The following is a 269,660-nucleotide window of genomic DNA, read 5'->3' as shown; positions in this document are numbered from 1 at the left end:
TCCTTCCAATGACATCATTATCGTTAAAACATCACGAGTCGATCATTTTTTGACCATGACTCAAACCAAGGATGGGAACAGTTAACGGTCTCAAATACTGGCATCCAGCAAATCAAACATTTCCCTCTGACTGGTTCTAAATATTGACCATTTTTTAAAAAAATGCTGAATAAAGACTGGATAACTTGAGCCTGTTTGGAGCTGAGGTGTTGGATACAATATACAAGGCCAGTGAATTTTAAACCTCTTTGTGGATAAGCAAGGAATCTGCAGACGCTGAGGTTGATAGCAGTGCAGGGAAACTCAGCGGGTCAAGCAGCATCCATGCAAAGTAAAAGGCAGTCGAGGTTCCAGGCCTGAGCCCTTCCTTGGGAGTCCATCAGATTTACTGTCATCTAGTACATCTCTGAGATTCTTTTTCCTGCGGGCCAGGCAGAATTACCACTTATTGGGAGTTCAAAATGTTGTATTCAACATACAAATAAAGAAATGTAAACAAACTGTGCAATTCAGAGAGAATAAAAAAGTGCACAAGAGTCCTTAAATGAGTCCCTGACTGAGTTTGTGGTTGAGGGGTCTGATGGTGGAGGGGGTGCAGCTGTTTCTGAATCTGGTGGGTGCAAGTCTTGTGACCCCGACACGTCTTTCCTGATGGCAGCAGTGAGAACAGAGCGTGTGCTGGGCGGTGGGGATCCTTGATGATCTCTGGTGCTCTCTGACGGCAACATTCCCTGTAGATGTTCTCGATGGTGGGGAGGGGTTTGTCCTACCTTTATCTTGCTGTTCATGTTTGATTTCAATTGGTGGTGTTTAGTTTTGGGGGGGCAGAAGGGTGGGTAGCTATTCAGCTTGATACAGTGTGTGGCTTCACCCTTTTACCTGGATTGATGGGAATGTTTTAGACTAGCCATTCAATCCGGGATGGGGGGGGGGGGGGGGGTGGTGGTCACAACTCATCTAGTAAAAGGCTTGTTTTTTCACCTCACCTTATTTTTTAAATGTTTTTTTAAAATGTGGTCAGTACGAGTGAAGTACTGAAGAAACCAAAACTTGACTGCTTCACAGGGAGTGGTGGGGGGGGGGGGGGTGGTGGTGGTGGTGGTGGGCATAATCTTTAGCAGAGTCCTAGTAGGCCATGGCAGTAAAAAAAAGGTTGACAATTTAAATTTGGACATAGACCACGTTAAAGCACTCTTCCTCAAAGCTAATGGTTCTCAACCTTTTTCTTTCCATTCACATTCCACTTTAAGCAATCCCTAGGCCATTGGTGCTCTGTGATTAGTAAGGGATTGCTTAAGGTGGGATGTGAGTGGGAAGGAAAAGATTGAGAACCACTGCTCTAAGCTGTTTGCATGCGCACTCATTTTGCAACCAGCACACAAAACAAATTAATGTGGGCACAAAAGGTTAGTGACCTAAAATAACATAGTAATTAATAATTATGCACAAGCATTCAGTTCGCACGTACTTTTGTCACAGGAGAAAAAAATTTGCACAACGTGAAATTAGAGGGAACATTGGTCACAGCCCCTTTTTGGCCCACAAGTTTATTCTGCCCAATCACACACCCTCGGTATGTTTTGAACAGGGTCGGGGGGGGGGGGGGGGGGGGGGGACCAGAGCCCCAGGGTAAAACCCATGCAAACACTGGGAGAACGTACAAACTCCTTACAGACAGTGTGGGATTTGAACCTGGGTCGCTAGCATTATAGCAGTGTTGCGCTAACTGTGTCATTGAAAATGTTTGTTTTAGACATTTTTCAGGTTGTGGCAGATTTGTTTGACAGAGTTGATGATTAACCATCATCCAATTGGATGTTACAGACAGTGTGGGATTCGAACCTGGGTCGCTAGCATTGTAGCAGCGTTGTGCTAACCGTGCCGTCGAAAATGGCTGTTTCAGAGATTTTGAGGTTGTGGCAGATTTGTTTGACCGAGTTGATGATTAACCATCATCCAATTGGATGTTACCATAAAGTCAGGCTGAATAGCCATCACTCCCTGGATGGTCATAAGCATTGTGTCTCAATTCAATACATTAATCGGTGTATTTAAAATGCATCACAAATCACATGGTAAATCAATATATTTTTGACTTGTATATTTATCAGGGATAGTCTGACAATAAGCATTCCAATGAGTCATAGGATCTTAGACTTGGAAGAAGTTCACAGATATTTTTGTCACAATCCCTGAAAGAGGAGTCCACTGTCCAAAATAAAACATGAAAATCTGCAGACACTGGGATTGTAGTAAATACACAAAAACACTGGAGAAACTCAGTGGGTCACGCAGCATTCAGAGGAGGTAAAGATATATAACCAACATTTTGGCCCTGCAGGGAGCTGTGGAACCTGCTGAGTATCTCCAGCTTTTTTGTGTACCCACTCTTCTGAAATGGCCCTGCAAGTCTCAACTCTTCTGAGTACACCATTCAAATGTGACGAGGGCTTCTGTCTGTCTCTTAATAGCTTCAAGTGGTGACTTCCTCTTTCCCAACACTCTATTGGCTACCACCGCTCTCTAATCTTTCCACAAATAACTTTTAAGTTCGTGTGGGTAATGTGGACGCAGCCCAGGACATCACAGGCAAAACCCTCCCCGCTGCTGTTGGAGAGCAGTAGCGATCATCAAGGACCTGCGCCACCTAGCACACCCTCTGTTCTCGCTGCTGCTATCAGGAAAGAGGTATCGGTGCCACAAGGCTCGCACCCACCAGGTTCAGGAACAGTCACTCTTCCCTCCACCATTGGACTCAAATTCAGTCAGGGACTCATTTAAGGACTCTTACATTTTATTAATAATTTGCTTGTTTGTTTCCGTTTCTTTATTTTTTACCTGTGTACTTTGAGGACAGTTTTTATTGCACTGCCAATAAGTAATAATTCTGCTTCGCCTGCAGGAAAGGAATGTCAAGTATGTACTCTGAAAATTAATCTGAACTTCAAATGTAGTCCTTGCTCTTTACTGTCCAGGCCCCGATAATTTTGTGCGTCTTGTCAATGTGTTAACACCTGTCTGATCATTAATTACATGCCCCTTTTAAATGAGGGAGCAGTTTCACGGGTTTTGGTCGACATTCTGAGCATGCCTCAATAAATAATTGTCAGACACGAGATAATGGATCTGTGATCGAGATGCTTGAGTTGATGCCCACCTCCCTACCCGTTCACTCTCTCCACCTTTGCTCTGTGGCTGCAATAAGTGATGCCAGCACAGTTCCGAGCACTCATCGAAGCTAAGCTGACAGCGCCGTCCAATCCTGTCCACTACGAAGATCAAGGGCAGCAGGTCCAAGGGACCACCATGAACTACTGCCAGTTCCCCTTCAGTTATGTGCCATTCTTAGTTGGATTTAAACTGTGGTCTCTGTCCCCGACTGCACACTGGAAGTGTCTCTTCCATGTGCACTGGTCAGAATCAGAATTTATTGTTGTGAAATTTGTTGTTTTGCAGCAGCGTCACTGATGCAAATATTGCTATAAATTACATATAAAAATAAATAAATTAGTGCAAAAAGAAGAGAACGTGAGGTGGTGTCTGGGTCACTGTCCATTCAGGAATCTGAAGGCGGAGGGAAAGAAGCTGTCCTTGTGCCGTTGAGTGCTCGTCTTCAGGCTCCTGTACCTTTTTCACCATGGTAGCTGAGTGAAGAGGGCACGGCCTGGGTGGTGGGGGTCCTTGAGGATGGAGGCTGCTTTCTTGACATCACCTCTTGTGATGTCGCAGGCCGAGTTCGCAACCCTCCTGTCCTGTGCATTAGCACCTCCGTATCAGACAGTGATGCAACCTGTCAGAATAGAAATTTGCAAAAGTCTTTGGTGACACGAAATCTCCTCAAATTCCTCAGGAAGTCGAGCCTTCTTTGTGATCATGATTGAAGAGAGCTCACCCCCCCCCCCCCCCCACCTCTCTGTGCAATTAGGGGTGGGCATGAAATGCCAGCTTGGCTAGAATTATATAAATTTGCAGTTGAACAAAATGTTGCATTTCTGATTATACTGAGTAAATAACTTTCTTTCAATATTCAACCACTGATTGAACAGGGATGTCGACAGTAATGAATATCTGATGTATAAGCCTGACAAAATGTGCCCACAGTGTTGTTTGGCACTATTGACTATGCCCCTCTCTAGACTGCAGTCATTCGAGCCCTTGTGTGCTGCGGGAACACTTGGACAGGCAAATAGCTTTGGGCTTCACTTGCTCGGTGATTGTAGACAGCTGTGTGACTGCAGCTAATGAATTAGAACTGGTTATAAGGAAGTGTGATCGAGGAAGAGAACCGGGTTAATGCCAGAACATGCTTGATTCTTTCACAGGAAATGATTGAGCTGATGCTCAGGATGTTTAAAATGTAATGAACAGTTTGGACATGATTAACTATTAATGCAAGATTATGAACTTTTTGGACTAAGTGATGCTGTTTTGAATTCTACATTTTTAAAATTTTTGGATAAAGATCATAATCATCTACAAATCCAGTTATTAAAACTGGATGAAGTTTGGGGGTGGGGTGGGGGCAATGAGACACAAAAGTCTTCAGACGCTGTGATTGTAATAAAAATACACCCGGTCTTGCACCGTTCAAAGGAGGTAAAGATGTATTACTGACATTTCGGGCCTGTGCCGCCTTCAAATTTGGGGGAGAGGGGGGAACGAATTGGAGAAAGTTTGGGTAGGAAAAAAAGGCAAATGGAATTTGGACCAAAGGTCTTACACTTGAGAAATCTGTTCCTTATCACTGCATTACGTGGGAAGAGACCAACTTTTGAACCAGAAGTACCTTGAATGTGCACAGATCTGTGGGAGGGAGCAGGATAGAGCAATAATTTAATGAGGCAGATGAAATGATCTACTTCACTGGCTGTGACAGAGGACAGAAGATTGTAACATTGGAACTGTCCACGACAGAAACTCGGCCACTGTGCGAGTTCTGATCGCCACTTGGTCGGGGATAAAAATACGTGATTGGCCTGAAGAGATTGCAGTGGAGATTTGCGATCTGTTGCCAGAAGGAGAACATTGATGGTGCAAGGAAAATATCGGTTAAGCTTCGGTTGTGTTTTAGAACAGAGAGGCTGGGGAGAGAAGGGAAACGTAAAAGTCTTCAGAGGCTGTGATTGCAGTATAAACACTGAATCGCTGGAGGAAGTCTCGCAGTACCCATAGGAGGTAAAGATATATCACACCGATGTTTCGGGCTTAAGCCCTTCTTCAAAGTTGAGACCTTTATTCTTCATACCTTGAAGAAGGGGTCAGGCCTGAAACATTGGTAATGTATCTTTACCTCCTGTGGCCACTGCGAGACCAGCCGAGTTCCTCCAGCAATTCTGTTTTTACTGAGTGTTCAAGATAAGCAGGGTCTGGAGAAGGGTCATTTGGAAGAGACCATTTTCCCTTTAAGTATCAAGAACCAGGGATGGAAATTGAATTTGTGGAAACACTAGAATTTGGGTGAGTGGTGGGGAATTGTTTCGTCCACAGGACAGTGGAGGTCTGGAATTCTAAAATGGTAAGAGAGGCGGAAACACTCATCACACTGTATGGATGTCTACAGAAGGGGTGGAAAGCATATGTGACTAGTATGTGGGCTGCTGGAGATGCGGTCGAAGGATTCACACAGGGCTGCCGGAGACAGGCTCAAGTCTGGCTGAAGGGGTACCGGGTATTGGAACTGGGGTGGTGCCGAGGGCACTGAGGGGTTCCTGACCGTGTCGGAGGTTCGGATCTGGAGCTTGGGCTGCTGATGTTTTGGACTGGACTGGGTGGGGCTGCAGGAGTGCTAGAGGCGAATGTACGGACACTCAGTGACTCGGCGGGGTGCGGGGGCGGCGGGTACGAGAACGACACGATTCTCTTTTGCTTCTCGTTCTCTGACTGTAAGAGATGCTTCAGACAATTTCTGCCGATGGCAAATCAGTCTGCCCTTCAGCAGGCGAAAACAAATTCAGTGCATTACAATGAATCTTGGATGTAATGGGACAAATGGGGGTCTCTTTCAGTGTTGTAAACTTTCTGTAGTTGTCTTAAATTTGTTTTGTGATTTGTTGGTGAAATCTAGCATTGTCAGCAATGGACAGCGTGAACTTTTCTTATCAACATGGATTCCAGGAAGCATTGATTTGATGCTTACAGTTGCATACAAAAAATAGTTGCAACAAAATCAAATAAAATTGACTTCCTCAAAGAATACCATCTGATGCTTGGCTGGGCCTTGTCGTATTCTTTGACTTAACTCTAAATGCCCCACATCTTTTCATGTGATCATATTTTGTGCGTAAATAGTTGTCAATTGCACGGCCCTGTGTTTTTGTAATTTAGTTTAGACGTACAGCCCAGTAACAGGCCATTCTGGCCCACGAGCCCGTGCCACCCAATTACACCTGATTGACTTACAAGCCCATTTGTGTTTTGAAGGGTGGGAGGAAACAGGAGCCCCTGGGGAAAACCCATGCAGACACGGAGAGAATGTACAAACTCTTCACAGACAGCATCTGATTGGAACCTTAGTCGCTGGCGCTGTAACAGTGTTGCGCTGAATTTTAATCCTGTAAACTTTTCCCAGATTCAATCCCTTTGTTCCAGGCTTTCTGAGGAATCATTTTCTCTCCTTCTGCCTCATCTTTCCTTTTTTTAATAATTTAATTGAATCGTCCCGTAATCCTCTAAATGCCTAGTTTCAGTAACAAAACAATAGAAGAATCGGAAAGTTGGAAAAGCAGGGGCATCTATATCTTTTGTATCCCTTCCAGTAAGTTTAGAAGAGTAAAGTCACAGTTGAAATGAAAGCATTTGTGGAAACTCCCACAAACTAATGTAATGACCAGATCAACTGTTCCAAATCGTGGGCAACGGATGAGTTTTGGGGTATGATTCCAGGAAAACTTTCTATCTCCACTTCAAAGTTCAGATTTCAGGCTGCACGGTTAGCGTAGCGGTTAGTGCAACGCCGTTACAGTGCCAGTGACCCAGGTTTGAATCCCGCGCTGTCTGTAAGGAGATTGTACATTCTCCCCGTATCTACGTGGGTTCCCTCCGGGAGCTCCGGGTTCCTCTCACCCTTCAAAATGTACCGGGGATTGTAGGTTAATTGGGGGTAATTTGGCGGCACGGGCCCATGCGCTGTATGTCTAAATTAAATTTGTATTAAAAAAAATTATTGTCAGAGTACCTGACATCACGTACAACCCTGAGATTTTTTTTTCATGCGGGCGAGACAGAATTTCTATTTATAAAATATAAATTGAGCCATTGGATCTCTTGAGAAAAGCTCCTTGTCAGGAAGATCCTACTGCCTGGAGACTGGCAACTTGGATGGTTATGCTACAGTCAATGAGTCAAACCTAAAAACACTTTGAGTTGGGTTGTGAATACTATGGGCGCTTGGTGGTCAGCGTGGAACCGAGTCCACGCTGATGGCTGTGGCAAACGTGAAAGGGACTGAATGTGCTTCATGTTCACATGTCAGAAGAATGACTGGCTATTCTGTTCTGGAGATTGGCTTATTTTGAGGATGATTCATCGCTTCCCCAATTCCTGTTCTCAGCAGGTGACTTCTTCTTCATTATAACTGACCACTGAATTGACTGTCCCATATTCTGTTGGAATTAAGAATCAAATTAGGTGATGTCATGTGCAAGTTGGATGAGTTATAGGAGGTAATTCCTTCTACAACCCTTGGAACAATACAATGACTTCTTTGGGCATATTAACACAGCATTTGGATGTATTGAATTTAATCTCTGCATTGTGAGTTTCACTCATAATCTGAGGATGATTCTGAGGTAAAGCCTTATTAATTGTTGTTTATGAATGGTCCAAGTTGATAATCAACTCCCTTAGATTTTAAAGAGTAAAACACGAAGTCTGCAGATAACATGATTGAAGTAAAAACGTGTAATGCTAGAGAAACTCAGCAGGTCAAACTGTGTCCTTTATATATACAAAGATACATGACCAAGGTTTCAGGCCTGAGCCCTTCATCGAGATACCTTGAGCTCGAAACCTTGGTTATGTATCTTTATCCTTGCTATATAAAGCAAGGGGGAGGCGGCGGCCCCAGTCCGGGCACAGGGAGAGCAGCGGCGGCCCCGGCCCCGGTCCGGGCGAAGGGTAGACGGCGGCGGCCCCGATACGGGCAGGAGCAAGGGGGAGACGGCGGCCCCGGCCTCGGTCGAGTGAGGCAGACGGAGGCCCCGGTCCGGGCAGTATGGACCGACCTAGGAGGGGAGGCAGGCCCCTCCAGCCCGGGTAAGAAACCTGCATAGGAGAAGGCCACTCCGATATAAAACCTACGACCCAAGGACCTCGCTGCCACGTCCCAGCTTGCTTGGCCACGGCACACGAACCATGGGTGTAAAGGGTGGGGCCAGTACTGCGCGCACTGCACTCCACCTAAAAGCTCCTTTGCGCAGGCCCGAGGACAGGTCCACGTCCTCCCCCTCCACGTCCTCCCCCTCCACGTCCTCCCCCTCCACGTCCTCCCCCTCCACGTCCTCCCCCTCCACGTCCTCCCCCTCCACGTCCTCCCCCTCCACGTCCTCCCCCTCCACGTCCTCCCCCTCCACGTCCTCCCCCTCAAAAGATGCTCACAAACTCAAGCTAGCATGCTGGAACATCAGAACCATGCTAGATAAGACTGACAGCCATCGACCTGAACGTCGGTCTGCCCTCATTGCACATGAACTCCTCAGACTTGACATCGACATAGCCGCTCTCAGTGAAGTCCGCCTGGCAGATGTAGGCAGCTTCCAAGAACGCGGCGCGGGCTACACACTCTACTGGTCTGGCAAGCCTTCGGATGAACGACGCCTATCTGGTGTAGGCTTCATGGTCAAGAGCTTCATTGCCTCCAAACTCGAAAACCTTCCGACAGGCCTCTCGGACCGAATCATGTCCATGCGACTCCCACTTCAAAACAAGCGTCACATCACCCTCATCAGTGTCTATGCTCCAACCCTCCAGGCGGAACCAGCAGAAAAGAACAAGTTCTACACCGACCTGCGCAACCTCATCCAACGTACCCCTACAGCCGACAAGGTTGTCATCCTGGGCGACTTCAACGCTCGTGTCGGCAAAGACTCAGAAACCTGGCCAGGAATCCTGGGCAAGCATGGCGTCGGCAAGTGCAACGACAATGGGCGCCTCCTGTTGGAGCTCTGCGCAGAACAGCGGCTTGTCATTACAAACACCCTTTTTCAGCAGAGGGACAGCCTTAAGACCACCTGGATGCATCCCCGATCCAAACACTGGCACCTCCTGGACTACATCCTGGTGCGAGAAAGTGACAAACAAGATGTGCTCCACACCAGGGTCATGCCTAGCGCGGAATGCCACACTGACCACCGGCTGGTTCGCTGCAAGCTCAACCTTCACTTCAAGCCAAAGCCCAGGAACAATAAAGCCCCCAGAAAGAGGTTCAATGTTGGAAAACTGCAGTCAGACGAAGCGAGAGGAAACTTCCAGGCAAACCTCAAAGCAAAGCTCGACGTTGCAACCCGCCTCACGGACCCGTCCCCTGAAACCCTCTGGGATCAGTTGAAGACTACCATACTGCAATCCACTGAAGAGGTACTGGGCTTCTCCTCCAGGAAAAACAAGGACTGGTTTGACGAAAACTGCCAGGAAATCCAGGAGCTGCTGGCAAAGAAGCGAGCTGCCCACCAGGCTCACCTTACAAAGCCGTCCTGTCCAGAGAAGAAACAAGCCTTCCGTCGCGCATGCAGCCATCTTCAGCGCAAACTCCGGGAGATCCAAAATGAGTGGTGGACTAGCCTCGCCAAACGAACACAGCTCAGCGCGGACATTGGCGACTTCAGGGGTTTCTACGAGGCTCTAAAGGCTGTGTACGGCCCCTCACCCCAAGTCCAAAGCCCGCTGCGCAGCTCAGATGGCAAAGTCCTCCTCAGCGACAAGATCTCCATCCTCAACCGATGGTCAGAACACTTCCAATCTCTTTTCAGTACCAACCGCTCAGTCCAAGATTCCGCCCTGCTCCAGCTCCCTCAACAGCCCCTAAGGCTAGAGCTGGATGAGGTTCCCACCCTGGATGAGACATATAAGGCAATCGAACAACTGAAAAGTGGCAAAGCAGCAGGTATGGATGGAATCCCCCCAGAAGTCTGGAAGGCTGGCGGCAAAACTCTGCATGCCAAACTGCATGAGTTTTTCAAGCTTTGTTGGGACCAAGGTAAACTGCCTCAGGATCTTCGTGATGCCACCATCATCACCCTGTACAAAAACAAAGGCGAGAAATCAGACTGCTCAAACTACAGGGGAATCACGTTGCTCTCCATTGCAGGCAAAATCTTCGCTAGGATTCTACTAAATAGAATAATACCTAGTGTCGCTGAGAATATTCTCCCAGAATCACAGTGCGGCTTTCGCGCTAACAGAGGAACCACTGACATGGTCTTTGCCCTCAGACAGCTCCAAGAAAAGTGTAGAGAACAAAACAAAGGACTCTACATCACCTTTGTTGACCTCACCAAAGCCTTCGACACCGTGAGCAGGAAAGGGCTTTGGAAAATACTAGAGCGCATCGGATGTCCCCCAAAGTTCCTCAACATGATTATCCAACTGCACGAAAACCAACAAGGTCGGGTCAGATACAGCAATGAGCTCTCTGAACCCTTCTCCATTAACAATGGCGTGAAGCAAGGCTGTGTTCTCGCACCAACCCTCTTTTCAATCTTCTTCAGCATGATGCTGAACCAAGCCATGAAAGACCCCAACAATGAAGACGCTGTTTACATCCGGTACCGCACGGATGGCAGTCTCTTCAATCTGAGGCGCCTGCAAGCTCACACCAAGACACAAGAGAAACTTGTCCGTGAACTACTCTTTGCAGATGATGCCGCTTTAGTTGCCCATTCAGAGCCAGCTCTTCAGCGCTTGACGTCCTGCTTTGCGGAAACTGCCAAAATGTTTGGCCTGGAAGTCAGCCTGAAGAAAACTGAGGTCCTCCATCAGCCAGCTCCCCACCATGACTACCAGCCCCCCCACATCTCCATCGGGCACACAAAACTCAAAACGGTCAACCAGTTTACCTATCTCGGCTGCACCATTTCATCAGATGCAAGGATCGACAATGAGATAGACAACAGACTCGCCAAGGCAAATAGCGCCTTTGGAAGACTACACAAAAGAGTCTGGAAAAACAACCAACTGAAAAACCTCACAAAGATAAGCGTATACAGAGCCGTTGTCATACCCACACTCCTGTTCGGCTCCGAATCATGGGTCCTCTACCGGCACCACCTACGGCTCCTAGAACGCTTCCACCAGCGTTGTCTCCGCTCCATCCTCAACATCCATTGGAGCGCTCACACCCCTAACGTCGAGGTACTCGAGATGGCAGAGGTCGACAGCATCGAGTCCACGCTGCTGAAGATCCAGCTGCGCTGGATGGGTCACGTCTCCAGAATGGAGGACCATCGCCTTCCCAAGATCGTATTATATGGCGAGCTCTCCACTGGCCACCGTGACAGAGGTGCACCAAAGAAAAGGTACAAGGACTGCCTAAAGAAATCTCTTGGTGCCTGCCACATTGACCACCGCCAGTGGGCTGATAACGCCTCAAACCGTGCATCTTGGCGCCTCACAGTTTGGCGGGCAGCAGCCTCCTTTGAAGAAGACCGCAGAGCCCACCTCACTGACAAAAGGCAAAGGAGGAAAAACCCAACACCCAACCCCAACCAACCAATTTTCCCTTGCAACCGCTGCAATCGTGTCTGCCTGTCCCGCATCGGACTGGTCAGCCACAAACGAGCCTGCAGCTGACGTGGACTTTTTACCCCCTCCATAAAACTTCGTCCGCGAAGCCAAGCCAAAGAAAGAAGATAAAGTACACAGTTTGACCTGGTGAGTTTCATTGTTTTCACTTTTTCCCTTCGATTTTAAGTTCCTTGAAGGCAGATAAACAGACAGAAAAACACGCCAACTTCAAGAGTATGTCCTTTTTGTATGAATTCAGTGTGTGCCAGAATTGTTTCTTTCGCAGCACAGAACGTTATGGAGAGACTACATAAAGTAAAATGTCCAAAATGATGGAAAGGGGTTCTGAATGAGGAACATTGGTGGGCGGGATGGGGGGGGGGGGGCGGGGGAAGAGAGGATCAATGGCCAGAAGACGATCAACAAGGACACTGGATCAGTGAGAATTGGACTGCTACACCCTTGTAATTTGCCCTTTGCTGCCTTTATGTGGTGGGAACCATATGAATAATTGCTTTTAAAAATAATAGTGAATTGAAAAGTATTTTTTTAAAAACCACTCCTAGCCTATGAGGATGGATTATGACAAAGCTGATAACTTGTTCCAAATGCTCTGGATGACCCCCTTCTCTGTTTGATACACATCTGCGATGTTGCTAGCTATTACCCTGGTGTGTGTGCAATCTCTGATCTTGGTAATTGTTCCGATGTTTGATTGATGGACTCATTGCCTGATTCAGAGAATGGCAGCTTTTGGCCAGGGTCCACTCATCGAAACAGCTTCACTGGATGTCCTTGGGTAAAAGAGGTTTTGCTGTTTTAAGCCAAGTGCTGCAAGTCGGTCGATTAGTTTTTCTAAGGAACATGAGCTTCTGTTTTGAGCTAGAGCCCTTGATTTGTTCTGTGTGCGACTCTTCATCTGCTTGGCCGCGTCCAGTTACTTCCTGCAATGTTGGGGTGCAGACCCCCGCCCAGAGATGCGGTCTGCATCATGATTGAGCGCTGTTTCATTGGAATGGAGGGGTGTGATGGGAATGTGGGGGAGTAAAATGGAATCAATGTAGTGGGTGCCTGGAATGCAAGGCCATGGGGTAGTGATGGAGGCTTGTACAATAGGGACATTTAATGGATAAAGAAAAATAAAGGGTTATGAGGTAGGGAAGGTTTTGGTTTTTTTTGAGTAGGATTGTATCATCGGTGTAAAATTGTGGACTGAAGGCCTGTGCTGTTATGTTCTAAGGGTAGAGAGGAAAATACCACTCAGGTAAACCCCGCTTTATGAACAAAAATTCACTTTTATGAAGAAACTTGTATTTGCTTTTACGAAGAAATTATAGTGGGTTTTCGCTTTTACGAAAATTGCCTCCAATAGTTGTCGCTTTACAAATTTTTGGCTTACGGACAGTTTCTCGGGAATGCTCTCACTTTGTGAAGTGGTGTAAACCTGTAATTAGAATGAGTTTGAATGAAACCCCTTGGACGGTAGTTTGATTTGTCGGTTTGCCTTCTCAATCAATCACTTTCTCTCACAAGCAGAAACAGGAATTAGTTCAGGGTTGAGATTTATTGCCAGACCAGCAACCCTGAGATTCTTTTTCCTGAAGGCCGGGCAGAATTTCTGCTTAAAACAGATTGGGTTGGTCAGCATCTGTGGTGAGAGAAACCGAATTCCTATTTCAGGTTGATGTCCCTAGATGGATTCTTTCAACTGTGCAATGGTAATTTACACAAAAATTCGGCACTAATTTAATTGGGCGTGAAAAAATTTTGCATTTCCAGCATCTGAAATTTCTGGGTTTTTTAACCTATTCAGAGCAGTTAATGAAGTTGGATCCTGATGTTTAGAAGGACATCGAGGTGGGGAACACATAATGTCCAAATTACTAACAGGGCAGGACCAGGTAGATTTTGAGAGGTTTCCACCCGTCAGGGGGCTGTCACACAAGAGTTATCAGATGAGAGGTTGGGTTGTTTAAAATGGGTGAAAGAAATCCTTCTTGCTGATGGTGGATGATCATTTTGAATTCTCTAGTCCGAGGGTTTCCGAGGCATCTCGAGAGGAAGGAAGTAGATACATTCTTTTAGATTGAAAGCTGTGTGGAATTGAGGTGAGGAGGAATTGATGCCAAGGGCAAATCAGCCAGGATTGTATTGAATGATGCAGTTACTGGGAGTGACAGTCGGGCCTTAGTCTGGAGGCCATGTTCCTTTGGCCCACTATTCTTTTGGGAATTTTGCTCCGTGCTGTCTGCTGCCTTCTCCACGTTGCAGGTGACTATATTTTGAAAGTAGACTATTGACTATGAAAACACATCCAGGATGTCCTTGTACCTTGTTTCGGTATAAGTTCTTCTTTATTGCCTGCTGAGATTTAGAACATGGAGCACGATAGCACAGTGCAAGCCTTTCAGCCCTCAATGTTGTGCTGACTTGTATATTCCTACCAAAAAAATTAACCCTTCCTACATCATAACCCTCTATTTTTCCTGCATCCATGTCCCTGTCTAAGAGTCTCTTAAATGCTTCTGTAGGCTTTTTCAGGTGCATTCTGCGCTAAGAATGTGCCTGAAGAAGCAGAAGCGGCCCTTAAAATTGCCGTTCAGGTGGCAGTATTTAAAGCGCAATGCTGGCCACCTGAAGGACACAGCTGCACAGGACGCGGCTGTGAGCACACTCCAGCTCCTGCCCAGTGTCAGCTGTGATCAGCAGCCTGACCCTTTAACATCCGCTTTCAGCCAGCTGTATTCAGGTGGCTGGGGGGGCCACTGAGCTGAACTGATTATCCCTCTCGGAGGGAGATTACGTAGCTCGCCTCAAGAGCACCTCCTGCACATTCAGGTGGCCTCTAAACAGCCGCATATTGGCAAAATATGCGGCTTTACATGCGGGGCAATTGGCCACCTGAAAGTGCCTAAGGTTTCAACCTCCACCACCACCCCTGGCAATGCATTCCAGGCCCCCACAACTCTGTGGGGAAAAAAAAATCACGTAGTCCTGTGCAGAAATTTAGTTCAACTCTTTCTTGCACTGTTAATTTAGCGATGTGGCTGTTTGTGAAAATACATGTGTGATTGTTTTTTTTTTTTTTTTTTAAATTTTTTATTTTTCACACCATAAATCACAATAGCCATGATATACACTTTTTCTTTTCCACACATTTACAGTGACTTTTTCTCCCTCCCCCCTCCCTCCTCCCAAGCCACCCCCCCATCCCTCCCCCCTCTCATCCATTTTAGTTATACAATCTAGGTTGCATTAATTCAGTTAGACAATGTTGTCATTCAACAAAAATACACCAGAAATTCTACTGAGTCCATTTTTTTCTTCTCTTCTCCTTCCATCAACTTAGGTAATGTTTGTTCCCGGTAGGTTTTCGCTATTGTATTTAATGTAAGGCTCCCATACTTGTTCGAATATTTCAATATTATTTCTTAAACTATATGTTATTTTTTCTAATGGAATACATTTATTCATTTCTATATACCATTGTTGTATTTTCAAATTATCTTCCAATTTCCAGGTTGACATAATACATTTTTTTGCTACAGCTAGGGCTATCTTAACAAATCTTTTTTGTGCATCCTCCAAGTCAATTCCAAATTCTTTATTTTTTATGTTACTTAGGAGAAAGATCTCTGGATTCTTTGGTATATTGTTTTCTGTTATTTTATTTAATATCTGATTGAGATCATCCCAAAATTTTTCTACTCTCTCACATGTCCAGATTGCATGAATTGTTGTTCCCCTTTCTTTTTTACATCGAAAACATCTATCAGATACTGTTGGGTCCCATTTATTTAACTTTTGCGGTGTAATGTATAGTCTGTGTAACCAATTATATTGTATCATACGCAGCCTCGTATTTATTGTATTTCTCATCGTTCCAGAGCATAACTTCTCCCATGTTTCCTTTTTTATCTTTATATTTAAATCTTGTTCCCATTTTTGTTTAGTTTTACCATTTGTTTCCTCATTTTCCTTTTCTTGCAGTTTAATATACATATTTTTTATAAATCTTTTGATTAACATTGTATCTGTAATCACATATTCAAGGTTACTTCCCTCTGGTAAACTCAAGTTGCTTCCTAATTTATCTTTCAAGTAGGATCTCAGTTGGTAATATGCCAGCGCTGTATCTCCCGTTATATTGTACTTATCTCTCATTTGTTCAAAGGATAAGAATCTACTTCCTGAAAAACAATTTTCTATTCTTTTAATCCCTTTTTTTTCCCATTTTCTAAAGGCAAGGTTGTCTATTGTAAAAGGGAGTAGCTTATTTTGCGTCAATATTAGTTTTGGTATTTGGTAATTTATTTTATTTCTTTCTACATGTATCTTCTTCCATATATTGAGGAGATGGTGTAATACTGGAGAAGTTCTATGTTGTACCAATTTTTCGTCCCATTTATATAATATGTGTTCAGGTATCTTTTCCCCTATTTTATCTAATTCTAGTCTCGTCCAGTCTGGTTTTTCCCTTGTTTGATAAAAATCTGATAGGTACCTTAATTGTGCGGCTCTATAATAATTTTTGAAGTTTGGCAATTGTAAGCCTCCTTGTTTATACCATTCTGTTAATTTGTCTAGTGCTATCCTCGGTTTCCCCCCTCTCCATAAAAATCTCCTTATTATTTTCTTTAACTCTTTGAAGAATTTTTCTGTCAGTTGTATTGGCAATGCCTGAAATAAGTATAGTATCCTTGGAAAAATGTTCATTTTAATACAGTTTATCCTTCCTATCAGTGTTAGTGGTAGCTCTTTCCAATGCTCTAAATCGTCCTGTAGTTTTTTCATTAGTGGATTGTAATTGAGTTTATATAATTGGCCTAGATTTTTGTTTATTTGCACACCTAGGTATCTTATTGCCTGCGTTTGCCATCTGAATGGGGATTCCTCCTTAAATTTTGAGAAATCCGCGTTATTCATAGGCATTGCTTCACTTTTATTTACGTTTATCTTGTATCCCGACACTTCTCCATATTCCTTCAATTTCTTATATAGTTCTTTTATTGATAGTTCTGGTTCTGTTAAGTACACTATCACATCATCCGCAAACAGACTGATTTTATATTCCCTGTCTTTTATTTTTATTCCTTTTATATTATTATCTCTTCTTATCGATTCTGCTAGTGGTTCTATAGCTAGCGCAAACAATAATGGTGATAGTGGGCATCCCTGCCGCGTTGACCTGCTTAAGTTAAATTGCTTTGATACATGTCCATTTACTGTCACTTTCGCTAACGGTCCCTTATATAATGCTTTAATCCAATTAATATACTTCTCCGGTAAACTGAATTTTTGCAATACTTTGAACAAGTAATTCCATTCTACTCTGTCGAAGGCCTTCTCTGCGTCTAAAGCAACTGCTACTGCCGGTGCTTTATTTCCTTCTACTGCATGAATTAAGTTAATAAATTTACAAATATTGTCTGTTGTGCGTCTTTTTTTGATAAATCCAGTTTGGTCTAAATTTACCATTTTCGGTACCTGTTCTGCTAATCTGTTCGCTAATAGTTTAGCTATTATCTTATAATCTGTGTTTAGCAAAGATATTGGTCTATATGACGCTGGTGAGAGTGGATCTTTCCCTTGTTTTAGTATCACTGTAATTATTGCTGTTTTACATGAATCTGGTAAGTTTTGTGTCTCATCAATCTGGTTGATTACATCCAGGAGGGGCGGTATTATTAGGTCTTTAAATGTTTTGTAGAATTCTATTGGGAGTCCATCCTCTCCTGGTGTCTTATTATTTGGTAAATTTTTTATTATCTCTTGTATTTCTACTGTTCCAAATGGTTCTGTTAATTTATTTTGTTCCTCTATTTGTAGTTTTGGTAGTTCAATTTTAGTCAAAAATTCATCTATTTTCCCTTCTTTCCCTTCGTTTTCGGTTCGGTATAATTGTTCATAGAATTCTCTGAAGTTTTCCTTAATTTCTTTTGGATTATATGTAATTTGTTTGTCTTTTTTCCTTGTTGCCAATACCGTTTTCTTAGTTTGCTCTGTCTTAAGCTGCCATGCTAGGATTTTGTGTGTTTTTTCCCCTAGTTCATAATATTTCTGTTTTGTCTTCATTATATTCTTCTCCACCTTATATGTTTGTAATGTTTCATATTTTATTTTTTTATCCGCCAATTCTCTTCTTTTGGTTGTATCTTCCTTTATTGCTAATTTTTTTTTCTATGTTTATTATTTCCCTTTCCAACTGCTCTGTTTCCTGATTATAGTCCTTCTTCATCTTGGTTGCATAACTTATTATTTGCCCTCTAATGAATGCTTTCATTGCGTCCCATAGTATAAACTTATCTTCCACTGATTCCGTATTTACTTCAAAGTACATTTTTAATTGTTTTTCAATAAATTCTCTAAAATCCTGTCTTTTAAGTAGCATGGGGTTTAATCTCCATCTATACATTCTTGGAGGGATGTCTTCTAGCTCTATTGCCAATAACAGGGGTGAGTGGTCCGATAATAGTCTAGCTTTATATTCCGTTTTCCTAACTCTCCCTTGTATGTGGGCTGATAACAGGAATAGGTCTATCCTTGAGTATGTTTTATGTCTAGTCGAGTAGTATGAGTATTCCTTTTCTTTTGGGTTTTGTTTCCTCCATATGTCCACAAGTTTCATTTCTTGCATTGATTTAATTATAAATTTGGTTACTTTGTTCTTCCTGTTAATTTTTTTCCCCGTTTTATCCATATTTGGATCCAAATTCAGATTGAAATCCCCTCCTATTAGTATGTTCCCTTGCGTATTAGCTACCTTCAAAAAGATATCTTGCATAAACTTTTGATCTTCTTCGTTAGGTGAATATATATTAAGTAGATTCCAAAGCTCTGAATATATCTGACATTTTATCATAACATATCTCCCTGCTGGATCTATTATTTCCTCTTCTATTTTAAATGGCACATTTTTGCTAATTAATATAGCCACTCCTCTTGCTTTTGAATTATACGATGCTGCTGTTACATGTCCTACCCAATCTCTCTTTAATTTCTTGTGCTCCAATTCAGTTAAATGTGTTTCTTGGACAAATGCTATATCTATTTTTTCCTTTTTCAGTAAATTTAGTAGTTTCTTCCTTTTAATTTGGTTATGTATTCCATTAATATTTAGAGTCATATAGTTCAGCGTAGCCATTTTATATTTTGTTTATCTTCTCTTTCCGTTTTTCCATCATTACCTTTCCTCCTTTTCCATTTCTGTTTTCTTATTTTCAACTCTTTACCAGACAACATTCCTACAACATCCAACATTTTCCTTATTCTCCTATTTCTATCTTCTTTATCCCCAATCTCCCCTTCCCCTCCTGAGTTGCCCTTTATCCCTTGTCGGACAACCACATCTCCCCTCTCCATTTGGATTTGCGAATCCACTCGCAAGCGTCAACTGATTTTGCAGTGACCGCTCTTTTCCCCCCACCCAGCCCCCCCCAGAAAAGATTTCGTTTTTTATATGTCACAAAGGTCACTCTTTTAGTTCCCTCCTTATTCTCTCTATTCCATTACCTTCCCTTATTGATTCTTGTCTATACTTTCTATGTTTTCCTCTAATTACAGATACTTTCACATATGCCCGTTGTCTCTATTCACTCTTATACCTCTTTACCCGCATACATATCAATCGTGGTCATTTTTACCCTCCTTACCCGTCTTCATCCCTCAGTCTATTTTTGTCTTTACCCACATACATATCAATCGTGATAATTTTTGCTCTCATTACCCGTCTTCATCCCTCAGTCTATTTTTGTAATTGTTCTGCAAATTTTCGTGCTTCTTCTGGATCCGAGAATAGTCTGTTTTGTTGTCCTGGAATAAATATTTTCAATACCGCAGGATGCTTCAGTGTAAATTTATATCCTTTCTTCCATAAAATCGCTTTTGCTGCATTGAACTCTTTTCTCTTCTTTAGGAGTTCAAAGCTTATATCTGGATAAATGAAGATTTTTTGCCCTTTATACTCCAGTGGTTTGTTGCCCTCTCTTACTTTTTCCATTGTCTTCTCCAGCACCTTTTCTCTTGTAGTATATCTTAGGAATTTTACTACAATAGATCTTGGTTTTTGTTGTGGTTGTGGTTTAGGGGCCAATGCTCTATGTGCCCTTTCTATTTCCATTTCTTGCTGTAGTTCTGGACATCCTAGGGCCTTAGGGATCCATTCTTTTATAAACTCCCTCATATTCTTGCCTTCTACATCTTCCTTAAGGCCCACTATCTTTATGTTATTTCTTCTGTTATAATTTTCCATTATATCTATTTTTTGGGCTAGTAATTCTTGTGTCTCTTTAGTTTTTTTATTAGATTCCTCCAATTTCTTTTTTAAGTCTTCTACCTCCATTTCTGCTGCTATTGCCCGTTCTTCCATCTTGTCCATTTTTTTCCCCATTTCTGTTAAGGTCATATCCATTTTATTTATTTTCTTTTCTGTGTTGTTTATTCTTCTTCTTAAATCATTGAATTCCTGTGTTTGCCATTCTTTAAATGACTCCATGTATCCTCTAACAAGAGCAAGTACCTCCTTTACCTTGCCTATCTTTTCTTCTTCTATTTCCCTGTACTCTTCCTCTTCCTCTTCTTCTTCCTCTAGGTTGACCATCTGTTGTTTCTTTGCTGCCCTTTCCTCCTCTTCTTTCTTGTTTCCATTGTCTTCTGTGGTGTCTTCTTGCTGCAGGTGTTCTGCAGCTGTCGTTGCCGGCTGTGGAGATCGACTCCCCAGCTGGTCCCCCCTCCCGTCGGTGTGTTTTTTTGTATGCGCATCGCGCATGCGCGACTCCTCGCGCATGCGCGGTTGCGCACTTTTACTCGGCTCTGTGAGCCATTGTTGTAGTTCTCTTTCTACCGACCTGAGGTAGTGGGGTCTTCTCTCCACAGCGGGCCTCTTCGGACAGGTAAGGCCTTCACCTTTTTCCTCCGTTGTCTTCTCTTCCTCTCTTCTTTCCGTTGATTTTGATTTTTCTCCTTTTGTCTCCATCTTCTTTCCACCTTTATATTCACTTTTCTTTAACTTGTATTTCTGTGCCTTTGTATTTTCTCTCGTTTTTCCCGACTTTTCTGGAGAGGGCTGGAGTTCACCGTCCGGCCACTACTCCATCACGTGACTCCTCCCCAAATACATGTGTGATTGTTGAAGGAGAGTGTATCTGGTTGATACCAATCGTGACTTTTGAGCTCACTCACACTTCTTGGTGTGACTGGTGTTGATGGAGAACCATGTAGCCACACCTACATTTTGAAATCCTAGCAGAAGAAAAGCTGGCCTATTAATGATTGGGTAAGGTTTGAGGGAGGGTAATCCATGACTCGTGTACTTAAATGTGAATTGGCTCTGGATCTCGAGCTGTTTGCCGGTGTGAGGAATCCACGTAGGCTGCTGGCGACTGCGGCCAAGGGACTCGCAGTAGGCTGCAGACTGCTGGAGACCAGCTGAATACCAGGTGTTGGGACCGGGGATGCGAGAGGGAACCGAGGGCGCTGAAGGCAGCCTGATCACGTCAGAGGTCCGGATCTGGAGCTCGGGCTGCCAATGGTGTGGATTGGGCCCAGTGTCGCTGCGGGAGCGCTGGAGGCGAATCGACGGACACTCTGGGAGGATTCTCTTTTGCTTCTCTTTCTCCCGACTGTAATGAGGTGTCGGGCAATTTGGGCTGATGGTGAATCTTTGTCTACCTTAGGGTCGACTAAAGGAAATTTCGTGTAATATCACATTTTCTGTTTTATTACATGACAGTAAAGGAATCTTGATTTGAGGAAGTGTTGAGGATAGGAAGGTTGAGCATCTTCCAACATTTAGGGGCCAAACCTCTCCATTACCTCACAGAAATGTAATCCTGTTCCACCAACTTAAATCAGGAAAATAACCCTTTGAGCCAGCTCCTCTATATTAGCAGGGCAGCTGCTGCAGGATTGGTATCTCAACTGCACAGACCTACATTGTGGGTGGAGATTAAGTTCCCAGCCACACTGGAGTCCAACCCAGGAATATAATAAATGATGACAAACCAGAATATCTTCTTCTGAGACGATTTGAATAACTGCTGATGTAACACCCTTTGATGCCTGCTCCAATTTGTGAGGTTAACCATCCATACTTGCTACCAGCACCCCCCCCCACCCCCCATCGCTCCACTGCTGAGATGTCCACAATTACTTTATCTATGTACATGAGCCCCAAAATTCTTGCTGTAGCCAAACATTGGCCCACGAACCCGCCGCCCAATCACACCCAATTGGCCTACAACCCTCGGTAAGTTTCAAACGGTGTGAGGAAGCTGGAGGACACCCACGCAGACACGGGGAGAACAGCACCGGATTCCATCCCCGGTCCTGATTATGGGCGCTGTAACAGCGTTACTCTAACCGCTATGCTGACCATGCTGCCTTTTCGTAAAAAAATTATGACAATATCAACAAGGGACAACAGAATCAGGGTTTACGGTCGTGAACAAGCCATGAAATTCAGTGTTTTAGGGTAGCTTTGAGGTGCAAACATTCATATTATAACCATCTTACGACATTACTATAAAAAATAAAATAATAATAATAATAATAATCGTGCCTGAAAAGTGAGGCCGTATCTCTGGTTCATTGATCATTCAGGAATCTGATGGCGGTGGGGAAGAAGCTGTCCTTGTGCCACTGAGTGTTCATCTTTAGGCTCCTGTACCTTTTCCCTGATGGTAGCAGAGTGAATGTCCTGGGTGGTGGGTCTTTGAGGATAGAGGCTGCTTTTTTAAGACATTGCCTCATGTAGATGCCCTCGATAGAATGAAGGCCGGTGCCCGTGATGTTGCAGGGCAAGTTAAAAACCCTCTGGAGTTTATTCTTGTCCTGACAGTTGGCACCAACCCTCTTTTCAATCTTCTTCAGCACGATGCTGAACCAAGCCATGAAAGACCCCAACAATGAAGACGCTGTTTACATCCGGTACCGCACGGATGGCAGTCTCTTCAATCTGAGGCGCCTGCAAGCTCACACCAAGACACAAGAGAAACTTGTCCGTGAACCACTCTTTGCAGACGATGCCGCTTTAGTTGCCCATTCAGAGCCAGCTCTCCAGCGCTTGACGTCCTGCTTTGCGGAAACTGCCAAAATGTTTGGCCTGGAAGTCAGCCTGAAGAAAACTGAGGTCCTCCATCAGCCAGCTCCCCACCATGACTACCAGCCCCCCCACATCTCCATCGGGCACACAAAACTCAAAACGGTCAACCAGTTTACCTATCTCGGCTGCACCATTTCATCAGATGCAAGGATCGACAATGAGATAGACAACAGACTCGCCAAGGCAAATAGCGCCTTTGGAAGACTACACAAAAGAGTCTGGAAAAACAACCAACTGAAAAACCTCACAAAGATAAGAGTATACAGAGCCGTTGTCATACCCACACTCCTGTTCGGCTCCGAATCATGGGTCCTCTACCGGCACCACCTACGGCTCCTAGAACGCTTCCACCAGCGTTGTCTCCGCTCCATCCTCAACATCCATTGGAGCGCTTTCATCCCTAACGTCGAAGTACACGAGATGGCAGAGGTCGACAGCATCGAGTCCACGCTGCTGAAGATCCAGCTGCGCTGGATGGGTCACGTCTCCAGAATGGAGGACCATTGCCTTCCCAAGATCGTGTTATATGGCGAGCTCTCCACTGGCCACCGTGACAGAGGTGCACCAAAGAAAAGGTACAAGGACTGCCTAAAGAAATCTCTTGGTGCCTGCCACATTGACCACCGCCAGTGGGCTGAAAACGCCTCAAACCGTGCATCTTGGCGCCTCACAGTTTGGCGGGCAGCAACCTCCTTTGAAGAAGACCGCAGAGCCCACCTCACTGACAAAAGGCAAAGGAGGAAAAACCCAACACCCAACCCCAACCAACCAATTTTCCCCTGCAACCGCTGCAACCGTGTCTGCCTGTCCCGCATCGGACTTGTCAGCCACAAACGAGCCTGCAGCTGACGTGGACTTTTTACCCCCTCCATAAATCTTCGTCCGCGAAGCCAAGCCAAAGAAAAAGAAGCAGAGTGAATGTCCTGGGTGGTGGGTCTTTGAGGATAGAGGCTGCTTTTTTAAGACATTGCCTCATGTAGATGCCCTCGATAGAATGAAGGCCGGTGCCCGTGATGTTGCAGGGCAAGCTAAAAAGCCTCTGGAGTTTATTCTTGTCCTGACAGTTGGCACCTCCTTACCAGGCAGTGACGCAACCAGCCAGAATGCTCTCCACGGTACATCTTAGAAGTTTAGAGTCTTTGGTGACATACTCAGACACCTGACAAAGTATATCCGCTGGTGTACCTTTTTTGTGATTGCATCAACGTGGAGGCTCCAGGACAGATCCTCGGAGATGTTGACACCCAGGAATTTGAAGTTCTTGACTCTCTCCACTACTGAGCCCTCAATATCAACTGGGTCGTGTTCCCCCGACTTCCTCCTGAAGTCCACAATCATCTGCTTGGTTTTGCTGACGTTCAGCGCAAGGTTGTTGTCATTACAGCATTCAATGAGCCGATCTCTCTCCCTCCTGTACTGAGATGTCATCGGCAAACTTGTTGATATCATTGGAATTGTGCCTGGCCACACAGTCTTGGGTGTTTAACGAGTAGAGCAGTGGGCTAAGCATGCATCCCTGAGGTGCGCCTGTGTGGATGATCAATGAGGAAGAGACCTTGTTTCCAATTCGTACTGACTGTGGTCTTCCAATGGGAAAGCCAAGGATCCAGTTGCGGTGGGGTGGGGGGGGGGTGGTACAGAGGCCTCGAGTTTGTAGCTTCTTGGCCAGCATGGAGGGAATAATGGTATCGAAGTAGTCGATGAAGAGCAGCCGTATGTACAAATTGCTGTTTTTGAGGTGATCCAGGACTGAATGGAGAGTCGGTGATATTGCTTTTGCAAAATTGCATTAAATAGATAAAAAATGTAATAAATATTTATAGTTATCCTCATGCATAAAAGTGACTTTGTAATAGTTTCAGCAATTCTTTTGTGGTGTCAGAGTAGTCCTTGATTAGTGTAACAAGGAGAGGTTGAAGAGCCCCAAAAGATGTTCTCGAACCTAGAGGTGCTGGTTTTCAGATTTCTGCACCTTCTGCCTGAAGGGAGCAGTGAGAAAAGATTGTGACTGGGGACTGGTGGGGGGGGGGTGTCTGTTTTGATGTTGCCCACCTTCATTAAAAAGATTGATTTATTTTTGTATTTATTGTCTCTTTTTAATTCAATTGTTTCCTATTATGAATGTTTTTTTAGTTGATTTTGTGGTATTCTCAGGCAGTGCATCACATGGATGTGTGCAATGGGTGGGAGTTTGGAGCCTGTGATGGACTTGACGTTCTTACCTTCTGCATTCATGGGCATTTCAATTCCCAAACCAGGCTGCAATGCAACCAATCAGTGACCTTTTGACAGGTCACCTGTACAACTTTGATAAGGTAGTCAATGAAGTGCCAAATGTTCAGAGACTCCTCAGAAAGTAGAGCCATTGATGCCTTCATGCCAGCTCTAGATGAGGTCTTCTGAAATATGGGCTCTTAGGAACTTGAAGGTTCTAATGGTCGCCACCTCTGACCCTATCAATGCGGACAGGTGTGTGCATGGTTGATGTATGTCTTCTGATGACTGCTGCTTGTTCCCTTTCTGACTCCAGAAATTTCAGTTCTGCCCCCCCCCCCCCTCCCGTGCTCACTTCTGTCCATGGCCTCATGTACTATCCCACCAAGGCCACCCATAAATTGAAGGAACAACACAGTTTCTGCTGACACACTCCCTTCCCATTCCCTCCTGTCTTCTTTTGCAGCTCTCCACTCCCATCCCTCTCCATTCTCAGAGCCATACCCCCCCCCTCCTTTGCTGCTGTGCCCTCCCTCCCTTATCCACCTATTACCTCCTGCATATGGGACCGTGTCCCTCCACCCCTACCATTTTGTTCGGGCGCCTGCCAAATTTTTTAGTAATTTGATGAAGAGCTCGAGCCCGAAATGTTGGTTCTGTATCTTTATCTTTGCTACATAAAGGGCACTATTTGACCTGCTGAGTTTCTCTAGTGTTGTGTTTTTACTTCAATCATGGTGTCTACAGACTTTCGTGCTTTACTAAACTCTTGGTGCCTGCCACATTGACCACCGCCAGTGGGCTGATATTGCCTCCAACCGTGCATCTTGGCGCCTCACAGTTCGGCGGGCAGCAACATCCTTTGAAGAAGACCGCAGAGCCCACCTCACTGACAAAAGACAAAGGAGGAAAAACCCAACACCCAACCCCAACCAACCAATTTTCCCTTGCAACCGCTGCAACCGTGTCTGCCTGTCCCGCATCGGACTTGTCAGCCACAAACAAGCCTGCAGCTGACGTGGACTTTACCCCTCCATAAATCTTCGTCCGCGAAGCCAAGCCAAAGAAAAAGAAAGAAAACTAGATGCTGGTGGATGATGTCAATGTTCTGTGGAGTTTTCTATGGGTGTTGATTAAACTACTGAACAATATGATCTTGCAAGGTGCTACAATAAAGTACATGATATTCAATAATGCAGATTCCTGGATCAAATATTCCGCACCATTTATAGTTGTCCTCCAGGGACTGAACTTTATTTGCCTATATTTGGAATAGTAACTCTGACATTCTAAACTTCAATGAGCAGGAGAAGGATTTGACTTCAAACAAAATTTTTACTGCTAGCCTGCAAATTCATACAGTGTGTCCTTCATCCTTGCTACCTTCCCCAGAACTCTCTGTTCCTCTAGCTCTGGCATGTGGGACATTTCCTTTACCCATTTCCGACCGTTGGAGGCTAAACTTAAGCCAGCGAGGTGCGTTGATGGCCTGCCTTTGCGACTGAACTTCCAGCAGTTCTTTCCGTAACGACTGCCTTTTTGCTTGAAGTTAGTTTCTATCTGGTTTCATTCCTGTGATGAGCCTTGGGCCACGGACCCATGTTGTTATCACTCTCGCAGCAAATAATTTCCTCAGTCAGTCACCAAGTCGCATCAAAAACGAACCAGATCACTTCAACCAAGGACCATTCTGCACAAAACTGATTTGGATTGGACGATGTGCATGGGTGACATGAACCATAGATTGATTGGAATCATTCTACTGAGAGCTAATGAATGATCATTCAGAACTTGAATTGGGATAATGAGAGGTGTTGGGGAATGACTGCATTAATTCTCATATTCCTCTTGAATTGTACATGTATTTATAACTCTGCCTCACAGTAGTGACAAGTTTCCACTCCCCAGTGGAGAATCTTGTTAAAGATTTGGACCAATCTCATTAACATGTATCTGCTCTAAAGGTGCCTTTCCTTGTATCTTTAAGGACGAGGCTTCTAAATTCCCATCAATTTTTTTTGTTTACTGTGATGGAGAGTCACAGAGCCTTTAAATGAGACCAAGTTGAGAGGTCATGTTGTAACTCTACAAACCTCTGGTGAGACCACTTGTGTTCATTTCTGGTCACCTCATTACAGGAAGAATGTGGAAGCTGTGGAGAAGGTGCAGAGGAGATTTACCAGGATGTTGCCTGGATTGGAAAACATCTCTTATGAAGCAGGGTTAGCAGAGCTGGGGCTTTTCTCTTTGGAGTGTAGAAGGATGAGCAGCGACTTAATAGAAATCTACAAGATTCTGAGAGGCGTAGATAGGGTGGACAGCCAGTACCGTTTTTCCAGGGTGGGAGTAGCAAACACTGGTGGACGTCTGTACAAAGTGAAAGGAGGGAAGTTTAGGGGTAATTTTTTTTTTTTTACACAGAGTTGTGGGTGCCTGGATTGCCTTGCCAATGGAATTGGTCACCTCTCCCACGCTGAAGGAGAGATATCCTGTTAGTTTCAACATCGACACTGAGCTGCCTCTTGTTTCTGAAGTCCCAATACGGCTGGGGAATTGTCCAGTGGGTGAGAATGATGAGTGCTGCTTCTGTCTGTATTTTTATATTGTGAATTTTTTTGTTGAGGGCTCACCAACTTTAGTTTTCTGAACACTTTATTCTGGGTAGGGGAGTTGGGATTCACGATGCCAAGAGCACCTCTTCTGAGGCTTGTCCTCGAGTACATATTCATAGCAGTTAGCACAACACCTTTACAGCACCAGCGATCGGGACTGGGGTTCGGATCCCACACTGTCTGTAGGGAGTTTGTTTGTTCTCCCCGTGTCAGTGTTGATTTTTCTCCAGTGTCCTCCCACTGTTCAAAATGTACCTGGGGTGTAAAATGGGTGGCACAGACTCGTGGGCTGAAATGGCCTGTTACAGTGCTCTATATCTAAATTTAAAAATTTTAAATTACAGGACAGTATCGGCCCTTTGGCCCACGATGTTGTGCCAACCTACTCCATGACAGTCCAATCCTTAAAATCAATCCTCATGGGGGGAGTGAAATAGATTTAATTGTATGAGGAAGTAAAGGACGGAGTGGCTCGTCCTTTCAACAAGGAGGCACTCATGCGACAAACTGATTGGCTTGCTCCAATGCTTTATCGGAATGAATGGTGACAGCGAAGGTCAATACTTGTTGGAGAAATGAATGATTAACCTGAGAGAGGCCCAAGTGGCGTGGAGATTTGGATCAGACAAGGTTGCTTCTGTGGCCCAAAGGGAAAAGGAGTTGGATTTAGTCTGAATATTTAAATATGTAAAATGGGTAATGATTTTGACCCTTGGGAACTTGATCCAGAGCCCAGCTTAAATGGAAACTTTTCTTCCACTGTCTTTTAGAGCTTGAGAGGGAGGAAGTGGCTGAACGTTGTAATGACTAAAAATAATGGTTTAATTTTTTTAATGCACACATGCTGGGGAAACTCAGCAGGTCACCCAGCGTTCTTTATGGCAAATAATCAAAATTCTGGGCCTTAGCCCTTCATCAAGGTACGAGCAACAAGCAGGCAGGTGCCCTGAATAAAATGGTAGGAGGAGGGGCAGGGGGAGGAGCACAGGCAGGAGGTCATAGGTGGATAAGGGAGGGAGAGCAGAAGAGAAAAAAAAGATGATGTGATGGGGGGTAGCTCGGAATGGAGAGGGGAGAGGGTGGGGAGCTGAAGGAAAGAGTCAGGGATAGGGAAAGAGGGAGATGGGGGTTTGGGCTAACATTATCTGATGTTAAACTGCCAAAATGTTTGGCCTGGAAGTCAGCCTGAAGAAAACTGAGGTCCTCCATCAGCCAGCTCCCCACCATGACTACCAGCCCCCCCACATCTCCATCGGGCACACAAAACTCAAAACGGTCAACCAGTTTACCTATCTCGGCTGCACCATTTCATCAGATGCAAGGATCGACAACGAGATAGACAACAGACTCGCCAAGGCAAATAGCGCCTTTGGAAGACTACAGAAAAGAGCCTGGAAAAACAACCAACTGAAAAACCTCACAAAGATAAGCATATACAGAGCCGTTGTCATACCCACACTCCTGTTCGGCTCCGAATCATGGGTCCTCTACCAGCATCACCTACGGCTCCTAGAACGCTTCCACCAGCGTTGTCTCCGCTCCATCCTCAACATTCATTGGAGCGCTTTCATCCCTAACGTCGAAGTACTCGAGATGGCAGAGGTCGACAGCATCGAGTCCACGCTGCTGAAGATCCAGCTGCGCTGGGTGGGTCACGTCTCCAGAATGGAGGACCATCGCCTTCCCAAGATCGTGTTATATGGCGAGCTCTCCACTGGCCACCGTGACAGAGGTGCACCAAAGAAAAGGTACAAGGACTGCCTAAAGAAATCTCTTGGTGCCTGCCACATTGACCACCGCCAGTGGGCTGATATCGCCTCAAACCGTGCATCTTGGCACCTCACAGTTTGGCGGGCAGCAACCTCCTTTGAAGAAGACCGCAGAGCCCACCTCACTGACAAAAGGCAAAGGAGGAAAAACCCAACACCCAACCCCAACCAACCAATTTTCCCCTGCATCCGCTGCAACCGTGTCTGCCTGTCCCGCATCGGACTTGTCAGCCACAAACGAGCCTGCAGCTGACGTGGACATTTACCCCCTCCATAAATCTTAGTCCGCGAAGCCAAGCCAAAGAAGATCTGATGTTAATGCCGTCTGGTTGGAGAATGCCCAGATGGAATGCTGCTCCTCCAATTTATGGGTGACCCTGGTCTGGCCAAGGAGTGAGATGCCAGCGTGGGAATGGGGTTGGGAATTAAAATGGTTGGCCACTGGAAAATCCCCGCTCCTGCAGCGGTCAGAGCAAAGGTGCTCAACAAAATGATCTCCCAGTCTGCACCCAGTCTCTCTGATGTGGAGGAGGGAGCACCGGATACAGTATAATTAGATTCCAGTGCAAATTTAATTGCCGAGGTTTTGAAATGTGTTGAAGGTCAGGGGTTTCTTGCTGCCTCTTGCTGGGGTCACTTCAGCTCAGAATCAGTCGACTTTGTTTTGTCTCATGGGTTTGGAGCAAGGAGATTAAACGATTCACTTTGTACTTTTGTCCAATAAAGTTTCAGCACTTGAAGTTTCAGGGTATTTGAATGCTCGCTGAAGTACACTACGTTCAGAAGTTAATAATACCAAGATTTGTATTGCACATTGAGATATGCTGGAACTCCGTGCTGATGTGATCTTGGACATAGAACACTACTGCACAGTAGAAGGACCTTCGGCTCACAATGTTGTGCCGACCAATACACCAAAATACCTAAACCCTCCCTTCCTTTCATCCGTGTGCCTGTCTAAGAATCTCTTAAATGCTCCTAATGTTTCAGCCTTCACCATCACCAAGGCATTCCAGGCACCCATGTCATTAAAAAAGAGCGCCCTGATGTCTTCCCAAATCTTCCCCCCCTCACTCTGTGCAGATGTCCTTTGGTGTCTGCTACTCCCGCCCTGGGAAAAAGGCTGTCTACCTTGTCAGCATCATGTTGATCTCTGTTAAGCCACCACTTATCCATGGGGAGAGCATTACCGATTGTGGAAGACCATTACCGGATGCGATTAGTACAAAGCACCAAGAAACCCAACAGGGGCTTCAGAAGAAAGTTGCCCAGAGATCTCTAACAGAATAGTTGAGGCAAATGGTGTAGATGTTGAAAGGATGGTCATGCTGATGGATTTAGGCAAGGAATGGGCCTTAATGGGCCAAATGGTCTCCAGTTTGAGGAGTCCAATTTCATACAGAAGGATTTTTTTGGTGTACTAGATGTACTTCACTGTCAGACTGTTGTGGTTCCACTGATCTGAGGAAGATCACGTGGTAGCTTGCGTAATCAAACTTGGACTTTGATCAACATGGTGTGGTTATTGACTCTGGAAAATCCCCATGACCAGAGTTGGTGCAGATGATCATCTGGTAAAGTTGGTGCAGCATGAACAATTGGCCCTTCAGGAACCAAGTATAAGTTCAGAACAAAACAACATTTTCCCAAAACAGCTTCAATCAGCCTGGGATTATTTTTGGAACATTAACCAAAACTTGGACCTGTGTACAGTATTTTCATAGTGCGCAAATTTACACAGCACCACGCACCAAACCATGACACCAAGAGCCAGGAATCCCTGGGATTTGGGATTCCATACACATCAAATACCTTTGGTTTGAAGGAAATCCATACAATCAACCACAGAACTGTGATGTTACAGAGGGAGTGGGGAGGATTGGGGGGAAAATAAAATCCAGATGTTTTACTAATTCCTGGCCATCTCATCCACAATCAACCTCGCCTTTGCTGTTGCCAATTCTCCTAGATTCCGAATCAGCCCAAACAAACACTGCAGATGGGAGAAAGCTGAAAAGAAGCAGAAAGTTCACCCCATATCCTCAGTGGGTCAGGGTGCAGAGAGAGAGAGTAATAAAATCAAGCCAGAAGCTAAAGCATTTATAATTCCTCTCTTCATAGATGGTGCCTGACCTTCCAAGGGCTCTTTTTTTCTGTATTCAACCCAACAACATTTACATCCATCTCATCTCTACAGATCATGGCAAAGGCACGATTTTCTCTCGCACCCCCTTACATAAAAGTCAAGATCTCATTTTCACCCCTGGCGTTGAAACCTAGCTTCAGGTGTTATACTTGGAATATTGTATGTGGTTCTGGTTACCTCATTACAGTAAAGATGTTGAAGCTATGGAGAGGATGTAGAAGAGGTTTCCCAAGATGTTGTCTGGCTCGGAAAATACAGTATGTCTTGTGAGGCAAAGTTAGCAGAGCGCGGGCTTTTCTCGAAGGAAGTTCATTCTGAATTGTTCAAGATTCCTATATTGTCATGTAATAGTACAGAACATGTAATATTGCGTGAAATTGCCTTCTTCCTGCCGAAAGACAGACAAGAGTCCCTATTAGTATGGCTCGGTGCCCCTTAGAATACAAGGAAAAGAGAAGCAGACTCCCTTTAGAGTCACCAGTGTTTTTTTAGGCAACAATGTTGGAAAAATCTGTGATAAACATAAATTAACATAATTGCTCACCTTGTGGTCGTTTACACTGCACGCCTCTGCGCCTTAGTCCCCGTGCTTTTACGTGGCCTGAGCCAACAGGTGGACGTCGGATTCATGAGCTGAGTTTTGCGGTGCAATTTAGACTGCTGCAGGCTTCCCCGGAAAAGTAGCAGGATAAATCACAGTGGAGGAATTGACTAAAAACTACTGCACTTTCCTTTTTAGACTGCCCCGCGTAACAGCAAATTTTGTTGATTGTGGGAACAACCTAAATGAGTGTCCGTGGATTCCCCTCCAGCTCTTCCACAGTCGTGACCTGTTCAATTCATCGGCAACTCCAATCCAGTCCTCCAATCAGGAAGCCTTCACTGCCCTCTCGAATCCTGGCTCCGAACCTGGATCCCATGAGCTGGTCCCCAGCAAGCCCGTATGGGTCCTCCGACTGCAAGCCGCCTGCAGGCTGCATGGGCCCTTCAGCCGCTGAGCCCCTCGCTGGTCCACTGCCATAGGGTCATCTCCTTCGCTTCTTCTCAGTGGTGGTTGTTCTCCACATTTCTGGTGCCCCACACTGGTCCTCTGCAACCCCTAGTGGTCTCTGCCGTCACTGGCACCGCCATCTTGGGCACAGAGCTCCATGGTCGCCGGATTTTACTGTCAGCTCCTATAACAGGCCCCTTAAAAGCCTGTACAGAGCCGACAGCAGTCGCACTGGGCAGTTGGATCCAGAGGGGAGCACTGTGTCTCCGCTTCCCACAGATCTGCACCAGCAGAGGCCTGGGATGGGCACCTTCAGGTGAAGATTCACAGTATTGAATCCATGTTGGTGGAAATAAAATGGGGGGCCTTTTTCTCCCCTTTTCTAATATAGCTTCTTCAAAAAGTCTTGTGTTTTTGAATTGAATTGTTTTCCTTGATAGGCCTCTGGGGTCCGGCTCATGGGAGCCAGGTGTCAGAGCCGGGATTCGAGAGGGTGCTGGGAATAAAAAAGGCTCCCGAAGGGTCTCAGGCGCTGAGGGCTTCCTGATCGTGTCAGAAGTTTGGATCTGGAGCTCAGGCAGCCGATGGATCAAACAGGAGCAGCTGGAGGTGAATCCACGGACACTCAGTGACCCTGAAGGGAATCCCTTTTGCTTCTCTTTCTCTCGTACAGTAAGGGGCGCCGGGCAACACTGATGACGACTCTACCTTACAGCAGGGAGAAGATTATTTTGTGTAATATTACGTTTGATGTTATTATGTGACATTACAGGTGCCCCCTTACTTACGATTGTCCCACTTACAATATTTTGAGGTTATGATGGCTCAAATCTGTTCTTTTAATTCCGATCTGTTCCCACGCTTGCGATATGCGGTACACTACTCTCTCACGATGCTGGGCATCCAGCAATTAGGTTTAGTTCAATGCTTCAAACATTCTTCATGCTCAGCGTGCTTTCAGGTGTGTACGTTAATGTTTTTTTCAGTGTGGAATAAAGGTATTCAAAATTAATTATAAATAATGTTAGGTATGACGTTCTTTTTCGACTTATGGAGTTTCCGGAACGCAAACCGTCGTAAGATGAGGAATGTTGAATCTTAAATGACTTGCACAACTTCTTGTGTAACAGAGACCTGCCTCGAACAATGAATCAGACCTTCCCTCCACTCGTCAGCTGAAAGCCTCCTCACCACCCTTCAGCGTGGCTATCCTCCTGTTCAATGGGAGGCCTCTTGTTGGGTGTCCCGAACTAAATTGTCTGTGCCCTATCTAAGTCCTTGAGTCTATTGGTCACACTGTCTTGCTGGTGAAAGTGCTTGTCCATTTTTTCATAGGCCCATCCCCCCCCCCCCCCCCAGCTGCTGGAGCTCATCCACTTCTGGTTAGTCATCCTCTTCCATAAGCAACTATTCTCCAGCCTCCGCGATGTCTGATTCCCCTGCCCCCACTCCCAACCTTGCCGCTGTGCCAGATGTTTCTTTCTCTTTACTGAACTTTTGCTTTCATTTCCAGCATCTGCTTGTGTGGAATTTTGTTTGTGCGACGAGGCCGCACCAGGGAATGCAAATTTTAATAAAAGACTTGAGCTCAACACTGGCGCCCAGCACCAGAGTGACCTGGGTTCAAACCCGACCTCTGCCGCTGTGTGGAGTTCATGTTCTACTTGAGCGCTTTAGATTCCAGTTTATTATCATCTGATGGTTCATGTACAACCTGACGAAACAGCGTCTTTCCAGAGTGTAGTGTATACACAATACAGTAAAAATCCCCATTACAGGTGTACCCCTTTTACAAAACTAGAGCGTTCTTATAGAATCTTTCATAAGGCGAAATGGCGTAAAGTGAATACTCTTTCAAATCCTTTCATTAAAGCAAACACAGGTTTATTCGTATAAGACGATTTTTGTAAAACGGGGTATACCTTTATTCTGAATTCAAGCAACTGGCAAATAAATTGTGAGAAATAAGTAGGTAAAAAATATGAAAGTTTAAAATTAGCACCACCACCTCCCCATAGCAGTTAGTTCACCAATCACGCAAAAAGGGCGGAAAAGTTAATATAACGGTTAGCACAATGCCTTTACAGCGCCAGCGTCCAGGACTGGGGTTCGAATCCTGCGCTGTCGGTGAGGAGTTGGTACATTCTCCCTGTGTCTGTGTGGGTTTTCCCCGGGGGCTCCGGTTTCCTCCCACTGTTCAAAATGTACATGGGGTTGTAAGTCAAGTGGGTATAATTGGGTGGCATGGACATATGTCTGTATGTTTAAAAAAAAAAACAGGTGTTTCAGCTCTGAACCCTTCATCAAGGTATGAGCAAAATGTAGGCAGGTGCCCGAACACAATGTTAGGGGGAAGGGGCAGGGGGAGGATCACGTGTCCATATTATGTGGATATGGAAAGGAGGGCACAAGAGGGAGGGGAACTGGGGTGGGGGGGGAGGGGAGGAATTATCTCTCCATGACTGAACCATTGATGTTACTCCCACATCCCAAAGATGGGAAGTTAACTGGATGCAGTCATTTGCCCCCAGAGTGCAGATGAGTTGTAGAACCTGCAGGCAGTTGCTGGGCAGGTAGGGAGAGTGAAACCGGACTTGTAGAAACGAATGTTTGAGTATCAGTCGGGTCTTGTTGTGGGCAGGTTTGTTTCCATGTTGCATTACACACTGAAAAGGTTGCAGCCATGTCTCCGGTTGTTCCACCTGATATCAGCTGTGGGTCAGCGCTTGTACTCTGAGTTTGAGCTCTTCACCAGATATTAAAAGTGACTGTTCTAATTACTTTGGCTGTTGCACACTTTGGAACTCCCTGTGGTTAGAAAAGGAGCTATGTAATTACGAGTCTCTTGCTTTTACCAAAGTCTGCAGATGCTGCGATTATCGCAAATAACACAGAAATGTTGGAGGAACTCAGTTGGTCTTGCAATGCCCATAGGACATAAAAATATATTACTGAGAACCTCCACAGGAACGGTGCCGTCGGAGAGCAGCAGCGCTCATCAAGGATCCACCCCACCAAGCACACACTCTGTTCTCGCTGCTGCCATCAGGAAAGGGGTGTAGGGGCCACAAGTCTTGCACCAGCAGGTTCAGGACCAGCTGCTCCCCCTCTACCATCGGACTCCTCAATCACAAACTCAATGAGGGACTCATTTAAGGACTCTGACCTTGCACTTCATTGATTATCTTTTTGTTCTCTCTATATTGCAGTCAGTTTGTTTGCAGTTCTTTCTTTGTGTACATGTTTATGCTGTGTACAGTTTATTTTTTGCACTACCAATTAGTGGTGATTCTGCCGCGTCCACAGGGAAAATGAATCTCAGGGTTGTAAGTGATGTCATGTATGTACTCTGACGATAAATCTGGAATATTACTGACGTTTCGGGCCAGAGCTGCTCTTCAAAGTACGAGCAAAAAGAATTAAAAAGGTTGGAGAGAAGGGAACAATGGGCGGGGTGGGGGAGGGGGGGGGTGGAGTTCAGACCGAAAAGACAAAAAGTGCTAATTGGACATGGATAGAAGGCCAGGAGAGGAAAGGTGAGCATTGATCAGGAAGGGGGAGGAGTTCAGACCGACAGACAAAAGGTGCTAATTGGACATGGCTAGAAGGCCAGGAGAGGAAAGGTGAGCATTGATCGGGAAGGAGGAGGCCGAGCTGGAGGAAAAGAGAAATAGGGATGGCGAATGGGAGAGGGAGGGTCTGACGGAAAGCGAGAAGTCAATGTTAGTGCAACCTGGCTAGAGGATGCCCAGAAGGAACATATGCACTGTTCCCTCTCAGCTGTTCGTGTGTACGCTCACACACATTTTGCAACCAGTGCACGAACTGAATGAAATAGTTCCAAGTATAGAATAAAATTTTAACTAAATACATTGCTTCATAGAATGCAATCATACTTGTATGAGATTAAAATGTGCCAATGCAGTTTAATTACCCATGAGCGATGGGCGGTGCCAAAATAATCTGGAAACAATGTCAAGTTTGTATTTGCACAAGGATTCACTGTGCACGTACTTTTGTCACAGGAAACAAATTTGCACAACATAAGATTTTTGTGCACACTGACGACTAAAAATTAGAGGGAATGTTGACTATGAGGTGTTGTTCTTCCAATTTATGGGTGGTTTCAGCCTGGCAGTGTAAAACCAAAGGGCAGATATGCCAGCAAGGGAATGGGGTGGGGAATTGAAATGAAAACAAAAATGTTCTTCTTCACGTGTGATCAGAGCAGGGGAATGTTAGCCATGGCAATCTTGGTAGGCACGAGAATTTGTCAAACTTTATTCTGAAGTTGCCAGCTGAAGGCACGTGAGTGAAGTAGGCTATTCCACTGCCGTAGTAAATGCCGTCTGATTTGTCCTTGGCAGCCGTGGATCCATAGGAACAGCCAAAAAGCAAGGTTGGGTCGCTGGATGAGGATCCAAAACAAGAGTACAACCTTGAGTGCAAGTGTGATACCTTCTGCCAGCCGGTCGTGGTGGAATGATACCTTCCGCCTGCCAGTCATGGTGCAATGAAAGTGGCTGAAAGATTTCTAGCTGCTTTGGGGAGAATTTTGCAGAGATTGCTGTCCCACCCAGGCTCATCACCACACTGTCCCTGTGTGTTGGGGAGAGGCCGGGGGCAGGGGTTTGTTTTGGGACTGTGCCTGTTCTCTGAAATTGCCCAAGTGTCTCTAATATCTGCAGGACAGTGCACTGAAAATCTGTGTAGATATAGTCCATTGGAGCCCTGTTGCAGAGTGCTCATTAACAGTTTTCTTCGTCAGGGCTGATGAAGTACTTTGTATTTTATAGGTTGTGATTTGTAAGCATTTTGTCCCTGAATGTTGAAACCGGTCACGCCATACCATGTCACTAAAGATTCTCTAAGATTTCTACAGGTGTACCGCAGAGAACATTCTGTCTGGTTGCATCACTATCTGGTACGGAGGTGCCAATGCACAGGACAGGAAAAAACTCCAGAGGGTGATTAACTCGGCCTGTGCCGTCACAGGCACCAGACTTCACTCCATTGAGGACATATACAAGAGGCGGTGTCTTAAGAAAGCAGCCTCTCTCATCATAGACCCCCCCCATCCAGGCTATGCTCCTATGGATGCTTTGAGACCTGCTGAGTTCCTCCAGCATTTCTGTCTTTTACACTAGAAAGTCTTGATCTACCCTGAGGACAGGGTGATATGTGGGCTGCAGTCGCAGGCAATAACATGGATTTCCCTGTGACCAGCCATTTCAATTCTCCGCCCTATTCCCATGTTGACATGGCTGTCCATATTCTCAGTCTGAGACCACCCGCAAAATGGAGGAACAGCGCCTCGTATTTCTGTTAAAGCCACTCCCCCCTGAATCTTTCACCATGTCTCTCGGTCTCATTTATGTCTTTTTAATATAGAATTTACATCTTTTTTCATTTAAAATCTTTTTCCTACTTTCCGGGCTGCCCATTCACACATAAACAACCAAAACTCGAAATTTCCGTTTCCTTGCCCGATTTTACACTGAATACAGTAGGTAAAGAGGCGGGACTTGCAAGTGCATGCAAAAAAACCTGACTCAACGTACATATGGAAACAAATAAAGAAATGTAAACAAACTGACTACAATACAGAGAGAAAAAAATCAATGAGGGGCACAAGTGAGAGTCCTTAAATGAGTCCCTGATTGAGTTTGAGGTTGAGGAGTCTGATGGTGGAGGGGGGAGCAGCTGTTCCTGAACCTGGTGGGTGCGGGTCTTGTGGCCCCTACACCTCTTTCCTGATGGCAACATCGAGAACAGAGTGTGAGCTGGGTGGTGCGGATCCTTGATGATTGCTGCTGATCTCCGACAGCAGCATTCCCGTAGATGTTCTCGATGGTGGTGATGTCCACTATCTTTTGGAGGTGTATTGATGTCCCATTACCAGACCGTGATGCAGCCAGTCAACATACCTTCCACCATACCTTTGCTAGGGTTTCCAAAACCTCCGTAAGTTTCTCCAGCATCGCTGTATGTTGACTACAAGCACAGCATCTGCAAACTTTTGTGTTTCACTCTGAGTTGGGCAGGATTGGGATTCACCCCTTGACAGAGATGAGAGGGAAAAGAATTGGAATTAATCTTTTCCCTTCCGACTGTGATGTTGAAAAAAGTTGCTTGGATTCTCATTCCCATTGTGAAAGATTTAAAATCCAGCTGCAGTGTGGAGGGGACCTTGGCCATTGGATGGGAGCGGGGGCAGGGCTGTGTGTGATCCAGTGCCGATAATGGGCATTTCCAAAGTCCCAGGGATGCCTTTGTTACCATTGCTAGTGGAAGGTGGGAGGACTGACATTCCAGTGAAAACCAATCTGCTAGAATGCTTAAGCTGTGTTGAAGTGTAAATGGGTGTGGCTGGTGTTGTATGGGCGGCAGCAGAGAGGTGAGTATAACACCCTGGGGTGTTATACTCCATTTGAGTTAGAGAACAGAATCTTAATTTTTCATTGTTCTGTCATCAAAAGACTGGCTATAAATTTTCATTTATTATCACATAATATATATTTAGAATGTAACATAAATGATATTCTTTAATGTCTACCATAATGCAGACAGAGAGTTGCCACTTTGTCCAGCGCCCCTCACAGAAAACTAGGCAGTCTCCCCTCCAAGTACTGACCAGGCCTGAGCCTGCTTAGCTTCCTAGATCAGACAATTTCAGGCTATTGGCCAATGCCTTCTGCTTTTAATTCATTGCCTATATTCTTGGTGAATAAATGAGCTGCTTGAGAAATGAGATAAATTTAAATTTTATAAATGGACTGCAGAAAATAAAACCAGCTGTTGGCACATGTGAGCGTCCAATTTGAATTTTTGCCCGACTGAACATTTTCCTGCCTCTCTCCAATAGAAACCAATGGACTTGGGGGAAATAACATCTTTTGCAAATAACACTGGACACCAAATTTTTTCAAAAGGTTTGCCTCTTGAAAAAAAATATTGGGGATTAGGATAGGTGACTTCAAGCTGAACACAAAGATAATTTCAGATTTGCTGCATCATGTAGGAAGTTGGAGAAACATTAAATTAACTTTGATTGAATTTACCATGTTTAATCACATAATGATGCTGATATGTTGTGTTAGTTAAACCGACCTAAAAATGTTTTGCCGCTGATTTTCGACATCTGATTCCCCTTGTGTCAGTGTCCAACAATAGTCGCCCAGCATTGATGGATTCCAGATGCCCTAATACCGCTTTTCCGTGGTCACAATGTCCTGGTGAAACCTTTCACTGTGTTCATCACTGATGGCTCCAAGATCAGCAAGGAAGACGTCCAAGTGCGAATGTAGAAAATGAATTTTAAACGACATGTTGCACTTCATAGTCTTGTCTGCTTGAAGTAGACTTAAAATATGACTGGAAATCACAAAAATGGGTTATTTCTACAAAACGATACGTGATAGGAAAATTTTGTGACCAACAACCCAAAATCCATAAATAACACCCAAAAGTGTTCAGAAAGCAAATCTTTGTTCTCCTATGTAATCAATCTTTACTGATGACCAAAGTGGTCAAAGGTGAAGTAAAGTTCCCGCATGAATATTTACCCAATTCCATTCTCAGATCATGAAGGGTCAATGTTCATGTGTGGTCAAGTAGCTGGTCAGTTGACTATTTAAATTAACGTGGGACAGGGACATGGGAGAGCTTGCGCCAGTGGTTTATGGTGGAAGGGACCTTATCTGCAAGAAGATTAGCTCCACAAAGAGGATGGCCTTTATTTCTTCAGAGAAAGAGCTGAATAACCTGGCCAATCTTGGTCCTGGACGCTGTCTGAAATTAAGATGCTGGATTCACTTTCACCAAGACTGATTAACATTTCAATGAAACCTTTTAAAAAAAAAAAGGTCCATCATCCTTTTGAGATTCTTCTCATCTCATCCAAGCCTCTAGTGTTGTCCCATCTTTAGAACACAGATGAGGAGATATGTCTTCAGCCAGAGATGTATGGGTATATTTAAACTAGATGTTGATAGGTTCTTGATGAGTGAAGGTATCAAAGGTTACAGAGAGATGGCAGAAGAATGGGGTTGAGTCATGATTCGAACAGCAGAGCAAATGGGCTGAATGGCTGAATTCTGCGCTCGTGTCTTGTCTCTGATCTTTCTCAATCCTATAGTTACACTGTCTTTACAATCTTCCTTTACACATTCTGGATTTTAATCCCTCCCTTGTTGACTGTTGTGCTTTCGACTGCTGAGGTCTGAACTCTGGAATTCTCAAGTCAAGTTTATTGTCATCTGATTGTACAAGTACAACTCGATGAAACAGCGTTCTCCGATCCTCGGTGCAAAACACACAGACACACAATACAATTGCAAGACAGGTATTCTTTGGTCATTCAGCATTCTCACTGCCCGTGGGAAGAAGCTGTTCCTCAGCCTGGTGGTGATCCTCCTGGATCTCTTCCCCGACGGGAGCAGCTGGAAGATGTGTGTGGGGTGGAAGGGGTCCTCGATGATTTTGCACACCCTCTTCAGACAACGATCCCTGTAATTCTCTTTTATTTAAAATCTTGCCTTTAACGTTAATGTGGTTTTGAGTAGCCTATTTTAATATTCTATTCCTGAGATTTACCTGGTGGAGCAATGAAGTTGCACCCTTATTGGAGGCTGTTTAAGGGCCTTAATGCTCTGCTTCAGTGGAACTGATTTGGGGTGGGGGAGGGTGGAAGTCGAGCTGCTTTGTGTGGTGTGTAAAATGAATCGATGGATCAAGACACACACACACACACACACACACACACACACACACACACACACACACACACACACACACACACACACACACACGGATGCCTATTCTGTCATTTGGAATATCACACATCACGTGATGCTTGGCACTGTGGCGCAGCAGCTGGTGCCACTGGTTTGCAGCAGTAGACATTGGGTGCCGTTGATGTGGAGTTTGCATGCTCTCTCTGTGACCGTCCATTGGGTATTCCTAGGGTGTGCTAGTTTTCTTCCACATTCCAAAGATGTGCCCGTTGGTTAATTACATGCCGTAAGTTGTCCTTTGGTGAAGTTTGATGGCAAAAGATATTCGGAGGAGGTGACGGGGGCAGAGGGACTGAAATTGCAGCCCTGGGAGCTGGAATGCGTCAAATCACTGCTCCCTCTGACACAAGGTGGTGAATCCCTTTTGACCTAATTTTGAATGGTTATTGGCAATTAATCTTTGCATTAAAATGAAACCGTCCGTATGTGCAGCTGTCCTGTATCCTTCCACTAGGGAACTGGTGTCTGCATCTAGCCTCCACTCCCTGCTCTCTTGATAGACTGCATCTGTTGCCATGGCAGCATGTGGTACAAGGAGAAGTGTGAGACTGCCGATTATCCAACCCTTCGCTGTTTCTGTCTCTCCCTGGATATCCCCAGGTCTCGACTCTAAATTTAGACGTGCAGCCTGTGCCACCCAATTGACCTACGACCCCCGGTATGTCTTTGGAGGGTGGGAGCCCCCGGAGGAAACCCACAGAGAAATGGGGAGAAGGTACAAACTCCTTACTGGATTTGAACCCGGGTTACTGGTGCTGTAACAGTGCTAACCGTGCACCTCAATAAGCTTCAAGGGCCTGGAACATTTTTTTGAAAAGAAAAGGATTGTTTCGCTCCCATTGTGGAGAGGGCTTGTTTTTAAGAGTGTGTGAGAGAGGAGGGATAGGGTCACGTGCCAATCGTCAATTGCTTGAGGTGAATTTAAAAATAAAAGACTACATCGGACATAGAATAACGTTTGGGTGGAGAACAAGGGTGACTGTTCTCATGTGCTCATTGGAACAATTTGAATGGACGGGATTCGCCCCCCCCCCCCCCCCCACCAAGACTGCTCTCCCCCCTCCCGCTTAGACGCTCTCAATCAATGTTAGCCTTGGGCTACTGTTTTTGCACTTGGCCATTTAATGCACTCTCCACCAGCTGCCCCCCACACCCCCCCCCCCCCCAATCCCGGCAGAGCGGATGCCATGGAGACTTGCTGGAGGGGCAGGCTAGGGCAATTTATCCATGACCATGATTGCCTGGGATTATCTCTGAGGAAAATCCAAATTAATGCTTGTGCTGTGTGCTTAATCCTGATTGCATGCATAGTGGACCCGAGGCTGATTGTAGGCAGTGGTTAACAATAGCTGTGTCATTTGCTGATTTACCTTCCAAATGAAGCTGTTTATTTTACTCCAGTCCTGTTACCAGTTGACCTTCGCACAGTCTTGCTTTTACATAGACCCTTTTCAGTGTAGCTTTTTTAAAAAAAATCCCATGTTTTGCCTTGGCCTAGAGTTATGGACTTGCACCCCGAGGTTAAATTTTAAATTAGAACATACAGCACAGAAACAGGCCCTTCTTGCCCACGAGCCCAGTTGACCAACTACCCCGGTACATTTCGAGGTTCCCGCAGCGATCACTGTTGATGCACCATCAATGACTGAAATTGAGCAAAACAGATTGGCTTTTATGCGCAATAGAATGAAGGCCCATCCCTGCTGCTCGACTGTCCTGAACTGGGGAGGGGGCTGAGGGACAATCACCTTTATTCAGGAGTCAGTGGGAGGAAGCCACAGGCCAGTCGGCCACTGGGTGTGCCCTGACAGATAAATATATACATACAGGGGTTTATCACAACTGTGGAGCACCACTGGTCACTGAACACCAGTCAGAGTAACTCCCCTCCTCTCCATTACCTCCCTCTGTCTAGGGCCAAGCTTCCAAGGATCCCATGTACCCTAAATTGGCCTCACAGAAAGGACCTTGTCGAGTGCTTTACTGACATCCATGTATGTTCTACCCTTGTCATTCATTTTTATCAGTTTGTAAACCCTGAACAAAGCCATGCTGACAATCCCTACTAAGTTCATGATTTTCCAAATGTGAGTAAATCTTATTGCTAAGAATCTTCGGTCATGTTCCAAACACTGACACAGAGCTCACCGGCCTATAATTCTGCTGTGGCAGTAGGGCCCTGGGTGCTGAAGGCTTGCTGATTGAATTTGAGGGTTCAATCTGGAGCTCGGGTGGCCGATGGTTTGAACAGGGTCTGTGCGGCTGCGGGAGGTGAATCCTCGAGCATTCAGGGATTCTCTCTTGCTTCTATTTCTCCTATTGTTAGGGGCGCCGGGCAATGCTCGTGGCAACTCTGTTTGCCTTACAGCAGGCAGAAGTTGAATTGTACCATGTAGTTTAGATTTTTTTAACGTGACGTTTTAAAAGAAACCTTTGAGCCAGAACAGTGGCTGGTGTGGGGATTGAGCTCCAGGAAACATCCTTCCCGTGAGCACGCACCTCGCTCCCTCTTCGATTTTTAAGGTTGCATAGATGGTAATCTCCATGAAAACCCAAATCCCTGACTGCCGGCTACTTGTTGCAAAGTGTTTATGTTAAGCTGGCCTTGAGCGTCTCCCTCATCACGATGTTGAGGATTATTGGCGATGATTAGTAAATTATGTTGAGTCTGGCTTCAAGCCTTTAATAAGGGAACCTGTGCAAACTGAAAATACTGGCACGGTGAGATAAATGTATTATTCGAAGCAGGAAGTCTTGTATTTAATAATGGGATAGCGATAGAGTGCCAAGTTGAATGAGCCCCTGGTGGGTTGGAGAGAAGTGAGCTGGGGACTGGGCGGTAGGCAGAGTAGAGCGCTACCGCAGTGCATGGAAAACCTGTTCTCTCCGAGGTAGGATTGCCAAGTGGACCAGTTGGAGAGAGCATTCTGGTGGGGGAGACTGTTGCAAGGGAGTCCTGGCTTAGTAAATATGATAGATGACTGGCAACTTTAAAATCCAATGGGAGCGGAAATCCACAGAGAAGTGGAGGAGTCAATGTTTTCATCACTTGCCCATCCTCCTCCCTCCTTGCTTGGTTTGAGACGATGGCCAACACTGCCTGAGTCTCTGTTAGGATGCTCTGAAATTCTTATTTGCCTTGGCCGAACAGGTATTTGTAAAGGAAAATTCTAACAGTAAACAAATTTTCGATGGACAGTTATGTGGGTGAGAGGGATGTGGAATGGGTGCAGGTCAAAGTGGAAACACGAGAGTCCGCAGCACTTGTGATTGACACAGAAATGCTGGAGGAACTCGGTAGGTTTCGCATGTCCATCTTCAGTAAAGATACTTGCCCACAGTTGGTGTCTGAGCTCTTCCTGAATCGATGGTGCAAGACCGGCTGAGTTCCCCCACCATTTCTGTGTATTTATTAGAATAAGGGTTTGGCACAGACGAGAAGGGCTGAAGGGCCTATTTTTCTGTTCAAAATCAATGGTTTTCAAACTGCCCCCACCCCCCCCCCCCAAACTCACATTCCACCTTAAACAATCCTTATGCCATGTGTTCTGTGATTGGTAAGGGATTACTTAAGATGGGATGTGGGTGGGAAGGGAAAGTGGATAATTACTGCTCTAGGCCTAATTGTTACTAAAATATTTTGCCTGAGAAAAATAGTAATTGGTCCATTTCCTTTGGAGGAATGAAATTCTACACATAATGAGTCAATGAGGGACGATTAAGACAGTGGATTTCAAACTTCTTCCTTTCACTCGCATACCACCTTAAGCAATCCCTTCCTAATCACAGAGCACCTGTGGCATAGGGATTGTTTAAGGCAAATGTGAGTTGAGGGGGGCAGTTTGAAAACCACTGATGTAAATTAGAAGAGGCAATGATTCACGGAAATCTTAGTGAAAAAACGAGCAACTTTCAATAGTGAGTGAAGGGCAGGTTCGAGTCTGCTGGCTGCTGTTGGAAAGAAGCTGTTCTTGATCCTCAAGATGTGCTCAAGTGGTATGTGCAGGACCATGGAAACCCATGTGATCCAGATCTCATTTGCCTGCAATGTTTTTTGGCTTCAAATTCCAGAGATTCGTGTTAAGATCCCACCCCCCCAACCTTCCGTAATCCTTATCTTGTTCAAATATAACAATTTTGACTTGTTTGTCACCTTTAGGGTCACCTTGATCCCTGTATTGACCTCAGAAACTCAGCTCCCAGTTAGGATCTCAAATCTCAATTGTTAATATAAAGGGGAGGAGTAAAAAATGCGGTGGAGGGCGGTGAGGGATCAGTGAATTTTTGTGTGAAAGAGCGTGATAGAAAAGTGAAAACGTCCTGCAGCAATATCTCTCGCAGGAAGGGGTAGCACTTCGACGTATTCAGTGGGCTGCTCAGATCTGTACTTGAGACTGGGGTTTGGTTTGTTGTTGTCCCTTGTTGGAGGGCTTCTGGGGCCATCCGGAGTAGGGAGAGAGTCCAAGCAGGGCCAACGGGCTTGACTGGAGTAGGCAGGTTGGCCAAAGGGCCTATTTCTGTGCTGGAGAACAGATAACTGATGGCTTGGCTGAGGGGATGACTAGGGTGGGCCGGATGTCTGGTTTTAGGCCGGACAGTCTGGCTTTGATCCCTCACCTCAAGCCAGATGTTAATTTGTCCTTCATTTGGGGGTTTAGGCGGCAGAAGGGGCACTTATCTTGTTTATTGAGTTTTATAGAACAAGGTCACCAAATATGAAGAATACATATTTGGTAATATTTCCAAAAATAAAATAGCGATATACCCTTCCCTGTACAATGTTGTCAGAATGACAAACCAGAAAAGAAAAAAAACAGAACGAAAAGAACTCTAACCCACTCCCTCTAATCTGTGGAATGTGTTGCCACAGGCAGTTGTGGAGGCCGGTCGTATTTAAGGCAGAGATTAATAGTTTCTTGATTAGCTAGGGCATTAAAGGTTACGGGGAGAAGGCTGGGCAGTGGGGAAATGGATCAGCTCATGATTAAATGGCGGGACAGACTCAATGGGCTGAATGGCCATTATGCCATTATGGTCTATGCCTTACAGTCTACTTAAATCTATACTTTCTGACCTCTCAGCTGTGGGTAGTGTAGGACCTTGTTTATACTCTGCATCCTCTCAACTCAGTCTGTCTCTCCTTGGCCTCCTTTGTTCCAAAGAGACCAACCCAGCCCACCCACTTCTCCAGGCCTGATAGCAGCCCTGCAATGTTTCCTCCACCACCTCTAGATTGGCCATTCTCAATGGGGGACCTAACCCCCCCCCCCCCAACCCCCACCGGGACCCACAGCACGTTTAAGCAAACGCCTTGTTTTCTGCACAATTTTTTTGATGTGGTCGGTAGGAGAGAAGGACTGAAGAAACCGAAACCTGACTGCTTCACAGGGAAGGGGGGTGGGGGGGTGGGGGGGGGGGCCATAAACTTTGAGCAACATCCTTGAGGGCCATAGCTGAAAAAAGGCTGAGATTGACTGCTCCAGGCCGACCTAACCTCGAGCAATCGGAGACTCTGCAAAATCCATCTCAGTGGTTAATAAGTTGGTCGAGGCACTGGTGACCTCTGAGATCAGGAAAGAGGTATCGGGGGTCACAAGCCTTGCACCACCATGTTCAGGAGAAGCCTGCTCCCCCTCCACCAGGCAGACTCCTCAACAATGATTCATTTCCACCCTCTGTGACCGCTTGCAAAGCAAAAGTGATGCTGAAATCCCTCGGAACAATTTTGATCCAGTGAGGGGGTTCTGTGGCTGAAGACCCACGCGTGCGGCGGGTTGCTGGCGACTCGAAGTGAGGAACTCGCTGGGATTGTGGGCTGTTGGAGGCCGCTGTCGGGTGAGTTGCTCCGGGCTGCGGACCGCTGGAGACAGGCTCAAAACTGGCTAGAGGGGTACCAGGTATTGGAACCGGGATCCAAGGAGGTGCTGAGGGCGCTGAAGGGATCCTGATTGCGTTGGAGGTTTGGATCTGGAGCTCGGTCGCCAATGGTTTGGACTGTGTGTGGCTGAGGGGGCTGTGGGACCCGGACCGTTGGACACTCGGTGACTCTGGGGGGGGACTCTCTTTTGCGTCTCTTTCTCTGACTATAAGAGGCGCTTCAGGTAACAAACTCAATCACAGACTCATTTAAGGACTCTGACTTGTGCACTTTATTGATTTTCTCTGTATTGCGCAGTCAGTTTGTTTACATTCGTTATTTGTTTACAGTTCTTTATTTACATGTTTATGTTGTGTACAGTTTTTTTGCACTACCATTTAGTAATAATTCTGCCTGGCCTGCAGGAAAAAGGAATCTCACAAGAAATCTGAGAAATAAATGAGCCACAAGATTCCGTGCGCATTGCAGACATTAATGAAGGACTCGGGCCCGAAATGTCGGTTACCCTTTACTTTCTGAGAATGGCGTGTGACCTGCTGAGTTTCTTCAGCATGTTTGTGTTCTGTGTGTGATAGAAGAAAGGTTTTGTTTACTGACAAATGGGGGATATACAATCCTTAAGGACCCCCACCATCCAGGCCAGGCTCTCTTCTCTCTGCTACCATCGGGGGATAAAGCTACAGGAGCCTGAAGATGGCATAGGGACGGCTTATTCTAACTTATATTTATGTAAATATGCTCCGTGGTCCTGGAGAAACAGTGTCTCGTCTTTACCGTGTGAGCATGGGATGAACGATAAATAAAGGTGACTTGACTTGGTTTATATGAATGTTTGCCCTGCGATGCAGCCGCAAATCATCGAATTTTGTGACTTGTTCATGACAAAGTCTAATTCTGATTTTAATGCTGTGGCCAGTGCTTCAGTCTGGTGACGGAGTGCCTGAAACATCGGGAACTCCTGCCCTCTCAAGCTGCATGCTGTCTGTCCCTCCATGGATTCAGTTTCCCTGACACCCTTCCCTGGATCATGCGGGCTGAGGTTTTGCTTTGGCCTCAATCTCTGCACATTTGAGTGCCAAACAACTCTGTGACTGGGCTGTATTATCCAGGAACAAGTGAGTTGAAAGGGAGGTGTGTGACCAGAAAGGCATGTCAATATTTAAATACAGTAGCTGTATATGGACAGGGATCCAAATGAATACCCTTCAGGGAATTGACCTAAATCTCTCTGGTTTCCACATTGTTCAAAAGGGGCATTGTTCAAAAAGAGTGTGCCATTCACTAAAATCCCCACCCTGGGCAGTCAACCTTGTACAGCTTTGAAAACAAAGCAGTGTTGACTTTAACGTCACTGTCTACAGACTCCTTACAACAAACTCAATCAGGGACTTCGTTAATTAAAAAAAATTAGGCATTCTGCACGGTAACAGGCCCTTTCGGTCCAAGAGCCCATGCCACCCGATTACATCCCTGGTATGTTTTGAAGAGTGGGAGGAAATTGTCATGGGGAGAATATACAAACTCCTTACAGACAGTGCGGGATACGAACCCCTGACGCTGTAACAGTGTTGCATTAACTGTGCCACTAGTTAATGTCTAAATTTAAGATTTGATATAAATTTAATTTTTAAAAAAAGTGTATCTTTAGACAGCATTGTAAAACACACTTCTGGCCCATGAGCCTGTGCCGCTCAATTACCTACAACCCCGGTACGTTTTGGAAACCTGAATCCCCCCCCAGAGAAAAACCCACGCAGACATGGGGAGAATGTACAAACTCCTTACAGACAACATGGGATTTGAACCCTGAACACTGGCGCTGTAACCGCATGGCACAAACTGTACCACCCTTGTTCATAAAGTTGTAGTGTACATTTTCCCTGCTCTGTTTGAATGCCCTTCTCATCTTGTCCTCCTGTCTTAAAGGATTCCTTGCACACACCCTGTTTAACATAGCACCATTAAGTTTGTATTGGCAGCATCTTATGTTTGCAGGTTTGTATACAATGCAGGTGCTTTGTCTGTAGGATGGTGACCTCACTGAAGGGATGTGAGTTTATTGTCATATGCAAGAGTACAACATTCAGATGCACTGAAATTCATCCTGCATTTAAACAGGAATGTAACGAGCACCAACAACTGTAGTGTAACCACAGTGAGTCACAAACTAGGATTATAACAGGATTGATAAATTTCACAGTGGCGGTTGATGCAAAAGAAAAACATCAATTGTGCAGACAGATTTGGAGTAACATTGGGGTTAGGGTGGTATTGGAGGGGTGTTCAAGAGCCTGCCAGCTGTTTGGGGGGTGGGGCGGAAACTGTGTTTGAACCTGGAGGTGCAGGTCTTCAGGCTTCTGCACCTTATGCCTGAAGGTAGCCGTAAGAAGAGGTCATGACCAGGGTGATGAGGGTGTCTTTATGATCTTGGCCGCCTTCTGACTGGCATAGATGTCTTGGCTATTGGCCAAAATCACACCCCCTACCCTCCACAGAATAAATATGGGGCAACAGATTCTGAAACGTTCACAGAGCCTCGGGTGGAAGGGCACTTCTCCACCTCCTGAAAGGCGAGGCCTGAAACAGTCTTGTGGATGGTGCGTGACCTGCTGAGTTTCTCCAGCACATTTTGTGCATTGGGACACTTTGCGATCCAGACCTCAGCCCTCTGAGTCAGACTTTAGAAGGCTGAAGAGTGGGAGATTGTGCACGCACCATGCAATGGAAGGAGAAGATGTCTGAGGGAATGCCTTTGCAGACCTGGCTAAATTATTTATTTGAAAAATACCACCCAATTCTCTTGATATCCCAGAAGTGTATAAATTCTGTTAATTTCCTGTGCAGTCCCGGTTCTTGGCAGCTGCAGCCTCTCTGAACATCGCTCGGGACGGTGACGATGCTTGGATGCAAACCTCAGAATGATTGAATAGAACTGTAGTTGCCTCTTTATATTTTGCCTTTGGAGAGAAAAGTATGAGAAGTTGACCACTTTGGTTACTATATATACCTGTGTAATAATCATCCTGTATAATAGTCGACCCCCACTTTCTTTGGCCCAAAAATCACCCGTTTAAAAGTCAACCCCCCCCTAATTTTTGGCCCCCAACTGCCTGTCCATCCTAGCTCCAAAGCCCTGAATGTGGACTTAACTTACCACCCGGTCCCGGCCATCCTTGAAGGTACTTACCTTGGTCAAAGGTAGTATTGCCCCACACCCCAAAATTTGACCCGGAAAATTGGTTCAAAAGTTGACTATTACTTGAGCATATACAGTATTCAAGGCACATTTTCAAAACAATGCTGGCTGTGGCTAATTTTCGAGACAGTTCCCATCCTCCCCTGGACTCTCCCTTGTATTTAAATGTGGGTTGATACAGGATTACCCTTGATGTTCATTTATGTTTTGTTGCTGGCGAGACCATCAGTTATTCAACCGTGACCTTGAACAGGTGCAGTCCTGGTGGGAGCCAGCAACCTTTTTCCACGGGCATCTCAGTTAATTGGCCGTGCAGTGTCCCAGGATGGGAAGCCCTTTGTGCTGTTTCTACTGAACATAATCATCCCTGGGAATTGGAGAGTCAACCTTTGAATGGAAAGGATGGAAGTTCTCCTTTTTCCACTGGCTTAATCAACACGCTGGTGTCAGCTGACACTGGGGATATGAGTAGGGGTCGAGGCTGTCAATCCCCGGCGTGCTGATTGTTTTCATTTTCCACTGGACCCTTAACCGGTTAATTCCTGGGACAAGGTGCCAGTGGAAAAGGGGATTAACCCAGCAGTGGTTGGACAATAAACAGAAATCCTGGCCTTTTCCTTTACTGGCCTGCTCCACCCAGCCAATTACTAACGGCTGTAGTCACTTAACGACTGTTATTAGGCCAGTATCACCAAACAACAATTTTTTTTCAAAAGGTTTGCTTCCTGAAAAAAAATTGGGGATTATAATTGACAACTTCATGCTGAATACAAAGATAATTTCAGATTTGTTGTATCACGTAGGAAGTTGGAGAAACATTAAATTAACTTTGATTGAATTTACCATGTTTAATCGCATCATGATGCTGACACGTTGCGTTAGTTCAACTGACCAAAGAATGTTTTGCCGCTGATTTTCGTTTGTACTCGGCATCTGATGCCTCTTGTGTCAGGGTCCAACAATAGTCGGCCATCATTGATGGATTCCAGACGCCCTGATCCTGTTTTTCCATGGTCACAATGTCCCGGTGAAACCTTTCACCATGTTCGTCACTGACAGTACCAAGATCAGCAGGGACGATGTCCAAGTGCAAATGCAGAAAATGGATTTTCAACGACATGTTGTACTTCATGGTTTTGTCTGCTTGAAGTAGACACAAAATATGACAGGAAATCACAAAAATAGGTTATATCTTTAAAAAAAAAAGTACATGCTAGGAATTTTGTGATCAGCAGCCCAAAATCCATAAAATGCACCCCAAAGTGTGCAGGAAGCAAAGTTTTTGTTGTCCAGTGTAATCGGGAGGTGGAGAATTTGAATCCTGTCGAGGCACTATGGGATTTGAATTCAAAAATCAACGCTTTTGTTTAGTTACCTGATCTGATCAGTGACAAGGTTTTCAGATTTAAGGAGGGCAAATTCAGAGGGAGTTGAAACCAATTCTTGCGGCCTTAAAATTAAGGTGATCCCTGGACTCTCCTGTATTGTGGGGTTTGAGCCTTTCGTTAATGTAAAGGCTGGTTTCTGGAAGCAGATTAACTAGTGGGGAGGAAGTGGTCGGGTTATCCTCCTTGCCTCCCTTTCAGAATGCAATACTGCCATTGGTGTTGGAAACAAGATTGGCCTCATCTAGTGGAAAGATGATGTCTACCAACTGCCGAAGTGTGACTGGTTCACATTTTGTCATCTAGTTTACACTCTGTTTCCTCATTAACCAGATAAACTCCCCTGTAGCAAGGACACGGTGCTGAGATCAGCCAGCAGTCAGGTGGAGATTGATTAGTTAACACCCTTGGTTGTTTGTTGCAAAATCATGTGGGTGTAGTTTTTGGATGAGCATATGTTAATGTGTTGCAGGTGCCCTGGTGAGGACTCCTTGCAAAAGGGCAATAATGTTTACTGGAGAGAAACATGATGAATTCCTCACCTTGAATGATTTCAGAATTAGAATTTATTGTCGTGAACAAGTCACGAAATTTGTTTGTTTTGCAGTGGCTTCACAGTGCAAGCGTTGCTATAAATAAACAGTGGAAAAAAATAGGAGAAAGTGAGGCAGGGTCTGGGGTTCTTTGATTATTCAGGAATCTGATGGCAGAGGGGAAGAAGCTGTCCTTGTGCCACTGGGTGCTCATCTTCAGGCTCCTGTACTTCCTTCCTGATGGTAGCAGAGTGAAAGAGGTGGCCTGGGTGGGGGTCCTTGAAGATGGAGGCAGCTTCCTCAAGTCACCGTCTCTTGTAGACGTCCTCGATGGAGTGAAGTCTGGTGCCCGTGATGTCACAGGATGAACAATTGTCTGGACTTATTTTTCCCTGTCCAGTGCATTGGCATCTCCATACCAGACAATGATGCAACCAGTCAGAATGCTCTCCGCAGTACACAGGTCGAAGTTATCGAGAGTCTTTGGTGACATGCCAAATCTCCTCAGACTCCTCACAAAGTATCGCTGCTGGTGAACCTACTTCATGATGACATTGATTTCCTCTCCTTGTTGGATGGGGGGTGGGGGAGCAAACAAATATCTTGGTTCCCTTGCAAACAGTGGGAAACTGGAGGATCATTGGGTTGGGTCCCAACTCTAAACATTGACTGACATTTCTGTCCATGGATGAAACCTGACCTGTTGAGGCCTTCTAGCTTCTCATTGTCTGTCTCTGCGGTGTTTATCTACGTTTCATTTGGGGTAAACTAAAAGAGGACTTATTTTCCCTTTTAGCAGTGTGGTTGGTAATTAGGGGACATGTATGTTCATTGGTCAAAATTTTATTTGACTGAAGAAATGACAGTGTAGGGGTGTTTGGAACTGAGAAGGTTGTAGAGGCAGGAAACCCTCATCACATTTGTGGAGTTGGGCAAGTTTTTTTTGGATAGCATGGTATAGAGCTGAATGCAAAGGCATGGGATAATTGTTCTACTAAACGGACGGCATAAGAATGGCTGGTCTGGAGCCATGGAACCGGGACATCTGCCTGCAGGCCCATGAGCCCTATTACAGGCGATTCAACTAGCAAACCTGCAGATGTTGGGGTGCAGAGCACGTATGTGCTGGAGAAAGTCAGCAGGTCACAACGCAAGTAATGGATAACGTGTCAACGTTGGACACTGGCTATGACGCAGAAATGGAAAATGGGAGTTGAGACGAAGATGACCTGATAGAACTGAATGTTATGAAGGCTGAATGGCCTTAACTTTTGTTGTCCAGGAAGGTAGTGCCTGCGGCTGTTTCAACATGAGAACTTCGCCTTTTGTTTTGCATATTTAAATATTTGGGGGGAGGGGGAACCATTGTTTTTAGTCCCTGCTACCATCTGTGTGGCCACAATCTCCATCTTTCTCTGTCAGTGGCCAAGCCCAAGCTTGGCTGTTTGGACCACTGCACTCAACGAGCTTTTGGAGTCCGGCTCACCTCCGGTTCTGCCGCATATTCTACTAATCCCCAGATTCAGCCGGAGCTGAGTGCAGATTCCAATCCCAATTCCAGGTTGGCACTGCAGTGGCTCTGAGGGAGGGTGAAATCTTGGCATCTTTCAGCACAGATATAGGCCCTTTGGTCCATCACCATGGTGGCATCAACTACATAGCTATCCCAATCCCTTTGTCCATCACTTGGTCTGTGCTTTCTCTCCATTGGAAAGAATTTGAGGAAAATTTGTTATAGAAGGACGATGGGACATCTCAGACACTTTGAATGCTGAAAGGCCTGGATAGAGTAGATGTGGCAAGTTTCCCATGGTAGGGAGTCAAGAGGGTACAACTTCAGGATAAAAGGGTGTCAATTTAAAACAGAGATGTTGAAAAATTTCTTTAGAGGGTCATGAGTCTGTGGAACTTGTTGCCACGGGCGGCTGTGGAAGTGAGGTTGTTGGGTGTATTAGATTGACAGGTATTTGATTAGTCAGGGCATCTAGGGTTACGGGGAGAAAGCCAGGCAGTGGCGCTCAGTGGGAGGATGGATCAGCTCATGATTAGAATGGTGGAATGCTCGATGAGCCTCCTTCTGCTCCTATATCTTGTGAATTCAAGGGTCTAGATGAGTGAATGTTGTGAGAATACATGGCCTCGACCTCCCAAACGTGCTGTGTTCCAGATTCCCGTCACCCTCTGAGTGAGGGGAAAAGATCGCCTTTCAATTTCCAGCCCATTCCCTAAGCCTGCACCTTCCACCTTTAGAGACTTTTGCTGTGGGGAAAAGTTTTCCATGATCTACCTAGTCCCGGTCCTTCCATTGCTTTTGTAAATTCACTCCCTGGATAGATGGAAAAGCACCCTGGGGATTGGTCAAGATCCCACCACCAAACTGATGAGTTGTTCATGAGCACGCTGCTGCTGTGCTCGATCTGGCTAAGTACCTGATTGGGTGCCAAGTATTGTGTGATTCCCTTGATGCTGTAAGTTCCTGATTAGCCAGGGCATCAAAGGTTACGGCAGTGGGGCTGAGTGGGGAAATGGATCAGCTCATGATTGAGTAGCAGGACAGACTCGATGGGCTGAATGGCCTATTTCTGCTCCAATGAATTATGGTCTCATATCTTGACAGATGTGACAATCAAACTATGGGAGACAGCAGCACTCATGTGTCTTTGTCTTGTTCTTCACAGAGAATGTGCCAGAGGAGCTGAGGGAGCCATTTTACACAGACCAATATGACCAGGAGCACATCAAGCCTCCGGTCATCCGCCTTCTGCTTTCCTCAGACATTTACTGCCGTGTCTGCGGCCAGACGCTGCCGCGTGATGAACTCAGGCCACTGCAGGACAACGCCGCTGTCCTTCAGGCCCTGCTGCAGAAAGGACTCCAGGTGATGGACCAAGAGGTGGTGGTGACAGAGGCTGATCTCCGCAAGAAGCCCATCAAAATGGTAGGTGTTGGAGGGGAGTCGCCATTTGGGGCGGAGATTTGGGCGCATGTGCCTTGGCGTGATCTGTAATCTGCCCTGTAGCTGCTCTGAGGTCCATCAACCAATCCCTGCTCCACTGAATAAATGAACAGACTGCACATGGAATATTGTGCTCAGTTCTGGTCACCTCATTAGAGGAAGGATGTGTAGAGAGGGGGGAGATGAGATTGACAAGGACGCTTTATGAGGATAGGTTAACAAACTTGGTGTTTTCTCACTGGTACACCTCAGGGCTGTGAGCTCAGGCCGCTCCTGTTCACGCTACTGACCCACAACGTCATCGCCAGATCCAGCTCCAACAGAGTTATCGGGTTTGTAGACGACACGGCAGTCATCGGCTTCACCAGCAACAGCAATGAGTCACCCTACAGGGAAGAGGTAGAAAATCTCGTGGTAGAATATGAGAGAAACAACCTGAGTTTCAGCGTGGACAAGACGAAGGAGATGAACATGGATCTCAGGATGTGGAGTTCTCTAAACTAGTGACCTATCGTGGACACACATCTCCTCACTTGTCAGGAAGCTGCAACAACTTCCTGAGAAAACTGAAGCGGGCAAGGCTGCCAGCCATCATCATGTCAGCCTTCTGCAGGAGCTCTATCGAGAGTGTCCTGGCTGTTTGCATCACAGTTTTGCAGCAGAGAAATGGATCAGAGGTCAATCCACATGACCGTAAGAGAAGCAGAGAGGATCCCTGGGGTCCATCTTCCCTCCTTTGATGTAATCTACTGTTGTCTGAAGAGGGTGTGCAAAATCATTGAGGACCCCTTCCACTCCACACATAACATCTACCAGCTGCTCTTGTCGGGTAAGAGATACAGGAGGATCAGAGCCAGTACCACCAGGGTGGGGAACAGCTTCTCCCCACGGGCAGTGAGAATGCTGAACGACCAAAGGAACTGCTCACACTGACCCTCCGAAACTCTCATTCACGGAACAATATTTATTTGTACATATGAATCCTGCATATATAATGTTTGTCTGTGTGTGTTATGTCTCGAATGGTGTCTGTGTGTTTTGCACCGAGGGCCGGAGAACACTGTTTCATTGGGTTGTACTTGTACAATCAGATGACAATAAACTTGACGAAGCAATGGAGGGTGAGGGGGCAACCTGACCGGGGGGGGGGGGTGGGGGGGGTGACATGGGAGGGGAGGGATGGGGCAGGGGTGAATGGAGAGGAGGGGGGTGATGGGAGAGGAGGGGGTAAGTGGGAGGGATGCGTCCCTGGCTGTCTGGGTAAAATATCTCCCTCAGCTTCTCTGACCATATCTATGGCTCGTCCTCCTCACTGCCCTAGCTTTGTGTTTGATAACACTTCTGGTGTGATAGAGTACTGGCTGAGTTTTATTCCACCCTGGGGAGTGACTGCTAGCTTCCAGCTGTTTGGGGTGGGGGGGGTGGGGGGAAGGGCTGTTAAGTTTAAATCACATTGCATAATATTGTTTGAGAGGAGGTAGTTGTCAATCCCTTGCAATCACGTTGTAAATTCATTTGGTCATATATCTATAAATCCATTTCCCTTGCTCTACGTGACTTTTTAATGTGGCCTATTTCTTGCTTTCTTTCCCTGAAGGGTTAAAGGTTATGTGGCAATGTGAATGGCAGCTGTTTATTGGCTGTCTGGTGTCAGGTGGCTGATGGGATTCTGTCTGAGTAACTATTGTCTAGGGTGATAAGGAGCTTTTACTTTGTGTTAACAAATGATTTCTGCCTTGGGAGGACACTCTCTGTGCTCCCTTTCTGTTAGGTGACGTGCAGCCCTGTGTAGGCCAAGTCACGCTACGCAAGGCCAATATTGTGACTATGGGGCTTTGTAAGCTGAAACGTTGCCCTCGAGAAACTACTGGAAACATCTTCTCCATGTCCACTCTCTCCAGCCCTTAATTCGGTATTAAATTTAGGCATCTAACAGGGTAACAGGCCCTTTTGGCCCACGAGCCCCTGCTGCCCATTTGCACCCAATTAACCTACACCCCTGGTACATTTTTGAACGGTGGAAGGAAACGAGAGCCCCCCGATTAAAAATGCACAAAGGGAGAATGTACAAACTCTTTACGGACAGCGCTGGATTTGAACCTGGATCACTGGCGCTGTAACAGCTACATTAAGCGTGCTGCCCTGTACTGACCTGGGAGTGATTGGAGTCATGAATGCTCTCCGTAACACAATGAGAGCATACTAACTTTGTCCCAATCAAACTTCCCACTGAGGCCGTTTAGGAAATTTTTAAGGGACATATTTAGAATATGATTGGTTAATTTATGAAGAAATCCATTAAAACTTTGACTAACCTTTTGTTGTATGGTAGTGTGGCTCGATTATTAATTTTTCTCTCTTCTGATCTTTGGTAACCCCTACTACATCTTTCTAGTTCCACTTTCCATTTCTCCTCAAACTACTCCACAGTCAGTGTAGCGGTCAGCACAACGCTGTAACACCGCGAGCAGACCTGACTCGAACCATTGACTGTCAAGGGATAGTGCCCGACTTGCCGAGTCTCTATAGCCGCTCACCTTAAAGCATAAACCAATCAGGCCACTCAGCCCATCAAGTCTCCTCCACCATTTGAATCATGGCTGAAATATTAGTGCTTTTTCTTTGAAGAGAATATTACCAAGGGATTTGTAGACGAAATCAGAGAAATTTCCGGTTCAGCGTGTTACAGGATTTGTTTTTGTTTTGGAATATATTTTAATGTAGACATACAGCACGGTACGAGGCCCTTCCAAATCCCTTCAAATGGTCAGAGGAACCCCACACAGACACAGGGAGAATGTACAAACCCCTTTCAGACTGCGCCGGATTTGAACCCGGTTCGCTCGGGCTGTAATAACGTCGCGCTAACTGTGCTGCCCTTTACATTGCATTGGCTGACATACAAGGCTGTTGGTGGCGCTGTTTCCTGCCCTAGGAACCTGTTGGAGGATGTACGAGACCCCATGTCAATTATCACTCTCGTGAAAGGTCAGGTAATTGTTCCATATAGAGAGGGCAGGATCTCACTGGTTCCCTTTCACATGATTGATTCTATGCATTAACGAGGTTAGACTGGCCAGACCCAAATAAATACAAAAGGGAAAACACCAAGGTCCAATTTCAATTATCCATGAAATCCTTGGTTTGAGAGATTTCAGATTTATCGTCAAGGTGCATACATCCAATCCTGAGATTCTTTTTCCTGCAGACCAGGCAGAATCACCACTTATTGGTACAGGTGTACACCACTTATTGGTACAGGTGTACCCCGCTTAACAAATGTAGAGCATTCCTGAGAAACAGTTCGTAAACTGAAAATTCATAAAGCAAAGACCCATTGGAGGTAATTTTCATAAAAGTGAAATCCCACTATAAACCCATTATAGTTTCTTCGTAAAAACAAACACATTTATTTGTATTAGTGAATTTTATTAATTTGAACATTCGTAAACTGGGGTTTACCTGAATTGTAAAAGAACTGCTCAAGAAGAGAGAGAGAGAGAGAGAGAGAGATATATATAAATAACAGAACATGTAAACAAATAAATAATATAAACAAACTGTCCAATACCGAAAGAAAAAAAAACAATAAGGTGCACAAATGAGAGCCCTTAATTGAGTCCCTGATTGAGTTTGTTGTTGAGGAGTCTGATGGTGGAGGGGGAGCAGCTGTTCCTGAACTTGGTGGTGCAAGTCTTGTGGCCTCGATACCTCTTTTCTGATGGCAGCAGCGAGAACAGAGCACGCGCTGGATGATGTGGATCCTTGATGATTGCTGCTGCTCTTCGACGGCAGAGTTCCCCGTAGATGTTCTTGATGGTGGGAAGTGTTTTGCCTGTGATGCCCTGGGCTTTGTCCACTACCTTTTGCAGGGCTTTACGCTCAGGGGTATTGGTGTCCCCATACCAGACCGTGATGCAGCTGGTCAGCACACTTTCCACCACACCTCTATAGCAGTTTTCCAGGGTTTACGATGTCATACCAGGCATTGCTGGAAATGTTTCACTGGGCAACGTTTTTACTCAGAAGACTGGGTGATTGGTAGAGGAAGAAGTAAAACATGGAAGTCCGCAGACATCATGGTAGTAGTAAAACACGACGATGGAGAAACTCAGCAGGTCAAACTGCGTTCTTTATGTAGCAAAGATAAAGATAGTAACCGACGTTTCGGACTTGAGCCCTTCAACAAGGTATGAAAAATGTAGGCAGGCGTTCAAACAAAATGGTGGGGGGAAAGGGGCAGGGATGGAGCATGGTCCCAAAGGCAGGAGGTAATGAGTTGACAAGGGAGGGAGGGCACACGAGTAAACGTGGAGTAGGGGAGGGGAAGGGGGTGGAGAGCAGGAGGACAGAAGGAAAGGGAAGAGAGGGTGATTGGCAGTTTGGTTAATGCCTTCCAAGGTTTGGTTAATCTCTTCCAAGGTGAAAAGGATGGCATACTCTCTCTTCCTAATGAAAAGATGGCATTGGAAGTCCAAGATGTGTATCTGAAAGCATGTTTGTGGATAGGCAGCCCATTCTACAGACCGTTCACATCACCTGATGAATGCTTTGGAAAAGCAATAGAACATTGAATCATCTCCCAATTATGTAATGTCGGGTGGGGTTGTTGTTAAACAGGTTCTCCCATCAGTGAATGTATTTAGTAAATTAAAGAGGCTGAACCTGTGTTCAACTTCTCGGGAGTGTGTGGTGATGAGTCAGTCAGTGCGACAAGTTCCTGGAGGTGAAAGGTCGTCTGAGACGCAGTGATCACTTGAATCACTTGTGTTTATCCCACTGACTGCATGCGCAGAGGGTCTGTGCACCAGCATGGGGGCAGTGCCATTTGGGCTAGCAGCAGTTTTGCTTTGATATCCAGTCCACATCCTCCGACCAATGTCATTGAGAAAGAGTTTGCCTGATGGTGTTGCTGCTTGTGGGATCTTCCTGTGCATCCCTTGACAATTTTATGAATTCCAGTCAACGTGTTTGAGTTTTAAGGACGGCCTTCAGCCTAACGGTATGAAATGTACCTTTCCCTAATTTTGGTTGATCTCCACCTCTGTCTGGTTCCACTGTCGACACATCTTAGGGGGTAGCATTGTTAGCGCGACGCTATTACGACACCAGCGACCTGGGTTCAAATCCCGCGCTGTCTCTAAGGAGTTTGTACATCCTCCCTGTGACCTGCGTGGGTTTCCTTCCGCCCTTTAGAAACGTTCAAGGGTTGCAGGTCATTTTGACGTAATTGGGTGGGTGGTACAGGCCACTATCTTGTAAATAAATAAATTAAATTTCCCTACTGCTTTTCTTTTCAGTCTAAACTCCCCTCCCCAACCAGTGGTCTCTCCCTCTTCCACCAATACCCCTTCAACTCTCAGTCCCTCCCCAACCATTTCCCACTTGTATGTAATATCACTCTGCTTTTGTTACTTTGCCCTTGATAAGGGGTCCCAACTGAAACGTTGACTGACCATTTCTGCCCACGGATGCTGCCTGACACAGTGAGTTCCTCCAGCGGCTCGTTGTTTTGGCTTTGATCGAGATTGGAGGAAAACAAGGCTTTTTCATTAAACAGAGATTGTAGATGTTTGAACCTTTAATGAAGAAAGAGAGGCCGGTAGGAACCGATGGATTTGACGGTATCCATGGCTACAAACAGACAATCAACATTTTGGGGTCATGGTCAAGACTAATTTATAGTTAAAAGATTACACCAACTCTCCTGCTCTGCCTGTTATCCACGACTTGTAAACATGAGTGTAAGTTCAGATCTGTAATTGACAGCTAGAGAAAGCAGCTATTTTCTTTATTGTTGCTTTGGTTTAAGTTGTTAGCATTTTTCTGTACCTGCTGTTGGGATGGTACTGATGGTTTTTTTATATATATATATATATATATATATATACTAAAAAACCCCAGTATTGAGCAACTACAGGGATTGGTAGATGCCGGATAAGCAAGTTTTCCAATTGCTTGAGACTCACTCTTACAATGCTTAACTAATACACCTGCATTAAGAATAAACAGTTTAAAAGACAAAAATACCACACTGTATTTACAATTGCATGAATATATAAAGCTTAAAGCATTTTACTTTATTTCCAATCACCTTCTTTGAGAACATTTAACCGTTGCTGCATCTGCAGGTTCCTCCCCCTCCACAGAGCCACCTGAAAGTCAAACAATAACATTAAAGATAATTACCCACCCTCCCCCGAATTTATGAATAAAGTCTCTGACTGGGGGTGACTCCTACGAAGCACGGATAAGGAGACACTCTAAGGTAGTCACCCCAACGGCAAACTCTTCATCCTGGGCGACGCCATCGCTGTTTCACGCAACTTTATTCAAACAGCTGCTACGAGCAAAGCCTGACCAAGGCCCTCCCTCCACTGGGTGAATATTTGCTCCCAACTTCACCCAAGGTTTATGTGTTACTTCAGAGAATATTGACTTTCACAATTTTAAACTTTTCACTTAAATATTTATTTTAAATTCTTTCTTTTGCTATTTATTTTCCTTGATTTATTTTCTTTTTCTGATGCTTGAGGTTGCCAGGTGCTTGAATTCCGTACACCAAAGGTTTTATTGTACTTGGGTTAGAAGTGACAAAATAAAATATTCTCCTTTTGATTTTTGCCAAAAATATCTCATTTCTTTGTCGATCAAACTTATTTGTACTTTGCCTTTCACATTGGGGGATTGGGATCACTTCAGACTTGAACTTTATGGTGTCTTTACTGAAATAAAGTTTGCTGGCAAAACTTCAATTAAAGTTGCCATTTTTATACAAATGATAGGATTGTACGTTGTATTAAATCTGAAGCCAAGTGCAGTGAATTGTAAGGTGTTATTGCTTTAAGAATTGCTTAACCAGTTGCTGGATGCTCCTGCCAAATTGTAATTCGAAGACAAACCAAAATAGTTTTGATTTGGGCCTTGGGTGGAACTGGCTTTACTTCTGGAGCCAGTAATTTGAAGGTCGGGAAGCGGAGGCAGTTTTGCTTTTGGCACTGGGCAGTGCTGCTGGCTGCAATATCGCCAGGAGCTCTTTGCGTTGGGGTCAGCAGTGGGGAGGTGCAGTGATGTGGCACTTTCAAGCTGGTGTAACCTGTCTGACCCTTCGCGTAACCTAACCCCGTTCAGTGTTTGGCATAAAAGTTGCAGGTGACGGAGGTGATTATCAGAAGCGGAAAACGAATAGCTGGGCTACTTATCTCCTTTACGACTTGTTGAGTCATTGCTGGCTCACAGAGAAATCCCGTTCCATCAGTAATGCTTCATAGGACATTACAGCACAGATCAGGCCCTTCAGCCCTTGATGTTGTGCCAACTTATATATTCCTACTAAAAATAAATCTAAACCCTCCCTACCCTGTTACCCTCTATTTGTCTTTCATCCATGTGCCTGTCTCTCTTAAATGCCCCTAATGTTCCAGTCTCCACCACCATCTCTGACAAGGCATCCATTCTTAGTGACCTATCAGGATATTCCCGTCAATTCTTCCATCCGCCTACACTCAGAAGTGATTTACAGAAGGGATTAACTTGTCTAACCTACCAGTGTCTCCTTATCCCTACTTAGTAAGAGTCGTCCCAGTCAGATGCTTTATCTGTAAACTTTGGGAGGGGGCTAATTATCTATAATGTTATTGTTCGTCTTTCAGGCGGCTCCGTGGAGGGGGAGGAACCTGTAGATGCAGCAGCAGGTTAAATGTTTTCAAAGAATATGACTGAAAATGAATTAAAGTGCTTTAAGTTTTGTCTATTCTCATGTCATTGGGACGTGAGAGGAATCACCGGGAAACTTCACATCGACAGCACCAGGGGTTAGGATTGTTGAGGTGTGAGGTGGTGACTCTATTTGCTGCACTGTTCCATTGCCTAGTGCTCAGGGAATGGAAGGCACTTTTGTCTTTTAATTGTCTGTGTTCATTTCTGGGATGTCCACAATTTCTGCACCATTGGAAAAAAGCCTGCTGTTTGTCCTTTTGAGGGAGAGCATGAGCAATCTGTCAAGGGAATCTTTATGACTGTTCTCAGGGCTGCTAAATCTTGCTCGTAGATGGGGCCATCCCTGGCTGCATTAAAATATGACCTACTTTACCGTTTAAACTTAACACCCTGCATATGCTTGTCATCTAACTCCTCTGCACATCACAAGTGTCAGTCCTGAAGGCTCTGCAATGCTGATGGCTCTAGTGGGTAGTCAGGGTAAGCTTGCAACCACTTGCTTTGGTCAGTTGTTGATAGTGAAGAGGCCCTGGGGTGAGTCTTTGGCATCAGCCAAGCCCATAGGGTGATGTTTCCAACCCTTTAGGATTGTCCTAAAACGTCTAGAAATGACTGTAAAAGTCCAAAAATCCAGGTGCTAGAAATTTGGACCATCCAAGAATCCGGACACTCAAACTTTTTAAATTTAGCAGGGTTTTGTGTGCATGCGGCGACAAACAACAGAGAAATTCATTTGTATCCTATATATTTCTTCTACATTATTCATTTTTAAACATACATGTTTTTTTGTAGTGAAAAATATATTTATATTGTTGTCAAAGAGTTCACTTTATTTTTCTTTAAAACAACTCTTTTTGATCAATGAAGCACAGTGTATGTGCTAAGAATAAACTATCAGTATTATTCCTTTGTAATTTGAATTTTAAAAGTACTACCCGAGAATCCGGAAAACCCGACCCAGTCCCTGAGCAGTCCGGAATTTAGGATTTTTGCTGAAAATATTCTCAAGGGTGTTGCAGTGAGCAACCCACAAACAACAACAAACAAATTACAATGCAGTAAAGTTCAAGATAAAATGCAATGTTTCTTGTTTTAATATTTACAAAGTTAGGGGTCAGCACAGAGGATATCATGAAGAGTTGGGAACCCCTTCTAAGGCATTAGCTTGCCCTGACCTATTACTGATCTGAATGCACTGCATGTGGCTTTGTTTCTCACCTCGCCTCAATCACTCTCCATTTCTGGCAACATTCTGGTAAGACTCCTCCACAAGCCCCTTCCTATTTACACGTGAATGTAAAGTCATGGAAATAAGTGTCAGGCTATTTTTTAAATGGGGAGAAAATTGAAAATACCTGGATGCAAAGCGACCTGGGAGTTCTCGTTCAGGATAGCCTGAAGGTAAACTTTCAGGTTGAGTCTGGGGTGAGGAAGATAAAGGGGATGGTGGCATTCATTTCAAGAGGAATAGAATATAAGAGCAGGGATGTAATAGTGAGGCTTTATCAGGCCCTTGTGAGAATTGTGAGTAGTTTTGGACTCCTCATTTCAGAAAAGATGTGCTGACGTTGGAGAGGGTTCAGAGGAGGTTCACAAGGATAATTCCGGGAATGGAAAGGTTATGTCATGAGATGCGTTTGAAGGGTCTTGGCCTTTATTTGTTGGAATTTAGGAGAATGGGTTGGGGGGGGGGGATCTCATTTAAACTTTTTGAATGTTGAATGTTGAAAGGTGTGGATAGTGAAGATGGATTTCAGGCAGAGGTTGATAGGGCATCAAAAGTTTTGGGGAAAAGGCTGGGCAATGGGGATGGATCAGCTCCTGATTGAATGGTGGGATAGACTCAATGGGCCGCATAGCCTATTTCAGTTCCTATGTCTTATGATATGATTAAAAATGGACTGACAGATTGCTTTTGATGGGGTAGGACATTGTTAGGAAGACTGTCAATTATATCTGAGTTGAGGTTAAATCATAATTTATAACTTTGCAAATACTGTAGCTATTGCTGGGCTGTGAGCTTTTAGTTCCTTTGTAAATAATAACTTTTTGCTGTCAACCAGATCTCAACCGGAGTGGGGAGGAAGATCTTTTAATGTCCATTTGTGTTCCACATTGAGCTGGATCCTGTTCAGCTGAGTCCGATGCCCAAGCTTGTCCTGGCTTCCCCACTCGTTCACCTCTCTCTAGGAGTTTGACCACATTCCAAAACTATTTAAATGGATAAAAATAATTTCACGCATTGAAAAATACCCACAAAGCTGCAACTTAAACTTTCTTATTCCACTGATGGATCTTTGACCTGTAACATTTAACTCTGTTGCCCCAGAACCTCTGCCCATCAGTGTTTCCAAGAGTCCTGCTATTAACTGTGTATACTTTCCTCTTGTTCGTGAGAATCTAGAACGTTACAACACTCTCCAGGCCCTTCAGCCATCAATGTTGAGTTGACCTATGTATTCCTACCAAAAAAATACTAAACTCTTCTGACCTCATAACCATTTAGTTTTCTTCCATCCATGTGCCTGTCTAAAAGTCTCTAAATACCCCCATGGTTCCAGCCTCCACCACCACCCCGACAAGGGATTCTAGGCACCCACAACACTCTGTACCCCCCATACGGTCGTGGCCATTGCTTGCCAGACCCGCCCCCAACCCCCCCGCCCCCCAGCATCACTAGCATATGTCAGGCGTCATTAGCATCTAGGTTGACACCTGCTAGCGACTCTCCACCTGCCCCAGGCTGCATCACTAATGTGCGTCGAGTGTCACTCACGGCTAATGATGCTTGACGCCATAAAAACAGCACTCTCGGCTCCTACATGGGAGGGGTGGATGATGGTAACAGTGTCCCCACCCCCGCTGAGCGAATTTATGAGCACCGCCTCTAACATTTGTTCTGGCGCCGATGCTGGTCTGAAGAGGGTGTGCAAAATCATCGAGGACCCCTTCCACCCCACACACAGCATCTTTCAGCCCCTCCCTTTGGGGAAGAGATACAGGAGGATCAGAGCCAGCACCACCAGGCTGAGGAACAGCTTCTTCCCACAGGCAGTGAGAATGCTGAATGACCAAAGGATCTGCTCACACTGACCCTCCGCGACTCTCGTATTTATGAAGCAATATTTATTTGTAGAGGTGAAATACTTGTCCTGCACATTAACTGTTTTCTGCATATTATCTGTGGATGTGTGTCTGTATGTTTTTGCTGAGAACTGCAGAACACTGTTTCCTTGGGTTGTACTCTTACAATCAGATGATAATATTAAACTTGAACTTGCTACAACGCAATTACCTGGTGTAGATCTTGTTGGGGAGCTCAGAACTCCCTTGACTTGAAAGTGCTGGAGAGATGAGGGTTAATGTATATTCTGAGCATGAATATGTTCTGTGTTCTATTTTCCATTTGGCAGAAATCCAGGCATTTTTCTAGGTTTTGATTAAATCCAAAACTAGAGAGCATAATGAGTAAAACCAGGCTCTGGATGGATTTATGGTGTTGAATTTTGGTCTTGATAACTATGCTTGGAAAAATCCTGAATGATATAATTTGTGTTGGATGGAATCCCTGCCTTTCCCCCCCTCCCCCCAACCCCTGCACTCTGCTTAAGGGCCCAGTGTTGGATACAGGCGTGTTGCATCGAACCTGAAAGGGCTGCAGTACCAGCTGTGGTTCATTATAGCCACGAATTAGTCCAGCACCTTTGAGCTGTCTGAGACACTGTGTGAGGATTAGTCGGAAAGGAGACTATGGGAGAATGTGGTGCAATGGGGCAGAACTAAAATTTGGGGAAGGATTTCTGCATTTCATATTTGGAAAGTAATAAAGTAATGATGTCCAATCAGACATTCCGGCATTGTCTATAAGGAGTGCATGTCACCCCCGTGTCTGCATTGGTTCGCATCCACCATTCAAAACGTAACGGGGGTTGTCGGTCAATCAGGTGTAATTAGGCTCGTGGGCCAAAAGGGCCTGTTACTGCACTGTCTAAATTTAAAACAAAAATTGGTGGGTTTTGTGACTGAGTTATTGACTCATCCCGTGGGTTATAAGACCTGGTATCAGCTGTGTACCACGCAGGCTCTGGATCCTGTATCTCGAGCCCCGGGGCAGTCTATTGGATCAGTCACACTGGGAGTAATTGGGACAGGGCTCTGTTCCTTACTTCCTCCAGGCCACAGGGAGGAACTGTCAGCTGGAATCCAACGAGCTGTTAGATCGGCCGGATGCTGGCAGCAAAGTACAATGAAGCGACAGGAGCAGTGAAGGGGAAGTGGGAAACACAGCTGATCCCTGTTAATGGGACTGGTTGGTGCTGTTAATGCACCAGTCTAGTTTATTTATCTGGCAGTTGGAAGAACAATGTGAGGAACCTCAGATATAAATGCCTGACGCTAAGCTGCACGTTCTGTGCATCCTGCTGAGCGAGTTCTGGTCTCCCCGTTTTCTGCTTCCCACTGCCAGCCCTCTCCTTCCCCGGAGTCTGCAGCCCCTTGCGGCTGCTGCCGATCATGGGCACTGCCATCCGGGGCCCAGACCCCGTGGTCACGGGATTGTAGGAGGCCGTTTAAAGCCTGTACGGAGCCGTCGGACTGCGCAGATGGACCCCGCGGTGGGTGGGGAGCTGAGACTTCGCTCCCTGTTTTCCTTGGGTCTGCACCAGTGGCAGGCGCTGGGGTTAAACCAGCTCCAGCAGTGCCGTCAGCTTTTGAAGGAAAACTCTATAACCAATTGGTCTGGGTCTTTGAATCGATCATTTCAAACCCTTCTGTTTCAGTGCTTTAATCTACAGTAACTGTCGCACTGATTACCATTCCTGCAGACTCTGCAAGGAATTTACTTCAGAGAAAAGAAATCTGATTCTGTTCAAATCTATGCTGTGTGGCTTGGTTTAATGATGATCTGCAGCAGGGGTTGGCCCTTGTTTGGTTAAACACTCTCTTCTGTTACCTCTTATTTAAGCCCTTTTAATTCCAATATACAAGTTGCTTTGTTGCAAAATTTAGTTGACATAGTTCAAAAGCATCTGGATGGTTTAAATCCATTTTGGAGCATTAATCGCCTTAAACTCTTTACACTTTGTTGCATACCTCTCTTCGGAATTTTTCTTCCCTTCCTCATGAGCCCTGATGTGTAACAGACCAATCTTAGTGAGCACTTAGCACATTATGAAGCTGTGTCTTCAGATGTGGGAATCAATGCACTAAAGGCGTCGTGAAAAAAGGCCGTCAGCGTTTCTGCTTCCCCAGGAGCTTGCGGAGGGTGGGCACGACATCAGAAACCCTGACAAATGTCTAGAGAAGTATGGTGGGAAGTGTGCTGACCGGCTGCATCACGGTCTGGTCTGGGGTTACCTGAGTGTAAACCCCTGCAAAAGGTAGTGGACACAGCCCAGGACATCACAGGCAAAACCCACCCCCACCACCGAGAGCATCTACGGGGAACGCTGCCATTGGAGAGCAGCAGTGATCATCAAGGATCTGCACCTCCCAGCACACGCTCTGTTCTCGCTGCCACCATTGGGAAAGAGGTATCGGTGTCACAAGACTGGCACCACCAGGTTCAGGAACAGCTGCTTCCCCTCCACCATCAGACTCCTCAACAACAACCTCAATCTGGGTCTCATTTAATGTCTCGTGCACTTTATTGCACTTTTTCCTCTCTGTATTTTTGTTTACATTTCTTTATTTGTTTAAATGTTTATGTACCTTCTCAAGTACAGTGTAGCTGCTGGCGAGTCTTCTTCGTGGCTGATTTGACATGGAGGTTCCTTGGAGATGAATCTCTAAATTAAAGTTTAGTACATCTTGAGAGCATTGTTGTGGGGCTCATTCAGGAGCCTGATGGCTGCGTGGAAGAAACTGTTGCACAATTTCACACTCTTGAACCTTCTCCCCGATGTGTGTAGCAAGCCCTTCCCAGACACAGTCTCCAAGGGGAAAAAGTGAACTTTTTTCTCCCATGCACCCAATAGTTTCGATGCAGTGAATCTTCGATCCCTGGGGAATTGATGCTTCTTATCAATGCAAGATGAGATGAGAGAATAAGAAGAGAGTTTATTGTCATAAATGATGTTCAGATTCAGAGAAATTCTTTCTTGCTGAATGTGTGAGGGTAATAAGTGATATTTCAGTAGTGCAGGCCGACCTTTGGTGTTTCTGGAGTGATTTATGATTAGTGTCTCAATTACAGCATTGGTAAAGACCTGGAATTTGAAGTGAGAGGTCCCAGGTACAGATCCCAGTTTCTGTTGAGCTGCCATGTTTAAGACTACCTGTGATTTAGACGTACAGAACAGGCCCTTCTGACCCACGAGCCCATGCTGCCCGATTACACCCAATTGACCTACACCCCCTTTATGTTTTGGAGAAAACTATAGCCTCCGGACGAAACCCACATAGACATGGGGAGAATATACAAACTCCTTACAGACAGCGTGGGATTCGAACCCTGGTCGTTAGCACTTTAACAGCTACACTAACCATGCTGCCTCAGGTGTTTAAGACCACCTGTCTGAGTCTGGGCTGTAGATTGAAAAGTTTTCTTCCTGCTTTGCCATCCTGAGATGCTAACTTATCCCAACATCACAATGCACTTAAGCGGTCTGGCCTCCGTTAGGTAAACTTGCTGCCTACAATTTGACTGCCAAGTTTCTTGCATTGAAATGGTGACAACTGCATGAATTACTACCTACACTGGCATGGAACGTAACAAGACATCCTGAGGTCATGGAAGACACAACTTTAACAACTATACTCTGAATCCCTTGGAATGTCTCCCGCTTCTTTTAGAATTCCAGTGAATGCCAGTATTCCATCCAAAATTAAGCAAAATTTGGTGTCAGTGAATTAGTTGCTTAGGTTTGCAAGGCAGTAAGTATTGTATTTACTAGAATGCGTACACTCCAATAATCAGCAAGAATTGTGGAGGAAGCAGTCTTTTGCAGACTTCCTGATGTGATCATTGTGGTTGAGATGGTATTGAAGTTGATTTATGTGAAGCAGTGGTGGCAGGAGTTTTGTCTGGAAACTTTCTTTAGTGTTGAAGCATTGGCAATATTTAAAAACGATCGCCTGCACTTCTCTCACTCCAGGTCAGCTGAGTCAGGGTTGATTTTTATTTGAAGTTGATTAATTAATTTTGTGGGAAGTTTTTTTTTATTCCATGATCAGTGATGATGCATTTACCGTCTCTCCGTCTTCCTGATCTGCCACACGAAATGCCCCCTTCAAATTTGCAACCACCAATTTATCCAAACCGTGACACACACTGAGCACTGCAGGAAACAACGGATTTGTACTGGAATAAAATCAGAGAAATGCTTAATTTTTAAATTTAGACATTCAGCACGGTAACAGGCCATTTCGGCCCGAGTCCGTGCCGCCAAATTTACACCCAATCAACCCTTGGTGTGTTTTGAAGGGTGGGAGGAAATCCCATGCAGACATGGGGAGAAAGTACAAACTCCTTACAGACAGTATAAAATTCAAAACCCTGGTCCCAGTCACTGGTACTGTAAAGGTGTTGTGTGAACTGCTACACCAACCATGCTGCCCTGTATTTATAATATGTTCTGAATAAATATATATAACATTAGTATATACATGTTGGAGAAACTCAGCCAGTCTTGCAGCGCCCATAGGAGGTAAGGATATATAACCGACGTTTCGGGCCTGAGCCTTTTCTCTAGGACAGTACGAATGAAAAGTTCCACCTGAAAATTTGACAACTCTTTTTTTTCTGTCTGTTGCTACTCGACTTGCTGAATTCCTCCAGTGGGTAGTTTCTCCACGTTCCAGCGTCGGCAGCCTCCTGTTTGGGTGGATTTGTACAGTGCTTGTTTTCACCCATCACATTTCCAGGGAGAACATGTGGACTCCACGCAAGAAGCACCAGATCAAACCTGGTTTGCTGGAAAACTGAAGCAGCAATTGCACTGAACAACAAGTTTTTCCCCCAAAAGGTTTGCCTCCTGAAAAGAAATTGGGGATTATGATGGACAACTTCAAGCTGAACAGAAAGACAATTTCAGATTTGATGCATCACGTAGGAAGTTGGAGAAACATTAAATGAACTTTGATTGCATTTCGCATGTTTAATTGCATAATGATGCTGACACGTTGCATTAGTTCAACCAACCTAAAAATGTTTTGCCGCTGACTTTCCTTTATACTCAGCATCTGATGCCTCTCGTGTCAGTCTCCGACAAAAGTCGACTGGCACTGATGGATTTCAATTGCCCTGATCCCACTTTTCCATGGTCGCACTGTCCCGGTGAAACCTTTCACCGTGTCATCACTGACGGCACCAAGATCAGCAGGGAAGATGTCCAAGTGCGGATGCAGAAAATGAATTTTCTACGACATGTCACACTTCATAGTTTTGTCTGCTTTTTTAAAAAAAAATTTTATTTTTCACACTGTGAACCATATCAATCAAAATACTTACAAACATTTCCCTCTTAAATATACACAGTAGCATTTTCTCCCCTTTTTTCCCCCCTACCTTCCCTCCCCCCTTCCCACTCCCATAGTTTTGTCTGCTTGAAGTCGACTTAAAATACAACAGGAAATCACAAAAATAGGTTATATCTTTAAAAAAAGGTACATGCTAAGAAAATTTTATGGTGATTTTCCTGAACACCCTGAGACCTCCAATAGAGGTTTATGGCCAGTGAAAGAGTTTTCCAATGCAGAAACAGACACCCTTTCTGCATTTTTTCAGCTCACTCTTCACCGTCTACAGCAAAAGATCCATTGGATGATTTTTAAAAAAATTACAGCACAGTAGAAATCAATTCCAGAGATTTAACCCCACGCCGCACAATTACTCCCAAATTAACCTGCACCCCCGGTGCATTTTCAAAGATGAGAGGAAATTAGATCCCCTAGAGGAAAACCCACAGGACACGGGAAGAAAGTAGAAACTTCTTACACACAGCGCCAGATTCGAACCTGGGTCAATAGCATTGAAATAGCGTTGCGCTGACCGCGTTGCCCAGGTAAGCGTTAGGGAGGACACTCTCATACTGGTCTTCAAAATAATACTGTGTGGGTGCGAGTGTCAGTGTGTGCAAGTGTTTTCAGTGAGGGGCGCTGGATAAAATGGTGACTCTGTGTCTTCCTTATGGTAGACAAAGTTAAAGAATTTAATTGCATTACAATCAACATGTAGTATGATGGGACAATAATGGAACCTTTACCCGTTTGTGTGTCTGGGTGTGTGTGTGTATTTAAAACGGAACCCCCAACAGTTCTGTTGTACCACAGAGCTGAGGTGTGTTGTCATTTCAGACCAGAGTGATTCACAGTTTCCTGACTGGATGCGAGTGTAAATAAGTCAGCCAGGGTTGACTTGACTCAGAAATTAAATAACACCTCTTTTTTTTGTTGCTCCATTTTCCAGAATCTGTACTTTTATCTCCCTTTTATTTTTAATGTGGTTGATTTAACGGAAATTGTTCAATGATTTTTGTTTAACCAACTGGATCTGAACCTATTCCTCAGGGATGTTGAGGTGCATTTTTAGGTATGGAAGGTGCAGGTCAGCGGGAGTCGGTAGAATAGTATTTCGGTAAAGGCGAGAAGGGCCTGTTTCTGTGGGGTCATGTTCTATGTGGCATGCCTATTGAATATGAACATGGCACGAGGGAGGTAATAAGGCGGGTGACTCTCGTGTGCATTGATTTGTGGTTCCGAATGCATTAGTCATAGTTGTGAGAGGCTTTCCTGAGTTGAATATGATTACAAAGGACATCTCTCATTGAACATTCAGCGTTTCCATGCTTGGTAACACTAATGAGGGAACTGGAACAAAACCTCAATGGTCTCTTGTATGTGACAGTTAATCAACGTCCTAATCTGAATTGTTTCATGCAGGGTTCTGAGTACTGACCCAAATGGGATTGATAAAGAGATTGAGGTGAATATTTTCTCTTCCTGTGGCTGTTTTTATTTTCCCCCATTTAGAGTCAGAATCAGGCAACAGAGAAAGAGGCCCTTCTTCCCGCTGCATACATGCTGACCATTGTACTTGTCTATACTAGTTCTACTTGCCCCCATCTTTGCCTTAATGTTCTATACCTTTGTGATTCAAGCGTTCGTCTGGTCAGTGGTTTTCAACCTCATCCCACTTTAAGTAATCTCTATGCCATCGATGATTAGTAAGGGGTTGCTTAAGGTTGGGGAGAAAAGATGGAGAATCACTGCCCTAGACCCAATTGTTACTGAAATATTTTGCTTGAGAAAAATTGCCATTGGCCCATTTCCTTTGGAGTTATGAAACTGTGCACATGATGAGTCAATTAGATATGATTAAAACAGTGGTTTTCAAACATTTTCTTCCCACCCACATACCTCCTTAAGTATTCCCTATGCCATTAGTGCTCTGTGATTAGTAAGGGATTATTTTCCAAAATGCATAATTTCACATTTAACTTCCGTCTGCCTTGGCTCCACCCAACTTTTCAAGGGATCAATGTCTTGTTGTAGCCTAAGACGACAATCCTCTCAACCCACGACACCACAAGATCATGTGCCACCTGGAATTATTGATGTGAGATGACAAATAAAAACCAGAAAATTGTTCAGTTTCACTTCTTGGAATGACATTGTTAGTGCAGTGATTAGTCCAACAATATTACAGTGCCAGCAACGGGGGTTCGAATCCCACTCTGTCTGTAAGGAGTTGGTACGTTCTCCTCATATCTGTGTGGGTTTCCTCCGGGTGCTCCGTTACCTCCCACCCTTCAAAACGTTCCGGCAGCTGGAGGCTAATCGGGTATATATGGGCCAGCACAGGTTCATGGGCCTATATGTATGACTAAATTCTCCAACTGCTCTCGTTATCCCATTGATCTGATGACTTATCCCAATGGAAACCCTGTGCAAACTGCCCCTTGGGTTCTTAGCAACAGTAGCTGTGCATTATATATAAAATGCAGACTTTTCATAAAATCCCACGAGTTATCTCAAGACACCACCAATCACTGTACAGTCGACCACCTGGAATTCTTGAAGTGAGATGATAAAAGCTGGAAAATTGTTTAGTTCCATTTTTTGGGATGACTTTGTTAGTGTAGTTAGTGTAATTAGGTTAGTGCAACACTAGGGGGTTCGAATCCCACTCTGTCTGTAAGGAGTTGGTATGTTTTTGAAATGTAGATATGTTGGAGGTGAAAGAGTCACCTGATGTGATTGAAGCTGGCCACTCTGGTTCCAACTGCTCTGTTCCCAGTTCCGGCCAGCGCAGGCAATTCGAACACACCCTCCTATGGGCTGAACCTAAAAGATCCTGGCTGAAATTGTTCCACTTCTTTGCAATACAGGCGGCTGCTTTAAAGCATGGTAAATGATTGTTTAATTGTTACTGCTGGTTGTTGAATCACTAATATTTTGATTCTTAACACCAGTAATCCGACAACAAATAAACGTGTAATTAAAGATGTGCCGGGGAGAGCAATCAAAGGCATTTGTCTCAGCACAGCTGTCTGTCATTAGGTCTTTCATGAGCTTTGGTTCAGGTGGTTATCCAGCAATTTTTAGACCTTTGTCTTTTATCTTTGGTCCCCTGAAGGTTTTACTCACTCATTCCATCCGGGTTGTTTCCTTGGCAATGCCTTGGATCCTTGCCAAAATGGAGTTTCCTTTTGCTTGCCACCTTGTACGGGACTTGTTGGCAAGCTATTGAACAAGCTGCTCTGACTTGGAGCTAGCTTGCTGGGACAGCGTTTTAAGTGAGAGACAAAATTCTGCAGGTGCTGAGATTGTAGTCAAAACACAGAAATGCAGGAGGAACCCGGTTGTCTCACAGCATCTGTAGGAGGTAATGACTTGTTACTGTCGTTTCAGGCCTGAGCCCTTACACTGAAGAAGACTGAGTTTCTCCAGCCTTCCTTAATGTGTGATGATGGATTTTGAGGAACATTTGGAGCTTCTAGGGTCAATTAAGGTGGATAAGTCTCCTGGTCCTGATGGGATCTTTCCCAGGACTTTAAGGGCAGTCAGGGAACAAATAACGGGGGCACTGACAGTGATTTTTCAAAGATCACTGGAGGAGGGGGTGGTACCACAGGATTGGAGGGTTGCAAATGTTGTTCCATTGTTCAAAAAAGGCAGTAGGTGTAGGCTAAGTAATTATTGGCCAGTAAGTTTGACTTCGGTGGTGGGGAAGGTTATGGAGGGTATTCTTTGAGATAGTATATACGCATATCTGAATAGGCAGGGATTGTTTTGGGGCACCCAGCATGGGTTTGTAAAAGAAAAGTCATGTTTGACGAACCTTGAGTTTTTTGAGGAAGTGACAAAAAAGGTCACTTGATCTTTTTGGATTTTAGTAAGGCTTTTGATAAGGTTCCACATGGAAGCTTAATAAGGAAGGTTCAATCACTAGGAATTAGTAGAGAGATTGTGACATGGGTTCAGAGGTGGCTGGGAGATAGAGAGCAGAGTGCCATGGTGGACAACTGTATGTCAGGTTGGAAGCCTGTGACAAGCAGGGTGCCTCAGGGATCGAGGCACAACCCTTGTTGTTTAACATTTATATTAATGATTTAGAGGAGGATGTGGTTAACTGGGTAAGCAAATATGCAGATGATACAAAAATAGGGGGAGTGGTGGATAGTGAGGTAGATTTTCTTGGATTACAGAAGGATTTGGCTTGTTTGGAAGAGGGGGCTGAAAGATGGCAGATGGAATTCAATGTAGACAAGTGTGAGGTGTAACATTTCAGTAAAAATAACCAGAATATGATATATACAGTTAAGGGGAGGGCATTGAGGCACGCAGAGGAACAGAGGGACCTGGGGGTTATGGTACAGAATTCACTGAAGGTGGATTCCCATGTACAAAGGGTGGTTAAGAAGGCATATGGTATGCTGGCCTTCATAAACCATAGTATAGAGTATAGGAGCTGGGAGGTGATGCTACAGCTGTTTAAGGCATTGGTGAGGCCAGGTTTGGAGTACTGTGCTGAGTTTATTTCAAATGGTTCTATTAATTTATTTTGTTGTTCTATTTGTAATTTTGGTAGTTCAATTTTAGTTAAAAATTCATCTATTTTGCCTTCTTTCCCTTCGTTTTCAGTTTGGTATAATTGTTCATAGAATTCACTAAAGTTTTCATTGATCTCCGTTGGATTATATGTGATTTGTTTGTCTTTTTTCCTTGATGCCAGTACCATTTTCTTAGCTTGTTCTGTCTTAAGCTGCCATGCTAGAATTTTGTGCGTTTTTTTTCCCCTAGTTCATAATATTTCTGTTTTGTCTTCATTATATTCTTCTCCAGCTTATATGTTTGTAGTGTTTCATATTTTATTTTTTTATCTGCCAATTCTCTTCTTTTAGTTGTATCTTCCTTCAATTCAATTCTTTTTCTATATTTACTATTTCTCTTTCCAACTGCTCTGTTTCCTGATTATAGTCCTTCTTCATCTTGGTTACATAACTTATTATTTGCCCTCTAATGAACGCTTTCATTGCATCCCATAGTATAAACTTATCTTTCACTGATTCCGTATTTATTTCAAAATACATTTTAATTTGTCTTTCAATGAATTCTCTAAAATCCTGCCTTTTAAGTAGCATGGAGTTTAATCTCCATCTATACATTCTTGGAGGGATGTCCTCTAACTCTGTTGTCAATATCAAGGGTGAATGGTCCGATAATATTCTAGCTTTATATTCTGTTTTTCTTACTCTATCTTGCATACGAGCTGATAACAAAAATAGGTCTATTCTTGAGTATGTTTGATGTCTACCCGAATAATATGAATATTCCTTTTCCTTTGGGTGTTGTTTCCTCCATATATCCAAAAGTTGCATTTCTTGCATCGATTTAATTATAAATTTGGTTACTTTGTTCTTTCTGTTAATTTTTTTCCCAGTTTTGTCCATATTTGAATCCATATTCAGGTTGAAATCCACTCCTATTAATATGTTCCCTTGCGTATCTGCTATCTTCAAAAAAATATCTTGCATAAACTTTTGATCTTCTTCGTTAGGTGAATATACATTGAGTAGATTCCAAAACTCCGAATATATCTGACATTTTATCATTACATATCTCCCTGCTGGATCTATTATTTCCTCTTCTATTTTAATTGGCACATTTTTACTAATTAATATAGCTACTCCTCTTGCTTTTGAATTATACGATGCTGCTGTTACATGTCCTATCCAATCTCTCTTTAATTTCTTGTGCTCCAATTCAGTTAAATGTGTTTCTTGCACAAATGCTATATCAATTTTTTCTTTTTTCAGTAAATTTAGCAGTTTCTTCCTTTTGATTTGGTTATGTATTCCATTAATATTTAAAGTCATATAGTTCAGCGTAGCCATTTCAAACTTTGTTTATCTTCCCTTTCCGTTTCTCCATCATCACCTTTCCTTCTTATCCATTTCTGCTTTCTTGTTTTGAACACTTTATAAGACAACATTTCTAAAACATCAAACATTTTCCTTATTCTCCTATTTAAAACTTCTTTAACCCCATTCTCCCCTCCCCCTCCTGAGTTCCCCTTTATCCCTTGTCGGGCAACCACATCTCCCCTCTCCATTTGGATTTGCGAATTCACTCGCAAACGTCAACTGATTTTGCAGTGACCGTAACTCCTCCCCACCCAGCCCCCCCCCGGAAAAGATTTCAATTTTCATATGTAACAAAGGTCACTCTTTTAATTCCCTCCTTATTCCCTCTATTCCCTTTCCCTCCCTTATTAATTCTTATCACATGTCTTCATCTCTCTGCTTGTTTTGTAGTTGTTCTGCAAATTTTCTTGCTTCCTCTGGATCCGAGAATAGTCTATTTTGTTGCCCTGGAATAACTATTTTAAGTACCGCTGGGTACTTTAACATAAATTTATATCCCTTTTTCAATAAGATCGTTTTTGCTGTATTGAACTCCTTCCTCTTCTTCAGGAGTTCAAAACTTATGTCTGGATAGAAAAAAATTTTTTGACCTTTATATTCTAGTGGCTTTTTGTCTTCTCTTATTTTCTTCATTGCTTTCTCCAATATATTTTCTCTTGTTGTATATCTTAAGAATTTTACTAAAACGGATCTTGGTTTTTGCTGCGGTTGTGGTTTCAGGGCTAAAGTTCTATGTGCCCTCTCTATTTCCATTTCTTCCTGTAATTCTGGTCTTCCTAGGACCTAGGACCCTGGGGATCCAATCTTTTATAAATTCTCTCATATTCTTGCCTTCTTCATCTTCCTTAAGGAATAATATCTTTATATTATTTCTTCTATTATAGTTTTCTATTATATCTATCTTCTGAGCTAACAGCTCATGTGCCTCTTTAACTTTTTTATTAAATTCTTCTAATTTCTCTTTTAAGTCCTCTACTTCCATTTCTACAATTGTTTCTCGTTCTTCCATATTTTCCACTCTTTTTCCTATCTCTGACATGACCATTTCCATTTTATTCATTTTTTCTTCTGCATTCTTAATTCTTTTTATCTCATTAAATTCTTGTAATTGCCATTCTTTCACTGATTCCATATATTCTTTAAAAAAAGATACATCCATTGTCTTGCCTTTCTCTTCTTCTTCCATTTCTTTCTGTTTTTCTTCTTCTTCTTCCTCTGGGTTGACCATCTGTTGTTTCCTTGTTTTCTTTTTACCCTCTTCTTTCTTGTTGTCGTTATTGTCTGTGTTCTGCACCTGCTGCTGTGCTGCAGGTGTCTCTCTCAGCTGTGGAGATCGACTCCGCAGCTGTTCCCCCCTCCCGTCAGTGTGTTTTTCTCATGCACGGTTGCGCACTTTTACTCGGCTCTGCGAGCCATTTTTGTAGTCCCGAGCCCGGGACTTCCACTGACCTGAGGGAGCGGGCCTCTCTCTCCGCGGCGGGCCTCTTCGGACAGGTAAGGCCTTCACCTTCTTCTTCCGACGTTCTTTCTTCCTCTTTTCTTCCTGTTGTTTTCGACTTTTCTCTCTTCGCTGCCATTTTCTTCTCACCTTTATTTTTACTTTATTGTAAATTTTAATCTTGTACCTTGATGCTTTGTGTGTTTTTTTTTAAATTTTTTGGGAGAGGGCTGGAATTCCCTGACCGGCCACTACTCCATCACGTGACTCCTCCCTACATAAAACATATTCAAGGATAGACCTATTGCTGTTATCAGCCCACATTCAAGGGAGAGTTAGGAAAACGGAATATAAAGCTAGACTATTATCGGACCACTCACCCCTGTTATTGGCCAAAGAGCTAGAGGACATCCCACCAAAAATGTATAGATGGAGATTAAGCTCCATGCTACTTAAAAGACAGGATTTTAGAGAATTAATTGAACGATAAATTAAAATGTACTTTGAAATAAAAATGGAATCAGTGAAAGATAAGTTTATACTATGGGACGCAATGAAAGCGTTCATCAGAGGGCAAATAATAAGTTATGTAACCAAGATGAAGAAGGACTACAATTGGGAAACAGAACAGTTGGAAAGTGAAATAACAAATATACTACAAAAGTATGTAGTACTACAAAAGTAGTACTACAAAAATTCAGCTTACCAGAGAAATATATTAATTGGATTAAAGCATTATATAAGGGGCCATTGGCAAAAGTGACAGTAAATGGATATATATCAAAACAATTTAACTTAAGCAGATCAACAAGGCAGGGATGCCCACTATCTCCTTTATTGTTCGCATTAGCCATAGAACCACTAGCAGAACTGATAAGAACAGAAAATAAAATAAGAGGGATAAAAATAAAAGACAAGGAATATAAAATCAGTTTATTTGCAGATGACGTTATAGTATACTTAACAGAACCAGAAATATCAATAAAAGAATTACATAGGAATATGGAGAAGTATCGGGGTACAAGATCAACGCAAATAAAAGTGAAGCAATGCCAATGAATAATGCGGATTTCACAAAGTTTAAGAAAGAATCGCCATTTAGATGGCAAACACAAGCAATGAGATACCTAGGTATACAACTAAATAAAAACCTCGGCCTTCTATATAAACTCAATTACCATTCATTAATGAAAAAAATTACAAGACGACTTAGAGCATTGGAAAGACTTGCCATAACACTGATAGGAAGGATAAACTGTATTAAAATGAATATTTTCCCAAGGATACAATACCTATTTCAGTCATTACCAATACACCTAACAGAGAAATTCTTCAAGGAGTTAAAGAAAATAATAAGGAAATTTTTATGGAAAGGGGGGGGAACTGAGGATAGCACTAGGTAAATTAACAGAATGGTACAAACAAGGAGGCTTACAACTACCAACCTTTAAGAATTATTATAGAGCCGCACAATTAAGATACCTATCAGATTTTTATCAAACAAGGGAAAAACCAGATTGGTCCAGATTAGAACTAGATAAAATAGGGGAAAAGATACCTGAACATATACTATATAAATGGGATGAAAAATTGGTGCAACGTAGGAATTCACCGGTATTGCATCATCTGCTCAACATTTGGAAGAAGATTCACGTAGAAAGGAATAAAGCAAATTACCAACTACCAAAACTAATATTGACGCAAAATCAGCTAATCCCTTTCACAATAGATAACCTTTCCTTTCGAGAATGGGAGAGAAAAGGGATTTAAAGAATAGAAAATTGTTTTTCGGGAAATAAATTATTATCCTTTGAACAAATGAAGGATAAATATAATATAACTCATGATACAATGTTTGCATACTACCAACTGAAAACCTACTTGAAGGACAAATTGGGAAACAGTCTGAGGTTATCAGAAGGAAGCAATTTTGAATATGTGATTACAGACACAATGATAATTAAAAATTTTGTAACAAACATGTACATCAAACTGGAAGAAAAGGAGAATGAGGAAACAAATGGTAATCCTAAACAAAAATGGGAACAAGATCTAAACAAAGATAAAGAATGAAACATGGGAGAAGCTATGCTCCGGAACTATTAGAAATACAATAAACACGAGGTTACGCGTGATACAATATGACTGGATACACAGGCTATACATCACACCTCAAAAGTTAAATAAATGGGACCCAACAGTATCAGACAGATGTTTTCGCTGCAAAAAGGAAACGGGAACAACAATTCATGCAATTTGGACATGTGAGAAAGTGAAAAAATTTGGGAAGATCTAAACCAGATATTAAATAAAATCACAAAAAGCAATATACCAAAAAACCCAGAGATCTTCCTCCTAAGTAATATAAGAAACAAAGAATTTGGACTTGATTTGGATGGAGCACAAAAAAGATTTGTTATGATAGCCCAAGCTGTAGCAAAAAAAATGTATTGTGTCAGCCTAGAAATTAGAAGACGACTTGAGAATACAATAATGGTATATAGAAATGAATAAATGTATTCCATTAGAAAAAATAACCTATAATTTAAGAAATAACATTACAATATTCAAACAAATATGGGAGCCATACATGAAACACAATAGAGAAATGCTACCATGGACTTCCACCACCTAAAATGACAGAAGGAGAAGAGAACGAAAAGAACTGACTCAGTAAAATTTCTTGTTTATTTTTATTAAGTGACAACATTGTTTAATGGGTTTAATGTATCTTATAGATGGAACCAAATAAATGGGGAAGGGGTGAGGGAGGGAGGGAAGGGAGGGGGGAAAAATGACACCATATGTTTAAAAAAATGTCTGTATGTATCTTGGTCAATGTGGTTTATAGTGTGAAAAATTAAAATTAAAAAAAAAAAATAGATTAGACATAAACAGACTCTCCCCTGAATGCATGGGAGTTTGGAACAAGAGGCCATGAGTTAAGGGTAAGGGAGCAACACTTTAGGAGAAATATTAGAGGTGGATTTTTCACTCATCGAGTGGTGGCAAAATGCAGTGAACTTCTGAATGAGATAGTTGCGTCAGGGTCCATTCTGTCATTTAAGAGAAGGTTGGATGTGTCAAGGAGTTGAGGGGGTTAGAGGGTTATTGGTGGTGAACAGGAGGTTTGAGCTAGTGGAGTTGTTCTAATGAACCGGTGTGGACTCGAAAGGCCAACATGGCCTGTTTCCGCTCCGTAAATGGTTATATGGTTATACTACAGTGTCTTCACACTAACATAGGCAGGGGTAGAACTCGAGGGACTCGGTGGGTAATGCATCTCCAATGATCCAGATTCAACCCAGTGTAGTCTGTACATTCTTCTTTTGATCACCATAAGAGCAGAAATAGGGCATTCATCCCATTGAGTCTGCCCTGCCATTTAATCATGAACAAATCCATTTTCCCACAGCTCTGTTGCCCGGCTTTATCCCCCATTTCCATGGATGCCCTGGCTAATTAAGAACCTATCAATCTCTGCCTTAAATGCATCTAATGACCTGGCCTCCACAACCGGCCATGGCAACAAATCCCACAGATTCACCACCCTCTGGTGAAGAAATTCCTCCGTTCTAAGCGATATCTTTCAATCCTGAAATTGTGCCCTCTTGTCCTAGACTCTCCCACATGGGAAACAACCTTTCTACAACATTCGAAATGCTTCAAAGAGATTTCCCCCCCTCCACCCCCATTCTCCTAAATTCCAATGAGTACAGGCCAAGAGATGTCAAACGTTCCTCATATGATAACCCTTTTATTCTCGGAATCATCCTTGTGAACCTCCTCTGAAACCTCTCCTTTCTTTTTAAAAATATTTTTATTGAGTTTAGCAAAAAAACCTTTACACAAGGTAAACTAATGATAACATAAATCAAATCATATCATATACACATCACGTATCAAATGTAAACTGGAAGCAAAACCATAATTATTACAGAACTTGTTTCATTCAGGACAGCAAATTCTATAATTATAATAATTAAACAATTAAATCATAACCATGTCCAAAAGTAACATTGAATACAAAAATTTTACTAATAATACATGTAAAATTTCCTTATATAAGATATTTTATCCTTCTCTAATGATTATATTCTGTGACATGATCTGTGTTCTGTCGTTAAACCCCCTCCTTATTAGTCTTAATAATAAATACTAATCTACCCCCTCCCTCTAAACCAGGTTATCTGTATATATTGTAAATATGGACCCTCCCCCACCCAGACAGGCAATCTGAACCCTCTCCAATGTCCCCATCCCCGGATGCTCTGCTTTCCTCCCACGTCCAAACCATGGGTTTAGTGGCCAGTTTGAACGGTGATTGTAAATTACCAGGAAATACGATCAACGGGATTGTGCTGGGGCAGCAGGCTCATCGAAGGTAAAATGGTTCAGCACCGAAACAGGCCCTTTAGCCCGTGATGTGTGCACTGAACGTAATGCCAACTTAAACCGTCTCTACTGCCTGCATGTGATCATTTCCAATATATTCATATGCCCATCCAGCAAACTCTGGCCCCCACCCCTGGCAGCCTGATCGTGTAAAAAAAAAGTGAAGCTATGAGTCATGTGGTCTAAAACTTGATCAATGGAAGCTTTTGCATAAGAAGATCTGCAGACACTGTGATTGTGAAAGAGCAAGAGGAACTCAGCAAGTCACACAGCGTTGTGTTAAACTAGAGGAGCAACACCTCGTATTCCTTCCAGGCTCTCTCCAACCGGATGGCATTAACATCGACTTCTCCACTTCCATTAGGCCACTTCCTTGGCTTGCTATCCCTTTCTCTGCTCTACTCCAGCTCTCCGCCCCCCTTCCCTCTCCATGTGGAGAGCTACCCCTTTCCTCTATCTAGCCTTTCTCAGCCTTTGGTTTCTCTTGTGCGCTCTCACCAATATCCACCCATGACCTGGTGCTTGTGCTCCTACCCCTGACCCTTTTATTCCAGCATCTCCCTGCTTTTAGCTGACACCTTGATGAAGGGCTCAGGCCCGAATCGTTGGTTATCTTTGCTGCATAAAGAATGCTGTGAGACCTGCTGAGTTTCTCTAGCAATTTTGTGTGAACGACTGGACATTTCTTCCACTTATTTTTCAGGACGTCAGCCATTGCTAATTTTTCTCACTGTGGTGAAGTGCTCTGGGGCAGAGTGCACTTGAATGACTGGTTGGAGTGTTTGAGTGCTGTTAAGAATCAGTCACGGGCAATTGCTGCATTTCAAAGGCTTTTAGACAGGAAAGGCACAGTCCCCATCAGGATAAATAGAATTAGTGTGGATATCATGGCCACGGTAGGCCAAAGAGCCTGTTTCTGTGCTGTGCAAGTCTGATGCTACACCTGAAACCTCTGCTGCAGGGAAGGCCCGGTTCCTGGATCTAGAAACATTTACAACAAGGTTTGACTGGGCTCTTTGCCAAACGCCAGCCCTATGGCGCATTAAGTGGGGCTCCATGGCATGTCTTAACATGGCTGGCAATTTGCTGAGGCCCTTGTTGGAATACATTGCATGTCTTTAGCTGTTATTATTGCTGGCCTGCTCAAAGTGGAGGTAAGAGGCAAATTAGGGCAGCACAGTTGGCATGGCGGTTAGTGCCGGGACCGGTGTTCAAATCCCATGCTGTCTATAAGGAGTTTGTACGTTCTCCCCGTGTCTTCGTGGTTTTCCTCTGCGGCCCTGATTTCCTTCCACCGTTCAAAATGGGCGGCACGGACTTGGGCCAGAATGTTGCCAAGCTGTATGTCTAAACAAATTTTAAAATAAATTAAAAATTTTAAATTTGAAGGCAGCTTGGGGGCTGTAGTCAATTAAATTTTTGAACAACGAGAGAATCAGAGTTGTGGAGATGGGATGATGAAGTGACTGGCAGAGCATCGCGCTATCTTAGGCCTCAAAGGACCGTTTGGCCAACTTGCTTCTCGTGTGCATGTAATTTGAGCCAAGGGTACGGCAAAGGTCAATCTTGATATGTGTTAACAAAAAGCTAATTCCACTCTAATGTCCCTGACCTTTTTTCTTGGTTGTGATTAATTGGCTTTCTTTGGCTCAATGAGAATATGTCAGTGGTGTTTTTCATCAAAATAAAGAGCCCTTTCCTTACAAAGCCTTCTTGGTTGAGATGGCATTGGTAATGATGTGGCAGAGGGCACTGGCCTTTACTGTCTGCTGGAGCAGGGAATGGGCTGTTCGGCCCTAATTTCCTCCCCACTCAGGTCCTGTTTGCCTGCGTTTGCCCCATATCCTTCTAAACCATTTTTTTCCCCACTCACATACCATCTTAAGTAATCCTTTACTAATCACAGCACCTATGGTATCCTATGTAATATCCAGAACATGTAATATTACACGAAACCTCCTTCTGCTGACGTAAGGTAGACAAGTTTTCACCATTATTGTCACCCTGTTCCCCTTACAGTATGGGAGAAAAAGAAGCAAAAGGGAGTCCCTTCCAAGTCACTGAGTGTCCATGGATTCACCTCTCGCAGCCTCACGGATTCCTCTTCGATCCATCAGCCGCCCTGGCTCCAGATCCAATTCTCCCACATGATCAGGAAGCCCTCAGCTCCTGAAGCCTTTCTTTCTCTCAGCGCCCTCTCGAATCCCGGCTCCAATAGCTGGTTCACATGAGCCAGTCTCCAGCAACCCGTGTGGATCCCCCGACCACAAGCCGCCCGCATGGGTCTGTCAGCCGCTGATCCACTGCCGTGCTCTCCATCCTGTTGGGTTGTCTCCTCTGCTTCTCCCTTTCATCAGGGGAATATTCTCCCCATTTCTAGCGCCTTCCATCAGTCTGCTGCTCCCCCGGTGTGTGTGCAACCCCTCATGGCTCAGGCGCCGTCATCTTGGACACATACCTCTGTGGTCGCAGGATTTCAGTTTTAAAACACTGTCGGCTCCTTTATCAACTGGCATTACAACCAGGCGGGTGAACCCATCGGAGCAGTGCTGTGTCTCTGCTCTTCCTGGTCCACACCAGCTGCAGCACCTGCCGTTACAGTAGCTCTGACAGGGCCACCTTTTTTTTCTCTTTAACACCATTTTGTGTTCCCTTCTGTCCTGGACAATATTTATCTCATCTTCCATCTAGGCACCTTCCCGCTGGTTCCTGTCAGAACACCCCCCCCCCCCACTCCATTTCCCCTGTCTCCTTTTGTCTGTTTGTGTGTCTCTGTCCCTGACTCTCTCTTCCCCCCCAATTGTCTCACTGTCTCTCTCTCTCTCTCTCTCTGTTCCCTCTGTCTCTGTCTCTCCTCCCCCATTCTCTCTCTCCCCCCTCCACTGTCTCCCCGTCTCTTTTAAGTTCCACTCCAATATCTATCTCACTACAGAACTAACATTAGTTGGTCATCATGCCACTGGTATTTGTGGGAGCTTGCTGTGCACTAACTGGTGGTCGCCTTTGTCACTGCACTATTTGAAATACCTTGTGGTGCCACAGAGCAGTGAAAGTTGTTGCTGTCTTTGCAAACATTATAAACATGCTTCTACAGTAGGGTTCTTGATGGGGATGGGCAGTGTAAATAAAGTCTCTGACCGATCTTGTTCCATGCAGAAATTTTGGCTGTCAGTTACCCCTTTCAGAATGTCAGAAAGGAACAGCGATTTGTTTAAAAAAATTGTAGACATGCAGCACACCGGTACAAGTGGAATGGTGGGAGAAAACCAGAGCCCCTGGAGAAAACCCACTCAGACAGGAGGAGAGCTTACCAACTCCTTACAGACAGTGATGGATTCGAACCCAGCCCGGTCCCGATTGCTGGCGCTGTAACTGCTGAATGCAACTGTGCTGCCGATGTTGGGGATTTATTGAGGCAGGTGCATTCAGGATCCTGAAGTGTCCTATTATTGCAACAGTCAATGTTTATGCAGTTTCAACTGAAACGGACCATGCCAAAGCCTTTATTGTTTCTGCCGTAACTGCAGACCACTCCCTGCATTAGAGTGAGACGTGGAAGGTGGAAATGACCCTTTCACACGCTGCCCCCTAACCTACAAGGGTGGGAGGAAACCAAAGCCCCCGGAGGAAACCCACCCAGACACGGGGTGATCGTGCCTTACAGACATTGTGGGATTTGAACCCAGTCGCTGTTGCGGTAACGGTAACAGCATTGCATTAACTGCTATGCCAAAAGTGTTGCTATTAAGCACCCAGTTACACTCATTCTACCCTGATCTCATTTTCTTCTTCTTTCTTCTTTGGCTTGGCTTCGCAGACGAAGATTTATGGAGGAGTAATATCCACGTCAGCTGCAGACTTGTTTGTGGCTGACAAGTCCAATGCGGGACAGGCAGACACGGTTGCAGCGGTTGCAAGGGAAAATTGGTTGGTTGGGGTTGGGTGTTGGGTTTTTCCTCCTTTGTCTTTTGTCAGTGAGGTGGGCTCTGCGGTCTTCTTCAAAGGAGGTTGCTGCCCGCCGAACTGTGAGGCGCCAAGATGCACGGTTTGAGGCGATATCAGCCCACTGGCGGTGGTCAATGTGACAGGCACCAAGAGATTTCTTTAGGCAGTCCTTGTACCTCTTCTTTGGTGCACCTCGGTGGCCAGTGGAGAGCTCGCCATATAACACGATCTTGGGAAGGCGATGGTCCTCCATTCTGGAGACGTGACCTACCCAGCGCAGTTGGATCTTCAGCAGCGTGGATTCGATGCTGTCGGCCTCTGCCATCTCGAGTATTTCGATGTTGGTGATGAAGTCGCTCCAATGAATGTTGAGGATGGAGCGGAGACAACGCTGGTGGAAGCGTTCTAGGAACCGTAGGTGATGCCGGTAGAGGACCCATGATTCGGAGCCGAACAGGAGTGTGGGTATGACAACGGCTCTGTATACGCTAATCTTTGTGAGGTTTTTCAGTTGGTTGTTTTTCCAGACTCTTTTGTGTAGTCTTCCAAAGGCGCTATTTGCCTTGGCGAGTCTGTTGTCTATCTCATTGTCGATCCTTGCATCCGATGAAATGGTGCAGCCGTGATAGGTAAACTGGTTGAACATTTTGAGTTTTGTGTGCCCAATGGAGATGTGGGGGGGCTGGTAGTCAAGGTGGGGAGCTGGTCTTTGCCCTCAGACAGCTCCAAGAAAAGTGCAGAGAACAAAACAAAGGACTCTACATCACCTTTGTTGACCTCACCAAAGCCTTCGACACCGTGAGTAGGAAAGGGCTTTGGCAAATACTAGAGCGCCTCACCTCGGATGCCCCCCAAAGTTCATCAACATGGTTATCCAACTGCACGAAAAATAACAAGGTCGGGTCAGATACAACAATGAGCTCTCTGAACCCTTCTCCATTAACAATGGCGTGAAGCAAGGCTGCGTTCTCGCACCAACCCTCTTTTCAATCTTCTTCAGCATGACGCTGAAACAAGCCATGAAAGACCTCAACAATGAAGACGCTGTTTACATCCAGTACCGCATGGATGGCAGTCTCTTCAGTCTGAGGCGCCTGCAAGCTCACACCAAGACACAAGAGAAACTTGTCCGTGAACTACTCTTTGCAGACGATGCCGCTGCCCATTCAGAGCCAGCTCTTCAGCGCTTGACGTCCTGTTTTGCGGAAACTGCCAAAATGTTTGGCCTGGATGATCTCATTTTATTCTCTGTACAGACACGCATGATAATTTACAGTTCCCAGTTAGAATTCAGAATCATTATTGTCACAAACATATTTGTTGTTTTGTGGCAGCATTACAGGTGCAAATATGGCTCTAAATTGCATTTAAAAATAATAAAGTTGGTGAGTAAAGAAGAGAACGTGAGGTAATGTCTGGGATTCATTGTCCATTCAGGAATCTGAGGGCAGAGGGGAAGAACCTGTATTTGTAACTTATTTATTTATAGAGCACATTCAAAACCACTCACGTTGATCAAAGTGCTTTACTGATCAAAAAGACATCACAACGAGGCAACTACTTAGGGTCCAGACTGAAACAAATATGAGAGGTTAGAACACAAGGGAATAATCAGGTGCATGAGGACATCTCAAAACAGTACTGGATAAAAGTCCATCTTCTATCTGGATATCAAAGTGTTAATTGAAGGGGCTGATTTGATGGAGGGAGGAATGTTGTTCCACAGTTTTGGGGCTGCAACAGCAAAGGGGCGATCTCCTCTGAGTTTACGATTGGAGCGCGGAACAGCCAACGCCCCAATTTAGCCGACCTCAGGGGGCTTGAAGTGGAATAAGGAGTTAGGACAGTTGTTCTCAACCTTTGTCTTTCCACTCACATCCCACTTTAAGTATTCCCTATGCCATTGGTGCTCTGTGATTAGTAAGGGATTGCTTAAGGCGGGATGTGGGTGAAAAGAAAAAGTTTGAAAACCACTGTTTTAATCATCCCTAACGGACTTGTAATGTACATGGTACACTGATCCTGTATCTACCAATCCCCATCAGTGCCAGATATCAGGGGTTTGACTGTAGTTGCCTAACGTACACGGTTTGGCTTCTGGTTCAGAGATGTAACCTTCCTAATGGATGTTTGGTGTCTTTTGATCTTGTTGTCCTGATCTTTTTGTTCTTTACCAACTGGTGAATCGCCCCACTGGTGAACCTACCTTTGCACTGGCTGTGAAACGTGCATCTAGGCAGGAAGGTCTGCAGCCCCTCCTCTCCATGTCACCTCAGCTTCTTTGTGTTCTACCCTCTCACCCATATCCACCTGTTGGTCTGTGCTCCTTCCCTCTTCTCCTCTCCCCTCCTTTCTTTTAAGTTCAGGAGCCTGCCTGCTTTTTATTCATACCTCGACGAAAGGCTCAGGCCTGAAATGTCAGTTATATAATCCCTTTGCTTCCCTTACACCGACTGACGTTCTCCACCACTTCTGTGCGTTGCAAACGTTCAGCTGAGGCAGGTTTCCCGTGGAGCCCTGCAACCTCGGCAGTGCTCCTGGGGGCTTCTGCATGCCAACCATGTGCGGAGGCCAGAAGGCACTGCTCGAAACCTGAGTGGGTGACACAGGTTAACCTGGGGCTTTCTCCCAAGCACACCTCCATGAAATTCCAGCCAGTAATGGAAGATTTAAGGAGGATGGGCTTTGAGACGGAACCTCTCAAACAGCCACTTGAAGAAGTAGTTGGCTAGTGATTGTGACATTCCTCAATGAGGCTCCTGTGCAGTTAACGGAGGTGTTAAGAGTTCACTGCTGAAGCCAAAGGCATTGTGTGCTAGAGAAGTGGGGTGGGGGGGGGGAGGCGGGGAGATATTGCAGCATGTGGTCTTGCCCTTGGGGTGAATCTTTTACACATCCATGTGTAATTCCAGCCCGCAAAGCCTTCTGACTAATGAATATTCCCTTGACATTTTTTTCCCAAACACAGAAGGCCAAAGCTGACAAAATGCCTGTTGACAATGATCCTCTCTGTAAATGATTGATGTCAGCCATCAAAAATTCCTTTGGGGAAATGTGGCCAGTGCTGTTTAGCTTCAAGAGTTCTGTATGCTTTGCTGAACTTTGCATTGAACTTCAAGGGTCAACATTGCCGCCATCTCAGTAATTCCGACTGATTAATGCTGGCCATAAAACAATGGCTTTGTTACGGGCCTTCCTAGTAAATGAAAAAATATCTGGGACGAGAAACAAGTAGTATCCTTCATTTGTATAGTGCCTTTTACTGAAGTTGTGCAAGAATCCTTGACTTTCACGATCTCTCATAACTTGCACTGAATCCTTTCAGTGATCCGGCGCTGTCTGTAAGGAGTTTGTTCGTTCTCCCCGAGTCTGCGTGGGTTTCCTCCCACCCTTCAAAAATGTACCGGTGGGGGGGACACAGTGTAGGTCAATTGGGCGGCACAGGCTCGTGGGCCGTCATAATTGCAAGCACACATTGTCAAATATTTAAAATCGAGTGGTTTCTTCCACTGCTTTCTGTCACCCTGGTGTCACTGGCTGCATCTTGTGTTGAAGGTTGTGGCTTCAAGTTGCCCTCTGGCGGTCTGGGTGTGTGAGCTTGGTTTGAACTTCAGTGCGGGTGAGTGGGGGGGGGGGGGTCTGCAGTGTCGGAGACCCATTGTCTCCATGACTATTATTTATTAACAATAAAATTATTTATTTTAACATTTGTATATACAGTAAATACCCCTGGCATCCAGCACCTATGGGGATAGGTAGATACCGGATCAGAATATTTTCTAGTTGTTTGAGACTTACTCTTACAATGCCAAACTAGTACACCTGCATTAAAAACAAACAGTTTCAAAGACAAAAATACCACACTGTACTTACACTGAACAAACTTCACTTGCATGAATATATAAACCTTAAAGCATTTTACTTTATTTTCAGTCAGTTTCTTTGAAAACATTTTACCATCGCTACATCTGCAGATTTCTCCCCTCCACGGAGCTGTCCGAAAGGCGAACATTAAGATTATAGATATCCCCCACTCCCCCAAGTTTACAGAAAAAGCCTCTGACCTTACTAAGGGGGCAACTCTTACTAAGCAGGGATAAGGAGACACTTAAAGAGAGTTTCCCCAACGGCAAGTAGCATCAACCAGCTCTACATCCTGGGCGATGCCATAGCTGTTTCACACAACTTTATTCAAACAGCTGCTATGAGCAAAGCCCGACCAAGGCTGAATATTTGCTCCCATCTTCACCAAAGATTTGTGTGTTACTTCAGAGAACATTTACTTTTACAATGTTAAACATTTGTATTTGTAACCTATTATTTTATTCTTATTTATTTTAATTTTTAAAATTTATTTTCCTCAATTTTTTTTGCCGGTTACTTGAATTCTGGATACCGGGGGTTTTTCTGTATGCACCTTGCATATGTATTGTTGTCTGTGTGTGTTTGCAGTTTGTTGCACCGAGGACCGGAGAACGCTGAGTTGTACAATCAAATGATAATTAACTTGAACTTTCAGACCCCGGGCTCACCAGCCCCCTTGGTTGGATGTAAAAACATTTGCAGAAAGAATAGGAAAAGCGCAGTTTCTCAGAGCTCAGGCTGGTGTTTGAACATCACTAAAAGTGAATGTTTGATTTTTCTGTGAGGAGATTTGCTCATTGCCATCTTTACTGCAGGGTCCATGATCCCAAAGAGGTGACTGAGGTCTGGGGCCCAAAGGGAACTCCATTTAATTCTATCTGTTGGTCGTAGTGTTGCTCATGGTCCTCAAAAAAAAATCTGCCAAAACAACAAAAATCCAATCAATGTTCCTCAAGTCAGGTCAAGTTTATTGTCATCTGATTGTACAAATACAACCTGACAAACCAATGTTCTCCAGTCCTCAATACAAAGCACATAGATAGAACACGTACAGACAAACAGTACGTATTCAGGACAAGTATTCGTCTCTACAAATAAATAATATTGTTTTGTGAATATGAGGGTCTCAGAGAGTCAGTGTGAGCAGATCCTTTGGTCATTCAGCATTCTCACTGCCTGTGGGAAGAAGCTGTTCGTCAGCCTGGCTCTGATCCTCCTGTATCTCTTCCCCGACGGAAGCAGCTGGAAGATACTGTATGCAGGGTGAAAGGGGTCCTCAATGATTTTGCACCCTCTTCAGACAACAATCCTGGTAGATCATGTCAAGGGGGGGGGGGGGGGGAGGAGGTGGGAAGAGACTCCAGTGATCCTCTCTGCCACTTTTATGGTCTTGTGAATTGACCTCTGATCCATTTCTCTGCAGCAACCACACCACACGGTGATGCAGCCGGCCAGGACGTTCTCGATAGAGCTACTGTAGAAGGTTTGCCCAGTTCAGTCTTCTCAGGAAGTGCAGTCACTGTTGTGCCTTCCTGACAAGTGAGGTGATGTTGAGTGTCCACGATAGGTCCTTGGACTCCAAGGAACTTGATGCTCTCCACTACAGAGTTGTTGATATGTAGTGGCCGGTGGTCATTCCAGGTCCTCCTAAAGTACGTGATCATCTCCTTTGTCTCGTCCACGTTGAGAGTCAGCTTGTTACTCTTGCACCATTTCATGAGATTTTCCACCTCTTCTCAGTTGGGCGATTCATCGTTGTTGCTGATGAGGGAACCACTGCAGTGTTGTCTCCAAACTTGATGACATTGTTGGAGCTGAGGTAAAAACTAAAATAACGAGATTAATCATGAAAATTATTTGTAACTGGAAAATACACTGGGGAAAATCTACTGGGGGCCTGTAAAATTCTGCAGTACCAATTTGTTAGAGGCATAAATATAGAGCCGTTGTCTTTTCCCTGAGATATTGGGGGTTAAAATTAGCAGGCCTAGGTTTAAGGAGAGAGGCTTTGAGATAACTTACCTCCCCCCACCCACCCTGTGATATTAATGTAACACAAGCAAGATTTAAAAAAATACTCTGCCTTGGCTGGGAGAGGCAGCTACAATTCGGATTTTGGCAGAATCTTCAACCACTGCAAATCTTGGCCAAGTACATTCCAGTGTACAGTGTGTTTTCCATTCATTCAGCCACTAGAAATCTAGCTGCCACAGCTTCCCACCCTGTATCCGACCCCCCCCCCCACCCCCCCCCCAACTTCACTCTCCTTTGTTTTGGATGCCAAAATTGATTGGAACAGCCTCATTAATGAGAGTAATGAGAGAAACTACAGATTTTTAATGGCCATCTCTGCTGCTTGGGTCAAACAGTGTAAAAGGCCTGGACGTGAAGGTTTCCTGGTCTGTGAGCTCTACATATTTTTTCTGAGCAAGGAGATTTTTAATTATTCCTGAATTGAATCCTGTCGATATATATTAACCCAGCACAGAGCAGAGGGATGTTTGCATATTTGGAGGGAAAAAAAAGTCGGCTCATGAGGCCCAACAATTCAACTTGGAAGATGAGTTAGTTAAACATTGCGTATTTTTGCAAGTACAGAGGAGTAAAAGAGAAAATGGGGAAATCCATGTAACCAAGACCATACCTTCAGGTCTGTTTGCCTTGAGGATGTGTTTAGTTTGGAAGTAGCTGAAAGGTTTTGAATGTTGAAGTAACGAGTTGGGTCTGTCGTACTGTTTGGAAGAATACAAAAATACTATCCTAGATTTAATTTTAATTTTAAAAATGTAAACATAGCACAGTAACAGGCTGTTTCAGCTCACGAGCCCGTGCCGCCCAATTTACACTCCACTAACCTTACTAGGATGTTGCCCTGACTTCAAGAACTGTGTTAGAGGAAAATGACTTTTCCTTGGAGCAAAGAAGAACGAGGGGAGATTTCATAGAGGTGTTTAGAGGGGGATAGACGGAGAAAATGTAGGTTGACTTTCCTACTGAGGGGAGGTGAGATACAAACCAGAGGACATGGATTAAGGGTGAAAGGGGAAATGTTGAGGAAGACTATGAGGGGGAACTTCTTCACACAGAGAGTGGTGGAGTGTAGGATGAGCTGGTGAATGCAGGTTCAATTTTAACATTCAAGAAGAATTTGAACAGATACATGGATGGGAGGGCTATGGACTTGGTCAGTGGGACTAGGCAAAAATAATAGTTTGGCGCAGACCAGAGGGGCTTGTTCTGTGCTGTCATGTTCTATGGTTCTATCCCTGTTTTTTCTTTGGCTTGGCTTCGCGGACGAAGATTTATGGAGGGGGTAAAAAGTCCACGTCAGCTGCAGGCTCGTTTGTGGCTGACAAGTCCGATGCGGGACAGGCAGACACGATTGCAGCGGTTGCAGGGGAAAATTGGTTGGTTGGGGTTGGGTGTTGGGTTTTTCCTCCTTTGCCTTTTGTCAGTGAGGTAGGCTCTGCGGTCTTCTTCAAAGGAGGTTGCAGCCCGCCAAACTGTGAGACGCCAAGATGCACGGTTTGAGGCGATATCAGCCCACTGGCGGTGGTCAATGTGGCAGGCACCAAGAGATTTCTTTAGGCAGTCCTTGTACCTTTTCTTTGGTGCACCTCTGTCACGGTGGCCAGTGGAGAGCTCGCCATATAACACGATCTTGGGAGGCGATGGTCCTCCATTCTGGAGATGTGACCCACCCAGCGCAGCTGGATCTTCAGCAGCGTGGACTCGATGCTGTCGACCTCTGCCATCTCGAGTACTTCGACGTTAGGGATGTAAGCGCTCCAATGGATGTTGAGGATGGAGCGGAGACAACGCTGGTGGAAGCGTTCTAGGAGCCGTAGGTGGTGCCGGTAGAGGACCCATGATTCGGAGCCGAACAGGAGTGTGGGTATGACAGCGGCTCTGTATACGCTTATCTTTGTGAGGTTTTTCAGTTGGTTGTTTTTCCAGACTCTTTTGTGTAGTCTTCCAAAGGCGCTATTTGCCTTGGCGAGTCTGTTGTCTATCTCATTGTCGATCCTTGCATCTGATGAAATGGTGCAGCCGAGATAGGTAAACTGGTTGACCGTTTTGAGTTTTGTGTGCCCGATGGAGATGTGGGGGGGCTGGTAATCATGGTGGGGAGCTGGCTGATGGAGGACCTCAATTTTTATCAGGCTGACTTCCAGGCCAAACATTTTGGCAGTTTCCGCAAAGCAGGACGTCAAGCGCTGAAGAGCTGGCTCTGAATGGGCAACTAAAGCGGCATCGTCTGCAAAGAGTAGTTCACGGACAAGTTTCTCTTGTGTCTTGGTGTGAGCTTGCAGGCGCCTCAGATTGAAGAGACTGCCATCCGTGCGGTACCGGATGTAAACAGCGTCTTCGTTTGGGGTCTTTCATGGCTTGGTTCAGCATCATGCTGAAGAAGATTGAAAAGAGGGTTGGTGCGAGAACACAGCCTTGCTTCACGCCATTGTTAATGGAGAAGGGTTCAGAGAGCTCATTGCTGTATCTGACCCGACCTTGTTGGTTTTCGTGCAGTTGGATAATCATGTTGAGGAACTTTGGGGGACATCCGATGCGCTCTAGTATTTGCCAAAGCCCTTTCCTGCTCACGGTGTCGAAGGCTTTGGTGAGGTCAACAAAGGTGATGTAGAGTCCTTTGTTTTGTTCTCTGCATTTTTCTTGGAGCTGTCTGAGGGCAAAGACCATGTCAGTAGTTCCTCTGTTTGCGCGAAAGCCGCACTGTGATTCTGGGAGAATATTCTCGGTGACACTAGGTATTATTCTATTTAGTAGAATCCTAGCGAAGATTTTGCCTGCAATGGAGAGCAACGTGATTCCCCTGTAGTTTGAGCAGTCTGATTTCTCGCCTTTGTTTTTGTACAGGGTGAGAAAACAAAGGCGAGAAAAAATCTATCCCTGTAACGAACACCCAAAATTCATCCCCAGTACTTTCCTGATTCAGTAACGCAAGATGTTGGCAACCAGATGAGGTTCTAAATGTCACATTGTCAACCTGCGGGGGTGGGGTGGGAAATAATGTCTCTCAACTAATCTCATGTGAGACTGAAGGGGGCCCATGTATCAAGCAAGTCTCTCTTTCTGCACCCCTTCCTGTTGCTCGCCCGTTGCTTGGCGACAATCCAGTCCACACACGGATTCTTCCTGCACAAAGGACGCAGGCCCAATTTATACCTTACAACCTTAACAGCTCTTCAGTAATTTTCCAACCAGCCAGCCAATCTCTGGTGAACCTTGGCCTGAGTGCATTGCCACAGATGGATTCAATTCTTTCCTTCCAATCCCATTCATCTTACAAGATGGGGTGGCATGGTTAGTGTCGAGGTTCCCACATCGCTGTTACAGCGCCACATCAAATGACCTTTACCATGGTTGCACGGTAAAGATGAGATAAGGCCACGGAGCATATTTACAAAAATATAAGTTAGAGTAGAAGTTAAGCACTTTTTTTTTCATTCAAAACCAGTTGATCAAACGATCCCCTGAGCCAGCAGGCTGCATATTCCCTGCTCTCAAGATTGTCTCTTTGGTTTTGATAGAGCCAGATGTTCAATGCCTGACACATCCAGTCATCCTCGGATCCGAGCTTTGGCCAATATACTGAACTCCCTTTAATCGGACTTTTAACCCATTCCAAACAGCAATACCTGCCCATGGTCAGTTTGTCTTTCCCACGGGTTCTCCCCGCACCCCAATCAGATAACATTAATCCTAACGGACTTTGCTTGGTTATCTGATCCTCCCATCCTTCATTAGGACTCTCTTCCTTATTACTCACACCTCCCATACTAACAGGTAAGTAAAATTTCTCTTACCGAGATCCAGTAGCTAGTTCCAACGCGCTTCCTTAACGTCTTCTCGTTGTTTGTTCTCAATGCCTCTTCTCGGATACCACTCACTTCATCACTGACCAGTCACCCTTCGTCCGTGAGTCCAGCTGAATCAGCTGAGGTGCACCTACCCCCGTCGTCGGGCACTCTGTCAGTGGAGGGAGTGGGATCCCGGACGAGTCCCCATTTGTTAGAAACAGAAGTACCTTCACAGAAATTGCTCGAGACAAAAATTGAGAACAAAGAACATTTATTATACAACAATGCAAAGTTGGGTGCTTCCCCTTACCCTTGGAATAAGATCAAGTGTAGAATCTGTTCTTATCAGTTTAATATCTGATACGTCCCTTATCTAGGGACCATATATTAAATTGATTTTTGGAACAGGGAGATGGAATAGGGGCTTGCTCCGTCCACTCCACGCATCGACCCAGTATTGCAGTGCCTCTGGGAACGGTGCACCAAAAAAAAAGAAGTTAAACACATTAAAATATTAAGACATTTACAGTAAAAGTCCATGGTACGCTAGCCAATGGCCTCAATTCAAATCCATACTGTCTCCCTGTGACCACATAGGTTTCCTCTGTGTGTTCTGGTTTCCTCCCACCCTCCAAAAAATGTTGCAGGGGGTCATGACCCAGAAGGGTCTGTCCCTCTAAATTTTAAATTGCGTGCGTGCGTGCGAGCGAGCGATTCCAGACGCAACTGGCCACCCCTTTTGAATTGTTCATCAAGAGCCTTGCCCGATGATAGGACATTTAATACGCCGAGTTCAATTTCCCCTCTGAGAGCTCCATTCTGAATGCCCTCCATCGATCCATGCAATCAATACCAGGCCTATCGACCTGTTGAGCCTTGGGGATCAGCCCACAAGCCCTGCTGGAACTGCTTGTTTGCTTTGATATCTAAATCTGTTAAATATGTAAATAAACACATGATTTTAGTCGCTCAGCATGGGCCATTGCTCAATGATGTTAGCTTCTGGACTGAAGTCTGTACAGCAAGTTGAGAAATGTAGGATCACAAGGCTTTCAGGTGAAGGTGGAGAATTGTGAAAAAACAAACTGCTGGTGGATCTTTGCGGATCAAACAGTATGTGTTGGAGATGCGGAGGGGAGGAAGGATGATGGATTTTTCTGTGGTTGAGACCCTGGATCAGGAGTCACGGAAAGAGTGGTTCCCGTGGAAGGTGAATAGGGGCACAGAGGGCAAGATGTGGTTGGTGGTGAGATCACGTTGCAGTTTGCTGCATTGACAAAGGATGCTTCAACCATTCCAGTCTCGCATCGTAAATCCAAGAAGCTGCCAACTCATTGATTGCAGGTTAGACTGTCTCCAGAAGTGGATATTTTAATCCGATCCATCAGAATGAGATTGCTTTGCTATTAAAGCTGTACATGATCTCACGACACCTGACACGAATTGCGTACACGGCTGCACCCAGTCTTGGCTTGGGTGATAGAGGAGAACTTGATCTCTCCTCATAGCTAGAGGTCCTCTCAAGCACCCCAAGGGTCAAGATGGATCCTCGGCCACATTCCCTCTAATTTTTAGTACTCAATGTGTGCAAAAATCTGATGCAATGCAAATTCTTTTTCCTGTGACCAAAGTCTGTGCGCTTTAGAGGGAACAGTGGTCCCCGGTGAGTGAAGCTTCCCCAGAGGGAGTGTCCACTGAGTTTGTAAACACACTGAAACAGTGGAGGAACTCAACTGGTCTTTCAGTGTCCATAGGAGACAAAGATATATTGCTGATGCTTCAGGCTTGAGCTCTTCTTCTGTTTATTCCTTCAAGAAGGGCTCAGGCCTGAAACGACGGTGACGCTGTGAGACCGGCTGAGTTTCCCCAGCATTTTACTGTGTTTTTACTACAGTCACATCATCTGCAGACTTCCGTCATTCACTCTCCACTGAGTTTGTGTCAGCTCTCAGCCAATAAGCACACAGTAGGCTTACAGTAACAGAGCCTCTGATGGGGAGCAATGTTATTCTCGTGAATTGATAGTTCACATCTGCCAAGATCATTCATAAGAGCCAAAGTAGGCAATTCAGCCCCGCCATTTAATCATGAGCTGAACCATTTCCCCATTCAGCTCCACTGCCCAGTCTTCTCCCCATAATCTTTGATGCCCTGGCTTATCAAGAACCTGTCAATCTCTGCCTTAAATACATCCAGTGACTTAAATACCGCCTGTGGGAACAAATTCCACAGATGGACTACCCCCAGTTGAAGAAATTCTTCTGCATCTCTTTTAAGCGGACGCCCTTCCAGCCTGAAGTTGTGCAATCCAAGCAAGTCAACCTGTGTACTGGGGGGGGGGGGGGGGGGGGGGAGAATTAGAAATAAGCAAATAAAGTATATTTAAAAAGTGCATCGTTGCTAATTATATTTTACGTGATATTAGCACTCTCCCATCTGCTTAATTTGTTAAATCCCTACCTGGATCTCAATGAATGGGAGAGCAAGCTCAACGGGCCAGAAGGCCGACTCTTGTTATTTCTTACATTCTTATAAATAGGCTTGGTAGAATTTAACATTATTCAAAACACTACCTGCTTTTTGAGATAAAACACAGCACTGGAGAAACTCAGCAGGTCAAATAGCATTCTTCATGAAGCAAAGATAAAGGTACAGAACGGACATTTCAGGCTTGAGGCCTTCATCAGGGTGTGAGAACATGTCAGCAGGTGCCCGAACAAAATGGTGGGGGGCGGTGGGGTGGGAGGGAGAAGGCAGGAGGTAATAGGCGGATAAGGGAGGGAGGGCACAGCAGCAAACAGGGGGAAGGGGGATGGAGAGCTGGAGGAAAGGAGACCGAGGGATGGGAGAATGGGGAGTGGGCTAGCGGAAACCGGAGAAGTCGATGCCATCCGGATGGGGAGTGTCTAGGCGGAAAATCAAGTGTTGTGCCTCCAATTTGCGGGTGGCCTTGGTGGGAGAGCACTTTTTGATTTGCCACCTTTGTATTTCACAAATTTTGAACAAATTAAAGTGTGAAACATAAAGGAATAAAATATTTTTAAAAAATTTTGAGTTGACATTTTTGCCATTATTGTGTTTTACAAGGGAAAAGCTATTCCCAAGAACGTGATTTCTAAATCTCTAAAGCAGGGAGCGACTGTGCACTAGATTTAATGATCCAAAGGCTTTTTTGATTCTTTGCTTCACACATCTGTGTGTTTTGACCGGTAAACGAGAGAGGTTAATGCACAAGAGGTGCTGCTATCGGAGAGTTTGACACTTCAACCACGACCTTGCATTTAAGAACCATTTGTAACTGATTTGTGAAAAGAAAGTTTGAATGTCTCTCCTAAAGGGGAAACGTGCTTGGCATCCAGTCCAGATGAAGTTGTTTCCAGCCCTATGAGAGTTTATCTTTTACTGGATTCTTTCCCCACTCCTTCGTAATTGTGGGTTCATGGCACTGGAGAGATTGGTCCTGTTTTGTCTTCAAATCCATGTGTTCCTTTCCCTGCCCTTGACATTCAAACCCAATGTCATCATGTTTGGATAGTGGCTGCTTTCCGACCCCCAGTGGCTCTGCCTCAAGTGTGCCTAACTCCTCTATAGAAAGTGGCACATTTAAATTCTATGCACCTTCCCGCAGAGGGAACGCTATTAATATTGCTGGGGTACAGGAACAGGCCTATCGCCCGCTACATCTGTCTTCATGTGGTCTGTTTCCCTCCATTTCTCGCCAGTTCAATTGACTTTTGTGCCATGTAAAATCTTTGCTTTTCCACGAGAAAGAGCTGACATCTCTTGGGGTTTTTTTTACATTAAACGCTCCAGTGAGAAGAGTTCTTCTGCGAGCAGTCTAACAGATAAACTCTAACATATATAAGAATCATTATCGAGTTTCAATTAAAATGAGATAAATTATTACCAAGCAGGAGAGCACTATTGTGAGGTTCAGTCAGAAGCCTGATGGTTGCAGGGAAGAAGTAACTTTCTCTAAGCCCATGAGCCTGTGCCGCCCAGATACCCCACCCAATTAACCAACGAACCCGGGATGTTTTTTTGAGCGGTGGGAGGAAACTGCAGCACCCGAATGAACCCCCCACAGACATGGGGAAGAACGTGCAAACTCCTTACAGCCAGGATTCGACCTCGGGCCACAATGTTGCGCTAACTGTGCCACCTTGAGCTGTCTGTTCAATAGGAGGAGGGAGAAGTTGAGGTGCAGTCTGAGTGTCAGCTGAACAGTGAGATCACAAGCGGTTTGAAATGGCTCAGTGATCAACACAGAGAAGTGCTCAATCAAACCAGCTTCAAGATGTGAAAGCAGAGACCTTGAAATCAGCTCTGGCGAAGCAAACTTTGGACCCGCATGGGCACTGGATGGGGTTGATGTATGTAGATAGGCATGCATGCAGTCAGTGTTTGAAGTTGTGCATATGGGTCTGCATTCACCTGGGCACTGGGCGGGCATGGTGTGTGTTCTGTATGAGCACAAACACTGGGTGGGGGTGGTTGTGTGGGTCTGCACACAGGCACATGGTGGGTCTGTGTATAAGGGCATGGGGTGGGCATGGTGTGTGTGGGTCTGCATATGGGCACAGGGTGGGCATGGTGGGTCTGTGTATAAGGGCACAGGGTGGGCATAGTGTGTGTGGGTCTGCACATGGGCACATGGTGGGTCTGTGTATAAGGGCAAAGGGTGGGCATGGTGTGTGTGGGTCCGCATATGGGCACAGGGTGGTGGCATGGTGTGTGGGTCTGTGTATAAGGGCTATGTGTGGAGTGGGTAGAAGGATTAACAAGATGACACTGAGGTAAAATACTAGACGTTCTATTGCCTGCCGTGGAGAATTAGAGTGATGCGATTCCCCTTCATGTTTCCGCTGTTAGAGCAGATCCAGTGTTTAATCTACTGTGATGTGCAATTCAGAGAGATGGTTTCACATTAGGGTGTTGAGGTTGCTTCTGTGGTTCACCACCATGGGTTGGAAGTAGAGCGATGTGCCTGTTTGCATCACAAGGTGAACCTTTTGGTTTCCGTGGAGTACTGCAGCCCTCTGCTTTCTGTTCACAGGGCGCCCACCTGTCTGTCATTGATGCCCTCATGACTGCCTACATGATGGAAACGTTGAGTGGGGCAAAAGTGGCAGTGGACACGGAAGAGATTGCCAATCTGTCTAATCAAGGGCTAGCCAGTGCTGAATTCAGGCTGCTTCTCTGGGTTGACAAGGTAATGTGGATTGTAAAACCATATTAAGATTTGATTAAGTATTATTACCCGAGTCCTCCAGCTGAAAGCAGGCTCAGTTCCTGTCACATGCTTGAAGGTCATGAGGAGAACATACAAACTCCACACAGCAGCCAGTGGCAAGATTAAACCCAGGTCATGGGAGCTATGAGGCCAACAGTTCCACTGGTTGCTTTATTTTGCCACCCCAATTTTTATATCATAGAGGGGATATTTAGAAATGGGAAAGGCTTGTAAAGATGATCTCAGATTTGAGAGGATTGGCTCATCAAGAATGAGAAGATGGGAAAAAAATGGAATTTTGGGATTCGTGGACTGGGAATCATGGAAAGCATTCATGACTCAGATAGATTTAAATTTTTACATTTAAGTTTAGACATACAGCACGGTAACAGGCTCTTTCGGCCCACGAGCACGTGCTGCCCAATTACACCTAATTAACCTACACCCCCGGTACGTTTCAAATGGTGGGAGGAAACCGGAGCCTCCAAGTAAAATCCACACACAGGGAAAATGTACCAACTCCTTAAAGACAGGGCGGGATTCAAATCCCATTCCCGATCGCTGGCGCTGTAAAGGGGTTGTGCTAACTGCTACGCCAACTGTGCCGCCCAAAGGTTTAATCTGTAAAGGAATTGAAGGTTATTGAGAACCTGATGTGACGTAATTAAGGTAGATGATTTCTTTTCATCTATTTCTCTTCCACTGACTCTCTCCCTTCCTCTCCTCCATTCTCTCCCTCCCTCCCCACTACACTTTCCCTTTTGGCTTCCTAATCCCATTCCTCAGGTAAACCAGAAGTTGAGGGACATCTCTGAGCGCTTGCACCAACTCAGGCAGCAGTCAGGTGTGGACCATCCCAACAACCAGGGGGTAAGTGTTCATCCAGGAAGTGGTTGAATGGTGACATCAGATGTTTAAGATGTTCAAACTCAGTGCTTTGAACTAGTGGCATTGTTCCGAGAGTTCCTTGGTTTATTCCCACCTGATTCCTGCTGTTGGCTCCTCTGTGCCAAGGGAGCTTTGAAATTTTAACTTTTAAGTTTGAGCCTGGTAAATTGTGACGTTAAAAGGCTTCTTCTTTGAGCAGTCTCGCAGGATGTCTCGTACAGGCCGTGTAAAGACCACCATTTGCGGAGTGGGAGTTACAATGGGTGGAAAGAAAAGATCAATTCGCTCAAAGAAAGGGGCAGTGTGAGAGTACTGTTGTGGGGTTCGTTCAGGAGCCTGATGGCTGCTGGGAGGAAACTGTCTTCAAGCTTATGATTTGGTGCTGGATAGCTTCTATAAATTCAGCGGCAGGTCACCAGAGTGTGAATGAGGCTTGAATGCAGCTCTGCAAACTAAAGAGTAAAAGCTTTGGTGAAGAAAGATGGGGAAGAAATGAAGGAGGTGTTGTGTTCAACCCACCGGACAAAAATTTACAGTCTCATACCGTACATTAGCAAAGCAGTGCACATAGTATTAAACTTGTAATTAACAATGCTTCCCTGTTCTACTTTTGTAAGAAATGCTCTTAGTTTCATTGTAGTGTTTTTAGATGGAGAAGCCCCAATCCATCCACTGTCATCCTATCTGTAAGGCTGTGTGGTGGAAATCGGGAGTCAAGAGCAGGCAGATGGCTGGTTGTTCCCTCTCCCCCAACCAAATCTGTGTCAATGAAATGCCACCTTTTTGTTTGACTGAACTGGAAAACAGCAGATGCTGAAATCCAGAAATAGAAAATTACGGAAACACGCGTCCGTTGAAAGATAAGCCGAGGTCTGAGACCCTTCGTCAGAGCGACCTGAAAGGTTAGCTGCGCTTCCCTCCTCACAGAAGCTGCCTGACCTATGGAGCATCTCCAGCCTTCTCTTTTTCTGTCAACCAGAGGAGCTGCTCGTGTCCTATAAAGTTCTTTGCCAGGCCATTGAGTGTTTACAAGGGGCAATGAATAAGAACTCAACTTTACGTTTATTCCCATAAAAAGCTTTTGAATCGAGGCAAAACATTTTGCAGGAAATTATGAATGATGCAGAGGTGAATTTGACTAGAATGGGAACAATCTCTTGGTTAGTTCCAGTAGGATCTTGTGCAATACACAAAAATGCTGGAGAAAGTCAGTGGGCCACGTAATGTCTATTGGAACCAAAAGGCAGTCAACTCCCTGCCTTGTTTAACCCCAATAGGGTCATGTTACATCGTCATGATACTGGGTTAATATTCCAAGTCAGAATTTATTGTCATGACATTCGTTGTCTTGCAGCGGCGTCACAGAGCAAACATTTATATAAACCACCTTACAAAATAAATCAAAATAGAGCAAGAACAAAACAAAGAGAAAGTGAGGCCGTGTCTGTGGTTCATTGTCAATTCAGGAATCTGATGGCGAAGGGGAAGAAGCTGTTCTTGTGCCACAGAATGTTCATCTTCAGGCTCCTGGACCTTTTCCCCGAGGGTAGCAGAGTGAGGAGGGGGTCTTTGAGGATAGAGGCTGCTTTCTTAAGACCGCCTCTTGTAGGTATCCTTGATGGAGTGAAGCCTGGTGCCCATGATGTCACAGGCCGTTTAAAAGCAGGCAGCCCTGCTCTGAACTGTTACCCCGTAACTAGGCAGGAATTGAGGCTGCAGACCAGTGGTCTCTCACGGGCAGTTCAGAGTTCCCAGCAGTTCGGCTGAGTGATCTGCATTTCGAGCAGTCTGTTGACTGTGAAGGGAAGAAGCAATGATAAATGGAAGGGTGAGTAAAGGTTCAACCAAGTAGAACAAGCTCTCTACTCTTTGATCTCTTTGCATTCCTGAGATTCAAGCTCCTTAACCCCTCCGTCTTCCACTTACCCTTGTGCAGAGTGAAGTTCACCATACCTGGTGTGAGTACAGTGGCGATTTTTGTGGTGCCCAATGTGTTCCATTTAAGCCCAGCCAGTCAGCAGATGTTGTTGGACTATTGGCTCAGTTTACACCTCTCCGGAGCAAAGGTGTTGGGAGTGCATGGTGCCTTGGTCAGAACCCTGTGCTGAGTTCACTTGTCCCTCGACACCCCAAAGTTCAAACAGTCTTGTGCATGTTGTTAAGCCACACATTTCATATTTGTAATCCTGGGGTAACTGAACATTTCAACTCTAAATACCTCATTGGCAGATTTAGGGAAATGAGAAATAGGAACCGGAGATGCCATTTCACTTTCATGTGTCCTGTCATTCTTAAGGTTGCGGCTAATCCCTATAATCCTTGACTCCTCCATCATCCAAAGGGGCTCCATCGTGGCCTTCAGCGTGTTCAGTGACTCCTTTCCACAGTTCTTTGGTGGGGGAAACCCAACAGTTCACAAACCTGGGAAGGAATTACTCCTTGACTCCATCCTATTTTGAAACCATGCTGCCTAAAGCAGCGCTGTTACTGCGCCAATGATCGGGGACCGGGGTTCAAGTCCCACGCTGACTGTAAGGAGTTTGTACGCTCTCCCCATGTCTGCCTGGGTTTTTCCTAGGGGCTCCGGTTTCCTCTGTTGCAAGATCAAACCAGCAACCAGAAAGAAGGCATATTACACAGGGGTAAAGATGAACAATTACTTTATTAACAAAAAATTCACCTTCAAACTTTAATTCAAAATCCCCCCTTTTATAACAATGCCCACTGGTTACTATGCAAATCTCTATAACAGTGTAAAACTAATAAATTCCCCAGCCTAAATATAACATATATAATTAAAGTCTAGGCTACACTTCCAACCAGCCACAGAAAAACTTAGACACAAAACACACAAGACTCACAACACTTTGATCTCAACTGAACCAAAGATCATAAACAAAATTCAGTTTGTTTGGTAAACTGAAGCCAAAAGATCTTTGAGAGAGAGAGAGAGAACAAAATTCGAAGTTGTCTTGTGTTGCTGCAGAGAGAGGAACCACTCAGTTGGTCCGAATCCTTCTGGCTGCCTTCAGAATGTTCATCCTTTTGGAAATCCCAACATTCTAAACTGTGCTCCAGACCATGACTCATGCTCTGGGCCACCTTCCACTCTACAGCACCCCTAGTGGTGGTTTATCGTCCAAGTCCAGAAATTTTTAGATCATCTTCTGCACATACTCAGTCCGTCTCCCACTCTCTCAGCAGTTGTGGCTCTCTAAGGCAAACGGACACTTTTTAACATAAAACCACACAACACATAGGTCAATACACAACACAGAACTCTGTAACACCTCCCACCGTTTGAAGCTTACTGAAGGTTGCAGGTTAATTGGGAGGCACAGACTTGAGGGCTGAAATGGCCTGTTACTGTGCTGGATGTCTAAATTTTAAAATTTAAATTGAGAAAGCATTAGAGAATCCTCCAGGGTACCATCCTTTACAAGCCCTCTCAGAATCTTTCATTTAAAAAAAAAATCACCAATAAATGCAGATGCAACTTGGTCAACCATTCCCAGTACATTTGCCTCTACATCCCAGGAATCGGCCTAGTGGATCTCTTCCAATGCCAAGTATTCCTCTCCATGAAAGTTGCACTCACCTCTCCCAGATGATGTCTCACCAGCATCTGGCACGGTTGCTGCAAAACTTGCTGTCTTTTTATTCAGACAAAGATTGCTGGGGGAACTCAGCAGATGAGACATGGGCAGAAATGCTCAGTCAATGTTTTGGGTCTGGGCCCTTTAAGACTGCAGAGTGGAGGGTGATCTGATGTGTAGACAGGGAGAAAGAATCTGGGGGAAGGGCCCAGAGGTGATGAGACAGAGTGATAGGTGGAGCAACAGGTAGAGAAAAAGTCCATGAGGAAGGGGATGGGGGGTAAGTTATGTAACCAAGATGAAGAAGGACTATAATCAGGAAACAGAGCAGTTGGAAAGGGAAATAGTAAATATAGAAAAAGAATTAGCAATGAAGGAAGATACAACTAAAAGAAGAGAATTGGCAGATAAAAAAATAAAATATGAAACACTACAAACATATAAGGTGGAGAAGAACATAATGAAGACAAAACAGAAATATTATGAACTAGGGGAAAAAATGCATAAAATTCTAGCATGGCAGCTTAAGACAGAACAAGCTAAGAAAATGGTATTGGCATCAAGGAAAAAAGACAAACAAATCACATATAATCCAACGGAGATCAAGGAAAACTTTAGAGAATTCTATGAACAATTATACCAAACTGAAAACGAAGGGAAAGAAGGCAAAATAGATGAATTTTTAACTAAAATTGAACTACCAAAAATTACAAATAGAGGAACAAAATAAATTAATAGAACCATTTGAAATAGTAGAAATACAAGAGATAATAAAAAAATTACCAAATAATAAACCAGGAGAGGATGGATTCCCAATAGAATTCTATAAAACATTTAAATATTTATTGATTCCTCCCCTCCTGAAAGTAATCAACCAGATTGATAAAACACAAAGCTTACCAGATTCATGTAAAACAGCAATAATTACAGTAATACTAAAGCAAGGGAAAGATCCACTCGCACCAGCGTCATATAGACCAATATCATTACTTAACACAGATTATAAGATAATAGCTAAACTATTAGCAAACAGATTAGCAGAGTATGTACCTAAAATGGTAAATCTAGACCAAACTGGATTTATTAAAAAAAGACGCACAACAGACAATATTTGTAAATTTATTAACTTAATTCATGCAGTAGAAGGGAGTAAAGCACCAACAGTAGCAGTTGCTTTAGACGCAGAGAAGGCCTTTGACAGAGTAGAATGGAATTATTTATTCAAAGTATTGCAAAAATTCAGTTTACCAGAGAAGTATATTAATTGGATTAAAGCATTATATAAGGGGCCATTGGCGAAAGTGACAGTAAACGGATATATATCAAAGCAATTTAACTTAAGCAGGTCCACTATCACCCTTATTGTTCGCGTTAGCTATAGAACCACTAGCAGAATTGATAAGAACAGAAAATAATATAAAAGGGATAAAAATAAAAGACAAGGAATATAAAATCAGTTTATTTGCAGATGATGTTATAGTATACTTAACAGAACCAGAACTATCAATAAAAGAATTATATAAGAAATTGAAGCAATATGGAGAAGTGTCGGGTTACAAGATTAATGCAAATAAAAGTGAAGCAATGCCAATGAATAATGCGGATTTCTCAAAATTTAAGAAGGAATCACCATTCAGATGGCAAATGCAAGCAATGAGATACCTAGGTATACAAATAAATAAAACTCTCGGCCATCTATATAAACTCAATTATTATCCACTAATGAAAAAATTACAGGACGATTTAGAGCATTGGAAAGATTTACCATTAACACTAATAGGAAGGATAAACTGTATTAAAATGAACATTTTCCCAACGATATTATACCTATTTCAGGCATTGCCAATACACTTGACAGAGAAATTCTTCAAGGAGTTAAAGAAAATAATAAGGAAATTGTTATGGAAAGGGGGATAGCACTAGATAAATTAACAGAATGGTATAAACAAGAAGGCTTACAACTGCCAAACTTTAAAAATTATTATAGAGCCACACAATTAAGATACCTATCAGATTTTTATCAAACAAGGGAAAAGCCAGATTGGACTAGATTAGAACTAGATAAAATAGGGGAAAAGATACCTGAACACATATTATATAAATGGGATGAAAAATTGGTACAACGTAGGAGTTCTCCAGTATTACATCATCTACTCAATATTTGGAAGAAGATTCATGTAGAAAGGAATAAAACAAATTACCAATTACCAAAACTAATATTGACGCAAAATAAGTTACTCCCTTTTACAATAGATAACCTTTCCTTTAGAGAATGGGAGAAAAAAGGGATCAAAAGAATAGAAAATTGTTTTTCAGGAAATAGATTATTATCCTTTGAACAAATGAAAGATAAATACAATATAACTCAAGATACAGTGCTGGCATATTACCAATTGAGATCCTACTTGAAGGACAAATTAGGAAGCAGTCTGAGGTTACCTGAGGGAAGTAACTTTGAATATGTGATTACAGATACAATGATAATCAAAAGATTTATAACAAATATGTATATTAAACTGCAAAAAAAGGAGAATGAGGAAACAAATGGTAAAACTAAACAAAAATGGGAACAAGATTTAAATATAAAGATAAAAAAGGAAACATGGGAGAAGTTATGTTCAGGAATGATGAGAAATACAATAAATACGAGGTTACGTATGATACAATATAACTGGATACACAGGCTATACATTACACCTCAAAAGTTAAATAAATGGGACCCAACAGTATCTGACAGATGTTTTCGATGTAAAAAAGAAATGGGAACAACAATTCATGCATCTGGACATGTGAGAAAGTAGAAAAATTTTGAGAAGATTTAAACCAGATATTAAATAAAATTACAGAAAACAATATACCAAAAAACCCAGAGATCTTCCTCCTAAGTAACAGAAAAAATAAAGAATTTGGACTTGATTTGGATGGTGCACAAAAAAGATTTGTTAAGATAGCTCTAGCCGTAGCAAAAAAATGTATTATGTCAACCTGGAAATTAGAAGATAATTTGAGAATACAACAATGGTATGTAGAAATGAATAAATGTATTCCATTAGAAAAAATAACATATAATTTAAGAAATAATATTGAAATATTTGAACAAATATGGGAGCCTTACATGAAACACAATAGGGAAAACCTACCGGGGACATTCACTACCTAAATTAACGAAAGGAGAAGGAAATGAAAAGAATTGACTCAGTGGAATTTCTTGTTTATTTTTATTGAATGACAACATTGTTTGACTGGTTTAATGTATCTTAGATTTTGTACTTTAAATGGATGTGGGGGGGAGGTAGGGAGGGTGGGATGGGAGGAGGGAGGGGGGGTAGAAAACGACACTGTATATATTTGAAAAGGAAAATGTATATCATGGTCAATGTGGTTTATGGTGTGAAAAATACAAAATTTTTAAAAATAAAGGAAGGGGATGTGGGGGAAAGAAACATGAGAGAGAGAGAGAATAAATACAAGAGTAGGCCAGGAAGAGATTGAAACATTGGAACCAGATGGAGGTGGGAATCTGGGAATACAGATACAGAATTTCCTGAAAGTGGTGTCACAGGGTTATAGAGAGAGCTTTTGTCATCTTGGCCTTCACAAATCAAAGTACTGAGTACAGGAGTTGGGATGTTATGGTAAAATTGTGTAAGACATTGGTGAGTCCAAATTTGGAGTATTGTGTGCAATTTTGGTCACCAAACTACAGGAAGGATATCCATGAGACAGAAAGAGTGCATAAAAAATTTACTAAGATGTTGCCCAGGCTTCATGAACTGAATTACAGGGAAAGGTTAAACAGGTTCGGACTTTATTCCCTGGAGGGTAGAAGAATGAGGGGAGATTTGATAGTGGTATTTAAAATTATGAGGGGGATAGACAGAGTAAATGTCGGTCGGCCTTTTCCACTGAGGGTAGGTGAGATACAAACCAAAGGACATGGGTTAAGGGTGAAAGGGGAAATGTTTAGGGGGAACTTCTTCACACAGTGAGTGGTGAATGCGGACTCACTTTTCACATGGAAAAAGAATTTAGACAGGTACATGGATGGGAGGAGTATGCAGGGCTATGGACTGGGTGCAGATCAATGTGGCTAGGCAGAAAAATAGTTCAGCACAGATTAGAAGGGCTGGATGGTTTGTTTCTATGCTGTAATGTTTATGGTTCTATGGGTGGGTTTACCTAAAACCAGTAAGATCAGTATTCATGCCACTAGCTTCAAGACTGTCTAGGAGGAACATGATGTCTTCTTCAGATACACATAGGAAATTGTGGGGGGCAGGGAGGGAGGGAGGGAGGGAAGTGAAAATGGAAGGTCACAGTTAGACCCCTAGACAGAGCATAGGTGTCTGGCAAAGCAGTCACTCAATCATTGTTTGGTCTCGCCAATGCAGAGGAGACCACAAGGGGTACAATGAGTGCAGTAGATCTTCTTCTTTGGCTTGGCTTCGCGGACGAAGATTTATGGAGGGGGTAAATGTCCACGTCAACTGCAGGCTCGTTTGTGGCTGACAAGTCCGATGCGGGACAGGCAGACACGGTTGCAGCGGTTGCAGGGGAAAATTGGTGCCTGGAACCCTTTTTCATAATATGAGGATCGGGATTGTTTGTTTTTTATTGTCATGGGTGTCAAGCCACAGAGGAAAGTTTTGTTTTGTGTGCTGTCCAGGCAAGTGAACTGATGTAGTTAGTGGAAGGGCCCAGATGAGATGTGGCAGAAGGTATGAGAGGAGGAGCGATAGGTAGAGCAAGAAACCATGAGGACTGATTAAAGAGAAGTACAAGGCCACATCTTTTACTCGTGGGAGGTGTATAAGAGAGTATGATCATATCTCTCTAACACTGGTCCAATCAAAGCTGGATACGTTTACTATAACCTCTCACCTTTTGAATTATGCGCTCTTTGAAATGAACCCCACTACTTTGTTTTTTTTTAAACCAAAGCCTTGTTTCCTAATCTGTATTTGTTCATTGCATGTGCATCAGCAAGACCGGCAATTCCTGTTTTTCCCTAATGGTCCATTGGCGTACTTCCTCAGCCGTTATGGAAGGCAATCACGTTGCCAGGCCGGAGTTGCACCAATCCAGATGGCCTTTTATGCGGTCTGTTAGATTCATGGCAGCTGTCACCGAGTCTAACCTTTTTAAAATTCTGCATTATTTTATCTCAACAAATTCCCTTGCTGATATGGAGGGATTCAAGCTCTGTGTCTGCAGGCCCGGTCTTTGGACACGATACCAGTAATGTTACTGAGTAACGGCACATGGAATCCTGGGTTGCTCAATTTAGTTTGCCCCTTCCAACATGGACTTTTATTTCTTGGGATGCAAAATGTGAAAATAGCTACACTAAATTTAGGGGATTAGGTAAATTAGATAATTTTCAATGAAATCTTAATCTTCTGCACACCTTGTACTTTTGAATATGTCAGAATATTTAGCATGCACAGTCTGGAATTCAGGCAACCGGAAAAGAAAAATTGAGGAAAATAAATTTTAAAAATTAAAATTAAAAAGAGTAAAGTAAAATACGCATTTTAAAAATTGTAAATGTTCTCTGAAGTGACATATCAACCTTTGGTGAAGATGGGAGCAAATATTCAGCCTTGGTCGGGCTTTGCTCGTAGCAGCTGTTTGAATAAAGTTGTGTGAAACAGCGATGGCATCGCCCAGGATGAAGAGCTGGTTGATGCCGCTCGCCATTGGGGCAACTCTCTTAGAGTGTCTCCTTATCCCTGCTTAGTAAGAGTCGCCCCCAGTCAGAGGCTTCATCTGTACACTTGGGAGGGGGGGGTGTTAATTATCTACAATGTTATTGTTCATCTTTCGGGCGCCTCAGTGAAGGGGGAGGAACCTGCAGATGCAGCAATGGTTAAATGTTCTCAAAGAATATGACTGATAATATAGTAAAATGCTTTAAGGTTTATATATTCATGCAAGTGAGGTTTGTTCAGTGTGGTATTTTTGTCTTTCAAACTGTTTATTTTTAATGCAGGTGTATTAGGCATTGTAAGAGTAAGTCTCAAGCAACCGGAAAATACACTGATCTGGCATCTACCAATCCCCATCAGTGCTGGATACCAGGGGTTTTACTGTATTTAGTATTTCTTCTAATGCCTGCTTGACATCTGAAGCACTTTTAATGAAGGAATTCACTTGCTTCTCCTCTTTCTCCCCCCCTTCTTTCCCTGTTGATCTCTGATCTCTGTCTCTCCCTCCCTCCCTCCCCTCTTCTCTCTCTCGCTCTCTCTCTCTCGCTCTCTCTCTCTCCCCGCGAACACCCTGTCTCAACAGTGCCCCACCAAGTGGTATTGGAAGCTAGTTCCTGTAAGTCCACCTCTCAACTTTTACTGCCTCACACCTGAACCCCCACCCCCCCTGCAAATTCCTGTCCCTTTTATCTTTTTGTTTTTGAAGAAAGGAGCCAACTTTGATCGTGAGTGTTGTTGAGATGATGTAAAACTGTCAACCTTCATAACGTGTGTCTGCTGATCATTGTCCTTTTTTTTAAAGATTGACCCTTCTAAGAGGGGAGGGGGCTGCATGTGTGACTCTTCACAAGCAAAGGAAACTGGGATCATTTGCTGTGCCAGTTTTTAGAAAAAAATTAAAAATAGCTTGACTTTCATTGAGAATCATATCGTGCTCCATACATTATTTTGTAAGATCAATGGCTGATTTATGTAGGAAAATTCCACTGTACAAGTTATTTCCCTCTGGGTCTGGGTATTTAGATTCAAATTAATTGACAGAGGGCACTAAATAAGTTATTTCACTTTGAGTATTGGGGGCCAGGTTCTTCAAGGATGATAGAAGTGGAACCTTCTCCAACTTTAACAGGGGCTTGGATGGACACTCAAAGATCCCATTTCTGTGGACAAAGAAGTAAAACACAATGATGGAAAATCTCAGCGGGTCAACCAGTGACCTTCATATAGAACAGATAAAGCCATATACCAAACGCTTCGGGCTTGAGCCCTTCATCAAGGTAGAAGAAAGAGAGCTGGGAATGGGGACAATCCTGGTCCATTTGTTTGGCTTACCTGGACATGATGGGCTGAATAGCCTCCTGTGCTGTAAATGTCTGTGATTATATAAAACAATCCCCTGTAAAAGAGGAAACCATTTTCATGAGGATGGAGCGCTTATTTGGGAGGGGTTGGGGCGGACTGTTCATCGTTCTCCCTTCAACTTTCCCCAGAAACATCAGTTAGTGTTTTTTTTGCCTCAAATCTACCATGACAGATCAAGATTATCTTAAAGTGGCCGGGAACTTCTTCAGTGGTGGGGTTGGGGGTGGTGGAATCTTGCCGAGATGGGCGCGTTTTGTGTGGAGGAGGCCGCGAGGTGGTTCCCGACGCTCTGCTTCTCAGCTATGCGGCGGTTCATGCTCTGAACGTTGGTCACTTGGATGTCCCTCTGACTGGGTGGGGCCCAGTGCATGAGCTGGTCAAATGAACATCATGGCTAAGGAACATGGGGAAGAATAACAGTGAGGCGATCTCCTTTTGACAAGAGGGAAGCCAACAAACCAAAAATTGATGGCATCAGTTGTTCCAATCACTGCAGTAAAAAACTGCACCGAAATGCTGGAGGAACTCGGCCGGTCTTTCAGCATCCATAGGGAATAAAGATCCAGTCACTGCAACAGGTGGATAACTATACATTGAGTACCAGGATGTACCATTCAATGACATCCACATTCAAGAGATGAGAAAAAAAATATCTCAAAGGCTTGAAGGATTTTGTCTCTTTGGATTTGAGATTTTTCTCCACTTTCCTTTATCAATGTGATCTATGTCTGATATATAACCACGTTTGTGTTGCTTCCTTGAATGTAATACTTCATTGAGGCTTCGCTCCTGGTGAATCAGTGACAGTACTAGCTCTGTGTGAGTAATCCTGATAATCTTCAATGTCTTTCTCTTCAAGTTCCTGGTCAGTGATTGCATGATTCCCTGTTGTCTGGATCCATAATACTGTATGTATTTGTGTAATAGTCGATACCCATATAAAAGTCAAACTTCCTCATTTTAGGCCAAAAAATCTGGTATTTTCTATATATCTCGTGTAAAAGTCAAACCCCCCCGTCCCCATTGTAGGTTCGAGCCATGCACCCACAGGAGTTCTCAACTGTGGAGACTCGCCTAGGCCCCTAGGTCCTGGCCGCCCACCCATCCAAGCTCCCGACGCCCTGAACGCAGACTTCCCACCCAGTCCTGGCTACTCACCCACCCATCTGAACTCCCAACCCCTGGAATGACACAGCTACTTGCCATGGTCAAAAAGTAGCACAAGTGTAATAGTCAATCCCTAAATTTTGCTCTAAAAATAGGTCCCCAAAATTAGACTATTTTACATGAGTATATACAGTAAATCTTCACTTTAAAGCACTTTTCTCTGGTCATTTTTTTTGTGAATCCAACAAATAAGTTAGCTGGGCTTCTCTTGGTTGGAAGAGGGATGTTAGGTGGAAGAAAAAAGAAGAGGACCATAAATCCAGTGAAATAAAAAACTCCCGGGGGGGGGGGTCAAACACTGGGGGAGAGAGGAAGGAAGTGGTCAAAGAACTTTCAAACAGGCTGAATCCAGCAGGGGAGTGGGAACTGATATTAAAGGTGCCAAAGGTTGAGATGGTCATGAACAAAGTGCCATGTTTAGTTTAGCTCCCCTCCGCTGTGATTTGCAGAGTGGGAAACAAGTTGGAGTTGAATGTCACCGATTTGTAAATGTCAACTTTTCCCAGTTGACCTGACCTCCGATTCATCCAGGGGCGTCCAAGATTGGTGGGCAATGTTGAGGCTTGGTCAGGTGGTCATTGGGTGCTTGTTTTCGACCTCTTCGTTACATGGATTGATCGCAGAAAGATGGCAGCCATGCAGGGCCCTGAGCTTTCTCCAGTTTTCCTGGTAAACAGTAGAGTTTAAATGTCTGGGGCAACTTAATGAATTGCACTGGGGTGAGGAGTCATTTTGGAGGAGCAGTAGTGTTAGCTGTTGTATCTGTGGATCAGACATTATCCACGCTGCCTCCAACCCCAGAGCAAGAACAAGGAATTTTAACTTCCCTGTAATTAAGTTTAATTATTAAAATAAAGGCACTAGACCTATTTTGTCATTTAGTTCAGCAGCCATTTTAAAACTGGCCATCTATTTACAGGCATTGTGTAGACGGAGATGGGAATCCCAGAATCCTTTGCTTTGAGAGTGGATGTTAACAATACTTTATTTCCGTGTCAGGATTTGAATACATGTGAAAGTCGTTTGGTGTGTCTCTTAGATCATTCCATCGGATGTGGCCTTGAACGGAATCTGTGCTGAGTTTGGGATTGAAGGCAGTGGGATGCTAGAGGTGTGATCCCAGTGGAAGACCACCCTCTGCAAGACTAGGGTTGGAATGCAGCGAGAACTGCATTCTCTCCCGCTCACACCACTGTTTATAACTGGGAGATTTAAAGAAAACTACCTCTAAAAGCAGAAAGAGTTTTGCCATGCACGTGCTGCATTTCCATTCGAGATGCTGATAATCTTTCTTTGTGAAGGAGAGGCACAGAACATTGAAATTATCAGCAAAACTGCAAATGGGGAAAGTGGTGGAGCAAGCCAACGTTGGGATGCACAAAAGCACCCTGCTGGGTGAACTTCAACTCTACAAACTGATGTACCGTGTCCACATGGTCATTTTAGACCAAAGAAAACCCCAATTCCCAACTGTATCACAGAAAAGGGAAAATTTCTCACATTGGAAGTGCTGTGAGCCATCGATTCTTCTGCTGTGAAAACTACCTGTGGCTTAGGTGTGATTTAAGTCCAAACCAGGTGGCCCATCAATATCAGCACGAGAACCAGAGCAAATGTGGAGAAAGGGGTTCTCCAAAATCCAAATCCAATGGGAATGAATAATAGCATTTTCAACGCAAAAGAAGATCACAGAGAGACTCTTTGTAATTAATGTTTGGCCTTCCAATACCCTATTTCTCTAACCTCCCTCTGTCTTACTAAAGAGGCATGTTTATACCTCTACACTAGTTCTACCTCAGGGGAAGAGACTTGCCCATTGACCCAGCTTCATTCCTTCCCTTTAATTCCAGCCACTGTGATCTGAATTGGTACCATTTGATTTGTTTTATCTCTTGTTCTCACCTACAGAGCAGTGAGTAGCTGATATCGGAATCACTGCCTCAGTCTGGGCTTAATTCTCCTTCATTGACCACACTAATGAGTAGGTGGGAGCATGGGGTAGAGATGGGATCAGAAGGGGTTGAAATTCCCCCCAGGCTAATAGACTGCCAAGTATTGTCCAGTTTTGGCAAGATGGGCAAAGTAATGTTGACCTGTGTCAACATCTTCTCAAGAGAGGTGGGTGTGCTACTTTAGTTGAGGTGCATTGGTGTGTTCTCGCTTGAGGAAGTTCAACCCTTGGGCCAATGAATTGGAATGCACCTGGGTGCAATTTTTGAAGTCTGGGTGAGACCCTTCGACACAACCCATGGACTGCTCTAAGAGACCGCCAGTCTGTTTCCTCACTGTCTCGCCCAACACTGACTGCATGCTGGTCACCTGACAGATCTCGGCTCTTTCTCTTTGTGGCTGGGTCGAGTACAATGCGTTTATGCTTCTTTTTTTGCCATTGCATTCAGCATGCCATCGCTTTTTGTTTGAAGGAGTCTGAGAAAAAGCCTCCTATGGTAACGTATCTCATTAGTTCAATCAATTTGTCTTTAGTTTCCTTTTGTGAGAGGGGGGATGTGGAAGTAGGGTGGGTCTGAATAGGACTGCATTATTCCTTCTTAAACAACAGGCCTAAGTGGGTTTCAGGACGCTAAAATATCTGCCTTCCGTGCTTACGAACCTGAGGCAAGTTGGTGAGAAATTTTATCGTGGGGAAAGAAAATGATCCAGAAACGTTTGTGCTAATCTTTGTGCATAATAGAAGGTACTTAACCCCAACAGGCCCTATTTCAGAATCAGAATTTATTGTCATGAACATGTCACGAAATTTTTTGGTGTTTTGCAGCAGCGTCACAGGGCAAACATTTACATAAAGTCCATAGCCAAATAAATAAAAATAGAGTAAGAGAAAGTCAAGGTAAGGCAGTGTCTGTGGTTCATTGATCATTCAGGAATCTGATGGCAGAAGGGAAGAAGCCGTCCTTGTGCCGCTGAGAGCTCGTCTTCAGGCCCCTGCACCTCCTTCCTGATGGTAGCAGAGTGAAGAGGCCATGGTCTGGGTAATGGGGGGTCCTTGAGGATATAGGCTGCTTTTTTAAGACACCACCTCTTGTCGATGTCTTTGATGGAATGAAGTCTGGTGCCTGTGATGTCACAAGCCGAGTTCACAACCCTCTGGAGTTTTTTCCTGACCTGTGTGTTGGCACCTCTGTAGCAGGCAGTGATGCAACCAGCCAAAATGCTCTCCACAGTACACCTGTGGAAGTGTTCGAGAGTGATTGGTGACATACAGAATCTCCTCAAACACCCCGCAAAGTATAGCCGCTGGCGAGCCTTCTTCATGATGGCATCGACGTGAAGACTCGAGGACGGATCCTCCAGGAGGTGAGGTGGTTGATCCTCTCCACCACTGAGTCCTCAATGAGGACTGGTTTCAGAGTAAGTCTGCGTGGTTAAAGTAAGGGAAGAGATGCCTACAAGCCCTTTAAAAAGTGATCATATTGAAAGGTACCCAGCTACTGCTTAATTGTGATTTGTTTGGCCATTTTTACACAATTTTGTCACCAAATTTATCTTTATAGATTGATGGTGATTTATATAGGGTCTATTTTCCTTTTATGCTCTTAGTACATGATCCTGAAAATTGTACCTTGTTCTCCCAGAGAACAGGTTTTAATCTGTTGAGTACAAATGTGGACGTGCATGTTTTGCCGGTTGGATGGAGTAGTGGTTGCCCCTCTCCTGCCCTCAGTGATCCAGGTTCAACAGAAGAACCTTAGGAAGAAGAGTAGACTAGGAATCGGCCTCTGGCCCCTCGAGCCGCTCAGTGAGATCACGGCCGATCTAATGATGGGCTCATCCCCCACCTACCTGCCCTTTCCCCCGTATCTCTTAACCCCCCCACTCCTTCAGGGCAGGCATCCCTCGAAGAGATTTTGCACTGGATTGTTGTATGGAATCCTGTAAATCGAGTCAATAATCCCTAAATATTTATATATATTTATTTTATATTACGTGCTGTGCCGAGTGTTCCTCATGGTCCGCAGAATCGTCACTTTGTCAGATTGTTTACGTACAGCTATGTGGTAATAGAATTGAACTTAAAATAACCCCACAGAGAAGAATGTTTGAGGTGGGAGTTCTGACATGCGGAAAGCTCTGGGTGCAGGTGATTGATTAAGATAGACGGCAGCAGGAAATGGTCCACAGGCAGCTGCTGGTCGATGTGTGCTTTGAGGATGATGATCAGTGGCCAGTACCGGAGGGCTGGGGGGTGGGTGTGTACAGGCCAACATGTTGGGTGGAGGGGGGGGGGGAATGCCTCGCCTCATTTTTCTGACAGCACCTCAGTCATCTGGAGGCAAATGTCAAACACAGAGCTGAACTAGAAAGAGTAACAGAAATGCAGTCAGCATTTCAAAATGCTCCTTCAGAACCATCTGAGAAGAACAACTGTTCAAATTGCAGGTGCTCAACTGTGTTCTGCGGCAAATGACCCCATTATTCGACTTCTCCCCATGATGTTTTGGAGTTTTCAGTTCTGGTTCTTGTCCTAAGCATATTCAGAACAGGAAGCCAGGGAATGGAAGTTGAGGAAGTTGAAGGAAAAGAAAGCCATAGAGTTCGGTAGCTCAGAAACATATTGCAGCCCTTTCAGGATTCCTTTATTGTCATGTAATAATGCAGAAAATGTAATACTATGCAAAATTTCCTTCTGTCTGCCGTAAGGTCGTTGTTAGTGACGCCCAGCACCCCTCATAGTATGGGAAGCAAAAGAGAGTCAGGCGTTGAGTGTCCGTGGATTCACCTCCAGTGCTCTGGTTCATCAGCCACCTGAGCTCCGATGTGATCAGGAAGTGCCTGAAATCCTTCAGGAGCCCCTTTTGGCCCTGCGCAACCTCTTGAATCCCAGCTCCAATACCTGGTTCCACCCAGGTTGGTCCCATCTCCTTGCACTTGGCCCATGTCCCTCTAAACCTTTCCTATTCATGTACCTTTCTAAACATCTTCTGAGGGTTAACTTACCCACCTCCATCATTCTTTCTGGCCACTCATACCCACTATGCTCTGTGCCCCACTTATACCTTTCACCTTAAACCTTAGGTTTCCCTACCCTGGGATAAAGCCTAGAGATATTTACCTTATAAATGCCCCTAATAATTGCAAAAACGTCTACAAGCCTCCCTCAGCCTCCAGGGACAAAAGTCTTAACCTTTCCGGCCTCTCCAAAGACCTCAAGCCGACCAGCCCCTGCAAGATTCCGATGAATCTTTTCTGCATCCTTCTGGCTGAACAATATCCTTCCGATAGCTGGGTGATTAAAATGGCGCACGATATCCACGTGCAGCCTCACAATTGGAACATGAGGTCCCTGCTCTAAGGGTAATAACAAAGTCTAAAACCTTGGGCATCAGAAGTCGAAGCTGCGATTGGTTCAGAGTTTTGAGTGAATAATGAAAGTCTGATTGTAGTAAAAGCACAGAAATGCTGGAGAAACCCAGCCAGTCTCACAGCGACCGTAGAAAGTAAAGATACATCACCGATGTTTCGGGCCTGAGCCCTTCCTCAAGGTTTGAAAAATGAAGGTATGAAACTTGAAGAAGGTCTCAGGGCCCGAAACATCAGCTTTGTATCTTTACCTCCCACGCGTGCCGCAAGATGGCCAAGTTCCTCCAGTATTTTTGTGTTTTTTGGCAATATTCCAGGAGCAGCTGGGAGTTTTCCCGGGTCTCTCTCACTCCATTAAGTGGGCAATCTCACGGCTGTCAATGGGAATCACATTGCACCAGGTGCAACACGACCTCATCACGTGATCCCTACAAGATCAACTGTAATACAAAGGCGTATCCCCACCATTTTACCTAATACAATGGATCAAAACCTTGAAGCTATATTCGACTCAATGTCAGGCAGACTTACTTATTACTACAACAGAATAGGTGGCCATTTGACCAATGCTGGCTCATAGCACTCCCATCAGTCCCGTTTCCCTGTCCCCCTTTAATCTGCCCTCCCTGCTGCTATCAAGCTCTACGACCATGTACTCCCCCAGACTCACTTCTACAACCATGTGTATCATATCCAATTAACACCTATCGTGGTCTGTAATCCACCCCCTGCCATTCTCTTTTCACCATCTCTTTCACCTCCCTGTTCTTTGCTCATACCTTGAGGAAAGGCTCAGGCCCGAAACATCGGTAATGCATCTTTCCCTCCGACGGACACTGCAAGACCGGCTGGGCTCCTCCAGCATTTCATGTTTCACACCATTCAACAATCTCACAGCCTACGGGAGGAAGCTGTTTCCCAGCCTGGCAGCTTCTGTCCCTCCGTCCCGATGGTAGTGGGTCAAGGATGAAGAACTTGATCCTGACACACAACCAACTGGAGTCGGGACATTATTTCCCATCTGTTGAAGTCTGCGAGGAGAAGATGTAGGAAGGGAGACCAAGTGTTGAAGGAGATGCTCATCTTTGTTGGATGGGGCATCAAGTACAAGCCTGGGGGGCCATGCTTTGACTGCAGGATGTTGTGAGGTTTCACCTGGCACCGTGTCCACATGTGGTCACTGCACTTTAGGAAGAAAGTGATTAAGCTAGAGAGGGTGCAGAAACGATTCACAGGGATGTTGCTGGGAATAAGGTCTTGAGTTCTAAGGAGGGATGGATAGGCTGGGACTTTTCTCCCTACAGTGTAGAAGGCTGTGGGATGGGGGAACCTTTACAGAGGTTTATAAAATCATGAGGGGCTCAGATATGGTCACAAGATTTTTTATCCCCCAGGTTAGTTGTGCTCTAAAACTAGAGGACATGGATTTAAAATGAGAGGGGGGAGGATTTAAATGACAGGGGGGTGTTTGTATGTGAAATAAGCTACCAGAGGAAGTGGTGGAGGCAGATACATTTGAACAGGTACTTTAGTGGGAAGGCTTTAGTACAGCCATTCTTAATGGAGCCCCAAGACGTCCTTGGGGGTCACGGAACATTTAAGTGAAAGCCTTGCTTTCTTTTCACCTCACGCAATGCAAATATTTTTCACGTACAGGTCGAAATGCCTTTATCTGAAATGCCTGGGACCAGAAGTGTTTCGGATTTTGGAACACCATTTAAGAAAATGCGCTCACTCACTCAGACCAAAAGATACATGCATTCACATTACAATACAAATATTCATATCTGTGCAATTTAACTGAAGTAGACATATGATGAAAAATCTACACTCATTGGGGAAACATGTTTACCCTGCATAACGAAGCTAGACCGTTTCTGTGAAACCTTTTGTAAGGTGAAATGGCACAAAATGAAGAACCGTTCACCATTAGTGAAGGCTATTTTCGTAAAAGTGAAAACTTATTCAAATTTCTTTTAGGAAGCGAACACAGGTTTCGCCATAAAGGTGAATTTTCGTAAAGCGGGGTATACCTGTATTGTGTTAAAGTGCTGGGACTGATAATGGCCCAAACCCTGGAACTCATCCCTTAGAACCTTGGGTAGGATTTTTGCTTTTGTTTGCCTGTCTTGTTCAGTTTGTGTTTCAGGCATTTATAGTATTGAATCTGTTTCAGTCGCCAATCAGAACATTCAGGTCTTCTCAAAACAGTGACCTGCCATGTGTACGTTTAAGACTTTGCATGCAGCTCCTTGAACCTTACTGTGGCCCAACAATTGAAATTGAAACTCGTCAGCGTTTCAGTGGTCGGCAGGTTGGGGCTAAGGCAGGCCTTGGGAGCTGCATGGTGGTTATCCTTTGAACATCTTGCATCTGGAAGCCTTGTGCTAGAGACTTGATTTCACAGTCCTCCCAAGTGAAGCCCTGGGGGAGTGGTTACAAGGCGCGATGTGGTTTGGATGAGATGTTACATGAAAGCCTTGTTCTGCTCCTCCAAACAAAGGCCCCACCCACGCATCAAAGGGCTGGAACCTCTCCCCAACCCTCACCAATGATTGTCCCTCAACCAAGACCATGAAAGCAGGTTAATTTGCTGGGTCTTCCCTGCCAGCTTCTGTATCCCCATAGCAACTACACACCAAAGCCACATTGGCATGCTTGGGCATTTGGATGTCCCCACAGGAGAATTGTAGCCAAAGTTCTTCCTCCCTCCGTCGCCCACCTTTTGTTCAATTTGAACATGTACAATTTTAGCAAAAATACGGAGGAGGGAGATGCAGGAGGCTCCACCTCCCATTCGTTTCCAGTTTACAAATACACATGGTACCCTAACCCCAACCCTTGGGAGTGCCCTGGAGCTATGCAGAGACTTCATGTCATGGTGGGAGGTCAAATCACTTCAGTTTCAAGATTCTTATATTTCATGTAGTAAAACAAACAAAAAATGATACGACACTAAATTTCCTTTAGGTAGGAAAAGATTCACCATCAACATTGCCTGGCATCAACATTACAATAAGAGAAAGAGAAGTTAAAAGGGAGTTTTCCCACCCCCAGAGGCACTGAGTGTCCATGGATTCGCCTCCAGTGCTTCTGCAGCCACACAGTCTTCGGCCCAAACTGTCAGGATCCCAAGCTCCAGACCTCTGACATTAACTGGCTGAATGAAGTCCAATCATCCAGGAAAATGTTTTCACCCCTAAAACCTCATTTCTCCCTCTGTGGCTGCTCTCTGACCCACTGAGTAACTCTAGCAGGTTTTCTTTCTTTTGCTGGGGGTGGCCAAACCTTTTTGGTTGAGGGCCTCATACAAAAAAAATACAAGGAGTCAAACAATATCAAGGTTGGAAGTTTTCAACCAGTTCTGCAAGAAAAAATTTTTAGACCAGAAACCCCCTGTGCTGTTGAAGATTCATTTTCTATCAAAATAACTACAGGACACTGCTGAACAGTTCAACAGTTGACATTATAGTATTTTATTGATGTGCTCACATATTACAGTAGGCATTTTTGCATCTGCTGCTCTTAAATTTAGTTTAAATCAATGGTTCTCAACCTTTTTCTTTCCACTCACATTCATTTTAAGTAATCTTTATGCCATCGGTGCTCTGTGATTAGCAAGGGATTGCTTAAGGTGGTATTTGGGTGGGAATGGAAGATTAAGATTAATTGCTCGAGACCCAATTGTTTCTGAAATATTTTGCTTGAGAAAAATTGTCATTGACCCATTTCCTTTGGAGTTATGAAACCCTGCACTTAACGAGTCAATTAGGTATGATAAAATAGTGGTGTTCAAACTTTTTCTTTCTATCCACTTACCACCTTAAGCAATCTCTTACTAATAGAGCATGTGATCCTATACCGATGGCATAGGGATTACTTAAAGTAGTATGTGAGTGGAAAGAAAAAGGTTGAGAACTACTGGTTTAAATAAATACAATAACATTCTTTAAAACTCTCATTCAAACAGCAGTGCAAAGTCAAAAGCTGGGGGAAAAATCAGAACTGGATAAAAATGAATAAAGGAACATTCCTCAACAATTCACAGTGAATGCAATTTACCGCCCAAGTGTCCACCTTCATGATTATGATGCGAGATGTAAATCTGTAGATTGGCTGTTAAAGTTAACAAATTCCTTGCAAATCGAACAAATGCACTTCCCTTTGACTTCTGTGAAAAAGTATTCATTTTCCCACCGTGTCTGAAATTTTCGGCCCTCCCTTCTTTTCGGTTCCGCTGTGTTTAATCAACTGAGGCAAATTATTTCATTGCAACGGTTTGTCTAGTAGTTATTCAAAATGGCAGCGACATCTAGTGTTGAAACCATGAAGTGCAATGTACATGCATTGTAATTTATTGTTAGCACTTAACAGGCAATATTCTATTTTAGTTTTAAAACTTGTACTTAAAAATGGGCAACGGGCCACGGTTAGCCCAGGGTGGGGGCTGTAACTTGGCCACCCTGGTCTTAATGGCTGTTGAAATGATTGCAATGTAGTGTATATCAACTGTATTTTACAAAGGAATAATGCAGTCCAACATGAAATGGCATCTCTTTACTTTTTCACTTCACATAAAAATCTGTTTGATTTTATTTCTGTGCACCGTGTGCTTGCAGTGGCCATAGTGTCTTTTTCCATTCCAGTGCATGTACCATTCAATCCATCCCACCAGGAGTTGGCATGAGAGTTCCTTACAAAGCTTTTTTTAAATTTTGGAATGCTATATAATTACTGTCTTGCAGTGTAATTGACCAAAGTTTGTTATTCCAACTTTAAAAAGAAAACTAACCTTTTAAATGAACGTTGTACTGTGAATGCAACTGTTGAATTGTGCAAGGTTTGAAACAGCCAACCACTGGTATCAAATTTAGCCGAGGAGGGTTTTCCTCATGTTCAGATCGGAAGAAAATTTGGCCTCCGATATTCATTTCTTTTCTAATCTTTGCAAGTGTGACGGGCTAATTTTGATTTTTAAAAACTAATTTTTAATTGGCTGTAAGAGTTTCTCTTATTGATGCTGAGTAAACACTGTTTAAACAGTGACTAGTCTTGGTAGTGAGTGCTTAGTTCAAGGGAGTGGAGCTGACTGGATTCCTGCTGAGTATCTCCGGCATTTTCAGTTTTATTGGATGGTTCTCTTGCAAAGTGTTGGACTATCTTTGAGCTAATGTGATCAGTGCTAGCTTGAAGATGACATTGGTCACGTAAGCTGAGTCCCCGATCAGATCAACAATGATCTTAATGAATGGCAGAGTAGCCTCGATGGCTTTAACCCGTCTCTACTCTTTCAAATAAAGGACCTCCCCACCCACCCCTGCATATCTGCCCCTCCAAGGGAATACCCAATCACTTCAATCGATAATTGGATTTAAATGGCATTGGCTGTAGTTATGATGCTTGTTGCTTATTCGAGATGCCCAGTAGGATTTGAGGCCCAGGTGATAGCTGTTCAGTCCATTCAGTATGAGCCATGTCCAAGTAGAAAAATCCCTTCAAACTCATTTTGTATTTGTTTTCCCAGTGTCCGTCCAATTCCCATTTGAATCTCTTGCTTCTGTGTCTACTGACCCCACAGCGGTCTGATAATGCTGGATAATTTTTTTCAAGTGGTTTGCTTCCTGAATTAAAATTGGGGATTATGATGGACAACTTCAAGCTGAACACAAAGATGGTTTCAGATATGCTGAATCATGTAGGACGTTGGAGAAACATTAAATTAACTTTGGTTGAATTTACCATGTTTAATCACATAACGATGCTGACACGTTGCGTTAGTTCAACTGACCTAAAAATGTTTTGCCGCTGACTTTTGTTTGTACTCAGCATCTGATGCCTCTCATGTCAGTGTCCAACAATAGTCAGCTATCTTGGTGGATTCCAGTTGCCCTGATTTCATTTTTCTATGGCTCATGCTCATGCTGGTGAAACCTTTCACTGTGTTCGTCACTGACGGCACCAAAATCAGCAGGGAAGACGTCCAAGTGCAAAAGCAGGAAATGAATTTTCAACAAAATGTTGCATTTCATAGTTTTGTCTGCTTGAAGTAGACTTAAAATATGACAGGAAATCACAACAATAGGTTGTATCTAAATAGTTTGTGATTGGAAAATTTTAAGGCTATTTTCATGATCAGAAGCCCAAAATCCATAGAATACACCCAAAGTGTTCAGGAAGCAAAATCTTTGTTGTTCACTGTAATATTCACCTCAAGCTCCCCTGTATGTCCTTGAGCCAGTGTTACTGGAGCTCCATCCATGTAACCATCAGACTCTAGAATTAACCCCTCAAATCATTCTGCCCTAAATTTTAATTTAGAGATACGGCATGGTAACAGGCCCTTCCTGCCCATGAGGCCATCCACACAAATACACCCAATGACCAATTAACCTTCCAATTCTGAACGTCTTTGGAGCGAGGGTGTAATCTAGAGCACACGGAGGAAACTCGTGGGGAGAGTGACCATGGCGGATTTGAACGCAGGGCACTGGTGCTATAATGGCTTTCTGTTAATCACTGTGCTAACTAAGCCTGTTCAAAGGAAGGGTATCTTTGTCCATTGGCTCTATCAATACCTGCCAGTAGACTGGCATTGGTTCTTACCACTTCACCACTCTTCTTCCACCCTCACTCGTTTCAAAATATTGATCTCTTCTTGTGGTTTATTGGGTTCTGTTTGTCCTGTTCTATTCACCTGCACTGACAGATGTGAAATTTCTCCCAGCTACTTTGAGCTGAAGCTTTCCCAGTGTCAGCTTTTAATGCTTCGATTGGGAGATCTGCTCAGTATAAATTAAAACAATTTGAATCCAGACTGAATGATGGACACATCTGTATATCCCACCCGGACCTCTGTTCTTCTCTCCTTTGTGTTTATTTTTTAATTAAAAAAAAATATAGACATACAACTCAGTAACAGGCCCTTCTAGCCCATGAGTCCATACCCATCCAATTGACCTACAACCCATGAACGTTTTGAAGGGTGGGAGGAAACTGGAGCATCCTGAGGAAACCTCAGGGAGAACGCACAAACCCCTTTACTGACAGTATGGGATTTGAGCCCAGGTCCCGATCGCTGGCGCTGTAACAGCATTGTGCTAACCGCTGCGTTAACCATGCTGCCCTTTCAAATATTCATTTACCGAATGAGGACGTCACAGTCAGCTATGGGCCCGCCACAGTTCCATGTAGGAAAGATGACGGTAAACGTTTCCTTGAGCCTCTGGTGGGCTTCGTGGTCCTTCCAGAGTGTTGCTGGATAGGGAATTTGAAGAGTTAAATTTATACCCAGTGTGGCTAATATCCCTGCAAATGCTTCTAGCGGATAATCCTGTACAATGCAAAATATCACATTATAGATACTCATTTCATATTCTCATCTACAAAGGATTTTACCATCTTTTGAGACTTGGCTAAATCGCCTTTATCCAATTACTAAATACTTTTAATGCTAATAAATTAATGGTTCTGATTAATGGTTTGCAACCTCCCTGTGGTTTATCTCCCTATATCTCACCTGATCCTTGGCCAAGCAGTCAACTAATCAGGATGCCAAGCCTGTGATTGGAGGGGTTTCTGCCTGACTGCCTTGCATTGTGCATCAGATGACCTGCTGACATAAAGGAGCTTTTGCGTGTTTCAAGTTCATTCAGTTTGCAACCCCTCAACCTTGAGCTTTGACCTTTGAGGTTGCCTGTGAATGATAGCATGAAAGGACTCCAATGGGGTTACAGAGAGGACAAGTGACCTTAATGCCTCTAATCAGTTCAGATATGTGCATCTCAGGAGGTGATTTGAGAGGAATTGGATTTAGAACTTTTAGTCATGGGATCTTTTCACTAACAAAGTATTATAATTTTTCTGAAAGAGATTTTCCCATGCAAGGGATGCCCTGAAAATACTTAATCAGAGCTTTTAAAGAATGCTTCTTAATGATCAGTTATATAACAGGTTCCCCCTTGTGCCCCAGACTCTCTCGTTTCTCTCCAGCACTGGACATGACTGAACTGAGGGAAATTAAAGGAGATGGTTTGCACTAACCTCAGTGTTAGAGGAGGTGGATAAATAGACTGGCACAGGATATGTAATGGGTGCATTTCTTACAGCCACGTTATCCCACAGAATTAATTACTATGGACTTGTCAACACGTTGTTAATTTTATCCCATTAGATTGCTAATAACTGAAGTTGAACCATACTCCTGGCTATTTCAATCCTTGTTACTGGTGATTGTCTCCCTCTCCAGCCCCGGTGCTGCAACCCACCTTGCCTGATCTGATTCCAAAGCTGAGATTTTGTTTCCCCTCTAACCAGATCCGTTATAGGAAGGATAAAGTACTGAGCAAACAGACTCCCTGCTTCCCCAACGTGACCCAGCTGAAGGATCTGGCCAACGGATGCGCAGTGGCGGCGCTGATACACCACTATTGCCCCGACGTGTTGCGTTTACAAGGTGAGTCGGGACCAAGAATCCATCAGTGGGAGATGAGGTTTCCATTTTGGATCGAAGAGACTTGGACCATGCATATGAAATAATCACAAACTGTTCCAATGGGATCTTGGTGGTTAGAAATATTGAGAAAACTCAACTTCTTGGGTCTCGCCCACCAAGAGAGAAATGGTCAATGTTTTTGCAGAAGTGGAAAGGTGTGAGAGAGAGAGAGCAAAGGATGGATTGTGTTGAAGGGGTTTGATGAAGGGCAGTAGAAGGGGGCTCATGCAAGGGGCAAACACCGGCTTGAACATCATTGATAGTTGCCTTCCTATACTCTCCACCATAGTGAAGAAGTTTCACCCAAATTACCCAGTGGATTTATCAGAGAACCACCATTTGCTTTAGGACCCTGGTGTGTCACCAGGGACAGGGCTCTATTTAGCGTCTTCCCAAACACCTCTTGGAAGCATCGTTTGAAAAGGAAACCTGATGGCAATTTGATGATACTCTTGATGTAAAGAAAGATATCCTGCCTGTAATTCCTATGAGTATTTTGAGTAAACATTTTTTCTATAAAATAAAAGTGAGGTAAAGTAAAATGTGGAGAATGGAATTCAGGAGGTCGGACATGAGCCTCTAACATTTCAGAATCAGGATCAGATTCAGAATTTATTGTCATGAATGTGTGTAACCAAATTTCATGTTTGGTAGCAGCATTACAGGTGAAAATTTGATTAAAAAAAAATTAATTAGTGCAAAAGAAGAGAGAAAGTGAGGTCGTGTCTGTAGTTCATTGTCCATTCAGGGATCTGATGGCAGTGGGGAAGAAGTTGTCCTTGTGCTGCTGGGTGCTCGTCTTCAGGCTCCTGGACCTCCTTCCCGCTCGGTGGTGGGGGTCTTTGAGGATAGAGGCTACTTTCTTAAGACACCGCCTCTTGTGTCCATAATGAAGTGGAGACTGATGCCATGACGGTGCAGACCGAGTTGGCTTTTCCTGTCTTGTGCATTGGCACCTCCACACCAGCCAGATAGCTCTCCATAATGCACCTGTAGAAGTTTTCGAGAGTCTTTGGTGACGTAGGTCTCTAATTGGGTGTCTCACCGCCTGGTGGCAGATTACTACTGATGTGGGTGTTTATCATGACCATTCAAACTTTTCTCTTCCCCCTTTCTCAATCTACTCTTCCCAGATATTTGCTTGAAGGAAACCATGTCCGTGGCCGACAGCCTATACAACTTGCAGCTGATTGTGGAGTTCACGCAGGAGTACCTGGGCAGCTGCTACCACCTGGGTCTGGAGGACATGCTCTACACCCCGCCGGTCTTAAAGGTAATGAGCTCAAGGCTGCATCAGTCATGGCGCTCCACAAAGTAGTCAAGTTTATTGTTATCCGATTGCACAAGTTCCACCCAACGAAACAGCTTTCTCCGGTCCTCAGTGCAAAGCACACAGACACACAACCAGACATCACACGCATACAGACAAACCATACATATGCACCACAAGTAGTCATATACCTGTATGCAAATACAGTCGTGCGCTGCATAACGTCCATTCGTGCAACGTCCGACTGGTATATGTCCATGGTCCCATAAGGTTATAATGGCGGTCAGAGAACGGGATGTAGCAGACGTAGCAGACACAACAGCTTCCTGCACGCAACACGTGTATCTCATGTCCTGTAAACAAAGCAAATGCACTGCCAGGCATATAAAGGTTCAGTACATATATAACCTATAATATATGTGTCTTGGTAGTCATAATAAACACCTTCGATACTGGCTTATGTATGTACTGTACTTTCTATCGTTAGTTTAGTGTGAACTTTACTCATAAATAAAAGGTTTATTGTAGCCAGTACTTCGGTTTGTAGGCAGCAGGCATCCAACCTCATGTATTGCTTGTCTCTTGAGTGTTGTAGCTTTGCTAAGTACACAATATGATGTTCGCACCATGTCCACATCACATCCTACTTCAGGGAGTGTATCGTGGGCGTGAAGTGACGTGTGACTGTAAATAAGTAGACATTGTTTTGTGAATATGACAGCCTTGGATGATTAGTATGAGGAGTTCTTTTGGTCGTTCAGCTGCCCGTGTCACACCTGATGGCCTTGGTGAAGGTGGTCATCTTCCTCTAGAATCGAGAAATGAAATCTGGTTAACGGGTGGTTAATGTGAATGCGAGTTAGAGCAGCCATTCTCAGCAGGGGACAGTGGGGACCACAGGACATTGAATTGGGGGGTGGGGGCACGGACTGAAATCATACATTTTTTTATGTAGTCGGTAGGAGGGTATAAAAAGATCCAACTAAACGACTGCTTCACAGGGAAGGGGCCCATAAACTTTAGGCAGAGTCCTCAGGGGGCTATAGGCAAAAAAAAGGGTTGAGAATAATGGCCGGGATGGAGGATAAAATTGGAAGGAAAAAGGGCAAGCGATTGCAGTGTCCTGCTGTGCAGTAGGACTTGAGAGTGTTTGTGCATGAATTGCAGGTGCAACAGGGTAACAAGAAGGCAAATGGAACGTTGGCCTTCATCGCTGGAGGGATTGAATTTAGGAGCAGGGAGGTTCTGCTGCTCCTGCACAAGGTAGTTCTGGCCTCTGAACTTGAGGAAGGATGGACTGGCTTTGGAGACATTGCAGAGGAGGTTCACCAGGTTGATTCCAGGGATGAGGGGGTTTAGCCTATGAGGAGAGATTGAGTCATCTGGAACTGTACTCGCTGGAATGTAGAAGAATGACAGGGTATCTTATAGAAACATATAAAATTAGGAAAGGCAAAGATAGGATAGAGGTAGGTAAATTGTTCCCATTGGTAGGTGAGACCAGAACTAGGGGACAGAGCCTCAAGATCCAGGGGAGTAGATTTAGGATGGAGACGAGGAGGAGCTGCTTTTCCCAGAGGGTGGGGAATCTGTGGAATTCCCTCCCCTTTGAAACAGTGGAGGCGACCTCATTAAATATATTTAAGACAAGGGTGGATAGATTTTTACAAAGTTGGGGAATTAAGGGATATGGGGAAGAGGCAGGGAGGTGGAGGTGAGCCCATCAAATCAGCCATGATCTCATTGAATGACAGAGCGGGCTTGACTCCTGCTCCTATTTCTTAAGTTCTTATGAAATGCGTGGAATTGGGTTGGGGTGATTTCTCTGCAAGCCAACATAGATTAGATGGGCCAAATGGCGTGAGCAAAAATGAGAAATATTAAAGTATGATAAGTACCTAACTTGATTTATTGTTATTTTTGTTGTGGGGCTTTATGAAGCATTCAGACCCCCCCCTCGAGGAACGTTGCTCGAATGATTATAGATTGAGTAATATTCGCTCCTGCGCTTGGGGCACTGTTGTGTTATTTTGCGTAATTAGTATTTTGATGATTCATTTAATTTTCTTCATTTTTGAAATGTGAGGCAATTTGGTTCCAAATTTAAATTATTAGCATAATGAGGAACAGCTGTGTATATTATAGTTCACTACCTCGAATGTCCCATAATGTTTAAATAATAGAGGGGCAGCATGGTGAACGTAGAGGCAGCTCGGTTTGTGTAGTTACTGCGCCAGCAACCGGGACCAGGGTTCGAATCCCGCGCTGTCTGTAAGGAGTTGTAACATTCTCCCCGTGTCTGCGTGGGCTTTCCCCGGGGGCTCCGGTTTCCTCCCACCACTCAAAATGTACCAGGGGGATGTAATTAGACGGCATGGACTCGTGAGCTGAAATGGCTGGTTCCTATGTCTAAATTTAAATCGTGTATAACATGGGCCATTTGTTTACACAGATTGCCTACCACGGGGACTAAAATCCCCATCTCTGACTTCTGCACCTCTTGCGCATCCTCTTTTTTTAAAAAAAAAACGGTTTGTGTTCAGTGTGCTCCTTCAGCTCAGACAGAACTGTACAGCACAGAAACAGGCCCTTCAACCCAAATCATCCATGCTGACCAAATGGCCCCACTGAGCTCATCTCATTTGCCTTCACTTAGGCAAAATCACCCTAAATTTTTCTATCCATCTATTTCTCTCTGTAGTCTTGTGCCGTGGATGTGGTTGGGATTGATATAGGCACGTTTCCCTTCACAGATTAACATCTTGACGTTTGTGGCTGAACTCTTCTGGTGGTTTGAAATTCTGAAGCCTGAATTTGTCCGCCCGAGAGAGATGCTAGATCTGGAAGGTAGGTTCTATGGTAGATGACTGCTATGTTAACCATTTAGAAGACCAGAGGTTCTAGGACAGGGGTGACCAAACTGTGCTTAACGTAAGTCACGTACGCTAAACTTCAGATGTTTGAGAGCTGCAACAATCACGCAATCACAAGCCACGTCCACCAGGACTACCATTGTACGATTCCTGTCTCAGCTAACATATTTCCACGATCCACACATTGTACGTCAAAGAGCCACGGTTTGGCTGCCGCTGTACTAAGAGATGCATGGTGTCACTCTGACCATCAGTCGAAGAAGATGAAATGATCCCCTGACCTCTCCAGTTACCACTGCATTGAAGCAGAGAGAGTAAGACAGGATGGCCCACCAGAATTTGGACAGGGCGAAGGTATTTCCAGCCCACTTGACTTCTGTCTCCACTGAGGGGTATCCCGAGGGCTTGTTGAGTACTAACCTGATGATCCTATTCACGGTCTCGCATCTTATCATTGCCAGACCCCTTAACATGAGTATTGGCACCTCCGTGATTCAACCACTGTCCTGACCTCCCTCAGTGGATGAAATTCCTGCACCTCCTTAGTGAATCCGAGGTGGCGAACTACAGTGTCCATGGCCACAGTCTCACTCGCTCACTTGGAGTGATGACCAAGCACCAGTGAATGAGGCAGATGCCATGGAACATCACCCCCTGTGATGGCTAACTGCACAGTGACCTATCCCAAGGTGCTGCTTGTTTCTGCTTGATTCTTTTGTGCTGGGAAGTAGCAAGGACCAACTTGTATCTCCCCTTACAGATCTGCCAGGGAGTGGACCCAACACGCCCATAGGAGCTGGGAGCTGCAGGTAGGGCGTTGCGTCAGGTGGCACTTACCGCAAGAGGGGAATGCTCTTGTGGCAATGTTAAATCAAATCGAGGGGTGGAGGGAAGGGTGTGAAGATGTTCTGGCTCTGACCCACGGTTGTGCCCAGTGGCACTGATACTGGGGACAATATCCTGGCTCCGACCCACACCCAGTGACTCTGATTCTGTGAATGATATCCTGTCTCCGATCCACACTCAATGACGCTGATACTGGGGACGATATCCTGGTTATGACTGCACACCAGGGGATTGCCATTCTGCCCATCAGACTTTTACACGCACTTTCAAATTTCCACCCTCCCTTGCCCTGACTCTTCATATCTGCAGAACTTTTTACTGCAGTTTCAGCTTCCCGTCACTTACAACTTTCATGCCCTCTATTTTCAATATGGGAAGCTGTTTGGTCCATCAAACCTGTGCTAGCTTTCACAACAATCCTATTCCCTGGTGTTCCCGTGAGCTATACTCTCTCACATGCCATCAGCACCCACCTCACCTGATCCTGCTCCCACCCACCTACATTAAGGACAGTTTACACCAGCCAATTAATCTGCCAACTCTCTTGTCCTTGAGATAGTGTGTGGGTGAGGGGAGAAGGAGGGGCTGCTGCTTTCAGTCTGCTGTATGTACAATTTTTGGAAATTTATGACTGCCCCTGACCTACATATTTTTCCAATGTAAATATCATTGTGGAACAGATGTCTTTTGATTGTGCTTCAGCGGAGAGAGCTGGGTGGCGACATGATGTACCTCATCACTTACTAAAGCAGATTCCGATCACTAAAAGGTCCCAGCCCCTTACTCGAGACCAGTCGTTCTCAACCTTTTTGTTTCCACTCACATCCTGCCTTAAATAATCTCTTATTAACCACAGGATGCCACAGGGATTACTTAAGGTGGTATGTGAGTGGAAAGAGGAAAGGTTGAGTCTGTTTTGAAAATTCATTTGTGCAGGTCTGTGTTGTGTGGAGTGAGGTTCTGACAATTTGAACTTCGGTACAGGTTGTCTGAAGTAAAAATACACTGTAATGCTGGGGGTTCTCAGCTGGTCTTTCTGCATCCGTAGAAGACAAAGATATAACGCCGACGTTTCGGGCCTGAGCTCTTCTTCAAGGTGTGAGCAAAAAGCATGCAGGTGTCTGAATTAAAGGGCTGGGTAGAAAGGAATAATGGGCAGAGGGAGGAGGGCAGACCAATTGCAAAAGGTGCTCATTGAATATGGGTGGAACACGTAAAATTCGTCTGTTTCTGTTCGCTCTGTCTTCCCCCCCCAAGCAAAACCCATCTTTCCCTATCTCTCTTCCTGTACATTCTCTCTCTCTCTCTCTCTGTCCCCCTTTCCTTTTCGTTGCTTCCTTTCCCCCAGCCTGCCTCCACAGAGCCAAAAATAACCCTCCCTCCCGCCAATTCTCTCCTTTCATCTCTCCTGTGTTCCATCCATATCCAATTAACACCTTTTATCTGTTGGCCTGTACTCATCCCCTTGCCCATTCTTCCCCATTTCTCTCCCCAGCCTTTTAATTCAGACACCTGCGTGCTTTGTACTTGTCCCTCGAAGACATTGGTGATATACTTTACCTCCTATGGATGCTGAGAGACCCGCCGAGTTTCTGTGTGGTTATACAAGGATAAGTGCAAATTGCTTTAATTGACGTGGAACTTTCTGTTTGTTTCAGCCATCTTCCCGCCTTCCTCCTGAAGCAGCCTTTCCTGCCCGTGGTTCAGCAGTTGTCCCCAGTGAGGAGCAGCTCAGGTAATGAGACCCCCTTCATCCATTGCCTTCCCTCGACGTGCTTGGTTCCGAATTCCAGTCGGCTGGGATTTCTCCAAGAGTGGGAGGGGAAGGTTAAATCTTCTTGCCCTGTTGTCAGCGAAGGAGTCTGTCTGCAGCCTGGTGTTTACATAGTTTGGATAATTGTATTGCCGTGACATTGATCGTGGAAACTCACCTGTGCCAGTGCCTCAGATTCTACTGAGGTTTATGATTTAAATGTAATTTTTTTTAAATGTGGACCTACACCACGGCAACAGGCCCTTTCGGCCCACCAGCCCATGCTGCCCAATTTACACCCCATTAACCTACCCCCCCCCCCCCCCAGTACGTTTTGAAACCAGAGCTCCTGGGGACAACCCACGCAGATATGGGGAAAACGTACAAACTCCTTACAGACAGCGCGGGATTCGAACCCTGGTCCTAATTGCTGGCGCTGTAACAGTATTGCGCTGACCACCCCAATACACCGATGATCCGGTGTATTTTCCTGAGCAGGCGAAACCTCTAAGGAGCTCTCCCCAGTGCCAAGGAACGGGGTTGCAGGGTCAGACATGGTAAAACTGAATGGGGAAATGATGGATACAACGTAAACTAGTGAAGCATTTGCTTTATCTGGACAATGTCACCACCGAAGTCGGTTGGTAAAGAAATTAAACGCATCATGCCCAGGGTAATAAGAATGCAAGAAACAGGAGCAGGAGTCGGCTATCTGGCCCGTCGAACCTGCTCCGCCATTCAATAACATCAAGTAATCTGGCCTCGGATTTAGCTCCTATTCCCCAGAATCCTACCATGCAAAAACCTTTCTGTGTCTGAGGCAGTCTCCACTGCTTCCTTGGGTGGAGAATTCCACAGATTCAAGAGACAAGGTTCAAGATTCTTTTATTGTTATATAATGAAACAGAAAATATGATATTACGTGAAATTTCCTTGAGTTGACCGTAAGGCATACAAAGATTTGCCATCAGCCCAAATTGCCCGGCGCCCCTTACAGCCAGAGAAAGAGAAGCAAAAGAGAGGCCCCCCCATCCCTCCAGTGTCACTGAGTGTCCGTGGACTCGCCTCTTTCAGCCACACAACCTTCAGACCAAACCATCAGCTGAGCTCCAGACGGACACCTCCGAAGCCTCAGGAAGCCTCCCATCCTGATTCTGCTAACCGGTCGGTACCCCCTCCAGACCGCAGTTATCAGCAGCTCGCATCCTACTCCCCGAGTCCCGACAGCCTGCACCTGTGTGTTCTTCAGCCTTAAAGAGCCCTTCACCTGTCCACCACCAAGGTCACCGGCCCATGGGTTGTCTCATCTCCTTCTCCTTCGGGGAGAAGCAGCTCCTCCTCATCCCATGTCTTCTCCCCCGAAACTTGAGAGGCTGCATCTCCTAGATCTAGTCTCACCTACCAGTGGAAACAACTTGTTAATAATTTTGTAAGATCCTGATGCTAAGCTGCTTTGTTGCTGTAACGTGTCATTAGAGCAGATCAGTTGCATAATTTGCTGTTAGTTGGCTATTATTCTATAATTATGACCTACTGTTAGAGCTACACACCCACAGGATATTCTACAAATGAACAGCAAATGACTAAATTTATCCTGATGACTGTTTAAATCGTCAAGGGTCTGGGTATTTGTGTTGTATCACAAATCACTGGATGTATATTAGACCAAAAGACATTGGAACAGAAATAGGCCATCAGCCCATCAAGTCTGCCCCTGCCATTTAATTCCGAGCTGATCCGTTTCCCCATAACTGCCCGGCCTTCTCCCCATAACCTTTGATGTCCTGGCTCATCAAGAACTGATCAATCTCTGCCTTAAATCCATCCAATGAACTGGTCTCCACAACCACCTGTAGCAACAAATTCCACAGATTCACCCCCCTCTGGCTGAAGAAATTTCTCCGTACTGTCGTTCTAAGCTGTGATAGTACAGATCTATCACCAATGTACATAGTGTATATAGTTACTGTATCTAGACTGTGCTTACAGCGATTGGCTGAGAGCTAAGACACACCTATTGTCTGGGCCTTAAAGGGTTGTGTCCCTAGGTTCGCTCCCTCCTATGTACTGCAACAAATGCCACCCCCCACGAAAGGATGTTCCTTTTCCCGAGGAAATCAGAATCAGGAACCACTGTACCGGCATGGCTCACCGTCCCTGGCCCCGTCCTTTTGCGACGCCACGTCCGGCACTCAAAGAACGACCCCTTGGTCAACCGAGTGACTCTACTCCACGCGAACCCACATTACGCCTACGTTGAGTTCCCAGATGGGCGGGAGGACACTGTTTCGGTGCGGGACCTAGCTCAGGACGCGGTAGACCCAGCAAACCCCCCAACCCAACCTTCCCCAACTCTTTATTCCCCAGGCCCCGTGCCGCAACAGAAGGACCAACAACACCCCAACGACCCGGGCCACCCTGCCGACAACACGACTGGGGAATTGAGTGACGGAGCAGTCGCACCCGACGAGCCCGCTGGCGACACCACTCCAGCGACCCCAATCCCGGCACCACGGCGGTCACACCGGTTGGTCAGACCCCTTGACCGCTACAGTCCTTGACCTACCCCTTCCTTTCATTCTCTCCCTCGTTTTTGTTTTTTTTCCAGGGTCAGTTCTCCAAGAAGGGGTGAATGTGATAGTACAGATCTATCACCAATGTACATAGTGTATATAGTTACTGTATCTAGACTGTGCTTACAGCGATTGGCTGAGAGCTAAGCCACACCTATTGTCTGGGCCTTAAAGGGTGGTGTCCCTAGCCAGGTCGGATCATTCCGGACTGGTCGGCCACCTGTGAAGAGCTCCTGTCTTTTGCTAATAAAAGCCTTGGTTTGGATCAACAAGTCTTTGGTTCTTTCGACGAGCTCTACATAAGCGAACGCCCTTTAATTCTGAAGTTGTGCCCTCTTGTCCCACATTCTCCCAACCTTTCTACATCTATTCTGTCCGTGCCTTTCAACATTCAAAAATGTTTCAATGAGAACCCCCCTACCCCCTTTCTCCGAAGTTCCAACGAATAAGACAGATGCCAAGTCAATGGCAGAGATTGACAGGTTGTTGATGAGCCAGGGCATCCAAAGTTATGGGGAGAAGGCCAGGCAGTGGGGCTGAGTGGGGAAGTGGCGCCACTCATGATTAAGTGGCAGGGAAGACTTGATGGGCTGAATGGCCTATTTCTGCTCATGACTTGGGTAATTTAAAACTCAACATTTATCTTCACTTCCTGTTTCTCACCTGCTGATACATATTCATACCAGGTGGCAACTGTCTCAATTAACCCTACTGGCGGGAGATCGTAATTACAGTGTGACGTTGACATTGGATCCTCCTATAAGCGTACAGTTTTCTTTTGGAGAACATGTCAGATAGAGTTGGACAAAAAGGCCAGGTCTAAGATAAGCCAAAGGGCCTATTTCCATGCTGCACAGTTCTGTGACACCAAGATGATTTACTCTGGAGGTTAATTTGACCCATCAAGTGCTTGAAGGTTGCTATTGGCCACAAGCAAGATCTTGTGCTCAGCAGGTAGTCAAGCTTTCCTGGGTGGGAAAGTGCCGGGCTTTCGAGTGCCAGCAGCGAGTTTCTCATGGGGAAAATTGTTGTGGCTTCAAGCTGTGTGGCAGCGGGTTTGCAAGGGTACTAGGCATGATGGAAGCAGAGCGTGAAAGAGGGCAATCGCTCACCTTTGCTCCATGGTTGCCAAGTCACAGTCCCCACTTGGAACAGGTCTCTGGGTACTTGGACCAACCCTTGATATTTTGTCCATTGGCTTAAGGTTAATGGCAGGGGGAAATTGTATTCCATTTGTAAAAACCACAATGCTGGAGAAACTCAGCAGGTTAAACATGAGTCTTAACCATATACTTTATACAGCAAAGAAAGATACAGAACCAACATTTCGGGCTTGAGCTCTTCATCAAGGTGTGAGCAAAATGGAGGCAGGTGCCTGGACGAAATGATCCCTGCACTACACAGATCTTTCCCTCTCCTCCCCTCTCTGCTGTCCTTAGGGTCAACTCTCTCCACTCATCCATCCCCCCCTCCCCGGCACCTTCCCCTGTGGCCGCAGGAAGAGCCACGTTTGCACCCACACTTCCTCCCTCGCCACTTTTCGGGGCCCCAAACAACCTTTCTAAGTGAAGCAACACTTCACTTGTGAATCTGCAGGGGTCATCTACGGCATCCGGTGCTCCCGCTGTGGCCTCCTCTAGTTCAGAGAGACTGGACGCAGACTGGGAGATCATTTCTCTGAGCACCTTCCCTCTGTCTGCATCAGTGACAGGAATCTCCCAGTGCCAACCAATTCAAGTCTGCACCCCACTCCCGTGCTTACATGTTTGTCCATGGCCTCATGCACTATCCCACTAAGACCACCTGTAGATTAGAGGAACAACACCTAATTTTCTGTCTGGGCCACTCTCCAACTGGACAGCATTAACATTGATATCTCCGGTTCCTGCTGACCACTCCCCATTTTCCCTCCCTTCCCCATCTCTCTGTCTCCTTTCCTCCACCTCTCACCCCCTTCCCTCTCCATTCACAGAGCCACCCCTCTCCCCCTGTTCATCGATGTGCCCTCCCTCCCTTATCTACCTATTGCCTCCTGCCTCCCCTCCACCCACTCCCCCACCATTTTGTTTGGGAGCCTGCTGACATTCTGCTCACCCCTTGATGAAGGGCTCAAGCCCGAAACATTGGTTCTGTATCTTTATCTTTGCTACATGAAGGATGCTGTTTGACCTGCTAAGTTTCTCCAGCGTCGTGTTTTTAGTTCAACCACGGTGTCTGCAGATTTTTGTGTTTTACTCCGGTGTTCCATTTGGATCTTAAGAAACCACCTCTTGTAAATGTCCTTGATGGAACTAGTTGGAGTGCCATTGAGGTGATGTCACTGGACCAGATGAAGCTCTGCCTGCTTTTTACTCCATTTAAATCCAAACACCTTTGCCTATCTCCCCAGGTTCCCTGCCTCACTCTACCTCAATGTCACAAGTTGATTCCTTTGGAAAGGGATGGGCAAAGAAACAGCTGAAGAGGTAAAGTATCACCGACACAAATGTTGGGGTTGAGGGAAGGTGAGACACCCTGTCCGGTTGGTTCACCCTGTGATGTGAGGCCTGCTCGGATTCCAGTGCATTTCACTTTACACATACTTTGTCTTGCTCAGTGCAGAACTGGCCGAGATGCACCGAAAATTGAAATGAATTTCAGTGAATCTATTCCCATTCCTCTCCACTCCAGTTTGGTCAAGACTGGGTTGACAAGGTGATTTGTTCTCCCTTTGCTTTGATCTCCACTTCCAATATAAATTTTCAGTAGTGAAATGTTCTGGTAAAATGGATTACTATTGGGTTAAGGTTGCTTCTAATATCGTACAATATTGTCCAGCTTTGGAGCCAAGTCGGGAAGTCTACTTACAAAAAGGGTTGGGCTTGAATCTTTCTCCGTCCTGAAGAGATTTCTTTAATTTTGAGAATTGCTGGTCTTATTCCAAATTTTTTTTCTTTGCAACAACTCACAATAAAGTAGCAGTTCCATTTGGGATGGTTAGTTGATGGTCAGCAACGAGGGCCAGACAATTCTTCAGTGGTTGTGGAGAGGGTGGGCAGCCAGATTGCCCACTCCGCAGCTTGTAGCTCCACTTCCATCAAAGTTTGCATTATGGAGTGTGATGGAAACAAGAGTGTGTTCATTCTTGCTGCAGATGAGGGGTGTGCCCAATGCTCCCACACAGAAGCAGGCCCCCAATACTCCCACACAGCAGGTCCCCAATACTCCCACACGGAAGCAGGCCCCAATACTCCCACACGGAAGCAGGCCCCTTGCCCTTGCGTGTCCATCCCGAATGTCGTGCGTCCGCTGAGATCAATATGTTTCCACCTCTTGATCTGTGCCATGGCTATACACACACTGTCTCAAAGGCTAAGATCCAATCTCAAAGATGAACGAATGTTATTAATTGTGGTGAAATAACTTTGCATTTTTAATTGAAGGGCAGTAGTCGTGTTGCCAGGATGGCTGGATGTGGTCCCAGGTGGAGAACTCAAGAGAGGACTGCTTATTTGTTGAGACCCATCATCCATTCAGAAACCTGATGGCGGAGGGGAAGAAGCTCTTTTTGTGCCGCTAGGTGCCGACTTCAGGTTTCCGTACCTCCTTCCTGATGGCAGCAGTGTGAAGAGGGCGGTGGGGTGGGAGGGGGGGGGGTCCTTGAGGATGGAGGCTGCTTTCTTAAGAAACCACCTCTTGTAAATGTCCTTGATGGAGCGATGGTGCCCGTGATGGCACTGGCCGAATTCACGTATATCTGCAGCTGTGCCCTGAAAATCAACAGAGAGAGCTGAGAGTGAGGGTCAAGATTTGGGGAACACTTGGACTGGAAGGTCAGAGAGGTAAAGGTCAAGGGTCATCTTTTCTTCTCAATGCAAGTCTGTTGGTCTCAGCAGAAGGGAAGCAGTATCCAATTTAACATTTATCTGTTGCTATGGAAGGTTGTTAAGGATCTCTGAGAGAAACGGCCTCATTTAACACATGAGGAAATAGGCCACTGAAGCTACAAAGAAATTTTGTTCTTAACTTTCTAAATTAAGGTTATTACTCACTGCAAGAATTGAATTCATTGCTGTCATTCAGAAGAGCAAGAGATTAAATTCAGTGGCGAATCTCTCAAGAGTTTGCTGTAAGCAGTCAGGAATGCTGAGGGGGTGAGGGGGTAAATGTTCTCGCTGGGAGCAAGAATTGGAGAAATCCCACCGTCTAGGATCCACTTTGGGGCTGGGGGGGAGGGGGTGGGATTGATTTGGAGTTGCTTTTTCAGCACTTGGGACTGAATGGAGTTACGTGGCCAATGAAAAGGGTAGGTGAGATTGGAACAAGGAGTTAGGGGGCAAAAGTTTAGATGTAACATGAGGGAAAACCTCTTCACTCAGAGAGTGGTGGCTGAGTGGAATGACCTTCCAGAAAAGGTGGTTGCAGCAGGGTCAATTTTGTCATTTAAGAGAAGGTTGGATTAGTGCATGGATGTGAGGGGATTGGAGGAGTAGATAGGTGGGACTAGAGGAGTTCACTTAAATCAGTGCGGACTAGTTTCTGTATTGTAATTGTTATATGGAGAGAGATAACAGAGAAAGGCTGGGGTAGTTCTTAGAGCAAGAGGTTGGGAGGGTGTTGTGGAAATGGACAAGAGCAGAGAAGGGATGATGGAGGGGTCAGAAAGAAACCATCAGATGCTTCAAGGGTTGGGAAAATAATTTAACACTTGGGGCAAGAGATGGAAAAGCATGATGCAAGGAAAATTTTGTTGACGGAGTCATTATGATCCAAATTTGACTGGTTGAAGGCATAGTGTGAAAAGATTTGAGAATAATGAGAAAAGCTAGGAGGGAAAGTACAGGGAATGGGACTGATGGGATTGCTCTACTGGGAGCCACTGTGGACTGAATGGGCCAAACAGTCTCCTTCCATGACAAACCATGGCTGAGCTCACCAATCAAACCCTTTTGATTTAGCAAATATCCTTCTCCCTTCTCCACCTGGCAGCCTTTCCAATTCTTGATTACCTGTTGCGGCCGACCCTGCCTTTCCTTTTGTATGAGCCACCGATCGTTAACCTGAATGGGCTCCACCCTCTCTCCTATGCAGACCACTATCGCAAGCCATCTCCTTCAGCATCCCCTTCGGGCTGGACAGCGATGTGGACGTGGTCATGGGCAATCCCATTGGCCTGATGAGGTCTGTCAGCTCCGACAACCTGTCTACCAATGTCTACCAACCACACAGCAGTCTCCTGGGAGCGCCGTACGGTTGTGCCGATAACACTGGTGGTTACTTGGGAAAGGAGGCGGTCGTGGGAAATGGCAATGGGCACTTGACGGCGCCCAGGAAACGGTCGCAGTTGCCCAAAGAGCATCCGGGGTACCAGATGCCTGTTGAAAATGGCCTGGTCGATGATCATAATAACTACATGGAGTTGCCCACCATTGAGGAAGCCTTAAAGATCATCCACAACTCGGATAAACTTGAACCAAGGCTTCGTCCTGAAGGAGCGCCAGATGGCTTTTTCTTGCACAGGCCCAATGTGACAGAAGAATTTGTGAAACCCAAGGCGAACTCAACCCAGTGTGACCTTAATCCTTCTTACAAGCCTGCCAACACAGCAAAGGATTCTGGGATCACTGCCCCAGGTGAAGACCAGGCAAACAGTGGAGAAGTCCAGTCCGAAGATAGGAATTTTTCACGGGATGACGACTCGGTTCTGCGAGACAACAGCCTGGATTCAGATGTGGAGGACTCGTCCAGGCCCGCCCTGGAGAAGGACGGCACCAGCAAGGATGAATGCACATCGTGCCTCAGCTCCCTGAGTTCGCAGGCGGAGAGCGTGACGTCCTCAGGCTCTGGAGTCAAGATGACCAGCTTCGCTGAGAGGAAAATGAAGAAGATCAGCCCAGCAGAATCCAAGTCAACCGCCTCACAGAAGACTACGCCCGACAGCGTGGATCTGAACGATCAGGCGATGGCCTCCTGGGCTCAGAGATCTGATGAGAGTCCCAGCAGGAACCAGGCACTGGCCTCGGAGATGACGCAGTTGGGCATCCGTCTGGAAGAGAAGCGGAGAGCCATCGAGGCGCAGAAGAAAAGGATAGAAGCCATCTTCGCCAAGCACCGGCAGAGGTTGGGAAAGAGTGCCTTTCTGCAGCTGAAAAAGAAAGAGGAGGGCAGGGAGTCGGAAGACAGCGGCTCAGGCACTGAGGCAGACAAGAGGAAGTTGTCCCTGGAAGAACGGTTGTCAAAGATCGAGGATGATGACGAAAGTGAGAGCCCAACCCCATCGGAACTGGCGGGAAGAGGTGACATGACGACGGAAAAACGTGAGGAGAGTCTTGGCAAGAGCCAGGCAGAGAAGCACGTGAAGCTCAATGTGCCAGCGTCTCCGAGGGAGGCCGAGGCAGACGCCGACGTTGGGGAGTACAACAATGCCGTGGCGAGGCTCAACTCTGCCTTGTCCTCGCTGCAAGTAGACATGCAGAGGTTGCAGCAACAGCAGGACTCCTTGATGGAGAAGAAGAACGCCCAGGCGTGGGTGATTCCCGCTCCCAAGTCATCCTCACAGAGGCCAACGCGCGACTTCCAGCCTCCTAGGTCCACTGAGTTCTCGTCCCCTTCACCCTCGCCCTCCCGCAAGCCTGCTCCTTCTGCCACCCGTTCTCCCCAGGCAGCCCAGAAGAAGGGGAATCCCACCCCTCCCAAGAGCCCGAGGCACTCGCGCCCCGTGGAGTTGAAGATACCGCCTTTAACGCGCGTCCTCACCCCTCCACAAAATGTGGACTCCCTGCCCCACCTCCGGAAGTTCTCCCCAAGCCAGGTGACAGTGCAGACGAAGTCTTCCATTTGCTTTGGTGAAGATCAAGAGGGGGAGATGGATGTTGAAGCCAGGCCAAAGTCAAGGCCGGTTGGCCCACTGGCAAGGATTGGCAGCCAGCCAAATGAGCCCTCGTCAGCAGAACCTGTCAGCCCTGCCTTTGACCTTGAAAACGAAGGCAACCTCAGGCCGGTGGGACCAATTGTGCCTCAGAGGACAAGCGAGCAACTGGATGGTCTGCCTGACGCAGCAAGGAAAGAATATCCCTCCTCTGTTAAAAGGACTAGTTTAATCGAGATCCCACTGTCGTCCTTGAAGGGCCCAGAAGATGGTGAAGACAAGCAAGAGGGCTTTGCAGACTCAACAAACGACCACGTGGACGTGGACCAGAAATCTGTTGGCTTCTTCTTCAAGGTTGGTGGCCGTCTTCTATGGTTCCTTCCTGCATTACCGTCTGCTCAGGCCATGGGGGAATGTGGGGACTTGGCAATGTTTTGAACATCATTGAGGTTATATTTGAGTGCATTCATGAACCTCCTTGTGGCTTGTGTTAGAATTGGGTCCTCTTTGCTTCTTTCAGAAGCTCATTAAAAACTAAAACTGATCTCAAACCAAGCCATTGGTCATCTCCACAAATCTCCCAACTCGGCCAATTCCATTTGGAATGTGTAAAGTACCAAAATTATTTTTAAAAATTCAAAATTTATTTAGAATCTTGAGTTGCTGTTGGTTTATCTGTCCACTGTGTGGTGAGAGTATCTGATGTTGAGAAAAGAATATTCAATCTGAAGTTATTGTATTGTATGGATTCAGCTACAATCCACCAAATGACTTCAAGATGAGAGATAAGAACATAGGAAATAGGAGCAGGAGTCGGCCACTCGGCCCGTCGAGCCTGCTCTGCCCTTCAATGAGATCATGGCTGATCTAATGATGGGCTCATCTCCACCAACCTGTCTTTTCCTCATATCCCTTAATTCTCCTACTATGGAAAAATCTATCCAACCTTGTCTTAAATATATTTACTGAGGTCACCTCTACTTACCCAAAGAACCACCCCAGCCTTTCTCTGCCTCTCACTCTCATCTCTATCCTTGGGTTACCTTCCACTCCACTCCTCATATCCGTCCTAAATCTACTCCCCTGGTTCTTGAGGCTATGCCCCCTAGTTCTGGTCTCCTCCACCACTGGAAACAACTTTCCTACCTCTATCTTATCTATGCCTTGCATAATTTTATATGTTTCTATAAGATCCCCTCTCATTCTTCTAAATTCCAATGAGTACAGCCCTAGACAACTCAATCTCTCCTTATAGACTAACCCCCACATCTCTGGAATCAACTTGGTGAACCTCTCTGCACCACCTCCAAACCCAGTACATCTTTCTTCAAGTAAGGAGACCAGAACTGCACCCAGTTTTCCGGATGTGGCCTCACCAATACCTTGTACAGTTGCGGCATAACCTCCCTCCTCCTAAATTCAATCCCTCTAGCAATGAAGGACAACATTCCATTTGCCTTCTTGATAACCTGCTGCACTTGCCAACCAACTTTATGCGATTCATGCACAGCACTCCCAGGTCCTTCTGCCTGGCAGCATGCTTCAATCGCTTGCCATTTAAAACATAATCTGATCTTCCATTTTACCTTCCAAAATGGATAACCTCACATTTACCAACATTGTCCTCCACCTGCCAGATCCTTATCCATTCTCTTTACCTATATGTCTCTACAGTCTCCCTGCACAATTTGGTGTCATCAGCAAATTTTGATAGACTATAATCAGTGGTTCTCAACCTTTTTCTTTCCACTCACATCCCACTTTCAGTAATCCCTATGCCATCGGTGCTCTGAGGTTAGTCAGAGGTTGCTTAAGGTGGGATATGGGTGGGAAGGGAAGGTTGAGGATCATTCCTCTCGACCCAATTATTACTGAACTATTTTGCTTTAGGAAAATGGTCACTGGCCCATTTCCTTTGGAGTTCTGAAACCGTGCACATAATGAGTCAATTAGGGATGATTAAAACTGTGGTTTTCAATCCTTTTTTCTTTCCACCCACAGACCATCTTAAACAATCCCTTACTAATCTCAGAGCATCCATCTAGGGATTACTTAAAGTGGTATGTGAGTGGAAAGATAAAGGTTGAGAACCACTGCCCTACACTGTCCGCTCTTCCAGATTGTTAATGTATATTGTGAACAGTTGCGGGCCCAGCACCGTCCCTGCGGCACCCCGCTCACCACTGGATGCCAACCAGAAATACATCCCTGTATTTCAACTCTCTGATGAGATGACTCTGCTGGAGGAACTCAGTCGAGGCCCCTCATCAAGATTCTTTTTCACCCACGGATGTAGCTCAACCTATCGAGTTCCTCCAGCAGATCCATATTTGCTCCAATTTCTTGCATCCACTATCTTTCTGGACAAGAAATGTTGAGGAAGGTGACCCAAAGAATCAATGAGGGTCACCTTAAAGTGACAAGAATTAGTTTAGCGAGGCTTTGAACCTTGGGTGGATTAAGACTGATCACTGGTGGAATGCTTAACATTATGAATATGCAAGAGGTAGTGGGTGCAGAAAGGCAGCAGGATGTCCTTAAGGAAATAAACACCTGCACAATGATAAAAACATCAACAAACCTGTGTCCAAAACGAGAAGAGGAGAGGGTGTATGGGATAAGAATTCTTGATCATGATAAAGACCAATGTAAACTGAGTGCACAATCCAATCCCATTTTGGATTGATCCGAGAATCCAGTAATGGTTACAGATTTCAGATTTATTGCCAGAGTAAACACATGACTGCACATACATCCCTGAGGTTCATTTTCCTATGGGTGAGGCAGAATTACCACTTATTGGTAGTGCAAAAAAAACTGTTCTCAACGTTCACATGTAAACAGATAAAGAAATGTAAACAAACTGTGCAATACAGAGAGAAAAGTCGGGGTCCTTAAATGAGCCCGATTGAATTTGTTGTTGAGGAGTCTGACAGTGGAGGGGTAACAGCTGTTCCTGAACCTGGTGGGGCAAGTTTTGTGGCACCGATACCTCTTTTCTGATTGCAGCAGCGAGAACAGAGCGTGTGCTGGGTGGTGTGGATCCTTGATGATTGCTGCTGCTCTCCGATGGCAGCGTTCCTGTAGATGCTCTCGATGGTGGGGAGGGTTTTGCCCATGATGTCCTGGGCCGTGTCCACTACCTTTTGCAGGGCTTTACACTCAGGGGTATTGGTGTCCCCATACCAGATCGTGATGCATTTGGTAAACACACTTTCCAGTTTACATCTTTAGAAATTTTCCAGGGTTTCTGACGTCATACTGAAGCACCACAAACTCCAGAGGAAGTAAAGGTGCTTCATGATGTCATTAGTGTGTTGGGTCCAGGAAAGATCTGCCAAGATAGTGACTCCCAAGATCTAATGTGCTCGCCCTCTCCACCTCTGATCCCCCGATGATCACTGGATTGTTCACCTCTGGCTTTCCCTTCCTGGTTTTGGTGACATTGAGTGCGAGGGTGATGAACATCTTCAGGGATATGGGTAAACAAAGTTACGGCAAAGTATTTTCAAAAGGTTGAGCTGTATTTTTTGTTGGGTTAAAACATTAGAAGTTAGGATACCTTTGAAACTTGATTCTAACTTGCTGTTTCAAAGATTTCCTAAATAGATTGGATTCCAAAAAAATACAGGCTCGTAGGATGCAAAGATGTAAGAAAGAGTTTCATAATCTTTCAGATTCATTTTGAAATTCACTTGGAGTTCCTTGTAGCATTGCATTCTGCTCTGTTAAATTTCTGTGGGAGGTTGGATATCTCTACACAACAATAGCTGGGGGCTGGGAGGCTTTTAATAAATTAGGAGCATATCTGTACCCAAGTGGTGTGGTGCATCCTGGGTAAGAAGTAGGCCCCATTTTCAAGTGTTAGAAACATCAAACATTACAGCACATAAACAGGCTATTCTGCCCTTCTAGTCTGTGCCAAACTTTTTCTGCCTTGTTCCATTGACCTGCACCCTCCATACCCCTCCGATCCATGTACCTGTCCAAATTTTTCATAAATGTTAAAATTGAGCCCACATTCACCACTTCAGTTGGCAGCTCGTTCCACACCTCCACCATTCTTTGTGTGAAGAAGTTTCCCCTAAACGTTTCCCTTTTCACCCTTAACCCCGGTTTGTATCTCACCTACCCTCAGTTGAAAAAGCTGACCTACATTTACTCTGTCTGTCTCCCTCATAATTTTGTATCCCTCTGTCAAATCTCCCTTGAAGCCTAATAGCCTGAATATGCCTGGGATTATCTGATCTCAGAAGCTAAGCAGCTCAGGCCTGGCCAGTACTTGGAGGGGAGACCCCTGGAAACACCATGTTTCTAAGAGGAGTGCTGGACAAAGTGGTGACTCTCTGTGCCATAGGGTAGACAAAAGTCAAAGAATTTAATGTAGGTTACATTCAAAATGTAGTGTAACGTGACAATGAGGGAACATTTACCTTTCATTTTTCTACGCTCCAGGGAATAAAGTCCTAACCTGTTTAACCTTTCCCTGTAACTCAGTTCCTGAAGTTCAGGCAACATCCAAGTAAATCTTCTCTGCGCTTTCTATCTTATTGATATCTGTAGTTCAGTGACCAAAACTGCACACAGTACTCCAAATGTGGCCTCACTAATGTCTTGTGTGATAACATTTTATTAATCATTTTGCACGGTAACAGATCCTTCTGGCTCACGGGCCCATTCTGCCCGAATATGCTAATTAATATAAAACCCGGAACATTTTGAAAGGTGGAAGAACCCTGACAAAATCCACGGGGAGAACGTACAAGCTTCTTGCAGACAGTATTGGATTCGATGCCTTCTGTCCGTTGGTCTGGAACCCTCCCATTCCTCCCCCTTTCTCTCCCCAGCCTTTTAATTCAGACGCTGGATTTATAAACTCATCCCTTGAGGAAGGGCTCAGGCCCGAAATATGGGTAATACATCTTTACCTGCTATTGGACGTTGCGAGACGGGCTGAGTTCCTCCAGCATTGCTGTGTTATGACTACAATCACGGCAGCCTCCGACTTTCGCGTTTCACTTAATGTTGCCCAAATTAAAATGGTAACGTCGAGGTCTCGGGTGGTGAAGAGCTGTCGGCTCTTCTGTGAAGTATCAATTGTGATGTCTATTTGCTTGTGATCGCCACAAAACCCTGCCTCTCAAATTCACAGCTGCCCAACAAAAAAGCTTTTGATGGGAAAATTAAATTAATGGCCTAGATTATAATATGATGTTAATGTGATGAGTTCTGCCAGAAGCAGTTAAAGCAGAATTGGTGATGGGGTGCGGTTTTAGTAAGTGACATTGCTTGCTGCCAGAATTATTATTGCTGCATTTGCAACTGTCATTAAGAATACACAGTGGGTCTTCCTAAATTTGCATGACTGATCATTTCTTGCAATGAGCATGGGGGCATCAGCTGACATCCGTGTGTTGGAGTTCAGAATCTATTCTTTCAAACGCGCGTCATGAAATTCGTTGTTCTGGGGCAGCATTACAGGTGCATTTTTTAAAAAATAAATAAGTTAGTGCAAAAGAAGAGAGAAAGTGGATCATTGATCATTCAGGAATCTGATGGCAGCAGGGACGGGCCACTTAGTGCTCATCTTCAGGCTCCTGTATCTCTGTCACGATGGTAGCAGAGTGACGAGGGCATGGCCTGGGTGGTGGGGGTCCTTGAGGATAGAGGCTGCTTTCTTGAGACACTGTCTCTTGTGGACATCCTCGACGGAGTGGAGACTGGTGCCCGTGATGGCCCTGGCTGAGTTCACAGCTCCCTGTGGTTTTTTTTCCTGTCCTCTGTACCAGACAGTGATGCAACCAGCCAGAATGCTCTCCATGTACACCTGTAGAAGTTTGCAAGGGTCTTTGGTGACATCCCAAATCTCCTCAAACGCCTTACAAAGCACACCTTCATGACTGCATCCATCTGGAAGCCCCAGGACACCTTCAGAGATGTTGACACCCAGGAATTTGAAATTCTTTACTGCTGACCCCTCAAGGAGGACTGGTTCGTGTTCCCCTGGTCTGTCCTTCCTGAAGTCCGCAATCATTTGAAAGGTAGTTCTGTCGGAGCTGGCAGTGAGAGGATGGAGTGGAACGTGTCAGGTCAGCAACTTCTTCAGAGTGTTGCAATCGTGGAATCAGTCCCCCCAGGAATCTATGTCTCATTTATTGAGTATATTCGGTGCTGCCATTAATGAGGGAGGTTCAGGTTTACTGTCACATGTACAGAAATGCATCAATGGAAGTTGTTTTGCGAGCTGATCAATAGACATCTTATATGTGGTACAAGTTTCTAAGGCTCCTCGGGTATCAGGTGGGAAATGGATCTTGTAGAACCCAGACTCCTGTTGTGATCCTTGGATGTAATCTATTCTGTGTCACAAAAAGCCCTGCATTCACATAGTGCCTGTTCACATATGAACAAACAAGTTAAGAGTAGGAATGGGCCATTTAACACTTGAGCCTGCTCTGCTAACTAAAGGTGGGATATTATGGTAAAGTTGTACAAGACATTGGAGAGGCCAAATTTGGAGAATTGTGCACAGTTTTGGTCACCGAACTAAAACTATCAATACAGAAAAAGGACAGAGACAATTTACTAGGCTGTTGCCCAGATTTAAGGAACTGAGTTACAGGGAAAGGTTAAACAGGTTAGGACTTTATTTATTCCCTGGAGCGTAGAAGAATGAGGGGAGATTTGATCGAGGTATTTAAAATTATGAGGTGGATAGACAGGAGTAAATGTAGGTTGGCTTTTTCCACTGAGGGTGGGTGAGATACAAACCAGAGGACATGGGTTAAGGGTGAAAAGGGAAATGTTTGGGGAGAACTTCTTCACACAGAGAGTGATGGGAGCATGGAACAAGCTGCCAGCTGAAGTGATGAATGCAGGCTCAATTTTAACACTAGAAAAATTTGGATGGGAGGGCGATGGACTGGGGGCAGGTCAGTGCGACTAGGCAGTATAATAGTTTGGCACAGACTAGAAGGGCCGAAGGGCCTGTTTTCTGTGGTTCTCTGGTTGTGTGTGATCTCATTCTAACCTCTCCAAAACCCGAACATATGTCAATCAAAACCCCGCTCCCCTTTGAAACCCCACAGGACACAGTTTAGTCTGTACAAAAAGAATACCAGTGTGTTCTGGAATCATTGGGCCTTGTTGACCCATTGACTATAAGATGTAGGAATAGAATTAGACTAATTGGCCTGTCGATTCTCCTTCACCATTCGAATTATGGCTTTTGACCTTCGACATCCTTGATAATCAAGAACCCATCAATCTCCGCTTTAAATCGACCTGGTGACTTGGCCTTCATGGCTGTCTGTGGCAACAGATTCACCAGTCTCTGGCTGATGAAACTTCACTGTATCCCTGTTCGAAAGAGACATCCTCTGGACCAGAGTTGAGGGGGCTGTTCACTCTGTTCATCGTCTCTCTCTGGCTCACTCCTCTATTATTAACAATTCACGTCCTTTGGAAAGTTTTCTTTGGACCTTGTTTTAGTTAGGTTTCATATTCCCAATCAATACAACTTGTTGGCTCAAAAGATCAACTCACCGTCCCCTCCTCCCCCCCACCCCAATCTCTCTGCATTTAAATATGAGTGAAATGCAAAAGTGTGATTTCAGTAAAAACACTCAAGAAATGCTGGAGGAACCAGTCGGTCTCGCAATGTCCATAGGAGGTAAAGATATATCACCGACGTTTTCAAGGTATGAGCAAGAAGGCAGGCAGGTGTCTGAATTAAAGACTGGGGAGAGAAAGGGGCAGGGGGAGGAGTCAAGACAGAAGGTGTTAAATGGATAGGATAAGAGGAAAGGTGAGAATTGACTGGCTCTGTGAAAGGAGATAGAGGGGAAAGGGAAGAGAGATAGAGAGGAAAGAAGGGTTTGAGGATGCCCATATGAGGAATTGTTCCTCCAATATAAATGTGGGTCCACTCCTTTACTAAGCAAACAAAGTCGAATTAAAATAGCAAGTACACAAAGGGTAATCATTTTACCAGTGGGGGTTCTGTTCTACGTGATTTAATTGGTAGACAATTTGTCAGCCAGAACAAATGGATTGTGTGTTTGGTTAATTGAAAGCAGCAGTAAATAATGAAGATTTTATTTTGGAATACTGATTATTGGAGCCACAATTGCTCTGGTTGGGAACCAAGAATCTTTAGTTATTGCAATACTTCTCATACTTGGAATGGGACAACCGAGGATTTGCTTGACGAATTAACTCCAATACAGATATAACTGTATGATTGATTTATTTAGTGATCAAGTAGTATATTTTAAAAGAAAATTGGTTTTAAAAGGTTAAAAAAACCCTGCAGGTCCTGAAATCTGAAATGAAATCTAATGCTGGAAATGCTCAGAAGGTCAGGCAGCGTCTGTGGAGAGAGAAAGAAGAGTTGATGACATTTTCATTTGAACCATCCAATTTTACGAATCAAGGTCTTTGACTGGAAACACAGAGTCCATTTCTCTCTCTGCAGATCCTGCCTGATCTGCTGATGCTTCTCCGCACTCTCTGTTTTTAAAACGCTTGTGACAATGTCATTTTAATTGGTCTCACAGACGGTCTTGTACCTGAACAAACAGCTGGATATCAATTCAGGCTAAAGGCCACGTGCAGGTGGTCTCCGACACATGTCCAAATTCCGTTGTGACCGACCGGTCAGATCTCAAAATAGGCGCAAGTCGGAAATTAATGGAATTCGTTCTATCGTTCATTAAATACAACATGGCAGCCACCAAGGCCAACACTCGTGAGACATTGGCCACCCCTATTTTCCATAGATAAGGCCCCCACTTTCACTCCAAAAGTATAATTTTTATATTTACATAAATTTTTATTTTTTTAATTTATGCAGTATTTTTTTCGGTCACAAGTCGGGGATTTAATTTTAATTTATTGAGTATAGGTCAGTCACAGTCCATTCTGCCTGTGACACCCATGTCCATCCTCGTACGCTTTGGAGGGTGGGAGGAAACCGGAGCAGCCGGAGGAAACCCACGCAGACACGGGGAGAACCTGGATTTCAACCCAGGTCGCTGACGCTGTATCAGTGTTGTGCAAACAACTTCTGTCGAAGGAGTTCTATAACATCTTTCACTTCTTTACTAACTGAACAGGATGAGGCCAAGGCGGAAGAGGAAATGGCCTTAAAGCGAGCTACCCTGATGGAGAAGCAGCAGAAAAGGACGGAAGAGTTTAGGAAGCGTCGACTGTGGTTGGATGCGGAGAAGGAGAAGGAACAGAGCAGGTGAGTGATTCCAATGTGTTCCACTCCTGTGTTGGAAACAGCCTGCTGGGGGACCTCAGTGGCCTGACATGTATCACAAGGCAACCTCCTGAAGTTGTGTCGAGCAGCGCAATTTTTAAAGGTGGGGGGGTTTGCGGTTGTGGAATCCAGGAGAGACCACAGATTCCGGAGCAGATTGCACCCTGCTGATGGAACTCGAGCAGTGACAGTGGGATAGAAAGAACATTTTGGGTTGGAGACCTTCATCAAGGGGTTCAGGTCTGAAACGTCGGCCACTGGTGCAAAGGGTGTTGGCGAATGAGACAGGTTGCCCGGGGATAGATAACTTGGGAGGAGGAGGGTGACCGGTAGGAGAGGTTTTGCCAACCCATACCGGCAGATCTTGGGACTGAACTTTGTATCCAGTGCTCCTGTCGTGGTCTCTACATCTGAGAGACCGGGCGCAGACTGGGAGATCGCTTCGTCGAGCACCTCGGCTCTGTCCACTGCAATAGGAAGGATCGTCCAGTGGCCACCCATTCCAATTCCCCGTCCCTTTCCAATTCCCCGTCCCATTCCCTTGCCAACATGTCTGTCCACGGTCTCATGCACTGCTAGACTGAGACTATCCACAAATTGGAGGAACAACACCTCATCTTCCGTCTGGGCTCCCTCCAATTGAATGGCATTAACATCGACCTCAGGCTTTCATTAAACTACCATTCCCCCCCCCCCCGCCCCATTTCATCCCCCGTTGCCTTTCCTGTCTGAACTTGGAGATTTCCTGCTTCTGGCGCATTCTGCTTATTGCTTGAAGAAGCGTCGGTAATATATCTTTGCTTTTTATGGATGCTGAAAAGACCGGCTGAGCTCCTCCAGCATTTCCGTGTGTTGTTACTGAACGTTACCCCAACCTGCATAAAAGTCCTACCAGGTCTCCACTGCTGTGGATAAAATAGACAGTTTAATGGCCCTCAGTCTGAGGATTTACAAACCAAACGTTCTTCTAGTGGAGAGGATGTTAAGTAGCTGGAAAAATTCTGGGCTGGGATTTATTTCTTGTGTTGTTTAATTTAAGGCAACAAACGGAGGAAGAGAAACCAGAGAAGAACTTCATCAAACAGGAATATCTCCGCCGGCAGCAGCTCAAAGTAATGGACGACCTGGACAAGGTTCTGAGAGCAAAGTCCCCAGCAAACAGAGGGAGGAAGCCTCGTCCCAAATCCTCCGTCTTCCGGGACGATTCCATACTGAGTCGCAGTCCTGTTAAAGGTCTGCTAGGTGGGTGAAATGCTCCGGGTGGCTTCTGGTCGTTGGAGGTCAGAGGAGAGGGTGGAGGGAAGGAGAGGGGGGGGGGGGGGAGAGGGAGGGAGAGAGAGCACGGGGGAAAGAAAAGAGGGACGGGGAGAGAGAGTGTGAGGGAGGGGGATAGAAAGATACCACACTGAGTGACACCAGCCCAAGTGACACCACTGCCTGAGCTTCCAGATGTTCTTGCCTGTGGCAGAGACCTGCCCGAGTTGTTGGATGAGTCGTTAAATGGTAACTCTGCCTGATACGTTAGAGAAAGGTCCTGTTGAAGAGTTTCGACAAGCAGTCGACTTTTCCCCCGCTGCTCTGGGCAAACAGATCCGGTCACCACACTGGTATGGTCGTGCTGGAGAGAGGGCAGAGGAGATTCACCAGCACGTTACTTGGGATGGAGAGGCTGAGCTTGTTTTCTGCAGAGTTGAGGAGAGTGAATGGGGGTACGTCGAGTAGATGGTCAGAATTTATTCCCTATGGTAGGGGGTCCCAGAAACAAGAGGGCACAGGTTTGAGGTGAGGAAGAATTTCAAAAGAGATTTGAGGGATAATTTTACTTTACACACAGTGGTTGAAATCTGGAACTCTCTGCCAGAGGTGATGGAATCAGACATGCTTGGATTTAGTACTTAAATAGGTAAAACATAGAAGGATATTGTTCTAATGTGGGCAGATGGGCGTTTTGGCTTGACTATTGACATTTCCTTGCTATTTAACGGTATCATGGGTTTTAACTAATCCTTTGGACTCTGGCCATTTTAACCTTTCATAATACCTACTCTGGACTGGGTCCATGGGTAAACTACTGAACCAACCAGCTGGTGGTTAGGAATGAAACCAGTCCCAGAAAACAGGGACACGGGGTATATGCGCCTGTCGTTAGACCTGAAAACAAAGACACAGAGTCCAAATTCTAAAAAAGCAGTGGATCTGATACAAGATGCAGGAACAGAATTAGATCACTTGGCCCATTGAATCTGCTCTGCTATTTGAATCATGGCTGATGTGTTTCTCCTTCTCGACCCCATTTTCCTGACCTCTCCCTGTAACCTTTGATTCTGCCCCCTCCCTAATCAAGAACCTATCAACCTCAGCTTTAAACATCCCCGATGACTTGATCTTCACCACGCAGAGAAAGTGTTTCCGGTCGGTGATGTCTCATTGGAGTTCTATCTTTGCCCAGACCCTCAGCTTGAAAGATGAATGCTTGCTCCCCTCTCCACAGATGCTGCCTGACCTGCTGAGTATTTCCAGGTCCCATCCATAATTCTATAATAGATGATGGCAGCGTTGCTGCTGGTGCAGACCTGCGGAGAGCAGGGACTGGAGACACAGGGCTCAAGGGGGGTGCAGCTTCCCAGACTGTCCGCCGTCAGCTCCCCACGGGCTTTAAACAGCCTGTTAAAGGATCCGATTATGGTTTTAATTAAAATCCTGCAACTGAGAGACCTGCGCCTAAGATGGTGGTGCCCGAGTTTGGCAGCGGCCACAAGGGGTTGTAAACTCCAGGGAAATAGAGGGCCCAGGGCACCAGAAAATGGGAGAACACCCTCCTCCTCCCTCCCCCACCCGCATCTGAGAAGGAGAAGCAGAGGAGGCCACCCATGGGACAGTGACCACAGCGGCAGAAGAACATACAGGTGGCGGGCTGGTGGTGATCCAAGGTGAGGAACTCATGCGGGCTGCTGGCGACTGCGGTCGAGGGACTCAAACACAGCTGCTGACTGTTGGGAGACTGTGGTCAAGGATTCACACCAGGCTGCGGAGGGGTACCAGGTATTGAAACCAGGATGTGGGAGGGTGCCGAGGGCGCTGAAGGGATATTGATCGTGTCGGAGGTTCGGATCTGGAACTCGGGCTGCCAATGGTTTGGACTGGACTCTGTGAGGCTGCGGAGGCGAATTCACGGACACTCGGTGATTCCGGGGGGTGCGACTTTCTTTTTCTTCTCAATCCGACTGTAAGAGGTGCTTCAGGCAATTTCTGTCGATGGCGAATTTGTCCACCTCACGGCAGGATGAAGGCAATTTCATGTCATATTGGCACAACAATAAATTGAATCTTTTGATCCTTGCCTGCATCCCTATTTGTGGGATCTTCCTGTGTGCAGCAGCAGTGACCCTGATTGGCCAGCCCTCCATCACCTGGACTGCAGGGGGCCCGCTCTGCGGTGTGACGTTGGACGACCTGTGCTGCTCAACACTCCCCCCAGTGGCAGAGACCTTCAACTGTGACCGTGGGGCAGCTCGTCCCTGTCAAATGTGCTCAGAGTGCAAAATTCCAAATAAGGAACCATGATTGATGGTTCATTGGGGAGCAAAGTGATTTATTTTCAAGTTCCAAGCAAAAAAAAAGTATTTTGTCAGTACGGTTTATTGCATTGATGTGGAGAGGCTTTCAACATCAAGCATTAAATGATTCATTCTTACACATTCCAACTGTGTTTGTTTAACTATTTTGGGTAGTGGAGCTTCATTTCAATCTACCTGAAAATTCTGAATTAGCACAGTTGGCATGGCGGTTAGCGTAACGCTGTTAAAGCGCCAGCAATCAGGACCGGGGTTTGAATCCTGCGCTGTCTGTAGGGAGTTTGCACGTTCTCCCTGTGGGCTCCCACCGTTCGAAACGTACCAGGGGTGTAGGTTAATTGGACACGGGCTTGTGGGCTAAAAATGGCCTGTTGCTGCACTGTATGTCTAAGTTTTTTTTAAATTAAGGGGATTGGTGGGGCCAAATGTGAATTTAAAAGATAAATGACTTTCACTGGAGGATAATGTACCTGTTGAGAAGGATGGGCTCCAGCTTCTAGAGAACAGACCAAATGGCACGAAAGTCAGGGGACATAAAGGGGCTGTGCAGTTGGCGTGATGCTGTTACAGCAGCAGCGATTGTGGTTCGAATCCCGCGCTGTCTGTAAGGATTTTGTACGCTCTCCCTGTGTCTGCGTGGGATTTCTCCAGGGGTTCCAGTTTCCTCCCACCGTTCAAATTGTACCGGGGGTTGTAGGTAAATTGGGTGTAATTGGGCGGCACGGACTCGTACGTCTTTATTTAAATTTTAAAAATATTAAATTAAAATTTAAAATTTAATTTAATAAATTAACCCTCATTATCCTGAAGTCAAGTAACTGGCCACCTCAAGCAATCAGCAAAAATAAATAGGTAAAAAGTATGGAATTTTAAAATTGCCACACGCAATCTCAAGCAACCGGAAAATTCACTTATCTGTTATCTCCCAATCCCCATTGGTGCTGAATGCCGGGGGTGGGGGTTTACTGTGGTGTGATCTTAGAATTAATTTCTCTTACTTGAAGAGCAGCAAGATTGTGTGTCAAGTTAAAGTTTATTATACGAGATACAGTGAGAAAGTTTGTTTTGCAAGCAGTCCAGCCAGTCACACGGGTAAAAGCAGTACAGAGGGCAGAGGTGCAGAGAGATCAGTTCATGCAGAGCACAGGCAACATTACTTGTGAGATGTTGGTCAATGAGTCTTGAATTGACAGGATAAAAACTGTTCTTCAACCAGAATTTATTGTCAATGAATAAATTAGTGCAAAAAGAAGAGAAAGTGAGGCCCTGTCTGTGGTTCATTGTCCATTCAGAAATCTGATGGTGATGGGGAAGAAGCTGTTGTATTGTTGGGTGGTCGTCGTCATGCTCCTGTCACAGGGAAAAAGAGTACAACACAGTGGTCCCCCCTTGTCCACGGTTTCTGTTACCCGTAGTCAACCGCAGTCCGGAAATATTAAATGGAAAATTCCAGAAATAAACAATTCCTAAGGTTTAAATTGCATACAGTTCTGAGTAGCGTGATGAAATCTCGCGCCGTCTGGCCTGGGATGTGAATCATCCCTTTGGCCAGCATGTCCATGTTGTATACGATATCCGCCTGTTAGTCACTTAGTAACTGCCTCAGTTATCAGACTGACTGTTGTGGTATCGCAGCGCTTGTGTTCAAGTAACCCCTTTTCTAATAGTTCTATTTTATTGTTAGTTATTGTTGTTAATCTCTTATCGTGTTTAATTTATAAATTAAACTTTATCATAGGTGTGTACAGTTTGTATAGGAAAAAAACATTGTATATATACAGAAGGGTTCCATAACAATCCGCGGTTTCAGGCATCTGCTGGGGTCTTGGAACATATCCCCCGCGGATAATTGTATTTCAGTAGAGTGGCTGGAGACAGCTAACAGCATGGATTAGATGGGATGAGTGGCCTGTTTCTCTGCTGTACTTTAGGGTAATCTTGAACAAAGTTACCTCGGACAAAGTTAAACCCTCATTTCACGTAACAACTGGATTCATTGCAGTGATTTGAATGTTTTTGTGTTAAAATAAAAACTCAATACTCAGCAGTTCAAACAATCGACTTTATGTAGCAAAGATAAAGTTACAGAACCAACATTCCGGGCTTGAGCCCTTCATCAAGGGATGACCAAAATGTAGGCAGGCGCCCAAACAAAATGGGGGGGGAGCAGGGGGAGGAGCACGGTCCCACAGGCAGGAGGTGATAGTTGGAGAAGGGAGAGAGGGCACATCAGCAAACAGAAGGAGGGGATTGGCTCTGTGAATGGAGAGGGAAGGGGGAGGAGAGCTGGAGGAAAGGAGATGGGGGATGGGGAAGGGAGCGAGAACGGGGAGTGGGCTGGCAGAAACTGGAGAAGTCAATGTTAATGCCATCCGATTGGAGAGTAGCCCAGGTGGAAAGTTGCTCCTCCAATTTACAGATGGCCTTGACAGGGCAAGAGGCCAGGGTCCTCCGAGTGCTTTCTGCTTTTGAACTAAGCAGTTAAGCATCTGGACCCTAGCACTGAGATGTTCCTGCTGCTCTCGCTGTGGCAGTACTGAGGCAGGTCTAATCCAGTTTCCCAAGGTAGGAGTGAAGGGCAGTGATAGGAGTGAATGTGGCAGCGGAGACTGCGCTGCTGCTCGCGGTTACCAAGATGAAGTTTTTTATCGGATATCATCACGTGACGGGCCTCTTTCTGTTTCTGCTTCCAGGATCCAGGCTCAATAAAGTGTATTCCCGCTCCACGCTTTCGCTCTGCACTATGGTCAATGATTCAGCCAACAGCCTGTCGGTCAAGAAAAGCCCAAGGTACCAACTTTCTGCTGCTATTCAGCACCGTCCAGTGAAAGGATCAATGTGGGGGACTGCTCCACCCTCTCAGCCCCAGTCAATCACTTTAAGGCAGTGGTTCTCAACCTTTCTCTTTCCACTTTAAGTAATCCCTCTGCCATTGGTGCTCTGTGGGATTGCTTAAGGTGGGATGTGGGTGGAAATAAAATTTTTAATCGTCCCTAATGGAATCGTCATGTGCACGGTTGGTTTCAGAGCTCCAAAGGAAATGAGCCAATTACCATATTTCTCAAGCCAAATATATCAGTGACAATTGGGTTTAGAGCAGTGGTTCTCCACCTTCCCCTCCCACTTTAAGCAATCCCTTACTAATCACAGACAACTGATGGCATAGGTGGGATGTGAGTGGAAAGAAAAAGGTCAGGAACCTCTGCTTTAAGGATATTGTACAGTCTGGGACACTTGCTGCTTTAATTCACAACTAATGAATCTTCAGGCAGGCAAGTCCACACATGGTGGGAGGTCCATTCGCGTGATAATTTGGCAGCAGCCTAGGGGGTTTACTGGACGTTTTGATCAGTGACATCAGTGCGTCACTGAAATAGAAATTATTACTTGATGCAGCGAGTGGAGTTGCTGCCTCTATTTGCTCCCTTTTAAATGAGGTTGTTGCGGTGATTAAGATCAGAATGGTGTCAGGAACTTCCCACCCCTTTCCCTCTCCCTTCAGAGCTGTCCACCCTCCCTCACTTATCCACCTACTACCCCCAGCCTGTGGGACTGTGATTCCCCTCCTCCCTCTCCACCATTTGGTTGGGCACCTGCCTACGCTGTGCTTGCACCTTTATGAAGGGGCTCAAGCCCAAAATGTTGGTTATGTACCTTAACCTGCTGTCCTGCCGAGTTTCTCCAGTATTCTGTTTTTATTTCATTCACTGTTTCTGAAAACTTTTGTGTTTTACTTTCATCAACTCTTGGTTTCTTTCCTGTTGACAGAGTAATGCCCATCTTTCATTTTAATAAACAGAAGTTTATTTTGATTCTGCCCCACAGGACCGAATCCCCTTCAGGGCTCCCGTCCCCCAACCGACTGGGTAACCATAATGGGGAGAAGGATTGGGAGAATGCATCAACAGCCTCCTCGCCAGCCTCGATCCCAGAGTACACAGGCGAGTAATCGACCATTCCTTGAGGGATTTCACCTTTATGCTTGATTCATTCGCATGAACCATTGCTGCTCTCGGTCACAAAATTGGGAGCGACTCCTCTAAAGGCTTTGCTTCCATGGATGGGAGCGGCTTCTGTGAATCGGCCAGTGACGTGTACAGACCAGAAAATCTGTGGTGGTTCACTTTGGAATGTTGTGGGTTACCGTGAAATTTACTGCGTGCCTACAGGCAGGAGCACCTGGAAATGAGGTGCAGTAACCTGGGGATATAGAATATCCTACCTGAACAAATCAAGTGGATTTGGTAAATACCGTATAATAGTCAACCTCAGTGGTCCAATTTTTAAATTTAAGGGGTTGACTATTACATCATATTACTTTTGACCGCGGTAAGCACTTGAGTCGATTGAGGTGCCGGGAGCACAGATGGGTGACGGCCAGCCAGGACTCAGGACTTGGTGTTAAGTCTGCGATCAGGATGTTGGCAGCTCCGGTGGGCGGGTGTCTGGGGCCTAGGCTTCGGGAGCTCCGCCAGGGCCAAACGTAGCACTTTTACATGGTGTTGACTATTACACGAGATGGATTTAGAGTCTTTTCAAAAAGCTAGCAGGTGGATGAAGAGCATTGGGACCGTTCTCTTCATTGTCTCCTCTAGGACACAGATACCATCATTTCTGCTCAAGATGGACCGCGAAATCATTTATCAAACGAACGTACATTCCGCCTTGTTGGGTTTTTTTTATGTCCGAGTCGGCTACTGTAAACTTTGATTCACTTAGCCTCAGAAAATAATGTCACCCAAATAAATTCTTTCCCTATGCAGGTCCAAAACTCTATAAGGAACCCAGTGCCAAGTCGAATAAGTATATAATCCAGAATGCAATCACTCGCTGCTGCCTGGCAGGGAAGGTGAATGAACCCCAAAAGAATAAGATTCTGGAGGTAAGATGGATTGAATTTTGCTAGCACCCCTGGGTGGTGATGGGTAAGAATTGGGTCAGAGCCCATTGAATGATTGCAGTTTGGAAATGTGCACCATCTAAAGGCAGAGGAAGTTGATTCAAGAATGACTTTTCAAACCACGCTCGGGAAATACTTAGACATCTCCCTATCATTGTTTCAAATGGGCAAGGTTCTGGTCTGATTTTAATACAGAGATTGAACTTAGTTGTAGTAAATTAAATTTTAAATGTATTGTTTTCTTAAAATTGAGACATATGGTCCTTCTGGCCCACGCGTCTGTGCTGCTCAAATTAACTGACAAAGAGCAGCATATTTAGCGTGATGCTGTGACTGCGCTGGAGATCGAAATCCTGTGCTGTCTGTAGGGAGTTTGTATGTCTGCGTGGGTCGCCTCCAAGAGTTCCAGTTTCCTCCCACCCTTCAAAACATACCAGGGGCTGTAGGTCAATTGGGCAGCATGGGCTCGTGGGCTGAAAGGCCCTGTTACTGTGCTGTATGTCTAAATTTAACCCCTGTACCTTTTTGAAGGGTGGGAAGCAATCCATGTGGGTCACCGGGAGAGCATGCAAACTCCGTGCAGACCATGGTGGATTCGAACCCCGACTGTAATTGCGTTGTGCTAACCATGCTGTCCATCAACCATGTTGATGTTTAACTTGCTCCAAAGTTATGGTAAATGATGATTTGTCATCTCCCATTTTCTGTTTGACAGGAAATTGACAAAAGCAAATCGAATCACTACTTGATCCTGTTCCGTGATAACAGTTGCCAGTTCAGGGCCGTGTACACTTATCCCCCAGAATCGGAGGAGATGCATCGTGTGGCTGGAGTTGGACCCAAGATCATCACAAAAAACATGATCGAGGGGATCTACAAGTACAATTCTGACCGGAAGCAATTCACCCAGATCCCCAGCAAGACTTTGTCTGCCAGTGTTGATGCAGTCACCATTCAAGGTCACCTGTGGCAGACCAAGAGGCTAGCCACGCCCAAAAAGTCATCCAAATGATGGTCTCTCCCCATTTCTGTGCATATGGATGAGTCAAAACTTTACGATCCTAATTTCCTCTCTTCCTCCCCTCCCCCCATCCTAAACCCTTTTCTACTATTTCTCTTGAATTGTGGAGGCAGTGTCCTATCCCCATTTCTGCATGTGGTTTCTATTCATCCGACACCATTCAAAACAATTGTTTGCATCACATGGATTGGGGGGGGGGGGGGGGTTGTTAAAAATTTGACATCGTGGCAGCTGTAGAGATTGTCCCAAAGGATTCACAAAACAGCGGTGGAGGGAGCACTAGACAATATGGTTCAAAATTATAAGCACTAAGGATTTGGTAAGAACTTTAGAAAGATCAAGAAGTTTTTTTTAAAAACAATTTAGATGTATAATTTTTTTCGTTGAAGCTTGATTTCTCATGATCACTACTGATGACCGAATTCGTGTCTGTATATATATTAGATCTATTTAAATGATTTAGCTGTTTGTATAGATGAAATATTTAAGGTTCTGCTTACTGGAAAGAATGGTTGGGTGTTGAAAATGGTGCGTTTGCAAGTTACTGTACATAACTTGTTCCAGTATTTGGTGTATAAAACAAAAGTGCTGTTGAGATTTTATTATTCAAATAATCAACGGAACCATTCCTACCTGCTTGCTTTTGTTGGAAGAATGAAATGTATCTTTAATTGCTAGCTTGATAAGCTACATGTTCTCGAACCTGAACTATCTCACGAGGTAAGGGTGAATGTCAGGGTAGACCCCCCCCCCCTTGGTTGAATTCCCAGCTCGGCTGTGCACATTATCGTCACATCAGTGCTTGAATTGACCAAGGCTGTGTCCAAACTTTTACTTTGGCTCAATTGAGTTTCCTGAAGGTGGACAAAAATTTGAGATCTTTAATTTGTATTGGGTTAGCATTAAACGTGCAGGTGGATTTCTGGTGTTCGGGGATTTGAGCGAGTGAAACCAGTTCAAGTGGAGGCCACCGTGTTAAATCCTCATTAATTTCTTCTAATTCTCTTACGGCAGCTTCAGGATGTTGACCATTCAGTGGCTTTAAATCTTGGAGGAAGGGTGATTGAATGAGTGGGCAGTGTTATGCAGTGCATTGACTTGGTTCTGATTCCAGGCATCAACACCAGCGTTGTATCTGGAAATCTCGGACCTGATGGCAGATTCCACATTTAACATAAAAAGCTCTGGTTTGCATTGACGCGATATTCGTTTGAACTGATTGTGGTTTAATTAATGTGATGAGCTCTGAGCAGTTCTGCTTGACCAAGTGCAGGAAAAACCCAATCTACAATTTTAAATATTATCATTTTAGATTTTGGTTGAACTTGTTTTCTTGCCTGTGGAAATGTTTATGAATGGAGTGAGAACGTGCCGGTTACTCTCAGTCCAACATGTGTAAGTAAGTAGTCTGAGCTGACCTGGTCACGACATCACTGAATATTGTTGTTGTGTTTGCAAGTCACTTGTTTGGGACATACGACTGGTATCTTTCCCCCCCCCCCCCCCCCAAAGAAAAACTAACGAGTTCTTTTGTTGCACGGCATTTCACTAAAACCTTGTCAACCCTGCTACTTCCAGTGTGGTGGAAGTTTAGTGGAAAAGCCACTAGTGGAGTTGGTGTCCATTGACTTTTGCTCAGAGAACAGGTCGAGAAAGCGCGAAGCCTGGTGCGTGATCGGGATGAGTTTGTACAATTTGTGTTTGAGGATGATGAATTCCTGAACTGATTATGCACTTTTATTTAATTTAAAGTTTCTATTTTGGCACAATTTTCTTTAAAAGGTCAACTGGAGAACTGGACTCTGAATGAATTGCATAGTGAACAATTAGCTTATAGTTCTGTGGAAACTTATTCACATCTCCAACCAAAAATTTGGATCCTAGTTTTGCTTGTAACATTCCATCATTGTGTAATTATGATTTTGGGAGAAAAAAAATGTCCTACAATTTTGGACTGCTGTCGCTGTGTAAAAGTGTCTGGTATCTTGAACAAGAGCGGAAAGCTTTGTAATCTCACCTACCTTTCTCACTACCCAAAGGTGACCTGTCAACTGGTGAAAGTAATTGCCCGTGTGTGTGTGTGTACAGAAGTAGAATTGAGGAACCTGAACAAATGTGGGAGCATTTTAACTACTGAATGCTACGTTTAATCTCTGTTGAGATTAGTGAACGTATCCTGTTTTTAGTATTTGCATTGTTCACTGCCACTGTATTTTCATTGTGGATTCAGCACTCACTGCTTGCAATTTATCAGGATAAATACCCAGGGGAGAGACAGCAGTGAGGATAAATGGTGATTTGCAGCAGGATTTGTGGATGTATTGATAACTCACCAAAGTTTGAAGGAGCTTTACTAAAAAGTTCTGTGGCAATTTTACCGATGGAACAAGTCCGCATCGGATTAGATGGCAGCGTCTGTTTTACCATGGCTCTCTTGGAAAGTAGACTGTTAACAGACAACGGCCAAAGAGGAGGTATTGTGGCCAAACAGATGTTCCTAACAAGTCCCTTTGGGCATTTCATGGGAGATGTGCAGTGAATAATTCACATATAAAGCCCAGACTGAAAGTTAGACCTGAAACACTTGGGCCAGTTTCAAGATGTAACGCGGTACCACACTTGAGATTTGACCTCTGGATTTTGGTGGAATCTGTATTACTTAGAAAGAAATAACATGAGAAAAATATCTTGAAATTTAATAAACAATTTACACAAAATTCATGTTTTTGCCAGAATTCTGTTTTTAAAAAAAATCAGAGCACTGAAGCGGAGCTTGACCTAAGGTATGTTCCTCTTGTAGATCATCTGTGCTGAGACGAGTTATTTCCCCCTCGTAAACTGGGATTACTCTTGTTTAGGTGACATTGCAGAACAAAATACATAGAGGAGGAAGTTCATGTGGGTTGTTCCTTTAGCATTCTCTCCTAACCAGAAAACACTTGCTTTTGGGTGGTATGTATTAAGATTTTATCTTTATTCAAAGATCCAAGATTCCAGCTTTGCAGACAGTCCAACAGAAATGAAGACGGTGCTTGGGGAACTGAAATGTGCGCTGTGAAAGCAGTCAGTTCAGCTTGGTACCTGAAACAACATCTGGCAAAGTGCCATGGAAGATGCCGAGAGAGCGCTGTCGTCGTGGCTCAGTCATCCTTCAAGCCCCCAAACACTGCAGTGGGGACGACTTTCTGCTCCAGGGGTACCTCTGAAATAGATGGCCAATACATTAGTTCAAATAGATAAAAGTACCTGTGAAGATCAGTAGATGCTGGATTTTCTGGTTGCTTGAGACTTATTCTTATAATGCCTAATACACCAGGATTAAGAATCAACAGTTTAAAAGACAAAAATGTTACACTGAACAGGGTTATGGGGATAAGGCTGGAAAGGGGTACTGATGGTAGTGATCAGCCATGATCTGTAAAATGGTGGTGCTGGCTCGACAGGCCGAAGGGCCTACTCCAGCTCCTATTGTCTATTAACCGTAAAGCATTTTACTTTATTTTTAGTCACACGTTTAACTGTTGCTATATCTACAGGTTCCACCCCCTCCACAGAGCTGCCTAATAACGTTATAGATAATTAACCTCCCCAAGTTTACAGATAAAATCTTACTAATAAAGACTCTTACTAAGCAAGGATAAGGAGACACGAAGAGGGTTATCCCATCGGCGAGCGGCATCAACCAGCTCTTCATCCTGGGCGCTGCCATTTTATTCAAACTACCAACTCCACAACTACTCTATTCTACAATATGAAAAGCCCGTTCTCAGTCTAAAATGGCACACTGTTCCCCTGCTTAGTGTCACCCAACCTCAGAATGTTGATTACACCAGCAGTTCATCCAAACCAGTCCAAAAAGATTTGCTTTCTTAAATTTCTCGAGAGCCATTCCAATGTGTAGATCCAGCCAACATCTCGACATCAGCCATGGGAGGTTTTAACTAAAAACCTTGTTCTCTTTTCACCTTGTGTAACATAAATGCTTTTTATTGTAGTTGGTAGGAGAGAAATTCAGAATGGGGCCCATAGCCAAAAGAACGGCTGTTCTACGTCGTTCCACAGGACCAGACCCTTCAGGCCATAGTGACAAAGCCAACTCATCCCATCTCACTGTATTTGTTATATTATCATGTGTCTATCCAAATGCTTTTTGAACATTCTACAAGATTCTGAGAGGCATAGATTGGATAGACAGCCAGCACCTTTTTCCCAGGGCAGGAATAGCAAACAGCAGAGGATATGTGTACAAAGTGAAGGGAGGGAAGTTTAGGGGAGAAATCAGGGGTACCCACCCAAAGAGGTTTGAGTGTCTGGGATGGCGGCTGGGACATTAGGGGCATTGAAGAAACTCTGAGACAGGCATAGAGATGGAATAAAAATAGAGGGTTACAGAGTAGGGATGGTTTAGTACTTTCTTTAAGGAAAATATGGGTTGGCACAACATCGAGGGCCAAAAGGCTGTAGTGTTCTCTGTTCGATTACCCTTACCTACTCCTTTGTTTAAAAAATAACTTGCACATATTCATTACACTTTCGCCTTCACTCTAAACCTGTCACAAGGCTTAAAATGTCAATGGCTAAAGTTCACCTACCCTATTTATGCTTCCCACCTCTGGCACTCCAACTTGGTCCAACCACTCTCATCTCGGTGATCCTTCTGCACCCCCTCCACATCCTGCAGAACTGCACGCAGTGCTCCAAGTGTGGGCAAATCAATACCCCAGCTGATTAAGACCAGCACACTCCCTTCATCGACTGGGGATGCAGCCATAACTCCCTGAAAGTGGCCACGCATTATCCCTCTGTGCATCAATGGCCCCCACAGGCACCATCATTTGTCTGCCACCTCTGATTAAACTTCGTCAGGGCAGGAGGCAATGACAGACCGATCAATGCACCTTTCTGCTTTTAGTCACCATCCGATTGCACTTGATGTTCCCACTGCGTGCCGGATAAGTGGGTGTCCTGGTCATGGTGAACTAATAAGATTGCCAGAATGATGCTTCACTGAGACCAGTTAACAGCTCAAAACCAGAGCAGGAAATAGTACAGTGGAATCCAAGCAACCGTGGAAAATAAATAGGTAAAAAATACAAAAGTTTAAAATTTGTACCCCCCCCGCTAATCATGCAACACACAATCTCAAGCAACCGGCATCTACCAATCCCTATGGGTGTCAGATACCAGGGTTTTACTGTATATATACACACTACAGTTTCTATTGAAGAGTCTGTGAAAACCCCCAATTAAATAGTATCCATGTATGGTTACATGATTAATCCAACTATACACAGCAGCTGATTTAAAACCCATGACCAACATTCTTATGAAGAAATTACCACGATCTTATTGCCTCTATTGTAATGTGCTGACAGTTCAGATTTCAGGACAATCAAGAACTGAGGGCCCGGTTCACGAACATGCTGCAATGTAAGAGGCTGAGAGATTTGAAAGGGGGGGCGGTTTAAAGTATTGAGTGAAAAAATGGATAGGCTCACACCCTGACAAATTCCACCTACCATCAGGTTCGTCTTCGCCCTCATCATCATCGTCGATGTCGATCTCATCCGGGTTGGCCTGCTTCGTGAGCTCCGCAAGTTCATCGCGTGTCACGTCACTCCTGCAGTTGAAAAAGCCCATGAGGAGTACGTAGATCTCTTTACCATAGAACCATAGCCCTTCTAGTTTATCTGAGACATCATTCCTCTAATCCCAATCCATATTCCTCCAGACCTCTCCCATCCATGTATCTATCCAATTTATTTTTAAAACTTGAGTGAGCCTGCATTTACCACATCCCCACCAATCTCTGAGTGAAGAAGTCCCCCCTCATGTTCCCACTAAACCTTTCACCCTGAGCCACGTCCTCTTGTATTTATCTCTCCTAATCTATGTGGAAAGAGCCTTCTCACATTTACTCTATCTATTCCCCTCATTCTTCTATGCTCCAAAGTCCTTTCACAGGAAAATACTTTTTGATAGAAAGGTTTTGGGGATATGGGGAGAATGCAGGGACATAGGACTTAAATTTTTAATTAATTTAGGCAGACAGCACAACAGGCCCTTCTGGCCCACGAGCCTGGGCTGCCCAATCATCCTACAACCCGGCACGTTTTGAAGGGTGGGAGGAAACCAGAGCACCCAGGAAAAACCTAAGCAGAGAACGTACAAACTCCTTACAGACAACGTGGTTGCTAGCCCCGTAACAGCATGGCACTAACTTCCAGCCCTTTAGTTTGGCAAACAAGGTGGTTGGCATGGACATTGCGCCAAAAGCCCAGTCTCTGTTCTGTAAGGAATCTTTTTTGCAGTAATAGATTAAATATATTCACAAAAGATCCAAGAACCAGGATTGAGATATAGGTTTTATATCTGGGAGAATCCCTCGTAGTTAAATTTAGACATACAGCACGGTAATAGACCCTTCTGGCCCACAATCCCATGCTGCCCAATTACACCTGACTGACCCACAACCCAGTACGTTTTGAATAATGGGAGGAAACCCACGTAGACACGGGGAGAAGATGCAAACTCCTTAGACATAGCTCCGGAATTGAGCCCATGTTGCTGGCGCAGTAACAGCATTGTGCTAACTGCTAACACCAACCATTTGTCATGTAATCCAGAGGATTTCTCCCAAGAGGAAATGGGTATGTTTCCTTGATCAAAAGGCCATCTGTGTACAGTAAAACACTTATGGACAATAGATAATACGGCAACATACTTTTAATTCACTATTTTAGAAGCTGTTTTGTAGGAATGGGTCGTGGACAGGGAATGGACATATGGCCGGACAGCAGATGGCCAAAAGCCTCTTTCATGAGACTGGATCCAGAAAGGCCAATTCTGGAGAGGAACGCCACCATTAATTCAGATTCTGCCCACGCCTCCAACGTACCTGACAAACAGAATTTTGCCTTTGGGTTTGGGTCTTTCTCTTTCAGCCTCTTCAGCTATCTGTTGTGCCTTCTGTTCCAGTAATTTCATGTCGTCCATTCCACTTTGTCCCGGAGCCAGATCAGACACTGCAACCAATCATGCAAGATGACCGTCAATACATCACTCTGGACAATCAGATGCTTCCAGGTTGATAGCATTTCCCTTGAATGTAACTTTCACCACTGATCAATTAGGCAAATGATTGGACTGAATTTCCTTGGCACAGGGAAAAGGTTCCTTTAAATATATGGCATCAACACAAAATATCAGATTTTTTTTGGGTCAGTTTATTCAGCAAATTTAAATTTAGCCCTAAGCACGGTAAAAGGCCATATTGGCCCGTGCCGCCCAATTAACCAACAACCCCCGGTACGTTTTGAATGGTGGGGGGGAAAGCCCATGCAGACACAGGGAGAACTTTACAGACCGCACAGGATTTGAACCCTAGTTCCAATCGCTGGGACTAACTGTTACGCCAACCACGTTGCCCCAATACGAGGCTAATTCTTTTATTCCCCATTTAATAATGAATCACAGCTCTCAAGCTGGGAGCGGGCTTGGTGAAACACTGACCACATATGCTCCCCAGGTTTCCTCTGGATAAGATTGCATCCAATAAAGGAATCAAGGTGAAGGGCCAAGGAAGTAAAGTGAAGCATTGGATACAAGACAAGGACCAGGATTTTAGGAGCAGGGGAAACTTGTCTGATTTATTTGTTCACTGCCAGCTATCCCGAATTGCCCCTACACTGTGGAGGAAGTCAAGCTTCTACCGCATCGGTGTGTCTCTGGAGTCATACACAGGGGGCAGCAAATTTCCTCCCTTGAAAGAGAGCAATGAGGCGAAACTTCAACTGCAAATCAATCTACAGTCACGAAAATCTAAACAATGCTGTAACACAAAATTCTGGAACTATTCTGCAGGTGACCCAGCATCTCTGGAAAGAGGTGTTGGGTCCGAGAGCCTTCACAGAAATGGGACCTGAACCATTGGTTCTGTTTCTCTCTCCACAGCTGATGCTTGTTCTGCATAGTGTTTCCGGCATTTTCTGTAGGTTAATTATTTTAAGTAAAATTCACTAGCCACCATCCAAACTCATTCCCCTGGATCAATGATCAAGGGCTTTGTTTACTTGCTCAGTGACTTTATCACGACGCCACGTTGACTGAGGTATGGAAGGACTTCCCCGTACCAATGCAGAGTGAGGCAGCCCTCCAACGTTCGGTTTAGTGGTTTCCAACTGGGGCTCTGGAGACCCCTTTTGGAGAAGGTGGCAAAGATATAGGGCGTGCAATTAAGGGTTCATTGTGGTAGAACATTACAGCACAGTTCAGGCCTTTCAGCCCTCGATGTTGTTCCGACCTACCAGGTCGTTGGGTGTATTTAAGGCAGAGATCGATAGGTATCTGAAGAGTCAAGTTTTCAAAGGTTATGGGGAGAAGGCCAGGGTGTGGGAGAGTGGAATGGTGGAGCTGACTTCTGCTCTTTTTATGTTCATGTGTACTGAGATATCGTGTAAAAAGAAAGAACTAAACCTTCCCTACCCTGTAACCCTCTATTTTTCTTCCATCCATGTGCCTGTCTCAGACTCTCTTAAATGCCCCTAATGTTCCAGCCTCCACCACCACTCCAGGCAAAGCATTCCAGCCGCCCGCAACTCTGTGTAAAACTTTTACCTCTGATATCTCCCCTAAACTTCCCTCCCTTCACTTTGTACAGACGTCCTCTCGTGTTTGCTATTCCTGCCCTGAGAAAAGGTGCTGGCTCTCCATCCTATCTATGCCTCTCAGAATCTTGTAGGCCTTCATTAAGTCACCTCTCATCCTTCTTCGCTCCAAAGTGAAAAGCCTTGCTAACCCTGCCTCATAAGGCACATTTTCCATTCCAGGCAACATCATGGTAAATCTCCTCTGCACCCTCTCCACAGCTTCTACCTCTAAGTGTGGTCTCCCAGAGATTTGTAGAGTTGCAACATGACCTCTCGATGCTTGAATTCAATCCCCCGACTAATGAAGCCCAGCATCCCATAGGCCTTCTTAACTATCCTATCAATCTGCGTAGCAACATTGAGAGATGCATGGATTTGGACCCCAAAGTCCCTCTGCTCTGTTAAGTATCCAACTCATACTTCTGGTTTGACCTTTCAAAATGCATTGCCTAACACTTATCCGGAGTGAACTCCTTCTTCCACTTTTCTGCCCAACTCTGCATCCTGTCTATATCCTTTTGTAACCTACGACAAACTTCAGCTCCATCCACAACTCCTCCAAACTTTGTGTCATCCGCAAACTCACATATCCATTTTTCTGCTTCTTCATCTAGGTCATTTAAAAAAGCAGGGGTCCAAAAAGAGATCCCTGCGGAACTCCACTAGTCACTGACCTCCAGGCAGTGATCATCCAGTAGGTCAAAGTATCAAACACAGATTGGGTGAAGTTGGCCAGATTCACATGGAGCAGTAACAGGGGTGCAATCTTGGATTATTCCAAGAGAGAAAAATCGGTGGCCTAGTAAAAGTCTACTAGAAAGGGAGAGCTACACCAGCTGGGAGTTTACTGTGGAAAAATGTGTGATCTCTTGTAACCGGTTTGGATGAACTGGTACAGAATTCCCAGAGTTTACAACTTAACCAAGAGAGACCACTGAAATGGACACACAGAAAAAAGAGGACTCCCCCCCACGGTAGAGAACATTGCACAGAGAACGACAAATCACCAGGAAAAGCAAAGCAAATACCAACATTAGAAAATTGATTGAGATAAACCTGACATGGTCGGGGAGGGTCAAATTCAAGAACAATGATCAGAAATGAGGTGGGGAAGAGGCAGAAAGCCAAAAATGACATTAAACAAAAGATTTAATACAAGAGCTTTTTATCTGGACATTGATCTCCCCCAGATTTAACAAATGGAACCTGCCAATTCACCACGCGTTAGGTCCTGCTCAAGGGCACGTAGAAGGTCTGAGTCACTGTGGGGAGCACTGGTGCTAGGCAGACAAGTCTTAAAGACTCGTAGGAGTAGAAATAGGCTGTTCAGCTCATCGAGTCTGCCCCGCCTTTTAATCATGAGTTGATCCATTTCCCCACTGCCTGGTCTTCTCCCCTTAAAAACCTGTCAATCTCTGCCTTAAATACACCGAATGATCCAGTTGCCTGTGGCAACAAATTTCACAAATTTGATGGAAGGAGCCACGTTCACAAAAAAACGTTAACAAGATTAACCATGGCAATAGCAGCATTTACGGAGGCGCTGTTAACTCAGCCTGCAACATCACAGGCACCAGACTTCACTCCTTCGAGGACATTTACAAGAGACAGTGTCTTAAAAAAAGCAGTCTCTATTCTCAGGGATCCCCACCACCTAGGCCATATCCTCTTCACTCTGCTACCAGCAGGCAAAAAGGTACAAAAGGCTAAAGTTGAGCACTCAGTGGCACAAGGACAGCTTCTTCCTCTATGCCATCGTTTCCTGAATGATCAATGAACCACAGATATTATTTATTTATTGTTGAAAAGTGGTTTATATGAATGTTTGAACTGTGACGCTGCCGCAAAACAACAAATTTCGTGATTTGTTCATGACAATAAATTCTAATTTAAATCTAACATCACGCGCAAATTAAATTTAAGTTTTAAATTAAAAACAGTGGTTTCAAGATGGGTCATTGCACTGAAGTGTTAACCCTTTGCCAGCTGAGCATTCCACAACTAGGTTACGTTTCACATTCCCAGCGTGTGTTTTCTTAGGGACCAGTACAACTTACCTGTTCCTGTAGCGTTGGTGGAGGCTTTCAGCATCTGCGAGGACATGAAATTAACCTGGGTGTTGTAGGTGGCCTGCACACTTCGCTTGATCCGCAACATCTCCCGAATTGTGTCCTCGTTACCGTGTCGGATCTCAAATTCCTTCCACGTCTGCCAGAATGATGGCGTTATCTGCAATTGGACGGGCAGGCAGGAAGTACATGAAAAACCTACGACAGAAATCCCCGATATCCAGAATACAAGCAACCAGGGGAAAAAAAAATCCTAGAAATAAGCTAAAAATACGAAAGTTTAAAAATTGGCGTACCCGGCAGTTAGTTTGCTAATCACGCAACACGCAATGTCAAACAACTGGAAAATTCACTTATCTGGCATCTACAATCCCTGTAGGTGCTGGATACCAGGGGGTTTTACTGTAATAGCCTTCCAAAATTAGAAGAGTGTTGGGGAGGGGTGGGGAAACATGATGGGTCTCGTGGGTGAAAGTTTCACTGCAGAATTTGGGCATTGTGCTGTTGGTGGGCCTAGTCTTTGGATGGGACATCAAAATAAAGCTCTCTCTGCACTCATGAGTGCAATAAATGAAAAAAGTGGGGGGGGGGGGGGGTCATCCCTGGTCTTAATTATGAACACTATGACCTGCTCTTCTCATTTCACTATTGTCACTTTTATTCCTGCAGTATCAGATAAACTCTGCAGATAGATGTTTGCTTGCGTGGATAGTTTTTCATAGTATTTCGCTCCACCATTCAATCATGAGCTGATCCATTCTCCCACTCCCCTGCCTTCTCCCCATAACCTTTGATAACCCGACTAACTATTCAGAAACCCATCAATCTCTGCCTTAAATACACCCAACGACCTGGCCTCCACAGCCACCTGTGGCAACAAATTCCAGAAGTTCATCGCTCCCTACCTAAAGAAATTCCTCCGCATGTATTTTAAATGGGCACCGGCCATCAAAGCTGAAGTTGTCCCCTCTTGTCTTTGACTCCCCCACCTTGGGAAACAAGTTTGCCACATCTACTGTGTCCAGGCCTCTCAACATCTGAAATACTTCTATGTGGTCTCCAGGTCCCCCATCATTTCTTTGAACTCCAAGGAGCACAGTCCAAGGGCCGTCAAACTTTCCTTGTACACTAATCCCTTCACTCCAGGAATCATTCTTGTGAATTGTCTCTGAACCCTCTCCAATGCCAGCACATCCTTCCTTCAATAATGAGCCCAAAACTATACCCTGAACTCCAAGTGAGGCCTCAACATCTCATATATAACCATATAATTACAGTAAGGAAACAGGCCATCTCGGCCCCTCTAGTCCGCACCGATTTAAGTGAACTACCTGCTCCCTGTCCATAATCCTCCAATCCCCTCACATCCCTTATATCCTATTTTGCTTGATATGAATGCCAACATTCTCCAATGACTCAACCTGGAGGTATCCAACACGAGGATTCCCAAGTCCTTTTGTACCTCTGAATTTTGAATTTTCTTCCCATCCAATTAATAGTCTCCCCATTTATTCCTGCTACCAAAATACATGACCTACACTTTCCAACATTGTAGATCATTGTCCGTTCTCCTAATTTATCCAAGTCCCTCTGCAGCCTCTCCACTTCCTGCTCATGACCCGCCCCTTCACCTAGCTATGAGTCATTGCAAGAAACAATTCAACATCCCTGTCCCTTCATTACCCTGAACCTCACCCCCCCCCCCCACTCCAAGAACGTCACCAGAGGGACCAGCGCAGTTCAACACTGCAGCTGGTTGCTTTTTCTCAGGGGCGGACAATAAACGTTGGTGTTGTCAGCGATGCCTAGATCTAGCAAAAAGAATAAACGAGTTATACTGAAACATGGATATTTCATTGAGAGAGCAGAACAGGTCGGCAAAGGAAGGGGGAGAATAAAGTTTGGCAACTAACATCATTCTTTCTCCATAAAATAAATTCAATCACAATAAACTGAAAAAGTGGGACAGTGGTTCGCAACCTTTTTTTTTCCTTCACTCACATACCACCTTAACTAATCCTTTACAAACCACAACCTTTGGCATAGGATGCCATAGATGCTCCGTGGTAAGATGGGATCCCTTAAGGTGGCATGAGAGTGGAAAAGGTCGAGAAATCATTGGAGTAGCTCTGTTGGGCCCTCGTGACGGCACCGTTGGGCCCTCGTGACAGCACCGTTGGGCCCTCGTGACAGCACCGTTGGGCCCTCGTGACAGCACCGTTGGGCCCTCGTGACAGCACCGTTGGGCCCTCGTGACAGCACCGTTGGGCCCTCGTGACAGCACCGTTGGGCCCTCGTGACAGCACCGTTGGGCCCTCGTGACAGCACTGCTGGGCCCTCGTGACAGCACTGTTGGGCCCTCGTGACAGCACCGCTGGGCCCTCGTGACAGCACTGTTGGGTCCTCGTGACAGCACCGTTGGGTCCTCGTGACAGCACCGTTGGGACCTCGTGACAGCACTGTTTGGCCCTCGTGACAGCACTGTTGGGCCCTCGTGACAGCAGTGTTGGGCCCTCGTGACAGCCCTGTTGTTCAATAAGATCGACGTTGATCTTTTCTGGAAGTTCCGTTCCCTGTAATTTTGGGGTGGCACGGTTTGCACTACACCAATACTGCGGCAACAACTTGGGTATAAATCCAGCACTGTCTGTACGCAATATGTACGGTCTCCCACATTCCAAAGACATACAGGGTTAGAAGGTTAACAGATCATGGTTATATTTGGGCGGCGTGGGCCAGAGGCGCTTGTTACTGTACTGTATCTCTAAATATAAAAAAAACCTGATAACGTAACATCTGTGGATTTCGAACAAAGCTATCAATGGTCCAGAAAGCAGCCAGATATCGCTCATGGGACCTACCCTTGGATCGCACAGCTGAGAACAGTAGGAGTAAATGGATCTTGCCCGATCGATTTCACCCAGCTTGCACTCCATATCAGCGAAGCGCAGGCACATATCTCGTGCGTGCTCATCTGGCAGCACCTGTAACAAAATAATGTTCTCACAAATACAGGATGAGATACCCGTCCTGCATATGTATTTTGTGTGTGTGAGTTTTTTGCACCAAGGACCGGAGAACGCTGTTTAGTCAGGTTGTACTTGTGCAATCAGATGACAATAAACTTGACTTTTGACGGTGCAATATTTATTTTTGTGGAATCACAGGGGAGTGTAAATCCTCTCAAGGTAAGATGAGATGAAAAGTGAGTCAAAGCACGTCATACCTCAATTGCCTTCTCGTAAATGCCCCGTGTGTGAGTAACTCCATAAATTTCAGCTGCTCGTTTAATGTAGATATTGTACATCTCATATTGCTCTAACGGCTCCACTGCTTTGGCTGCTCGCTCGTACACAGCCATGGCATGTCGGGCCAAGCCATACTCCTCCTCCAGCTTGGCATACAGCAGGAAAAGAGCTGCAAAGGGAGAGAATTGAACCGCAGTGACTGGTAAATAGTGGTATCCAACCCCCCAACTCTCTCCATCAAACAAGTGAACTTACACCGTAGATCTAGCCGTAAGACAGAGGAGCAGAAATAGGCTATTCAGCCCATAAAGACTACCCCACTGTTTAATTGTGAGCTGATCCATTTCCCCACTCGGTCCCAATGTCCGGCCTTCTCCCCATAACCACTGATGCCCTGGTTAATCAAGAACCTGTCAACCTGTGCCTAACTCACAGACTTACCACCCTCTGCCAGAAGAATTTTCTCTGCATGTCTGTTCTAAGTGGACGCCCTTCAATCCTGAAGTTGTGCCCTCTTATCCTGGACTCTACTAACATGGGAGCATCTACTCTTGTTCCACATCTACTCTGTCCATGCCTTTCAATGTTCAAGGGACTTCACTAATGGATTGAGAGCAACAGAGGAAAGAACTCGGAGGATTAGGTTCAGACCCAGTCTGTGGAGATTGATGTTCTAGGAGGATCATGTGGTTTTGCAAACAGAGAGAGTAAAACAGGTTTTTCTTGGGGGGGAGAGAGATAGAGAGTTGAGTTCTGTAGTTTTTACAGTCATCAGCAACAGATGGGACTGGAACAGGACAAGCTGGCAAGCTTGTGGGAAAACCCCATTTGGAAGACAGGTTGTGACTGCTTAGTTCAGCCTGGTCAAAGTCCTTGTGGTCCTTACAAGTGGAGAGGACTGGCTGTATAATGTTTCACTTGAAATAAGAGAAATAAAAAGGAACTCTGTGGTGACCTGAAAGAAAGAGGTTATCATCTGGAGATCCCTGAGGGGGCAAGTTTCTTCGGCAAGACACTGAAGTGGCTGATTAAAAGGGATCAGTTTGTGACCAGGAACAACACTCTCTGAAAACTGACAAGAACCTTCCTGAGTGATAACCATTTACCTTTGAAACACCAAAGCCTGGTGAAATTCATAAATGTTAAATTCTGTGCACAGTATAAGAATTGCCTGCAACCAGTGAACTTGGAGGAATGAGAAGTGAGATTGGATTGTGAATCAAAGAACTTTTCTGAACTTACATACATATTACACATACGTGCACTTAGAATTAGAAGGGAGTATTGATAGGTTAAGTTAATAGTAATAAACTTTGATCCTGTTTTCATGTTTAAAGATAATTAAAAACAACTTTTGTTTAAGTAACCATTTGTCTTGGTGAATATCTATTGCTGCTGGGTTTTGGAGTCCTCTGGGCTTATAACAATATCCTTTCTTAAATGAGAAGGACCACAAATGCTGTAAAATCATCCATTATTAAATAGCCATACAGGACCAGCATTTGACAAAGGTTGATGTGTTACACAGACCTGAGGGGCCACATTTTAAAGGTTCAGAAAGTAAAAACCACAGATTTTGCACATATTCTTATTGACTGAAATCTAAAGAATACTGCAGTCCTCCTGAACACCACCAGGAACACAGGAGTGTGGTTACTTGGAGCAGCAATGAAGCACAAAATGTAATGAACCAAACCTTAATGCCCAACACACAGTCATACAATTAAAAGCCAGTCACTGCACAAAATGGAAACTGCCAAGTTTGATTGAAATCCGTAAAAAAAATGTCACCTCCACAAAATCTGTCACGCGAAGTAAAAGTGATAGGTTAGGATAAATATTGTCTGGAAACTATATTTGCAGAGGCTTGCAACATGCATTGTAAATGGGAGTTACTTCAATGAGCAGCGGGGTTTAACCTGGAATCAAACTGAAACAACAGGATGGCTAGCACTAACTTTTAGCAAATTTTGGCGGACATCGATCAAGCGCCTGCTCAAACAGCTCCCGCGCCCTCTCGAGCTTCTTCCCGCCGTACCGGTCGATGAATTTGGTTAGGTAAGTATTCCAAATATCGTACACGTTGGGCCATTTAAACAGTGCAATCCCTCGTTCATAAGCCTGTAACAAGAAAGCAAAATTAATCATAAAGGACAAAACTTCCCAAATATCTGTAATACTTTTGGGCTTAATCCCTTTTCGGAGGGAATTAATTTGATCTGCTGCAAATTCCTCCTGTCACTCTTCATGTTAGATTTTTTTTCTCCAGTATTCACTCCTTATGTCAACAAAGATGCTTGAAAACTTCTACAGGTGGACTGTGGAGAGCATTCTGGCTAGTATGGAGGTGCCTATGCTAGGGGGGGTTGTTAACTTGTCCTGCAACATCATGGGCACCAGTCACCTATCCTCGAGACCCCCCACCACCCTCTTCACTCTGCTACCATCAGGAAAAGGGTACAGGAGCCTAAAGACAAGCACTCAGCGGCACAGGGACAGCTTCTTCCCCTCTGGCATCAGATTCCTGAATGAACAATGAACCACAGACACTACCTCACCTTTTCTTGCACTATTTTTTATTTATTTTGAAATGTGGTTTATAAAATGTGTGCACTGTGAAACTGCCACAAAGCAACAAATGTCGGAACATGTTCATGGCAATAAATTCTGATTTCTCCCTTGTGTTTATGGCTACAAAGTACAACTGCTCTCTGGGTCAAAATTATTCCCCCAGCAGATGACCTTCCCCCAACCCTTGGCTTTCAGTTGATCCGGCATGGCAATCAGCACAGATGCAATCTCGGTTCAATCCTTAACCTTGGTGCTGCTTGGGTGAGGTTTCATTCTCTTGCTGTGTTTGCGTGGGGGTCCTCTGCGTTCATCCCACAGCCCAAAGGTTCGCCAGGTAGCAAAATAATCAAAGGGGAAGGTTTTCAAAGTTTGCAGAGGAATCTGGACCAGCTGGAAAAATGGGCAGAAAAATGGCCAATGGAATTTAATGCAGACAAGTGCAAGATGTGGCATTTTGGAAGGACAAACCAAGAAAGGACATACACAGTAAATGATAGGACACTGAGAAATGGGGTAGAACAGAGTGACCTGGGAATACAGGTACAGAATTCCCTGGAAATGGAATCACAGGTTGTAACGAGAGCTTTTGGCATCTTGGCTTCATAAATCAAAATATTGAGTACAGGAGCTGGGATGTTATGGTAAAGATGTACAAGACATTGGTGAGGCCACATTTGGAGAATTGTGTGCAGTTTTGATCAACTAACTACAGGAAAGATATCAATAAGATAGAAAGAGTGCAGAGAAGATTTACTAGGATGTTGCCCGGACTTTAGGAATTGAGTTACAGGGAAAGGTTAAACAGGTTAGGACTTTATTCCCTGGAGTGTAGAAGAATGAGGGGAGATATGATGGAGGTATTTAAAATTATGAGGGGGATAGATAGAGTAAATGTAGATCGACTTTTTCCACTGAGGGGAGGTGAGATACAAACCTGAGGTCATGGGTTAAGGGTGAAAGGGGAAAGGTTTAGAGCGAACATTAGGGGGAACTTCACACAGGGAGCGGTGGGAGTGTGGAATGAGTTGACAGCTGAAGTGGTGAATATGGGCTCAATTTTAACATTGAAGAAGAATTTAGACAGGTACATGGATGGGAGGGGTATGGATGGTGCAGGTCAGTGGGACTAGGCAAAATAATAGATCAGCACAGACTAGAAGGGCTGAAGGGTCCTGTTTCTGTGCTGTAATATTCTATAGAATGGATGGGCATGTGAGAAAGAATATGTGAAATGCAGACCAAGAATGGAACGTACTCTTTAAAGACAGCACTTGCTGTAATGGAAGATTTAAACCATGCTTTTACTTATGCAAGGGTGAGTATCAGTAACCTACTTTAATGTATGCATAATCTAAATTCCACCATGTGGCCCAGGGTGCATATGAATCAGTAGACATTATTCAACTTCCACCATGAGGCCCAGAGATGCAGTTTTCTTTTGTTGGTCACAGACTATCAGGAGACCTTGAAGATAATTAAATCATTTGTTCAAAGAGATAAGATCTGAAGTAAACAACTTTTGGGTAATATAAGCCATGGTCCCACTGCTGAAGTTTGAGAATCTCCAAGAGGTGGCAACATCTCTCAGCAAGAAGAAGAACTTCAAGATTCCAATCCAACGTCCCGGTGTGGGGAGGTGGAGAAGCTGCTACCGGCGCCCAGACAACCTACTACAAGTTTGCAGTCATCGCCTTGCTTTGGCAGTTGGGTCCAGTTCAGGCATTGATAAATATAATTGGGAAGGGCTTGCATGTTGTAGTGTGAATTCAGCTTTAGATTTAGTAATAAAGACTTGTATAAACTGAACTGCTCTCGGTGTGTGTCTATTTTCTTTCAGTAGCTCGAACACTGTGACCAATCTAAAACGAACAAAGTGAGAGGTACAAGTTTACCCAAGACAGTTGCTCATGGGCTGAATGGCCAGAGAAAGATAGATTCCCAGTGTCGACAGATTTGAGCCCTGGCTTGCCACACCGGTAGGTCTTCCTATACTGTTGTTGAAGTATTTCCCAGCATCACCCTGACTGGCCTAGTTTAAATATTAGTTCTCCTTGACCTGGACACTCCCACTTTAAATAACTTTGGATGTTCTCCTTGGTTATGTTCCCTCAATAACCTGCACACCATATGTCTATGAGACCAAAGGAGCTGGTGCCAGCATCAGCGCAAACCAGAAATAATGAACTTTCCATGAAAGGAGGTCATCATTAAAAAAAAATCTAAGCATCGAATGCCAAGGTTAAATATCTGATGCGCAATCTGTCCTCTGGGAGTCAGGATATTTAGATACTGCTCAAAATTTGCATGATGATTTGCCTTGTAAAACGGACTCATTTCTGCTGAACAGGCTGTGGGAGCGTGGGAGGAGAACCCTCGGCATCTCTGAAGGGGACTCTCCTTTGCTTCTGTCTTTCGTACTATAAGGGTCCACCGGGCAACATGAAAGGCTACTTTTTATCTGCCTTGCAGCAAGCAGAAGTGGGTTTTGTGTAATATTACATGTTCCATACTATTACATGACAATAAAGGAATTGTGACTCATGCGGCAACCATCTCACATCAGTTTACCAAGCCAAGATTGAGTAGCCTAGTTAAAATATAGCACATTGTATGAGAGGTTCATTTCCCAATCATTTAGCGACCTTTCATCCATCATAAGATCAGAACATTTGCCGATTGTTGCACAACGTTAAATTATGTTCTCAACTCCTTAATCAACAAAGACAGTATGTCCCCAAGTAGCAGACCCAGCTACATCTGGGCATGGGCCAAAGTGCCAGACAATGACCAACGACTGCATGAAACAACCCAACTGCATTAGCACCCAGGGGTGACGAAAGACCAACAGGACAAGCCACAATGATGGCCTTTACAATATCCAGAAGGTGCAGGTCAGCATGAGATAAATACAGTCATCGAGCTGCACACCTCTCAATCAAAACAGAGAACCCAGCCAGTCTCGTACCATCCACAGCAGGTAAAGATATATAACCCATGTTTCGGGCCTGAACCCTTCTTCAAGGTATGACTGAAGAAACACAGTGTCTGAATTAAAGGCTGGGGGGGGGGGGGGTGCTAAAAGGGGGAAGAATTGGAGGGGGAGGGGTCCAGACCAACAGACAAAAGGTGTTAACTGGAGTTGATGAGAGGAGAGGTGAGAATTGATTTTGGCTCCGTGATAGGAGACAGGAAAAAGGGAAGAGAGAAAGGGAGAGGGACAGAGCTAGAGGAAAGGAGACGGGGACACGAAGATGGGCAGATGGTGGAAACCGGAGAAGTAGATGTTAATGCCATCTGGTTGGAGGGAGCCCAGATGGAAGATGAGGTGTTTTTCCTCCAATTTACAGAAGGTCTCAGTCTGGCCATGCATGAGGCTGTGGACAGGTACATCGGCAAGGGAACGGGACGGGGAATGTGTTGAAAATACTTTTATAATAACCCAACAATGCTTTTTTTATTCTTTCCATTTTCTCCATCAATGTCCCAGATTCTTAAGTCTCACACACAAACACTACGAGCAACTTTGGGACACAGGAGGATGAAACACAAACCGTCACAGTGAAAACATGCAAACTGCACACAGACACCTCTGGAGGTCAGGATCGAACCTGGACCACTGGAATTATGGCCCACTGTGCCATTCAAGGCCACAAACTCCATCCCTCAAGAAGTTTCACACCATCCACCATCGTGGTGCATGATTTCCACCATCATAAGCACTTATCCCCTCCTCCAGTGGTACACAATCTCAGCAGTGTTAATTTATTTAGACAGCACAGTTACAGGCCAAATTACACCCAATTGACCTACACCCCCAGGGAAAACCCACACAAACTCCTTACACACCATTGGATTCAAACCCTGGTCCTGATCGCTGGCACTGTAACAGTGTAGAACTAACAACTACACTAACCGTGTCACCCAGTGTGTACCATCTACAGAGGACACCACAATTATCCACTGAGGCGACTCCAAAAGCATCTCCCAAACTCAGTAGCTCGACTGCCAGGGATTTGGAAATATATCGCCATTCCTTCCTTCACGGTCACTGGATCAGAATTCTGGACCCCCCCCCACCATGGGATTAACTTCACCCTGTCAAGGACAAGGACAATGAACGTCAGACAGTAAATTCTCTCTCCACCTCTGCCCAAATTCCAGGAAAGGGAATTTCAGTAAAACTCATTCAGATTTGAACTCCAATCTTGATACATTCGGATGTTGCCCGAGGGTGACTGAGCATCATAACCGAGGTCACTGCTCTACTGACTTGCTCTACATATATGCTTGAATTCAATGGAGTGGGAACAGAAAGGTTTCCTCGTCATTTTACCCTTCCTGTCCCTTAATGCTAGCAGTAAAACACTGATTAATAAATGATTTAAAAAAAACATATTTAAAGATTACACATCACAAAACTTCACGGGATGCTCATTAAAATAATTGAGGAGTTGATTTCTGAAATTAACTCTGCTATCCAACCCAGGCCGGTACGGTTAGCACAACAATGTAACAGCGTTAGCGACATGGATTCGAATCCCACGCTGTCTGTAAAGAGTTTATAACTTCTCCCCATGTCTGCGTGGGTTTTCCCCGGGTGCTCCGGTTTCCTCCCACCCGTCAAAACATACCAGAGTTCGTAGGTCAATTGGATGTAATGGACCAAAAGAGCCTGTTACCACGCTGTATGTCTAAATTAATTTTTAAAAATGTTCTGATTTAGGATTTGTCTACCGATTAGGCAATAATAAAAAGCTCCCTACTTCAAAATTCAAATTAATTTGTAAGTTTGGGAATGAAGTAACACAAGCACAGTTCCTGGCCTTTGTGTGATGCTGGGATGTAAGTGGGGGGGTGGTGGGGGAAGCTAATATATACATCTGGATATTTAATAACTCAAAATAATGCTTTGAATAATTTGATTCAAATTCAATAAAACTAAATAACAGATAACTTGAGTAACTTTGAAGTAAGAGATTGCAGTTCCCATTGGCTGCGCTGTGGTAGATGATACACAGAATTGATGCCAACTCCTTGTCAATTGACCCTCTTAGTTAGTTGGTTTAAGCTACATTGTGTAGTACTATGCCGTGAATGAGGCACACCTTCAGTCTGGCTGTGCATTAAATCGAAATGTTAATTTAAACGCACAGTACGGTTAACAGGCCCATTCAGCCCACAACCTCATGCTGCCTAATTACATCCAATTAACATGCAATCCATGGTATGTTTTGGAGGGTATCTGGAGGAAACCCATACAAAAAGAGGCAGTTGTAATGGAGGATTTAGACCAGCTTATGCAAGAAGGGATGCAGTAGCATTAGAAGACATAATCTAAATTCCACCATGAGGCCCAGAGATGCAGTTGTCTTTTGTTGGTCACAGACTGTCAGGAGACCTTGAAGATAATTAAATCATTTATTCAAAGAGATAAGCTATGAGTAAATAACTTTTGGGTAATATAAGCCATGGATCCACTGCTGAAGTTTGAGACTCTCCAAGAGGTGGCAACATCTCTCAGCAAGAAGAAGAACTTCTAGATTCCAACCAACGTCCTGGTCGGGGGAGGTGGAGAAGCTGGTACCGGCGCCCAGACAACCTACTACAAGTGTGCAGTCGTTGCCTCACCTCAGCAGTTGGGACCAGTCCAGGCGTTGATAAGTATAATTGGGAAGGGCTTGCATATTGTAGTTTGAAATCAGCTTTTGAATTTGTAATAAACATTTGTATAAACTGAACTGCTCTCGGTGTGTGTGTCTATTTTCTTTCGGTAGCTCAAACACTGTGACCAATCTAAAACGAACAAAGTGAGAGGTACAAGTTTACCCAGGACAACTGTCAAACACTGTGACCAATCTAAAATGAAAAAAGTGAGAGGTACAAGTTTACCCAGGATAGCAGTATGTACAAACTCGTTACAGACAGCGCCGGATTCAAACTCCAGTCCCGATCGCTGACGCTGTAACACTGTGGCACTAACCATGAAATGAGTTTGTCGGCATTGGTTCAACCATTCACAACGGGAGCCATATGGTTCCCTCGGGGACCGAGGCACACTTAAAAGAGGTGGCCCTGAACCGAAATCCTACAGCGCTTTATTCTGAGGTTGGTAAGAGAGAAGTACGAAGAAACCAACTAAACTTGACCACTTCACATGGAATAGAGGTCCACGGGGGCCATAGCAGATAAAAGGTTGAGGATGGCTGATGTCCCACCGAGCACTGACAAAAAGAGCACTGGCAAAACCTCTGTGTGCCGTATCACTGGTGGGAGTGAGAAAGGGTGGGCACAGCATCAATGTGCCTTTGGTAAATGACAAAAGTCTGCAGACACCATGGTTGAAGTAAAAACACAACACTGGAGAAACTTAGCAGGTCAAACAGTGTCCTTTATGTAGCAAAGATAACAGCTTGAGCCGTTTATCAAGGTACGGTATCCAATTAAAAAGGTGGGGGGGAGGGGAGGGGAAGGGCTATTCTCCCTTTCTAAATCACAGCACATCAAGGAAAAAACATAATTATACAAGATTAATCAAGTAGGAGGCTGAAATTAATGTAATTAAAACTTTTTGCTTTCAATTAAATATGGGGTTACTAAGATACAGTAATAAATATTTTCACAGGGGAAGAGATGATACTTGTTAGTGGAGATAAATGTGTTTTTGACACCTTCTGAATTACCTCTATCAACTTTTAAAATGCAATGTGGATATATGAATTCTGTGTTACAAGTACAGTAAAACCTGGAATCCAAGAAACCAGCAGCCTCAAACAACTGGCAAAATAAATTGTTCACCAATTCAAGTGACTGGAAAATTCACACTTAACTACCAATCCCCATAGGTGCATGAGACCAGGAATTTTACTGTACCACCCAGAGTGTGGAAAACTGAAGCAAATCTACAATGAATGTTGCCCCTTCTTTGGGCTCTGAACATTTATTTAGAAGCCTGCAGGTAGTGTTCTATTTATAGCCTGACAAAGGTAGCTCAGTCAAAGCAGCAGGATTTAAACACAACCTATGAGTCACCTGTCAAATAATGTGTTTTAACAGAGGCATCAGATCCAAGGGTCAAGAGATAGTGATATTTAAAACAATTACTACAACCCAACAGCGTGACTTCAGCATTCAACATTTTCCTCTTTCCCCTCCTTTCATCGCTTGAACATTTCTGTGCCATTATGCTGCCAAACTAGTCACCGCGAAAGATCACCACTGCCTTGTAGGCGTTCCTATCTCCAGGTGCAAAGTGCGGAGAAGATCAACAAGGATGATGCCCGGACTTCAGGAACCGAGTTACAGGGAAAGGTTAAACAGGTTAGGACTTTATTTTCTGGAGCGTAGAAGAATGAGGAGAGATTTTATAGAGGAATTTAAAATTATGAGGGGTCCATTGAGATACAAAGCAGAGGACAAGGGTTAAGGGGGCATTTTTTTTAATCTCAGAGAGATGGAACCAGCTGAAGTGGTGAATGTGGGCTCAATTTTAACATTTAAGAAGAATTTGGACAGGTTCATAGATAGGAAGAGTATGCAATGCTGTGGTCGGGTACAGGTCAGTGGGACTAGTTTGGCACAGACTAGAAGGGCCTACTTCTGTGCTGTATTGTTCGATGGTTCTAGGTCTCATGATGGGCCCTCCAAGGAACAGGGATGGGGGTCGTGGAGGGAGGGAGGATAAACGGAGGTTAAGAGACCCAGAGCCTCTGCTTTACTACAGTGACAATGGGCTTCACTGGACTGTGTTCGAGTTTTCAAAGATGCAATCTTCCACAGAATTTTTTTCACAAATAAAGCATCGCCAGACCATAACAAACAAAATCTCAATACCCCTTGGTGCAAGAGCGCCAATCAAATTAACAAAGAAAACACAAGTCACCTTGAAACTTTCTTCGAAGTGGTTGTGTTCTGTCAGGAACATTGCATAGTTGATGATAATCTGGGGTGTGGCAATTCGGAGATCAATAATCCTATCGTAAACAGCCTTTGTGGACTAAATAAAAATACAAACAGATTATTAAAAAAACATATTTCTTCAAAATCGTACACATGGAAAGAGTAATGTCATTCAGTTCCCTGATACCAAAAATTAATTTGCAGAAAAATTTATCCTGCTCCTGCCTATTTTCTTTTCAGTAAAAACACAAATGCTGGAGGAACTCGGCTGATCTGGCAGTGTCCATGGAAGGTAAAGATATATTACCGACATTTCGAGACTCAGTCCTTCCTAACTAACCCACCAACTCCCACAACTACCTCGACTACACTCACTCTGTCCCCTGAAAGGATTCCATTCTCTTCTCACAATTTCTCCGTTGCATCCGTTCCCAAGATGAGGTCTTGCAGTTCAGATCATCTGAAATGTCCACCTTCTTCAACAAACTTGGCTTCCCCTCCACCACCATCAACCCAGCCCTCACCTTCATCTCCTCTTATTTCCTGCATATCTGCCCCCAAACACAGGATTCCCCTCGTCCCCACCAGCCTCTGCATCCAACACATTATCCTTCGCAATTTCAGCCATGTACAACTAGACACCTTCCCCTCTCCTACCCTCTGCCTTCTGTAGGGACCACTCCCTCATGCACTCATCCCTCCCCATCAATCACCCCCACTGTGGCTGCGGGAAGTGCCACAATTGCGCCCACACCTCCTCCCTGGCCATAATTTGGGGCCCCAAACAGGTCTTTCAAATGAAGCACTCCACGGGAGTCCTCTACCACATCTGGAGCATGCACTGTGCCCTCCACTACACTGGAGAGACTGGACACAGACTGGGAGATCACTTCACTGAGCACCTTTGCTCTGTCTGCATCAGTGGCCGGGCCCACTCTCATACTCGTATGCGATCCCACCAAGACCATCAAGGAGCAACACTTGATTTTCCGTCTGGGCCACTCTCCAACCTGATGCATAAATACCGACGTCTCCATTCAACCTCCCTTTCCCATCCCTCTTTCCTCCCCTCTGCACCCCCTTCCCTCTCCACTCACCGAGCCATCCCCCCTCCCGACCCCCGCTTGTTGCTGTGCCCTCCTTCCCTTATCCACCTATTACCTCCTGCCTTTGTGACTGTGCTCCTCCCCCCACCATTTTGTCTGGGTGCCTGCCTACATTTTGATGAAGGGCTCAAGCCCAAAACGTTGGTTCTGTATCGTTACCTTCACTATATAAAGTCCGCTGTTTGATCTGCTGAGTTTCTCCAGCGTTTTGTTTTTACCTGTAGAAGTTGTTAAGGGCTTCTGAGGAAACAGTGGTAGTGATGCACCTCCATCTTAGCTCTATTGATGTAGACTGGGGAGTGAGCTCTAACCCTTTTCAATGGAAGTCCATAACCAAACCTTTCTCACAGGGTCATCTTCGACAGCTGAAATGCTTGAACAGCCCTGGTTCTTACCTTATCTGACAGGGTCCCTGCAGCCTGCAGCCTAAATACCATTGACTGGGGAAGCAGAATGGCTTACTCCATTATTATCTCATTAAATTTAAATTTAGACATAGAGCACGGTAACAAACGCCTCTGGCCCATGACCCCATGCTGCCAGATTACACCCAATTGACCTACAACCCCTGTACGTTTTGAACAGTGGGAGGAAACCGAAGCCCCCAGAAGAAATCCATGCAGACATGAGGCGAACGTAACTACTCCTTAAAAACAGCGCCAGATTCGAACCTGGGTCGTGGGCGCTTTAACAGCGCTGTACTAACTGTATGTTGAAGTCATCAAATCTTTGCCCAGATACGAGTGGTTTGATACTGAATTTTTATTCAAATTTCAGTTGTCTTTATTTTCTCGATAAAAAGGAACCTTCTGATAAGAGCCACAATGCATGTCTTTGTGCAGACCCAAAAACAAGCATGTATGCAAGTATAGGGGGTAAGTCCCAGTTCGGTACAGGGGCTACATATCATTTACAGGGGAGCAGATGACCCACCCTATAATGAGCACAGGTATTCATTTCACAACCCCACCTTTTAAATCACAAGCACCTTTCCAATGACATCGCCAGAGCACTTTGCTTCAGTTTTGTGTGAGGATTTCACTCCAAGCACAGCCATGGGTTTCTCCATGCTCTCTCATTCCCTGTACCCCACCCACTTAGCACAGCTCGTGCAGGTAACAGCACTCTGGGCAACAGGAGATGCCAGAAGAACTGAATTAGTGTAACAGAAACTCTGGAACCTCAGGGAGTTGACTGTACAACCGACTCCGCCTTCCCAAAACTGTCAATAAAGGCTTTTCTTTGTCAAAATCCACAGAATGAACTCAACACAGAAGAATTAAAAGCACACCTGTTGGTATAAACAGCAACCTCTGATATCTCTAACCCCTGGTCCATTTCCAGCAATTCATCAATGTCCATCTTAAATTTCATAATCACTGCATAGATATTTTCTTTAACATCATGGTGAGGCCAAATTTGGATTATTTTGTGGAGTTCTTGGCACCTAACTACAGGAAGGATATCAGTAAGATTGAGAGAGTGCAGAGAAGATTTACTAGGATGTTGCCAGGTCTTCAGGAGATGAGCTACAGGGAAAGATTAACCAGGTTAGGAATTTATTCCTTGGAGCGAAGAAGAATGAGGGGAGATTTGATCAAGGTTTACAAGGTTATGAGAGGTCTAGACAGAGTGGATTTGAGTACTAGATTAGATTGGGGGAGATAAATACAAGAGGTCATAGTTTTAAGCTGAAGGGGAAAAGATTTAGGGGGAACATTAGGGGGAAGTTCTGAGTGTGGAATGAGCTGCCATCTGATGTGGTGAATGCGGGTGCTTTAAGAATGAATTTTATAGGTATATTTGGTTGTTTTTCCAGACTCTTTTGTGTAGTCTTCCAAAGGCGCTATTTGCCTTGGCGAGTCTGTTGTCTATCTCATTGTCGATCCTTGCATCTGATGAAATGGTGCAGCCGAGATAGGTAAACTGGTTGACCGTTTTGAGTTTTGTGTGCCCGATGGAGATGTGGGGGGGCTGGTAGTCATGGTGGGGAGCTGGCTGATGGAGGACCTCAGTTTTCTTCAGGCTGACTTCCAGGCCAAACATTTTGGCAGTTTCCGCAAAGCAGGACGTCAAGCGCTGAAGAGCTGGCTCTGAATGGGCAACTAAAGCGGCATCATCTGCAAAGAGTAGTTCACGGACAAGTTTCTCTTGTGTCTTGGTGTGAGCTTGCAGGCGCCTCAGATTGAAGAGACTGCCATCCGTGCGGTACCGGATGTAAACAGCGTCTTCATTGTTGGGGTCTTTCATGGCTTGGTTCAGCATCATGCTGAAGAAGATTGAAAAGAGGGTTGGTGCGAGAACACAGCCTTGCTTCACGCCATTGTTAATGGAGAAGGGTTCAGAGAGCTCATTGCTGTATCTGACCCGACCTTGTTGGTTTTCGTGCAGTTGGATAATCATGTTGAGGAACTTTGGGGGACATCCGATGCGCTCTAGTATTTGCCAAAGCCCTTTCCTGCTCACGGTGTCGAAGGCTTTGGTGAGGTCAACAAAGGTGATGTAGAGTCCTTTGTTTTGTTCTCTGCACTTTTCTTGGAGCTGTCTGAGGGCAAAGACCATGTCAGTGGTTCCTCTGTTTGCGCGAAAGCCGCACTGTGATTCTGGGAGAATATTCTCGGCGACACTAGGTATTATTCTATTTAGTAGAATCCTAGCGAAGATTTTGCCTGCAATAAAAAACCTCACAAAGATAAGCGTATACAGAGCCGTTGTCATACCCACACTCCTGTTCGGCTCCGAATCATGGGTCCTCTACCGGCACCACCTACGGCTCCTAGAACGCTTCCACCAGCGTTGTCTCCGCTCCATCCTCAACATCCATTGGAGCGCTCACACCCCTAACGTCGAGGTACTCGAGATGGCAGAGGTCGACAGCATCGAGTCCACGCTGCTGAAGATCCAGCTGCGCTGGATGGGTCACGTCTCCAGAATGGAGGACCATCGCCTTCCCAAGATCGTATTATATGGCGAGCTCTCCACTGGCCACCGTGACAGAGGTGCACCAAAGAAAAGGTACAAGGACTGCCTAAAGAAATCTCTTGGTGCCTGCCACATTGACCACCGCCAGTGGGCTGATAACGCCTCAAACCGTGCATCTTGGCGCCTCACAGTTTGGCGGGCAGCAGCCTCCTTTGAAGAAGACCGCAGAGCCCACCTCACTGACAAAAGGCAAAGGAGGAAAAACCCAACACCCAACCCCAACCAACCAATTTTCCCTTGCAACCGCTGCAATCGTGTCTGCCTGTCCCACATCGGACTGGTCAGCCACAAACGAGCCTGCAGCTGACGTGGACTTTTTACCCCCTCCATAAATCTTCGTCCGCGAAGCCAAGCCAAAGTTCTCTCAAAGTTATAGGTATATGGATGGGAGAGGCCTGGAGGGGTTTGGAATGGGAGCAGGTCAGTGAGACTAGGGTCTCACAGACTAGAGGGGCCGAATGGCCTGTTTTCTGTGCTGTAGCGTTCTATGATTCTATCTAAAACACTGGGCTTCTGAGGGCGGCATGGATAGTGTAGCAGTTAGTGCAACACTGCTACAGTGCCAGCAATCCAGGTTCAAATCCGGCACTGTCTGTAAGGAGTTTGTACGTTCTCCCCGTGACTGCACGCTTTTCCCCGGGGGCTCCTTTTCCTCCCACCTTCTAAAAACATTCAGGGTTTGTAGCTTAATTGGATGGTGCGGGTTTAAATGGCCGGAATCGACTTCTACTGTGTTATAAATAAAATTAAGAAAAAAAAATTTAAAGAAACAAAGTGGGAAGTCAAGATCTTGTCACGTTCACCAAGTCGCTGTTTCTACCCAAGGTTGCCCCACAAACTGACTTGTGAACAAAATACAAACCAACAGCCTCCTTTAAACAAAAATAATACACCGCATGAAGTGATACTTAAACACTTTCCCTATCATGCACAGATTTTTAAAGTGGAAAATGATCGTATCCTATGATAAACATATTCTTTTGTCACCTTGAAAGTGCCGAGACTCTCCTCTAGATCTGCTAACATGGACCAGACTTTCAGCGACTTGTAGACTCTGTTTTGGACGGGTTCTGTTGAATCGAAGTACTCTGCCTTCTTTGCTGGTACAGCGGTCGCTCTCTGCGGAAGTAAAAGGTACAGAATGAAGATCAATAATGCCCTCCCCCTGCCCCCCACTCTTTACATGCTTGTGTGGACATAAAGAGAGAGACAGAAACACTCAGAGGCAATCATAAACCACACACAAAGAAATGTCAATACCTTACGGCAGCAGAAGGAAATGTAATATTACATGTTCTGCTCGATTACATGACAATAAAGGAATCTTGAAACCCACCTTGATGACACCAACCCTTTAGCCAAATATTTGCACTAATCTTATTTGATCTCTCACTGTCCCACCAACTCCTCCCAGTTTCTACCACTCACACATACTAGGGATGGTTTACAGGGGTCAGTTAATCTACCAACTCAAATATGTTTGGCATGTAGGAGGAAACCCTAGGTTTCCACGTAGTCATGGCGTGGGGGTTGGGGTGGATTGTAAACTCCAGGCAGACAGCACTGGAAATCATTGAATCAGGTAAGTGGAGCTGTGTTCTATTAGTTGCACCACTTTGCTACCCAATACATAGATCATTTCGAAGATGGTGTTGAACTTCACACAGTGACATTAAAGCACTTATCTTTCAGAATGTGGCATTACTGGTAAGGTCCATCCCTCATTGGCCTCAAGAAGATGATGATCACCTTGCTGAACCACTGCAGTCAAATGCCACGTGGTCTGATCAATTTTATTTCTGTTTGGAGCATTTGACAGCTCTTGGCCTGTACTCACTAGAATTAGGAGAATGAGGGGGGAATCTCCTTGAAACATTTTGCATGTTGAAAAGCCATGGGCAGAGTAGATGTGGAAAGGTTGTTTCCCACGGTGGGTGTGTCTTGGACAAGAGGGCACAACTTCAGGATTGAAGGGGGTCCGCTTAGAACAAAGATACAAACCAGTTAGAGAGTGGTAAATCTGTAGAACTTGTTGCCACAGGGGGTTGTGGAGGCTGGGTCTTTGGGTGGATTTAAGGCAGAGATTGAGAGGTTCTTGATTAATCAGGGCATCAAAGGTTATGGGGACAAGGCCGGGCAGTGGGGCTGAATGGGGAAATGGATCAGCTCATGGTTAAATGGTGGGGCAGACTCGATGGGCTGAATAGTCTATTTCTGCTCCAATGTCTTATGCCTTGTTAGTGCATTTCAGAGGGTGTTTAAGAGTTACTTATAAGGGTTGGGTCTGGAATCACACACCATTATTACAACATTTTGTTACCTCACGTGGATATCATTATTGAGAGGAGTTGTTTTTTTAAAAAAATCTACATTATAGAGTATCGAGTTTAAATTCTAAATCTATCTACATGTGATTTGAACTCAGGCCTCTCGAATGCTAGTCCAAGTGACTGGATCAGTGACTAATGTACCCGAAATGCCTTTTCCACTCAGTGAGCAAGTGATTGCACAAGGAATGTATTACTTGTTTCATGGTAAAAAGGGCCACCAACCTAATGTCATCATAAGGAGAGTAGTTAAGGGAAAGTTTGTTCATGCAAAATTTAGTGAAACATGGAATAATTTACACACATATTGTTGAGGTTGGGGCCATGAAACCTGATAATTATTTGATGCAATCACAAGGAAGGTTCGCCAGCGGATATACTTTGTGAGGTGCCTGAGGAGATTCAGTATTTCACTGAAAACTCTCGTAAACTTCTACAGGTGTAACAAGGAGCACATTCTGGCTGGTTGCGTCACTGTCTGGTACGGAGCCGCCAACTCTCAGGACAGGAATAAACTCCAGAGGGTTGTTAACTCGGCCTGCGACATCACAGGCACCAGGCTTCACTCCGTCGAGGGCATCTACATGAGGCGGTGTCTTAAAAAAGCCGCTTCTATCCTTAAAGAGCACCCAGGCCGTGCCCTCTTCACTCTGCTACCTTCGGGGATAAAGGTACAGGAGCCTAAAGACGAGCACTCAACGGCACAAGGACAGCTTCTTCCCCACCGCTATCACATTCCTGAATGATCAATGAACCAAAGACAGTCTTACATTTTGTGCACGATTATTCTTTTATATAGTAATGTTGTAAGACGGTTATAATCTGAACGTTTGCTCTATGACGTTGCTGTAAAACAACAAATTTCATGACTTGTTCATGACAATCAATTCTGATTCTGAGAGAAATTTGCATTTTAAATTTAAAATTTAGACACACAGCACGGTAACAGGTCCTTCCGGCCCATGCACCCATGCCACCCAATTTACCTACCATCCTCATAAGTTTTTGAAGGGTGGGTAGAAACTCGCGCAGAAATGAGAATAAAGAACATACTCCTTTCAGGCAGCGCCGGATTCGAACCCTGATCGCTGGCGCTGTAACAGCGTTGCACTAACCATGCTGCCCGGAGAATGCTATCATAAACATGAGAGAGAGTGTGATGGATTTGTCACAGAGACAACAGTTCAACCCTCATGTAGAGCACAAAGGCAGCGTCACTCATGAACCCATGAGGGACTTCAGGGGAAAAGTCTTCCTGGGGAGTGTAATTAGAAGCCGTTACAATGTGGAGCTGCTAAGGCAATGTGCACAAGTAGTTATACTGAAGCTACATTATGTATGAGGTGGAAATGGATAAAAGGTATGTAAAAGATATGTAAATATTTATAGAGTCACAGCAGCCAGCCCAATCTGACAAAAACTTGCAATCTTAGGGCATTAAAATGCTTTACATCTAATGAATTGCCTCAGTTATCAGTAAATCATGTTGCCAACTAAACCAGGAGCTACATATTTTGGGGCAAGGACAGCTGGTGGGAGGCCTGGGTCATGGAGTTCGTTGGCTACTGCAAGGGTTGAGCAGAATCTCGGCTGCTCATCTCTCAGATTCTGATGTGATCCAGGTAAAAACACAAGAGAAATGCTGGAGGAACTCGAGCGATCTCGCAGCGCCCATAGGAGGTAAAGATACAGTACCATCATTTTGGGCCTGAGGTACAAGCAAAAAGCAGGCAGGTGTCTGAATTAAAGACTGGGGAGAGAAAAGGGGGAAAGAATGGGAGAGGGAGGGGTCCAGACCATCAGACTTGTGTGTTGTTACCACAGTCACATCATCAGCAGGTTGTCTGGACAAGAAACAAAACTGACCATGGAATTAGTTACAAGTTAATGTCATCGAAGGAAAATCTGTGATCTTGCGAGTTATTGGATTGGTTAACAAATCCAAGAATGGAATAGAGTGTGGTTAACTTACTGGAAGGGAGAGGTTGAAAGGGAGAGGCCAGAGAGTGGTAGTGGATAATTGTCTGTCAGGTTGGAGGCCGGTGACCAGTGGTGTGCCTCAAGGATCTGTATTGGGCCCATTGTTGTTCGTTACATACATTAATGATCTAGATGATGGAGTGGTAAATTGGATTAGTAAATATGCAGACGATACTAAGATAGGTGGAATAGTGGATAATGAAGAAGGTTTTCAAGGATTGCAGAGGGATTTGGGCTGCTTAGAAAAGTGGGCTGAAAAATGGCAGATGGAATTTAATGCTGATAAGTGTGAGGTGCTTCATTTTGGTAAGAAGAATCAGAACAGGACATACGTGGTAAATGGGAGATCATTGATGAATACAGAAGAGCAGAAAGATTTAGGAGTAACGGTACATCCTTCCCTGAAGGTAGAAACTCACGTGAATAGGGTGGTGAAGAAGGCTTTTAGTATGCTGGCCTTTATCAATCATTGCATGGAATATAGGAGTTGGGAGGTGATGTTGAGACTGTATAAGACGTTGGTGCGGCCTAATTTGGAGTTCTGTGTGCAGTTCTGGTCGCCTAATTATAGGAAGGCTATAAACAGAGTTTTCGTGCAGTTGGATAATCATGTTGAGGAACTTTGGGGGACATCCGATGCGCTCTAGTATCGGATGAAAACCATACTAGAAAACCAACAAGGTCGGGTCAGATACAGCAATGAGCTCTCTGAACCCTTCTCCATTAACAATGGCGTGAAGCAAGGCTGTGTTCTCGCACCAACCCTCTTTTCAATCTTCTTCAGCATGATGCTGAACCAAGCCATGAAAGACCCCAACAATGAAGACGCTGTTTACATCCGGTACCGCACGGATGGCAGTCTCTTCAATCTGAGGCGCCTGCAAGCTCACACCAAGACACAAGAGAAACTTGTCCGTGAACTACTCTTTGCAGACGATGCCGCTTTAGTTGCCCATTCAGAGCCAGCTCTTCAGCGCTTGACGTCCTGCTTTGCGGAAACTGCCAAAATGTTTGGCCTGGAAGTCAGCCTGAAGAAAACTGAGGTCCTCCATCAGCCAGCTCCCCACCATGATTACCAGCCCCCCCACATCTCCATCGGGCACACAAAACTCAAAACGGTCAACCAGTTTACCTATCTCGGCTGCACCATTTCATCAGATGCAAGGATCGACAATGAGATAGACAACAGACTCGCCAAGGCAAATAGCGCCTTTGGAAGACTACACAAAAGAGTCTGGAAAAACAACCAACTGAAAAACCTCACAAAGATAAGCGTATACAGAGCCGTTGTCATACCCACACTCCTGTTCGGCTCCGAATCATGGGTCCTCTACCGGCACCACCTACGGCTCCTAGAACGCTTCCACCAGCGTTGTCTCCGCTCCATCCTCAACATCCATTGGAGCGCTTACATCCCTAACGTCGAAGTACTCGAGATGGCAGAGGTCGACAGCATCGAGTCCACGCTGCTGAAGATCCAGCTGCGCTGGATGGGTCACGTCTCCAGAATGGAGGACCATCGCCTTCCCAAGATCGTGTTATATGGCGAGCTCTCCACTGGCCACCGTGACAGAGGTGCACCAAAGAAAAGGTACAAGGACTGCCTAAAGAAATCTCTTGGTGCCTGCCACATTGACCACCGCCAGTGGGCTGATAACGCCTCAAACCGTGCATCTTGGCGCCTCACAGTTTGGCGGGCAGCAGCCTCCTTTGAAGAAGACCGCAGAGCCCACCTCACTGACAAAAGGCAAAGGAGGAAAAACCCAACACCCAACCCCAACCAACCAATTTTCCCCTGCAACCGCTGCAATCGTGTCTGCCTGTCCCGCATCGGACTTGTCAGCCACAAACGAGCCTGCAGCTGACGTGGACTTTTTACCCCCTCCATAAATCTTCGTCCGCGAAGCCAAGCCAAAGAAGGAAAAAAAAAAGATAAAGAGTGGAGAGAGTGCAGAGAAGGTTTACCAGAATGTTACCTGGGTTTAAGCATCAGGAGTATAGGGAGAGATTGGACCGATTAGGTCTTTATTCTTTGGAGCGTAGAAGGTTGAGAGGGGATTTGATAGAAGTATTTAAGATTATGAAAGGGATAGACAGAGTGGATGTGGATAGACTATTTCCGTTAAGAGGAGGAAAGATTAAAACAAGAGGACATGAGTTAAGAATTAAGGGGCAGAGTTTAGAGGTAACATGAAGGGGAACTTCTTTACTCAGAGAGTGGTAGACGTGTGGAATGAGCTTCCGGGAGAAATAGTGGCGGCGGAGTCAATTGTATTATTTAAGAAAAGGTTGGACAGGTATATGGATGAGAAGAAGATGGAGGGTTATGGGCATTGTGCAGGGAGGTGGGACTAGAGAAGGGTGCTTGGTTCGGTGCGGACTAGAAGGGCCTAATGGCCTGTTTCCGTGCTGTAAATTGTTATGTTATAAGTTACCCATGGGCCTGGACCACTGACCCAGACGTTCAAATTCCAACACAGCAGTCAAGCACAAACAAGGAGAAACTGGAGACACTCAGTTTGCCAGGCAGCATCCACGGAGAGAAAAAGAGTCTATCCATTTCTTCCCAAAGATGCTGCCTGACCTGCTAACCTCCTTCCATCTTCTCATTATTGGCTCGAGTTCTGGTGTTTCTGCATCAGTCGGGTATTTGCAGAATGAAAAAGTGTCCATGAAACTGCTCATGGCTGTAAAAGCTGTTTGTCACGAATCCCACTGATATTGGCACCTACTCTGTATGGCCACTGCCTGCTTCAACTCTACAACGTGGTGACTCGTGACTCCATTCTGAAACGGTCTGTAAAGCCATCCAGCTCAGAGCATGGACAATATATTTCCACTTTGACAGTGATGGAAAATTATCAATTTTTAAAACAAAATGTATAATTTTCCTTGCAAAATTGGAGGCCACTGATTTCACAGTAATTCCATAGATCATTTAAGAAAAGATGTGCTGATGTTGAAGAGGATTCAGAGAAGGTTCACAAAAATGATTCTGGTAATGAAAGGGTTCTCATGTAAAAACCATTTGTCACCTCTTGGTCTGTAATTGTTGGGATTTAGAATGAGGGGTGGATCTCATTGAGACATTTTGAAGGTTGTTTCCCACGGTGGGAGAGTCGAGGACAAGAAGGCACAACTTCAGGACTGAAGGGCGTCCGCTTAGAACAGAGATGCGGAGGAATTTCTTCAGCCAGAGGGTGAAGAATCTGTGGAATTTGTTGCCTCGGGTGGTTGTGGAGGCCAGGACATTGGGTGTATTTGATAGGTTATTGATTAGCCAGGGCATCAGAGGTTATGGGGAAGAGGCCAGGCAGTGGGGCTGAGTGGAAAAATGGTCCAGCTCATGATTAAATGGCAGGGCAGACTCGATGGGCTGAATGGCTTATTTCTGCTCCTCTGCCTTGTCCATTCCAATATTTAAATTATCCTTAACCCATTTGTTCTCCTGTCCCATTCAATCCCTCCCACCCACCAATACTACGGCTAATTTACAGTAGAAACATCGTTGGGATGTGGAATAAAGCAGGCAGAGTTTTGGGACAATCTGCACATGGAACCAGGGTTGCTGGAGCAATGATACAAAAGCTCTATTAACAGATCAACAGAAGGCTTCACAAACAATGAGCACAGTGAAATATTTCAGGCAGCATTCACCCTAAAAAGCGAGCACTAACTTTGATCCAGCTAAATATTGGGGCCGTTCTTTAAACTTTTGGCTTTTAATTGAGCAAAACTTACTTTCAAATAATAAAAAAAAAAACAAATTCGACTTGAAAGACATCCTTTGACTGACAGCATTGGAGTTTCGCTTACCAATCTTGGGCAAAAATAACCTGGACATAAAACATTGGTTAATGATTCAGCAGATTGTAATGGGCTGATGAATCAGTGAGCTGGTTGGGGCACCACGACCTCACAGCAATAGTGGCCCAAGTTTGGCCCTAACCTCTGATGCCCTCTATGAGGAGTTCTCTCTGCAACTGCGTGCTCTGGTTTGACAGTGAGCTGACTTCCATCAATTGCCCCAAGTGTTTAAGTTTAAATGTTGAATTTAGACATGCAGTACGATTAACAGGCCATTTTGGCCCACAAGCCCCCGTGCCGCCCAAACCCCAATACGTACAATTTTGGGGTGGGGGGGAGAAACCGAAGCACCCGGAGGACAATCCACACGGGGAGACCATACAAACTCCTTGCAGCAGCGCCGGCTTCATACCCGAGTCTCTGGTGCCGTAATAGCGTTGCACTAACTCTGTTGTGGGTATATAGCAGAATCTCAGGGCCGGAGTTGATGAGAAAGTGTGGAGAACAAAATAAAATGGGCTTGATGTAAATGGATGCCTGATAATCAGTGGAATGAAGCACCTGAGCCTCTTCGAACAAGAGGCAGGCAGCCGGCTTGCTCAAGTATGCCCCCTGGTGGTGCCAGTTCAATGCATCACAGTCCAAGCCCCGGCAGTATGTATCCTAACCTTTTATCCAGATCATCAGGACTGGACATTGTATGAAATCTTCCGGATTTCCAAATCATTTTGATTGAGTTCCCTTTGAGCAAATACCTTGGATCTAACCCCTGCTATCCACCATTCCCCCTCCCTCCAGCTGTCCATTCTCTCCCCCCACCTGTCGTTCATCCATTGCCCCCCTCCCCCAGGGCCAGTGCCAGACCATTTTGTGCCCTAGGCCAGGCTGAGGGTTGGCTGGGAAGTGGGGGGTTCTAACCGGACTAAGTGGTGGTCTGACAAGCACTGTACAGGGGGCTCTCGACCAGTGTGTCGGTCAGGTGGAGGTTGAGAGGTGATGGTGTAGCTCCAGGAGCTCAGCCAAAAAGACGGCCAGCGTCAGCTGCTCGGAGCCAGCAGCCAAGCAGGTCAGGAAGCTGGACACGAGGGGCAGAGCTGCATTAGGTGCGGCCAGTTGGGACGGTGGAGCCAAGCGCCGGTGGCTTTTAGGCACTCCACCAGCACAGCACCATCCATCGCCCCCACCTCCCGACGCAGCAGCAGGGATGCAGTGCTGCCCAGCGCAGAGCTTACAGAGCACTTCACCAGATCGCGGCAACGGCTCAATGCGGGAACAATGGCCGTCCTTGTTACCCATAATCCTCCAGGCAGTTGGAACCCCTCTGCCAGCACCAGAGTGGTTCCAGCTGCATGAGGGATTATGGGTAAGGAAGATGACCACTGCTCCCGCATTGAGCTAGCTGCTGTCTGCTTCTCTCCTACCAGGTGCTGGGGGTCAAGAGACACCTTTCCACCGAAGGTCAGAGATGGCGCCCATGGGAGCGGGCACAACAGGGATGGGGGTGGGGTCTCCCTCTAAAAACGGAGAATTTATTTCAGGAAATTAACGTTACTTATGTGTTATGTCATCTACCGAGAAAAGTGCCTGTTTTTGGAAGTCTGGATAAAAGGAGAGGCACCTATATAAAGGATACTGATTGACCTGCTGAGTTTCTCCAGCACTGTGTTTTTACTTCAACCACCGTGTCTGCAGGCTGTCATATTTTACTTCTGGCAGTACAACTGGGCAAGGTCAATAGTGGAATTAAAGCATCCATTTTCCAATGCCAAGTGCACCTGTTTGGCAATGCCCAGTTTTTGCAACAACATTTTTTTTCCAGGAACAGAGGTAAATAGCAGGCCCATAATTATTTCAATGATCTACAACTGTACATATGTGTGCCACTCCCAAACTGACTGAAAAAGGCGATTCTCCGCACTCCATGGCTTTTTGTAGCATCCGCCCTTCAAGAACCTTGCTAAGTCTGCTCTAAGGACCAGAGTCTGAGTCATTCAGTCACCGGGCATTGAGAGGCTGAGACCAAGGGAAGCCCCTTAAACAACAGAGGGGGTAACTAATGACAAGGTGCCACAGAGGTGAAAAGGGTGCTAAATAGAGAATGAATAGAACAAGGTACAGTAAATCCCCTGGTATCCAGCACCAATGGGGATTGTAGATGCCAGATAAGTGAATTTCCTGTTGCTTAAGATTATGTGTTGCATGGATTGGCAAACTAACGGAGTGGTGCGCAAATTTTTTTTTAGACATACAGCGTGGTGACAGGCCCTTCTGGCCAATGAGCCCGTGCCGCCCAAATACCCCAATTAACCTACAACCCCTGAGCTGGTTTTTTTGGCCAGTTGTTTTAGGCTGCTGGTTGCTTGAATTCTAGATTACAGGGGTTTTACTGGACAGTGATGGAAATGTATGCATAGAAGCTGAGGGTCGAAGAGCTTTTGAAAGGTTTTCTTTTAGTAAATAATTTACTGTGAATAAAGTCTATTTTGGGTTTAAGCGTCTGCATTTCTGCTAACATCTGTGGTTTGAGTTGTAGAGGCATTAGTATAATGAGACGTATAATTCTTATCGCTTGAATCAGCAAGTTGCCAACCCATCCTCGAACCAAGGTTTCTAACACAGGGAAAGCAGCAAATCTACCTGCTGGGGCAACCCTTGCACCTCCCCGGTAAGCAATGGATGGCTGTCCACTGCCCTACAGGGGATGGCAGGAGAGCTGCAACGCAAGTGGTACACGATCCCTTATATAACACAGTTTGGGAAGAATGGAATGCACTGGAGGTCAGATGTAGGACCTCTCCACCCTACCCACCCACCACCCACCCCCCCCCCCAGACTCACCACCCAAACTGGGAGCAATCCATAAATGGCAGACGTGGGAAAACACAGAAATGCTGGAGGAACTCAGCGTCCATAGGATTTAAAGGTGTAATTTGGGCCTGAAACCTTCTTCAAGGTACAAATAAAAAGCAGGTAGGTGCCTGAATTGAAAGACCGGGGAGAAAGGACGGGGGAGGAGTACAGACCGACAAAGGGAATTAATTGGATATAGGTGGGAAGACAAGAGAGAGAGAAGGTGAGAATTGATGGGGGGGGGCTCCACTAGCCCTCCCACCTTACGCCATTTCCCCTTTCCTCGAGCTGTTTCTCTTTCCTTTCCCCTCGTCTCCGCTCTGTATTCACAGAGCCACCCCCTCCCCCAATCAACTCTCACCTGCTCTCCTATCCATGCCCATATGACCTTTTGTCTGTGGGTCTGTACTCCTCCCCCTCCAATTCTTCCCTTCTCCCCGGCCTTTTAATTCAAGCAACTGCCTGCATTTTACTCCGACCTTGAGGAAGGGCTGAGGCCCAAAACGTCAGTGATGTACCTTTACCCCCTATGGATGCTGCAAGACCAGCTGGGTTCCTCCGGCATCTCTATGCTTTTAACTATGATCACAGCATCTGCAGACGTTCTTGCTTCAGGCCAGACATTTCATGGAAGCCCATTCAGGTTTTCATCAGCCACAGCTCTGATCATTCACAGGGAAAGTGGTTGGTTTGTTTGCAAGGCGCAGCACAGCCTTTCACTGATGTACCATATATACTCGTGTAATAGTCGACACTCCCCTCCCCCCTTTAATGGTCAAAAATTGCGTGCTTTTGTATGACCTGTGTAAAATTCAACCCCTCTATTTTTGGCCCCGACCACCCGCTCAATGGAGGCTCCCGACGCCCCGAACGCGGATCCACGGTGAAAAGTATGACCTGTGTGAAAGTTGACCCCCTCTAAATTTTATCCAAAAAAATCAACTATTACACGAGTGTATACCATCGCTTTCGGAGGCCAAGCTACAGACGAAACACCTGCTGCAGGGATAGAAAAGGGAGCACACTCAGTCACCTACCCTCAGTAACCGAAGTGCCTTGTCATAGTTTTCATGCCTCAGCTCCATTTCCCCGTATTCACACCAAACACCTGCCAAATCATCAACGTGCTTGAAATTTACTTTGGTGGCTTTTTCAAATATAGTCCGGGCCTGAAACAGAAAATGAAAACATCCGCCTATAAAAACTTTCCATCCTTGCCAACCGGAGCACGAAGGGGGTGAAGGCAGCATGCGCGTCGCACCTCCCATTCCAGGGACCTGAATCCTCCCTCAGACTGCTGCGATGCAGTGATGATTCTGACCGAGACTCATTCCACAAAGGACTCCACTGGTCTCCGACCTACTTGCAGCCTTATCTTCGAGTCATGGAATCGTACTGTGTGGAAACAGGCCACTCGTCCCGGCTCATCCACACCATACTGATGGAAGGACCATACTGAACTACTTCTAACATTTTCTTAAGATACGACCAAGGTTCAACTTACATCCTGAATTTGACTGTTTTCTTCGTAAAACTTTGCAAACGAAACCCATAATGAATGTGGTTTTCCAGTGGCTTTTAATGGATCAACTGTTTGCACAGCTTCTGTGTACGTGTTTATAATCTACAATGGATTAAAAACAAGGATTAAAACTCCAGAACTTTATGACCTATGATTTAAAAAGGTAATTAACATGCTTTGAATGCTTTAAGCTGTGGTCATGGTGAGGAGTCACGTGATGAAGTAGTGGCCGGTAGGAGAATACCAGCCCTCTCCAGAAAAGAAGGAAAAAGGTGAAGAAAAAGCAAAGCCCCAGACACACAATCACAACAAATAAAAAATAAAGGTGTGGAGAAAATGGCACCCAAGAAAGAAAAGCCAAAAACAATGGGAAGAAAAGAAAGAAAGACACCAGAAGAGAAAAGTGAAGGCCTTAGCTGCATGAAGAAACAGGGACCCGCCGTGGAAGGAGGAGCCCACTCCCCGAGGTTAGTGGAGACCCCGCAGGGTCGCGACCCACCGACCACATGACTGCAAAGATGGCTCACGGAGCCAAACAGAGGTGCACAACTGCACATGCACACGACAAAGACAACACCGACGGGAGGGGGGACCAGCAGTGGAGAGAAACTCCACAGCATGAACAGCTGAGAGAGACCTGACAGCAGGGCTCCCAGCTGGAAGATAAAGAAAGCAACAGGAACGGGAGGGGGGAGAAAGAAAAATGGAAACTAGAGACACAACAGATAACCAGCCCAGAAGAGGACCAACATCAAGACACCATGGAAAAAAAATACCCAACAAACTGAGACAAGCAGCTCAACAAGAAAGTCAGAAGAGACACAGATACAAGGAAGAGAAATAGAAGACACAAACCCAAGAGCAGACACAGAAGAAGAAGAAGAAGAACACCAAGCTCTGCACAGAGAAATAGGAGGTAAAATGAATGGACAGTACATAGATAAAAAATATTTTCAAGAAGATATGAAAGCATTAAGAGAATGGCTGACATTAGAATTTAGTGAAATAAAAAGGAAAATGAAAAGTACAGAAGAAAAAGTGAGTATAATAGAGCTGGTAATAACAGATGTAGGGAAAAGATTAGAAAATGAGGAAGAACATGTAATGGCGGTAGAAATGGAAGTGAATGACTTAAAAATAAAATTGGAAGAAAGTGATAAAAAAATTAAAGAAACACAGGAGTTGTTAGCTCAGAAGATGGATATAATGGAAAACTATAGGAAGCGAAAAAATATAGATAGTGGGCATGAAGGAAGAGGAAGAAGGCAAAGATATGAAAGAATTTAGAAAAGAATGGATCCCAAAGGTCCAGGGAATGCCAGAAATACAGGAAAGAATGGAAATAGAAAGGGCAAACAGAACATTAGCCCTGAAACCACAGTCAGAACAAAAACCAAGATCCGTTTTAGTAAAATTCCTGAGATATACAACAAGAGAAAATATATTGGAGAAGGCAATGAATAAAATGAGAGAAGACAAAAAAACCACTGGAATACAAAGGTCAAAAATTTTTTTTCTACCCAGACATAAGTTTTGAGCTCCTGAAGAAGAGGAAGGAGTTTAACGAGCAAAATCAATCCTATGGATAAAAGGCTATATTTTATGTTAAGCTATCCAGCGGTGCTTAAAATAGTTATCCCGGGGCAGCAAAACAGACTGTTCTCGGATCCAGAAAAAGCATGAGAATTTGCAGAACGCCTGCAAGACAGAAAGAGAGATGAAGAGATGTAACAAGAACAAGGAACGACGACAAACTACATATAAAGAAGTAAAAATAAATTATAAGAACTAAAGGAGGAAAGAAAAGGGAAGTAAGGGAGAAGGGGGAAAAAAAGAGGGGTTAAAAATAAATAATAAAATTGATAATAAATAAATAAAACATGAAAAGAAAAATAGAAGAAAAGAGGGGGAGCTTTGCTTTAATGTGAAGATAAAAGTATTTTCTGAAGGGGGTTGGGTGCAAGAGAATAACAGTCACTGAGAAATCAGTTGACACTTGCGAACGGGTTCGCATTCTGAATGGAGAGGGGAGTTATGGTTGCCCTGCAAGGGACAAGGGGCGACTCAGAGAGGGGGGGGTGAACACTTGGGGTTAAGGGAATTTTAGATGTGGGAGTGGTTGAAGTATTTTATATTTTAGAAGTGTTGTCATACATTGAGTTCAAAAAAGAAAACTGAGAAATGGAAATGGGGAAAAGGGGAAAGGTTGTGAGAAAGTGGAAATGAGATGTAAACAGAGTATGAGATGGCCAAGTTGAACTATGTGACCATAAATATTGATGGAATACATAACCAAATCAAAAGGAAGAGGCTATTAAATTTACTGAAAAAAGAAAAAAAATGATAGAGCATTCGTGCAGAAAACTCATCTAACTGGTGGAACATAATAAATTAAGGCGAGACTGGGTAGGGCACGTAATGGCAGCATCATATAATTCAAAAGCCAGAGGTGTATTAATCAATAAAAATGTACCAATCAAAATAGAGGAGGAAATAATAGATCCAGCAGGGAGATATGTAATGATAAAGTGTCAGATATATTCAGAACTCTGGAATTTGATCAATATATATGCACCTAATGAAGAGGGTCAAAAGTTTAAGCAAGATATCTTTTTGAAGATTGTAGATATGTAGGGGAATATATTGCTAGGAGGAGACTTTAACCTTAATTTGGATTCAAAGATGGATAAAACTGGAAAAAAGACTAGCAGAAAGAACAAAGTAACCAAATTTATGGTTAAATCAATGCAGAAAATGAAACTTATGGATATATGGAGGAGACAACACCCAAAGGAGAAGGAATACTCATATTACTCGAGCTGACATAAAACATACTCAAGGATTGACCTGTTCCTGTTGCCAGCCCATATCCAAGGGAGAGTTAGGAAAACAGAATATAAAGCTAGATTGTTATCAGATCACTCACCCCTGTTATTAGCAATAGAGCTGGAGGACATCCCACCGAGAATGTATAGATGGAGATTAAACTCCATGCTACTTAAAAGACAGGATTTTAGAGAATTCATTGAGCACCAAATTAAAATGTACTTTGAAATAAATACGGAATCAGTGAAAGACAAATTTATATTATGGGATGCAATATCAGAGGGCAGATAATAAGTTATGTAACTAAGATGAAGAAGGAGTACAATCGGGAAATAGAACAGCTGGAAAGGGAATTAGTAAGTACAGAAAAAGAACTAGCATCAAGGGAAGATACAACAAAAAGAAGAGAATTGGTTGACAAAAATATAAAATAGGAAACATTACAAACGTATAAGGTGGAACATGATGAAAATAAAGCACAAGTATTATGAGCTAGGAGAAAAAACGCACAAAATACAAGCTTGGCAACTTAAAACAGAACAAGCTAAAAGAACGGTATTGGCATCAAGGAGAAAGGACAAACAAATTACATATGAAAACTTCAAGGAATTCTATGAGCAATTATACTGAACTGAGAATGAAGGGAAAGAAGACAAAATAGATGAGTTTCTAGCTAAAATTGAACTACCGAAATTGCAAGAAGAGGAGCAAAACAAATTGATAAAACCATTTGAAATAGAGGAAATACAGGATATATTGAAAAAGCTAACGAACAATAAAACACCTCGAGAGGATGGACTCCCAATAGAATTCTATAAAACATTTAAAGATTTATTAATTCCTCCTCTCCTGGAAGTAATGAACCAGATTGAAGAAACACAAAACATGCCAGATAATTACAGTAATACCAAAGACAGGGAAAGATCCACTAACACCAGCATCGTATAGACCAATATCTCTACTTAACTCAGATTATAAGATAATAAAAAAACAGATTGGCTGACTGTGTACCAAAAATAGTAAAATTAGATCAAACTGGATTTATTAAGAAAAGACAAACAATGGACAATATCTGTAAGTTCATTAACTTAATCCATGCAGTACAAGGAAATAAGATGCCAACAGTGGCGGTTGCTTTAGACGCAGAGAAAACCTTTGACATGTTAGAATGGAATTATTTATTCAAAGTATTACAGAGGTTCAAGCTACCAGAGAAATGTATTAATTGGATTAAAGCATTATATAAGGGTCCATTGGCTAAGGTGACAGTAAATGGATATCTATCAAACCAATTTAAATTAAGCAGGTCAACTCGGCAGGGATGTCCACCATCTCCTTCACTGTTCGCTTTAGCTATAGAACCCTTGGGAGAACTGATAAGAACAGAAAATAAAATAAAAGGGATAAAAATAAAAGAGAAGGAATATAAAATCAGTCTATTTGCAGATGACATCATAGTATATTTAACAGAACCAGAATTATCAATAAAAGAATTACAAAAGAAATTGAAGCAATATGGAGAAGTATCGGGGTACAAGATCAAAGCAAATAAAACTGAAGCGATGCCAATGAGTAATGTAGATTTCGCAAAGTTTAAGAAAGAATCACCATTTAAATGGCAAACACAAGCAATCCGATACCTAGGTATTAGACTAGATAATAATCTAGGCCATCTATACAAATTAAATTATCAGCCATTAATGAAGAAATTACAAGATGACTTAGAACATTGGAAAGATTTACCACCAACACTGATAGGAAGGGTAAATTGCATTAAAATGAATATCTTCCCAAGGATATAATACCTATTTCAATCGTTACCAATTCTCTTAACAGAGAAATTCTTCAATGAACTAAAGAAAATAATAAGGAAATTCTTATGGAAAGGGGGAAAACCGAGGATAGCACTAGATAAATTAACAGAATGGTACAAACAAGGGGGATTACAGCTACCAAACTTTAAGAATTATTATAGAGAAGCAGAATTAAGATATCTATCAGATTTTTATCAAACAAGGGAAAAACCAGATTGGACCAGGTTAGAGCTAGATAAAATGGGGGAGAAGGTACCTGAACATATACTTTATAAGTGGGATGAAAAGCTGGTGCAACTTGGGAATTCACCAGTTCTGCACCATCTGCTCAACATTTGGAAAAAGATTCATGTAGAAAGGAAAAAAAACAAATGATCAACTACCAAAATTATTATTGACGCAAAATCAACTAATGCCTTTCACAATAGATAACCTTTCCTTTAGAGAATGGGAGAGAAAAGGGATCAAAAGAATAGAAAATTGTTGTTTGGGAAATAATTTATTATCTTTTGAACAAATGAGTATAAGTATGGAATAACTCATGGTACAATGTTTGCATACCACCAACTGAAAACCTACTTGAAGGACAAATTGGGAAGCAGGCTGAGGTTACCAGAAGGAAGCAGCTTTGAAATATGTGATTACAGACACAATGATAATTAAAAGATTTATAACAAACATGTACATCAAACTGCAAGAGAAAGAGAACGAGGAAACAAGCTGTAAACCCAAACAAAAGTGGGAACAAGATAAAAAATGAAATATGGGAAAAGCTATGCTCCAGAACTATGAGAAATACAATAAATACAAGGTTACGCATGATACAATATAATTGGTTACACAGGCTATATATCACGACCCAAAAGTTAAATAAATGGGACCCAAAAGTATCAGATAGATATTTTCGCTGTAAGAAGAAAAACAGGAACAACAATACATGCAATTTGGGCATGTGAAAAAGTGGAAAAGTTTTGGGAAGATATAAATCAGGTATTAAATAAAATCACAAAAAAAAAACATACCAAAAAATCCAGAGATCTTTCTTCTAAGTAATACAAGAAGTAAAGAATTAGGCCTCAATTTAGATGAAGCACAAAAAAGATTTATTATGATAGCCTTAGCTGGAGCAAGAAAATGTATAATGTCAACCTGGAAATGAGAAGAGAGCCTGAGAGTACAGCAATGGTACACAGAAATGAATAAATGTATTCCATTGGAAAAAATAACATATAATTTAAAAAATAACATCACAAATGTTATTGATTCCCAAATTTGGGAACCGTACATGGAACACAACAGAGAGGGCCTACCGCGGACCTCCAACCCCTAAAATGACAGAATGAGAAGACAAAATGAACTAACCCAGTGTGTAAAAGTAGATGACACAATTTTCTTGTTTATTTTCATTGTGTGATGACATTGTTTAATGGGCTTATTGTATATGTTGAACGTTTAGTGGGTAGGGAGGGGGGTGGGAAGGAGGGAGGGAAGGGAGGGGGAAAAAGAGGAGAAAATGACACTGCGTATATTCAAGAGGGAAATGTTTGTGTGTCTTTTGGTTAATATGGTTCATAGTGTGAAAAATAAAAAAAAATTTAAAAAAAGACAGCTTGTTGTGTGATTTCCAACTAGTGGCGAGGCATTCCAATTTTAATCCTTTGGACTCAAGCAATTTTTAACCATCATATATACTCTGGACTGGGTCCATGGCTGAACCTTTAGCGTACATGGTTGAGTATATAACCAGTCCCGGAAATCCAAGGCACGGAGCATTTGTGCTTGTTAGTAGTTCCAGAAAACTGGGACACAAAGTCCAAAGCATTAAACACATATTTTTTACTATTTTCTTTTTGCTGGTTGCTTGAGGCTGCCGGTTAATTGAATTCCGGATAACATGGGTTTTAACGTTAATGGGGAAATTAGGTTTGTGGAGAACGAGCCAGTGAGAGGAGCAGGATCCCACTGCCAGGTCAACACTGAAGCAGGCTCTTATCGGAGCAGGCTTGATAGTCCAGATGGTCTAGCCCTGCTATTCCTCATATTAACCATGAGCAGATCAATGCATACCTTCATGCTTACAGGCTGTCATCAATTTCTTCACATTCCAATGAAGCTAGACATGAAGGTAATTTTGCAAAACAGCCCCCAATGGACAGGGTAGATTGTGAGTCAACTTTAGCAATGTCATCAATAATACAGCACTCAGCCACTGGGATCTATCAAGGTTTGGCAACTCATCTATATACAAGCTGGTTCAAAATGTTGTGTTTCTGGCCACAGCACACTAATTATATACTTCCACCATAAGACTGGACTTTTTTCTGATCTCCATTCTATGTTTCAAATGTTCTTTGTTAAAGGAAATAATCAGGGTAAGACCCAAAACAGACAAAATCAATGGCTTTTTGATGTCAAGTCTTGGAAATTGTCCAACAAAATTGTGAGATTTGAATTTAAATTTTAAACCTAAAATTTACTTACAGCATGGTAGAAGCCGGCCATTTCAACCCGTGCTGGCCAATTACACCCAAATTAACTTAATAATCTTCCAACCTCATACGTTTTGGAGGGAGGAAGGAAACTGGATCACTTGGAGGAAACCCACGCAGACACTGGGAGAAGGTACAAACTCCTTACAGACAGCACGGGATTCAAACCCGGGTCTCTGGTGCTGCAGAAGCGTCTCGCTAACCGTGTCAACATAAAGAGAGAGGTAAAATGTTACCACATCAAGAAAAATGGATGGCAGTGGCCAGAGGAAAGCAAGGTGTGGGACTTGGATTTAACAGAGAAACACCTTAACAAATGCTGTTCTACCTGTCACTCTTAATATCAGATGGTTTAGGATAACAGAAACATTCCTCACCTCTCTGGGCTTTCCTTCATATAGTTTGACGCGCTTATGCCACTCATGTACATTATGTGGATTTTGCCGAAGGAGTACGCTGTTCAAAAGTAGGGGACGTCGAGTTATCAGCTGCTCAAACCTGGCCAATCGCAACTCGAGGTCAATATCGTCTGTTAGAGCCAAAGGACAGGTAGAAATGAGGGTCGTTCCTTGTGTCAATCTAATCATCAAGGAAAAACACATCAAAATGCCGGAGGGAATCAGCCAGTTTTGCAGCGTCCATAGGACATAAAGACATAGTGTTGCCGTTTCAGGTAATACGTTTAATACAAGAAAACAAATTTAATGAAAGATACCCCAAATTCAAATCCTCGCACAAGTTTCTTCAAAAAAAAAGCACAAGTGGCATTTCGTCCCTCAGCTGTCCTTCGGAAATGTCTGCATTGTGACTATGCAGCAGTGTGCAGTGGATAAATACAGTGATGACGACAAGACAAGAGGAAAAATAAACTCTCTCCTTTGCTCCAATTAAATAATAACGAAGCCCTCTGAGCAACCTTTATGGTTCTCCACCTTGGTGCCAAATCTTATATGAGGAAGTGAGCAATCCCAAAGGAAAATCAATGATCCACAATATTTCTTCAACTAAGAGAAATACAGCCAGGTTTTCGGTCAAATTTTATTAACGAACAAGGAGCAGGGATGAGGAAGACAACGACTTCAAAAGTAGTTTCATGTTAAGCAGGTTTTTCAGGGTGAAGACCAGTCTTGGAATGAATTATTAGTTGCTGTGAATTGGAGTGCATTAGGTGTAAATGAGGGGGCAGCAGCTTTAAGAGGGAAAAAATCACTGCAGCCCACTGGAAAGGAGCAAGGTGTGGGATCAACTCTTTCACGGGATGTAATAAACTGAAAGGACACCTTGTATTATCACGAAGAAGGCTCACCAGCGGTGATACCTTGTGAGGGGTTTGGGGAGATTCCAAAGACTCTTGAAAATTTCTACAGGTGTACCGTAGAGACCAATCTGGCTGGTTGCATCACTGTTTGGAATGGAGGTGCCAATGCACAGGACAGAATAAAAACTCCAGAGTTGTGGGCGGCATGGTTGGTATAACGGTTAGTGCAACGCCTTTACAGCGCCAGCGATTGGGACTGTGATTTGAATCCGTCACTATCTATAAGGAGCTTGTACATTCTCCCTGTGTCTGCATCGGTTTTCCCCGGGGTGGGGGGGGGGGGGGAGGGCCTCCGGTTTCCTCTCACCGTTCAAAACATACTGTAGGTTAACTGGATGAAAATTGGGTGGCATGGGCTCGTGGGCCATGAAATGGCCTGTTATTGTGTTGTACGCCTAAATTCAAAATTGTTAATGCGGCCTGCGACATCACCAGACTTCACTCCATCGAGGACGTCTACAAGAGGCGGTGTCTTAACAAAGCAGCCTCTATCATCAAGGATCCCCACCACCCAGGCTATGCCCTCTTCACTCTGCTACCATTGGGAAGGAGGTACAGGAGCCTGAAGATGAGCACTTAGAAACACAAGGACAGCTTCTTCCCCTCCGCCATCACAGAATGGGCACTGCCTCACTTTCTCCTTGTAGTTTATTTATTTTTGAAATGGGATTTAAAGCAATATTTGCACTATAATGCTGCCACAAAATAACCAATTTTGTAACATCTTAATAACAATAACTTCTGATTCTGCCCCAAAGCCCACTATTCTAATGGCTTCAATTTCCAGGGCTAAATAAAAATGAGCATAAACTCAGCTAGGACTTCTGCCCCTGCTTGGAGTTTACAGACTCAAAAGCCAAATTGGAGAAATTAATACCCTACTGAGAGTTTTCCATTAGCACAAACCAGAGTTTGGAGGCACAGCTGAGAGATAAATATTTTAATCGAAAAATAGACAAAATTAAATAAAAAAATCAACATCACCTTCTTCAGTTTGTCCCATTTCTGCCGTAGTTTCCATTTTAGCTGCAATCATGCTCTCTTCAAACTGGGCATAACTATCAAACACCTGAGTGAAATCACGGACAGTCATCACTGTCTGAATCGCCTCTTCGTACACATCTCTGGCCTACAACGACAACAGAAGCATCTCTATTGTATCTTCATTCGAGGAAAAAGATGAAAATCAACACAACCGATGTGAAGGAATGGAGAGGTGCAAGTGCACACCCATTCATCTAGGGAAAGTAGCTAACGTACGTGAAACTCGAAGATCTGTAGACACTATGACTGAGATAAAAACACAACAAAATGCTGGAGGAACTCAGCAGGAGGTAGATACATTACCGACGCTTCGCGCCTGAGCCTTTCTTCAAGGCACAAGCGACAAGCAGGCAGGTACCTGAATAAAGACTGAAGAATAGGAGGGGTCCAGACCAACAGGCAAAAAGTGTTAATTAGGTGAAGTAAGAATTGATTTTGGCTCTGTGAAAGGAGACAAGAGGGAAGAGACCAAGACAGAGCTGGGGGTAAATGACACACCAGGACGACAATGCAGGGATGGGAGGGGTGTTTCTAATGGAAATCTGAGACGTCGGTGCCATCTATTTGGAGGGTGCCCATACGGACGATGAGGTGGTTCCAGATTGGCAGTACATGAGACCATGGTTTCTGTGCTTTCCATTTTACACAGAAGTTTCTCTTCTGGGAATGCGGCCAATGGACTAGATTCAAATTTCTTGTCAGAGTACATGCATGACATCACATACAACCCTTGCCTGCAGAACCAGGCAGTATTCACCACTTATTGATTGTGCAAAAAATAGACTTGCGGAAACAAATAAAGGAACGTAAGCAAATTGTCACACAGAGAGAAAACAAAGTCAAAGTCCTTAAAAATATGACAAAAAAGCAGAGATGATCTGACAGAGTAACTTGGGATCGTGAGTGCCCATTTGCTTCAGTCCAAATACCCCACAATTCTGGAATGATGTCAGGGACTAACAAGATGTCATTTCACAAATTCGATATGTGGCACAACTCACAATAAAATGGGAAAAAAAGACAACAAAATTAATTTGTTGTTGAGAATAGTTCTACCAATCTGTTGAATGATTTAAAATGGTAATCTTGCTCGCTAGAGGATTCGTACCTTTTCAAAGTGGCCACTTCGAATGTAGTAATCCGCCAAGGAACACCAGAGCTTCCCCAGTTGGTCAGTAAAGCGAGTGAGGCCGCCCCGGATAATAGCTCCCACATTCAGGGACTTCACTTTGTCTGGGTTTGTGGAAATGAGATGGCAAAGTTCGTGCCACAGCTGTGGAAAAAAGAAATGTCTTATGGCCTTTTCACCCGAATATGAAGGCCTTCCCTGGTCCCAAAAAGGCATTCGGGTCACTGGCCACATGGGTGCATTCACACATTCTGCTGGAGGACTGGGAGAAGGAGAACGTTTAAAGTGTGTCCCAAAACCGAGTGACCTCATCATTTTCTCATTGACATGTGACAAGTTGGAAATTGAAGATGTGTGGCCTATAAATTACTAGAGGATGCATTTATTTGGAACTGTAAAGTAAGCTGTGCTTTTGGTCAATGTTCCTAAGATGGCGGTTTATCCCAGGGGCTCCAGTTTCATCCCACCCATCAAATACGTACGGGTGATGTATTTGGGGCAGCACGGGCTCATGGGCCAAAAAGGCCTCTTACTGTCCTGTGTGTTAATTCCACAACGAGACCTGTTAATTGATGAAAAAGGAGATGGACAAGACCAAAGGAGGGAAATAAACAGATGCAGAACAACTTTTGACTTCTTTAGAAGGACACGTAAAATGGCAGGACTAAAACCTCTCTTAACTTGTTATAGTAGAGGCCAAACAAGGACTTAAAATGGGAAGTGGTTAATGCCGTCAAAACGCAAGGTGCTGGACCAAGTTTGGCCCTGGGCATTGGTGAAGTTTCCATTCTAATAGCAACTGGTTCTTTTTGTACATTCAGAGGGATGTACAATAATCAATGGACTAGAATCAGAACTTATTTTCAAGAAATTCGGTGTCTTGCAGCAGCGTCACAGAGCAAACATACATATTATAACCATCTTACAACATTACTAATAAAATAATTGGGCATGAAAAGTGAGGCCGTGTCTGTGGTTCATTGATCATTCAGGAATCTGATGGCAGCGGGGAAGAAGCTGTCCTTGTGCTCGTCTTCAGGCTCCTGGACCTTTTTCCCCAATGGTAGCAGAGTGAAGAACCAAAGAGACTGCCTTACTTTTTGTGTGGGATTATTTTTATTTTTTATAAGAATGTTGTAAGATGGTTATAATATGAATGTTTGCACTGTGACGCTGCCACAAAACATTGAATTTCATGGCTTGTTCATGACCATAAATTCTGATTCAGATACAAGGATGTAGATTTCCCTGTCTGCTCCATCCTCAAGTGTAAAAACGGCCATTTGGAAAAGGACTTACTTGATACATAGTAAAACGCAGAAGTCTGCAGACACTGTGAATGAAGTAAAAACACAACACTGGAGAAACTCAGTAGATCAAACAGTGTCTTTTATGTAGCAAAGATAAAGGTGTGGGCAAAATGTAGACAGGCACCTGAATAAAATGGTGGGTGGGAGGGGCAGGGGAGGAGCACACTTACTTGATAATTTGATTTCCCTTCTTTTGAGACAAATGATTCGTCATTGACGATGGCACCAAGTCGGACGGCTGCTTCATCCAGACGGTCGATGGAGTGCAGATACTCAATGTATTCCTCTGCATTTTCAGGGGACAGCTGGAAACATTAAATGACTTTTAATCATGGGAAATGAGGGAAGAGAGAAGGAAAGCTGTCGATTCTTTACCACGGCTAACAGGCTGACTACCGACAACTTTAGTTGGTAGTACATTTGCGGGCCCAAAGTTGGCTTGTGAAAACTTAAAAAAAATAAACGCTGCAGAAGCTGCAAATCTGAAATTAGCTGAGAAATTCCCAACTGTTCTGCCGTTCCCTCCCTCACCTTCTCCGCAATCGACCTCCTTCCTGGTTCTAATGAAGGATCGTGGACTTAAAAATGTTAGCTGTTTCTATTTTAAACAGAAGCGGCCTGACCTGCTGAACTTTCCCTGCAATCTCTTTGTATGTTCCAGTCGATGTATGTCTCTCACTTAGAATTTGAACGTACTAGGGGACATGGCAGTGATTCAACAGCCAGCAGTATTTCAAAACTAACTTTAATCACCCTGAATAGCGAGTTTAAATGCTGTCAAATAAGCAGAGTGGTACACCTGGTGGAGCCACAGGCTCACTGATCCAGAAACCTCGATGTAATCCTGACTGGGTGCTACCTGTGTGGGGTTTGCACGTTTTCCTTGCGACTCTGGGCTCTTCCAGGTGTTTTGGCTTCTTCCTGCATCCCAAAAGCCTGTGAGATTGGAAGCAGTGAAACACGAAAGTCTGCAGACGCTGTGATTGTAGTAAACCGGCCTCGCAGTGTTCATAGGAGGTAAAAATCTATCATTGGTGTTTCGGGCCCGAGCCCAAGGTACGAGAGAAAAGCATGCAGGCAATGGAATAAAGACTGGGGAGAGAAAGGGGGAAGAATGGGAGGGGGGGGGGGGGGGACGACCTGGCCAACAGACAAAAGGTGTTCATTGGATAAGAGGAAAGGTGAGAATTGATTGGGGGAAGGAGGGTGGTTTCTTGTGAATTTGAAGGACTTGCATCGTGTGCAAGCAGCAGAATTTTAGTTCAATTGGCAAACATTTTGGGGCAAAGAGCCTGTTCCTGCGGTTTAATAATCAATTATTTACCTACCACCATTGTACATTACAATTCAGAGAGAGACCCAACACTACCTTCATAGGACAGTTGGCAACAAATTTGGAGTCACCAACCTCCTCCTAACAACAACCAACCAACCAACACACTGCTCTGACCAGCAGCTTTGAGGATCAACTAGTAATGGATGAGCCAGTGAGACACAAGACTGCCTCACCAGGTACGCCTCGTTTACGCTTCTACCTTCAAATAACGCCTGTAGACCCGGATTGCCGTCTCAGCCATGGGGAACATGCGCACAAACTTCAGGTACATGGGCCAAATCCGGTAGTGCTGAGTGACAGGGAGGGCACGCAAGGCACGGTCAAAGGTGCGCCGGGTCCTCGTGATCTTCTTCTGGTCAACCTGGAACTGACAGTAGTCTAGCCAAATTCTGGGCATCTGAAAATGAAAGGAAAATTTTACAAATAAGATGACAGTCTGCTTATGCCCTCACCTCTTCTAGAGCTTTAACCAATTCTATTTTGGTCCTTAGGTTAACTGTAAATTGGCTCTATTGTGGAGGTGGGAGTTTAAGGGAATGGGAGGAGAATGAAATGGGATTTAGGTAAAAATGGGTGGCATGGACTGGGCCTATTTACGTACTGTATCACTCAATGCCACTCGTCCACAAGCAAGTCGTGGTGGGTGACTGGGAGCTATCAGGAAGAAAGGTGATGATACACCACTCAGTCTGGACAGGCTCGGTGTCCACTGAGAGATACTGGTGGATGAATCCGAGAGGTTTCTTTCCTCCCTTCGCTTCATATCTAGCCCAGCGGGAACAAGAACTCAACTTCATCACGAGAGCATCCATAACAGAAGGCTGCATGACTGAATGGTGGGGTAGACTCGATGTGCTGAATAGCTTATTTCTGCTCCTATGATATCTACTGCATCTGGCATCTTTTACTCAGGTAAGAAGGAAACTGACAAGCTGATGAAAATATACCTGGGGGAAGACTTCAAAGTAGATTCTTTTAAATTCCCGATTCTTTCATTAACTGAGCTTAAATTCCCAGCCGGGATTTAAACACACATCTCAAACCGTCAGTCTCTCGGTGGCCACACATCCCTCATTTCCACGTAATAGATAACTAAGCGTGCACTGGAAAGTGGGGCAGAAGGGTTCGGGAAGGTAGATTTCAATGGTGGGGAGAGGGGCGAGATGAGATGAGGGTTTATTGTCATACACACAAGGACAATGTACAAATGCCCTGAAATTCTTACTTGCTGCAGCCACACAGGTACATAAGATAAGTCAATGGCAAGAGTGTAAATTAAATGACCACATTATGCCAACTCAGAAGAGATAATTCTTATAAAAATACAGATAAAGTCCAAAAATCCAATGCCAGAAATCTGAGAAACCGGACATGGTAAAAACTATCAAATTTTTTTAAATTTAGCGGGCTTTTGTGAGCCACAGATGCACAGGACATTTTTATTTTTCTTTAAAACTGCTCGTTTCAATCAATGAAGTGTGCTGCATTTGATAATGAATAAACTATCAAAATTCACCTGTTCCTCCCTCCTTAAATTTTAAAAGTACTGCCCAAGGATCCGAACCGACTCAATCCCTGAGCAGTCCAGATTTTGGGACTTCTACAGTAAATAAATATTCAGGAATGCAGTTTGTACAAGAAAAAAGAGAGAGCAAGATTTCAACAGCGGTTTTTTTTGCCAATCCTGGTTTGGGTTAGGGGCGCATGGAGAGGTGTAAAAGCCTGACAGCTGTTGGGGAAAGGACTGTTCTTGAACATAGAGGTGCTGGATTTGACATCTCTGTACCTTCTCCCCAAAGGTGCTGAGCAACTAATTAATAGAAAAAAATAAAGAATGGATCTTATTGATAAAGTGTAAAGTGCTGTCGACAGGGGCAAACCAATATACAAATACCTTGTGCATGAAAACCAAGGCTCGCTCATGACAGTTGTTAACCTCTTCATACCCAGGGTCTGTGATGCATTTCCCCTTCACTTGTTTCCGTCGCTGCTTCAGGTAATTGTACCACAGCTTGTAACTGTGAAAGAATGAGCAGCAGAATTAACATCTTAGAATTTATTACTGTGTCCAAAATCTCCAGGCAGAAAGCAAGAAAGCTGCAAGTTTCTCTGGCACCTCCCAGCTTCCTTCCTCCCTTCCTGTAAGCCTCGACCCTGTGTCGGTTCGACATTCCCCAGCTATTCTTGCATAGTTTTGCAAATGGCTTGGAGGCAGCATTGATAAAAAAATGGCTGCTGCTTTACACAGCGTAAACTCAAAAGGTATTGAAAGCAATAGTCTACAATACAGATCAGGATAAGACAATGGAAGATTTGAGACAGTTGAAATGCAAACGATGTTTCACAAAGGCACAAAAACAAAAAAAAGGACCATTAATTCAAGTGGGGGAAGACGAAGAATAGGGAATGAGAAATCTTATCCAGTAAAACCCGTTATCCAGAATTCAATCAATCGGCAAAAAAAAATTGTGGAAAAGGGTAAAAAAATACGAACAATTAAAATTGGCTTGCCTTGCCATGAATTCGCCAATCGGGCAGCACGCAGTCTCAAGCAACCGGAATTTCACTAATCCGGCCTCTACTCATCCTCATAGGTGCAGATACCGGAGGTTTTACTATAATAGGTTTTACTTCTCAGTAAAGGCTAACAGTTAAAACTCAGATCTCAAAAGTGTCCAAACCAGCAAATTCCATTTGTGCTCCCAACATCTGTTAAAATATAGAATCATGATTTTTTTTTGCCCCACTGTGCATGAATTTGTCAGGCAATATTCGTCCAGAAGGACTGGTCATTGACGCTGGGCCAAATGATCTGCTCTGAGCTGTAAAGATTCTATAAATCTGGTTGCTCTTAAACTGCATTTGAACTTTGCAAATATCACATGCCTTGTAAAGGACATCTTTTCACAAACCAGATACAACTCAAGTGTGTGGTAGATGCTAGAATTAGTAAGTTCAAAACAAAGACAATTTTTAAGTGGCCATCTTTATTCAGCTCTCTGCATTTTGCTTTGTAATTAAGACCATAAGATAGAGGAGCAGAAATAGACCATTCAGCCCATCAAGTCTGGCCCACCATTTAATCACAAGTTGATCCATTTCCCCACTTAGCCCCACTGCCCGGCCTTCTCCCCATAACCTTTGATGCCCTGGCTCAGGAAGAACCTATCAATCTCTGCCTTAAATACACCCAACGACCCGGACGCCAAAACCACTTGTGGCAACAAATTCCACAGATTCACCCCTCTCTAACTGAAAATGTTCCTAGGCATCTCTGTTCTAAGCAGATGCCCTTCAATTTTGAAGTTGTGCCCTCTTGTTCTAGACTCTTACCACCGTGGGAAACAACATTTCCTCATCAACCTGTCCATACCTTTCAACATTCAAAATGTTTCAATGAGAACCCACCCCATTCTCCCAAATTCCAAGGAGAACAATTCAAGAGCAGTCCACCACTCTTCATATAACCCTTTCATCCCATAATCATCCTGTGAATGTCCTCTGAACCCTCTCCAACATCAGCACATCCTTTCTTAATTGAGGAGCCCAAAACTGCTCACAATTCTCCAAGGGAGGACTCGCCGGTGCCTTATGAAGCCTCAACATCACATCCCTGCTCTTATATTCTATTCCTCTTGAAATGAACACCAACCTCGCATTTGCTTTCTTCACCGACTCATCCTGAAAGTTTACCTTCAGGGAATCCTGCGCGAGGATTCCTAAGTCCTTTTGCATCTGAGTATTTTCAATTTTCCTCCCCATTTAAAAAATATTCTACCTGTTTATTCTTCTACCCAAGTGCATGATCGCACACTTTCTGATATTGTATTTCACTTGCCACTTCTCTGCATCTCTCCATGTCCTTCAGCACCCTCCGTTCTTCTTGATCCACCACCTCCCTTTGTATCATCTGGGCCACGAGCCATTCATTCCATAATCTAAACCAAACTGCCTCCTAAACTCACATTCCAACTTAAGTAATCCCCATGCCAAAGGTGCTCTGTGATGAGTAAGGGGTTGCTTAAGGTGGGATGTGAGTGGAAAGAAAAAGTTTGAAAGCCATGGTTTTAATCGTCCTTAACTGACTTGTCATGTGCATGGTTTCAGAACTCCAAAGGAAATGGGCCAATGACAATTTTTCTCAAGCAAAATATTTCAGTAACAATTGGGTCAAGAGCAGTGATTCTCGACCTTCCCTTCCCACCCACATGCCACCTTAAGTAATCCCTCACCAAACACAGGGATTGCTTAAATTTTTTAGGGGGGGGGCAGTTTGAAAACCATTGATCTACAAGGGGTATATAAAAAGGAAATTTACACCACACCTGCCAGGAAGTTCTTTGAGTGCTCGTTCATAGATCATGTTGATCACATGCTTGGGAGCAGAATGTTTGTACTCTATGTAACGGATCCAGCATTTGACTGAGTAGGGGTTGCGAATGATCTCTTCTTCATAAGGTAAGTCATCTTCTTCCTGTAAAGGCAGGGTCAGGTGAGACAAGTGACAAAGATTCCCCCAAAACAGTCACCAATCCTTCGGAGTGAAACACCAAAGTCTGCAGATGCTGTGATTATAGTCAAAACACACAAATGCTGGAGGAACTTGGATCTACGAAAGGCCGAAATGTTGGTTTTACACATCTTTACTATAAATCTCTTAGGAACCATTTCCAAAACAGCAGCATGAAAGAATAGACCCTCAAAACTATTCTATGACCAGGTATCAAGTGCAAAGCTCCTTTTAATGACTCTCACTCTTTGCTTTGGGCATCGCTGCTTAGTGTTGCTATAAATTACAGAACATTAAATCGTTACTTTTGGCAGGAGAGGTAACGAAGAATGAACGTGCCAGAAGGTTGAGTTTGAAGTGTGCTAATGCACGATTCTCCAAATATTACCAGTAGAGGTACAGCAAGTAATGAGGATGGCGAACAGAACGTGATCATGTTTTTCAATGTTCAAAAAAAACTTACCGGGGTATAAGTTAATTGGGTAGCACGGGCTCATGGGCCGAAAGGGCCTGTTACCGTGCTGTAAACGTTCCCTTATTGTCACGTAACATTACATTTAGAATGTAACATACATGAAATTCTTTAACTTTTGTCTACCGTAAGACAGACAGATTGACCACTTTGTCCAGCGCCCCTCACAGAAACCTGGTGTTCCCAGGTGATCTCCCCTCCGAGTACTGACCAGTCCTGAGCCTACTTAGCTTCCGAGATCAGGCCATCTCAGGCATATTCAGGCTATTAGGTATGTCTAAATTTAAAAATCTCATACAAGGGAAGTTGAATGGTAAGTAGGAAGGTTGCGATTCAGTAATATTAGTAAGATCCTACCCGACACCCCGCGCACTCCTTATTTCTGGAAGTGGTTCAGAGATTTATCAGTGGGCTGGCAGAAACTGAAGAGGTTGGTGTTGATGCCGTCCAGTTAGAATGTGCCCAATTGGTAGGAGTTGCTCCTCCAATTTACGGGTGACCCTGGTTTGGCCGTGCATGAGGCCATGGACAGACACGTCAGTGCAGGAGAGGGGTGCACATTTGAAATGGCTGGCCACTGGGAGATGCGTGTCACGGATAGGGCAAAGCAAAGATACTCCCTGTTTCTGTCCAAACTCTCCACTGTAGAGAAAACCACAGCAGGAGCATTGGATGCAGTAGTTCACTCCCGCGGATACACAAGTGAAGTGTTGCTTCGCTTGAAAGGCCAACTAGTGGAGGAGGTGTGGGTGCAAATGAGGCACTTCCTGCAGCCCCTCCTTACAGTCCATTCCAGGCACCCTCTGTATAAAAACACGCCCCACACACCTCCTTTAAACTCCCAGTCTCCTCACTTTGAAAGCATGTCCTCGCATGCGGTACATTTTTACCCGGGGAAACGATTCTGGCAGTCTATCCTAGCCTTAGAAATTTTTACTACTAAGTTTGAACTTAAACCGTACTCCTTGTGTGGTTGTTTAATTCATACATTGCTTGTTAGTGTACTCCATATTCCCACATGGCTGGAGCCAGCAAGAATTTCAGTGCATTTGCCGTGGAGAGCAGACACACAGCACTCCCTCATGGGGTCCAAATCCCCATTTTCGATTGCCATCAGCTCTGTACAGGCTTCAAGTGGCCTGTTTAAAGGAGCTGACAGTATTTATTTTAAAATGCTGCCACCGCGGGGTCTGGGCCCAAGATGGCAGCACGTGTGTTTGGCAGCAGCCACAAGGGGCTGCAGACTTCTGGGCAAGCAGAGGACTGGCGCAGGGCACCACAAAATGAAGAGAACATGCCCTCATTTGAGAAGAAGTAGAGGACATGACCCTATGGGACAGTGACTAAGGTGGCAAACAGCGAAGGGCTTTGTGGCTGAAGAACACACTAGCGGCGGGCTGTGGTTCACTCAAGGAGCCCACGCAGGGTGCAGGCAAATGCGGGTCAAAGGACTCACACCAGACTGCGGACTGCAGGAGACTGACTTGTGACTGGCTGAAGGAGCAACAGGTATTGGAACCAGGACGCGAACAGGTGCTGAGGGCTTCCTGATCGCGTTGACGGGTTGGATCTGGAGCACTGGACCGAAGCCTACGGGAGTGCTGAAGGTGAATCCACGGACACTCAGTGACCCTGGAGGGACTCTCCTTTGCTTCTCTTTCACCAGGCAATTTCTGCTGATGGCAAATACTGCAGACTAAAAGAAATTTCATGTAATATAATACGACAATAAAATAATTTTGAACAACCTCTCATTTCATCCAGCTGAAGGAAAGGTTAAACAGGTTAGGAAATAGAATGAGGGGAGATTTAATAGATATTTAATCAAATTTAGAGGGGGGAAGAGACAGAGTGAAGGTTGGTGGGCTTTTTCCACTGAGGGTGGGCGAGATACAAGCCAGAGGTCTTGGGTTAAGGGTGAAAGGGGAAAAGTTAAGGAGGGACCACACAGTGAGGAGTGGGGGTGTGGAACGAGCTGCCAGCTGGGGTGGGCTCTATTTTGACAGTGAAGAGAAATTGGGACAGGTACATGGATGGGAGGGGAATGGAGGAATAGGGACTGGGTGCAGATTAGTAGTGGGACTAGGGAGGGTGAGTCCAGCACAGACTAGAAGCGCCGAAGGGCCTGGGTTCTGTGCTGTTCTGTGTGGGCTCCAGTCTCTACATCCAGGCCGGGCTGAGGCAGGGAACCAGGGCAAGGCCTGAGCTGCATCCGAACCCATCCCCGGGGCCCCGCTCCACGCAGCAGGAGGGGGGAAGCGACCACTTGAGCCCGAGGCTTGATCCGCGGCCGCCCCGACGTCGGCTCTACTTACGAACACCACATCGGCCCTCTGCGACTGGCCGTGCATGGCCGCTTCCAGCCCCGGCTCAGCTCCCACCCCCTCCCCACGCTGATTACTCGCCGCCGGGGTCCATTCCAAACTGACGTCACCGTATTTTTCTCTCTGTGCTGACTGATTGGATGCTAAGCGTTGACTGACTTGGACGTAAACCAATAAAAGAGATCGCAGCTCTCTTGCCTTCATTGAAAAACTCTGCCGAGACGTCACCTCAATGTTGCAATTCGATTGAGGTATTCTGCCCCTGTGTGATTGGCTAATCATGGCCATATTTTTATTTTGATTGGTTAAAAGTTTTTATTAATATTTTTCATCCTTTAGATGTTCTTGGTGGTGGGATTGAGTTGAGGAGCAGAGAGGTTGTGCTGAAACTGTACAAGATACTTCTAAGGTCACATCTGGAGTACTGGGTACAGTTCTGGTCTCCTGACTTGAGGATGGATGCATTAAAATGCTCCACAGCAGCAAAATCAAACTTTTAATCACTTTGCAAAGTGTGAAAACTCTGTCTAAGCAAGAAGCTTCTTCCCACGGGCTGAAAGACCAGGGGAACTACTCACATTAACCATCTGTTGTATGTCTGCGTGTTTTTGCGCAGAGGACTGGAGAATGCTGTTTTGTTCAGTTGTACTTGTGCGATCAGATGACAATAAACTTGACTTGACAGCCACAAGCTGCTAGTGTACTACAAAGGAGACAACCTCATGGCTTTCAAAAATCACCTAGTTCATAGTTTCTAATGCCTAGTTTCTGTTTTAGGAACTGGTTTTCCCAGGGCGGAGGAAATCTGTGGAATTCACTGCCCATTGAAACAATGGAGGCGACCAGTAAATATATTTAAGACAAAGGGTAGCACAGTTGGCATAGTAGTTAGCACAACGACTTTACAGCGCCAGTGATTGGAACTGGATAACGGGCCAAATGGCCAACTACTGCTCCTGTTTATTATATTCTCACAACTTCTAGAAGTTAATTTGAAGTCACCAAGAAGATTGATGAGGGAAAGACAGTGGATGCAGTCTACATGGATTCCAGTAAGGCCTTTGACAAGATTCAACTTGGGAAGGCTGGACCACAAGTTCTTAGGTGAGCTTACCATTTGGACTCTACTTTTAGTAGGAGGCCAAGATTGGTAGCGCAGAGGTCTGTGACCAGTGGCGGCCACAGGAATTGATGCCGGAGTGAAACACGGCTGCAGATGTTGTGATTGTCAATAAACACAGAAATGCTGGAGGAACTCAGTTTGTCTCCTATCTTTGTACGCTGTGAGTCGAAGATATATTCGTACTGACAATAACCACACCAGCAGTGTGAGTATAAGACAGTTTTAATAAATTAATATGTACACTAAGAGGTCTTATCTCTCTGCAAGATGAACCTGGAAGGCTAGACTGCAGCTCTGGACTGCTTTATATACAAGGTCACTGGGATGACCCCTGGTGACCTAGTGGTGTAATTACATATCACCCACAATATTGCTGACATTTGGGGCCTAAGCCCTGCCTCAAGGTATGAGTGGAAAAAGACAGGCGTCTGAATTTAAGGCTGGGGAAAGCAAGGAGAGATGGAGAAGAAGATGGGAGTGGTAGTGGGGGTTTAAACAGAAACCAGAGAAGTCAATGCTAATGCCATTCGGTTGGAGGGTGCCCAGACAGAGATGTGGTGTTTGTGGGTGCTCTCAGTCTGGCAGTGCATGAGACCATGGACAGACATGTCAGCAAAGGAATGGGGTGGAGAAATGAATGGGTGGCCACTGGGAGATCCTCGCTATTACAGCGGACAGAGCCAAAGTGTTCAGCAAAGCGATCTCCCAGAAGGCTACAATGGCAGTACTGGATGCAGTCTACAATCCTGTAGATTCACAAGTGTGGCTTTACTTGGAAGGATTGTTTGGGGCCCTGAATGCTGGTGAGGGAGGAGGCATGGGTGCTAGTTCTGGTCTCCCCCACCATGGGGAACAATGTATTTATTTCATAATTTTCTGTAAGATCCCCTCTCATTCTTTTAAATTCCAGCAAGCCCAGTCCCAGATGACTCAATCTCTCCTCATTGGCTTCATCAAAGGCATTGAACCTGATGTCTCACTACCATACTCAAACTGTACAAGACATTGGTGAGAACACATTTGGAGCAGGGTGTATAATTCTGGCTCCAGTTACAGGAAGGATTTCTTCAAACTGGAAAGGGTGGTCACCTACTTACAGGAAATATATCATTAAAATTAAAAGTTGCAGAGGAGTCACGTGATGGAGTAGTGGCTGGTAGGGTAAAACTAGTCCTCTCCAGAAAAGAAGAAAAAAAGTCAAGAAAAGACAAAGTTCAACAAATATAAAATAAGAAATAGAAGATAAAGTTGCAGAGAAGAGAAAGAAGATGGCACCCAAGAAGGAAAAAGTAAAAACAACGGGAAAAAAAGAATTCACCAGAAAAGAAGGCGCCCTTACCTGCACGAAGGAACAGGGAGCCGTGGTGGCGAAGAACATCCGTTCTCCGAGGTTGGTGTCGGCCCTGTGGAGTCGCGACCCCCACAACCGGTGGTCTGTAAAAATGGCTCTCTGAGCCAATCAAAAGTGCGCAATCTAAGATAAAAGAAAACACTGACGGGACGGGGGCTCAGCCTAGGAGCGGGCAACCACGGCGCGACCAGCTGAGGGACGCCCAACACCAGGGCTCTCAGCTGGAAGATAAGGAAGGCGGCAGGAGAGGGAGTGAAGTACTAGGTGAGAAAGAAAGTCGACGGGGTGAACAGCAAAAGGAGCAGCAGCAGGAGGCTCAACAGATGAGCAGCTCAGAAGGAAAGGACCAAAAGCGAGAGGCCCAGCAAGAAGAGGCCCGACAAAGTGAGACAAGCAACTCATCAGAAAAATCAGAAGAAACACAGATACAAAGAGAAGAAGACACAAACACAGGAACAGACACAGAAGAGGAAGAAGAAGACTAAGATCTTCACAGAGAAATAGAAGGTAAAAGAGATGGACAGAATATAGCTTTTTTTGAAGAACAAATGAGCGCATTAAAAGAATGGTTGTCATTAGAATTTAGTGCAATTAAAAGAAAAATGAAAAGAACAGAAGATAAAATGCAAAGTTTAGAACTAGTCATGACAGAAATAGGGAAAAGAGTAGAAAATGTGGAAGAATGAGAAATGGCTGTAGGAATGGAAGTAAACAACTTAAGAGGTAAATTGGAAGAAAATGATAAAGAAATTAAAGAGACACAAGAGTTGTTCGCTCAGAAAATTGATATGTTGGAAAATTATAGTAGGCGAAACAACATAAAAATAGCGGGCCTAAAGGAAAATGAAGAAGGCACAGATATGAAGGAATTTTTTTTTTTTGAAGACTTTATTTAAAATTTTATAACATGAATACAATAGAGAATTACATTTAAAGAAAAATAAATTAAAAAATTTAAAATAGTATGATTACAATATTACATCAGAAAACTACACAAAATAACCCCCCCCCCGTTAATTGTAACACAATATTAATAGTCTAACTTAAAATTAGTCCAACCCTCCCCCCCCTAAAATAAAGAGTGAAGAGTTAATAAAATTAACAATATTATATATGGAAAAAAAATACCCACTTACAAAAAAAGAGATAAAACTTAACCTAAAAAAAATTCTAACAACAAAAAAAATTGTCAATTCTAAAATATCACGCTTAAACATATATTTAAATCAAACTTAAATGCATATAATTAGCAAACAGAGTCCACTTTAACTTATAAAAAGACATCTTATCCTGAATTGAAAAAGATATCCTTTCCATAGTCAAACAAAATTTCATTTCCAAATAAAGTTAGTATATTTCTATCTTTCCAAGTAAGTGCTATACATTTCTTAGCCATGACTAAAGCTAAATAAATAAATGAAATCTGATAATCCTCTAAACCTAAATCAATTAATGATTGCGTGTTCCCTAATAAAAATATATCGGGATATAATACAAGATGAATATTATATAAACTGTTAAAAATAGATTGAATACCTTTCCAAAACTGTTGCAATCGATCACAAAGCCAAACTGTATGCAAAAAAGTATTGACCATCTGATCACATCGAAAACAAGAATCCAACTTACTAAGACCAAATTTTTTAAATTTCTCCAACGTTAAATATAGCTGATGAATAAAATTATAATTAATCATCGCTAGTCTAGCATTAATTAATTTCCGAATACTATTCTGACAAATTTCCATCCAAGCTTCTTCAGCTATTTTATGTCCTAAATCTTTTTCCCATTTCAACTCATCTTTATCCCAATCTTTTTTACTATCAATTTCTTGTAAAATACAATACAAATCAGATATATATCCCTTTTTTGGTATTGAAAGTACATATTCTTCAAAACTAGATTCAGGCAATAAAATCATGTTGACCACATAACTGTTTTACAAAAGATCTTAATTGATAATATACAAATATAGAATTTGCACTAATACCATATTTCCTTTGTAATTCGTCAAAGGAACAAAAACAACCCTCAGAAAAACAATCAGATAAATTTTTTATTCCCTTCTTTTCCCATTGTTTCAAAGTGGCATTGGAGACCGTAAAAGGAACAAGTTGATTATTATATAATGGCAATCTTCCAGAATGTATATTTTTAAGTCCCAATTTTTTAAGTTTACTTGTCCATAAATTCAATAAATGTTTCAATATTGGTACATCATAAGTTCGTAATAAATTTTTATTCCATCAAAACAGAAACTCATGAGGAAATTTTTCTAAAATAACTGCCATTTCTATCTTTACCCAACTAGGTGGGTCGTCCATATTCATTAATGCACTAAGAAATTTGAATTGAGCTGCTTCATAATAATGCTGAAAATTCGGTAATCTTAAACCTCCAAATTGAAAATCCCACATCAATTTTCTCATTGATACTCTCGGAAATTTTCCCTTCCATAAGAATTCTCTAATCGCTTTATATAAGTCCTTAAAAAAACTTTTAAAAAAAAATAAGGAATTGATTGAAACAAATATTGTATTCTAGGAAAAATATTCATTTTTATGGTATTAATCCTCCCTAGTAAACCCAAAGGTAGTTCCCTCCACCTAATCAAATCTAATTTAATCCTTTTTATTAAAGGAAAATAATTAATTGGATATAATTCTTGAAATTCCATATTAACATTAATTCCTAAATATTTAATTTGTGTAGTCCACTTCAAATTTGTAATATTTTTATATACTGAATAATCATCTTTACAAATTGGCAAAATTTCACTTTTAGTCCAATTTACTTTGTAACCAGATAATTGGCCATAAATTTCTAAACATTCTTGAATTGCAGATATGAAGGAATTTATAAAAGAATGGATCCTGGTCCTGGGAATTTCAGAAATGCAGGAAGAAATGGAAATAGAAAGGGCACACAGAACACTAGCTTCAAAACCACAGATACATCAAAAACCAAGATCCATCTTAGTAAAATTTTTGAGATATACGACAAGAGAAAATATACTGGAGTGGGCAAGGAATAAAATTAGAGAAGACAATAAACCATTGGAATACAAGGGTCAAAAAATATTTTTTTTATCCAGACATGTTAAGACATCCAGCTATACTTAAAATATTTATACCTGGGGAGCGAAACAGACTGTTCTCGGATCCGGAGGAAGCACAAGAATTTGTAGAACGCTTGCAGGACAGAAGGAGAGAAGAAGAGATGTAACAAGAATGAAGAAAGGTGATAAAGTATATATAAAGATGTAAAAACAATGTATATGTAAAGAACTAAAGAAGGAAAAAAGGAGGAGACACGTGATGGAGTAGCCCTCTCCAGAAAAGAAGAAATAAAGTGAAGAAAATACAAAGTTCAAGAAATACAAAACATAACAATAAAAGATAAAGTTGTGGAGAAAAGAAAGAAAATGGCACCCAACAAACATGTACATTAAGCTGCAAGAGAAGGAAAATGATAAAATAAGCTATAAACCCAAACAAAAGTGGGAAAAGGATTTAAACATAAAGATAAAAAATGAAACATGGGAAAAGTTATGTTCTGAAACTATGAAGAATACAATAAACACAAGGTTACACATGATACAGTATAATTGGTTACACAGGTTATATATCACGCCTCAAAAGTTAAATAAATGAGATCCAACATTATCAGGAAGTGGGAACAACTGCAATTTGGGCATGTGAGAAAGTGAAAATGTTTTGGGAAGATCTAAATCAGATATTAAATAAAATCACAAAAAATAACATACCAAAAAATCCAGAGATCTTTCTTCTCAGTAATACAAGTAGTAAAGAATTAGGGATCAAATTGGATAAAGCGCAAAAAAGATTCATTATGATAGCCTTAGCAATAGCAAAAAAATGTATAATGTCAACTTGGAAAATGGAAGAGAGCCTGAGAATACAGCAATGGTACATGGAAATGAATAAATGTATTCCATTGGAAAAAATAATATACAATTTAAAAAATAAAGTCATATTATTTGAACAAATTTGGGAACCATACATGGAACATCACAGAGAGGGCTTGCCTTGGTCCTCCACCCCCTAAAATGATAAGAAGACAAAACGACTTGATCCAGTGTGTAAAAGTAGATGACACATTTTTCTTGTTTATTTTTCATTGTGTGTAGACATGGTTTTATTGTATTGTATATGTTGAATTTTTATTGGTTTTGGAGGGGGGGGGTGGGAAGGAGGGAGGGAGGGTAGGGGGGAAAAAAAGGGAGAAAATGCCACTGTGTATATTTAATGAGAAACGTTTGTATACATTTTGGTTGATATGGTTCACAGTGTGGAAAATAAAACATTATAAAAAGATTAAAAGTTGCAAGGATCTTGTTGGGAAGCAGAGTTGTAGTGAATGTTTTTTTTTATTTCTAAATTTTTTATTTTTCACACTATAAACCATATTGATCAAGACACATACATTTTCCTTTTCAAATATATACAGTGTCATTTCCTCCCCCTTCCCTCCTCCCCTCCCTCCCTCCCTCACCTCCCCTCCCACTTATTTAAAGTTCAGAATCTAAGATACATTAAACCCGTTAAACAATGTTGTCACTCAATAAAAATAAACAAGAAATTCCACTGAGTCAGTTCTTTTCATTATCTTCTCCTTCTGTCATTTTAGGTGGTAGATGTCCACGGTAGGTTTTCTCTAATGTGTTTCATGTATGGCTTCAATGTTTGTTCAACTATTGTAATGTTATTTCTTAAATTGTATGTTATTTTTTCTAATGGAATACATTTATTCATTTCTATATACCACTGTTGTATTCTCAAATTATCTTCCAATTTCCAGGATGACATAATACATTTTTTTGCTACAGCTTGGGCTATCATAACATCTTTTTTGTGCACCATCCAAATCAAGTCCAAATTCTTTGTTTTTTATGTTGCTTAGGAGGAAGATCTCTGGGTTTTTTGGTATATTACTTTTTGTGATTTTATTTAGTATCTGGTTTAGATCTTCCTAAAATTTTTTCACTTTCTCACATGTTCAGATTGCATGAATTGTTGTTCCCATTTCCTTTTTACAGTGAAAACATCTGTTTGATACTGTTTGTTCCCATTTATTTAACTTTTGAGGTGTAATGTATAGCCTGTGTATCCAGTTATATTGTATCATACGTAACCTTGTGTTTATTGTATTTCTCATGATTCCAGAGCATAGTTTCTCCCATGTTTCATTCTTTATCTTTATGCTTAGATCTTGTTCACATTTTTGTTTGGTTTTACCATTTGTTTCCTCATTCTCCTTTTCTTGTAGTTTAATATACATGTTTGTTATAAATTTTTTGATTATCATTGTATCTGTAATCACATATTCAAAATTACTTCCTTCTGGTAACCTCAGACTGTTTCCCAATTTGTCCTTCAAGTAGGATTTCAGTTGGTAGTATGCCAACCTTGTATCGTCAGTTATATTATATTTATCCTTCAATTGTTCAAAGGATAATAGTTTATTTCCCGAAAAACAATTCTCTATTCTTTTGATCCCTTTTTTCTCCCATTCTCTAAAGGAAAGGTTACCTATTGTAAAAGGGATTAGCTGATTTTGCGTCAGTATTAGTTTTGGTAGTTGGTAATTTGTTTTATTCCTTTCTACATGAATCTTCTTCCAAATGTTGAGCAGATGATGCAATACCGGAGAATTTCAACGTAGTACCAATTTTTCATCCCATTTATATATGTTCAGGTATCTTCTCCCCTATTTTATCTAGTTCTAATCTAGTCCAATCTGGCTTTTCCCTTGTTTGATAAAAATCTGATAGGTATCTTAATTGTGCGGCTCTATAATAATTTTTAAAGTTTGGTAGTTGTAAGCCTCCTTGTTTATACCATTCTGTTAATTTATCTAGTGCTATCCTCGGTTTCCCCCCTTTCCATAAAATTTTCCTTATTATTTTCATTAAATCCTTGAAAAATTTCTCTGTTAATCATATTGGTAATGTCTGAAATAAATATTGTATCCTTGGGAAAATGTTCATTTTAATACAGTTTATCCTTCCTATCAGTGTTAGTGGTAAATCTTTCCAATGCTCTAAGTCGTCTTGTAATTTTTTCATTAGTGGATAATAATTGAGTTTATATAGATGGCTGAGGTTTTTATTTATTTGTATACCTAGATATCGCATTGCTTGCATTTGCTATCTGAATGGTGATTCTTTCTCAAATTTTGAGAAATCCGCATTATTCATTGGCATTGCTTCACTTTTATTTGCGTTAATCTTGTACCCCGACACTTCTCCATATTCCTTCAATTTCCTATGTAATTCTTTTATTGATATTTCTGGTTCCACTAAGTATATTATAATGTCATCTGCAAATAGACTGATTTTATATTCCTTGTCTTTTATTTTTATCCCTTTTATTTTCTGTTCTTATCAGTTCTGCTAGTGGTTCTATGGCTAATGCAAACAATAAAGGAGATAGTGGGCATCCCTGCCTTGTTGATCTGCTTAAGTTAAATTGTTTTGATATATATCCGTTTACTGTCACTTTCGCCAATGGCCCCTTATATAATGCTTTAATCCAATTAATATATTTCTCTGGTAAGCTGAATTTTTGTAGTACTTTGAATAAATAATTCCATTCTACACTCTCAAAGGCCTTCTCTGCGTCTAAAGCAACCGCTACTGTTGGTGTTTTATTTCCTTCTACTGCATGAATTAAGTTAATAAATTTACAGATATTGTCTGTTGTTCGTCTTTTTTTAATAAATCCAGTTTGGTCTAGATTTACTATTTTTGGTACATAGTCGGCGAATCTGTTTGCTAATAGTTTAGCTATTATCTTGTAATCTGTGTTAAGCAAAGATATTGGTCTATATGATGCTGGTATAAGTGGATCTTTCCCTGTCTTTGGTATTACCGTAATTATTGCTGTTTTACATGACTCTGGTAAGCTTTGTGTTTTATCAATCTGGTTGATTACTTCCAGAAGGGGAGGAATTAATAAATTTTTTAATGTTTTATAGAATTCTATTGGGAATCCATCCTCTCCTGGTGTTTTATTGTTCGGTAGTTTTTTTATTATCTCTTGTATTTCTTCTATTTCAAATGGTTTTGTTAATTTATTTTGTTCCTCTGTTTGTAATTTCGGTAGTTCAATTTTAGATAAAAATTCATCTATTTTATCTTCTTTCCCTTCGTTTTCAGTTTGATATAGTTGTTCGTAGAATTCTCTAAAGTTTTCATTAATCTCCATTGAATTATATGTAGTTTGTTTGTCTTTTTTCCTTAATGCCAATACCATTCTCTTAGTTTGTTCTGTCTTAAGCTGCCACGCTAGAATTTTGTGCGTTTTTTCTCCTAGTTCATAATATTTCTGTTTTGTCTTCATTATGTTCTTCTCCACCTTATATGTTTGTAGTGTTTCATATTTTATTTTTTTATCTGCCAATTCTTTTCTTTTAGTTGTGTCTTCCTTCATTGCTAATTCTTTTTCTATATTTGCTATTTCCCTTTCCAACTGTTGTTTCCTGGTTGTTATCCTTCTTCATCTTGGTTACATAACTTATTATTTGCCCTCTGATGAACGCTTTCATTTCGTCCCATAGTATAAACTTATCTTTCACTGATTCCGTATTTATTTCAAAGTACATTTTAATTTGATGTTCAATGAATTCTCTAAAGTACTGCCTTTTAAGTAGCATGGAGTTTAATCTCCATCTATACATTCTTGGTGGGATGTCCTCTAACTCTATTGTCAATATCAGGGGTGAGTGGTCCAATAATATTCTAGCTTTATATTCTGTTTTGCATGCGAGCTGATAACAGGAATAAGTCTATTCTTGAGTATGTTTTATGTCTGACCGAATAATATGAATATTCCTTTTCCCTTTGGGTGTTGTTTCCTCCATATATCCAGAAGTTGCATTTCTTGCATCGATTTAATTATAAATTTTCTTTCTATTAATTTATTTTCCAGTTTTATCCATGTTTGAATCCAAATTAAGATTGAAATCCCCTCCTATTAGTATGTTCCCTTGCGTATCTGCTATCTTCAAAAAGATATCTTGCATAAATTTTTGATCTTCTTCATTAGGTGAATATACATTGAATAAATTCCAAAACTCCGAATATGTCTGACATTTTATCATTACATATCTCCCTGCTGGATCTATTATTTCCTTTTCTATTTTGATTGGTACATTTTTACTGATTAATATAGCTACTCCTCTAGCTTTTGAATTATATGACGCTGCTGTTACATGTCCTATCCAATCTCTCTTTAATTTCTTGTGTCCCACTTTGGTTAAGTGTGTCTCTTGTATGAATGCTATATCAACGTTTGCTTTTTTAAATAAATTTAACAGTTTCTTCCTTTAGATTTGGTTATGTATTCCATTAATATTTCTTTCTTCTTTGGCTTGGCTTCGCGGACGAAGATTTATGGAGGGGGTAAAAAAGTCCACGTCAGCTGCAGGCTCGTTTGTGGCTGACCAGTCCGATGCGGGACAGGCAGACACGATTGCAGCGGTTGCAAGGGAAAATTGGTTGGTTGGGGTTGGGTGTTGGGTTTTTCCTCCTTTGCCTTTTGTCAGTGAGGTGGGCTCTGCGGTCTTCTTCAAAGGAGGCTGCTGCCCGCCAAACTGTGAGGCGCCAAGATGCACGGTTTGAGGCGTTATCAGCCCACTGGCGGTGGTCAATGTGGCAGGCACCAAGAGATTTCTTTAGGCAGTCCTTGTACCTTTTCTTTGGTGCACCTCTGTCACGGTGGCCAGTGGAGAGCTCGCCATATAATACGATCTTGGGAAGGCGATGGTCCTCCATTCTGGAGACGTGACCCATCCAGCGCAGCTGGATCTTAAAGTCATATAATTCAACATAGCCATCTTATACTTTGTTTATCTTTCCTTTCCGTTTCCTCATCATCACCTTTCCTTCTTATCCATTTCTGTTTTCTTTTTTTAAGCACATTATAAGACAACATTTCTAAAACATAAAATATTTCCATTACTCTCCTATCTAAAAATCCTTTAACCCCATTATCCCCTCCCCTTCCTGAGTTGCCCTTTGTCCCTTGTCGGGCAACCACATCTCCCCTCTTCATTTGGATTTGCAAAATCACTCGCATACGTCAACTGATTTCGCAGTGACCGTAATTCTTCCCCACCCAGCCCCCCCCAGAAAAGATTTTAATCTTCATATATAACAAAGGTCACTCTCTTAATTCCCTCCTTACTTCCTCTATTCCCTTACTTTCCCTTATTACTTCTTATCTATACTCTATATATATTCTTTTAAATACACATACACACATGTACACACATATATACATACACACACATATACACACATACATATACTTCGTGGTCATTTTTGCTCTAGTTACATGTCTTCATCTCTCTGTCTGTTTTGTAGTTGTTCTGCAAATTTTCGTGCTTTCTCCGGATCTGAGAATAGTCTGTTTTGTGCCCTGGAATAACTATTTTAAGTACCGCTGGGTACTTTAGCATAAATTTATATCCTTTTTTCCATAGGATCGCTTTTGCTGTATTAAACTCCTTCCTCTTCTTCAGGAGTTCAAAACTTATGACTGGATAGAAAAAAATTTTTTGACCTTTGTATTCCAGTGGCTTTTTGTCTTCTCTTATTTTCTTCATTGGTTTCTCCAATATATTTTCTCTTGTTGTATATCTTAGGAATTTTACTAGAATGGATCTTGGTTTTTGTTGTGGTTGTGGTTTAGGGGCTAATGTTCTATGTGCCCTTTCTATTTCCATTTCCTCCTGTAATTCTGGTCTTCCTAGGACCCTGGGGATCCAATCTTTTATAAATTCTCTCATTTTCTTGCCTTCTTCATCTTCCTTAAGGCCCACTATCTTTATATTGTTTCTTCTATTATAATTTTCCATTATATCTATCTTCTGAGCTAACAGCTCTTGTGTCTCTTTAACTTTATTAGATTCTTCTAATTTCTTTTTTAAGTCCTCTACTTCCATTTCTACGGCTGTTTCTCGTTCTTCCACCTTGTCCACTCTTTTTCCTATATCTGACATGACCATCTCTAATCTATTCATTTTTTCTTCTGTACTTTTTATTCTTCTTTTTATTTCACTAAATTCTTGTGATTGCCATTCTTTTATTGATTCCATATATTCTTTAAAAAAAATATATCCATGTACTTGCCCTTCCCTTCTTCTTCCATTTCTCTGTGTTCTTCCTCTTCTTCTTCCTCTGGGTTGGTCATCTGTTGTTTCTTTCATTTCCTTTTACTCTCTTCTTTCTTGCTCTCGTTATTTTGTGTTTTCCTCTTGTTGTTGTGCTGTGGCTGTCATTCTCAGCTGTGGAGATCGACTCCTCAGCTGGTCCCCCCTCCCGTCAGTGTTTTTTTTTTGTCTCGCGCATGCGCGGTTGCGCACTTTTGCTTGGCTCCGCGAGCCATTTTTGTAGTCCCGAGCTCGGGACTTCGACAGACCTGAGGGAGCGGGCTTCTCTCTCCACAGCGGGCCTCCTTGGACAGGTAAGGCCTTCACCTTCTTCTTCCGATGTCTTTTCTTCTTCTCTTCTTCCCGTTGCTTTCGACTTTTCTTTCTTCGTTGCCATTTTCTTCCCACCTTTACTTTCACTTTATTTTAATTTTCGTGTTTGTGCCTTTGCGTTTTCTCTGTTTTTATTAAACTTTTCCGGAGAGGGCTGGAGTTCCCCGACCGGCCACTACTCCATCACGTGACTCCTCTCTTAGTGAATGGTTAAATAGGTTCGAACAGTGGATCTCAACCTTTTTCTTTCCACTCACTAACCACTTTAAATAATCCCTATGCCATGTGATAAGGAATTGCTTAAGGTGGTATGTGAGTGGGAAGGTTGAGAACCATTGCTCTAGACACAATTGTTACTGAAATATTTTGCTTGAGAAAAATTGTCATTGGCCCATTTCCTTTGGAGTTCTGAAACCCTGCACATAATGAGTCAATTAGGTACGAATAGAACAGTGGTTTTCAAACTTTTTCTTCCCACCCACATACCACCTTCAGCAATACCTTACTAATCACAGAGCATTGATGGCATAGGGAATACTTAAAGTGGTTACGTGAGTGGAAAGGCAAAGGTTAAGAACCACTAGGTTAGGGCTTTATTCTGGAGCATCAAAGGGTGAGGGGAAATTTGATAGTGGTCCGCAAAATGATGAGGGTTATGGACAGGGTAAATGCAAGGTGGTTTTTTCTACCGAGGTTGGGTGGGACAAGAATGAGAAGTCATTGGTAAAGGGTGAAAGTTAAAGGAAACCTCTTCACTTAGAGGGTGGGGAGAATGTGGAACGGAGTTGTCAGCAGAAGTGGTTTGATTTCAACATTTACGAGACATCTGGATCAAAATATAGATGGGAAGGGTATGGAGGGCTATCTCCCAGGTGTGGGACAATGCAACTAGGCAGAATAACAGTCTCGTACTGACTAGATGGGCCAAAGGGCCCGTTTGCTGTTGAATTATATTTTTCCGCAATTGTGGAAGAGGGTGCTCTCATAATTAATTCAAATTAATTTTAGTGTTAACTGTGAGCAGTATATCAGAATTCACCATACACTGAATGGATCAGGTGGGAAGAGTGCCATTAAGTATTGTGTAGAATTTTATTAATATCGTTCTACTATTTTAACAATCAAAGCTATACATTTTCAATAAACGTTAACAAGTGATGCCAGGTACTACTGAATGATGTTTCTCAGTGCATTGAGGCAATTCTCAGGGGCTGGATGGGATCCAGTACTGCTTGAAAGTCCAGGCTAAAATAACCAATGTCCATCTTAATTGGATGGGTCACAGAACTACAGAGAGCACAAGATTGGTCTCACATGAAGACACTTCCAAAATATTAATGTGCAGAAGACGTGGTGGTCCAAGGACATTTCTTCTGACAACGAATCAGATCAACACGTTGATCAGCTCCATCAGGAATCCAGGCCCGAACTAGGACATGGCCTATTCAACCTCAGTCTCTGAAACAAGAGAGAATTTCATCATCAGAAGTGCTAGAGTGCAAAGTGTGCACGGCCCAGGAGTCAAGTTCAACACAAAGTTGTGGTGGAACACTGTAATACAGTCATTGTACCGGTTGCCCCACCCCAATACTGTAACTCCTTCCCCTCAGGATCCAAAATAAAAGCAGTTCCACCCAATCCCCTCCCTCAGTACTGCTTTGGAATTGGGCCAACAACACGCAAGAGATACCTGTGAGTTTATAGAGATTAAAGCAGTGGTTCTCAGTACAGGGCACCGATCGCATCAGGATTACTTAAAATGGGATGTGAGTGGAAAGAAAAAGGTTGAGAACTACAGGATTAAAGCCTGTTATTCTCGACCTCTGGTCGGGTCTAATTGATAGCACCACAAAAATCTACGAAATGCTTCATTGAGTGAGAAGTGGGTAGTGATTGAGGATGTGGGGGAATAATATTCCAACATGTGTAATTTCCAACAAGAAAGATTTTGCATCTGGAACCTCTGGTTGAATTGTGATAGGAGTAAAACATGAAAGTGGTGATTGAAATATAAACACAACGCTGGAGAAACTTAGTAGGACAAACAGCGTTCCTAGTGACTGAACAGCAGCAGTTACCAGTAGGCAAGTCGGCCTCATTGGTGATGTGGTGTGAGAATAGCAACCCGAGTCTCAGCATAGACAAGACGAAGGAGATGATTGTGGATGTGTAACAGCATTGATTTACCACAAGTGGCTGAGAGGATCACTGGGGTCTCCCACCCACCCTTGTATCAGTGTGATCCTCCGAGATCATTGTCTGAAGAGGGCTTACAAAATCATTGAGGACCTCTACCACCCTGCCCACAGCATTTTTCAGGTGTTCCTGTCGGGGAAGAGATACAGGAGGATCAGAGACAGAACCACCAGGCTGAGGAACAGCTTCTTCCCATGGGCAGTGAGAATGTAAATGACCAAAGGAACGGTTCACACTGACCGCCCAAGATGCTCATTTATTTATGTATTTATTTGTATATATGAACCCTTGTCCTGCATATGTATTGTTTGTCTGTACGTGTGTCATATCTGTATGTGTGTCAGCGTGTTTTGCACCGAGGACTGGAGAATGCTGTTTTGTCGGGTTGTACTTGTGCAATCAGATGATAATAAACTTGAACCTGAAGTTTCTTAGTCTGTGTAATACGTTGCTTACAACAAGGTAGTCAGACCTGCTGAAGACAAGATTTAGGAGTTGTATAGGAAAAACTCAGTCATGTATGACACCAAATATTATCATGAATGGCGTAACGGTTAGCACAATGTTACAGCGCCAGCGACTCGAGGTTCGAATCCCCCACTGTCCGTGAGGAGCATGTTCTCCCTGTCTGCATGGGTTTTCCCCCGGGGGCTTCGCTTTCCTCCCACTGTTCTAAACATACCGGGGATGTATGTTAATTGGGTGTAATTGGGCAGCCGGGCTTGTGTGCCAAAAGGGCCTGTTACTTGCTGTATGTCTAAATTTAAAATTAAAAAATGGAAAATGCTGGAAACTTTAAGCAGCTGGGCAGCGCGTGTGGGGAACAGTCAACATTCTGACTAAAAGATCATTCCACAGACATGAGAAAGAGAGAAACCGGTTCGTCCAGGCACATTCTAAAGATCCTCTCACCTTCGTCAGTGGACTGCATGTAGCACTTGGAGAGCTGGAGGCCGGGTAAATTGTTGCAGGTGACCCGCTGGTCGTCCAATCGCTGGCCTTGCTTGTCGGCTAGCATGTCCAGGAGTTCATTAATTGGCCGATGAGAGCTGCTGTCTGCTTCATGGAAGGCAAAGAGCTCATTGAACCATGAGGTCCAGGCCAATAATAACATGATATCATTTGAAAAGAACATGAGCACATAAGAATGAGGAAAAGCAGTTGAACCTGCTCTACCATTCGATAAGATCACAGCTGATCATTTACACCAGTGGCACTTTCCAGAACTTGCCCCTTTAATCCTTCCAGGTAGTGGCATGGTTAGCGCAACACCATTACAGTGCCAACTACCTGGGATTCGAATCTCTCTCTGTCTGTAAGGAGTTTGTACGTTCTCCCCGTGTCTGCATGGGTTTCCTCCAGGGGGCTCTGGTTCCCTCCCACCCTTCAAAATGTACTGGGGGGGGCGGGGGTGGTGTAGGTTAATGGGGTGGCACAAATTTGTGGGCCAAAGGGCCTGTTACCGTGCTGCATGTCTAAATTTAAATTTATACACAAATACAGGTATAGTCTGTCTCGTATGTGTGGTCAGGACTCTTGGATAGAATTCCAAAGACTCCCCATCTGATAGGCACAGATATTTCTCCCCTCTGTCCTGAACACCCAAGCTCTGTTTTAATCACAAAGTTCAAGGCATTGCATCTGGAACCACATAAATTTTGTCAAACCCAGTGTATATTTTTCTAAATCTGTTTAGGGCCAGCTAATTTTTATCCACTTGCTCTTTTGCAAGTATATTCCTACTGAGGTAGGGAGGCTTAACGCGACTCAATATTTCAGAAATTGAAACCTCATGATAGTTGGAAAACAACAGCTGGATTGCCAGAGAGTTAAGATGGAAACTTGAATTGATGAATTGGGCTGGGATCAGATACGTAAAGTTGGGTGGAATAAAATTCCATTCACAGACTTGGTTCCATCAAATTATTGACCCTTAGCCCTGTTTGGAAAATCGATTGGACACATCTTTCATGTCAGACACATTCATGACATCACAAACAAGCCTGAGATTCTTTTTCTTCCGGGCCTGTTACAAAATCAAAAACACTGGATGGAAATCTTAAGAAAACCAGAGAAGGTAAGAAATATTGGACATCTCAACCCACATCCGTGGCAGGTCATTGACCTCAATATTAACGTTGTTGTCTGGAATTTGCCTTTGAAGTAAGAAAAAACATTTGACCTAGCTACGATCAAGGAGGTGGTACAGGAGCCTGAAGACGAACACTCAGGGGCACAAAGATGGCTTCTTCCCCATGGCCATCACCTTTCTGAACAGACAATGAACCCCAGGCACTTTCTCTTCTTTGTGCACTAATTCATTTTTAAATTGTAGTTTACAGCATTATTTGCTATAATTCTGCTGCAAAATAAATTTTGCGACACATTCGTGACAGTAAATTCTGATTCTAGGATCCTTCTACTGTAGGCAAGGCTAGAGCAAGGTTCGGGGCAGAGATGTACAATACATGAATGGGACATTCAGGAGAAATGTCTTTATCCACCAACAGAAGATGCTGGAAATGCCCAGCAGGTCAGGCAGCATCTGCGGAGAAAGGATTAGAGCGAATGTTTCAGGTCAATGACCTTTCATCAGGTTTGATGAAGCAGACCGCTTCTTCCCTCCACTAAATGGCTGTTTCTAGCAATTTCAATCAACTCCCCATCACAGAGAACCTGGTGCAATGTCCATGGTTGTAGAATAATCAATACCTGCATTGATTGTGCAGTGATCAGTGGGAGAAATTCAGCAGTTCGCATAGCGCTTAGCGCAGCATCAGAGATTGGGACCAGAGTTCGAATCCGGTACTGTCTGTAAGGAGTTTGTACATTCTCCCTATGTACTGTGGCCAGACAGTCTGGTATTAGAGTCCTCCTTCTGGTGCCACCTTGAGCTGGACATTAATTTGTCCTCCATTTGGAGGCATAGGCAGACAAATTAAGTGGCAGGAAGGGCACTTACCTGTTAAATGCGGCATGCATGGCTATGTTTCTTCTGGAATTTAATGTGAATATGAATCAGAAACAGAATTGATTGTCATGAACAAATCATGAAATTCATTGTTTTGCGGCAGTGCAAACATTCATATAAAACCCACTTCGCAATAATAAATAAAAATAATGCAAGAAAAGTCAAAGTGAGACAGTGTCTGTGGTTCGTTGTTCATTCAGGAATTTTATGTCTCTCCAATACACCCCCCCCCCGATGGTAGCAGAGTGAAGAAGGCATGGCCTGGGTGATGAGGATCCTTGAGGATTTCTTAAGACACCGCCTCATGTAGATGTCCTTGATGGAGTGAAGTCTGGTGCCTGCGAGTCAACAACCCTCTGGAGATTTTTTTCCTATCCACATTAAGAGCAAGTGCATACACACATTACACCATGGACACCGGCAGTGCGGAACAGTAGCCCATTCAGTAGAACCCTTCACGTTGGTAAATGAAGTGTTCTGTTCCCAACACAGGAAGCGGGATTCAAAACCAAGCCAGCATATCACCAAGCCGTGTCCTTGGTGCTGTGTGACATTTGCAGTGACAGTATTACCATTGTACTCACCACTGGCCTTGATGAGCGTTGATTTATTGGAGGGCGCTCCATTATCTTGGAGTTGGCATCGCTGGTCATCCATGCGGTTTCTCTGAACATGACTCAGCATGTTAAAGAACCCTTCATTTTCTGCTTCACTTCCCTGGGGTAGATAAAGAAGTTGATGAGTCATTGTGTGGATCTGGGACTGACAGGGGCACAAGTATCAATCCCTTCAAACCGTGAATGACACCCTCTTTGGGCATAAATGCCACCAACTCCTCCCAACACAGCTACACCCTCCTGCAGTCGGGAAGGTTCACAAGCGCAAGGCCACACAGATCCAGATTCAAGGAGAATTTCTTCCCCGCTATTAATAGACTCCTGAATGAATCTCACACAAGGAAAACAATGTGGCCTAGAGCTCACTGTGATGAGCATGGTCTCCTAACCACATTAACCATCCTTTTTCCACAAGCTGAACAAGCCTTGGCCTAGATTTCCACCTACTCTCAGTCACCCTGCAATGCAATACCCTCCCAAACTCTTCTTCAAATGCTCTATCAGTCTCAATCCTTTCTTCCATCCAGTAGCAAGTCTTCATCCTTCCTGTGATCAACGTTAAATCACTTGGAACCCTCTTGACATTGTGGATGATTAAGTTAACTCTGTGTTTGATTAGGTCAGAATCCATCCTGATGCTACACACCCTACTTATTCTCTTTGATCTCCATAAGAACATAATCAGATTCATTGTCAGAGAACATACATGACACCACATACAACCGAGATTCTTATTTTCTGGGGGCGCAGCAGAGCTATCACTCATTGGTAGTACAAAAAACTGTACACAGCGTATACACGTCAACAGATAAAGAACTGTAGACCGAAAACAAATGTAAACAAACTGAATGTGCAATACAGAGAGAATTTTTAAAAAATCAATAAAGTTCAAATGAGCCCCTGATCGAGTTTGTCGTTGAGGAGTCTGATGGTGGAGGGGAAGCAGCTGTTCCTGAACCTGGTGGTGCCAGTCCTATACCCCTTTTTTGATGGCAGCAGTGAACGTGCTCTGGGTGGTGTGGATCCTTGATGATCGCTGCTGCTCTCCGACGGCAGCATTTCATGTAGATGTTCTCGATGGTGGGGAGGGTTTTGCCTGTGATGTTCTGAGCTGTGTCCACTACCTTTTATAGGGCTTTATGCCCAGGTGTATTGTTTTCCCCGTAGCAGATCATGATGCAGCTGTGATACAATAGCCGAAATAAAATAAGAGCAGGAGTTGGCCATTCAGCCCGTTGAGTCTATTCCACCATTCAATGTGATGACGGCTGATTAGCTCATCTCCACATTCCTCCCCCCTATATCCCTTACTATGTAAACATCTATCCAACTTTGTCTTAAATATATTTAGATTTACTCATGACCAAGAATTAAAAATACAATCTTGCAGCTCTCTTCCTCTCCCATTCTGTTTCCCTGTACGTATTCGTACATCTTGGGTCTGAGAGTGAGTGTCAGACAAAAATGGGGCCAGGGATTTATTTCCAAGCAGTTTATAAATTGAGATCTTCATAAGTGATTAAGTGATTACCTCAATGAAGGCCTCAAGCCCGAAACGTTGCTTCTGTATCTTTATTGTTGCTACATAAAGGACCCAGCAGAACTTTTCCAGCATTTTGCCTTTTTACTCTTCGTAAGAATGAGTCTCCAATGTAGGATGAACTTTTGCAAGATTGCAATATAGAGACGGGACTGATGAACTCTGGGTGGTCATGTTTACTTTTTATACATTATGGAAATTTGGAAGGGTTTTTGTCAGGCAATTGAGGAACCCAGGAGTTGTCAAATACAGACTGGAGACCCTGAGAGTGGTCAACATAATTATCAGGACTGGCGAGCGGTTGCCTACTGCATCCGGTGTGGTCTCCTCTACATCGGAGGCACTGGGTGCAGACTGGAGGAGGGTCAGTGGGAGCAGTTCCTTTGGGTTCTCCCTGCCCGTGGGAAGAAGCTGTTCCTCAGCCTGGTGGAGCTGGCTCTGATCCCTCTGGATCTCTTCCCCGACGGGAGCAGCTGGAAGGTGCCGTGTTGGGGGGTGGGTGGGGGGGGGAGGGGGGAAGACGTTGTCAATGATTTTGCAATAGAGAGGAATTGTTCACAAGACACAAGGAAATGGGATAATCAGACGACAACATTAGAAGAATGTTCCAACTACCAAAACTAATACTGACGCAAAACCAGCCAATCCCTTTTACAATAGATAACCTTTCCTTTAGAGAATGGGAGAAAAAAGGGATCAAAAGAATAGAGAATTGCTTTTCGGGAAATAAACTATTATCCTTTGAATAAATGAAGGATAAATATAATATAACTCACAATACAGTGTTGGCATACTACCAACTGAAATCCTACTTGAAGGACAAATTGGGAAGCAGTCTGAGGTTACCAGAGGGAAGTAATTTTGAATATGTGATTACAGACACAATGATAATCAAAAAATTTATAACAAACATGTATATTAAACTACAAGAAAAGGAGAATGAGGAAACAAATGGTAAAACTAAACAAAAATGGGAACAAGATCTAAACATAAAGATAAAGAAGGAAACATGGGAGAAGTTATGCTCAGGAACTATGAGAAATACAATAAACACGAGGTTACATATGATACAATATAACTGGATACACAGGCTATACATTACACCTCAAAAGTTAAATAAATGGGACCCAACAGTATCTGACAGATGTTTTCATTGTAAAAAAAATGGGAACAACAATTCATGCAATCTAGACATGTGAGAAAGTAGAAAAATTTTGAGAAGATCTAAACCAGATATTAAATAAAATTACAGAAAACAATATACCAAAAAACCCAGAGATCTTCCTCCTAAGTAACATAAAAAATAAAGAATTTGGACTTGATTTGGATGGTGCACAAAAAAGATTTGTTAAGATAGCGCTAGCCGTAGCAAAAAAATGTATTATGTCAACCTGGAAATTGGAAGATAATTTGAGAATACAACGATGGTATGTAGAAATGAATAAATGTATTCCATTAGAAAAAATAACATATAGTTTAAGAAATAATATTGAAATATTTGAACAAATATGGGAGCCATACATGAAACACAATAGAGAAAACCTACCGGGGACATCTACCACCTAAATTAACGAAAGGAGAAGGAAATGAAAAGAATTGACTCAGTGGAATTTCTTGTTTATTTTTATTGAATGACAACATTGTTTGACGGGTTTAATGTATCTTAGATTCTGTACTTTAAATGAATGGGGGGGGAGGTAGGGAGGGTGGGATGGGAGGAGGGAGGGAGAAAATGACACTATATATTTGAAAAGGAAAATGTATGTATCTTGGTCAATGTGGTTTATAGTGTGAAAAATAAAAAAATTTTAATTAAAAAAAACATTAGAAGAATACTTACATTACGTCTGCAGTCATCGTCGACAACACTTGGTAGTTCCTCAAGCAGTTCCTCTTCATCAAACATAGAACTGCCAAGTCTATTAACATCTTCAGTTGATTCCCTATGGCTCATGATTGGGAGACAAGTGGCCACTGTTCACTGTGGGGGATTTCTGAGGACTGACCGAAGATCGCACTCAAAATCCTCACCAACTACCACTCAGGAAATCTCGGTCATCGTTTCTTCAGGGAGGTTGATCACCTGAGGGAGTGCTCAGTCCACTTCACTCTTCGATCAGGAACACCTGAAGACATGGACAGATCCTTCAGTTTGCATTCTAGCTCAATATGAAGGTCGCTCAGTGTGGAGTTTATAAACCCTCCAGTCCCCTCAATTCTGCCCTCAGCCCATGACAAGCATCCATCGGGATTAATGGGACATGGAGCTTAACTCTGACGCACATTTGATAAGCTCCTGATTAACTCTTTCAGATAGGTAAGGCCTGAAAATGCTGAACACAATTTTAGCTTCGATATTGTAGAAAGAAATTACCATAAAGGAGGGGAAAATAGATTTACAAGGATGATGTCAGAAATTAGAGCTTATTGCACTTAGGAAAAGTCACACCTCTCCCTTAAAAAGTAATGAAGGGTGACATGATAGAAGTTTTATTTTGAAAGGAACATTTTTAATGGGAGGGGTGGAATAGTGAAAGATACCAGCAAATCCAATAAGGGTTCGGAACAAAACCTCTTCACCCGAAGATCGATGTTACATGGAACTTAGGAACACATGTGAAGGGCTGCAGGTCAGGCAGAGAACATCAATGAACTGAAAATGATCATGTGGAACAGTCATGTACAAGGAAATGAGGAGAGATTCACGTGGACTTCAAAACTTAATGCTCCACACTCTCTACTTCTTTCTAAATCAAAACAAAAGAGCCTGAAGGTGTTGAAAATGTGAAATAAAAACTGGAGTTGAGAATGGGGGAAGAGGAGGAGTCACGTGATGGAGTAGTGGCCGGTCGGGGAACTCTAGCCCTCTCCAGAAAAGTAAAATAAAGACAGTGAAAAAACGAAGGCACAAACACAAAAACCAAAATAAAGGGAAAATAAAGGTGTGGAGAAAATGGCAGCGAAAAAAGAAAAGTCAAAAGCAACGGGAAGAAGAGAAGAAGAAAGGACGTCGGAAGAAGAAGGTGAAGGCCTTACCTGTCCGAGGAGGCCCGCTGCGGAGAGAGAAGCCCGCTCCCTAAGGTCAGTTGAAGTCCCAAACTCGGGACTACAAAAATGGCTCACAGAGTCAAGCAAAAGTGCGCATCGCACTTTGATATAGCATTCGTGCAAGAAACACACGTAACTGAAGAGGAGCACAAGAAATTAAAGAGAGATTGGATAGGACATGTAACAGCAGCGTTATATAATTCAAAAGCTAGAGGAGTAGCTATATTAATCAGTAAAAATGTACCAATTAAAATAGAAGAGGAAATAATAGATCCAGCAGGGAGATATGTAATGATAAAATGTCAGATATATTCGGAGTTTTGGAATTTACTCAATGTATATTCACTTAACGAAGAAGATCAAAAATTTATGCAAGATATTTTTTTGAAGATAGCAGACATGCAAGGGAACATACTAATAGGAGGGGATTTCAACCTTAATTTGGATTCAAACATGGATAAAACTGGGAAAAAAATAAAAGAAAGAACAAAGTAACCAAATTTATAATTAAATCGATGCAAGAAATGCAACTTTTGGATATATGGAGGAAACAACACCCAAAGGAAAAGGAATATTCATATTTTTCGGGTAGACATAAAACATACTCAAGAATAGACCTATTCCCGTTATCAGCTCGCATGCAAGACAGAGTTAGGAAAACAGAATATAAAGCTAGAATATTATCAGACCACTCACCCCTAATATTGACAATAGAGTTAGAGGACATCCCTCCAAGAATGTATAGATGGAGATTAAACTCCATGCTACTTAAAAGGCAGGATTTTAGAGAATTCATTGAACGACAAATTAAAATGTACTTTGAAATAAATACGGAATCAGTGAAAGATAAGTTTATACTATGGGACGCAATGAAAGCATTCATCAGAGGGCAAATAATAAGTTATGTAACCAAGATGAAGAAGGACTACATAAGGAAACCGAGCAGTTGGAAAGGGAAATAGCAAATATAGAAAAAGAATTAGCAATGAAGGAAGACACAACTAAAAGAAGAGAATTGGCAGATAAAAAAATAAAATATGAAACACTACAAACATATAAGGTGGAGAAGAACATAATGAAGACAAAACAGAAATATTATGAACTAGGAGTAAAAACGCACAAAATTCTAGCGTGGCAGCTTAAGACAGAACAAACTAAGAGAATGGTATTGGCTTCAAGGAAAAAAGACAAGCAAATCACATATAATCCAACGGAGATTAATGAAAACTTCAGAGAATTCTACGAACAATTATATCAAACTTAAAACGAACGGAAAGAAGACAAAATAGATGAATTTTTAACTAAAATTGAACTACCGAAATTACAGAGGAACAAAATAAATTAACAGAACCATTTGAAATAGTAGAAATACAAGAGATAATAAAAAAACTACCGAATAATAAAACACCAGGAGAGGATGGATTCCCAATAGAATTCTATAAAACATTTAAAGATTTATTAATTCCTCCCCTCCTGGAAGTAATCAACCAGATTGATAAAACACAAAGCTTACCAGATTCATGCAAAACAGCAATAACTACAGTAATACCAAAGACAGGGAAAGATCCACTCGTACCAGCGTCATATAGACCAATATCTTTACTTAACACAGATTGTAAGATAATAGCTAAACTATTATAAGATAATAGCTAAACAAATAGCTAAACAGATTAGTCGACTATATACCAAAAATACTAAATCTAGACCAAACTAGATTTATTAAAAGAAGACGAACAACAGACAATATTTGTAAATTTATTAACTTAATTCATGCAGTAGAAGGAAATAAAGCTCCAACAGTAGTGGTTGCTTTAGATGCAGAGAAGGCCTTTGACAGAGTAGAATGGAATTATTTATTCAGAGTACTACAAAAATTCAGCTTACCAGAGAAATATATTAATTGGATTAAAGCTTTATATAAGGGGCCATTGGTGAAAGTGACAGTAAATGGATATATATCAAAACAATTTAACTTAAGCAGATCAACAAGGCAGGGATGCCCACTATCACCCTTATTGTTCGCGTTAGCCATAGAACCACTGGCAGAACTGATAAGAACAGAAAATAAAATAAAAGGGATAAAAATAAAAGACAAGTAATATAAAATCAGTTTATTTGCAGATGACGTTATAGTATACTTAACAGAACCAGAAATATCAATAAAAGAATTACATAAGAAATTGAAGGAATATGGAGAAGTGTCAGGATACAAGATTAACAGAAATAAAAGTGAAGCAATGCCAATGCATAATGTGGATTTATCAAAATTTAAGAAAGAATCACCATTCAGATGGCAAACGCAAGCAATGCGATACCTAGGTATACAAATAAATAAAAACCTCGGCCATCTATATAAACTCAATTATTATCCACTAATGAAAAAATTACAGGAAGACTTAGAGCATTGGAAAGACTTACCACCAACACTAATAGGAAGGATAAACTGTATTAAAATGAAAATTTTCCCAAGGATACAATACCTATTTCAGGCACTGCCAATACACTTGACAGAGAAATTCTTCAAGGAGTTAAAGAAAATAATAAGGAAATTTTTATGGAAAGGGGGGAAACCGAGGATAGCACTAGATAAATTAACAGAATGGTATAAACAAGGAGGCTTACAACTGCCAAACTTTAAAAATTATTATAGAGCCGCACAATTAAGATACCTATCAGATTTTCATCAAACAAGGGAAAAGCCAGATTGGACTAGATTAGAACTAGATAAAATAGGGGAGAAGATACCTGAACATATATTATATAAATGGGATGAAAAATTGGTACAACATAGGAATTCTCCAGTATTACATCATCTGCTCAATATTTGGAAGATGATTCATGTAGAAAGGAATAAAACAAATTACCAACTACCAAAACTAATACTGACGCAAAATCAGCTAATCCCTTTTACAATAGATAACCTTTCCTTTAGAGAATGGGAGAAAAAGGGATCAAAAGAATAGAAAATTGCTTTTCGGGAAATAAATTATTATCCTTTGAACAAATGAAGGATAAACATAATATAACTCACGATACAGTGTTGGCATACTACCAACTGAAATCCTACTTGAAGGACAAATTGGGAAGCAGTCTGAGGTTACCAGAGGGAAGTAATTTTGAATATGTGATTACAGACACAATGATAATCAAAAAATTTGTAACAAACATGTATATTAAACTACAAGAAAAGGAGAATGAGGAAACAAATGGTAAAACTAAACAAAAATGGGAACAAGATCTAAACATAAAGATAAAGAAGGAAACATGGGAGAAGTTATGCTCAGGAACTATGAGAAATACAATAAATACGAGGTTACATATGATACAATATAACTGGATACACAGGCTATATACTACACCTCAAAAGTTAAATAAATGGGACCCAACAGTATCTGACAGATGTTTTCGCTGTAAAAAGGAAATGGGAACAATTCATGCAATATGGACATATGAGAAAGTGAAAAAATTTTGGGAAGATCTAAACCAGATATTAAATAAAATCACAAAAAGCAATATACCAAAAAAACCCAGAGATCTTCCTCCTAAGTAACATAAAAAACAAAGAATTTGGACTTGATTTGGATGGTGCACAAAAAAGATTTGTTATGATAGCCCTAGCTGTAGCAAAAAAATGTATTATGTCAGCCTGGAAATTAGAAGATAACTTGAGAATACAATGGTATATAGAAATGAATAAATGTATTCCATTAGAAAAACTAACATATAATTTAAGAAATAATATTACAATATTTGAACAAATATGGGAGCCATACATGAAACATAATAGAGAAAACCTACCGGGGACATCTACCACCTAAAATGACAGAAGGAGAAGAGAATGAAAAGAACTGACTCAGTGGAATTTCTTGTTTGTTTTTATTGAGTGATAACATTGTTTGATGGGTTTAATGTATCTTATATTCTGAACTTTAAATGAATGGGAGCGGAAGTAGGGAGGGAGGGGGGGAGGGGGGAGGGGGGGGAGAAAACGACACTGTAGATGTTCAAGAGGGAAAATTTATGTATCTTGAGCAATGTGGTTTATAGTGTGAAAAATAAAAAATTTAAAAAAAAAAGAGAATGAGGGGAGATTTGATAGATGGGGGATAGAGTAAATGTGGGTCAGCTTTTTCCACTAAGGGCAGGTGAGATACAAGGCAGATGACATAGGTTAAGGGTGAAAGGGGAAAAGTTTAGAGGGAATTTCTTCTCACAGAGAGTGATGGGAGTGAGAATATGGGCTCAATGTTAAAATTGAAGAAGAATTTGGACAGGTACATGGATGGGAGGTGTATGGAGGGCTAGGGACTGGGTGTAGGTCAGTGGGACTAGGCTCCATACAAGCTGTCCTTTCTGATGAGAGTGAAATCTGAAAGTGTGCGGATGCTGTGATTGAAGCAAAAACGGAAAAATGCTGGAGGAACACAGCAGGTCTCACAGCGTCTTTTGGAGGTAAAGACATAACCAACATTTTGGGTCTGAGCCCTTCTTCACAGTATAAGAGAGACAATTGTATTCAAAGCTGCGGGGGGGCGGGGGGGGGCACGGGGAGGAGTACAGACCAAGACAAAAGGTGTTAATTGGATATAAGGGGAAAGGTGAGAATGGACTTTGGCTCCATGAAAGGGGAGAGGGAGATGTGGGAAAAGATCCAGTAGTGGGGGTGTGGAGGGGCGTAACAGAAACCAGAGAAGTCAATGTTAATCCTATCTGGTTGGAGGGTGTCCAGGCAGAAGAGGAGGTGTGGTTCCTCTAATTTGCAGGTGGTGGTAGTACACGAGGCCATGGACACACATGTCGGCAAGGGAATGGGTTTCCGCTTACATGGTTTCTTTAGTTGTGGCAAAATTCTCCAGCTGCTCCTTCCATCCCTGGGTCAGAGAGGGTGTGCAAGCACTGAGCCTCGTCACTCCCAGCCATTCCAACAGCTTCCGAGGTCATAGGCACACGATTACCCGTGGTAGATTAAATGGGTCAGTCCTTCCAGACGTGGTCCACATTACACAGGGTGGAACGGTAGACAAGAAATCTGCAGAGACTGGGGTCCAATGCAGTGTGCAAAATGCTGAGAAACTCAGGTCAAGCTGCTTCCAAGGAAACAAAGATCATTAATGTTTTGGGTCCAAGCCCCCTCTCATTCTTCACACTTCAAAAATACTTAAAGTTAAATATCTACTCATGCAATTTTGGACGTTACTCAGACTTGAAGGGCTCACGCTTCTGTATCTTTCTCTTTGCTACGTTAAGGACACTGTTTGACCTGCTGAGTTTCTCCAGTATAGTGTTATTTTTTTTATCCCAAAGCTTACCCTGACATGAATAGAAATTTAGACAGTGTGTAAACTCTGCCAAATTGGACACATTAAATCCCATCTTAATTCTATGTTTGCCTAATCCTTACTTTTGTATTTAGATTTTTAAAATCCTAGCTTTGAGGTAAATACTCAGTAAATCCTGGCTTTGAAGCACTTACATTATTGGAAACATAGAAGTGAAATTTAAGTCACGTGTGTTGGAGGGGATAGCCGTTACGGCAGCTGGATTCCAGAGGCGAGACGTGTCGGCATCAGAGGAGCATTTGACCAATTGCAGCATCAGGCAGCCCTGTGAAGATGGAGTAAAGGGACCAACATTTTAATGGTTGGAGACATCCCTTGCCCAATGGGCACGGTTGTTGGAGATCAATCAGAGTCTCAGGGTACTGCTTGTAGCAGTTCCTCAGGGCAGTGTCTAAGACCCACCTGAAGTGCCAGTTGATGAAGTAGACAAAGACGATGTGATCAAACAATAATCATGGCTTTTATTAGCAGAAACTTATGGTACAATAATGAAAGACAATAGATGCATATACAGTTATATCCAAGGGGAGTGTCCTTAACAGTAGAGATAATGCACAGCCAATGTTAGTACAGCAAGGCTCGCCAGAGGGGTAAGATTGGCAACTTGGCAGACCTTCACACCACCTATCCTCAGCTGTTTCACCCCCTTCTTAGACCAGACTTGTAGGCGAAGGTCTCACACCAGGCTGCGGGCTCATGAGAACCAGGTGTCAGAACCGGGATTCGAGAGGGCACTGCGAACAAGGGCCTTGAGTGCCGAAAGATTCCTGATTGGGTTGGAGGTTTTGGATCTGGAGTTCGGGATGCCAATGGATCAAACAATGTGGGAGCTCTGTAGGTGAATCCATGGACAGTGTCTCAGAAAGGTCGCTCTTTTGCTTCTCTTACTATCGAGGGCGATGGGCAATGCTCATGCAGACTTTGTTTGCCTTTTCTGGCAGGCAAAAGTTGAAGTATGATACATTTTTTGTATTCTTACATGACAATAAAAGGAACCTTCAGAAGGGAGGACATTGGCTGAAGATTTATTTCACAATTATCTTCCCTACGTGAAACAAGACCGAGGCAGCTTTTAGGTCTGAGTTGATGAGTAACATTCACATGACCCATCTACCCATGGTAAAGTTCCTCATGATCAATTATGTGGGACATAACCACTGACCAGCCATGTGAACGATGACCAGCGGTATTCAGAGGCTGGGTACATAGCAACAGGCTCATCTATGAATATCTCAAAACCCAGCCGTGGAAGAAAAATAGAGGGTAATTGGGTAGGGAGAGTTTAGTACTTTTTAAAAAAAAAAGGAATATATGGGTCAGAACAACATCAAGGGCTGAAGGGCCTGTACTGTGCTGTAGTTTTCTATGTTCTACAATGCACTTTAGGAAGGTTATGGAATGGTTGCCATTAGCTGGATGCATGCAGTTCCAGCAACTATTAAGAAGCTTGACAACTCCCTGGAGAAGGCAGCCTGTTCCATTATTCTATAAGACATAGGAGCAGAAATAGACTATTCAGCCCATCGAGTCTGCCCTACCATTAAATCATGAGCTGATCTATTTCCCCACTCAGCCCCATTGCCCCGCCTTCTCCCCATAACCTTTGATGCCCTGGCTCATCAAGAACCTGATCAATCTCTGCCTTAAATCCACCCAATGACCTGACCTCCACAACCACCTGTGGCACCAAATTCCTCTGGCTGAAGAAATTCCTCCTCATCTTTGTTCTGAGCAGACACCCTTCAATCCTGAGGGTTCGGGTTCTCCCATCCACTGCCCTAAAAATTCCTTCCTGCCACTACTGGAGCAGTACATCTGATCACTAAACATTCATTCTCCATCACAAGATTTTGTAAACTTCAATTTACAAAGAGGCAACTCCACCATCTAATGGCTTCTTCCCCAATTATCATTTTCTTATTTCTCTCCATTTTAAATATGTACATTTTGGTTCCCAATGCACAGATATATTGTTGTACTAATATTTATCTACCCTATTGTTACCAATCTACAATACCCTCACTTAACTCCTTCATTCTAATGAAAAAAAATCCAGACTTAGAGCAATAAAACTGATCCAAACATTTGCTATCATTGGGCTTTTTCTGGGCCTGTCAGGGAGTCCCACATCTGAATATCAACAATATATTCTGCACAGAGAAAAAGGCAACGGGCTGGTAGCCCTATCACAGATTTTCCTCTTGTTCTCCAACTAATGGCCTGAGATTGTCTGATCTTGGAAGCCAAGCAGGCACAAGACTGGTTTACCACCCTAGTGGTAGAAAGCCTCAGAAGGTGGCGAATTCCAATCCCTCTTCAGCAGCTCGAGCATGCAGTCTGCCAGGTTGCGGACCTGGGTGAGAGGTGCAGTGTCAGAGGTCCCATTATTTCAATGGAATATTACATCAAGCTCAAAAACACAAAAGTCCGCAAACACAGTGGTTGAAGTGAAAACACCAGGCTGGAGAAACTACATTATGTAGCAACGATAGATACAAAATCAAGGTTTCAAGCTTAAGTCCTTCATTTTGTCCAGAAGCCTGCTTACATTTTGCTCACGTCCAAAATGTATCTTTCTCTTTGCCAGATAAAGTCCACTGTTTGACCTACTGAGTTTCTCCAGCCTTGTTTTTATTAATTCAAGCTCTCTCTCAGATCAACATTGGGGAAAACAAACTTCTCAAATCGTGCATCAGATGATACAGAACAACCGAAGTAATGAAAAGTTGAGGCAAAATGAATTGGAGCCAATCTTTTTTTTACATCAAAGTGATGAGCAGATTCAGTGTATCCGAGTTCAAGCACAAGACCCACAGCAATACTGAACAGTCCCCCAAACCTGTAACCCGACTACAAGGCCACAACTAAGCAAAAGCAGCTTGGAAATACTCAGCACAGATAACATCAATTCTGGAGGCAGGAATAATTATTGGCTTTGGCCATAAATGACATCAAGTACCCAAGATCCATGGACAGCTCCACAGTTTATCTTCATGTGAAACCTGAAGAAACGATGCAGGAAATTACCTACTTTTTTGTAAAAAGAAATTTTGGCCAATAGCACAGTGACAGGCCCTCCCAGCCCATGTCACCCAAATACTCCAATTAACCTACAACTTCAGTATGTTATGTGTTGATGAGAACTCAAAAAGCAAAATTGTAAACTGTCAAAGATATTAAGTTTTCCATTTCTTTATAACACAGACTGCACTGTTTGGCTCAAAAACCCCATTGTAGCACTCAGAACATCCCCTTCTCCACTCATTTCCCTGTAGTCATTGCCCCTTTGTTTTCAATCAAGGCCGACTGCTCTTCAAGTTCATTCATCATCATTCAAAAGACCTCAATGACTAAATTCTGCTCGTCGTGTTGAACTCGAGGTGACAGGATTGTTTTTTTTCCCCAATGCCATTACAAAACGATTTATTTCTAGTTCAACCACCATTTCAGCTTTCAGTCGAGCAGCACCAGTTGTGCAAGGAAGGCGACTGCCACACCTCCCACCGTGCAGGCAACGAGCTGCTTTCAAAAACGACCTTGAGGTCGGTTCTTCTTCCATTTCTGCCTTCCTGCTGGTTTCCATCTCGATCTCCGTTCGACGGCCTGCCTGATTTTCTGGCAAGGCACAGTGAGCTTCGAAGGTAGCCCGTAGGGATGGAATGGCCTCCCTGCGACGATGGTGCTCCGCTGCACCCAGTTGGCATAATGCGAGAACCTTGAGAAGAGGGTGGTGTGGTTGCAGGTGTGCCTGCAGAAGCTCGCTGCTCCAGCTATGATCCACACCTTTGTTTTTCCTAACATTTCAGGGGGGCCCCATAACCTCCATAGGAACAAGATGACCAGGTTCCAATATTATTGGCAGACAGCAACAAATAAAATGCAATTACAGCAGAAGTCCTATTGCCTATTGATTTGACAGGTGATCGCTCAAAGAACTGACCTCTGGCCATTTACCAACCACATCTATTCAATGAGGTAGCAGGTCTGAATAACACAAAGCTGCACAACAATTGGGACTAGGTTTCAGATCCCATGCTCTCCGTAAGGAGTTTGTATGTTCTCCCCATGGATTTCCTCCGGGTGCTCCTACCTTCGAAACAATTGGGTGTATTTGGGCTGCACGAGTTTTGGGACCGAAAGGGTCTGTTACTGTGGTGTTGTCGTGGTCACCTTCATCAAGAGCGGTGCCAGCCGCCGTCAATGACATAAGCGAAGTGACACACGGGAGTATTAGTGCAGGTGCGTTAAGCGTCAGTATACAAGTGATGGATCTCGGATGCAGAAGGAGGAGTGAGCCAATGAGAAGGTCATAGGGGTTTGGTGAGTTGTTGAATGCAACACTGTGTTTAGTGAATATAATAAAAGAAAGTCACCTTCACATTGTGCTGGAAGAAATGAGTGAGGGTGCTCTTTACATGTAAGCTGTGGAAAATCAGTGCCGCTACAAATGGTGGCCCATGAGTTCACACCACCTTCTAATCCAAGATGGACAGTGATGAGGATAAACCCCTCACAGGAGCAGTTGGGGAGGTCAAAGTGAAGAGCCTGTCTAAATTTTAAACATTAAAACTAATATTAGTCTTTGCCCAATATCTGTTTCTGCCTATGTGGGTATCCCTTGACCTGCTAACCATTTCCAATATGATCTTCAACTCATTTAATGGAACAGCTTGCATCGAAGGGCATTACCATGCAGAGAGACTGCCTCTTGTCCCAGTTTGTCATACAGAGGACATTTTCCCTCAGATTTTCTGGGTAGAATTTCTCACAGATCTCCAGCTTCTCATAGCGAATGTTTTGCTTTACCATTTGGTAGATCGGAGGCATAGGACCATGAGCACACAAACGAGAGTTTAAAAACCATGAGAACATCAACAGTATTTAAACAGGGTAACCCATCATTTCTATATGAATGAATGGTGGGGGCACGGAAGTGTGCAGTGGAATGGAGGGCCCTTGGGGTGCAGGCACCTAGTTCCGTGAAAGTGGTGTCAGATAGGACAGTGAAGGCAGCATTTGACACATTTATCTTCGGTGTATCAAGTACAGGAGCTGGGCATCATGTAACAACGGTCAGGGCTGTATAGTGAGCATAACACTGTTATAGCACCAGCAACCCAGATTCGAATCCGACACTGTCTGTAAGGAGCTTATACGTTCACCCCATGTCTGCTCCGGTTTCCTCCCACCCTCCAAAATGTACAGGATTAATTGGGTGACACGGGCTCATGGGTTGAAAGGTCCTGTTACCATGCTGTCTACCTAAATTTAAAGTTAAAATTGAATTTAAATTTTTTAAAAAGTAGCGTGTGGTGGACTGGAGGGACCTTGGGTACAGGCACACAATTCCATGAAAGTGGTGTCAGAGGTAGACAGGACGTGAAGGTGGCATTTGGCTCACTTTGATCATGGAACTGGGCACCATGTTCCAACTGTACAAGACATTGGTGAGACCATACTTAGGGAATTGCTTGGCCTGACCATCTAAAGGAGAGATGTCATTTAGTTGGAAAGAGTTCAGAGAAGATTCTCGAGAACGCTTCAAAAGTTGGAGGGCTTGAGTAACAAGGAGAGACTGGATAGGTTGGGACTTTTCTTCTTGGAGCGCAGTGGAATGAGGTAGACAAAATCATCAGGGGCGTGGATGAGTTTTCAGTGGGAGAAGAACTTCTGATTTCCAAAATATCCCTAATGTTTTACGATCATGTCTCAGACCCCAGAACTGTAGAGCACAGAAACAACACGATGGCAACTAAACTGATCCCATCTATCTGTACAAGTGTCTATCCCTCCTGTTCACTTGACTTCATGCCTCTTAAATGTTGCTATTTAGACGTACAGCACAGTAACAGACCTTCTGGCCCATGACCCCACGCTGCCCAATTACACTCTGTTGACCTACAACTCCCAGAACGATTTGATCAGTGGAAGGAAACCGAAGCCCCTGGAGGAAACCCAAGTAAACACAGGGAGAACGTACAAACTCCTTACAGTGCAGGATTTGATTGCTGGCACTGTGACAACGTTCCTCTAACCACGCCACCTTTGTATCTGCTCCCACTTCCAGGAACCTACCACCATGTAAAAAGAAGTTGCCTCACAAGTCCCCTTTAACTTGCCCCCCTCACCTTAAGCCTATGCTTCCTAGTACGACATTTCCATCTTCGGAGAAAAACGTTCCTTATCCAATTACTCTCATCATTTCATAAACTTCGCAGGTCACCCCTCAGTCTCTGTCACTCCAGCTTGCCCAAGTGGCTAATCTATTTCAAATTGTGGCCACATTCTGGGGAACCCTCTCCAAAACCTGCTGCAGTGGGGTGCCCGAGCTGCACACAGTACTCCAGGTGAGGCCTGACCAAAGTTTTATTCAGCTGCCACACAAGTTAGAAAATAATTTCTCTCAATAATCAAAAGGTCTTGAGCAGTATTTCAGATGTGGCAATGGCACAGATCATTACACAAGACTGAGGCCTTTTGTAATAGGAGGGAAGTCTTGGTGACGTGACCACTGGCAATTCCCGCAGAGGCTAATGCAAGGATAGCCTTAGTTGCAAAAGGGAAACAAATATATACATCCCATTGAAAGAAAACTAATTACCTAAGCTTATCATTTGCCATCCAGTAACCCAATAGTTTTCCCACAGTGTCCATATCAAACTGCCGATCTTCTGGGAAGCAAATTGGAGACACTAGCTTGTTGAATACAAACGGCTCCTTCACAAGGATGAGAGCAATGTCGTTGTCCAAGATTTTAAACCCGAACAGATCAAACGTGAAGTATTCATGCATAATGACCTTGTGAACACCATAAATAATTTGCTGCTTTCCACTTGAAGGGCCCCAGCAACGATAACTAAACATTCAAAGAGCGCCTCGGAGCTGTTGGACAAAGCAAAACAAAATTAATGGGGTTGGGGTTGCAAGAGTCAAGGGAACAAACTACAAGGAATGGAAATGAGAAATAAAATACTGTTGTGTGGGAGAGGAAAAGTTCAGTAGGTTCAAAGAATAGTGGGTCTGGCCACAGGTGAATGCAGAAAGGATCTTTATTAAATTACAACAAGGATAAGTCTTCTCAATGACAAGCACAGTACAACCCAGTCACATTGGACTTAATACACCAATACCAGTAACTGTTTATACAGATTTATCACAACCAGGGACTACATTACACTACTCACAGTTCCTTATCTAACGTGGGCACAGCTCAGATACTGTCTACAACTACAACAGCTCTGATCCCAATGTGATGCTCACCTTTACCAACGACTTCTCCAGCGTTGTCCACAGCAAGGCTCATCTCAGAGCTACTGCATGTGATAGACTTTAAAGTGCAGTGAGCTGGAGGGCCCAGCCCAGGTAATCACGAGGTAATTAAAGGGGCCAATAGTCAGGTGAGCCCAGTCCAACCTTAATTGGCAAATTATATGATTTCCAAACAGTGGTCACATAACCCTCCACAATCCCACTAGGATCCAGGCAGAGGTCACGTCCTGTACTGCAATGCACACTACAAGCACAAACCTTGAATTTAGTAATTTCCAGACCGAATTTTCAATTAAACAAAGTCTGTCATAGGCACTGACCTCCCATCCTTTCAAGGCATCTTTACGAGACACTGTCTCAAGGAGTCAGCCATCAGAAAGGACCAGGTTACAACTTCTCTCACTACAATCTTCAGGCAGAAGGCATGGAACCCTCAGCAGAAAGTTCACCATCAGCAGAAATTGACTGGTGCCCCTCACTCAAAGAAACAGGAGGTCCCCCCATCCCCCCACCATCACTCTCTGAGTGTCCGTAGATTCACCTCCAGCACTCCCAAGGCTTCTGCAGCCACGCAGCCTTCAGTCCAAACCATCAGCAACCCGAGCTCCAGATGGACCCCTCTGACATGATCAGGAAGCCTTCAGAGCCCTCAGCATTCTCTCCCATCTGTGTTCTACTACCTGGTACCCCTTCACCTAGACCCAAGTCATTCTCCAGCAGTCCGCAGCCTGCTGTGAGTCCCTGGACTGCAGTCGCCAACAGCCTGCGAGGGTTCGTTCCTCAGCCACAGAACCCCTCACTGACCCGCTGCCATGGCCATCGTCTGTGGGTCGTCTCCTCGGTTTCTTCTTAATGGTGGGGGTGGGGAAAAAGTTGTTCTTCCCGTTTTCTGGTGCCCTGTGCTAGCCTTCAGCTCCCCTGAAGTCTGCGACCCCTCGTGGTCACTGGCGAACGCAGGCTCCGCCATCTTGAGCCCACAGCCCACAGGGCAGGATTAAACTACTTTTAACAGGCAATTTAAAGCCTGAATGGAGCTGTCAGTGAAACCCTGCAGAGGATCGCCGAGTCTCAGTTATTTGCCCTCAGTTTCTCTCTAAATCTCCCCCCCTCACCTGAAACCTATGCCCTCTGGTTTCAGATTCCTCCATTCTGCGGAGAAAAGACCATGTCTGTTTAAGTTAACAATATTGACATTACCTATAGAAGTTGCAAAATTATACTTAGAACATGAAAATGCAATGTGCTGTTGTGACAACCTACCATCTGTTCAATATGACACCACCACACAAGTATTTCCAGTTTAACTGCAGCTGCACTTGTCACAGGAACTCTCCCGGACGCATCTCTCGGGCAAAGTTGCTTCTGTATCTCACTCTTGGTACACCGCAACCTGTGTAGAGATGTGATGGTTTCAAGACCTGTGCCAGACCTCTCAATACCTCGAAGCCTGGGGAAGACCTGGGTGATCTTGGACAATATACTCATTGGGTTTCTACAAGCATCAGCAAGAGATCCATAGCTTGTGGACTCATTTGGAAGGAAAGGTGTGAATTGGAGAGGGATGGGAAGGGCTGTGACGAATGGAGTTTTAGGGACATCTACTAAGGCAAAAGCTGCGAACATGCATATGAAATTGATATTTGTGAAAGGGGTTTTTTTTTGTCATTAGCAGTACCACGGCCCTAAGACAGTCATTCCACTGAGGAAATTAGTATGAAAGTGGTTTTACTAAAAAAAAACTGGTCTCCTCTTAACCTTACAAGAGCAATATCAGAATAATCACGGTACTAAAGGTTATGGGAAGAAGGCAGGAGAGTGGGGCTGAGTGGGGAAATGGATCAACTCATGATGGCATGGCGAGGTAGACAAGATGGGCAAATGGCCTACTTCTGCTCCTATTTCATATGGTCTTAAGCCAGGCAATTTTATTTATTGTTCATCCCATGCTCGCACAGTAGATGAGATAGTGTTTCTCCAGGACCACAGAGCACATCTACATAGATATTAGTTAGGAAAGCAGTTAACACATTAAAATATTAAGATATTTACACTGAAAGTCCACGCCACACTAACCACTATTCCAATTGAGTAGGGAAGACAGGGATAGCTCATTTCCAGGAACATTTGAAAAAGCTAAGATTTGAAAAAGGATTTTTTTAATATACATGTTGGAGGAACAAAGTAATAGTTTAACATCAAAGGCTGTTGAAAAACAGACATTCTCACAAGGGCTGTCCACTTCCTACTGGGTGTGAAAGAACATGGGGGGGGGGTGGGGAGCACAGACAGAAATTATGTGTTTTCTGTAGTCGGCAGGAGGGAATTACGGATGAAACCAAGTAAATGACTCCTTCACAGGGAAGGAGGCCCAGAGTGTGAAGGGGGGGGCAAAGCCAAAAACCCAAGGTTGAGATTAATGGCTGTTGTAGAATAGACTGCACTGATGTGCATCGGTCTCCACGAGAACTTCTAATGTTAACACTAAAACATTAAGAACTCATACTTACCAAGACAAATAGCAATATACACATACAAACTAATCTTGTTTTCTTTCCCCACATTGTGAGAATAATATACAGATGACCATTTTGCAAAACTGTGGCACCAGAGGGGTTTTGATACTGAATAAAGAGGCTGCAATTGCTCACATTATGGCATTGGACCAGATCATTGTCTTGCAAGTAAAATAGTATGACAGTTTCCCCTCAATACAATTAGCTTATTGCTTTATTTTGTATGGGACAGATTTCGGTTTAAAAACAAGATGATTTTCATTACTTTTTTCTCTGATTGGAGCAAAGTTTTCAAGAACCCTTTGGGCGGCATGGGCTTGTGGGCCAGAAGGGCCGTTACCATGCTGTACCTCAACATTAAAAAATAAATACCTCAATGGGTTTAATAGTCTCGGAGATCTAAAAGTTCAATGGTTACTTCCTGAATGACCATGGTGTGAGAGATGGGAAAATTGACCTAAAATTATGAACATGGAAGAAACTAAAGTTCATCAGTAAAATGGCTGAAACCAGTTCAAACAGGATAAGTTTGGGGCTTAGGATGCAGGAAAGCAGAGTCAGCACGATTAACATAAGAATCTTCTATCCTTTGTGACAAGACCATAGGACTAAGATAAGGAATGGTAAGGTACAATAGAATGTAGGAAGTTGAGGTAGTCTGGATCAGATAAGGGTCTCCTAGCCCTGGACAGAAGTACCAAGTCATACATTTCTAATTAGCTAACCATACACAGATTTATACATATGAAATTAGCCAACCCTAGATAGAATGAGTCAACTCTGCATATTAAGAGACTGTAGCCCAGAGAATCAGGAAGGTGTGAATAAGGACAATGACATGATGGGGCACCCACAGGATACCCCCTGGTCCTCCAAGTGTACTGAAACTGCACGTAGGCAGGAAGAATTACCTATGCCAAACCCATCCAGGGGGCAGAAGAATGTAAGGGGGAGGGCATTCTGATACTGAAATTGACTGTATAAAAGTTGGGTGAGCCCCAGTATGTGTGTGTATTCCCAGGGTAAGGGGAAGCACCCAACTTTGCATTGTTGTAGTAATAAATGTTCTTTGTTCTCAATTTTTGTCTCGAGCAATTTCTTTAAAGGTACTTTAATTCCTAACAAATGGGGGCTCGTCCGGGATCACACTCCCTCCACTGACAGAGTACCCCGACGACGAGAGTAGGTGCACCCCGGCTGATTCAGCTGGACTCACGGGCGACGGGTGGCTGGTCAGTGGAAGAAGCGAGTGATATCCGAGAAGAGGCATTGAGAACAAACGGCGGAAGGACGCGCGCTAGAGCAGTACTGCCAGAACTCGGTAAGAGTATTTTACTTGTTCCTAAGTATGGGAATAGCGGGCAGTAGAGATGAGAGTCCTGACACAGGACGTGACCACCAGATAGCTACGTACAGCCCGCTTGGGATGATGTTATCTGAGTGGGGCACAGGAAAGACCCGTGGTAAAGACAAACTGACGACGGTCAGGTATTGTTGTAATGAATGGGTGGGATACCCGGTTAAAGGGAGCTCCGTGTACTGGCCAAAATTCGGATCCGAGGATGAATGGATGTGTGAAGCTTTGAACTTATGGCTCTATCAAAACCAGCCAGACAATGTTGAGAGCAGGGAATATGCAGCCTGCTGGCTCAAGGGATCCATTGAACAGCTGGTTTTGAATGAGAAAGAATCCAGGGATAAGAGAGAGGAGGAACCTCTTGTCCCTGAATCACAGGGTTGGGATGTGTTACATTCCCTCCCTCCACCCTATGTTCCTCCTATGCCGGCTCCTATCTTTCCTTCCCCTCCTATGACCTACCCTCTGCACCTTCCCCACCTCCCCCACCACTAGAGAAGAGAGAAGAGAGCAGGAGTGGTATGATAACTTGCTCACAAAGCACTCGATTACCACCTCTGTTGGCAGGAGAGAGAGGTAACTTTAATTCAGAACAGCGTGAGACTCTTCAGGAAGAAAGGGCAGAACCCTTTGATTCATTTCCCAGGGAGCAGGAACCCAGACCTAATAAGCCAGAAACCAATTGGATGAGACCACTGTGGGAAGTTCCCATGGGAGAGGGTCTCGGTTTCGTAAATGTGCCCCTGACCAGTACTGAAGTGTGTAACTTTAAGAAAGAACTGACCTCCCTGATAGAAGATCCCCAGGGATGTGCTGAACAGTTAGACCAATTTTTGGGACCATATATATATACAATATGGGGGTCTCGACATAGAATCCCCAGCAGGGGAACAATTGGTACTAACAGGTTTTGTTACCAACTCAGCCCCAGACATTAGGAGAAAATTACAAAAGACAGAAAATTGGCATGAGCAGGGAATAACCCAGCTTCTACAGATCACACAAAGAGCATTTGTCCAGACATCTGAGGATAAGCAGAAAGCAAAGGCTAACATTTTGATGCAAGCAGTTAAAGTAATAGTAGATGAGTAACATGGAAAAGGCAGGGACTGTGTGCCAGCTCCTGAATGTTGGGAGAAGCGTCGGGAGTGGGAGAGTAGAGACCAGAGATAATTTCATAAATCACGACTTCCCACTTCAGTCACTGACCAATATTGATTAAAATTCATGCTAAAATTTAAATGTCATAAAGGATCATTTTTCAATACTGTAGAATTAGCGAATTTAACTACCAGTTAATTCCAATTTATGAAATAAATTGTATTCAAATGTGATTTTGCACAGGGAGTACCTGAGAGTTGAGTGATGTTATAACATTTACAGGGAGAAATGTTTGCGCCAATAGGGTGAGTTCTATACATCTTAACTTTAAGTGTATGTGAGATAAAGAAAGGATCTGATGTGTAAAGTGGCTGGATCAGCCAGTTGAAGGGGGAGTGTGCATGTCCCTTTAAGTGCACTGTGGCACTTGAAATTGAGGCTTCAGGCTCTTGTCTTGCAGTTAGAGGTATGGAGCCCTATCAACACATTTAATACATTTCTTCTACACATTCAGCAGTCAAGGTCCGTGAGTTTAAAGATCACCCACCTCTGGAGAATAAAGATACCTCTGGGGATTCCTATGGGGATTCCTATAAGTTTAATCATTCATTTCTCTGGTGCATTTTCCTCCGGAGTGAAATTAATGCCTCAGCACAATTTCTCTGTATTGCCGCTGTTATTTAATTCATGATAACTTTCCCCCATTCATCAGGTTTATATTTAAATCCAGTAGTGCGGAAGTTACATTGTAAATAAGCACGGAGGTAAATCCTGCGCAACTGGATTCAGCTTAATGGAGAAATAAACCTGCGAACTGGTCTATGGTGGTGTGTGAGTACTGCAATAGGTGGAATATGATTTAAATTGGTGGCATAGTTCAGAACAATTGGGTGCATAAGAATAATAATATCATTAAGAACTCACAGATCTTGTACCAGATGCTATTCAGTACATCTTGACTTAAGGACTGGAGAAATTGGCATGTTAGAATGAGATTGGCATGGTACCAATATTTCTTGATTCAATAATGACTCCACAAGCTCCAGGATTCATGCAGCAGAACTTTTAAGTGGAATATAATAGAAACTAGCCTGTACTTAAATTATTGTGTGTGCAATCTTCATAAGAACATCTTTTAACTTTTTTTTGGTGCCTGTTTTACAGACTGTTTTAAATAAGGCCAGCTCCTGTGAGCTGTGGCACAAGGCATTTTACTTAAGGCAGAACTAAAGGTTGAATATGTTTCAAGTTCTCTTGCAGGGGCTCTTGTGCTGCAATGTCTGTTATGTACTCACTCTAACAAATTGGAGGGTTGTGCCCCATACAGACAAGCAGCTCCAACTGCATTTTAATAAGGTCTAACATATTCAAAACCCATGCAAATATGGTTTGTGTTTCATTTTACAATTTTTACACTAACACAAGGGAAAGTCAGATTGTTACAAAGTGCCGTAATTTAACATTTTTTTTCGTTTCTTTAATGGTTTATTCAGTTATTGTTGTATTTTACTTGTCTTTTGATTATTCAGTTATTGTTGTATTTTATTGCAGTTTTCAATGAGCTTTACATTTATTGTGTTTTATTCAGTTCTTATTGTATTTTATTGCAGTTTTCAATGAGCTTTACATTTATTGTGTTTTATTCAGTTCTTATTGTATTTTATTGCAGTTTTCAATGAGCTTTACATTTATTGTGTTTTATTCAGTTCTTATTGTATTTTATTGCAGTTTTCAATGAGCTTTACATTTATTGTGCTTTATTCAGTTCTTATTGTATTTTAATGCTGTTTTTAATGAGCTTTACATGTATTGTTCATTGTTGTTTACTAATTTCTTTGGAATATTGTTCGTTAATGTTTTAAGCCCCCCTGGAATAGGGGCAGCAGAGGTTACAATTCAGCTCCTTTAGAATGTAGACAGGGCATAGATTTAATGTATAATCATAATGGGATATAAGGGATCCCAATACGGACCAGGGGAATTAAACAGCTTTAGTGGAGTACATCTAATTTGTATCATAGCCTACACAGGTATTAAAGACAGGAGTTTTGAAGCGATAGCACAAAGGACATGGTGGGACAAAGACAGACAGAATGGTAGTCAGCATTGTACATGTAACAGAGAGAGAGAGAGTTAATACATATGCTAATGTACACAGACAGGCTGCAACTCACAAGTTCAATGATATATATGCTAATGTTAGCAGACAAGCTGCAACACACAGTTAAATCACAAGAAACAATCCCCCCCCTGCTTGGTCACTTTTCATCACCCCATGAAAGGGAGCACCAGTTTCCAACAACGTGAGCTGCTTGACACTTTAATATCAGGCTCCAAACAGCCTTCGGAGATCGGTGGCCCTAGGGTTCGGGGCTGAAGAGGACATCAGATACGAGCCACAATCAAACGGAACCGCCTGACTACTGCTACTCGTTCGCTGCTGAAGGCAGCGCTTCTCATAGACTGCTACTCGTTCGCTGCTGAAGGCAGCGCTTCTCATAGACTGCTACTCGTTCGCTGCTGAAGGCAGCGCTTCTCATAGACTGCTACTCGTTCGCTGCTGAAGGCAGCGCCTCTCACAGACTTCGTCGGGACAACACTTACAAAGGTCGTGTGCTTCAAAGACACTGCTTCAATATTTCAACGTATGGGATGGACTAGACTCTTTACTGAGAACTGGAGCCTGATACTCCAAACCCTAATAAGCAGCTGGACTCACTCCCCTGACCTTCATGGTGCTCCCCTACCTAAAGACTTTACACAGACATTACAATTCGGTTATTGACCAGCTGGGTAAAACTACACCTTACACTTGAAAGATCAGTGTTACTGATCTAAAAGAAAAGTGAGGAGGGGGGGGGGGGGGGATCAGTCACACTGACACTAGTAACCAAAGATCAGTAACACTGATCATGGTGAAAGATCAGTATTACTGATCTAAAAGAAAAGTGAGGATTGTGAGAGATGGGAAAATTGACCTAAAATTATGAACATGGAAGAAACTAAAGTTCATCAGTAAAATGGCTGAAACCAGTTCAAACAGGATAAGTTTGGGGCTTAGGATGCAGGAAAGCAGAGTCAGCACGATTAACATAAGAATCTTCTATCCTTTGTGACAAGACCATAGGACTAAGATAAGGAATGGTAAGGTACAATAGAATGTAGGAAGTTGAGGTAGTCTGGATCAGATAAGGGTCTCCTAGCCCTGGACAGAAGTACCAAGTCATACATTTCTAATTAGCTAACCATACACAGATTTATACATATGAAATTAGCCAACCCTAGATAGAATGAGTCAACTCTGCATATTAAGAGACTGTAGCCCAGAGAATCAGGAAGGTGTGAATAAGGACAATGACATGATGGGGCACCCACAGGATACCCCCTGGTCCTCCAAGTGTACTGAAACTGCACGTAGGCAGGAAGAATTACCTATGCCAAACCCATCCAGGGGGCAGAAGAATGTAAGGGGGAGGGCATTCTGATACTGAAATTGACTGTATAAAAGTTGGGTGAGCCCCAGTATGTGTGTGTATTCCCAGGGTAAGGGGAAGCACCCAACTTTGCATTGTTGTAGTAATAAATGTTCTTTGTTCTCAATTTTTGTCTCGAGCAATTTCT

At 43.9% G+C, this 269,660-nt stretch overlaps 3 protein-coding genes, 1 long non-coding RNA gene and 1 other non-coding gene across 6 annotated transcripts; 2 read left to right on the top strand and 3 right to left on the bottom strand.

Moving 5' to 3' along the window:
- Positions 1 to 27,457: 27,457 nt before the first annotated feature.
- On the top strand, positions 27,458 to 166,244 carry camsap3 (calmodulin regulated spectrin-associated protein family, member 3). 2 transcript variants are annotated; one of them, XM_069927218.1, is made up of 18 exons: positions 27,458 to 27,597; positions 55,017 to 55,276; positions 101,897 to 102,052; positions 102,860 to 102,943; positions 128,427 to 128,565; positions 129,738 to 129,877; positions 132,628 to 132,721; positions 133,508 to 133,556; positions 135,252 to 135,328; positions 140,309 to 140,384; positions 140,521 to 140,613; positions 142,990 to 145,120; positions 153,883 to 154,013; positions 155,071 to 155,273; positions 160,300 to 160,396; positions 161,432 to 161,547; positions 162,370 to 162,488; positions 163,222 to 166,244. In XM_069927218.1, exons 1-18 carry the CDS (start codon positions 27,483 to 27,485, stop codon positions 163,516 to 163,518), a joined length of 4,377 nt encoding a protein of 1,458 aa, XP_069783319.1. In that variant the 5' UTR covers positions 27,458 to 27,482; the 3' UTR covers positions 163,519 to 166,244. The 2 variants fall into 2 exon arrangements, with proteins under 2 accessions (XP_069783319.1, XP_069783320.1); XM_069927219.1 differs by lacking the exon at positions 140,521 to 140,613.
- On the top strand, positions 97,141 to 97,328 carry LOC138759656 (U2 spliceosomal RNA). Its single transcript, XR_011355008.1, has one exon. It is a non-coding gene; the product is annotated as a U2 spliceosomal RNA (small nuclear RNA).
- On the bottom strand, positions 166,210 to 225,207 carry xab2 (XPA binding protein 2). The gene is made up of 19 exons (XM_069927220.1): positions 225,097 to 225,207; positions 222,125 to 222,273; positions 219,694 to 219,817; positions 217,999 to 218,196; positions 216,634 to 216,768; positions 215,133 to 215,297; positions 213,965 to 214,109; positions 212,040 to 212,191; positions 204,516 to 204,635; positions 204,049 to 204,180; positions 193,035 to 193,166; positions 187,943 to 188,056; positions 179,451 to 179,613; positions 177,471 to 177,661; positions 177,106 to 177,228; positions 174,233 to 174,404; positions 170,426 to 170,552; positions 169,047 to 169,147; positions 166,210 to 166,729 (listed from the first exon to the last, which is right to left on the bottom strand). The coding sequence occupies exons 1-19, from the start codon at positions 225,130 to 225,132 to the stop codon at positions 166,668 to 166,670; spliced, it is 2,541 nt and encodes an 846-aa protein (XP_069783321.1). The 5' UTR covers positions 225,133 to 225,207; the 3' UTR covers positions 166,210 to 166,667.
- A 13,994-nt stretch (positions 225,208 to 239,201) lies between these two features.
- On the bottom strand, positions 239,202 to 253,509 carry LOC138756426 (Purkinje cell protein 2 homolog). The gene is made up of 5 exons (XM_069922923.1): positions 253,285 to 253,509; positions 247,253 to 247,538; positions 243,840 to 243,972; positions 241,197 to 241,340; positions 239,202 to 239,546 (listed from the first exon to the last, which is right to left on the bottom strand). The coding sequence occupies exons 2-5, from the start codon at positions 247,364 to 247,366 to the stop codon at positions 239,530 to 239,532; spliced, it is 408 nt and encodes a 135-aa protein (XP_069779024.1). The 5' UTR covers positions 247,367 to 247,538; positions 253,285 to 253,509; the 3' UTR covers positions 239,202 to 239,529.
- Positions 253,510 to 260,147: 6,638 nt separating this feature from the next.
- LOC138756425 (uncharacterized) lies at positions 260,148 to 262,452 on the bottom strand. The gene is made up of 2 exons (XR_011353064.1): positions 262,329 to 262,452; positions 260,148 to 260,681 (listed from the first exon to the last, which is right to left on the bottom strand). It is a non-coding gene; the product is annotated as an uncharacterized lncRNA (long non-coding RNA).
- Positions 262,453 to 269,660: the final 7,208 nt, after the last annotated feature.

The sequence above is a fragment of the Narcine bancroftii genome, chromosome 3, assembly GCF_036971445.1.
Source record: "Narcine bancroftii isolate sNarBan1 chromosome 3, sNarBan1.hap1, whole genome shotgun sequence".
Classification (NCBI taxonomy): domain Eukaryota; kingdom Metazoa; phylum Chordata; class Chondrichthyes; order Torpediniformes; family Narcinidae; genus Narcine; species Narcine bancroftii.
Note: the sequence above shows the minus strand (reverse complement) of the source record. Positions and strands in the feature narration are given on the sequence as shown.

What these genes read in the sequence shown, in the direction of transcription:
- LOC138756426 (XM_069922923.1), bottom strand. Translation starts at nt 247,366, where the DNA reads ATGAGCCATAGGGAATCAACTGAAGATGTTAATAGACTTGGCAGTTCT. An exon ending in ACGATGACTGCAGACGTAAT is followed by an intron (nt 243,973 to 247,252) that starts GTAAGTATTCTT and finishes TATCTACCCCAG; the next exon opens with GGAAGTGAAGCAGAAAATGA. An exon ending in AACGCTCATCAAGGCCAGTG is followed by an intron (nt 241,341 to 243,839) that starts GTGAGTACAATG and finishes TCCATGAAGCAG; the next exon opens with ACAGCAGCTCTCATCGGCCA.
- camsap3 (XM_069927218.1), top strand. Translation starts at nt 27,483, where the DNA reads ATGGAATTGGTCACCTCTCCCACGCTGAAGGAGAGATATCCTGTTAGT. An exon ending in ATAGGAGCTGGGAGCTGCAG is followed by an intron (nt 133,557 to 135,251) that starts GTAGGGCGTTGC and finishes TGTTTGTTTCAG; the next exon opens with CCATCTTCCCGCCTTCCTCC. An exon ending in GCAAAGAAACAGCTGAAGAG is followed by an intron (nt 140,385 to 140,520) that starts GTAAAGTATCAC and finishes TGCTCAGTGCAG; the next exon opens with AACTGGCCGAGATGCACCGA.
- xab2 (XM_069927220.1), bottom strand. Translation starts at nt 225,132, where the DNA reads ATGCACGGCCAGTCGCAGAGGGCCGATGTGGTGTTC. An exon ending in CACCAACGCTACAGGAACAG is followed by an intron (nt 170,553 to 174,232) that starts GTAAGTTGTACT and finishes GATTGGTTGCAG; the next exon opens with TGTCTGATCTGGCTCCGGGA. An exon ending in GGGCGAAGACGAACCTGATG is followed by an intron (nt 166,730 to 169,046) that starts GTAGGTGGAATT and finishes CATCTATTTCAG; the next exon opens with AGGTACCCCTGGAGCAGAAA.